Consider the following 288358-nt stretch of genomic DNA (forward strand, 5'->3'; position numbering starts at 1 on the left):
GTCCCATAACATGACATCAGTTGGTGGTTTGCTCGGGCCTAGTTGTGAAAGTCAGTGCTGCATTGCCATCTGTCACAGCACCATGAAGTCAGCTCTGCACCACCATCATCGTCTGTTGGTACCCCATTCTGTGCAGTTCAGCTCTGCACCAGTCCTGTCAGGCCATGCTGGGAAACCTACCCCACACCATGGCTATGCAAGTTCAGCCTGGTTCAATCCCACAGAATCATTCCATATAGGATTCAGATTCTCCAGATAAGGAACTCAGAGCAAAACAGGACTCTTGTTTTCTCTCTGGAATAGAACTTTTGGGGCTATATCCACGAAGGGGACTTAGGCTCTGCATTCCATCACCTAACTGTAGGCACCCTGCTGCCTAATGGAATCCACAGCCCCAGATTAGGTGCCCAGGCTCCCTGTACACTGCATGGGATCCACAGAAGCCAGCAAGATGAGCAGGAAGTCACCTATGATAGCCAATAGGAAAGGCAAGGAGGGTCCCACCCCTCAAAGGGAGTTGGGCGTCTACCTCTGCTCAGGATTCACAGGTGAGAGCCTTCCCCCCAAGGCCGACCCACAACATTTTGGCACCTGAGGCAAGAGCTCAAGTGATGCCCCCATGACCCCTCGCTTGGGCCAAAACTATGAAAGGTCCCAATTCTGCTTTCTTCCTGTTCTACTCCTCTCATAGTACTGCTCTACTACCTACCCCAATAAAGGAGAACTAACAACTTACAATGCCTTGTTGAAAAATGTTAAATAACACTTAACTTTCAAATGCCTGAACAGCAAATGTAACTTTTCTTGTCTGCATAGTAAACACTGGCATTTTTATCAGTTTGAATAATCAAAGTGGTGCTTTCCATGCCTTCTTGGTTCCAAAGATTTGAACTGCTTCCTGAAGGTCTGGGCCAGCTCATGCTCTATTGAGATGGCTGCAAGACCAACCAGCCTCTCCTGTCTCATTGTGGAGTGTAGATGTGTTTTTATTAACTTCATCTTGGAGAAGCTGCATTCTCCACTGGCAACTGTTACAGGTAGTGTTAGAAGTATGCGCAGAGCAACAAAAGCATTTGGAAAGAGGGTGGTCATCTTATTTGTGCACATATATTCCAGACGAGCCTTTGGAGTTGATCCTGCTGAAATGTATCTTGAAAGGGCTTTCAGTTCATCACCTAAATCACTCGCATCAATATTGCATATATCATCATGTGTCAACACTGTCTCTAGTGCCCTGCATTGCTGGTGTAGGTCTTCCTCAGGTATAGTGAGGAGTTTTGGAATATCATACAACATCCCAAATATACTGCTGTGTTCCCTGAGCTGCATGAAACGTTCTTCAACTGACTGTATTGCACAATCTAGCACCTGGTTAAAGAATTCATCTTTGAAATGTTGTTTGGGGTCTCTTATGGGATTATCCCGTGCCTCATAATCAAAATGTCTTCTTCTTCGGTGACTCTTGTATTCTTGAATGGGTGGGAAAATAGCTTCAGTGTGAAGTTCCTCTGCCAACTTCTGTGCACTCTTCAGACCGTTTTGAAATCCCTCATCTGACCGGTAAGACCGTAAATATGACTTTGCTTTGTCCAGTTGTTCCATTGCTCCAGATGTATCAAGGTCAATACCTAGGAGTCTCTTGCTTACAACTTTTATTTCAAACGGTATGTCATGCCACAACATTAAGCCACACAGAAATTTGAAGCTATGTATGTTTCTGGTGATTCCATCTCCCTCTGCCACTGTTCTCCCACGAACAGTTCCTGTCATAGCATTATTCTTCATAATGGCAACTATGGCATCATCTATCTTCACAATTTGGTGTTTGATAGGCTTTATCGCCTTCACTCGCCTTTCCCATCATGTGGTACTCAGTGGTTTCAGTGTCAGAGAGGATGTTCCCAGATGTTGCTTCAAAATTTGCCATCGATGAGTTGATGCAGAGAAAAATACATAGATGCTTTGAATTACATTTAAAAATTCAGCAGCCTCAGTAGAAGCTGATGCTGCATCACTGACCACCAATGTCAATGAATGAGAACTGCCTGGGACAAAAAAAGCTTGAGGGTTTAACTCTTGGATCCATGTCTGCACTCCCCTATTCTTTCCTCTCATGTTGGCACCATTATCGTAGCCCTGACCTCTCATGTCAGCTATCGCAATTCCCATATCTTCCAGCTTTTTAAGAAGCACATTTGTCATACCAGCTCCTGTAGTATCATCAGTGTCAATAAATTCTAGAAAATGCTCTGTGACAGTCACCATTGCAGAGACAGTTTCACTAGGTTCTGTTGTTGTTACAAAACGCACCATTAAAGTCATTTGTTCTGTGTGGCTGATGTCAGGTGTGCAGTCCAGAATAACAAAGTAATATCTTTAAAAGCAACAAAGAGTCCTGTGGCACCTTATAGACTAACAGACGTATTGGAGCATGAGCTTTCGTGGGATACAGAGTAATATCTTGCGGACTTCAGATCTGCCACAATCTTCTGTTTGACTTTTGTTGCCAGTAACGGTATGATCTCGTATTGAATTGTTTTTCCAAGGTAGTGGTGTGTGTACATTTCTTGGGTGGTGACTCTTCTTAGATGCTTCTGGAGTACAGCATCAAACTCAGACATCAGCTCCACAATTTTAAGGAAGTTTCCATTGTTTGGCACATACAGCTGATCTGAAGTGCCACGCAGAGCTAGGTTTTGGGTAGCAAGCATTCTCACAATGGCAATGAGCCTTTTCAGAACATTTTGCCAGTAAAGAGACTCTGATGCAATCTTTTGATGCTGATCATCTATGGTGGCCTTTAACCTTAGTCTCATCTCAAGCTCTTTCCACCTATGGAATGCTCTCTGGTGATTTGCTGCCTTCTCATGACATGCCAGATTTCTAGCCAGATTTTTCCAGTCCTTTGTTCCTGTAGATCCCAATGTGGCTGGAACATTAGACTGGAAGAGTTTGCAACAAAAACAGTATGCAGCATTCTGTGTTTTTGAGTACATAAGCCATGGCCTCTCCACTTTGTCACCATTGGGGATTTCATGACAGTAATGTGTTGGATGGAAACTTCTATTTTCATTGTCTTTGGGGAACATGAAATTTTTCACTTGCTGTGGCCCATGCAGTACAAGGAATTCCCTCAGGCTACTGCTCAAGTGGGTCCACAGTCCTGGATCATCTAGATTTAAGGAACTAAACTCAGCAGCAGCTGTTTCTTGTGCCTCCACCACACTCTTCTCTGATCTACACTTTTCTTCAGGAATGTGCATGGTTACATCCATTTGAGATGGAGATAAGGATGCTGCAGTAGCTGCCAGGTCACCTGCACTCTGACTAACTGGAAGATCAGGCATCTCCTCACCACTCACATCCTCACTGGGGCCGGAAGGCTCACCGTGAACATTTGTGTCTAGATATCTCAGGAGAGCTTCTTCCTGCTCAGATAGAAAAGCTTCCTTCGCTTTCTTTCTTTTTCTGAATGCTGCCCCAGAGGGGCGTTTTCTTCTTTCACTCATGACTGCTGTTCTGTGCCAGCTATAGTGACTCTCAACAGTCAATTGAAGGGGACAAATAAGCAGGCTGGTAGCAGGGCCTGAGTGAGGAAAGATATCAGTGTCTTAAGGGCCTAACTGGCTCCTACTACTTCAGTTGACTGCCTATTCTCAAGTGGGTTCAGGGAAGCAGCAGGAAACAGGAAGCTCCCTGAGAAGCTGGTGTTAATCAGTCCAGGCTCCTGGGAGTGCTAGAAAGGATAAGAGGCTCCTCCTCTCTCTCCCCCTGCAGCTCCTGCTGCTTTCTGTTATTCCCTCTCACCTTTTATCCTGCCTGCCTGTTATGTCTCTTGTGTCCTCCTTCCTCCAGCACAGCACTCCACCATCTCTGTGCATCTAGAGCAGAGAGAATACATATGCACCAGCAGCAGACACAATTTTCTACACTCTGGGTCCTAGTGGCACCCACCCCCCCACACACAGTCTGTTTGTGCACATTTATTCCAGAAGAGCCTTTGGAGTTGATCCTGAGGCAGCCGCCTCAGTTCGCCTCATGGTAAGGCCAGCCCTGCCTCCCCCAGAGTTAGACACCTAAACGCTTTCTTAGAAAAAATGGTAGTGGTGATGCCCCGCTTATACCCTTTATTCCAGCACTCGGGTTACTCACCCAGAATGTGGGAGATGTAGGTTCAAATCGCCCCTCTGCCTGATGTTGAGCAGGGATTTGACTCCACCTTTCTGGAGAGCATCCTAACCAGTAGGTTTTGGTCTGGATCTTTCTCAATCTTGTCTATTGAAGCCTTTCTACTGTGTATAAATAAATTAATACTCATTGGAACAGGGATTTGAGTCTCCCACATCACAGATGAGTGCCCTAAACACTGCATAGTCAGTCTCACTCTTTCTTTGGTCCACTGGATATTTAATTACAGGCAGAGTAGAGGTTTGGACCCATGTCTCCCACTGCCTGGCTGAGTGCTCTAACCACTGGCTAAAGATTCTATAGGGAGGGCAGCAACACCACAGCCAATGTTCCCTCTAATTTTTCCATCCATGTGCAGAATACATTTTGTTATGTGCACCAAGGGATGTGCGCCACCAGTAGAAACAAAAAACCTAGATATAATATATATTTTTAAAAAGTTACCATAGGGATAATTACTCCAGCCAGGACAGGTTAGGCATTTTAGAACTCACTACTCAAAGAATTAAATTTGAGTGTAAGAGAAATAAAAATTATGAAATCCACAGACCAGTCAAAACACTAAAATAACACACTTTGAAAGAATAAAATTACAGAGAATATATGTGCATTGCAGGAAGTATCAAGAAATAACAACAACAATAATACAAGTATGTGTTGGGAGGCAAGTGTGAAAGAGACAGTGTGTGTGTGTGTGTGTATGACACAGAGACTCTGTATGTGTGTGACACAGAGACAGTGTGTGTGTATGTGTTGGGAGCTGAGTTTGAAAGAGACTGTGTGTGTGTGTGTGTGTGTGTGTGTGTGTGTGAGAGAGAGAGAGAGAGAGAGAGAGAGGGAGACACACACACAAATACTGTGTGCGTGTGTGTGTGTGTGACAGAGACTCTGGGTGTGTGACATAGTATGTGTGTGAGACAGTGTGTGTGTGTGTGTGACACAGCTACAGTTTGTGTGTGACACAGAGACAGAGTGTGCATGTATGTGTTGGGAGGTACCTATGAAAGACAGTATGTGTGAGAGAGAGAGAGACAGAGTGTGTGTGTGTCACACAGAGACAGTTTGTGTGTGACAGAGTGTGTGTGTGTGTGTGTGTGTGTGTGACACAGAGACAGTTTGTGTGCTGGCTGCTGGGGAAAGCTGTGCGCTCTCTCTTTAAGACACTCATTGAAAGCTCTCCTGAGCCCTGTTGTCTTCCCTCCCCTACTCTGTGGAGATGGGGTACATGGGCAGGGGGAAGGAGAGAGAGAAAGAGACAGAGACAGAGAGATAGCGACTGTGTGAGCTGGCTGCTGGGGAAATCTCAGAAAGAGTGCACTCTCTCTTTAAGAAAGGCACTCAGATACTCACCATTCAGACCTAAGTTCTCCTGAGACAGGCTGTCCTCTCTGCCCTGCTCTGCGGAGATGGGGGGAGGGGCACCTGAACACACGCTGCCTGCTGTGCACGCTCTGCTAATCAGCTGGGTGGTAATTGAATCTCTCCTTTGCGGCCCCCCAAGTACACAGCTTACAGGGAACAGAGACCACAGCCACCATGTTTTATGCAGGGCCCAATCTGTTAGGAGGCCTCTGACAATACCTACCAGAGTGGTCCTTGCAGGCAAGGTAGTGGAAGAATGCTTAGCTTGAGGATCCCACCAGGGCTTAGGCTTGAGATAGGTGTCAGGACTTAGCTGGCTGTGCACATACTCACTGGCAGATTTTTATTGGTAGAAATTTAGATGCTTAGGGAGCGGAGGCACCTACAGAGCTAGACAGCAACCAAGCAGGTAGTTTGGGGATGTGAATTTTGGACTTAGGTACCTAAATCCCTTTGTGGATCTAGCTTCTGGACTCTAGGACAAGGTCCTCTAGAGAGTCCCAGAGTCTTGTTGAACTTGAATCCCTTGTCCATTCCAGAGTCCACAACCTGTAAGTCAGGGTGACCCACTTGCTTCAGGGCATGTGATGCACCATACCTATGCCTTTCATGAGTACAATCCCAATAACCATCTACTGTCATTTATACAATCAGGACCTAGACAAATTCCAATTAAAGCAATAAAACACTACGTGGAACCAGGGGTAAGCAACGTTATCCTTTGTGTAAATGAGGCTGGCCAGAGCTAACTTCCCCCTAGAGCAGTGGTTCCCAAACTTGTTCCGCCGCTTATGCAGGGAAAGCCCCTGGTGGGCCGGGCCGGGTTGTTTACCTGCCACGTCCGCAGGTTCAGCCGATTGTGGATCCCAGTGGCTGCGGTTCACTGCTCCAGGCCAATGGGAGCTGCCGGAAGCGGTGCAGGCCCAGGGAGCTGCGATGGGAGCCGCGATCGGCCGAACCTGCGGACGCATCCGGTAAACAACCCGGCCTAGCCCACCAGGGGCTTTCCCTGCACAAGCGGCGGAACAAGTTTGGGAACCACTACCCTAGAGAGAGAGCAGTGCTGTTCAATATATTCATAAATGATCTGGAAAAGGGAGTAAACAGTGAGGGGCAAAGTTTGCAGACAATACAAAATTGCTCAAGATAGTTACCGGTAAGTCCAAAACTGACTCTAAAGAGTTACAAAGGGATCTCACAAAATTGGGTGACTGGGCGACAGATTGACAGAAGAAATTCAATGCAAATTAATGCACAGTGCACATAATCCCAACTATACATAAAAATTCTGGGATTTAAGTTGGCTGTTACTACTCAAGAAAGGGATTTTGGAATCATCATGGATAGTTCTCTGAAAACATCATAGAATCATAGAATATCAGAGTTGGAAGGGACCTCAAGAGGTCATCTAGTCCAACCCCCTGCTCAAAGCAGGACCAATTCCCAGCTAAATCATCCCAGCCAGGGCTTTGTCAAGCCGGGCCTTAAAAACCTCCAAGGAAGGAGACTCCACCACCTCCCTAGGTAACGCATTCCAGTGTTTCACCACCCTCCTAGTGAAATAGTTTTTCCTGATATCCAACCTGGACCTCCCCCACTGCAACTTGAGACCATTGCTCCTTGTTCTGTCATCTGCCACCGCTGAGAACAGCCGAGCTCCATCCTCTTTGGAACCCCCCTTCAGGTAGTTGAAGGCTGCTATCAAATCCCCCCTCAATGTGCAGCAGCAGTCCAAAAAAACCTATTAGACTGTTAGGAACCATTAGGAAAGTGATAGATAATATGACAGACTGTTAAATGACATAATGCCACTATATAAATCCATGCTACACCCACACCTTGAATACTACCTGTATTTCATCCCCTCTCAAAAAATATATCTGTGAACTGGAGATGATACAGAAAATGGCAATGAAAATGATTAGAGCTATGGAACAGCTTCCAGATGAGGAGAGATTAAAAAGAGTTGGAGACTGATGATCTTAGGAAAGAGATGGCTAAGGGGAAATATTTTAGAGGTCTATAAAATCATGAATGGTGTGGAGAAAATGAATAAGGAAGTGTTATTTATCTCTTCATATAATCCAAGAACCAGGGTGTGACACTGTATGGAATATGGGTGACCATTTAAAATATATTTGATACCAATATTACAAATTTGCAATGAATCTTACAATATATGTCATGTAAGGTATCAGTGGAAAAGTTATAATTAGGTAAATATGAGAATTGTGCTTATATGTGTGTACCATCTTTGTATTGTGAGTTATAAATATATGTGTTATATTTGTATATCAAACTTGTGCTGTATTTCTGGGTGACACCCCCAGACAGATGGGCATCAGCACTATCTAGCCTGCTTAATGACCCATCAAGGGCAATCAGCTGTACAATGAACCCGTTGAGAGAAGCCAGAGGTTACACCTATGAGTCAGCAGGACTTGTCGGGATATGCCTGTGGATTGGGGGCTCTGAGTGCTTTTCCATGCCTATGTGCTCTGAGCTTGTGTTTGGGAAAAAGGATGTACAGGCCACATGGCCAAGGATATAAAAGGCAGCTGCATCTTCTCCAGTTTGTCTTCAATCCTGCTTTTTATCTCTGGAGCAACTTCTCTACAAACGGAAGCTTTGACCAAAGGACTGAATGAATCCAAGCTTTGGATGTGTTCCAGAGGAACTCTACAAGCCAGCAAATTCACCAATACTGCTAAGAACCTGATATATGGAATCTGAAGCTTATGTATGTATCTGATTGCTTTGACCATTTAACAATTCTCTTTTTCTTTTCTTTATAATAAAACCTTTAGTTTTACATATTAAAGGATTGGTGGCACCATCGTACTTTTGGGTAAGATCCAAATTAATATTGATCTGGTAAAGAGGCTAGCCCTTTGGGGATCAGAAGAACATTTTGTACAGGGAGCAGAGTTTTAAATAACTCCTTATCCTATTGGACCTACTTGCTGATTGAGAGCCAGAGAACTGGAATGCAATAAAGGTGGCCATCTGACTTTTATTTTAAAGCTTTTTGATAACCAGTGAGGCGATAGGGAGCATAGTTTGTGACTGGTTGGTGATTCTAACTACAGTGTTAACCATCAGTTTTGGGAGACTCTGCTCTCCCTTTAGCAGCCAGCCCTGACCGTGGCATTTTCAGTGTGGGCTAACCTAGGCACCTCAGGTCACCCAGGGGTCACCCAATGAAATGAATAGGCAGCAGGTTTAAAAAACAAACAAAGTAGTACTTCTTCACACAATGCCAGTCAACCTATGGAACTCATTGCCAGAGGATGTTGTGAAAGCCAAAAGTATAAGTGGGTTAAAAAAAAGAACTAAATAGGGTCCTGGAGGAGAAGTCCATCAATGGCTATTAGCTAAGATGATCAGGGTCACAACCCCATACTTTGGGTGTCTGTAAACCTCTGACTGCCAGAAGCTGGGTCTGGACCACAGGGGATGGATCACAATAATTGCCCTGTTCCATTCATTCCTCTGAAGCGTCTGGCACTGGCCACCATTGTGACGTTGCACTCCATATGTTTTATGGAAATATGTTTATAAGTGTGAATATGATGTAACTGGAATATGCTTTATGCAAAAGGTTTCTTGTAAGGTATCTTTCCAAAGCTTATAATCTACTGAGTGTGGTCATCCTATTTGTATGAATGTATCATTCTTGTATCTGAAGCTAGAAATATGAAGTATTACTCTGAAGTCCTATTGTAACTATGCAAAGTGTGGGCCATTAATGGTGGCTTGGAATCTTGATGGCTCCCATTAACTAGGACAATTGGTTGTAAATGGCTCTGTTTATTTGTAAGCTTTCCTGTATAAGTGGGTGCCAGCCAGTGAGTAATGAAGTCTCACTGACATGTTAACATGTCATATGATACTGGAATCCATCTTAAACCTGGTGCTTTTCCATTTAGAAGGAAGGGTGGGAACCCAGAGAGAGACAAAGGATTCCCGCCTTGTGCCAAAGATATAAAAGGGGGTGGAACAGAACAAAGGGGACTGCCAGTCATGAGAAATCCCCTAGTTACCATCTGAGCTGGAACTAACAAGAACTGTACCAGGGGAAAGGATTGGGCCCAGACTAGGAAAGAGTCTAGTCTGTGAAAGAAGCTTATTGGAACATCTCTGAGGGTGAGATTTACCTGTATTCAGTTTCTTAATGTATTAGGCTTAGACTTGCATGTTTTTGCTTTATTTTACTTGGTGACTTACTTTGTTCTTTCTGTTATTACTTGAAACCACTTGAATCCTACTTTTTATATTTAATAAAATCACTTTTTTTATTAACAAACCCAGAGTAAGTGATTAATAATTGGGGGAGAAAACAACTGTGCATATCTTTCTATCAGTGTTATAAAGGGCGGACAATTCATGAGTTTACCCGGTATAAGCTTTATACAGCGTAAAACAGATTTATTTGGGGTTTGGATCCCACTGGGAACTGGGTGTCTGGGTGCTGGAGATAGGTAACCTGTTGAGTGGTTTTCAGTTAAAGCCTAGAGCTTTGGGGGTGTGGTTCACACCTGGGTCTGTGTTGCAGCAGGCATAGCATGTCTGACTCAACAAGGCAGGGTTCTGGAGTCCCAAACTGGCAGGGAAAATGGGCTCAGAGGTAATTTCGCACATCAGGTGACAGTCCCAAGGGCGTCTCTGTGACCGAACCCGTCATAACCATGTGAGAAAGGATGCTGGGCTAGGTGGACCATTGGTTTGATCCAGTATGGTTATTCTTATATAGCATTTTATATGTTCAAAGCACAGTGCTTCCCATTGACCTCAATTGCAGCTGTGAGTGCTCAGAACTTCTGCAAATCAGACTCCAGGGTCTCAACTTGATATTCAGAAAATGAGGAACTGGCCTCTTCACTTTCCAACTTCTGCCACAAATGAGCCAGGAGTCATCAGCCTCATTCACTGCACAATCCTGATTCATTTCCAAAGCGTAGTCCTTTCTGTGAACTGAATGAGACAAGGGCCCTGTAGGAAAAAATAGTATGTGATCATGTCATTAAAGACTGTATCGTGATGCATATATACACACACAAGGGGGCCAAATTAACATTGCTTAGGCAACTTTAATTCTGGTATTCCCTAACTTTAAGGTTGTAAAGTCAAACACTCAAAATTCTTTTACAAATTTTATGTAATTTCCTAAAGTTTTGGAAAAACTTAAAAAATTGAAAAAAAACAAAATGTCATCATGTGGAATCATAATGACTCCCTCTGAAGGATCACCAGCAGGGTTGAGATCTTTAGATCCACATCTTCTGCCCGCTGAGATAGCAGAGTAGGCAGTAGCAGTAGTATAAGCTTCTCTGTGGCTCAGCCATGAGAGGGGGATGGAGACACAGACTTTAACGATGGATTTCAGAGCAAATAATATACAAGAGACAGATCAAGAATGTGAGGCTCAGGACTCCTAGATTCAATTACGTTTTGTAGTGGAGTGCCCTAGTGTGTCAGACCATTCTGCCTCTGTCCACTTTAACCTCTCCCTGTCCCCTTCTCCTCATTTCCCTCTGTACCAAGCTTCTGCTGCTATCCCTCTCAACTCATATGCCCCCTGCTGCTATCCCACTGGCTGCTGCCCATTCCTCCCACCCTCACTCCATTCCCTGTCAAACTCCTCCCTGCTCCTGCCTCCTCCCCAGATTCTATCTAAGTTCCCCCACCTCCTCGGCTCAGAATCTCCCCTCTCCATGGCTTTTGCCCTTCTATGCTATTTGATTCTATCTAGGTTCTTATATTGCCCTCATCACCACAGTATCTAATCTACCCTTCCAGTAGTCCATTAAACAACATGACTAACTTTAGTCACATGCGGTTCACCTTGTATGTCATTCTCTCCTCAGGGAGAGAATCACATGAGCAGTGGACTGTTTTAGTTTGGTAGCATTCTTTTATGTTTGTTTTAAATTCACGTGCTGCTCTGTGTTTATGTTAGAGAAGGCAGGTCAAAAGTGCACGCTGCACTCGGAGTGGAAGGTGGTCAGGTTTATGATGTTCCTTAGTTCCCGTGGGAGTGCCTTTCACAGTCTCACACGAGCCCTCAAATAAGTTCTGTCTTCTGCCCAGCCAAATTTTACCTTTATGGTAGAAGAGTGTAATTGTCAACCCCGGTCTTCATTGTGGAGTGTTAGGTGATTTTTAAGATATCTCGGGCTCTGGTCCATTGAAAATAAGGACCAAGACCTTGAACTTGACTTATGGGAAGCCAGTATAGAAAGCAGAGGACAAATTTGATATGTTCAGATGCCTGTGTTGCTGAGGAGACATGCTGCAGCATTCTGTACTAACTGGAGTTTCCTAAGGGCTCATGGTTTCATGCCCAGTCATATTGCATTGCTCTAGTCCAGATGGGAAGTGACAAAGGCATGTAAAATCAAGGCCAGGTTATCATCTGTCAGGATGGGATGGAGTCTCCTAGCCAAATCATAGATGGTAGACGGTGTTACTCATGGCTGCTCTTACGTGAGAATTTAGCATCAGCAAGGAATCCAAGATCACTCCTAAACAACAGACTGATTTGATTAATTGTTGGTGTGTGCCTTCCACCAAAGGAGACTGCACCATGGCCACAAACTCTTCACAAACTCTTCTACCTACCAGCATCACCTCTGTCTTGCCTGGATTCAGCTTCAACCAGCTGTTCTTTCTCCATGAGTTGATCTCATCCGAACAGTGGGCCAATTGGTAGTGTTGGAGTCAGATATGGTGATGAATAGGTAGAGCAGTATGTTATACGCATATCACTGGTGGTTGAGTCTATATCTTACCAGATCACTTTGTGGCTTCATGAAGACACTGAATAGGACTAGAGAGAGAATTGAGCCTGTGGAACCCCACAAGTAGAAGGGTCAGGTGGTGGAGATGCAGTTTCCCATCACTACTCTGGGTGTGTCCCTCCAGGAAGGACTCAAGACATTTTAGTTCATTTCCCTGGACTTCTGCCACTTCTCTCAGATGGGGCAGAAGTACGGTCTGGTCAATGGTGCCAAATGCCGAAAGGTGTGGGAGGATGAGAATCCATGTCTGTTCTCAAACCATTGACAGGAGGAGATCATCCATCTAAAGCTTTTTCTATCCAATGTCCTGAATCCAGACTGTGCCAAGGGTAAGATTTTACCTTCAATTAGACAAACTTGTAGTTGGCCTAGAAGTATCTTCTCTGAGCTTGCTCAGGAACACTGGATGGTAATTGACTAGAACCAATGTTTCCAGGGTGGGTTTCTTTCCCATTATTCCTATCCTTCCCCCTTGCCATCTTCTACCCCTATGCACCTCTCCCAGCTTCTACACCTAACCACCCCAGGCTCTTATCCTCCCACCCTGTACTCTCTCTCTTCCCCACCATTCCTCACCCCTCTGCATTCAGGTGGGGCTGTTCTTCCAACTCATCCATGCTGCATGGGCACCAGCAGTGGGAGAATTGAGACCACAGTAAAGACTGTCTCCCTGCTATCCATTCCTGTATCTGGTGTCACAACAGCCTCAGCAAAGAAACCCCTACTCAGCCTCTAGCCCTGGACTGGGACAGCTCATTTGAGGTCCAATCACAAAGTAGGAGCTGTGAGGAAATAAAGCATGCTCAGTGCAGAGGGAATCGTCGGAGAATTTATCTGCCAAATTCTATCAAGTCTTTACTGAGCATGTGCAAATTGAGATTTTTTTCCCCAGGGGATTTATAACTTGGCCAAATTTGGGTGAATTTTCACAAGGCCAGCAAAAAGTACATCCCTAGCACCAGTTCTGCCAAATTTCAAGTCCCTGCTCTAATGCATGGGAGCACTACAATCTGTCAACAAAAGTTAAGATTTTTTTTTTTAACATCGGAAAAAATGTACCTTTTCCTAAATTAATTCTCAGATGTGGCTGACGTTTCTTGATATGTTTTTGCTAAAATGGTTCAGGTTAAGGCAGACACTTGACATGGAAAATTTCAGCCAAAACAATTTAAGTTTGGCAAAGTTACAAGCAACTAAAACAGGGCCTTGTAATGGAATATGTTAAGCAAGCTTATAATAAGTAGGGTTTTTTAGTTGGTTGAGTGATACAATTTCTTCTTCAATTATCCATGAGGGCATAGGTGTGCGCACGGGGTGTGCCGGGTGTGCACTGGCACACTCTAATGCAGGGGTGAGCATTGGGCAAATGGCTCCCGGGGCAGCAAGCTGCCGGCCCCTCCCCTGCCTTCCCGGGCCAGCCCCCGCCTGCCACCCCCTCCCCACAGGTCTCGCCTGCCAACCCCCGCGGGGTCTCCCCCCACTCGCCCCCGTGCGTCCCTGCCTGAAAGAAAGCAGCGCCTCTCCTATGCCTGCATCTTGAGATGCACATTCCTGCTCAACGGCTGTCTGCTGCCCCAGGGTCCTAGTGCCCCCATCCCTGAATGGCAGGGTACCCTGCCCTTCCGCCCTAGCCTTGAGCCTCTCCAACACCACAAACCCCTCAATCCCAGCCCCAGCCCTCATCCCCCCCACACCCTAATCTTCTGCCCCAGCCCTGAGCCCCCTCCTGCATTATGAACCCCTCATCGAAGGCACGCCACTGCAGTGCTGCCCAGGGCTGCTTCTGTATGTGACTCGCTGGGCTCCGGGAGAGGTGGGAGGTGGGGGTAAGCAGCATAGTAAGCCCCTCTGAGCCGGGACCCCTCTGAACCCACACCCCCCCACACAGCCCTGACCCCTAGCTCCGAGCTCAACCCCTCTGAGCCAGGCATCCCCCGACCCCATCCCCTGCTGCCGTGACCGCCAGCTCCGAGCCCAGCCCCTTTGAGCCGGGCACCTCCTGACCTCATCCTCCCCACAGCCCTGACCCCCAGCTCTGAGCCCAGCCCCTGTGAGCCAGGTATCCCCTGACCCAGAGCCCAACTCCCCACCCAGCCCTGGGCAACAGGCAGCGACAGCCCATTGGCACCAACCATCACCATCACCCAGCGACAGCCCATTATGTAATTGCAAATGTATACATACAATTAAAGCATTTAATGTTTTTAAATAATGTATTTCGTGTATTTTCAAATTATTAAAATAATTTTTGAATGTATTTCACTGGTTATTTTTTACATATCCAAATACATGTTACTATAGTATTACAACTTTTTTTTAATGGAAGGGACCCCCGAAATTGCTTTGCCCCAGGCCCCCTGAATCCTCTGGGCGGCCCTGCCGACAGGACCTGAGCTCCTCCTGCTCAGCCGCAGCTCACAACCCCGCCCCCTTACCACGCAGCTCTGAGTGGGAGGAGCTCAAGCCCTGCTGGAGCCACCACGGCGCTGCAGTGCTGCCCAGGGCCGTTCCTGGATGTGGTGCGCTGAGGCACCGGGGGAAGGCGGAGGCGAGCCTCCGACATTCTCGTGGGGGCCCCTGTGGGGCCTGGGGCAAATTGCCTCACTTGCCCCCCCCCAGGCGGCCCTGCATCCTCAGCCAGAACCCTCATCCCCCTGCACCCTAATCCTCTGCCCTAGCCCTGAGCCCCCTCCTGCATCATGAACCCCTCATCCTCAGCCCCACAGCCCTCACTCTTGCACCCCCTCCTATCCCCAAACTCCCTCCCAGAGTGTGCACCCTTTTCCCATGCACCTCCTCCTGCCCCCAACCTCCCTCCCAGAGCCTACCCCCCCTTTGCACCCCCTCCCACTCCCAAATTCCCTCCCAGAGCCTGCACCCTTCACCCCCTCCTACGCTCCCACTCCCAGCCTAGAGCCTGCACCCAAACTCCATCCCAGAGCCTGCACCCCAGATCCCCTCCCCCACCCAAACGCCAAACCAGAGCCTTAGGCAGGTGGGGGGGTGGAGTTGTGGGGGGGGGGGCAGGTTCTGGGCACCACCAAAATTTCTACAAACCTGCCACCCATGCATGGGGCAGCATGTCTGGCTCTGCGCAGAACAAAACATGCTGCTAGGAGCCTCATGGTAAGGGGTCCGAGGCCGGTGGGGTTTGATAAGGGGTGGGGACAGTCAGGGGACAGAGAGCAGGGTGGGTTGGATAGGGGGTGGAATCCCGGGGGTGGTGGTTGGGGGTCTCTGGAGAGGGCAGTCAGGGAGCAGGGGATGGATAGGGATCAGGGCAGTCAGGGGGCAGGGAGCAAGGAGGTTCCGGGGGGGCAGCTAGGGTGGGGGGGGTCTCTGGAGGGGGTGGTCAGGGGACAAGGAGCTGGGGAGGTTGGATGAGTCAGGAGTTCTGGTGGGGGGCTGTCAGGAGGCAGGAGTGTGGAGATGGGTTGGGGCGGGCTGGGGGGGGTTGTATGAGTTGGGAGTTCTGGGGGTCCTGTCAGGGGGCGGGGAGCAGTTGGATAGGCGTGGGAGTCCCAGGGGTCTGTCTGGGGGCAGGGGTGTGGATAAGGGTCGGGGGCAGGTAGGGGGTAGGATCCTAGGGGGGCAGTCAGGGGACAAGGAGTAGGGAGGCTTAGATGGGGGTGGAGTCCTGGGGGGCAGTTAGGGGCAGGAGTCCCAGGAGGTGGTAGTCAGGGGACAAGGAGCAGGGCGGGGTGGGAAGTAGGAGGGAGTGGACGGGGGTGGGGCTAGGGCAGGGCTCCCTGGGTGCACACCCTAATGAAATGTGCTGCGCATGCCTATGCATGAGGGAAAACATTGTGTGGTGCTTTAGTAAAAGTATGTATTTTAGAATTTTTAACATCCATTTTTCTCAGCTGGCCCGCTTGCAAATGTCTTAGAATACCTATCTCCTTATATTTACATTTTGAGCTTTTCTCATGATTTTTCACTTTTGTTCTTTGTTTCTAGGGTAGCATTAATTATCAGCAAAGGTTCTTGGCCATACAAGGATTTAATTCATATTGATTAAGAGTTTAGGCAGGGAGGCCATGGGACATTTTGGGTCAGGGGTGGGGGGGGAATAGATGCCAGAAGGAGTGGAGGGCAGGCTCAGACAGAGAGGAGCTAGAAGAGGGGCTAGAGGTGAGATCAAGAGTCAGAAAGGATGGAGTTAAGGGAGCAGCCAAATGCAAAAGAGTGCGGTTTAAGCCGGGAGGGATTAGGGAATTACATCCCACAAAGGGGCAGGGCTTATCCTTATTCTATCACTGATCAAGATGGATGGGTACATAAACAGAGGGATCTGGCTATTGTAGGGTCAAACTCAGCGTTTTTCTGAAAACAAAAAATGCTGCCAAATCAGCTTGTAGGAAACACTTTTTTTAAGTGGTTGTGAAAATGAACATTAGAAATACAGTAATACAGTTGGAACTACAGCAATTAGAGATGATGTTAATATCTTTCAAACTTCCTTATGGTATGCTAGGACAAATCTCTTCCAGATATGACACACAGATTTATGAACTGATATTTAATATGTTTTTAGTCTGAAGTTTACATGATTACATTTAGTTTTACAAAAAAATAAATAGTAATGTTATGTTAGTCAATTTTTAAATCTATGTTTACCTTTAATATATTGACCATAAAACTTTCCCCCCTCTTAAATCTTTGTTGTTGTTGTTGTTGTTGTTGTTATTTAGGAACACAAAAAGGTGTTTTGTTTTTAAAGTAGGTCTTGCTTGAAATACAGGGTTTCTAGAAGTAATTCATTTAGGTTGACCTCTCCTAAAATAGGTCTGAAGAAGAGATCTGCAATAGTCTCGGCATTAACGGCTTTGAGGCTGGCGAGCAGCCCAAGAATCCAAGCAAATCTGCCGAGGTTTCTGTTGTACATCATTGAGCTAAATTCCATCAGAGTGCGCTGGGCTTCCTGCTGTAGGGTTTGCACATAGTGACGAAATCTTAGGCCAGGCAGTTCTGTAAAAACAGGAATAAAACAAGGAAAGCTTTTTTGAGTAAAACTAGTTTATGAAGTATCCTCTGTAATGGTTTGTAGCCATCCCTCCAGCTAAGAGTATTTATTGTCTTTTTTTAAAAAAATCTTGTTTTATTTATTCATTTTAAAAAGATGGGAAAACATGCTTAGGTAGCTTTAGTAAACATTGTGTAGTATTTAAAACCCAGTATAATGCAATCAGACAATTATATTAAAAGTGAAGTTTTAGAAAAAAAAGACAATATTAGGGAAGTGACTTAGATTAAACAGACAGCGGCAGATTCTGTGCTGTACCTCTAAGACAGACAGCACAGAACTTATAGCCCTGGGAAGAGGTAGCTAAGGTGGGTTTACACCAGTAGTTCTCAACCAGGGGTACGTGTACCCCTGGGTACCCAGAGGTCTTCCAGGGGGCACATCAACTCATCTAGATACTTGCGTAGTTTTATAACAGGCTACATAAAAAGCACTAGTGAAGTCAGTACAAACTAAAATTTCATACAGACAATGACTTGTTTATACTGCTCTATATACTACACTGAAATGCAAGTACAATATTTATATTCCAATTGATTTATGTTATAATTATATAGTAAAAATGAGAAAATACACGATTTTTGTAATAGTCTGCTGTGGCACTTTTGCATTTTATGTCTGATTTTTAAGTAAGTTTCGTTTCACTTAAAAACTACTTGGGGGTACGCAAGACAAATCAAACTCCTGAAAAGGGTACAGTCATCTGTAAAGGCTGAGAACCACCGGTTTACACCATCTTTGTGTCTTCCCAGCCCTTAGCTGCTTCTGAGGCTGGAGAGGCCCCCAGCATAGCTTAGACAGGCCTGGGGGCCTGTCTAAGGGCTTGTCTACACAGTGGGGTAATTCACACTATGGGGGTGGGGTTTCTAAAGCACACTAATGTGTTATGCATACATTGATCCCTGTGTTTTAGAAGTCACACCGCTGTAGCATGTATAGACAAACCCTAAATTACAGCAGTCTTCCTGGGTTGCCCTGTGGGCCACAGTACTGCCCAGAATCAGCAACTCTACATGCTGTGACCCACCCCCAACATACCCGTCCTGTCCCCAGCCCCACCTGAGCTCACTCCCTATGCCAGAGGTTGCAAGGGGGTTCTCAAAAGGCAGCTTTATAGCTGTTTAACTGCAGTGCCTGCACTGGGGTATTCTCCCACAGTAACCTAAGGGGCTTTTAACACCCTTTTATGTCTCTCTGGCTCTTTTACTGCTGTAAGGGTGAGGATCTCATCCATGCTACTTTAATATAATCACTTGGATCCTGATCTCTCTCTTAACTATTTCAGTATAAGACCCCGATCCAACAAAGCACTTGGGCACATGCTTAACTTTAAAATATCAAGAGCTGTATTTACTCAGAATGGATTCTTCCCCTGAAACTTGCTACATTTTCTCATTTGTTCCCTCTTTTTATATGTAACAAACCAATGTTTTCACGTTATAAATATTAATACAAAGAAATCACTTGGCTTGAGATCGTGTGCAATAAGATGTATAAGTGTCTCCAGCCAAGTTATAAACCGCTGAAAAATGACATTTATAAGAGAACCCCTGACATAGTCCTAACATTAGCATCGCAGATGGCACTGATGTAATAACAATGCTATTTTCACTATTTCAGTCTCATCACTGTGTTTGTTTCTCAGTGCACTGTCAGAAGTAATTGAGAGCAATTTAGCTTCACTGTTCATATATGTGGGGCATTTTCCAACCACTCCCTTGGATTTGGGCCATAATTTACATAGTAGCCTAGAATATCAGGGTTGGAAGGGACCTCAGGAGGTCATCTAGTCCACCCCTCTGCCTGAAGCAGAACCAATCCCCAATTCCCTAAATGGCCCCCTCAAGGATTGAACTCACAACCCTGGGTTTAGCAGGCCAATGCTCAAACCACTGAGCTCTCTCTCCACCCCTCTCTCCACATCCCAGAGGAAGCCTTGAGGATTTTCTTAACCCTCTTCCCCCCCCCATTTTCTCCTGGCAAAGGCTGTATATCCAAGACATTAACCTCCTTACTAGGGATATCTTAAGTGACTGGTATTCCCTTTGGAGTCAACACAGCCGTGCCGTTTGTTGGAGGGATTGTTATTGAGTGATATGAGGCTTTTTCCTTTCCACAAGGGGCAGAGCATGCTGTCTGAGCCCAATCCACAGACTGTGATTGGCCCTGAGAGTGACAAATAAGTACCAACTCTGAGTATTCTGTCTGGCAATGCAGAACATTGCTACTGAATCGCTCAGCCTTGCCTTTCCAGGCTTTAAACTCTCCTGCACGCTCTTAAGTCTCCGCATCACAGCCATCATCCTTCCAGGCAAGGAGGGGATTAACTTCAAAGCCTGACAAACTCTGCTCCTTAATCAGCTAGAGAAGTTGCTGTGCAGCAACATGAGGCATTCTGGTAGGTTCTAGAAACACTGAGCACCCTGCCTGGACATTACCCAACCCTGCCTCCACCCCCAAAAACCCCCTCATGGGTAGTAAGCACTATGGATGGTAGGAATTGTTCAAAACTCACAGCTCAGACTTGCAGAGCCTTAAGTATGGGCCAAGCATCAAGCACTGAAGCAGAGGCAGAGATGCAAAAGGTGGCTGAACTTGTACTGAATACCTTTTGGCAAGTGGAATTTTCTTGAGAACTACTGATATAATAATCCAAAAATGAGAGCTACACAAATGAATCTGCACTGAAATAGGTAAGGGGAAGGAGGAACGGCCTAGTAGGCTGAGCACAGGAATATGAGCCATGGGCTCCTAAATTCTAATTTTAGCCTTGAACGAGTCACTTAATGTCTCTGCCTCAGTTTCCCCAATAGAATATTTTCTTCAGAGGGGCAAAGTGTGTTAACTAATTAAAGTTTGTAAACCACAGTATGATTTTTGCACTCCCATTATGTGGATTTATTTTCAGAAGTTCAGTAACTAAAAATTATTCACAGTAAAGCAAGCAAAAATCCCACTGGTTCAAATTTTCTTATGTAGATGCAATCCCAGGATACACAAGACAAGGGCCTTAACAATGAAAACCACATCTCGAATTCCACTTGAAAACACATGTGAAGCCAGTGCTGCTTCTAAAACACACTTTTACAATGCTTCTTGCAAGAAATGTCACTAAATGGACAGACATTTTGCTGACATGTTCAAGTGTTCTTCTGAGGGCGCCCCAAATAGAGCACATTGTGGATGGTTGTGTCGTGAATGGTAATTATTGATGGAGTCAAGGCCCTGATCCGTAGTTCATTGGAGTGAACGGAAGTCATTCCTTTTACTTCAGGGGACTTAGGATCAGGCCCCTCCTGCCTCATTCATTCTGTGGTGCTGAAGTAGCCAACCCCCTTCGCAAAGGATAAGCTTTGCTTGTCTCTCTCCCTAACCATGAGGAGTGAGAAGATCATAACTTTTTAAAGTTTTCTTACTGTTTGTTATACAGGGACCCAGCTGTGAAAACAGTGATGTAGAAAATGCTAAATTCAAACTGCAACATATTTAAAAAAAAAAAAAAAAAAAAAAACCACTATACAACTTGCAACACAATGAATCCCATAGGTGCCTTACTCGCAATGCTCAGATTCCGCAGCTTACGTATGACGTCTGATTTGTTGATGTGCTCTCAACAATAAATATTTTACATTGTTTGCAATGTTGTAGCCATGTTGGTCCCAAGATCTGAGAGACACAAGGTGGGTGAGGTAATATCTTTTATTAGACCAACTTCTGTTGGTGAGAGACACAACTTTTCTTCAGGCCTGACAAAGATCTCCGTGGAGCTCGAAAGCTTGCCTCTTTCATCAACCGATGTTGGTCCAATAAAAGATATTACCTCACCTACCTTGTCTCTTAATAAATATTTTGGGTATTTAGGAAATCCTGTTACAATATGTCTAATATTAAATTGTATACATGTATCCCTCCCACATATTTAATGCAGCTATATTATCTCTGTCCATAAGTCTGGAAATCAAAGTTTTAAGTGACACAATAAGTTTATATGACCTAATAATTTCTTAATAAAGGGCTTTTTTTAAAGCCATTTGTTTTTACAAAGGGCAACAGGGTGAGCATATATAAACCTAGATATCACCCAAAGTAAATTCAGAATAAAAGTAATTACATTGCTGAATGCTGATTTTGAAAGTGTTTAGCTAGGATGACAGAAATCAGGTTAAAAATCCGAACATCTGTTTGCAGATAATATTTTAAAATATTTTAGACTCACACTTAGCTGTGCATTTGTCTACAAATATTGCCATGGAACTTACCAGGGTTAAAGAGAATAATTCCTTTCAGATAGGCATATTCTTTTGCACATATGTCCGCATTCCAGAACTTCTCCAGGAAATTCTTCATCTTCTGAACGTCTGCTAATGATGCTCCCAGGGAGGAGTTCTCCACTTTGTCACTATCTGTCAGAGACTGATTGAGAAGGATTTTTTTCAACAAACTAGGGACTGAAATCTCTTTCAGTTCAAAATTCACCCACTCCTGTGCCAGGCCCAAGACGAAGAGAGGGGCCCAGCACTGTTGTACTAGAAGTGCCTGATCCTCCTGGGGCAAATGATAAAAAGAAGGCAAGTTTCTTATAAAAGTTATAGTCTTTAAGAGCACTTCAGAAGCTCTCATGCAGGTCACTTCTGGAGTTCTGAGGACAACTTTCCTGTTGCCCTCGCAGGGACAGCCAGCACTTGATATCGAGTAGCAAGGATGGTAGTACTGGGGATGCCATCTGGTCTCATCCTGCTCTTCTTTGTTAAGGATCTGGTAAAGGATGCTCTGTGGATGACTTGTCTCACACCGGCATTTTCTAGACTTCTCAGGTGAGGCCTGACTAGCCATGCCCACTGCCTTGAGGGTTTCCTGAGCAGTGCACTCACTGCGTCAGGATATTATATGCAGAACTATGCTGCTGTAGTGCAAGAGTCTTTCTGCCAAACAGCTAGGCATTGTGTGCTTTTTATACACTTAGCTGAGCTGAAATGTGACCCAGAGCTGTAAAGCTACCTTGAACTTTATTTGCTCCAGTGTGTTTTTATTCACAGCCAAACAAGGCGTGGCTTAACCAATCCCACTATCTTGCATGACTGAAATTATCTGAATGAGAGAGCCAGGGCTGGTTGACTGAGGAACACAACAATAGAAGAGGTATTCTTTGCTGTCAGGCATCATTGCAATTTTGTAGTGACTGTCCCCATGCCATGACACCAAGGACTCTAATGCTGTCAATTGTAGTGATATTTTTACAATTGCAGGCTATGTATCATATATAGCTTGCCCTTGAGGGGAAAGTCAACAGAAAAATATGCTAACTGCAGAAACAAGCTACTTGTATTTTTATAGATACACTGACCTTGTTCATGTCCATGGCAAAACAAGGTGCAGAAATGTATTTATACGTATTAATGCTATTGATTGATCTCAGTGAATCAAAATTTTGATTTCTGTAAATTTGAAACATGAGGGATATATTTGCAGGCAGTGTGGTCTTTTATAATTAATAATGGTTATTTCTTACAGTGCACCAAAGTGTGCTAGACTAAAAGGTTACCGTCCTTCCACCAGAGAACTTTCAAACTCAGGCCATGATCCTGCAGGTGTTTTTACAACTGCACTTGGCTAAAAAGGACTATTCATGTGCATGAAGTTAAGCATGTGCTAAGTGTTTGCAGGACTGGGGCCTAATTTCATCCATGATACAATAAAGGGAGCAAAAATGTTAGAGGGGGAAAATCAGGGATAACATCAATAAAGTAAGATGGTTACTCAGCAAGCGCTACAGGAGGATGAAGTAAAGAATTTTTGTTACATTAAATACATAAATGACTATCAGCTGGAGCAACTCACTGGACTGCTCTGTGTCTCATTTTCCCAGACTGGAAACATGCCCATCTTGGGGAGTGTATTTGGATTAAAAAGCACCAAAGAAACCCAAATTGCAATAATTATTACTAGGGCTTTATGAATATTTCCTTCTGCTTTGATCATAAAACCCTTCTTCAGTTTTCATTTTGAGTCTCAGGTTCCAAATCCAAATTCAGTCAAAGGTGCCAGATTTCACCTCAGAGCCACAATGCTACATGATTTTGATGCAAAGCCATCGTTCGGCCCAGGTTCAACTGCAAATGGGATCTTGTACGTTCAGAACCAGGCCCCTTTGCAGATAACAATTTTTTTTTGATTACAAAGGCCGGCATTTAGACTTTGCAACACAACCTGAAATTCCGTCTCCAGGGGCTTGGGGTTACACTGACCATTTTCACACAGTTCTATTTAGAACAATAGGAAATTCTGAAAAACAAACAAAAACGTTACTGTTTTTCATGGCAGTACTTCCACCTACATTTCACATCTGGCCATATCCAAGATAGCACACAGGGACTCATCCCATTAGCCTATATAGAGAATATATGAAGAAATAAAAGCAGAGGGACCTAAAAGATGCTCGGTGGTTTTGGATAAATGTCTCCTAGTCCTCTGCTGCATGGCTCAACCCATTCACATTGTCTCCTCGTAAGCTGTGCAGCCAAGTTGGCATATTGCCCACGTAATGGCCCGGTGCCTCTGAACTGACTGCTGAAAACAAAGTAAACAATGTGTCATACTGTCTCTTCCCTTCCTATTTGCCGCCCATTGTATGTCAGTTTTTAAAAAAAATTAGAGTATAAGTCTGGTGACACACCGATCTGTATAGCTATATCATAACAGAGTTAGTAGACAGGAATGATCATAGCCATTCCTTCTACAGTGAAGGGGCTAAAATACATCATTAGGAGCATTATATATAACAAAACAAACACTGAACACAATTAACTGAATCTTAGCAAGGGGGAAATTATGCTTGAGCTCTCCATTGCATAGAGCTTTCTCACCTGGTTTTACATATGGGAAAGTTTATTCAGATTTTATTATGAAGCACCCACATTTATTTTTTTTCCCACATTTAGGTCTTTATAGACACATCCTAGCCTGTCTTAAAGAAAATCAATTGTGAGGTTTAACTTGAAGGTTTAGCTCTGCAAAAGGCATATTCCAAGCATACTGCAAACTCACAAACTTGACCCTAGTTAGAATTGGGTTTTCTGTGCTAGTCCATTGAGTTTTGACGCACATACCCTTTTATTTGCACCTGCATGATGTTTATGTTGAGAGATTCTTCCTTTAAGGAGGAGAAAGAAGAGAAGGGGCAGAAACTGCCCCAGAACTGGGAAGTCTAGAGGCTTGTCTACACTACGCAGCTTTTAGCAACAAGGCTGTGTCAACACAGCCTTGTCACTAAAAGTCAGCGTGTGTGAACACTCTTTTGTGGTATTGTGTTGGCACTTTTGCCGACAAAATACTTCCAGCCCCGCGAGCGGCATAAGCTTTGTCAGCAGGAGAGCTCTCCTGCCGACAAAGCCACGTTCACACTGCCACTTGCGTCGGCAAAACTTTTGTCTTTCGCTGGGGGGCTTTTTTAAGTACCCGCGAAAGACAAACATTTTGGGTACGACTGTGCAATGTAGACATACCCGAGGTGTCCAATCCTGCCAGACAATGAGTGCCATCAACACCAATTAAGTCAGTAAGTTGAAAGTACTGAGCACCTGGCAAGATCTACCTATTTGTTTGTCTGACAGTTTTGTAGTTGTGCCGATCTCCATAGTACGAGAGTGCCTTCTAGGGTAATGAGATTAGCATGGCATTCTGAGGTGCATTCCAGACCAGAGACGGGCTGTCACGCCTGCCCTGCTATCTAGGGTACCTCACAATGCTTTGCTGCAGTAGCGCCCAACCTGGGATCCTCACAAACAGCCTGCCAGCATGCAGGTTACACTCGAGTGTCTATGTGTTGCCACAGCCCTGGTCCAGCAACTCTGACCCCAGCAGCCTGTCAGCCACACACTAGCCACATTCTGGCTTCCAGCAGCCTTGGTTACCACTTGCAGGGTAACCCCAATACACTCCTAGTCCCAGATTTCCCCCAAAAAAAAAACGTGTTCTCATGGACAGTCCAGATATATTATGTCCATTGCCCCTCTAAGGGGATCAATGTACAAGAGTTTGCTGCCCTAAATGGAGTTACCCACACAGCTCACACCACTGGATTAGTTTTGATTAAGAATAAAACAAATTTATTTAACTAGAAAGAGAGAAGTTTTAAGTGATTACAAGTATAAGGTATTAAAGTCAGAAATAATCACTAGAAAAATAAAGATAAAACATTTCCTAGCACAAACTTAAACTAGTCTTGCTCTGAGGTGAAATTCTTACCACAGGTTCCCAGTAACATTGCTGACAAAATTTCAGGTAAGGATCTGCTCCCCAAGTCCATAGACGGTTTCTTTTGTTTTCTTAGGTGAAGGAAAGAGATGGACAGGGAGAGAGATTTGGGGTGTTTTGTCCCTCACTTTGATAGTTCAGTCACCCTTGAAATGTATTTTGCTGAGGTCCTTCCAGCTGTAAGGACAGACATGGGGTCTCCTAGTGAAAGGTTTCATGTTGTTTGTTAAAATGCAGATTTGCCTTGTCTCATTTCTTGCTGTTTCAAGGATCTTGTTTACTACTCCCATGTAAATTAAGATAAATACACATTCCTTTGTTTAAGACCTGCCTGACCAGTTCTGCCTAATCAAGGCCAGATGGGTTTGAACATTTGTTACCAACATCATTTGGGGAATTCATAACTTTACATATAATATTGCTACACGCATTTCATTATGTTATTGAGTTATTAGTTTTCAAACGATACCTTAATCAGGCATATTTTGTACAAAGATTATTACAATAATGTGTAGGGTGTGAATGTAAAGGTGCATTCAGTCACAATTAGCAACAAAAAAGTCCCCAGTAGATATAGAATCTCTAGATCATCTTACTTTTCGTGTTATAAAAGTTCTGCTTGAGCATGTCTTTGTTTTGTTTTTTTGGTAGAGGGTAGTTCCAGAATTCAAGTTGGACAGGTAGGCTGGCATTTGTAGTGATCAAAATCTAGGCTGGAGCTACTACCCTCATTCCCTCCCATAACTTATGTTTGCGAGTCCATCAAAGAATAGATTTTTCCATCTCCTGACTGAAAGTGTTGTCAGTGTTTACACATTACTGTTGTGCTGATCCAGTTGGAACAATAGGCTCTAATGCCTTAGGATAGATCCTGTTCCCACTGAAATCATTGGAAAATAGCCCATTTGGCTTCAGTGGGACCAGAATCAGTCTATTACATCACAAATAATAATTATGCTTATTAAAGTTCCGTCCCCGTTTATTTAAACTCCTTTCCCACCCATGTTTGGTATGCATATTAGTCACAAGCACAGAGTCCTGCCGGCAGTAACATATGGTATAGGACATCATTCCTTTTTATCATCATTGATTTTCCTTCATCGTGTATTACATGGAAATGCAGAGACAATCCTGTTATAAAAGTGTAATCTCATTTTCTAGTACACTTTAATAGCTTTATGATTGTTTACCAAATGAAACAGAACAAAAGTTAGTGCCAGGGAGAAGGTTCTCATAGTAAAATTGGTAAAGGATCATCAATATTTTCATCTGCTTAATAGATTGCTTAAAACAAAATTGTAAAGAAAAATATAATACTTTGGAAACAAACAGTGACCAAGGTTTTGAAAAGCAAGTGTCTAACATTCAGCTTCTAAATGATCCAATTTTGCAGCTGAATATAGACTTATGCTTGTAAATTAGGCAGCTGGACTCCCTACAATACATTAACTGATTGGAGAGAACATCTGCCCCCAAATTGCAATGATGACATTTTCTATTTTTAAATTTTAAAAAGAGAATGCGCAAGATAAAAAAAGATTTTTCTGGTTTCGGGAGTCCCCAGATATCCTCACACGGGGCTTTTTTTCATACTGTATCTATCTTTGGCCAGGTAGACAGGCCTTGACAAAGCAGTTCATTCAAATTACAGCCTGAGCTGGGGTTGTGCGTTTTCACCCCACTGTTTTCTGCTTTGCTCCTACACAGACTCTCAACCAACAGTTTACACAGAGAGAAGGGGTGACTGTGCCCAGCAACACCTGCTTCATGTGTACACTGCATTCTCCCTCCAGTCATCAGTCTTGCTACCCAAGGGAAATTTGGCGTACTCACCACCATTTGGACTACCTATAATGCATTGTGTCCACACAAAACTGCTACCAATGGAACATATGTATTCACTTCCTTGTTTGGATTACTCCTAATCTGAGCTTGGCTGACTGCATTTTCTACCACCATTTGAGGTAGGTTACGGTTACTGGTCAACATTTCAAACAAATGGGTCCCTAAGGCAAGTCTACCAAGTCTATATTTGGGCACCTAAATAAGTGACTTGATTTTTCAAAAGTGGTGAGCATCCAGCAGCTTACGCTGATTTCAAAGAGCTGGCACCAGCATTGCAGCACCAGACCCACTGTGATCAGAGCTCTGCTCATTGTGAAAAAGGATGGTGATTGCTCCTTTTTTCATTAAGCCAAGAAAAACAGATGCAATAAGATAAGCAATAAGTATCTATTCATACAATTACTATTTATATCATTTTCTGTATCAGGAGCCTGCCTGCCTTAAGATTTTATATTGCAGCCCACCACTGTAGAATTTGAGCACTTTCCATGTAAAAAACAACAGTTATAGCAAAGACTCTAGTTGACTTCATGGAATGTCTGGCACGCCTCCCTTTCCAAAGCTCTCCTTGGGGTAGGCTCTTTTTGTTGTAAGGATTTAAGGGCACAAGGGGATATCAGGCTACTCTATGGAAGTCTTACACTTCCAGCATGTTTACTGAAAAAGTTGATGACCTTCATAAAGGGTGGGGAAAAAAATCCTATCATTCACGATAAATCACCATAGCAGCTGGTGCTTGCCACTCTTCCAGAAAGAAACCCAAGTACATAGTGTTTGTATTGCAGCCCTTATCAATGGTAGGACATGCACCACCTGCCATAGTAAACAAATAAAGATATGACAGCAATAATTGCTCAGTGAAGTAAAAAATGTTAGAAATCATGAAGTGGCAAGTAGGCATTATTTTCAAAGAGTGAAAAAATCAATGGGCACCAGTCTTGTCCAGCATCTCTGGAGCCCCTTGCAAAGCCCACCTTTTCCCAGAGGCCAGCCCACAGTAACAGTAACTACAAGGAGGAGGGAAGGGAAAAAAAATCCCTCATAGATTGGCCAGACCACTGAAAAGCAAGAGTGGAGTCTACTTTCATTTTAGTCTAATACCTCTCCTATTTCACTGGAAGCGAGTGCCTAGAGCTAGTGATTAGCACTTTATAAACACCATAGATTAGATAACACAAACATTTAGCATCTAACATTAGATATAGGCAGCCTCAGAGAGAAGAGCATTCATGCACTTTGAACAACTACAGGAAATGGATGGCAGAATGGAGAATAATGTTAGTTTGTGCTCCTTTCAGAGATTATTAAGTTTGCTGTCAGGCGTCAATTAACACTAACTGGAGTCCAGAGCTAACAAATCTTTAATTCTGTGGTTTTCAACCTCTCTTTCATTTGCGGACCCCTAAAAAAATTCAGCTGGAGGTGCATTCTTAGATCCTTGGGAATTCTTAGATGTAGTCTGCAGACCCCTAGGTTGAAAACAACTACTTTAACAGATTTTTTTTTAAAGTGAAATAAATGTGCACCTGCCTAACTACATAATCTTCATAGCCCCCTGAAAAGCTCACCTTTTCCCAGAGGCCAGCCCACAATAACAGAAGCTAAGACAAGGAGGAAAGGAAAGAAAAAAAATCCCTAGTACAGTGATCAGATTGCTGAAAAGCAACCCCAAACATTACACAGATTTCTTCCTCCCAGTTCACTAAAGACTCCTTAATCTTCCTTCCATCTGACTCCTCTTCCTAATTGCTGGGAATTTGCACCACACCTCCCCGTGTTTCTGGCCACTGGTAATTGCATTATGGTCCAATCATGGACTAGGACCCGTTGTGCTAGATGCTGGGCAAACACAGAATGAAAAGATAGCCCCCGTCTGAAAGAGTTTACAATCTAGGTATAAGATAGGAAACTGGTGGATGCAGACAGACAGATGAGGGAGCACAGGAAACAATGAGACAATACTGGTCAGCATGACAGAGTGGTTTCAGTACACCAACAGTCTCACCATTGTCAAGTTTTTTGTAGGCCTCACAGCAAAGGAGGATTTTAGGAGCGATTTGAAGAAGGATAATGAGTTACTTTGGGGGATGTTGACAGGGGCTGCTCCCTAACATGAGGGGCAGCATGGAAGAAAGCATGAAGGCGCTTGTTTGAAAATTTAACAAGTGGGCAATGAAGATACCTTCTCTTTTCTCACCCAATTCCTGAAAGGGGAGGATCTAGCCATCCTCCCATCTTGGTGGATGAGAAAGTTGGGAGCTTTCCTCACATAGTGGTGGGAGAGTTTCTCCTGCTACTTTCTTGCCAGGGGTCACAGCAGCTACTCCTAACCACCTGCTGCCTGATGGGGCGAGATACCTGCTGTTTCCTGTCCCATTCACTTCTTCACATTTGGTCATAGGGAAGAAGAGTCTCAACTGGTGGTTCCAAGTACTGGGACTTTGTGCTGCCTGGAGAAGATCACAGCTCAGCTTGCTACTTATCACCACAGCAATGTGGGTGGAACTTCCCTCCCCTGGTGTCGGCAGAAGTCTTTACTAATGCCTTGCATCAAAGATTGTGGCTCCTCAGAAATTAGTGCTTCCAAACTCAGGATCAGTTTTCCAGCAATCGGTTTTGGGGGTTTCTGCACCCTGGCCCAAGCTACAATTCCAAAGCCTGGTGCATATTTTTGCTGAAACAGTTTCAGTTGGTTTGGACTTTAGATTCTTTAACGTTATGAACAATTGGCTCCAGCGGCTAAATATGAACATAGATTTCAAACGCCCTCTAAGAGGGTAGTCTGTCCCATTTAAAGGCAGCAGGGATTCAGGGCCAGCCAGCCCTGTTCTAAGGCATGTCCCCTTAAAGAAAGCTAGTTCTGGGAAAGATCACTAGTCCACGCTGGGAATGGGGGCCTGAGTCAGTGATTGCCTGGGGAGTTAAAAGGAGTACTCTGAGCTCAAACGGGGGGAACCTAGAGCCAAAAAAGACCTGCAGTAAGGGGCCTGTGGTAGAACCAGCATAATGTAGGGCTGGGGAAGTCTGCCAGCATTCAAGAGTGGCCCTAAGAAGCAGAGCTAAGGAGACCCTGCCCAAGGGCAGTAAGAGCTTGAGCAGGAACCAGGATAGGAAAAGACCTGGGGAAGGTCTCTCCAGAGGAGTCCAGAGTGGGACTGGCAGAGCTCCTCTGCCCAGAAGGAATTGAAAAACTGGAGCCTGAAGACATAAAACAAGGATAAATTCGAAGCCCTAAGGAAGGAAGGGTTTGAGTCTAGAAGGGCCAGAGGATCTATGTGTATGTTGGGAGGACTTAACAAATCAGGCCCCAAGAAGGAGAACATTATTTTAAAACTCCTAGGTGTGTGTGGTGTGACAGACCCAGACCAATGGGGTACAGGAGTCTGGTATAGGGCAAATATACTGGTCACTGGATGAGTAGTTTTCTGTTCCCTGAGTGACCAGGGCAGGGGCTGCACTAGAGTAATCAGGAACCTGCTAGAACCAGTTAAGGCAGGCAGGCTAATTAGGACACATGGAGCCAATTAAGAAGAAGCTGCTAGAGTCAATTAAGGCAGGCTAATGAGGGCACCTGGGTTTTAAAAGGAGCTCACTTCAGTTTGTGGTGTGAATGTGAGGAGCTGGGAACAAGAGGTGCAAGGAACTGAGAGGGAGAGCTGCTGGAGGACTGAGGAGTACAAGCGTTATCAGACACCAGGAAGAAGGTCCTGTGGTGAGAATAAGGAAGGTGTTTGGAGGAGGCCATTGGGAAGTAGCCCAGGGAGTTGTAGCTGTTACAGGAGGCACTATAGACAGCTGCAATCCACAGGGCCCTGGGCTGGAACCCGGAGTAGAGGACGGGCCTGGGTTCCCCCCAAACCTCCCAATTGACCTGGACTGTGGGTTCTTCCAGAGGGGAAGGTCTCTGGGCTGTTCCCCAACCCACATGGTGAATCTCTGAGGCAAGAAAATCCACCAATAAGCGCAGGACCCACCAAGATAGAGGAGGAACTTTGTCACAGTGGGTTGACTGGAGAGCCAAGAGGGGAACTGAGGCCTGGTGACTGCAGTGCCATGCCAGTGTAACTCACCCAAAGTTTGAGGGGCGTTCAGGCTTTTGTTCTGGACTCATTTCTATACATAGTAATGGGAGTTTCTGTGCATCTACTCAGGTCAGGACTGTGTTTTTAGCACTGGGTTCAACTCCTCATTGCACTGGCATTTACGGTACTCCTGTCACTTTGAAAAATAGCCATAAAGTTGTTCAAAGCAAGCACATCTGCAGGAGTTGGACTCCATAGAGCAATCCTGGTGCAGATTGCCACAGGAAAATCTGCATGTAATTAAAATGCAAGTATTTTAAGACCCAGTGGAAACTCCATGAAAGTTTCAGGAAACCTGGAGATCATTAGACCAATGGAAATGAAAATACATGCAATTTATTGGCGTGAAATGCACTATAAAACATAACCAACAAGAAATCAAACCAATTCTCCAGTGTCAGGAAGCACTGAGAATATTAGTAATACTTATGTGAAACCAATATAATGGTATTTTGTAGGTCTATTAAATTCACTGAGAGGGACTAGGCCTTTGATATTTTGAGTAAGTGTTGAGGATGATACTGGCTTTTTGCAAAAAGAATGATACTGTATATTTGAATTACTTTGTGCAAGAACCAAATTTGGCTCTCTGAGACATGTACAAATATGTGCAACTCCCCTTCCCCACCATGTTGATGTCCATGGGAGTTGCATGCACATATCTGAGAACATAATATCAGTGACTAAGTGGTGTGGGCAAAATGAGTAATTGTGTGCTCAATGGAACGGGCTTGCATGCACATTTTCAACATATGGCACTTAAGAGCATAAAACCTATTATGGGCTCAAATGACACTGTGTGGGCAAGAGTGAGAGAGGATGTGGTCTAACACAGGGCCTGATCCTGCACGGGAGCTGTGCGGGGTTCCACTGAAGTAAATGAGGGTCACCTGTTGTGGGTCTTAAACTGTATGTGGGCTTGAAGGCAGGGCCCTGCCACCTCTTTAGACTGTACACTACACAGAGTGGGTGAGTAACAAAGGAAAATGCTGGGTATGTTCATCATAAACACAGCGTGCAGCTCACGTTCTCTGAGCTTACGGTGCACACTGCCAAACACGAGGAACGGCAAACCCTGCTATTTGCAATTATAATGGGGATTTATACTTTTAAATGTGTGTGTGGTGTTTTTTTTTTTTTTTTTTAAGATGTCACCTACATTAATAAATGGCCCAAAAAACCCAGAAAAAGGGCCTTTGAGGCTATGTCTAAAAAACCCACAGCTGGTCCAGGTGAGCTGACTCAGGCTCCAGGGTACAAAAATTGTTGTGTAGATGCTTGGGCTCCAGCTGGAGCCAGAGCTCTGAGACCCTGCAAGGATGGAGGGGCCTGGAACTCAGCCTCCAGCCCAAGCCCAGACATCTTCACAGCAATTTTTAGCTTCTCAGCCCAAGCCCTGCGAGCCTGAGCCAGCTGGCTGTGCCACGGGGCTTTTATCCCCGTGTGGCCGTACGCTGAGGGAAGTCACTTGCAGAGATTGGTCCTGCATGATCCCCCTGAGAAGCAGCATAGCTTTAGTCCCCACAATGGGAAAGGCAGTGGGGCCAGTCACCAAATCTGGTACAGTAGATCCACTGGAGCAGCACTACTGGGGACTCTCAACGCTGCGCTTCCCTTTGGGACTATATTAACTGTAGCAGACTGAATCTACAGATGATTCAACTAATAGCAATATTTGGATGCATATAGTGCAATTTTGCTCTGTCAGTCTTCTGGCGTCCTTGCAACTTTTGTAATTTAGGGTGATTTTATCAGTTTTTCCAATCTTATTAATAATTCAATTATCTATTTGTTTTTCAAATCAAATATCAACAAAAATCAAATATTACCATGGGATAAAGCAAATCCTGGGAATTAACCAGTTATAACCCCAGAAACACTGTGTCCATGTGTGACTCATTAACATAATGTAGTCAAACACAGTGAAATTGACTGTAATGCAAAGAACCTGCAGGAGGCTCTTTGTGCCACAGAAGCTCCACTTAAGTATTTAATGAAGGGCTTGAATTGTACATGCAGTTTTCTGCAAATCCTCTGCACAGGAGGCAAATTTAACACTCCCTCCTCCATCCCTCTGATAAATAACCTGTTCTTGGAAAGAGAGTGACTTGATTTATCTTTCACAGCCCAAGTAAATATGAAAGAGCTGTCAAATCTCTCCAAATACATCCTGTATGCAGTGTTGTTGTAGCTGTGCCAGTCCCAGGATATTGGATAGAAGATGGGTGAGGTGATATCTTTTATTGAACCAACTTCTGTTGGTGAGAGATGCAAGCCTTTTGAGCTACACAAAGCTATTCTTCAGGGCTGGGAAAGGTATTCAGAGTGCCACAGCTAAATAGAAGATCAGATAGTTTAGCATAAGCTCAATCTGTTTGATCTTCTATTTAGCTGTGGCACTCTGAATACCTTTCCCCGACCTGAAAAAGAGCTCTGTGTAGCTTGAAAGCATGTCTCTCTCACCAAATAGATCCTAGCAATCTCAAGTTTATCCCATTTACTGGCATGAGGGTGGAGGGGTGAAAAGTCATTTGTCGTAGAATGTCAGGGTTGGAAGGGACTTCAGGAGGTCATCTAGTCTAACCTCCTGCTCAAAGGGGGAGCAATCCCCAGACAGATTTTTACCCCAGTTCCCTAAATGGCCCTCTCAAGGATTGAGCTCATAACCCTGGGTTTAGCAGGCCAATGCTCAAACCACTGAGCTATCCCTCCCCCTGTCCTGCTAGAAGGGCATGTAGGCAAGAGTTCTTATAAACTCTTTGGACCATAGTATTTCAAAGGTATAGTCTCAAACTCTGGGCCAGATCCTGTATGGGGCTGGTGCTCTCAACTCCTTTTGAAGTCAATAGGACCACTTTGCAGGATTAAGTCTTTGTGTAGCAAAACCCCTCATTTCCAGATACTAGATCTATGATTTCACTTGATGAAAATACATTTGAGTGTGCAATATTGAGCTTTGTTGCTTTTAACCTGAGCTGACAATTTTGTGTGAAAAGTTTTCTCCCCCCCCCCCCTGAAAAATACAATTTAGTTTCTTTAAATTTTTTTCCATGGGAAAATGTCAATTCCAACACAAACATTCCATTTTCCTTAAAGGAAAATTTTCATTAAGTTTTGACTTAATGTGTACTTTTGTTTTTTTAAACTGAAGAAAAGTTTAAGTAAAAAAAAAAACCTGTCATTTTGTTCTGAAATTTTGATCTTTTCATTTGGATCAGTTTGAAACTTCCTGCAGAAAACCAAATTTTAACAAAATGTCTAACAGCAATTTTTCATTTGAAATTGCACAGAGGAATAATTTGTTTCCTGACCAGCTCTACTTTTAACAGAGCGCTTAAAACATGCTCTGAAAATTAGACCTAACAAATCTTGTTGGAAAATGTATCCTCTTTACAAAATTGATGTTTGCATGGCAGCTTATAGGACTTGACATGAGAGATTGTAAGGTTGAGCCATAGCTCGCTTCACAAAGGGCCAAGAATAAAGGTCCAGATGTTTCTAACTTTGTTTTGTAGCCCCTCTGTTTCAAGGTACGTTAAGTATTAGCAAAATCTTAATACATTTTCAAAACAGAAGCAAGATCAAGAAGGTCATTTAAAGCAGCAAGAGTAGAAAAATAAAACATGAAAAAAACCACCAATTTCTTATCCTCATTTTAATGCTCACTCTACTGGGGCAATCAAGAACTGTGTAATGTTAAACTCAACTCTGACAAGCATTATAAAGGCACTTTGCCAAAATATATCACCGCGTGCGCTGACATGAAACAACTTAATGACTTCCTTCAGAGCGGTAGCACCCATCAACATGATAAAAATGTTACAACGGTTCCTAGTTTACTACTCATATGCCATTTTGTAATAAACATCATAAAAAGAATTCAAAATGTGCCACCTAGTCACGCAACTACTTTGTTACTGACTGAAAAAGGGGAGAGCAAGGTTAAGGGTAGGGTCTTTGTGCATTCTGTTGCACATACATTTCTGAGGCACAAGTTTAACAAGCGGGATTCAGAGGAAAGGGAAAACTGAAGAAATAATCATAAAAAGCCTTAGAAATATTTTACTATGGGAATAAACATTTTCTGGCTGGAGTAAGAAACTCCTGAGTTTTAATTGGAGAAGAGGGAGAAATAAATTCAGAGGCTTTTTTATTTTTTAAACTAACAAAATAAATCTTTCCAGGGAACAAAACATTCCTGTTAAATGTTTGCTTTGATGCTTACAGGAAACCAGACAACTTATGATGATTTGGTTGTGTATCATCTGTGAAGAGTGAATATTGTGGTTTTAAAGTTTCATAAAATTGGTAGTGTATGGCCAGGAACCATCAAGCTATGCAATAGTTACCTAGTCAAATGTTCTTAGTTGTGTTACCCTCTCTCTCATTTCCCCTTCCCTGACTTTTGTTTTACATACTCATTTGTTGAATTTTGTCTCAAATTAAGTTGTCAACTCTCTAGTCCAGAAAGCATCTCTTAAGTGTTTGTACAGCACTTACCACAATTCAACCTTGATCCTGTTTGGGGTCACTGGGCGATAACCCAATACAAAGCAAATAAATAATATGATATTCAAGGCCCTTATGCCCGAATATAGATCCAGAGTTAATGTTTTCCACTCCCCCAGAACATTCCTAGGTATTAAAGTGTGGACTGAGGGCAGACTACAGCCTTAGCTTGGAATGTCTTTTTTCTTTACTTTAAATAAGATTACTAATGTTACCTGGAAACAGCTGGTGTGTCCATACATTAGAAGAGTGGCAAATTATTTTTATTTATTGTGCTATAAATACAAAAAATAGCTAATGTACCAGTGTTGAAGAAATAAATGAATATCCTTGAAATATGAGGCCATGCACTGGAAGTAAGATTTCACGACTGTGCTTCTTCCTTAGACCATCTGGCAAATCCAAATAACCTTTGGAATCTTTGGATTTGTGTACAAATTGAATATGAATAGAGAATTCACCACATTCCTAATGCATATGTATGTGGACGTATGCACACACGCACTTTATCTGGCCAAGATTACACCTCATGATTTTAGTTCTAACCAACCTAAAGGTAAACCCAATAACCTATACAGTAATTGTAAAATCCAAGGACAGAATTATATACACATCGAGTTTATAGATCTCCTGCGAAATTACAGCAACTAAAGTATCTGATAGGAAACAAATAAGAGAACCAGATAACATGCGACAGCGTAATATAGTTAACGTTTAATTGGGATTCAGCAGGAACAAATGAACTGAATATTCTGATTTTATAAGCCAAAACGACGTAATCCTCTCACTTAAGCTACAAGTGAAATTTAATTACAATTTAAATCCTATCACATAATTAGGAAACAATTTGGCACTAATATCTACTGCTTCTCCTGTTCTTCTGAATGGAGGTTTTTGAAAACCAAGAATTGTGTGAAACAAGCAAAGCACTTGTGCACATATTTAACTTTAAACCCAAGTAATCCCACTAACTCAGGTGTAAGCAAGAGCTTCTGCCTTGCTTGATTGGGCCCATCAGAAAGCATAGGGTCAGTTTTCCTTGAAAACAAGAGAGAGATTGTGATTAATCCACTGTTTACTTGAATCTCTCTCCAAAGGTGCAATGCAAATAGTAATTATTTGAAGAGGGTTCAGAGAAGAGCCACAAGAATGATTTAAACTATTAGAATACATGCCTTATTAGTAGTAGACACACAGAGCTCAACCTATTTAGCTTAACAAAGAGAAGGTCAAGGGGTGACTTAATTACATAGTCTGTAATTCCATACAGGGAACAAATTTAATAATGAGCATTTCAATCTAGCAGACAAAGGTATAACATGATCCAATGTCTGGAAATAAGGTACATTTTTAACGGTGAGAGTAGTTAACCATTGGAACAATTTACCAAGGGTGGTCGTGGATTTTCCATCACTGACAATTTTTAAATCAATGTTGGATGCTTTTCTAGAAGATAAACTCTAGGAATTATTCTGGGGAAGTTCTATGGCCTGTATTATACAGGAAGTCAGATTAGATAACAATAGTTCCCTCCTTCCAGCCTTGGAATCTATGAAAGTCAATAAGACTAACCATGGAGGGCATTTGGAAGAGGTGAGTTAAGGAGAGGAGGGGGGCATGATGAAATGAGCCAGGGCGCCAGACTCATGGTACTGTATGAAGTGAAGTCTGGAGTGGACAGTAGAGAGGGGTGGGGGATCACAAAGGAGCAGCTAGATTGTGTTGCATGGATACAGCAACAGGGCAAGAGGGGACTGGAGATGTGAGCAGAGAAGTAGATGGGATCTAAATTGTACAGACCCTTGAGGGTAAGTAGCAGCACAGGGGCAGGCAAACGTTTTGGCCTGAGGGCCACATCAGGTTTCCAAAATTGTATGGAGGGCCAGTTAGGGGAGGCTGTGCCTCCCCAAACAGCCAGACATGGCCCGGCCCCCTATCCAACCCACCCTGCTTCTCGCCCTCTGATGGCCTGCCTGGGACCCCTATCCCATCCACCCCCCCATGTGGTGACCGCTCCCAGACCCTCCACCCCTTACTGCCCCATGCCCCCCGCATCCAACCCCTCCTCTCATTCCTGACTGCTGCCTTGGGGACCCCACCCCCATTCAATCCCCCCATTCCCCACCCTCTAACTGCCCCAACCCCTATCCAGCCCCCCACCCCCTGACCACCAGCACCCCAAACTCTCCTGCCCTCTATCCAACCCTCTCTGCTCCCTGCCCTCTTACTGCACTGCCTGAAGCACCAGTGGCTGGCAGCGCTATAGCCGCACCACCCAGAGCACCAGGACAGGCCACCGTACAGCACAGAGCACCGGGTCAGGCTGCGGCTCTGCAGCTGTGCTACCTGGCAAGAGCTCACAGCCCCGCCACCCAGAGCATTGCACCGGCAGTGCAGTGAGCTGAGGCTGGGGGGGAGGGGGAACAGCAGGGGAGGGGCTGGGGGCTAGCCTCCCAGGCCAGGCACTCAGGGGCTGGGCAGGAGGGGCCTGCAGGTCATAGTTTGCCCACCTCTGAACTAGAAGCTTGAATTTGATCTGGATAGAAGCCACAGGAATGTGAAGATACCCAAAACAATCCACCTACAATCACCAATGCTGGTGCCTCAACACCTTCTTGAACTTTAAAAATGTTGGTTATTCAGCCCTCATCTCCAAGATATCGCTGGGCAGAAGTCTGAAGTTAGAGCCGTGTGTGAGACAAGGCAGGAGCAGGCCTGGAACAAGGGGGTACAGGAGTGTTGTATCCACCAAGCAAAGTATTAACTTCAACAGAACTTTATTTACAGTGGAAGTCTCTTTTCCAAGCTGTAGCTGCACACTCTGTAACTCTCCCAGCCTCCTCAACTCCTCCCCCCTCCTTCCTATTTCCTGTCCTTTCAGACTCCCAACAGCCAGTGCTCCCAGTTCTAATAATCACATGCAGCATCTAAACACCACAAGGAGTTATCACAGACATGGGCAAATGCTTTGACCAGTTGCTGAACTGCTGTTGCTGCTGGGCTTAAGATCTGGTCCGCTGACTCTTCCAACCAATCAGGTGGTGTAGCCAATTAGGCAGACTAGTACAAGCCAGCTGCACTTGTTAGATTGGCCAGAGAACGGCTCTTCTGCAGGCCCTGATTCCCTCTGTGTAAGTCATCTTTGAATACCCGAGTGCTCTTTATTCCTGTGCTGACAGGCCTAAAGCAGCCCTGTCTTTGAAAGAAGAAATGCAAGTGTTCTGTGTACAGTGCCGGAGCCTGCAGCACTTGTCAACTTCAGCAAGGTAACAGCTTCTTTGATCTTCCTGCTGTCAGTATGCACCTACCACTTCTCCTTCTGTAGGAACTGGCTTTAGACTCATGCACCCCTGAGAGAGGTTTGCTGGACAGCTTTCTTGTAGTGTTTTTGAGGCACTCTGACAGTCAACCATTCTTCATGGCAGTCAGCCATTTCCCTCATCCATTTCTGGTTTAGTCAGACTCAGTCAGTCTTCACTGACTAAATTGGAAAGCTCCTCCTTCCCCCAGTGCTATAAACTGGACTTTGCAGCCTCCTGACCCTCAACAACGAATGGTTATTTTAGTGGCAAGTCAGAAACCTCATAATTGTGCCAAGTTTAAACAAACCTACTAGTCCAGGCTGATGCCATTTACCCACTGGAGACTCTTCCTCAGTCTCACTACTTGTGCAGTGCCTGGCAAACTATGGGTTGTTGAAGCCTGAAGAGAGATGACCCTCTTTTCCAAGAGGCTCTCTTTTCAATTCAGCTAATGAAATATACTCAAGCTCCGGCCACGTGCTATTTTCAGCTGCTATGAAAGGGGCTGTTTGTTTGACAAGTTCAGTTCTAAACAAAAATGCCAGATTCTCTCACACAGTCTGTATCAATGTTGGGGAAGGCCCAGCCTCCTGATATTATGATGTGGGGGGCCAGTAATCCTGCAGTCTTCATAACCAGGACCCCAAGCAGCCACTTCTGTTTTTATCCTAGAGGACTACAACTTGCTTGTCCTTGACACTATTAATTCCAACAGTTTATTAACCCATGCTCTTCTGTGGCCACCAAAGAGTTCCACACAACATGCCAGGTTGGCATCTGTGTTTGAGCCCATAGTTTTTTTGTTTTTTTTTAAGTCTCTCCATTTGTGCGTGTTTGCACACAATACCTACTAACACTAACAGAAGCTAGTGTGGGTACTTACATCAGACTGATAATATAGCTTAGAGTATATGACCTTTTTGCTAGGGAGGACAGGGAAAGACACTGATAACCTGGGAGGAGGCAAAAGTGGTTTAGATACAGGTATCATTACAAGTAATGAGAAAAAAAACAGAGCATCTGATATTCCTAAATGATTACTTTTATGTTACAATGAATGATAATTCAGTGTTATAAGCCATCATCTTAAGCGACAACTATGTTATAAGCAGTATGATGGTGCCCTCAAGTGGATGCAGAATATTCACAGATACTTGATGTACTCCATTGTTAGTGCTGTATGGATTTTAACTTCAATATTAAGTTGAGTGTAAGTGTAATTTGTGCCCACCTTTAAGGCCTGTTTACACTGCCAAAGTAGTAATTAGGCCTTAGTGTGAATGAGAATCAGGCCCAAAGAGTGTATAATTTAAAAAAAAAGTTAATTAGTGATGGAGTGAAAATTAGAAATTGAGCCACTTTCATCCATTTACCAATATAATTTTCTTTCCCACCCCTAGATGTTCCTTTTCTTCTCTAGCCAGCTTGCTTATATTAAAGCATTGCCCCCTGCAGCTATAACAAGGCTTTCATATAATTATTACTAGATGTAGAAAAGCTGATTGTGGTGTTGCACTCCTGCTGATTCAACCAGGCAAAAAGGAATCAGGAGGCTGTAGAGCCCAGCTGCAACTCAAAAGCCTTAGACATTGTTTCCCTTTCTAGATCTGGCACCTTTTCCCCCTGTCTTTAAAACACCCACTTGACACCTAAGTGACTGGGCCCTATCTCTTGGTGATATACCACCCAATCACTTCCTGGTGTGATTAGCTGTGAAACTCCCTGTCCTACTTCCATAAATTTGCAGACATGAACTGAAACACCCTGCCTTTCAAACAGAACCCAGAGGGTTGTGATGGGCAAGTGTTCCTCTTCTCCAAAAACCTGCATATGTTGTGTTCCACAACATTCAGCCTGGTCACCTATCCTACTCAACAAGTATATGAAGCCACTGGGGGAGCTAAGACAACACAAGCCAAAAATCTCAGCAATCCATCTCTCTCTCTCTCTCTTTTTAATAACTGATGTCAACACCACCATCTTCTAGCTCCCTGGCAGAGATCAGCACCTATCAAGACCAAATGCAGACAAGAAAGAGGGGATACTTATGGGAAGAGAGAAGTACAGTAAAAGCGGTTATCCAGAATTTTACTAACTGGAAAGCTTTATAAACCGGCATTTCTGATATTCATTCATCAGAGGGGTAGCTGTGTTAGTCTGAATCTGTAAAAAGCAACAGAGGGTCCTGTGGCACCTTTAAGACTAACAGAGGTATTGGAGCATAAGCTTTCGTGGGTGAATGCTTGCATCTGATGAAGTGGGCATTCACCCACAAAAGCTTATGCTCCAATACCTCTGTTAGTCTTAAAGGTGCCACAGGACCCTCTGTTGCTTTTCACTGATCTTCATTGAAAGTCTGGTTGGTGCAGGGCCAGCAGGCTCGCTACCTGGCTCCGCATGGCTCCCCAGAAGCAGCGACATATCCCTGCTGCTCCTAGGGGTAGGAATGGCCACAGGGACTCCATGCGCTGCCCCCGCCCCAAGCGCTGGCTCCACAGCTCCCAATGGCCGGAACTGTAGCCAATGGGATCTGTGGGGGCGGTGCCTGTGGGTTGAGGCAGCATGCAGAGCCACCTAGCCACACCTGTGCCTAGGAGCAGCAGGAACATGTTGCCACTTGTGGGGAGCCACCCGAGGGGAGTGCTGCCCGGCTCCGGCAACCCAAAACCCCTCCTGTGCCCCAAACCCCAGCCCTGAGCCCCTCCAGCACCCAAACTCCCTCCCTCTTAGTGAACCAGAATTTTTAACTTACCGGGACCCCCATTTCCCCAACATGGTGGATAACAAAACTTTTACTGTACTTTGAAAAACTTGCCTCCTTTATAACATCCCCTCTACAGTGGGCTCCAGCCAACTGTTCATAAAAATTGGTTCACGCATTCAGGGTTTGGTTTGGTTGTGGACTCCTCAATACTTTTGGACACTGTTGCAACAAACACCCAGTTCTGCCTGCAGTTGGTCAGAAGCCTCTGACCCCAACGTATAGGACACAGATGTGGCCATAGCGATCCATTCATCTCTGATTGCCAGACTTGACTACTGCAATTTATTGCATCTAGGAATGAAACCTCACCCCCAAAGCTCCAGTTTGTACACAATACAGCAAAGTGTCTCCTTAGAAACACGTTGCCATGACCACATCACTCCAGTCCTCTGCTGTCTGCACTAGATCCCCACTGAAAGCAGAGTCCAGTTCAAGCCCTAGTTACCTGAGAGGTTTCCTCTCTTTCCATGACCATGACCTCCCAAAACAGCTACATTCCACTGCAAACAATGAAAATGTCTCTAGAGGGAGAGACATGAGCCCTGGAGACACAAATCGCTCCTGTGAGACGCAAGAATGATGTCAGGCCCCAAGTGTTCAAAAATAAATATAAACATTATTTCTTTGACTTAGCTTCTCCCAATAGCTCTTCACACACACAGAAATTTTTAAAAAATCCCTTAAAAATGATGTCTGCGGTGTCTTTTTTTTAACCTGATTCAATACACGTGTGGAGAGAGCTTAATTGAAATATTTATTTCTTTAATTACTTAAGAGGAACTCAAGTACAGTTTATGGCTCTCGGCACAGAGCACTCGCTATCTAGAATTACTCAGTAGTTATGTAGCATTATTCTTCAAAGCACTTTACAGCTTTAACAAACCTCAGGAAGTTAACTTCAGCTTAGTTTTATTTCTCGCCTTTGGCTCCAGAGAAAACAGGCGAAGAGGAAACTCTCATTGTTATTGTATGCAGTTCCAAGAGACCTCAAGGGTGAAGCTAAAATCAATATTAACCTGTGCCAGAAAGTACCTCAATGTAAATGCCACTCTGCTGACTGTTAAAATTACAAAAGCCTCAACTTCACAAGAACCAAATTACACCACTTTCAAGGAGAAAAGTGTGAACATATTTTGGGCAAACAGAATGCATAAGACCCCATCTGAGTTCACCCATGTTTTTTGGAACCAGATTGTGCCATGCTCATCTGGTCTGATAAACACGGTTGATTTGTATTCACACATAGTAACTATGTTCACAGCTCACTTATATATCAACCATGTCTGTGCATCAATACCCAACCTGTGTTTATATCAGTGCTTTCTAGGAAAATATGGTTTATCCCATTGGGCATCATGGAGTGGACATGTGCACACATGGCAAAACGTAAGGCAATGAATTCTGGGATGTCCAGCTGTACAGAGAACTCTGAAGAGGGGGGAATAGTCAAACCATTTACACTGGCATGGTTAGGGGGCTTCTTTATACATCAAAATTGGTTACTTGAATACAGCCATGGGCCAACAGAGGTGGTGCAGGGGTAAATCAGTGTTATCCGTCATTATTACTAGTAGAGTATTAGCTCAGCGTTATACATATTTTACAGCCAAGCTTAATATCAGCTAAATCAATGCGTGGTTACAAACTCAGTTAAAAGTTATAGTGCAGATGGAGCCTGAAGGTGAACTTTTATACACTGGAGCAAATTTGAAAAATAAATGAGTCATGCCACAGGCTTGGAGATTGAAATTCTCTAACAGCTCTAACACAGGCAGCACCAATGCATTCATTCCTGCACAAAAATGCACTTTGACCCTGTTCTGGAGTTCACTTCCAGAGGAAAAAGTTAGTAATCTCTCTATACCCGTTTGGTGCTGTACCTCAGCTGAGACTACTAGTTAATGGCAATGGTTTTGCAGTGGACATCATGCGAGCCAAACACCCAGTCCCTTTACCACACCCCTGTTTCCCACAAACTTTCAAAAGAGTTTCTGTTTACCTCCTCCCTTCTTCCTCCCTACCCTCAGGTGTGGGCTTGTGGTAGCAGCACCCAAACTGTGTGATCAAGGTTCTGGAAATTCAAAGGCTACACCTAATTTGCATAGTAATTCACATTGTACACCCAGGTAAATTAGAAACAAGCAAACATTCTCCTTTCATCTCCCCTTTTCTGCCAAAGAACCACAGTAGTCAGGGACATGAATACATAAAGTCCTGTGAAGCAGTTCAACTCTAATGTCTGCAATATTCTGTTTGGGCAGTGTTGTTATGAAGTGGCCGGTATGTATGAATACCACTGCCTTCTGCTAGATAGAATAAGCACTGCTCAGCTGTACACTAGAGGTCCTTCACAGATAACATCCAATAGACATTTTTGTTTAGCTGAAAGTGTACAACAAGGGATGTAGTTTTGGAACAGGATGAGATTTCTTCCTGCCACTATGAAGTTGCAAGTATTTCTGACATGTAGCACAGTGACAACCAAGAGAAGAGATAGAAGTCCTAGCTCTCATCTCTTAGCTGTTCCTAGGTCAGCGCATATTTTTTCTAGTATTGTCTCCTATACTGCCTGAACATTTTAACCACCACCTGGTTGGCATGCTAACCCGGTACAGGTTGTCTGCCATGTATTTCAACGTTGCTGGACACAGAGAGATGTACCCGCTTGAAGCTTCTGCGTTTATCCATTTTTTTAATTCATTTCTCTCTCCTCTTCCATTTTCTCCCTTTCTTATGTTCTCTCAAATCTTCCCTCCTCTCTGCCTCTCCTGCATCCTTTTCCTCCTCCTCTCTTCTGCTTAGGATCCCTAACCCAGGTCCTCTCATCTATCTTTTCCTTTATGCCACACACAATCACTCTCCTTGTGCTCTTCCCATCACATCTCATTTCTCATTCCCAAGTATGCCACTTCACCTTCGCACAACTGGTTTGTTTCCTGATCAGAAGAATGGTGTCTGACCCACTCTTGCTACCCCATTTTCCTCCAAGATACACATCAGGACAGCAAACTACATGGGCAATAGATACTTTATTATTTTAAAGAATAAAACAGCATCAAAACAACCCTCTTGGACATGAGGAAACAAGGAGGGATAACTTTTTTTTTGAAAAATTTGAGACAGCAAATTTGAATGGCTAAGATGACTGGTTATTTAATATTTACATTACAGCAGCAACCAAAGACCTCCCCACCTGAGAACAGGGCCCCACTGCGTTAGACACTGTACAAATACTATAGATGCTGTAGTAGGAGACAGTTCTTTCTCCAAAAAGCTTACACTCTGAGTAGATAAGACAAAGGAGGTGAGGAGTAACAGAAATGCAAGAGGGGAAATAAATTATCCAGGGCCACAAACCAGGTGAGTAGCAGTGCCACAAACACAACTCGGGTTTCCTTACTCTTATGTGGTCACTTGTTTAACTGTAATTATTTTTTATCATAGTTTTCAACAAATACAAGAGCGCATGAAAGGTAAGTACAACTAGGCAAATCAGGATATATGAAGTGCACGTAGGTACCTTCATTTTCAGGGAGAGGAGGGTTATTTAATTTTTCCCAGGAATTTATCAGTGTTTATTATTACCACAACAACAAAACAGGTGAAAAATCAGTGCAAAAAACTATTAATAATTTGTCTGGGTAAATATCAGGGTTTATTTTGGTGGACGGAAAGACAGGGGAAAAAGTATTCAGTATAGATTAATGCTTTGAATTGCGTTCATCAACGTGGTTTGCTGCAGAACTATAACAGTGCTCAAAACACATCACCTTTGAATTTAAGAAAACAATATCTCTAGTCTCCAAATAAAACTTTTCATTTGAATTAACAGTTTACTGCTGTCGACTTAGAACTATTAGCCTATTGTGACAAAGTTCCTCCTCTATCTTGGTGGGTCTTGCGCTTATTGGCGGATTTTCTTGCCTCAGAGATTCACCATGTGGGTTGGGGAACAGCCCAGAGACCTTCCCCTCTGGAAGAACCCACAGTCCAGGTCAATTGGGAGGTTTGGGGGGAACCGGGGCCCACCCTCTACTCCAGGTTCCAGCCCAAGGCCCTGTGGACTGCAGCTGTCTATAGTGCCTCCTGTAACAGCTGCATGACAGCTACAAATCCCTGGGCTACTTCCCCATTGCCTCCTCCAAACACCTTCCTTATTCTCACTACAGGACCTTCCTCCTGGTGTCTGATAACGGTTGTGCTCCTCAGTCCTCCAGCAGCACACCCTCTCACTCTCAGCTCCTTGCGCCTCTTGCTCCCAGCTCCTCACACTCCCACCACAAACTGAAATGAGCTCCTTTTAAAACCCAGGTGCCCTGATTAGCCTGCTGTAATTGATTCTAGCAGCTTCTTATTTGGCTCCAGGTGTCCTAATTAGCCTGCCTGCCTTAACTGGTTCTAGCAGGTTCCCGATTACTCTAGTGCAGCCCCTGCTCTGGTCACTCAGGGAACAGAAAACTACTCATCCAGTGACCAGTATATTTGCCCTCTACCAGACTCCTGTACCCCACTGGTCTGGGTCTGTCACACTATAGATCTTTACATTTAATAATTGGGCCACACCATTTGCAGCGCATACACTCAACTTCATCCTTTTCTCCTGTTTTTGTTTTGTTTAAAACTTTTGAATACTTCCTTGTGTTCTGAAACATATTCTGATACAGATTTTTGTTTTCTTCCCATTTTAGTGGGTCAGATCTTTAAACCGTTATCTGCTAAAAGCTTGAAATGTGCATGTGGTGGGCATGAGATTCATCAGTACATTCAGATGCGCACGGACTTCAGAGCTTGCATGCTTGCCTGTTTGTTCATTGTATCTTCTAGACTAATACATTGCCTTACTTCAACAGGCAGCTTTGCATATACACAGACTAATGTATCATCATAATACATATATCTCATGCAATGTGTTATATTTTCTTAATAAAACAAGTTATTTTTTATATATTTGAATGACACAGAAGTAGGGTGAAAATTGGAAAAAATGAATAATACTTTTAGTAAAACCTGAGAATTTTTCGGTAAAAATCGGTTCAAACTGAAAATAATGGGGCTTAAGTTTAAGTAAGTAACAAGCAACCATGAAAAGTCTTCGTGCTTTTACTCAGCCACATCATTCACACATCTCAAAACAAGCACAGAGAGGCACAAGAGCTCTTTTTGTTAATGTGAGAGGTGAGGCAACTGAGTTGATTAATATTTAAACATTGACTTTTTCAATATATTTATCAACTGTTCAGACTTTTGGCACAGCAAGCCCTCTTTCAATTGCAAGAGCCGCCCAGATTTTAGCAATCCATCTGATTCAAGCTGGCGTGTACTGATTGCACCATTCTGTGGCTATGACTGTGGAGTGAGGAATTGAGGTGAAGTGTCAGATTTTATCTTAGTTCTTATTTCAAAAATTCTCAGGCAAGCATATAGGGGAAATAGGATAAAGTGTCTCCTGCTTTATTGTTTATATTTGTGTTATGGTTCTGTATTCTTGGTACATTTTCACTACATGTGAGAAGAGCTGCTCGTGGCACTATTGCATCTTCTCCAACATTTATCTAACGCCAAGCTTCCAACTTTATTCAATTCAAATGGAGTAAGATAAGATGCATAAGTAAGATATATGCAATCTGGAATTATCAATTGAGTGAGTTGCGCATAGATATTTTGCAAATATGCCTAAAAATAGCCAGGTTTTGTGCAGAACAAGATGCACTCTTGTCAGGACCTCATGATTATTTCATTGAGGGTGGATTGGAAGGGTTGCAAGTATTCATTTGGAATGAATTTCCTCATTATTAGTCACTTGCATTCAAGCAACACAAGAGAAGCTATTTATCAGCAGTGAAAGAGGTCTAAACTGCAAGTATTAATAAAAGGAAGTGCTTATTTTATCCTTATTTTTAGGTTAGTTCACATATCTGAGGCCCCAGTTTTGCAGACACCCAGGCACATATGTGAACCATACATGTTGAGTTCAATGGGACAACTCACATGGGTTGAGTTATACAAGTGTGTGTTTGTAGTCTTGGCAACTAAGTGCCTGAGAGATGGCACAAATTTCTTCATTGGTCTGATTTTGAGTTTATCAGGCTGCCCAGTTGGCATCATTATTACCCATCTTATTCTCCGTTGAGCTGGTGTATGAGGAAGCCATGCTTAGAAAATGGGAATATAGTTTAGATTTTCTTCCAGAGTCATTAGTTCCATAGTTAGCAGATGTTGCCAAAGATTTTTTTTAACAAAGAAAAGCATAGAGCAGGAGGAGGTAAAGATACAAGTATGGTAAGGAAAGGCCTCCTCTTACCTTCTTCTGGACTATTTTTAGGGACTCCAGACTTTTGTTATTTTTGATCCTGAGAGACATTCTGACCAGACCAGACCAGCGAGGAGGGCCCAGCTGACATCACCACCCTGGCTCCAGCTGAATCTCAACTACCACATCGGATGAAACAGGATTGGACATTAATAGCAGCCACAACAGCAGAAGCTCCAGCCCATTTCCACAAGAATTCAGAAAACCCCTGTTCAGCTGCTCCCAGATCCTATAGGTGCCTAAATAAGCCTGACACCTAAATTTTTGCAGTTACGGTTCCCTAGGTGTGTTTCTGCCTCTGAGTATGTGCACTGTAGCTCCAACGTGAGGCACAAACTGTGGGAAGATAGAAGTTCCTCCACCTAATTTGCCTGTGGGGCTCAATCCACTAAGCAGGCTCAGGGCTCAATGACTGGCTCCAATGGGTGGGGGGGGGATAGAGAGCTTACCCAAATTGGTTGGGGGGGGGAGGAGCAGGGGAAGAGGGGAGACTTCCCTCATAACAAAAAAGTCATTGAAAGAAGGGGGCGGGATCTTGGTTCTCATCTGCCAGATGAGCACGCTAACACCCAGGCGACAGAGTCATTCTCATGCTTGCTGTCTCTGTGTGGCCCAGTGACTCACTTATTCAAAGTTGAACAGCTTTACCAGGAAAATATCCCATCACGTAGTGGTTAGAGCACTCACCTGAGAGGTGGCAGATCTCTGTTCAAATCCCTTCTCCTCTCAGGTCCGGGGGCCGGGACTTGAATCAGGCAGTCTCCCACATTCCTAGTGAATACTCTAACTACTGAGCTAAAGGTTATGTGGGAGGTCTCTTGCCCCCTCCCTTCTTGATAAAATGACATAGGCACCAAACACCAAGAAAGCGTTTTCAGCGGGGAACCCCAAGAAGAGGGAGGCATCTCCATATAGCCTGGACTTAGGCACCCATGTCCAAGGGGATGGGGGTTTAGCACATACCCTTTGCCTTGACAACTCCCATTGGCTAACTTAGGTAAGGAGCATCCTGGCTTCTGTGAATCCCATTCTGAGGCATCTATCTCTCCCCATTCATTGTATAGGGAACCTAGGCTTTGTGCATTCCAGTGATTGTCTAGGCTCTTCAAAGATACGTGTGGAAATGCTCAGCACCACCACGCCTAAGTTCCTTTGTGAATCTAGCCCTTAATTTTTGCCTCCATTTCCATAAGTGCAAAATGGGAACATCAGTTCTCACCCTACTGCCTCCAGTTTTTGTGAAGCTTAATAAAATCTCAGTTCAAGGTAACAAGATCCTTGCATGAAAAACTCTATAGAAGTAACCAATATCCAATATGTAATATTAGACATTTACCACTATACATATGGTGTATTCAATGACAAAAGTAAGACATTACCTGTTTGAAAGAGTACGGAAGGACTGGTTTTTACAACTGTGGTTTAATTTATATGACAAGTTGGGTAATTCTATGTGCCAACTAGGTAACTGCACTTGAAAAGTGGCCAGTTTTGCCTCTAACTGGCCAACTGTATGCACAAAGTTCCCATTTTTAGACAAAATTAAAAACAACCCAGGCCCTCAGTTGCCCATGATAAAAGTAAAACAGTTTTACTGGAGAAGTGGATAATAGGCAGTAGGAAACATGTCAGACAAATTACATGAAGGGTTTTGTTTTTATAAATTCATCTGAGTCTTTCGATTGAATAAGCAAAGAAGTTTTCTAATCTAGAATTTTTGTAGAGATTTTAATGTCTGAATGTAGGAAGATGTAGAGACAGAAAACTGGGACGATTCTTCTAAAGCAGGGGTGGGCAAACTTTTTGGTCCGAGGGCCACATTGTGGTTGCAAAACTGTATGGAGGGCAAGGTAGGGAAAGCTGTGCCTCCCCAAACAGCCTGGCCTCTGCCCATATTCGTCCCCTCCCACTTCCTGCCCCCTGACTACACCCCTTATAACTCGCGATCCATCCAACCGCCCCTGCTCCAGGAGGCTATGGAGGAATAAAAAAAGCAACCTTGTCAATTAAGACTTCAATGGCAGCAGTACTGGCTTTGTGCTGTGACTGTCCTTTTTGATAGAAATTATTCAGCTCCATGTGTGGTGACCTAATTATTTGCAGCTTTACTAGTTATATTAAATTAAGCCAGTTTCTTTCTTTGCAAGGTAAAGAATATATCACTTTGACCCTTCCTAGTAGCAGCATTTAGTCAAATAAAGGTATGCTCTTTGGTGTGAAAGGTGGGCAACATTTGACTTAGACTCAGATTTTAAGGCCAGTGATCTGACCTCCTGCACATCACAGTGCCACAGACCCTCACTCACCCACTCCTGTAATAGACCCAAAACCTCTGGCTGAGTTACTGAAGTCCTCAAATCATGATTTAAAGACTTCAAGTTACAGAGCATCCACCACTTACACTAGTTTAAACCTACAAGTGACCCATGCTGCAGAGAAAGGCAAAACAAAACAAAACAAAAAAAAATACAAGGTCTCTGTCAGTCTGATCTGGGAGAAAATTCCTTCCTGACTCCAAATATTGTGATCATTTGGACCCTGAGCATGTTGGTGAGACCCACCAGCCAGACACCTGGGAAAGAATTATCTGTAGTAACTCAGAGCCTCCCCATCTAGTGCCCCCATCCCTGGCCACTGGGGATATCTGCTTCTAGCAGTCACAGATCAGCTACATGCCATTGTAGGCAGTCCCATCATACCAACCCCTCCATAAACTTATCAAGCTCAGTCTTGAAGCCAGTTAAGTTCCCCCCCCCCCTAGCCCCTTGGAAGGCTGTTCCAGAACTTCTTTCCTCTGATGGTGTCAAGGCTGCTTCTCCACTCTGAACTGTAGGGTACAAATGTGGGGGCCTGCATGAAAACTTCTAAGCTTAACCACCAGCTTAGATCTGGTCCGCTGCCACCACTCCCAATGTGCTAATTCCCTTTCCTGGGTAGCCTTGAGAGACTCCTCACCAATTCCCTGGTGAACACAGATCCAAACCCCTTGGATCTTAAAACAAGGAGAAATTAACCATCCCCCCCTCCTTTCTCCCACCAACTCCTGGTGGATCAAGAGCCAACCCCCTTGGTTCTAAAAACAAAGAAAAATCACTCAGGTTCTTAAAAAAGAAGCCTTTTCATTAAAGAAAACAGTAAAAATCATCTGTGTAAAATCAGGATGGAAAATAACTTTACAGTGTAATCAAACTTAAAGAGCCCAGAGGACCCCCCTCTAGCCTTAGGTTCAAAGTTACAGCAACCAGAGATAAACACTCTAGCAAAAAGGTACATTTACAAGTTGAGAAAACAAAGATAAAAACTAACACGCCTTGCCTGGCTGTTTACTTACAAGTTTGAAATATGAAAGACTTGTTCAGAAAGATTTGGAGAGCCTGGATTGATGTCTGGTCCCTCTCAGTCCCAAGAGCGAACAACCACCAAAACAAAGAACACAAACAAAAGCCTCCCCTCCCGCACCAAGATTTGAAAGTATTTTGTCCCCTTATTTGTCCTTTGGGTCAGGTGTGAGCCAGGTTACCTGAGCTTCTTAACCCTTTACAGGTAAAAGGATTTTGGAGTCTCTGGCCAGGAGGGATTTTTATAGTATTGTACACAGGAGGGCTGTTACCTTTCCCTTTATAGTTATGACAGATGGTTAGAGACTTTCGTCTAATTTCAAACCTAAACTTGTTGATGGCCAGTTTATATTCTTTGTTCTTGTGTCCACATTGGCGCTTTACCTAAATAATTCCTCTCCCTCCCTGGTATTTATCCCTCTGATGTATTTATAGAGAGCAACCATATCTCCCCTCAGCCTTCTTTTGGTTAGGCTAAAGAAACCAAGCTCCTTGAGTCTCCTGTCATAAGGTAGGTTTTCCATTCCTCGGATCATCCTAGTAACCCTATTCTGTGCCTGTTCCAGTTTGAATTAATCTTTCTTAAACATGGGAAACCAGAATTTCACACAGTATTCCAGATGAGGTCTCACCAGCGCCTTGTATAATAGTACTAACAACACTTCCCTATCTCTACTGGGAATTCCTCACCTGGTGAATCCTAGAACTGCATTAGCCTTTTTCATGGCTGCATCACATTGGTGGCTCTGTCATCCTGTAATCAACCAATACACCCAGTCTTTCTCCTTCTCTGTCACTTCCAACTGATATGTACCCAGTTTATAGCAAAAATGATTAATTCTCCATTGATAGCAAGTAAGTCAAAACCATGATTTTTGATACTCCACTGCATTACGTTAGTTATTATAAGGGACTTCAGCAGAATGTGACCCTGAATCTCTTATTTCTGCTGAGTAGTACCTTCCTGAATAAGTATTGCAACTGATTGCAGTGGGGCCAGGCAGACAGAATGTAGTCCTGAATTAAAAATAATCAGTAAATCCAGATATTATTGAGCTTTGCCTTTTAAACACATATTATCTTTCCATTTACTTAGTTTCTTGTAAACATGGATCTGCACTACCCTGATATTAACTGAAGTAGTATTAAGCCATCTGCCATTCGATCCAACGTGGGAATTAATAGACATGGTGACATCAAGAACAAGTTATATTCTTGCCTAGCCGTTCCCAGTTATTTTCTTTCCCAGGCTTACAGAGAGTTACTGTCTTGGATGACATTTATTATAGCCTTGAGGGCTGAGAACGGGGGAGGTTGTGGTGCTTTATGGGTATTTTGCAACCTTAAGAAAGGGCTGCTACCTGGTAGTTATGCTTCCCCACATTAACAGATTGAGATTTTCTAACTTATAATAATGCAAATTTAGATTATCCAAGGATATTGGGCACTGTGCGTTTTTCACACTAGCAAAAACTAGTTAAAATGCAGACCTCCATTATAATGTCCTTTTTTTTTTTTTAATCCTTTCAATCTGAAGTGTCCTATGCTTAGTCACAGGCCAGCAGTTTATGTCTGTCCTTATTGAAAGCTAATTGCTATATTTATTTTTGAATTATGGGAGGCCATTTTTGCTTACCGTTAATTCAAAAGTGGCAGAACAGAAGAACACCAGAAAATGGAAGCTGATTAGGCCTCTCAGACAAAATGAGCTGGTTAAGCATGAGAGATAAAAACAAATATTTCAGGTAAAAACTTATTAAAAGAAGCAGCTTCCAAAGAAGGTCAGTGGGCATCTGCTACAATCTTAGCACTGTCCAGTGAAACTTTTCCTCTCTATAACACTGGAAAGATCACAGGGATAATTACATACTCTACATCAGTGGTCTCCAAACTTTTTTGATCGCACACCCCTATCAGTAAAAAATTTTTGAGCACGCACCCCCTGCCGCGCCGGCTCTACCATTTTTGCCGAAGGAAAAAAAAAAAGCGCCCCTCCTGCCACGCACCCCCAAGGATCCTCTTGCACACCCCCTTTGGAGACCACTGCTCTACATGTCTGGCTTAAAAGGGGTAGCCTGCTGCTGGGACAACTTGCACAAGGGAGATTTTCAATGAGACATTTTTAATAAAGTACTACCAAAAAAACAAAACAAAACAAAAAAGTCTTAGTCATCAATAGAAAAATGTTTCAGGTATTGATCCCACAAGAAAGATAATATTGTGTGTAATGGGGGGCACTTACCTCTTGGATGCTTCCTAGCATCTGGGAGAGGTAATGCAGTCCTTTTCTTGCTCCTGGCACCCCCTGTAGGTTGTTGACCTTGTTTGGTGGATCTTCAGGTAATTGATAGCAGCCTTCCAAAGAGGATGGAGCTAGGCTGTTCTCAGTGGTGGCAGATGACAGAACAAGGAGCAATGGTCTCAAGTTGCAGTGGGGGAGGTCTAGGTTGGATATTAGGAAACACTATTTCACTAGGAGGGTGGTGAAGCACTGGAATGGGTTACCTAAGGAGGTGGTGGAATCTCCATCCTTTAGAGGTTTTTAAGGCCCAGCTTGACAAAGCCCTGGCTGGGATGATTTAGTTGGTGTTGGACTTTGAGCAGGGGGTTGGACTAGATGACCTCCTGAGGTCTCTTCCAACCCTAATATTCTGTGATTCTATGATTCAGTGGCTTAGCTTTCTGGCCGAGTCTCATAGTTAAAAATGAACCCCTTCCTGGGTAGCGAAGAGTTCAGCAAACTATTTGCCTGCCCTCACCAGGGCCTTCAGCCCAGGCTCTGGGCCCTTTAAATGCAGCCCTTCACTTGAGTTTCTAAACAAGCCTTGTCCCCTTCTTGGGGTTTAGGACACTTTGCCAGTGGTTGGTGGGGGAACCCAGGCCTGGCTGTTACTCCAGGTTCCAAGCCAGCGACCCTATCCACAGCAACCACATACTGCTTACTCATTTCCATCGCTGCTATTTCCCTGGGCTTCTTCCTACCAGATCCTTTTATCCCCAGCTCTATCTCAGGGCCAGCATTCTCAGGTTCTTCTCTCTCGGCAATCCCAACTAGGTAAACTAAACCAGAAGTTATCTCCGGCTAATTGTCGAGCTCCTTTGGTCAGAGAGGAGCACTCTTCTTCCCTCCTCTGGTCCTAGCCAGGAACTGACCTGCTAGGGACCTGCAGGTACTGCTTCCAATCACATTGTGCCAACATTGAAAAAGGGAAAATGGGATGGCCTGGATAATTATAGACCTGTCAGTCTGACATCAATCTCAGGCAAAATAATGGAGCAGCTGATATGCGACTCTATTAATAAAGAATTAAAGGAGGGTAATATTGTGACACTACACCCCATATTCTTCATAGTAATATTATTATGAGCATGGCATAATTATGATGTATTTTATGCAAGATAAGGCACGTGAGATGTCATTGAAAAGGTTTCAGAGAAGCAGCCGTGTTAGTCTGTATCCGCAAAAAGAACAGGAGTACTTGTGGCACCTTAGAGACTAACAAATTTATTTGAGCATAAGCTTCCGTGAGCTACAGCCCACTTCTTCAGATACATAGAATGAAACATATAGTAAGGAGATATATATACATACAGAACATGAAAAGGTGGAAGTAGACATATCAACTTTCATGTAATTATTCCTGGGCAATGCCCACTAGGCAAAAGGCTCTCAGTCTAAATGATTGACTCCCCGCCCAAAGAAGACTCCTGAAAACACCTGAGGAACAAGGAGTGAACTGGGGGGAAGTGCTGGACCCTGGCTGAAGGAATGTTTAGCCTGTGAAAGGAACATCTGGGGTTTTTAAGTTGTAAGCAAGTGCAGCTGGCTCCTTAAGAATCTCTGCAGCCTGCTGGAATGATCATTTAGGGTGAGACTTTGCTATCATATCCAATCTCTTTAGTATATTAAGCTTTGATTGTGGTATTGTTTATTTGTTAGGTAACCTGCTTTGATCTGTTTGCTGTCCCTTATAATCACTTAAAATCTATCTTTAGTAGTTAATAAACTTGTTTTTGCTTTGTCTAAAACCAGCGTGTGGGAGTCGTAACTTGGGGCAGAAAGCTTTTACATATCCTTCTCCACATTGAGGGAGGGTGTGAATTTTATGAACTTATGCTGTACAGTTGTCTGTGTAGTGCAAGACGATATAATTTTGGGTTTACACTCTGGGAGGGGGAGTGTAAACCCAAGGTGCCTTAGGGACTGGGAGGTGCCCTAGCTGTGCCTTCCCATGCAGGGGCTGGTTAAAGAATCCATGTGTATGTAACTGCAGCTGGGTGTGTCCCTACCTGTATGTGTGCTGGAGCCTGGAAGAGGGCTTCGCAGGCTGGTCACAGCAGTACAGTGTAAAGGGGGCCCAGGGTGGTGGGTCAGGGGAGTTCTATGATACCCCAGTTCCAGGTGGCACACCAGGGGGAACTGGTCACAAGTATAATTAATGCCAATCAACATGGGTTTATGGAAAATAGATCCTGCCAAACTAACTTTATATCTTTTTTTGGTGAGATTACAAATTTAGTTGATAAAAGGTAATAATGTTTCTGTAATATACTTTGAATTGGTACAGTATGACTTTTTTATTAAAAAACTTCAATGGTATAAAAACTAACATGGTGCACACAAAATTAAATAGATTAAAAAACTGGCTAAACGGTAGGTTCTCAAATGTTATTGTAATGGGGAACGTTCACTGAACAGGTATGTTTCTAGTGGTGTCTAACAAGCATTGGTTCTTGGCTCTATATTATTGAACATTTTTATCCAGGACCTGGAAGAAAATATAAAATAATCACTGATAGAGTTTGCAGATGACACTAAAATTGGAGGAATGAAGGGGTCAGGTCATTGATACTGAGTGATCTGGATTGCATGGTAAAGTGGGCACAAGCAAAAGAGTAGTTTTAATATGACTAAATGTAAATGTATACATCTAGGAACAAAGAACGTGAGCCATATTTACAGGATGGGGGAAATCTATCCTGGGAAGCACTGACTCTTAAAAAGATTTGGGGGATAATCAGCATGAGCTCCCAGTGTGACACTGTGGACAAAAGGACTAATGCAATCATTGGATGCATAAACAGAGGAATCTCAAGTAGGAGCAGAGAAGTTATTTTACCTCTGTATTTAGCCATGGTGTGACTGCAGCTGGAATATTGTGTCCAATTAGAAAACATATCTTAAATTGATAGACTCAATCTGTTTAGCTTAACAAAGAGAAGGTCAAGGGGTGACTAGATTACAGTCTGTAAATGCCTACAAATATTGATAATGGATTCATTAATCTAGCAGTCAAAGGTATAACATGATCCAGTGGCTGGAAATTGAAGCTAGACAAATTCAGTCTGGAAATAAGGTGTAAAGTTTTAATAGTAAGGGTAATTAACTATTGGAGCAATTTACCAAGGGTCTCCACCACTGGCAATTTTTATACTAAGATCGGATGCTTTTCTAAAAGAAATGCTCTAGGAATTATTTTGGGGAAGTTCTATGTCCCCTGTTATACAGGAGATTAGCTAGATCACAATGGCCCTTGCAGTGTTGGAATCTGTGAATTTTATGCTGACTAATTTATGCTTCTTTTTGCAATTTCTAAGATGTTAAACAATAAAAAAGCCTACTTATGTTCCATCACCCAGGTACAGTCACCACAGTGTAAGACATATGCTTCTTTGTGGTTAAACCAGTATTACAGAATAACCGTTTCCAGCCAGACAGAAGCAAAGAGGTGTGACCAGAACTCCATCTAAATAAAGATAAACTTGAAAGTTCATATGTTGTTTATTCAAGTAATAATATTGAAGCCAAGGCAGATTTTTCCCTTTAACAATAAAAGCAGAAAAAGAAAATGAAGGGGAACCTCCCCCCCACAATCAATGCAACCTTAAGATTTTGAACTTAAAACAAAGGATTAGGAAAAGAGCTTTGATGCCTCATCACTAGATCACTCATATTTCATACACGTTAGGTATACGTTCAGTAGATACACAAACTCACCACAGAACGGGCTTCACTGAAGACTACTGACAATGCTAAGCATCCCTGGTGCAAAGAATTCAAGACAAGCCCTGTCTCATCTTAAGATAAGTTTATGCAAAATGCAAGTACTCCCATAGATAAAAATCAGAAGCTCTGTCTCTCTCATTGTTTCTTGCCTACGAATGAAGATTAAGAGTAGCCCTGTGACATAGAACTGCAGGGTGAATGTTCCACCAGGCACTTACTAGGAGACGTCCAACTGAGGAATCAAGATTTCTTAGAGTCTATTCAACAACTAGTGGACTAGATAAAGTCTAGACAGAGGACAGATTCTGTCTGTCACTGTGCAGGTAACACAATGATCTCAACACAATAAGGGGATGGGAATCAACTGATGCTTGGATAGGAAATGCCATTCTAGGCATCTAAAAACTGCTCTTATAATAGTAATAATTAATTTAAAAGTATACATCCTGGGATCTCAGATCAAGTGAACCACCTATATTATGATTCCAATCAGGAAATCACAAATTGAATGGTTCTACATTAGGCTATCATCATAACTTGGTTGGTATGTTATCACACAATCTTGCAAGGAGTGCTTACAGTGCATGGGTCACTGAACACTTACGATAATAACTCAAATGCAGAGGAAAGAGTATTTTGGTCTCTTTAAGAGTCAAAAATGAATTATTTACAGATTTCTCCAAGCTGCATGGAATCAGTCAACATTCCTTTGGCGGTATGCAATTGCTTAAAGCAATAGATCCTTTAAAAGAGGTAGTTAACACTGTAAGAGACAGCAGGTTGGTGACATTCTATCCCTTTCAATGTGAAAGGCCTTTCTTTGAGGTGGCCACTTTCCATCTGAGGCAGTAGGTTTCTCATTGGGAGGAAAGAATATTTCCAAACTGCTGAAAGCCAGAAGCTTGTGTATAAAAAATTCAGCCCTGGAAAGTCAAACAAAGGGGGGTGTCTATCTACCAGTTCTCCTTGTTTCACTTGTTAATGCTGCTCCACTTATTGGTAACACAACTGCACCTCATCACATATTAGTGCAAGAAAGGAACAGCTGATTTTAGTGCACTGACACACACACAGTCTCCCCTGGTATCAGGAGTAAGGACATGAAGCTAAATCTGCTTACCCACTAGTCTAATCCTAGGCAGTCTAATGAGCACAGTTGGGCCCCAATTGAGCCACCTGATTAGCCCAGTCACCTGATTGGCTGAGGGAGATGAGCAGACCTGTTCTTAAGACCAGCAGCAGTACAATGCTGGCAGTTCAAAACATTTGCTCATGGTTGCAATAGGTCTCGTGCCTGGTTGTTCCCAGTCCTGCTCCAGCCTCGGACCTAGATCTGCTCTGTTCCTGCCTTCATTCCAGGTAACCGGGCTCTCACCCTTAGGTCCGACTCCTGCCTTCAGCTCTGACATCTGGTCTCTGACTAATTTTGACCCTTGGGTTTGATTCCTGACTCTGACATCTGGCCTTTGACTCCAACTCTGACTCTGGGCTTCCATTCCTGGCTACCAACTGCTAGGTATGACTGCCCATGTCCCAGTCCCTGACACTTGGTGAATCAATGGGAAATTTTGGCATTTGTGTTCCTTGGTTAAGCAGCAGAGGGAGATTCTTCAGTGGGTCTGGTTGGCTTATCACGTATAGACTGATGCTGTGATGGTGCTATAGGGTAATTGTCTTGACAACAGGTTTTGATGATGCTGTCCTTGGTGTTAAGGAGATTAGGGTTGCTCTGAAGTGTCAGGGAGCTTCGGATTAGAACATAAGAATGGCCATACTGGGTCAGACCAAAGATCCATCCAACCCAGTATCCTGTCTACTGACAGTGGCCAAAGCCAGGTGCCCCAGAGGGAGTGAACCTAACAGGTAATGATCAAGTGATCTATCTTCTACCATCCATCTCCACCCTCTGACAAACAGAGGCTAGGGACACCATTCCTTACCCATCGTGGCTAATAGCCATTAATGGACTTAAACTCCATGCATTTATCTAGTTCTCTTTAAAACCCTGTTATAGTTCTAGCCTTCACAATCTCCTCAGGCAAAGATTGTTGCACCATTCCTTCAGGAAGCTTTAGTCAGTTGTCTGACAACAGCCTCAACATCATTCCTTAGGAGTAGGAAGTGCTAGTGGATGGAATGCAAAAATCTATTATCTAATAAATTTCTGTTAATAGCTTCTCTCTGAATTCATCACCAGTGCCCACCTGTGAAATTTGAAGGTGGTCCAATGCTGTTTCTGAAGACTCCAGGTCTAAGCCCTGCTTCCCCGCATCAGCTCAGGCTACCAGAAGGATTCTTCCCAATCTGTAGAAATACTCCAACACTCATTATTAACATTAAGACCACAAACTTGATATATTAGTTAACCTTAAGGCAGTTCCATGTCTAATTCTCCCTTTCGAGGAAAAAATTCAGTTACAAATTGCATTCCAACTGTATCAGAGAAGCCTAACAGTGACTATATCTGTGGATAATACAATATTGCTGCCAGGTAGAACTGAGCTAAAAGAAAGGCCAGAGTGTCTCAGCTGCAGCAAATAGTGAAATATCTTTGGTATTAGGGCTTGCACTGGGTCTAGGCCATGTTGGGCTGCCCAAATTAAGATCGCCAATGACCTCAGCATTGCCCTGGAATCATTTAGGGAACTGAGTGCTTTATCCATCTAGTTTCTGAAGAGCTCCATCCCTTCTGTGACGACTTGGGGAATCTGTTTGTACAACTTATGAATTTTGGTTGATGTTATCTTACAAAATGTTAGATCAGGAAATGCCTCCATGTAGATATAGAATCCATCCATCTGGTGCCTTGGGCATGTACCTACCCGACCAGGAACAATGCTGAGTGGTTAACCTTAATGACAGTTCTCTGAGCAAACTATGGGTATGCTAAGAATGTTGGCTGAAGATAGTTCCACCACCTTGTCTGCAGTGAGGGAGGGGAAGTGGAGAGTGCAAAATCCCCAAATAGGAGAAAGACAGAGGTGACTAGCAGTGGCTTAAAATGTCTTCCCAGGAGAAACCAAGGTAAAGATTTTAGGAAGGACAAAAAGCTTTGGGCAGGAGAAAGGAAGAAACTATCAGGCTTTCGTAATGCGGGACAGTTAAAATGAGAGACCAGCCAATGTCAGAAAGCTAGCCAACTGCGAGAAGGCACTCCTTGATTCTGTTTCATGAACTTCAGGGGAACGATCCCAGACACCAAAGAGGTGTCTGCCCAAGCTGAAATAATCCTCCAGAGTGGTGAGGAAATTGAGCTTGCAAAATGCAAACAGGTGTCTTAATTTTGTATGGATGTGTGTAATGTCATGTTAAGAAAGGAGAAAGTTGTGTCTAGAGTCCTATGCAAAGTCTACATCTGTTTGCTATCTTTACTGCATACTATACATCAGAAAGCTCACAACCTTCAGTGAAATTCGGGGGAATGTGCAAGAGCTCCCGAGGAGGCTTGGGGGAGATAGGAAATTGAATTGCAGGGGTTCCCAGTGCCAGGAGGGCTGTCAGACATGAGGTCTCCTCTTGGAATGCATGCCTAAAGGCCAAAGCCAGAGCCTAAACTCTGCCCAGCACCAGCAAGCTAAGCACACATGAGATTCAGCATTTGGATCCTCTCTCAGCAATCTGAAAAGTGTCCAGTAGGGGGATCTCAACCAGATCCATGACATCCTCGAAGGGCAGGCCTGTAATTGCCTGCACTTCCTTCAGAATATCAGATGCTTGCAACCAAGAGGTATGCTCTGCATCATAATTGCTGTGGCCATGGAATTGGCAGTCATACCTGATACATCTATAGCCACATGAAGTACCATCTTTGCTACCATCTGGCACGCTCTGATGGTCTCCTTAGTTCTTCTCTACGGTCCTCTGAGAGCTTGGAACAGAAGATACCCTCCCATGGAAAAAAATGAATTTTGCTAACAGAGCCTGGCAGTCTGCAATAAAAATTGGAAGGAGGCAGATGAATACACCTTATGACTGAAAAAGTCCTATTTCTTGTGGTCCTTATTTTTTGGTGTACCTGGTCTTTGCTTGGACTGTGGATACTACTAGAAATACTGGGGCTGGATGAGCATTAAAATGTTTAAGTTCTTGGCTGGCACTCGGTAACATTTTATACTTGCTTTGAAGTCAGGAGAAGTAAGGCTAGAATGTACCAGAGTGCTTTTGCTGGCTCCAGTATGCCCTCATTAAACAAAAGGGCAATTCTTGTTGGTGCTGAAGAGCACAGGTTTCAAGCTATTCCAAGGTTTCAGCTATTCTTGTGAGCAAGTCCTGGAAGGCCATGAAGTCACCAGTGTGAATGCCACATCAGGTGAAGATGAAGACTCATTTAGCAGGATAGGAGGTTGGTGCAATGTTGCCAGAACTGTCTCTATGGGCTTACGAGGGTCTTCCAAGTTCAGGTGTGGGGGCCCTGGCCACTAATGATCAAGATCTTCTCCTTTTTCTCAGTGTGGGGAACCGCTCCTAGACATGTGGGAAGGTGGACCCAGTAAGGTCAAGGAGGCAAGGGTATTGGCCAGACCTTTGCCAATCATATATTCAGTATGGGGAGTTTCCAGAACTCCCTCTAGGATCCCTTGCCAATCTGAGGGAAGAGGGGTCCCTACTCTGTAAGAGAGAGGGGAGTAGCTGAGAGACAGTGATAAGTACAACTCCTGAAATTGTGCTGCCATTAGATGCAGCCCTGGTACCGGGGGTGCCAGCATCTTGGTGGTGAAGCAAGGGGAGATGGTGGTTCCTTTATCAGCGTGTATCTCATTACTGGGATGGGTTTGCTTATCAGTGCTAATGTACTGGTACAGATCTTAACATCAAAGTTGGTATTGGCTCTGCTTTCTCCTGCAACGTTTTGGGTGTCGGCACCTTATCATCAGCCCTCATGGACAATGTAAACTTGTAAGGCTTGTATCTGGAGAAGTCCTTGTGAGAGGATCCCATGTGATGCTTAGAGCAGTGCTCATGTTCCGTGTACCCTGCTACTTGATGCCTTTTGAAGTAGAAGGCATAGGTGCCAACGTTGTCAGTGCTGAAATTGCCGACGTTAAGGGGGCCAGTCCAGTGCAGTGCAACTGCAGCATTGATTATCCTGGTGCTGGCACTCTTCTCCCTGTTGGAACTCAGGGTATGGCACCTGCTTGTTGGGGCACTTGCCATGGATAGCCAACTCAACTGAAACTTAACAGTTCCCATCTCTTCAGGATATGAAGCAACATTCATGGAATTGCTTAAGTAAATGTAATTTAAGCCTGGTCTCTCAAATTACTTTCAGGTACAGGATGAGGCGTGGCAGCTTGAGTATTTTTAGTCTTTTCCAAAGACAGAAGAGGCATCTGCTATGCCTGCCAATCTGGGGCATTAGACCACTGCACAATGAGTATGATAATGGTAGTGCAGAATGCCTCTTCCCACTGTACAGGGGGACTGAATTAGAAAGTAGAAAAAAGAATATGTAATACTTGAAAGAAGTTGGTAAGCACAGATGTAAAAAACTCAGAATGAGTAGCAGGTTCTCCTGCTAGTTGTCCAGGTTCCATCTTGCAGCCACAGGCAGTACAAGGCAACCTGAGAGGGTAGCAGCCAACTCCACTCTTTATGCTCCTGAATGGGAGAACAAGGCACAGTGGTCCCGAGGGACACGGCTACTCAGAAAATATTCCTCATAGGTGCACCTACATTGGGATCTAATGACATATACTCAAAAGATAGTTCAAGTTTGCTCTCCACACTGTGAGGCTTGCTTCCAAAATGAGAATGCACAGGTGTAGAGTGTAATTTCGGTTGGTTTTCAGCATATTTGTACTTACCTGCTGAGAAAGACATACAGATGCAGTCTAGGAATGGCAACAAATTTTGAAATGTATCAAGTGCATATTTCCACATTCTCAGAAGGAGTTTCTGGAGGCACAATTTCAGAAGTCTCATGCAGGGGATGATGCCAGCAATATTAGTCCTTGGAGACAATTGGCTACTAATGGCCACTGCCAAGAATGACATGCAATTAAGTTTTAGATATTTGCAAATTTTACCATGGTGGTAAAATTATGGCCAAAGCCACACTTGTTTTGACCCCTGGGTGAGCAATTATCTACCCTGGGTCCAAAAAGTTCTTGATTTTGAAAAACTGATGATATGAATACTTTCCCACAGCTGTCCAGTCACAAATTAATGTTTCCCTGGACAGAGCACTTATTAGCATGTTGCCCATGAATAGGTAGAGATGTATAATTTGCAATCTATGCCTTGCTCCGACTACCACCAACAATCTAAGTCTCTGGGTGCAGGGGGTAGATTAAGGGAAGAGGCTAGCGCAGAAGTTAAAACTCTCATACACAAATGTTGGTTTTGTCTTTGTCATGCTGAGAATTGTATTGGTTTGGGAGATATTTTTTTTAGCTTTGCTTGGGAGCTTTTGAGCCAATTTTTTTCCTCTGCTAAGGGGACAGTCCCTTCTTGAATACCTTTGGTGTTGGTAGTGACCAATGGATTGCTATACTGGCTTTGACAGTTAAGGTTTAAGGCCTCTTCAATCTCAACTAATTTCACTAGTGTTCCCCAAACAGCTCTTCAGCTGCAAGTTTGCATGCACAAGAATGACTAATTGCTATTTATGGGTGCTTACCCATTTGGCTACCTCATCATTTCCTTGGAGCCACTGATTTAGGAGTCATTGCTCTTGACACAAATCACATCAAGGATTTAACCCAGAACAGAACTAGACACCTCTCGCTCCAAAAATGGAACATACCCCTGGCTGACAAGCTATTTACTTGCCATCAAATAGGTTTTTCTCACCAAGTATAGGACATTATTTTTGTCTGAAGGGCTAGGGTTGAGGCTTTTGAGATATCTGTGTGGTACACCCCCCTGTTACAGCTATGGGGTCTTTTGGAAGGAAGCCCCTTCTGAAGGTATTGCCCATATCTTACACTGGTGGCGCTACTGCTGAACCAACCTGAGTTTCCCATACATACAAAAACCTCATAAACCTTTCAGTTCCTTACAAGCTGTTGGCTGTGTATGCTGTGAGAGTACTGCAGGCTTTTTTTTTTTTTTTTTGGGTGGTGGTGGTGGTGATGCATGTGTGGTGTCATCCATGGCTGTTTACAGGAGAGAGAGAGATCACACTGTTCAGCTTGGCCTGAGGACCATTCAATGGCAGAGGGATATCAGTACAAATACTTCAACTGTGGGAATAGCTTGCTAGATGTCCCTGGGAATCTAAAAGGTTGCTAAGCCTGCTCCCCCACATGTTCACTGACACCCAAATACTGTAGTACCAACCTAGTACCACCTAGGGCTTTACTCAGCAAATCAGAATAATTTTGAACATGGGCAGGGATTTCTCACTTACTCCTCTATAACCCTATGAAGGTGCAGCTTCATCGGGAGTGGAATCCTCATGTGCCTCTGTTGTGGTTACAGACTGCCTGGAGTGCTCCAAAGGCTTTGATGTGGAGCCAGCCTGTGGAGAAGGGGAGGGGTGGAGAGAAAGACCCCTTCCTGCTTTTCAGACTTAGCCCCTTTTCCTGGAAGAGTGAGGGTCTATGACCAATGATCCTCTGAGGCACAAATCCCATTCCACTGCTGTCTGAAGTCAGAGGCCCTTTGCCTGGCAGAGGGAGAGATTACGAGTCGAAAGCCAGACAGGCAATTCTCATTACACTACAACCCAAGGCAGGGCTGTGCAGGAGTAATAGGCTTCTCTGCAGGCCCAGACATGCTGAAGGGTGAGGTGAGTGAACCTGCTACAAAGCACTATGAGCACCTCTGTGCAAGAGAGGAGCCCCAGCAAACACTCCCTGGGAGAGAGGGGAGGGAAAAGAGAGGGTTTAGCTCCTGATTTGCTCACCACTTGTCCCTTCATATTAACTGCTACCTTGCAAAGGGGACACTTGCTCTTGCCATTTTAGGGACCCAGAGGCTCTGGCGTTTGAGGGGCAATACTTACCCCTAAAGCATCGTAAGAATCTCTCCATTCATCATGGAAGTAGGGGGAGCTCTGTAGGCACCCTGCTTCTTTTCCTAGGGAGCAGAGGATTATGGCAGGGAGGGGAGAATGGAAGACCGCTTTGAATCTTTTCAGGGATTTTGTCTCCAGTGCGGGTATGTTGTGGGATTTACCTATGAGGTGGCCAGTTAGTGCCCTCCCCAACCTTCAGTTCCCTTCCTGAAACACTCAGAAGCTCCAGACTGGCTTTTCTGTATTGGTGTTGCAACTGCTTGGGAAGGGGAAAGACCTGACTATGCCAGTCAAACTCTGAGTCCTATGCCCTGGCAGCTGTGAAGAGGTCAGGCAGAAGAGTCCTGGAAGGGAGACTCTGTAGGTGGTTGACACTACCATGGTCCCGAACACCCAATCCACGGGAGAAGGAAGAGGAAGAAAGATTGCAAGTCATTAATGCACAACAACAAATACAAATTAAAGTTATAAAACAAAAATGGTCAGGAGAAAGTGAATCGCCAAGTTGTTCCACTGCTGGAGATGGAAAAAAAAAAAAAAGTGGTGGCCCGTGCTGAAGCACAGAGCTCAGCCTAGAGCCTCCAACAATAACAGTAGGCAACAACACTGGCCCACATCCAATGAAAGAGAAGAGAAGCAACAGAAAGTGCTGCTGTGACTAGCAACTGTCCTTTCTATTTAAGTTTCACTTTGTCCTGGGATGTTTTCTGATAAGCAGCTTTGGTATTTCCACACAACACCAATATATCAGTGGAGAGGGCCACAATGAAACATGTCAAATTAGTACTTCTTCTCAATATAGACAAGGTTATGGGATTGCCTGTCAGTGCCTGGCTCTAGTGCACAGAGGGCTGGCTAGCACCAGTGCCTGAAAGCACAGTGAGCATGTTTAGGTTTTCAACCTGAGTCTCCTAAACCTTGAACAGACAGGGGAGTGAATTTAATAAGTCTCCATCTCAGGATATTTAAAGCTTCCAGAATCTGGTGGCAGTAAACTCGAACACAGGGGTTTACCAATCACCAAGGCCCAGCTAAATCCTTTGTGGCAAGACAGTTGGAATAAACATTTTAGGGAAAACAGATTAAAGTTTCCAGTTTTTCTTTTCATAAGACAAAAATGGTCATACTGGGTCAGACCAAAGGTCCATCCAGCCCAGTATCCTGTCTTCTGACAGTGGCCAATGCCAGATGCTTCAGAAGGAACGAACAGAACAAGTAATCATCAAGCAATCCATCCCGTTGCCCATTACAAGCTTCTGGCAAACACAGGCTAGACAGGGACAACATCCCTGCCCATCCTAGTTAATAACAACTGATGGATTGATCCTCTATGAACTTATCTAGTTCTTTTTTGAACCCTGTTATAGTATTGGCCTTCACAACATCCTCTGGCAAGGCGTTCCACAGGTGTTGGGTGACGAAACACTTCCTTTTGTTTTAAACTTGCTGCCTATTAATTTCATTTAGTGACTCCTAGTTCTTGTGTTATGAGGAGTAAATAACCCTTCCTTCCTTTCTCCACACCGGTTATGATTTTATAGACCTCTATCATATCCCCCCTTAGTATTCTCTTGTCCAAGCTGAAAAGTCCCAGTCTTATTAATTTCTCCACATATGGAAGCTGTTCCAAATCCCTAATAATTTTTGTTGCCCTTTTCTGTACCTTTTCCAATTCCAATATATCTTTTTTGAGATGGGACAACCAGATCTGCACGCAGTATTCAAGATGTGGGTCTACCACAGATAAATACAGAGGCAATATGATATTTTCTGTCTTATTATCTATCCCTTTCTTAATGATTCCCAACATTGTTAGCTTTTTTGATTACCACTGCACGTTGAGTGGATGTTTTCAGAGAACTGTCCACTATGACTCCAAGATCTCTTCCATGAGAGGTAACAGCTAATTTAGACCCCATCATTTTGTATGTATAGTTGGGATTCTGTTTTCCCATGTGCATTATTTTGCATATATCAGCATTGAATTTCATCTGCCATTTTGTTGCCCAGTCACCCAGTTTTGTTAGATTCCCTTTGTAACTCTTCACAGTCTGCTTTGGATTTAACTATCTTGAGTAGTTTTGTATTATATACAATTTTTGCCACCTCACTGTTTACCTTATTTCCAGATCACTTATGAATACATTGAACAGTACTGGTCTCAGTACAGACCCCGGGAGCCACCACTATTTACCTTAATCCATTCTGAAACCTGATTATTTATTCCTACCCTTTGTTTCCTATCTTTTAACCACTTACTGATCCATGAGACGACCTTCCCTCTTATCCCAAGACAGCTAACTTTGCTTAAGAGAATTTGGTGAAGGGGGAGGGATAGCTCAGTGGTTTGAGCATTGGCTTGCTAAACCCAGGGTTGTGAGTTCAATCCTTGAGGGGGCCATTTAGGGAATTGGGGATTGGTTCTGCTTCAGGCAGAGGGGTGGACTAGATGACCTCCTGAGGTCCCTTCCAACCCTGATATTCTAAGGATCTTATCAAAGGCTTTCTGAAAATCTAAATACACTGGATCACCATTGTCCACATGCTTGTTTACCCCCTCAAAGAATTCTAGTAGATTGGTGAGGCATGATTTCCCTTTACAAAAAACATGTTGACTCTTTTCCCCAACAAATCATGTTTATCTAGCTGTCTAACAATTCTGTTCTTTACCATAGTTTCAACCAAGTTGCCTGGTACTGAAGTTAGGCTTACCGGCCTGTAATTGCTGGGATGGTCTCTGGGGCCTTTTTTAAAAATTGGCATCACATTAGCTATTCTCCAGTCATCTGGTACAGAAGCTAATTTAAATGATCGGTTACATGCCACAGTTAGTACTTCTGCAATTTCACATTTCATGGTATTCACCTTCAGAACTCTTGAGTGAATACCATCTGGTCCTGGTGACTTATTACGGTTTAATTTATCAATTTGTTCCCAAACCTTCTCTAGTGACACCTCAATGTGGGAAAGTTCCTCAGATTCATCACCTAAGTAGAAAGGCTCAGGTTAGGGAATCTCCCTCACATCCTCAACCGTGCAGACGGATGCAAAGAATTCATTTAGTTTCTCCACAATGGTCTTATCCTCAAGTGCTCCTTTAGCATGTTGATTGTCCAATGGCCCACTGGCTGTTTAGTAGGCTTCCTGCTTCTGATGTACTTAATGTTTTTTGTGGTTACTTTTTGTCTTTGGCTAGCTATTCTTCAAATTCTTTTTAGCCTTCCTAATTATATTTTTACACTTCATTTGCCAGATCTTATGCTTCTTTCTATTTTCCTCAATAGGATTTAACTTCCACTTTTTAAAGGATGCCTTTTTGCCTCTTACTGCTTCTTTTACTTTGTTGTTTAGCAATGGTGGCACTTTTTTGGTCCTCTTACTATGTGTTTTTTAATTTGGGGTATACATTTAATTTGAGCCTCTATTATGATGTCTTTAAAAAGTTTCCATGCAGCTTGCAGGGATTTCACTTTTGGCACTGTACCTTTTAATTTGTTTAACTAACTTCCTCATTTTTTAGAGTTCTCCTTTCTGAAATTAAACATTACCTTGGTGATTAAATGCTACTGTGAAAATTCAAATCTATGCCTATACTATAATGAGATATAAATTAAAAGGAGGAATAACCGTGGGCTTTGTGCGGTATCTCATCTGGTTCCCACAGCAGTTACCCAGTCTGTAATTAAATTAAAGCTGACAATCTTAATGAAATGAATGATACTACTTGTTTTCCTGAGACTTCTCTCAGAAATGTAACTAATTTTAGCTACTGATGCAGAAGCAATCAGGGGAAGTGCCTCTAAACATTCTCTTTCACTGACTAGGGGATAGTACAGCCCTCAGTAGGGGAGGTAATCACTGTAGGACTTCCAGCCATTTGTACACTGGGAAACCTGACTCAAGAGTGGAAGTGGTACCTTTGGAGAAAAGGACACTAAAAGAGGACATGATGAATCACGTACATTGTATTAACAAAAATGCTTGTGCAAGAAGTTAAACTTCTAGTTTGCCAACTAGCTTTTAACAGCACAATTTTAAGGATGGCAAAACAATCTTCAAAATGATTTACTTTTAAAGCAAAAGGTAAATGACTACTTGCTAATCTGATTACTCTTGCTAATTTATTTAAGCATAACTAAAGTTCAATAAGTATTTAAAATTAACACGCTTCTAAATTACTGTTTAGAACAGTACTTATTAAAATCAGTGTAATAGAATAAAAGTATAAAAAAATCATGGCATAAACTTCCTCTTTATACACTATATTTCAGCTTTTTGTAATAGGTCTACCACCTTTAAAGCATCTTACGTGAAGTTCAGAACAGTACTTTAACTGAAGAGTTTTTTAAAACTAGTATTAAATTTTAGCCATTTTCTGAACATCACAAAAACTAGTTACCATATATACTCATTCATAAGCCGAATTTTTTAGTAAAAAAAAAAATAAAAAAATAAGAAGCACCAGAGAAGGGGGTCAGCTTATGAATGAGTATAGAAAGGGAGAGGTGGGACACAGCCGCTCCCTCTAACAGAGGGAGCAAGGAGAGGCAGCACAGCCAGCAGAGCCAGAAGGGAAGAGGTGGGGCCAGAGTCTCTCCGCTTCTGGCCACGCTGCTCTCCCCCCAGCCTCTGAAGCAGCTATAGCTCTGGGGCTGGCAGGCTGCGGCCACACCGCCCGCCCGCCGGAGCAGCTCCACCCAGGCCAGAGACATCCTCCCTGGCCCTCCCCAGATAAGATGGGAAGGGATGGGATGGGGAGAGTGTGGGGGTCCCAGCTGGGGTGGGGTCATGTGGGGGGGGTCACAGGGGTCACTCCCCTGACCCCCAGCTTCTCCCTCCAAAAAAATTTCCCCGTCAGTTGCTGTCCCAGCCTGCCAGGGTAAGCAGCTGGCGCGCCAGGACACTTTGTTTACTTAGGTTTACGTCCGTGCCTGTGGACGTTTGAGGTAAACAAATCATCTCGGCCCGCCAGCAGCTTATCCTGATGGCCCGGGAGCCAAAGTTTGCTGACCCCTGAATTATAGGGTCAGCTTATGAACAGGTCATAAAAAATTTTCATTTTTATTTATCCATCTTGGGGGGAGGGTCAGCTTATAAACGAACCGGCTTATGATAGAGTATATACGGTAAGTATTTTTCTAAGCATATTTTACATCTTGGAAAAAAAGTAGCAAGTAGAAAATTGAATTTACAAGGAACAATTTTTATACAGTGTAAGCCACTTTATTTACATTGTTCTTCAGAGTTTTATCAATACTTCCAGTGTCATTTATCATCCAATGACAACTGAAAATCTCAAAGCCAGGATGTTAGATTTCCATTTATCAACAAACAATGCTGTGTTTTAGCACTTTAACATTAACAATATTACATAAGTGTTTGTTTTCCAAAGTCTAAGACAATCCACTGGACTTAATAAAAGTCACTGATATTGACGGTAAAGAACGAAACTGTAGAATATACTTTCCAAATGATACTTGCAAGGACTCTGTCAGGTACTTTAGATCCATAGTTTGGGTTTTATAGAAATCTAAAAATCCAGCCTCTTTTTTTTTTTTAAAGTTTCTTCAAAAAGTTGTTTTTTATTTAGACATACTCACACAAGTATTTGCAATCCAAATATTATAGCCTTGTGCCAGTCCCAGGACCTAAAGTGTGACAGACTAGCTCATTTTCATTATTTAACCAGTGACATTCAAATGGTAAACAGACAGCAGATGGTAAAGAGTATATTAGATTTTTTAAATTCTGTATTAATAATCTATGGCATCATTCACAACAGAGATAATTACATTTACTTTAAAAATAGGATCTTTATGCTGTCCGTGTCCTTTTTTTAAAAGAGCAGATCAATATATATTTTTATCAAAATTATTTTACACATTTCTAGTAAATCATGCATTACTGCACATCATTTCTTTGTCCGTGTTTGATTGCCAGGTTTTGTAAATGCAGATACATCAAGACTTTCACCACTGTTGCACTGTTCATATAAAGTCTGAAATTTAAAAAGATAAAGGGTTAGAAATAGTCATTCCAAGAATTACTTATTCAAATGATGTCTGTTTGTAACAAATGATGGTATAGTGTACAAAATTGTTTCAATAGACCGTAATGAGTACCATCTAAACCCAGAACTAAAATTTTAGATATATGCAAATATGAGGAAATTAATAGGAAGACAGGGTAAAGCAATACTAGCATTAAATGCAGTTTAGTGTCCAGATGGTGAAAAACATACAAAGCAAGACCACTAAGAAAAAAATATGAACATTTTGAGCAATGCAGGCAGAGGAGGGACTGAAAATCACCAAGATCTAAATTACACCAGTACCAGTATGGAAGGATGAAGGTATTTGCACCCAGTTCCTTCTCCCACTCCTCTATACAAGTAGGTATAGTTCCATAGAGGAAATGGAAAAAAATTATTTGGCCATTGAGGCATCTTGGGTGGGTGTCCATATTGACATTGCCACATCACAGGATAAAATTAGTGCGGTAAGAGAAATTTGTTAATGTCAAATGTCTGCCATCCATATGGACAAAATAGGTCTGACTAATAGAGATTATATCTAGGCAAGGAAGACCTATGGAGAAGCTAAGATATGTAACGACTCTGTTCTGGCCTAGCTGCCACAGAAGTGCATGAGGGATAGAATGAAACAGTTACTTGCACAGTAACTCTGGTTCTTCGAGATATGTTGTCCATATTTTATTTTTATACTTTACACCCACACTGTTGGGTGAACCTGTTGGGCTGTACCCGTTGAGGCAACACATCCTCACACACCTCTAACCGATGGCATTAAGGGCAGCGCTGCCCTAATTACCCTTTAGTTCTTTTGCCATATGGAATCCTGATGTTAATAGACTCCAAGTAATGAGGATAGAAAGCACGTCATGGAACAGACATACAAACACCACATATTCATCACAATTATTATACAGGTAAGTAACTTTGAGTGATTGTCCATCTATATATTCCACTGCTGGTGACTTCCAAGCAGTGACCCTTGCCGGAGGTGTGTACCAGGAATCTAGTGAACACAGAACTGTCCTGCCAAGTTTGTATCATTTCTGGATTCCCTTACTATGCCACAGTGTTGTGTCAACATGTAGCTGGAAAAAAGTCATTTTACACAGGTCCATAATTGGTAGATTTCTGAAAGAGGCTACAGAAGTAGACAGAGTCCTTGTGGAATGTCCAGTTAATCTTGAAGGTGGGTGGGTGTTAGGAGTTGGCTGATTGGATCTCCTCTTGTACTGGACTCTATTAGCAATTCTTTGTGATGAAACAGCCTCACCTTTAACTCCTTCTGCTTATGTTTGTCTGAGATTTCCTAATGTGCTCAGTCCTTTCTTAATAAAAACAAATTGCTCCATGTACAACTAAGAAATGCAATTTTTCTTCACCTTTGAGGTGTATTATTTGGTTCAAATGACATTCAAAACTGCTTTAGGTAAGAATGAGGTGTGGTTTCAGGATAACTAGTCATTAGGGAAAATCATGTATGGTGGGTCTGCCATTAGAGCCTGTAAGTCCATCATTCTTCCGGTCGACGTTACTACCACCAAAGAAGGATGTTTTTGATAAAGAGGTGAAACAGAGTATGGAGCGAGGGGCTGAAAGGGTAAAACCAGAGGACATAGTAGAATCAAATTTTAAGTTCTCAGGAGGCACATATTCCTTTTCTAAAGTGAAGACTTATCAGACATTTTAGAAACCTTGCTACCTTTGGGTGAGAAAAAGTAGAAAACTGCTGTATGACAGGCAAAAAGCTGCCTCAAAGAGCTCAGAGACAGGTGTGAGTTCTTGAGCTGTAGAAAGTAATCTAGGACTGAGATGTGAGACTGATGGAGACAAATAATGTTGATGGCACCTATATTAAGAATCTCTTTCATTTGGAGAGGTAAGTGGATTCTGTGTAGTCTCTCTGATAAAATCAGCTATTCAGCATCCTTGTTGTCAGATGGAGTGTCGTGGGATCTGGATACAGGATCTGTCCTTAACTCAGATATTACATCCAAGAGCAGAGGTAAGGTTATTTGGTGGCTGAACTAAACCTTTGGAGATCTGCATACTAAATTGCCTTGGCCAAGTGGGGGATATCATAATTAAACGTGGCTATATTCTGCTTGATTTTCCTTAGAATTCTTGGTATCATGGCCATTGGGAGATACACATATAATAGTATCCAAGAGCCATAAGGTTTAGAATTGGATCTTGGGCCATCCCCCCCGGAGCAGAATCAATGACATCTCATGGTTTCCCTAGCGCAGTGGTTCCCGAACTGGGGTTCGCAAAATGTTTCAGGGGGTTATTGGGGAAAAAATTCTCCAATGGCGGACAGCGCTGTCCTAGGGACCCCGGGCAACATGGGACCAGCAGCCCGGAGCCCCTGGACTTCCAAGAATTAAGCAGATCAATGCAAGCATATCTATCGCACTGAGGAGATTTAAACTTCAAGCCTCCTTATAAGAAATGGAAAGGGAGGTGTCTATTTTTTGCTGTTTTTAAAATTAAATAGGCAGCTAGTATTTTTAAAATTATTATGAAGAATAAGTTTAAGCTTTGTTGTAATGTGTGTTGTTTGCCTGAACTGCTCAAGACCTGAATGCTTGTGTCAGAGGAACTCTTTGAGTTGGCTTCTTAGATACCTTCATGCTATTTCACATCTGATACTTCTTGATGAAACATAGAAGCCTTGTCTTATAACAAGCTTATTCAAAGTGATACAAGCTACAAAAGTGAGATCTTGGAAGAGTACTGCTGTTTTCATAATGTAATAAAAATAGTGTAATGATAAATAATAATTAATAATAGTGTGTAATAAGCATGTCATAAAAACGAATTTTATATTTCCAAGATCACTGCTTTTATAATTTATACTCAGGTAAAAGAAAATCCCTGGAAATATTCATTTTTAGGAGGGGGTTTGCGAGACTTGACATTTTGGTGAAAGGGGTTCATAGGTTGTTAAAGTTTGGGAACCACTGCCCTAGTGGAACAGATCTACAGAGGGAAAACCCCATCTTGAGAAAATGAAGTGAATCACCTTTTATCTGAATTCCCTGCTGAGGTTATCCACTAGTAAATTGTGAATCCCTGGAAAGAGACTCTGTTAAAAATATTTTAAAAAGATATATATATATATATATATATAGAGAGAGAGAGGTGTGTGTGTGTGTGTGTGTATATATATATATATATATGGAGATATACCTATCTCATAGAACTGGAAGGGACCCCGAAAGGTCATAGAGTCTAGCCCCCTTCCTTCACTAGCAGGACCAAGTTCTGATTTTGCCCCAGATCCGTAAGTGGCCCCCTCAAGGACTGAACTCACAACCCTGGGTTTCGCAGGCCAATGCTCAAACCACTGAGCTATCCCTCCCCCTCATGATGTTAAGGAATGCAGAAATTCCAAAGTTATACTGCCTCCCAACACAGTAGAGAGGATCTGGCTCATCCCTGCTTGTTTAGGTAAAATATAACAGTTGTGTTGGTCATTACTTGAACAGAGAGGCCTTTGATCTTTGCCAGAAAGACTTCACAAATTTGATGGATAGCTCTCAACTCCAGTATGTTTATGTGAAGTGATGTTTCTTGAGGTGACCCAATGCCCTGAGTTCGCACATTGTCTATATGGCCTACTCATTCTAGGGAAGATGCACCCATCACACGATCTTAGAGGGAAGGGGACTCCTTTGCAGGCTCTCTCTGGATCTATTATTTCAGAGATAGTAAAACTATCAATGGAACATGCCCCTAAAATTCCTGGCAAGTGACCTGTACCCAACACAGTGCAAAGGAAGGTAAAAACCCAAGTTCACTGCCAATCTGACCTGGCAGAAGATTCTTTCTCAACCCTATCTATGGCGATCAGACCCTGAGCATGTGAGCAAGACCAAGCCAGGTAAAGCACAAGAGAGAATACTCAGTGCCACCTCAGAGCTCTGGTTTTCCACATCCAATGTCCCATCTCCACCTGAGGCCATCTCTGATGCTTCAGGAAAAGGAAATGAAAAAGACACCCCTAAATACACTGGGGGGGAAAAAAATCCCTCTGTGACACTTGTAGGTGGCCAGCTGAAACCCTGAAGCATAGGCTTTTAGGGAACATAAGAGATAAACCAGAAGTGAGCCCCATAGCTGTTGAGGTGCTGGAGGTGCCCAGGGCCTCGTAGGTGCTCTCTCTGATGAGCTCGATGGGGAACTCCTCTTTCTCTGAGTGTCCCATTTCGGGGAAGTCATGTCTCACTTCCTTGAAGCTTTGGAAGGCTGAGCATTGCCATTGTTAGAAGTTTTACTGCTCTGTGACTGTTGATGTTTTCTCCTGAGGAGACTAGTGGGACTTTTCCATCAAAAACATTTTAAGGGGGAGATCCCTCACCTTTAAATTGCTACAGTGAGCAAATTTCTGGGGGATATGAGTTTCCCCCAGGCAATGGACACAAGATGAGACCGGTATCGCCTTGTGGCAAGAGTCGCATCTCTTAATACCAGGTGAGCCTGGCATTATGTCCATTAATTTTTCCCAATTGGGAAGGGAAATGAAAAAAAAATATAGAAACTGGTTAAAGGACATTCTCTCTCTACTACTAAGCTAAGGAACCAAAAGGAATTTTTTTTTTTTAAATAACTGGCTAAGTAAAGTCTAATTAAAACAATCTAAGAGCTATAACACTAAAAACAGTATGTAAACTATTTTCTTTTCTAAAGATTTCACTGGTCTACAATTTTTGAGAAGTAGTCTGCTTCAGAGATAAAATGTGCTATTTATTATGTATTTTGATGTGCTGAATTCAAATATGACAATTAAAACAACTGATTGGCTACTGTTTCTACGACATTTAAGTTTTTACATTTTATGTCTATGTATATTGTGTAGATAGTAGAGTTTTAATCATAAATTGTAAACCTAGGTCTTTTCATGTGTTTATGGTTGCTTTACATGATAATATTTCACCTGTCCTGTTTATGTAACACTTTAAAAATCACCAAAAGGGTTCTATAAATAAAATTGATTATGAAACAAAAGGCAAAAAACTATTATGTACATAGTTTAGTCCTATTCAGTGTCTACTCGACGCTTCTTGGCTTGTCTCTTGTATTCATTAAATGGAGCATCTCTTGTCACTGTCCAGCAATAGTCTGCAAGCATTGATGGGCTCCATTTGCCCTGATAGCGTTTCTCCATTGTTGCAATGTCCTGGTGAAATCGCTCGCCGTGCTCGTCGCTCACTGCTCCGCAGTTTGGTGGAAAAAAATCTAGATGAGAGTGCAAAAAATGTATCTTTAGTGACATGTTGCAACCAAGGCTTTTGTATGCCTTGAGGAGGTTTTCCACCAACAACCTGTAGTTGTCTGCCTTGTTGTTTCAGAGAAAATTTATTGCCACTAACTGGAAGGCTTTCCATGCCATCTTTTCCTTGCCACGCAGTGCATGGTCAAATGCATCATCTCAAAGAAGTTCACGAATCTGAGGACCAACAAAGACACCTTCCTTTATCTTAGCTTCACTTAACCTTGGAAATTTTCCACGGAGGTACTTGAAAGCTGCTTGTGTTTTGTCAATGGCCTTGACAAAGTTCTTCATCAGACCCAGCTTGATGTGTAAGGGTGGTAACAAAATCTTCCTTGATTCAACAAGTGGTGGATGCTGAACACTTTTCCTCCCAGGCTCCAATGACTGTCGGAGTGGCCAATCTTTCTTGATGTAGTGGGAATCTCTTGCACGACTATCCCATTCGCAGAGAAAACAGCAGTACTTTGTGTATCCAGTCTGCAGACCAAGCAAGAGAGCAACAACCTTCAAATCGCCACAAAGCTGCCACTGATGTTGGTCATAGTTTATGCACCTCAAAAGTTGTTTCATATCGTCTTAGGTTTCCTTCATATGGACTGCATGACCAACTGGAATTGATGGCAAAACATTGCCATTATGCAGTAAAACAGCTTTAAGACTCGTCTTCGATGAATCAGTGAACAGTCTCCACTCATCTGGATCGTGAACGATGTTGAGAGCTGCCATCACACCATCGATGTTGTTGCAGGCTACAAGATCACCTTCCATGAAAAAGAATGGGACAAGATCCTTTTGACGGTCATGGAACATGGAAACCCTAACATCACCTGCCAGGAGATTCCACTGCTGTAGTCTGGAGCCCAACAGCTCTGCCTTATTCTTGGGTAGTTCCAAATCCCTGACAAGGTCATTCAGTTCACCTTGTGTTATGAGGTGTGGTTCAGAGGAGGAGGATGGGAGAAAATGTGGGTCCTATGACATTGATGGTTCAGGACCAGAAGTTTCATCCTCTTCCCCGTCTGACTCAAGTGAGAATGATTCTGGTGCATCAGGAACCGGCAGTCCTTCTCCGTGGGGTACTGGGCGTATAACTGATGGAATGTTTGGATAATGCACAGTCCACTTCTTGTTCTTTGACACACCTTTCCCAACTGGAGGCACCATGCAGAAGTAACAATTGCTGGTATGATCTGTTGGCTCTCTCCAAATCATTGGCACTGCAAAAGGCATAGATTTCCTTTTCCTGTTCAACCACTGGCGAAGATTTGTTGCACAAGTGTTGCAGCATATGTGTGGGGCCCACCTCTTGTCCTGATCTCCAATTTTGCAGCCAAAATAAAGGTGATAGGCTCTCTTAACCATAGTGGTTATACTGCGCTTTTGTGATGCAAAAGTCACTTCACCACAAACATAGCAGAAGTTATCTGCACTGTTCACACAAGTACGAGGCATCTCTGCTCACTTTGGCTAAACAGAAATGTGTCCCTTTGCAAAATCAAACACTGACAAATAATAGAGCACGACACTGTATTATTTCTAGAGCTGATATAGGGCAACTTGTTCAGCAGAGTGATGTAAGCTTCGTTATGATTGCATCATCCATGACTTCTAGGAATAATATGATGCAATTCATATCATGTATGACGCAATATCAGCTTCAGATTGCATCATTCATTGTTTTGCCTAAAAAGCAAGTACTGTCCAAACCCAGTCATAGATTTATTCATAGATCCAGTCAAAGATGTATTTTAGTCATTTCTGGTTTAAAGTGAGATCCCTTCCCTTTATAACTCACTTATCCTCCGCCATTCCCAAGTCAAGGGTCGTATATACTGACCCAATAGCATATCTTGAAAACTAGAGCCAATCAACAATTTTAAGCATCATTTTCGTTCTCAGTGACCCAGAATTAGTAAAGTTTGACTACGTTTATTTCAGAAGCATTTTGGCTGTAGAGCAGTGTTTATTGACGAGGCAGCACTGCCACTGGGCTCTGTCTGCAGCCCAGGATGGTTGAGAAAGAACTGAAAGGGTCGGGTTGTGCTTGCGCTACATGAAGCGTCAATGGCCAGCTACTGCGCATGCGCGCCCCAACCGAGCACTGCTACCTAAAATCTCTGATCTCCAGCACAGGGACACAAAGTGGGAGAAGAAACTTTTTTTTGTAACAAGTTACACTCTTGGCACTGAATGAGTCGAGATTGATGTTGGTATTGAGGTTGATAGCAATCAAAGGATCTGTACCGTATGATAGGATATTGCCAGAGACTATAGCAGAGCCATAGGCATAGTTGTAATCTGCACTGATGTTATTGATACCAGCGAGTCCAGTGCATAAACTTCTGAAGAGAAACATCTTAAGATGAAATTATTGTACTCAATATATCTTTTTAGAAACAGATTTACAAACAGCATGTCAGTAATGTGCCCTTCACCCAGACAAGTTAGGCATCTTGTATGGCCATTTAATAGCATTACTGCCTCACATGATGTACAATTCTTAAATCCTTGTACTCAGTCATGATGAGACTGCAGCAGGATAAAGAACCTTACAGGAAAGAAAAGGAAAGTTTCCAAACCAAGAAATGGAAATGCTATAAAACATTTCTATCACTAAATCCAATCTAGGTACTAATCAACTAATTATTTATAAGAATTTACACATAAAAAGAGACTACATGATGTACAAAGAACCTTTGTGTGAAACCTCTGACTAGAAGCTATGGGTTGTGAGAAGGAACTATGGGGTGGTTGGGGCCATGAGGACATTCAGAGCGCATGTGCTGCCCCAACACATATGGCTGATCAAAGACTCCAGCCTGAGTGCACTGGGCACACGTGCCCCAGCAGTGGTATTTACATAGATAATTACACAAAGAAATGATAGTGATCACAGTGCTGCTCAGTCTGAACTATTCTGAACAGCTTCTTATACCTTCCTGTCCAAAAGGGAGGTGGGGGGCATTGTCACAAAGGGCCATGCTGGCCTCTAGAGGCGGGCCAAAGGATGTAGAATTGAAAGCCATTGCCAAATCTCTTCTAGTGGATCCTGGAAGTCAAACAGAGTTTATAGAGCCTAAGGTGGCTCTTGGACAGGGTGAACGGAAATTTGGGATTAGCACATCACATTTCTACCATCTTCCCAATAGGAGGATGGATAGGCTGTATCAGCTCTGTGGGGCTGCCTTGGCAAACAACAGGGAGCTCTGTCTCATGAACATTTCTGTTAGTGGATATTTTAAAGATTTGCCATACGTGAGAAACAAGTAACCATCACCCACCCTTTACAGGGTTTTTGCAATATGGGAAAGTGCAGTACAGCTGGCTAGTTTGGATCTACTTCCAGCCCACCTTCTCAGGCGGACTCCAACTGAATTGGGGAGTGGGTGGGGTTGAGAGAAGGATTAGGCTCCCCCTGGCCCATAAGGCATTGGAAAAAGTCCCTCAAGACAAAGGAAGAGGGAGATGGCCTGCTGGGAAATAGAAGATCTCTTTGGTAGATTTTATTTTTTGGCGGGAAGATGAGAAGATTCTTTGTGGAAAAAGAGAAGCGTAGGAAGGCCAGGGCTCCTGATTGAAGTGATTCCCTATTGGGAGGGAAGGAGGTTCCCCCTGCCAACCTCCCAGAGACAGAGTGTATTCCCTACCTCTATCGTTGTCTTGTAAGCCTCAGACTGGATCTAAGCCCTCCTGGAGACCCTCTCGGATATCTGTGAGGTGTTGGGAGCAGTCAGCCATCAAACTGGGGTGGAGTGCTAATAAAGCATAGAACAGTCGCCCAGTTCAAAGGCACTCCCAACCCTGTTCAAGACTGGCTGTGGAGTGGGGCAGATTGGCAGAATGGACCCACTGTGTAAGCCTGCAGGGAGAGGCAAAGGAGGTACATTTTAAGCTGCTCTTCCCTATCTTTTTCTAGAATGTCATCTGGGGCTCTTCTGAGGCCTGGAAGAAAGGTGACACCTTGGCAGAGGGGTACTAGCTGCTTCCATAGATAGAGAGGAATAGCTGGGAAAGCATGCCTCAACACCAGGAGGAGGAAAAACAGCAGAAATAAAACCCTGCATCTGAACTGGGTCCCTGATGGACATGAAGATTTGCTCATTCATCCATATTGATTGCAGGAAAGTGCTGCAGTGCTAGCCCACTTCACAGCGGCTTGTTACTTTTGGTCAGGGCAGAACAACAAGACATGGGCTGTGTCAGAGAGGAGAGAGAGAGAAAGGAAAACAGTCAGCACAGGAAAACTAGGGAGAAACATTTATTGTGCAAGGCAAGGAGATGAGAAAAAATCCTGTTACCACCACCACTCTAACTCCCACCACTCAAGGATCATGAGAAATGGTAATTTACTAATCTGCAAGTTTCATGACAGTATTGCACAAGTCCTCTATATCGGGGGATAAAGTTTTGAAATACTTACTCCTATTAGCTTTGTGATGCACACACTTATTTTAACTAAACTGATTATATTTTAAAGAAATGTGAACATTATATTGGTATAAAAACTGTACTCACTCTAGCAGCTCTAGAAATAGAGTTAGGAGAATTCAGACCAATAAGTTGGCCAAGGATGCGCTTCATTTCTTCTGTTGTTCCTTTTGTATTCAGACCACCTACGGCTATTCAAAAATAGTTATTTTGAAACCCGCATTCTAAGTGTAATTTACAAAATGTATACAATCAGTCTTTTATTTTGAATATATAAGAATTTCAGAATTAAGATACCGGAGCCCTTGCCAACACATACACAAGTGTAACAGAAACACTTATGCATAACACCAATAACTGGAGAATGCACACAAAAAAGGCATTCCTCTTTAAAATCAAAATAAATTTAAAGAAATCTAGAAAATGTTCGCTAATTTATTGTGATATAACTTTAATATAAAATGTAAAAATTACCTGTCTGTGGATAGGTTTGAATGTGCACATATGGATGAGTCAACAATTCAGAAATTGATATTCTTTGTTTAGGGTTCCTTATTAAACAGCACTACAAAACAAAAAGATTGAAAAAGTAGGTTGAGCGGGTGAATAACTGAAGCTTTGTTTTCTACAGTTAAATACACATGCTCAATTTCCTGAATCATTACAGTTATCCTGGTATCCATGTACAAATCTGTAACTTATAAAACTTGTTTTGGTAGGATAATATCAAATTGGCTATATCTGTTGAACTGGAAGGAAGCTGTAACACATGTATGGATCCTCATCTCTTAAAACCAAGATGCCTAGAAATCCCCCTCTTCACAGAACAGAAACTGAAATACTCCTGTAATATCACTCCTCTATAGGCAAGAGGAGTAAGGCTCTCCTGTTGTAAATGCCAAAGTAGTCTGACATAGTTTAATTAGGGATAGAACTGGGAAAAATAGTTTGAGCAAATAAATAAAATAAAATATTTATTTATTTATTTATGGGGAATGCAGATTCTGATCAACTAAACATTTCACAAATTTGTGTAGAAAAAAATTCTTTCAAAATTTTCTTCAATTTTATTAAAAAAAAATCAAATCAAAACAAAACAAAATCAAAACAACTAGAAATATTTCCCCTAACTTTATCAGAAATCCCAGCTACACACAAAAAAAAAAATCAATTCTTCAAAGATCTAGATTGAAGTCGTAACTTTCATGTCACCGGGTTAACAAACATATACCCCCCACACACATTATCAATGCTTAATCCTAAACTACATCAACTAATAATCATAATAGACTTTCATGGGCGACGATTACTTTGGCACTAGTGAACCGGGATACAGCTATCCTCTAGTTACGTTTTAAATGAAGACACAACTTACCTGACAGGTTACAGTTTACAGAAGAGGTACACTAACAATGGAGCCTTTGACTTGGCTCTGTTTGGACAGATCACATTGGAATACACCTTTTTTACTTTTAAATTCAGAATTGGAAGTTTTTAAAAACCCTATCTTCTGAATAGGAATTCTAATTATGCAGTCACATTAATTTGCATTAACATGAATGTAATAGCTACAGATTTAGTCACATTTGTGCAGAAATTAGATGCCAAGAAATTTCATTAACAGAGTTAAGGTTGCCCAGTAGGCTCCCAAAACGTGGAGAGTGGCTAAATTTAAACCTCTGAAAACCAGAATACACTGTGTACACTACCCCCACAATGTAACCTTAATTCTGTCCCCTGAAATTGGCAAAAGTCGCAGAGAATGGTTCAATAAAGCGGTGTACCATAACAGGTAGACATGAGAAAGTTCTAACAACATGCCACCATGTGTTGTGCTCCACAGCCTTGAATTCCAGCATTTATCTGGATGTGCTCCAACTGCCTTCACTGTGTTAGGTGTAGCTATATTGAATGGTGGAGAGATTAGTTGGAGCAGCTTGGCAGAGCTGTTATTACAATGTGATAAGAGGCACGTGTGTTTTTAAAGGTTCAAGTATGCCTCATTTTAATGCTGAGTTTTGTAGACTGTGTCCACAGAGGAGCACAATGGGGTTTTCTTGCCTTGGGGAATCCCAGCACTCAGGTGGCATATAGGACAGTAGCCTCCAAGGAGTGAGGGATAAGTGAAAACAATGTCTCAGAACGAATTCTCAGGGCAAGTGTGGAGGCATGGTAACATTTAGCGAGCCTGGGATGGTTTGGGTGTAGGCCAAGTATAGTTAGCTCCTGTTCACTATGCCTGACCTAACCATGAGCATTGCTTTTCCAAGGAGAAAGAGTTAGCCTTTGTCCTACAGTGCTCAGGTGCTCTGTTCCCAAAGTGTTCTGTAACATCTGTAAGGGTCGAGTGATAGTATTTGTTATTGGTATACTGGGGCATCATTCAGGAACAAAGTTAAGGTTGGGTTGGGTAACTAGTGTGTACTTTACTTATATTTCCTGGTTTTCAGATGTTTAAATTTAGACAGACACTCTCCATATTCTGGAAGGACACTAGGCACCACTGGACATCCTTAACTCCATGTTAATGAAATTTCTGGGCATTTAGTTTCCTTCACTGAAAAGGAAAAAAAAAAAAAAAAAAAATTCTCAGCTCCCCGATTTACCACAGCCTAGCTCTGCCCTTCCACTGCCTTTGGCTCGTAGGCAATGATTATCCCAGCCAAAGAATGACTGCATGTTAGTCCCTTCACAACTTCTGCATCACCTCCTCTCCCTTCTCTCTGCCTGTCCAGCACAGCCTGGCTCTCCCGGTCCAACCATCTTTCCCACAGAGAGGCAGGTGTCAGCATGGGACACACAGGTTGAGGATCTGGAGAGAGGCTACACGAACAAGCATGGAATCAGTGGGGCAGACATAAGAGGAAGCATGGTCCAGTGCATAGGACCTGGGACTCCTGGGTTCCATTCCCTGCTCTGCAATAGACTTCCTTAAGCAAGGAAGGATGTGACCTTAAGCAAGTCTAAGTCTCTGTACCTTAATTTCCCATCTGTGGAAATGGGGATAATAGTATGTAAGAACATAAGAACGGCCATACTTGGTCAGACCAAAGGTCCATCTAGCCCAGTACCCTGTCTTCCGACAGTGGCCAAAGCCAAGTGTCCCAGAGGAAATGAACAGTACAGATAATCATCAAGTGATCCATCCCGTCACCCATTCCCAGCTTCTGGCAAACAGAGGCTAGGGATACTATCCCTGCCCATCCTCGCCAATAGCCATTGATGGACCTATCCTCCATGAATTTATCTAATTTTTTTTTTTAACCCTGTTATAGTCTTGGCCTTGATAACATCCTCTGGCAAGGAGTTCCACAGGTTGACTGTGCATTGTGCGGGGGAAAAAAACGGTTACCTAACTTTCGTAACTGTTGTTCTTAGAGATGTGTTGCTCATGTCCATTCGTAGTAGGTGTGCGCGCGCCATGTGCACAGTCGTCAGAAGTTTTTTCCCCTACGATACCCATTGGGTCGGCTGTGGAGCCCCCTGGCGACCTGCCACTTCTTCAGTTCCTTTTTGCCGGGAAACTCTGACAGAGAGGAAGGCGGATGGGTCTTGGAATAGACTGAGCAACACACCTCAAAGAACAACAGTTACGAAATGTAGGTAACTTTTTTCTTCTTCACGTGCTCTCTCATGTCTATTTCAAATAGGTGACTCCCAAGCCTTGCTAGGAGGCAGGGTCAGAGTTCATGGAATTGCTGGCTGAAGCACTACTCTGCCAAATGCTGCATTGTCCCCGGCATGCTGATAATGGCATAATCAGAGGTGAACGTGTGGATAGAGGACCACATTGCCACCCTGCAGATCTCCTGGATTGGGACCTGGGCCAGGAATGCCGCTGAGGAGGCCTACGCTCTTGTAGAATGTGCCGTTAGTGCAGGGACAGGTATCTTTCCCAAATCATAACATGCCCAAATACAGGACGTGAACTGGCTTTGGGAGTGTAACCACCTTGTCCAGACTGTCACGCCCAGGCCTGGAGAGGTCTGAGCCTCAGCCTCGCATGCTGTACCACACATGTACAAGTTGCCATATGTCCGAAAAGTTTCAAGCAATTCCTCGCCTGGTGGTAGGGTATTGCTTGAAGCCCTGTATGAGGTCTTGCATTGTCTGAAAAAGAGACTCTGGCAGGAAGGCTCTGGCCTGACCAAAGACCAATAAACTCTATTCTCTGAATAGGGGAAAGAGTTGATTTGTGTACATTCAGAAGGAGACCGAGCCTGTCGAAGATGGATCTCATCAGGTTGACGTGTTGCTCCACTTGTGCCCTGGAGTGGCCCCTGACCAGCCAGTCATTGAGGAAGACCTGCACCTGCCTTCTTCTCAAGAAGGCGGCTCTGACTGCCATGCACTTGGTAAAAACTCAAGGGGCTGCTGACAGACCGAAGGGGAGGACCGTAAACTGGTAATAGTTGTGGTTCACTACGAACCTGTCTTTGGGCTGGAATTATCGATATGTGGAAGTACATGTTCTTGAGGTCGAAGGTGACATAGCAGTCTCCTGGATCCAGAGATGGAATGATAGCAGTCAGAGAGACCATGTGGAACCTCAACTTCTTCATGAATCTGTTGAGGCCTCGCAGGTCAAGAATGGGTCTGAGATCCTTTGGCTTTGGGGATTAGGAAATATCGGGAGTAGAATCCCTTGCCCCATAGCACCTGAGGAACTTACTCCACTGCTCCCACAGTGAGAGACACGTCTGATCCTCCTGCATGAGGAGTTGCTTGTGAGAAGGGTCCCTGAAGAGAGACAAGGAAGAGGTGGTGGGAGGGAGGGAAGGAGCAAAATTGGGGAGAATATCCCACTTCTACAGTGCGAAGGAGCCAGCGATCTGAAGTGGGACCATTCACGGTAGAAATGGGACAGACGATTCAGAAAACATGGTGAAGGATCTGTGAGTGGACTGGTGTGTTGCCCCTGGGTGCCCCTTCAAAAGTCTTGGTTAGAGCCTGATGGACTGCCTTGCCGAGCCCTGGCCTTTACTGGGTGGTGGATGGGGAGGCTTATGCTTGCCATTCTTGCCCCACTTCCTGGAAAAGTCTTGTCTAGGCTAGGGAGGATATAAGCGCTGAGAGGGCTGGGGCTTAAAGTACTTTTGCTGGGTGGTGGGGATATGCAGGCCCAATTATTTTAATGTTGCCCATGACTCCTTCAGCTTGTGGGGCTTGGAGTCTGTCTGCTCCAAGAACAATACCATGCCGTCAAAGGGCAAGTCCTGAATTGTTTGCTGGACCTCTGGTGGAAGGCCTGACACCTGGAGTCATGAACTCCTCTTCATGGCTATGGCAGAGGACATGGTTTGTGTGGCCGAATCTGCTGTGTCCAGTGAGGTCTGTGCCACTGCCTTGCCATCCTCTACTCTGGCAGCAAACTCCACCCCAGAGTCTGACGGGACCAATTCCTTAAATTTCATTATGGAGTTCAATTAATTGAAATTATATCTACTAAGAATTGCTTGCTGGTTAACAATCCAAAGCTGGAGCCCCCTGGTGGAGTACACTTTCTGGCCAAAGAGGTTCAGCTTCTTCGAGTCCTTGGATTTTGGGGTTGGGCCCTGCTGCCCCGTCTCTCTCTCTCTCTCTCTCTCTCGTTGACCACTGCAACAACAAGCAAACCTGGCTGCGGATGAGTAAATACGTATTTGTATCCCTGAGAGGGGACAAAATACTTCCTCTCCACCCACTCAGCTGTAGGGGAAATGGAGGCAGGAGTCTGCCACAAGGTTTTTGTAGTGGCTTGAATCGTTTTAATGAGAAACAATGCCACCTTGGATGGCCACTCAGAGGTTAATATGTCTACCATGGGGTCCTCAGACTCAACCACCTCCTCAGCCTGTAGCCCCATGTTATTGGCTACCGTGTGTAACAGTTCCTGGTGCGCTCTGTTATCAACGGGGGGCGGCCCAGAGGACAAAGACCCCGCCACTGCCTCATCTGGCGAGGATGACGACAAAGCCCTAGGCAGCACTGGGCTCTCTTATCCCTCCGGCTCCCTGGACGGGTGCTGTGCTGTTCAGCGCCGACTGCAGCCTCGGTGGTGGAGCTGGGACCTGGATGGGGCTCTGTGCTGTGGACAGAAGCCGTCTCGGTGCCCCGAGGTGTGGGACAATCCCAGGACATTATGGGGGCACATACCTCTGGAGTGCATGCACAGGGCTTGGTGGTATGCCCACAGGGTCCAGAATGGCCATTGCACAGGCCCCTGCCACGGCATCATCCCCGCCTCCTGCCTGTAGCAGTGCCGCTGCAATCGGTGCCAGCTGCGCCAGGAATAGTAAGACTCCACTGTGAGTCCAATGACAGGGACCCTGAGTGCAGACACCACAGTGGTGCCGACTGCGATGGTGCCGGAGAGCGGTGCCGCGGAGAAGGCAAATGGTGCCTCATCATCGCGAGCTTGCCTCTGGGCGCTGCTGGAGGTCTGTCTGGGCTGGCGGAGGGACTGCGGAGCCGTCATGGCAATCAAGTCCCTGGCCGCATCAACTATGTCCAGGGCGGAAGGGAGCTCCACTTGGCACACTCTAGCAGGAGAATCCACTGGCACCAGACTCGACTGACTCCTCTGTGAGCGCACTCCTGTCTTCTTGTGCCACTTATGCGGTACCGGTGAATGAGAGCAGTGCCATGTTGCTGCCACGGGCTTCAGCACCAGGGAGTGTCGGTGTCAGGGGTCTCTATGCCCAGAGTCCTTCCTCTGTGCCGTTTCTTGAACAGAGGCTGAAGCACTCTGCACGGAGCTGGCAGGGGATGGAGGGCTGCCTCCATAAGGAACCCTTTACAGATTTTGTAGCGATCTGTTTGATGCACCCTCCCCCAGACACTTCAGGCAAGAGTCGTGGGGGTCACCCGTTGGCATGGGCTTGTGGCAGGTCCCGCATGTCTTAAACTCTTGGGATTGAGGCATTCCCCGAGCTCCAAGAGGGGAGAAAACTGGGGTACCGCTAGGGGATAAACCTTTCGACAACTGTGCATGCAGCGCGCGCACACCTACTTGGAATCGACATGAGCAAGCACTTGAAGAACTGTGCATTGTGTGGAGAAAAAAAAAGTACTTCCCTACCTCACAGGGGCATCGTGAGGATAAATACATTAAAGATTGTGAGGCACTCAGATTGTGAGGCACTACAGTGACATGGGCCAAATAAGTACCTACCATTGATTGATAAATGTGGGAGTTTTGGAGGGGCATAACAAACCCCTGTAACATTCCCCCCACTGAATAGCTCTGATCCCTTCCTTTCCTCCCCACTCTTTCAACGACTTTACACATCCATTTGCAACCTAGGAAACAGAGGAATGAAGTAGCCCATTTATTTCAATCGGATGTTCTCACCTGAATGAAAACACCCCATGGAGATGAATACAGTCTGAAACAATGGCTCTGAGATGTGATAACTGCTCCTCTCTTCTCTGTGGGTATTCTCACTCACATCCCCACTAGCACTACTACGCTGTATCCTCATGAAACACAGCAAGGTTCAAGACAATACAAGTAAGCATGTGGATTTTAGAGCCTTTAGAAAAGCTGACCATTAAACAGAAAGTGCTGCCAACCCTAACTTTTGGAGAACTGGTGTTATGCTATAATATATATTTTGAAGATCAACTACAACATACCTATTATTAAAAAGGGATCATGTAATACAACTGGTTGTGATCCAGTTTTACTTTATGCAACATAAATAGTTAGTATTTCCATTAAGTTTCTCAGTTCATGCTCCACAAATGTGCCCCATCAACCCATCAAAGGGTAAACTGCCTTCGCCAGATCAAGAGCAGTATCTGGATTCTGAATCTATATTCCCTGCTAGATAGCACTGTCAGCAACTCAACTGGACTCAGTTTTGGTTTTTTAGAGACATGAAAAATTTGGCTCAGTTCCAATTTGTGGGGAGTACGGGAAAGAACATTTTTTTGGGGCAGGGCATATGTTGCACTTGTATTATGACTCAGCCAAATCAACCAGGTCATACAGCCTAATCTATATAGTTACTTATCACATTTGCAAATTGAGCTGAAAAATCATGCTCAAGCTAGAGGAAGCCATATAGTTAGCCTTGGCACTAATTAAACTTCATTTTGGTGGTCATATCCATGATTACATGCACAATTAGAATTATGCCCATCTGGGAACCAAATTAGAAAATGTTTCAGAAGAAGTCAAGTCATATCTACTCAGATTACAACAGTCTAGTAAAGGAACAACCATCATTTGAATCTGAATTCAACTTTTTTAAAAAACTAAAAATATTAAAGAAAGTTACCTTTAACACATCCTGGAGATCTTTTTCTGCAATATCAGGGAACTCTATTTCATAACTAGGATCAATTATAGCATGAAGTTTGGTGATCTGATTTGTTATGTGCTGAAACGGAGTCCTTCCATAAGTCATACAATATAAAATGCATCCCAATGACCAAACATCACTTTTGGGACTTATCTAAAAACAAACAAAGTAATTATCTGAATAATAATAATAATAATTACTTTAGTTTAAGAGAGAATGATCTCTTTTCTCATAGTTACCAAACATCATTTACTTTGTGTAATATAATTTTACTTGAGCAAGAAGATACAATGGGGGGTGTTACATAGTCTGATGATTCGCCTTAGTGATTATGCACAAAAGCCAAAGGCTGAGTGCCATTAACTGCCAACATATGTCATTATTAGACCATAAACACAGATCTTGGGAGTGTCTTGTTACAATATTAACTTCTAAATAAATACATTCTAAAGAATTATTTTTTGAGGACTAGATTGTCTTTCCCAAGTGTAACCCAACTTAAAAAGCTAAAGAGTTAGTGATAAAATTAAAACAAAATATTTGATTTTAAAGTTGAACTTGATATTGCTTTTGACAGTTTCTTAAAACAGTTATTTTCTCTTAGCATCTCTTCACAAAGATGGTGGTGAAGAAAAGAAAGCAAACAACCAACTGCATTATCAGGGATATGATAATGTAGGGGCTTGGGTTTTTTTGTTTGTTTGGGGTTTTGTTTTTGATGGTACATGATCCCAGAACTGCCTCCATATCAATAAGTCATTGGGGAGTGGGAGGAGGAGACACAGTTTAGCCTCAATTGAGATATATTACCCTGACAATAATACAGAAGTTCTTTTCGTCAGCGTTTTCCACACTAACCCCATCACCCGTGTATGATCAAATTATAAATGGGAAGAGACTACTGATTCCAAAGCCAGAGGATCTGATAACCACCAACATGGATCTCTTAGAAGGAAAAGTAAGTTAGTGGCTGTTTAATAAAAGTTGCATCCCAGTGAGTAGGGCTGTCTTTATTTTTAAAATGAAGACATTTCACTAGGCATCTGTGTTTTCTACAGAACTTACTTTTTGTCTACAGATGTCATAGGAGGACACTGGCATAACCACCACGCCATATTACTTACCCGACATGCATTGGGGTTTGATCAAAAATTAAAAATATTAGATTCCTAAGCCAGGACCCTTCATGCGGGATCTTATGAATGAAGCCTTTGATTAACACATGGGGTGAAAGCTTCACCCTCTGTCAGGCAAAGTAAGAGGGCCAGAGCAGCACAAAAACATCCTTAAAGAACAGTATTTGGTCGGGGGCGGAATCCCTCGGTCCTGGCACTGCAGAACACAGCCTGTAAGCCTGTCTTTGAGGACCCCTCGCAAGCCCTGGTATAAGAGGCAAATGGGAGGGAGGGAACGAGGGAGGGACATGTCAGGCCAGGGACCACAGCCTGTAGCACTCTGGCCTGTAGGGCAGCCCTGGAAGGCTGTCATACTTTAGACAGGCTACCAGGACAGTTTAACTTGTGCTAGGGGACTGCTCCATTGCCTGGAGCAGCCCAGGACTGGGAAGGTGCAAAGATGGCTTAAACCCATCTTTATCTGCTTTTCCCATTGGGCTGAGAGTTCTTTGCTACATCTCTCAGAAGTGCAGCACAGAATCTCACCCAGTAAGTTTAATGCTAACCCAGATGTGGTGGGCAATGTACTTTGGTATATGGCTCAGAAGGTCATGCAAGGTGCTCACTTCAGCAACCTCTTTGTGCAAAGATCTTACAGACCATTACTGAGCTAAGTTAGAGTATCAGGGGGTAGCCGTGTTAGTCTGTATCTACAAAAACAACAAAGAGTCTGGTGGCACCTTAAAGACTAACAGATTTATTTGGGCATAAGCTTTCGTGAGTAAAAACCTCACTTCTTCGGATGCATCCGAAGAAGTGAGGTTTTTACTCACGAAAGCTTATGCCCAAATAAATCTGTTAGTCTTTAAGGTGCCACCAGACTCTTTGTTGTTTAAGTTAGAGTAGCTATTTTTAAAATGCTAACAAGAACGGTAGATGAAATAATCCCACATCTTCATTTCACCATTCTGCCAAAATTGTTAAGATCAGAGGTGAAACCTTAGCACAACCTTATACCCATATTATAATATCAACATACCAAAATATCATATTGTGGATAATGAGAGAAAGTGAATCCTCCTGTAGATCTGAAACATCCTAACTTAATACTATTTGAAAGGGTTATTTAAATCTGTGCACTAAATATTACTATAGCTATAATTGAGCAGCCTCAAATCAAACACAACCAAATCAAATTTACCCTAAGCTTGAGATTAAGATTTAAAAGTTTCAACCTGAAAAGATACAATTTTGCCAAAATTATAATTTTTTGGAAGTAAAGTGTGTATAAAACATTAACTCCACTAGAAGCAGTATGCTGATGACATTCAGCTATATATCTCATTCTCCACTGATGCCACCACTACTAACTTGTCAGAATGCCTACAAGAAATTAGCTCTAGGATAAAGAGCAGCTGGCTCAAACCGAACGGAGGTAAGACCAAAGTGATGCTTGTTGAAGAGAGAACACTTCGAAGAAATGGCCCAGTTTATTGTCCCCACCTTCCATCAGAGGCATACAGCCCCCATTCATCACAGCTGTGCAAAGACTTGGCATTGTGTCTGATTTCTCACTACACTTGAATAACCAAGTAATAGTTTCCAAAAACACCTTTCACCTCTAACTTGCTAGGAAACTTCACCCCTTCCTCGCAGATGATGAGATGGCCATTATAATACATGCATCTGTCACCTCCAAAATGGATTACTGCAACTCATTGCATCTGAAGATGACCCACAGGTCCAGATGGCACAGAATGAGGTTGCCTAATTTCTCCATGGCTCTGAACACATCCGATCTATGCTAACGTCCCTCCAAGGGCTCCCAGTCAGCTCCAGATGCTGATTTGAGGCTTGGGTCCTAATTTTCAAAGTAATTAGTGGATCAAGCCCTAGCTACATGAAAGACTAAATTTTGATTTATGAACCACTGTAATAACTATGATCCTTTAAAACAACAGAGATCACAAAGCATGTGAGAGCTGGGGACAAACCATTCTTGGTCAAGTGGATCCAGCTAGCGAACAAATTGCTGGAGGACCATCTTTAGGGAACATTGCAAAACCTCCCTCCGAGAAAGCCTTTCACCATAAGTGACTCTCACAACATGAAAACAAAAAAGCCTACCTCAAGCAGGGTTTTGATTCCCAAAAGAGAGAAGTGCTAGAGACTCCATGATGTCCACAAGGGGCTTTGAGCCCCTTTCATGTAAAATCAGTATCAACAGCAGATAGGCAGACAGTGATAGGCAGTAGTATAAAGGCATAAGATAAAAGTTTGCAAAAAGATTTTCTTACTGTCAGGGCCTGAAGAAGTTTACTTCATCCTTACTGACCAGAGCGCATAAAATTACTAGCCAGACTGAAAGTTATACCTGGCTATGTCTCCCATGAAGCCCCATTTCAATTTTTAAAGGAATGCACAATTTCTCATGCACAGTATTTAACTAGAACATTGACAGCCAGCTTCCTTTTAAAAAAGGATTAACATAGCTTATTCTACAAGAGTCTCCTACTATCCTATCTTCCTTTCCTTCTAGCTTCAATCTACTTTTTCCTGTCTTTCCTTTTGATCAGAGATCATAATTTCTCAATTCCCCATCTCTTTCTTTATTTAGCACTTCAATCATACCCACCCATCTGTTGCCACTCGAGACTGCCCTACTCCCCTTCACCTCCAAGTTAAAAGCAAGCATGTACCTGGCTGTGAGTCTATCCAGTTGCCTTGATGAAATAGCTTTTGTTTCCTCAAAATGTCTGGAATATTTCCCCCTTTATCATTTTTTATATATTATAAAAAGAGAGAGAGAGAGAGAGAGAGAGAGAGAGAGAGAGAGAGAATATGTTACCTTTGATCTTGATTTCCCATTTTCTCCATAGGAAGACATATCTTTGATTGCCTCTGGTGGCATGTAATTAATTGTGCCAACCTAGTAATAAAAAACATATATATTTTTAAATTAACCAAGTGTTTAATGGAATCTAATTAACTTGAAAAATTTCTTTTGACAGTTTGCAGTCTAATAAAAGCCTTGAAAAGCAACATTCCAGACTGAGAATCTGGGTGAGTATTTCTGCCATGCTCTGGCTTTCAGTTGTCTAAACTTTAAAGTTAACAATATGCATGCAATAAGCACAGAAATTCACTCTAAATAATAATGAGTAGCTTAAGTTTTATTAGCGCATATCTTATCTACAGATACATAAAAAGTACTGTGTAGCACAAAATTCTAATGTTTGTTGTTTTCTTTAGGTTGGTAGATCACTTAACGTAGCAGACACAGAAATTACATTTTATAAAACACAGTACTCCATCTACTAAAAATATTTCACCTGTGAATCTTTAACAATGCTTGTCACATCTGGCTGCATTTGGTTCGCAATGCCAAAATCAATTAGTTTTAGCATTCCATCAACTATCAGAAAGTTTGCTGGTTTCAGATCACTGTGCACAATGCCTGCAAGGTAAGAAAACTCCAAGATTAATCCAACTAAGACATGAATTTTAAACTACACCTCTACCCCAATAAAATGCTGTCCTTGGGAGCCAAAAAATCTTACCGTGTTGTAGGTGAAATCGCGTTATATCGAACTTGCTTTGATCCAATGGAGTGCGCAGCCCCGTGACCCCGGAGCGCTGCTTTACCATGTTATATCCAAATTCGTGTTATATTGGGTCGCGTTATATCGGGGTAGAGGTGTACCAAATATGTATGATTTTTTGGCCCTCCCCCCAAATGTATCAATTAAACTTTTGAGCAGGAACCAATGTATTCTTTGGATAAAAATTTACCCCTTGCTGCTGAATTGTGCTGTAGAATCTCAGATTTAATTTAAAAAAATAAAATTAGATGTTTTCAGTCCTTAACAATTGCAGTAAAAATCATGAAAATGTGAACTACCTGAGTCTGCAGATAGTCAAACAATATCTCCAAGAGGTATGATTTGCATATTACTCTCAATCAAGGCCTCATCGGCATCATGATTTCAAGGTCACAGAATTGGGCGTTTTCCAAAATGCTGCAGAATTCAGTACTTTTGCTGCAGCCAAGTGACTGACATTTTGTTTAACATTTCTTTGCCTTGGTGGGACCTGCTTGCAGCTGCCCCTTTAACTCCAATTTTACTATAAGGAGAATCTGAGACAACTGGGGTGCATACACCCTGAACTGTTCCATGGAGATAGAACTAGAGTCCAGTTTACAGCCAGAAAGTGGTAAATCTAGAAATCCTAAGTGTAGTCTGATGAGCTGGGCTGCCTCAAAAATAGAAAAACAGAAAAGGTCCAGGATACCAGAAACAAGCCAGGGACAAGCTCTCCCCTTTCTTGGTACACATGGGGGAGGGAGAAAGAGAGATTTGCTGTGTGCTGGACATCATCATCCAAGGCCCATGGAGACAGGCCACCTGGACAAAAACAACAAAACACAAAACAAACCAAAACCCAAAATCTTTGTTGAATAGGTCTGTCATAACTATAAAGGAAAGGGTAACAGCTCTCCTGTGTACAGTACTATAAAATTCCTCCTGGCCAGAGACTCCAAAATCCTTTTACCTGTAAAGGGTTAAGAAGCTCGGGTAACCTGGCTGACACCTGACCCAAAGAACCAATAAGGGGACAAGATACTTTCAAATCTTGGGGGGGTGGGGAGAAGGCTTTTGTTTGTGCTCTTTGTTTGGGAAGTTGTTCGCTCTTGGGACTAAGAGGGACCAGACATCAATCCAGGCTCTCCACATCTTTCTGAACAAGTCTCTCATATTTCAAACTTGTAAGTAAACAGCCAGGCAAGGCATGTTAGTTTATCTTTGTTTTCTCAACTTGTAAATGTACCTTTTACTAGGGCGTTTACCTCTGTTTGCTGTAACTTTGAACCTAAGGCTAGAGGGGGGTCCTCTGGGCTCTTTAAGTTTGATTACCCTGTAAAGTTATTTTCCATCCTGATTTTACAGAGATGATTTTTACCTTTTCTTTAATTAAAAGCCTTCTTTTTAAGAACCTGATTGATTTTCCTTGTTTTTAGATCCAAGGGGGTTGGATCTGTATTCACCAGGGAATTGGTGAAGAGTCTCTCAAGGCTACCCAGGGAAGGGAATTAGCATCGAGAGTGGTGGCAGCGGACCAGATCTAAGCTGGCAGTTACGCTTAGAAGTTTCATTCAGGCCCCCACATTTGTACCCTAAAGTTCAAAGTGGGGAAGCAGCCTTGACAAGGTCATCAACTAGTTTTATGTTCTAGGAGTCGGTTATGTGTTTTGTAGGGAGGGGGCGAGAAAATGGGAATGAAGGATATTTAATGGAGGTAGATTCAAATTACATTGATATGGAATTTAGGCATTTTTATTTAGTTCCATTATGCCACTGAATAAGAACACAGAATTCTCCATATTGTATCAAGCTCATAGTTCATCTTGTCCTATATACCATCTGTGATGGGATGTATCAGTCCCACACTGGTACAGTAGGGCTTAACCCTTCTCTCTTAGCTGAGGCCACACTCACACACCCCGCCCCTCTGCTGGGCATGCTCCAGCTGGAAGCAGGCTATAAAAAAGCCAGTAGAGCTGCTCAGTCTGGGCTGATCGCCGACGGGGAAGGAGGTATGTCGCCAGGCCTATTGACGATGAGATACAGATGCCAGGGCCGGGCACCTGGGGAGGGAGAAAACACTGCAGCGGGTTTCCCCAAAGATTTTTTTGGCCTGGTATACACCAAGAAGTGTGAGACTACTGCACCTCTTGCCCAAGTGTCAGAAGGCCAGCCAGAAGGGAGTACCGAGGGCCCCCCTTATGCCTTTGCCCGGGGTCAGGATCCCCTTTGAGCGTATTGGCCTAGAGTTGGTGGGGCCGCTGGAGAAGAGCAATACGGGCCACAAGTATATCCTCGTCGTGGTCGACTACGTAAGGCGGTACCCGGAGGCTGTCCCTCCTTGGTCTACCATCCCCAAACGGATGGGTTAGTGGAGCGATTTAATAGGACCCTGAAGTCGATGCTGAGAAAGTTCGCGGAGGACAAGCACTGGGACAAGTTGTTCCCCACGCTCCTCTTTGCCGTGCAAGAGGTTCCACAGGCCTCCACCAGGTTTTCCCCATTTGAACTCCTCTATGGGAGGCAGCCCAGGGGAATCCTAGAGTTCCTGAGAGAGATATGGGAAGAACAGGAAAGCCGAGTTAGGGGGTCTGTCCAGTACATACTACGGTTCCAGGAACGGCTCCAAGAGCTGGGTACCTTGGCACAGGAGAACATGTTACAGGCCCAACACAGTCAAGAGAACCAGTACAATAGGGGAATGAAGATGAGGGTCTTTGAGCCCGGAGACTGGGTCCTGTTGTTATTACCCTCCTTGGAGTCTAAGCTGCTGACCAAGTAGCAGGGCCCCTTTGAGGTGACCAGATGGGTAGGGCCCGTCAACTATGAAATGCGGATGCCAAGGCGTCGGAGAGATGCACAGGTCTACCACATGAACCTCCTCAAGGCCTGGAAGGAATGTGAGGGCCGGATTATTGCCCCGTACCCACCAGAGCCTGAGCTGGGGCCACTGGCCGACAAACCCACGGAGCCAGGACCAGTGGCAATTGGCCAGGAGCTCGATACCCATCAGCAGGAACAGGTACGGCAGTTAGTATCTACCTTCCCCACCGTCTTGTCGGCCCGGCCAGGGAAAAAAAACATGTGATCAGCCATCACACTGCTACGACCCCTGGACAGAAGGTAAGAGATAACCACTGCCCGCTCCCCAAGAAGATGTGGGGGGGTTGTGCAGAAGGAACTAGAGATGATTCTAGCCCTGGAAGTGATTGAGGAGTCCAGGAGTGACTGGTGGAGCCCCATAGTACTGGTCCCCAAGCCTGATGAAGCCATCAGGTTCTGCATTGACTTCAGAAAGGTGAATGCCATCTCCCGGTTCGACGCATGCCCCACGCCCCGATTGGACAAACTGCTCAAGCGGCTAGGCGACGCGGAATTTATCTCCATCTTAGACCTAACCAAGGGATATTGGCAGATCCCCTTGACATCAGCTTCCCGGGAGAAGATGGCCTTTCCTAAACCCTTTGGCCTCTACCAATTTACCATGATGCCTTTTGCTTTGCATGGGGCCGCAGCCACCTTCCAGGGGCTCATGAACCAAATACTGAGTCCCCATAATTCATACACTACTGCGTACATCAACCATATTGTCATCTATAGCACTGGCTGGGAGGAACATCTCCAACACCTCGACAGCGTGCTGCAAGTCCTGGGAGATGTGGGCCTCACCACGAACCCGGACAAGTGTCACGTGGGCCAGCGAGAGGTGACTTACCTGGGCTACACCGTGGGTAGGGAAAAACTACGCCCCTTACTGGACAAGGTGCAGGCCTTATGGGGCTACCCTACCCTCACGACAAAGAGGCAAGTATGGCAATTCATAGTTTTGGCAGGGTATTACTGCCAGTTTGTGCCCAACTTTGCCATGCTTGCCACCCCACTGATGGACTTGACAAAGAGTTCCCAGCCACGGAAAGTCCAGTGGTCAAAAGACTTTGAGGCCGCCTTCCAGTCCCTACAAGAGTGGCTGACAAGAGCCGCTACTGGACCAGCCTGACTTCACTAAACCCTTCACCCTCCAGACGGACACTTCAGAAGTAGGGCTGAGAGCAGTGCTGTCGCAAGAGTTGGAGGGGGAGGAACACCCCATCCTGTACCCCCAGGAGATCCGCTACTCAACAACAGAACGGGAGGCCCTGGCCGTTACGTGGGCAGTCGATGCCTTAAGGTATTACCTCTTGGGGAACCCCTTTTCTCTGGTAACTGACCACGCACCCCTCCGATGGATTAATAGTATGACGGAAACGAACGCATGAATCGTGCGCTGGTACCTATCACTCCAGCCCTACTCCTTCCATGTGCTGCACTGGCCAGGGAAGGCCCATGAGAACGCAGACTTCTTCTCCCGGGTGGGAGGAGGAGAAGGGGAAGAGGCACCGTCCGCGGACACCATCTTAAGGGGGAGAGTGCATCAGCCCCACACTGCTACAGCAGGGGTTAACCCTTCTCTCTTAGCTGAGGAGGCCACACATGTTCCAGCTGGAAGCAGGATATAAAAGCTAGCAGAGCAGCTCAGTCTGGGCTAACCGCCAGTGGGGTAGGAGTTCCTGAGGAAGGACCGCCTGCACTCCAAGACGCAGAGGCCAGCCAGTCAGAGACAGACCCCGACACACCGGCACGGGACGTTGCGGAGAGGGGAGAGACAAGAGAATCCCAGAGACGGAGGACTCCAGAGACTCGGATAGGAAGTGACCCAGGAAGGCTTTGCAGGGAAATGGTGACAGACCAAGACTCGGCGTGTTTCAGTCGGACCCCTGCTGAGCTAGTGGCGGGCAAACCCATCACCAACAGGGCCCTAGGTTGGGACCCGGTGGAGAGGGCGGGCCTGGTCCCTCTATCCTGGCCACTACCCACCCCAGGGTGATGGCCCAGCTCACTAGTAGTACTGACTCTGGCCATTGGGCCGCACTGCCCTGACAACAGGGGCTATAGTATTGACCCTGGCCATTGGGCCACGCTGCCTTGACAGTGCCTCTGGCTGCACTGCCCTGACAGCAACAGCTGTGGTATTGATTTTGGCCAATAGGCCGCATTGCCCTGCTATCAAGGGTCGCATTAAGGACTGAGGTCCCTGAGACCCGGGGCACCCCTTCAAACTTGATCACAGGACTGTGACACACCCCTCCCCTGCCCCCATGGGGTGACAGGGTGTATCAGCCCCGCGACACCATCTCACACAGTAGTCAGCATCAGATTTCTTAGAAGGTGCAGAAATACTGACATGGGATAATCCACCTCTCCCAGCTTAAACCTTAATAATTAGAGATTGGTTTAAACCCTGAAGCATGAGACTTCCCGTTCAATGCTCTTCTTTTAACTCTAGATATTCTTGTTATTCATGTAGTTATCCAATTTCCCTTTGAATCTTCCCAAGTTCTTGGTCTCAATGACATCCTGTAGCATCCAGTTTATTTACATGTGAGTGAAATAAGCATTTTACTTCATTAGTTTTGAATTTGCCATCTTCCATTTTCTTTGAATGTTCCCTTATTTTGTAGTATGAAAAATGACAGATACTCCTGATCTATCTTATTCACCTAATTTACAATATAAATAATTCCTATCTTGTCCTTTCAGTCTGGTGCACACAGACGGGGGCATATCGGGCATATGGGTCAGCAAGGAAAGCAGCATAGAGACGGTAGTGAGAAAAGGAAACTGAAGCAATGTTAGTTATCAGATTTAAGGAGACAGGGTGAGAATGTGAGAGGAAAACAAAGAACAGAAGAAAGGGTAGAGTTAAATAAAGCCTTAAAAGGAGAGGACAAGCAGCTTGAATCTGATATAAAATATCAGCAAGAGATACAGGGAGGAATGATGTGATCCAGTCGGTGGGTGAGAATTTTTTTTTTCCTCTTGCAAGGGAATGAAAGGGCGTTACATCAGATATAAGGGAATATGTCACAGCAGTCAAATTGAGAGTTAACTAAAAGGCATGAACACCACATAAACAAAGAAAAAAGACTAAGGCCTTGGCTACACTTACCCGGTAGTTCGACGGCTGGAAATCGAACTTCTGGGTTCGACTTATCGCGTCTAGTCTGGACGTGATAAGTCGAACCCGGAAGTGCTCGCCGTCGACTGCGGTACTCCAGCTCGCCGAGAGGAGTACCGCGGAGTCGACGGGGGAGCCTGCCTGCCGCGTGTGGACCAAGGTAAGTTCGAACTAATTCGAACTAAGGTACGCAACTTCAGCTACGTGAATAACGTAGCTGAAGTTCGAAGTACCTTAGTTCGAATTAGGGGGGTAGTGTAGACCAAGCCTTAGTCTGCTTCTACTCCAAGCCTTATATCTGTGTCCTGGTTACCACTGAACAGAGTGTTGACACTATTTTGCAAGCGTTTTAGTCAAGACGACGTGGAGGAAAGTACTACTGTGGTATTTCATTTCTGGAGGGATATAGGATATCTGGACTATATCAGAATTGCTCTGAAATACACAAAATAAACAAAAACTCAAGGACTCTGCTATAAAGCCACCCATCCAAAAAGGCTCCCAGCTTGTACCAGCACAGAGAGCAGCTACCCCTCCAAACTCTGTAAAATCCATTTGATTTCTACAACACATACTACATTAATATCTAGAAATATTTAGCAATACCATGTTCGTGGATTGTGTGAACGGCTTCCAACATATTTTTCCAGTAGCTCTTTCGTTCCCATGGATTAATAGTCTTTTTCTTTTTAAGCCAGCTATTGAGATCAATATTTCCACATTCCATTACCATGTAGATATGCTGTTCAGTGATTTCACTAAAATAAATAATAAGTGCTATCATCATACTGAAATTAAATTTTAGAGAGTAACTGCTTTGAGGAATATTTTGAAAACTTAACTTATTTTAAAATGTTTACTCACTAATCATAAAGTCCGATGATCTTATCACTATGTTGCTGTAGCTTATTCAAATGAGCAATTTCATTCTTATAACTCTCAACGGTCAGTTGATCTGCTTCTTCAAGATTCACATATTTGACAGCATACAGCTGCTTCTTTTCATTCAATACCTGAAACACCTGCAAAACAGCAGAGAAACCAAAGTGCCCTCTTTATGCATTCCCAATGTTCCTTCACTTTGTGGTGTGTTTCATCACCACATCTAGAAATGGGCAAACAGCATTATTTTGGGAAGAAAATAACATTTCATTTTAGTTTACAGAGGAAATACTACAAGTTTCCCTATTTGGCCCCACAATACTTCACTTAGAAGAACAACCTCAAGGGATTCAGAAGGTAGTTCAGATTCTACAGTTCTTGGGCTCTCAACTGAACCCACTTGCACACTTAAAACTGAAAGTTAGGATGTGGACTTAGTTGGGGTTGGTCCTGCTTTGAGCTAGTTGTACTAGATGACTTCTTGAGGTCGCTTCCAACCCATATCCTCTATGATTCTATGACAACCTACCAAGAGCTGGACTAGGATCACTGAAGACACATCAGATAGTCAACAGACACTCTCAGTAAATAAATTTAAATGACCATTGGACAGAGAACTGTGACTTAAAGTTACTGCCTAATTATTTTGTATGAAGTTTAACACCTTCCAGAGAGAATAGCAGTTTCTGACTTCCTGCTGCGTTTCCCATTTCATGTCTACCATAACCACCTCTGTTGCCTTCTCCTCATATATTCCTCCCAACTTATCCAAGTTTCCAGGTCCCAGTCCCTGGAATAAAATTGTAGCCTATGCAAGTTCAAAACCAAATTTCCATCTCCACCAACACTTCAAGTCCCAATTTTTCCCCTGTGGGCCCTTGTCAATTGCCAATATCAATACTGCTGCCTCCTCTCCAGTTTGGCTCCTGTCTCTTAAGAGTGAACCTATGGATGTCTAAACACAAAACTAAAACTGCCTGCCAATTAAAAAAGTATAGATAAAATTCTGTTAAAAAAAAAGTTGACAGGAAGGGCTATAAACATAAATCAAATCCAAAACTGCTTTGAAATCACAATTGTTAAGATATGTAATCTGGATACTGTATAGGATTTTTTGTGCAGAAATTGTTTCTTTACTGGCATCCAAATACATCAGCAAGGTTTTTTTTGTGTATTTGTTTTTAAGATAGCATCCCTGCATTTCCCCTTAGCACTCTTATAGGGAAGAAACCTACTGAGAACACCTGGGTGTGGTAATTACAACATGAGTGTGCATGCATGTTCAAATTCCAAGGTTAAATACAAATTCTGGGGTGGGAGGGATGCCAACTTCTCAGGTCCACCAGACAACTGATTTGTTTAAATTCATGCAGAGGTTTCAGCTTAAAAAAAGTTGATTCACATATCCTGTTGAGGAGTAACTGTCTGTGAATAATGAAACATTATGAAGAGGGCTGAATAAGATTTAGGTTAAGTACCTTCCCAGGTATGATGGGAAAGCCAGTTTTGGAATATTTACACATCTATTCAGATTTGGTGGATTGAGCTCAGGGTCCTTTGACCTGCCTGCAACTGAAACAGTCTATTGGATTTACAAAATGGTTTAGCTCTATTCAGATAGAAGGATAATACCCCTCCTGACATCTAAAGTATGGAGAACAATCTCCAGGTTGGAAGTATGAGATTTTGGAAAGAAAACTTGCAGGTATACGATCTGATTCAGCTGCAATTTGGAAGTCGCTTTCAGAAGAAACCTGGGTTGTAAGAACACCTTATTCTTGTAGAACATTGTGAAAGGGGGGGGGGGGGGGGGATCTGCCATTAAGATGCCACTAGAAAAGCTGTTTTCCTAGATAAATTCAGGAAGGAGCAGGTGGCCATTGATTCAAGGGGGTGGGGGGTTGTGAGGCTTTTGAGACCCAAGTTCAGATCCCAGATAGGAGCAGAAACTTATCACTGGGAAGAGATTCCCCAGGCCTTTCATGAACCTTGTGGCTATGGGGTGAGCAAATAAAGAAAGCCCCTTGATAGTAGTATGAAAGGCTGTTAGGGCTGCCAGATAAACCTTGATGGAATTAAGGGACGGTCCTGATTTCTTAAGCTGTAGCAGGTACTCCAGGACAAGCGGAAGCAGGGCAGATTCTGGATCAGCATTGTGGAGTTCACACCGGTGGCCAAATCTTGTCCACTTTTTGAAGGTAAATAGTTCTGGTGGAAAATTTTCTACTATTTAATAGCACGCGTTGTAACTCAGCAGAGCAAGATGACTCTAGCTCCACAAACCATTGAGGTACCAGCTCTTGGAGGTGAAGAATGCCAAAGCTGGGATGTGTCAGACTACAGGCATCCTGGGAGAGGAGCTAAGGAACAATTGGGAGATCTGTCAGAGGAAAAAGAGCTAGATGCAACATAAGGGAATCATACTTCCCTTAACCACATCGGGGTAATTAGAATGATACTGGAGTTGTCCTATTTAATCTTTTTTATCTTCATCCAAGGCTGGAGGAAGGCATCCCCCAGGGAATTGCAAGCTAATCCTCCTCTCTTCCCTTGAGTAAAATGGCATTTTTTGTTTGTAGGTCTACTTCTGGAAACACTGAACTCCAAAAGATTCTGACCAGAACCTGGGGATCGAAATCCCAAACAGTCTTAGGAGAAGCACATGCTGAGTTTGTTGGTTGTAACATTCTGTACGCCAGGTAGATACACTGAGATCCTTATGTGATACTTTATGAACCAATTCCGCAATTTTATTGCCTCAGCACTGAGGACATGGGATCTTGCCCTTCCTTGGCAACTGATATAAAACATGAAAGCCATGCTGTCTGTCATGACTTTGATGGATCTGGGTCTCATGAAAAGAAGGAAATGAAGACCTGCATTTTTGACCACTCTGAGCTCTAGAAAGCTGATATGGAGGGTGGTCTCCTGGGGTGAGCACCTGCTTTGTGCTGTCAGAGCACCAAGATGCACCCCCCAGTCTAACAGAAAGGCATGCGTGGTCATGGTTACTGTTGGTACTGGTTGGAAGAAGGGGACCTCTGTCCCTACATTATGCTTAATCTTCCACTAGTCTTGGGAATGTTGTGCCTGCTGGGGAACAGACACTTGCTTGTCTAGACTGTATCTGTTTGGAGAGTAAACTGTTCTGAGCCACTCCTGGAAACAGTGGAGGTGTAACCTGGCATGCTCTGTTACAACAGTGCAAGCTGCTGTGTGATCCAGAAGCTGACGGCAGTTTTTGACTGAGGTCAGAGCTGTCCTGAATCATTTTTGACAAGTCTTGATAATACCCAGAACCAGTCCATGGTGAAAGATGCCCTGGATGTCAGGGAATCCAAGAAGGCCTCTGTGAATTGTACATTCTGAACAGGAGTTAGTATGGATTTTTTTTATGTTCAGCTGAAGGCCCAGTTCCAAAGACAGAGAAAGTGTTGATCTTGTGGCGGATAACACCTTTTGGTAGGATTGACCCGAGTAGCCAACCGTCAAGGTAGAGGAATACCACAATAGCCCAACGACGCAGGTAAGCAGCCACTACCTACAGGACCTTCTAGAACAGTGTTTCTCAATGACCGATCCGTGGACAGGCACCGGTTAGTGGCAGCCTCCTTGCCAGTTCCTGAGATTTTCCCAACACAGAATATTAATATGTAAAATGTAAAGGGTTTTTTGTGCTTGCATTTCACATCACTATATTCAATTATTTCTGAACATAAACAAACCAACTACGTTGCCATCGTGCTGATATGCAAAGCACATTTGCATGCATTTGTTGGAAGGAAGTAGTTAGCAGTGAGTGAAAGTTAAGTTCTAGTAAAAAACTTACTTAGCTAAACCAGACAATGTCATTGTCAAAGAAGTTACCTCTGGATTGATTTTTTGGGACTAACAAAAGTTCAGAAAAACAGAGATGCGAGTGACTCCAAACATGACAAGGAAGAAGGGTGAGAAAAGAAAAGGAAACGTTCGGCCTTCAGTCAAAAATGTGATTTGTCTTACATGAGTATGGATTTGTTGCAAGTGAGGATGTAGAATAGCTGAAAACTCTGTGTTGTGTGTGGCACAACTCTAAACAAATGATGCTATGAAACCTTCAAAAATGATTTGACACATTGAAAAAGACAGTTACCTGTTTCGTAACTAGTGTTCAAGATGTGTTGCTCACTGTAGGTGTGTGTGCTCACAACATGCACTGGTGCCGGAAGTTTTTCCCTCGGAGGTATCCGTAGGGGACAGACTCTGGCACCCTCTGGAGTGGTGCCCGTATGGTGCAGTATAAGGGGCACTGCCAGCTCCCCCCACCCTCAGTTCCTTCTTGCCGGAAACTCCGATAGTGGGGAAGGAGGGTGGGTCATGGAATGGACATGAGCAACACATCCCGAAGAACACCAGTTACGAAACAAGTAAAGGTCTTTTCTTCGAGTGCTTGCTCATGTCCATTCCATTGTAGGTGACTCCCAAGCAGTGCCACCGGAGGCAGGTCAGAGTTCATGGATGTGTCTATTGCAACACAGCTCTGCCGAATCCAGCGTCATCTCTGTCCTGCTTGGTAATGGCATAATGTGTCATGAACGTGTGTACTGATGACCACATAGAGGTTCTGCAGATGTCCTGGATGCGGACATGTACTAGGAGGCCGCCAAGGATGCTTGTGCCCTGGTCGAGTGGGCCTTTATTATAGGTGGTGGTTTGGTCCATGCCAACTCATAACAGGTTCGGATGCACGATGTTATTCAGTTAGAGATCCTCTGCAAGGACACTGGTAAGCCTTTCATCCTGTCCGCTGTCACAATAAAGAGTTGGGTCTACTTGCGGAAGGCCTTGGTGCGCTCCAAGTAGAAGGCCAGGGTGTGCTGGACATCCAAGGTGTGCAGCCGCCTCTCCTCCGCAGTTGAGTGCGGCTTTGGACAGAGAACCCAGAGAAAGATATCCTGGTTAATACGAAAGTGAGACACCATCCTAATCCAAAACGCTGGGTGGGGTCGCAGCTGGACCTTGTCATTGCAGAAAACCGTGTACGGGGGCTCTGAAGTGAGGGCTTTAATCTCAGAGACTCGCCTCACTGAGGTAATGGATACAAGAAAAGCTACCTTCCATGACAGATGTGATGAGGAGCAGGAGGCCAGTGGCTCAAAGGGAGGCCCCGTGAGCCTCAAGAGGACAAGGTTGAGGTCCCATTGCGGAATCGGGTCCCGAACAAGTGAGAAGAGCTGGCTCTAGTCTTTTCAGGAATCGGACAGACAGGTCATGTGAGAACACTGATTTTCCCTGGACCTGTGAGTGGAAAACCACAATGTGTCTGCCAGGTGCACCTTGATGAAGGCAAGTGCAAGGCCTTGCTTCTAAAGGTGGAGCAGGTAATCAAGGATGGATGCACAGGTGACCATGTCAGGGAAATGCCATGCTCCTCCGCCCACCAGGAGAGCTGCCTCCACTTTGCCAGGTAAGTCGCTCTGGTGGAGGGCTTTCTGCTTTCCAAGAGGACCTGTTGTACCTGGTTGGAGCAGGCCCTTTCCTCCAGGTTCAGCCACTCAGCAACCAAGCCATGAGGTGGAGGGAGGGAAGGCGGGTGCAGGAGCTGACTGTGGTCTTGTGAGGGTCCATGAGCGTGCCGAACCAGTGCTGGTGAGGCCACGCTGGGGCAATCATGATGACTCTCGCCTTGTCTCTTTTGACCTTTGCTAGGACCCTGCTGACCAGTGGAATCAGCAGGAATGCGTACATTAGATCCCCTTCCCATGACAGAAGGAAGGCATCGGAGATGGAGTTCTTGCCTAAGCCCTGGAGAGAGCAGAATTGCTGGCATTTCCTGTTCTGTCTCGTGGCGATCAGGTCCACCCGTGGAGCTCCCCACCATCAGAAGAGTACCTGGACGACCTCTGGATGGAGGGACCACTCTTGAGGAGAGAAGAAGGACCTGCTGAGGCAATCTGCCAGCTCATTCTAGACGCCGGGGAGCTGCGATGCCTCAAGGTGGATGTCACTGATATGGGACTTGCCCAGGCATCTCGGACAGCTACTATGAGGATTGCTGATGGGCATAGTTTTCTTTAGAGTGATTGCAGGGTTTGAAGCCTGGGAATCAGGGCATGCTCCATCTCTAGGCTAAGTCCTGTCTGGGACGAACTACCTACCTACACTAAGGGAAACTAATAACTTTTACTATTTACAGGGAAAAGTTCGTATCAATGGACTGAGAAAGAGGAAGCTTGCCGAAGCAAGATGATGTTCCAGCACCGTCACTGGCGGTAATAAGGATCTGACGGTAGCGGGAGCATGTGGCATCCCTTATACCGTGCCATACAGGCGCCACTCGAGAGGGTACCAGAGATGGTCCCCTACGGATACTGCTGAGGGAAAAACTTCCAGCACCAGTGCATGTGGCGAGCACACGCACCTACAATGGAATGGACATGAGGAAGCACTCAAAAAACCCCAAACATTCAAATGTACAAGAAAAGCCAGTGGAATTCTTCCAATGAAAACAAGAGGAAGTAAAGGGGCAAAAGATAGCATTGCACACGCAGTAATGTTAAATGAAGATTTGTTAAAAACATCGTATCTGCTGTCCCTACACATAGCTAAATGCAAGTCACCATTTACAGGTGGTGAAGAGCTAATCGTGCATTCAGTAATAGATGTCTGTCACAAAGTCTTGGGTGATGCAGCTGCCAAAAAAGCAAGTTGCATTCCACTGTCAAATGATAATGTCTCACATCAAATCACTGATATTGCAGAATATATCAAAGCTCAGTTGATAGAAAGGGTGCAAGAGTCAAGCTGGTTTGCAATTCAGTTGGAGAAGTCAATGGACATTTCTAATGCAGCATTTCTTATTGTTTATGTGCGTTATGCCTATGAAGGCGCGTTTCATGTGAAGAACCCTGCTGTGAAGAACTGCCACAAAACACAAGAGGTGCAGAAAGGTTCTGGGTCCTAAATGTGTATGTGACAGGACACAGACTTGAGTGGGGCCACGGTGTTGGAATTTGCACAGATGGAGCAGCCACAATGATAGACAGACATTCAGGGGTAGTAGCAAGAGTGATGGAAGTTGCACCAGTTGCTCAAGCAACACACTGCTTTATTCGTCAAGGTCTTGGCAGTCAAGAAATGGTCTCCAGAGCTTAATGATGTCCTCAGTATAGTTGTTAAAATTGTGAATTTTGTGAAAGCAAATTGACTAGTTCTCGCATCTTTGCTACGTGTGAAGAAATGGAGTTCAAATACCATCACTTATTATTACTCGCTGAAGTGTGGTGGTTATCCCATGGCAAAATATTTATCCGAGTGTATGAACTGCAACGTGAACTTCAAGCCTTTCTGTCTCAAAAGAAGTCTCCTCTGACAGCATACTTTCAGGATTTACAATGGCTCACCAAACTTGCATATTTGGCAGATATATTTGATCACTTTAATCAGTTCAATCACTCTATGCGGGGAAGTATATCGAGTGTCTTTGTATTGGCTGCCAAGATCATGACCTTTAAAAAATAAAGCTTCAAGTCTGGAAAGAGAGTCAGGCACGACTTATGACATGTTCCCATCTTTTGCATTTCTGGCTCTTGATGACAGTAAAGATGTGGATCTGCTTCTCCTCTGTGAAATAATGGTATCACTTCTAAAATCAGTTCTCCAAAAGTTCGAGGACTATTTCCTATCATATTCTGATCCAACGAAAGGAAAGCAATGGGTTCATGAGCAATTCTCCTCTCTAGAAACTGAGACCTCTCTATCATCATTGGAAGACAAGTTGCTGGAACTGTCAAGTGATGAAGGTCTGAAGTTACAGTTTCATGAAGTTACTCTACCTGTTTTCTGGATCACAGTCAGAAGTGAATAACCACAACTCAGTGAACTCGCTGTCAAAACTTTGCTCCTGTTCCATTCCACATACCTCTGTGAAATTGGATTTTCAGCAATGACTGCAATGAAAACAAAAAACCGCAATCAGCTGAGCATTGAAAAGATGCTCAGAGTGTCCTTGTCAAACATTCATCCCAGGATTGAAAGACTTGTGTCTACAAGACAGGCACAAGCATCTCATTAACAGTATGGTGAGTGAATCCATCTGATTTTTTTTTATTATTGTTTTAAAACTGAATCAATTGAATTATCTGTATAAAATGAGGTATACAATTGTAGACAAAATTATTGGTACCCTTCATTTTCATACCACATAACTGATTGAACTCGACTTTATTTTAACAAACAGACAGAACTGGAGTATTGGCCCTGTGTTGGTAAGAAAGAAAGAAAAATGCTTTACATGCAGATAGTACAAAAAAAGAAAGGCCTGGCAATATGGAAAAAAGAGCAAGAAATACCAGTGAAACACTGTTCATTTTTTCCCCCTCTCAAGCAGTCCATGACAGTTGAGGATGACAGCAAGCCAGTCCCCGGTATCAAAAAGGTTGAGAAACACTGTTCTACAACATTCTTGGAGCCGAGGAGAGGCGGAAGGGGAGCACCAGATACTGAATAAGATCTTGGCCTACCACAAATGAGAGGAATCTCTTGTGAGGTATGTGTATCACTATATAGAAGTATGTGTATCACTACATATCCTAGAGGTTGAAGGCAGAAAACCAATCCCTTAAATCTAGAGACGCAATTATAGCTTCCAGGGTCACCATTCTGAACTTCGTGGATCTCACGAATTTGTTTAGGAGTCTCAGATCTAAGATTGGTCTCCAATTACTGCTCTTCTTTGGTACAAGGAAACAGTTCAAATAGACATCCTTTCCCCTGTGTTGAGCGGGTACTGGTTCTATTGCTCCTAAACAAAGAAGAGTGTTTATTTTCTGTCTTACTAGGAACTTGTGAGAGGGGTCCCTGAAGAGGGGCAGGAAAGGGGAACGAGGAGGAGAGAGGGAGGGAAAGTCAGTGGTGTAGCCTGATATTGCTTCCAGCACCCATTTGTTCAAGATAATATATTCCCATTCATGCTGTAAATGGGAGAGTCAGTTTCCAAATGGGTGAAGGTGGGCAAAACAATGAAGCTGGCAGGTTAATGAGAGGGGAATTCGAACCCTCGACTGTCCCGTCAAAAGTGTCATTTTGATGAAGACACCAGTTGTGAAGCCACATCAGATGGGTGTATAGGGTCTCTTTCTCTTGAACCTGTGCCTCCTTCCTGGGAAATTCTGTGGGTCTCTGGAATCCAGAGAATTGCAAAGGGCGGGATCTTTCGGCCGTTTGCAATCTGATGACCTTCCATTTGTTTGCAGGAGTGTAGATGCCTAATGAGCGAAAAGTGGTCCTGGAATCTTTAAGGGTATGTAATGACTTGTCAAGGTTCTCTGCAAACAACTTCAGTTCATCAAATGGGAAATCCCCTACTGTATTCTGGACTTCTTTGTAGAAGCCAGACAACTGTAGCCAGGAAGTCCTATGCACCATCACAACCGCGGAAATGAAACGGCTGTAGTGTCTGCAGTATTGAGAGCTGTCTGCAACAGTCTTCTTGCCACTAACTGTCCCTCAGCAACAGTGGCCTGGAATTGTTCCCTTTTATCTGGAGGAAGGTGTTCAATAAATGATTCAAACTTTGTGTAGTTGGTGAAGTTTTACTTAGCCATCAGCACTTGATAATTCATAATCTCTGCTGCAGGGAGTGGACTTTTAATTGAGTTGTTTGCCTTCCTTGTTCACTGTGTCAATAACCAGAGAATTGGGAAGTGGGTGAGAGAAGAGGAATTCAGAGTCCTTGATGGGGACATAATATTTTTTGTCAGCCCTTTACAAGTGGGTGTCATTGTAGCCAAGGTTTGCTAAATGGTTCCAGCAGAGACTCATTAATAGGGAGGGCAACTCTAGATGGTATCACAGAGTGCAGAATGTCCAACAGCTTGTGTTGGGATTCTTTGACCTCCTCAGGGGATATCTGCAGAGAGTCTGCCACCTGCTTAACGAAGTCCTGGAACTGCTGAAAATCATCAAACATTGATGGTGGAGGAAGGGCATCAGGGTCTCATTCGGCAAAGAAGATGAGATTGTGGTTTGAGGCATGGCTTCTGTGTCTACCCTGGTCTCCTGTTCCTCAAGAGGAGAAGCTTGGATTGCTTTATTATCCTGCTGGGATAGGGTCGGGGCCCTAGAAAATGGCGGATAAGCTGGCCAGGGATCCCAATATGGCCAGAGGTCCATACAGGTGAGGGAGTGGCATCCAGGGTTGCTCCCATCAGAAGTCATGAGGCCCCAGAACATCTTCCCTACCCTTTCAGCGTAAGGGTGCATCTGAGAATCCTGCAATGAAATAGATGAAGTGGAGGGAAGTTCATAGTCCCCATTCTCTTCTTCTAATGGAGGAACTCCCACAGAAAAGGGAGGTGATGGTACTGGGGATGTAAAAGGAACTGGAGACCAAAGGTTCTTAGTACTGAAAGGTGCTTGGTAACTGCCAGCAGCAGAGACTTTGGTTCAGCAGTCACTGTTAAGTCTTGTTGGTACCTAAAATCCTGGGGTACTGAATGTTGCTGCAGCATTGATAGATGTTGCAGTACCAAGTGTGATAATGGCATTGAGCGGGACTGTGGTACGGGGTGTTTGTCCTTTTCTGACTGTACCAGAGGTCTAGGGTGCTTTGTAGATGGCACTGAAGAGGCTGGAGGCATACACAGTACCATGACACAGTACCATGACGGAGACTAGAGTCAGGTGCAATGGTACCGGTCTTCTGTGCTTGCTGATACCCCAGCCAACAGCACCAGATTCTTCCCAGAGCCCTGTTTACCTTTAGCACTGTGGTGTTTTCTCACCTCACCTGCACCAAAGGAGCCTCTTGCTGCTATTGTACCAAGCCTTGAGGAAGACCTCTCCAAGGTTATACATCTGGCCAGAGACAGAGGTCTTTTTGAGGGAGAATCCCTGGAAGGGGAACTAGAGCTCCTCTTCTTAGAGGATCTGGAGGAGAACTCTGAGGATTTCTCCTTTCTAGGAGAATGTGGCACTGGCTGGCGACAGCAACCCAGTTTAGTGCCACTATCCCACTTGGTACCGCAACATACATTAGTGCTGCAGCATCATTCGGTACCACAACACCTATTGGTATCACATGACTTTACATATGTGATAAATGAAGGAGGGGGTAGCCCCCATTTATGAACACCCAGCCAGCGAGTTAGCTGTAAAATCCCTCTTGATGTCTGTTCTCTTCTTGCTTTACCTGTAAAGGGTTAACAAGCCCACAGGTAAAAGAAAAGGAGTGGGCACCTGACCGAAAGAGCCAATGGGAAAGTCATAACTTTTAAACTTGGGAAAGAAACTTTCCCTAGCTTTAAACCAGGTATGATTATAAATTATCAATTCATATCTCGAACCTACTTATCTGGAGCCTCAGATATGTAAGTAAAATTAGGGAATGTCTAAAAAGACGCGATTAGAGTTATTTCTTTTATTTTGGCTTGTGGATCTCCTCTCTGCTAACCCCACATGCTTTTGTTTGCTTGTAACCTTTAAACTGACTCCCCAAGAAAGCGATTTTGGGTGCTTGATTTTTGGAATTGCTCTTTTAAAATCTAGCAAAAGCCTAAGTTCCAGATGTATTTTTTCCCTTTTTGTTTTTAATAAAATTTACCTTTTTTAAGAACAGGATTGGATTTTTGGTGTCCTAAGAGGTTTGTGCATATTGTTTGATTAGCTGATAGCCACAGCTAATTTCCTTTGTTTTCTTTCTCAGCTCTTCCCGGAGCGGGGGTGAAAGGGCTTGAGGATACCCCACAGAGAGGAATTCCCACGTGCTCCTTCCTCGATTCAAAGGGGTTTTTTTGCATTTGGGTGGTGGCAGCGTTTACCAAGCCAAGGTCAGAGAGAAGTTGTAACCTTGGGAGTTTGATCCAAGCCTGGAGTGGCACATATTAATTTTTAGAATCCTTGCAGGCCCCTACCTTCTGGACTCGGAGTGACAGAGTGGGGATTCAGCCTTGACAACATATCAGAGAGACTTAACAGTTATTGTTGAACCAGAGTTTCCATTGCTGGCAGGTGGAAGGGATGCTAGAAACTCCCAGAGACAGATGTCTTAGAAAGGTAAAAATTGATATCACCGGTATGTCTAAGGAGCTTTTGAAAATTTAACTTCTAAAAACTAGATAAACAGCCTCTCAGGCATTTATACATGATAAAGCTGGGGGGGAGGGGGGGGGGAAGGAATCCTATTTTTAAATGTTTGTTGACTCTAGCCTAAAATTTTCAGAGGCACTTAAGGGAGTTAGGTGCCCAACTCCCATTGACTATAGTCATTATTTGTTCAGAACTTTGTCACATTCACTACGCAGTAAAAAAGGAGGCACCTCTTCTATTTCTATCTGTTTCTCTTTCTTCCCCATCCTCCTCTCTCCATTTCCTTTCCCCTTTCCTGTCTCTGAGAATCTCCTGTCTTTTCTCCACATTTCTTTCCCTCTAGCATCTCCCAGGTCTCAACCCAACGTGCTTCACTTCCACCTACTACTCCTATTCCATTCACAAAAGTGACCAGTGATTAAAGTCACTAATGTTCACATTAACAAGTCATCACTGGGCTTGAAAATTGATACTGCAATTAGATTAACAGGGGCCATGGGTGTACATACCTGTCACTGTTTCAGACTGTCTGCAGACTCAGGCAGACCTTATTACAGTGGTTAAATTCTGGTCACATTTGGAATGTTCCCTGCAGCTATGAGGGCTAGAAACTACGCTTTCACTTAGTAAAAAGTAAGATTCTGAAGAATCTGAATGTGTTATGCGGGTCACCTAATACATCATCCAGGTTGTCTCTAGCAAATGACCTGTTTGACACCCATGAGCTACATATTTGAACAGAAGTAGGCAGATTACAAATAATGGGCTCCATTAGTCTCAAAGATTAAAAAATAAAATCTCATACCTTACTCGAGCCACCGCTACCTATTTGTTTTAATATGGTGTACACTCTTCCTTTAATGGCCAGGCATTCATTTGTAGGTATAGAAGCTGAAACCTGCATACAGAAAAATTAAAATGAAAATAGCTATTTGTGCAGGTGCTGTGAAACTTGCTAGAAGCTTGCTCATTAATACTGTAAACATACCAACTGCACTGCAAATATCCCAGGCCCTGAACAGTACTGTGGGGGGAAAACCAAGCTAATTTAATTAATCAGTGCATATGCATCAGGGAACAAAACTAAGATTTCATGGGCAATCTTACTTCTGGCATTTCATAAGATGGTACTTGACGAGACAGCTTTAAGAACAGTTTAAATTATTTTTTTGATAGCTACAACCATGTTATACACACATCTTCTTGACCAGATCAGAGATGTGTCATTGAGCCATTCTAAAATTTGCCTTTGGATTACAAAAATATGTACTAGTTTAAAAAAAAAATCAAGTTGTATTTCATTAAAAGAGGAAGTAGTATGGCATTTGTTTTATGAAAACACATGTGCGTCAGTTTGAATTTCAGCCATTGGTAGATTTCAGATCTAGATATTGAGAAACCTTCTTGACTAAATTAAGGTTATGCGAATTTAGCAATTATCAGAATTGGCAGATGACTGTTAGACAGATCAATATTTTCGGACAGCAACATATACTTATGAGAACACTTATTTTCTCAATGGAGATTTTGAAATCTCGATGAAAGTTATCAAAATATTGCTAAGTAACAATATAATTACAAAAATCTTTGTGGCTTTCCCTATCAAAGCACTTAATTCAGGGCTTGAAAAATCCACCCAACACTTAATATCTTGAGGATGGAAATATCTCTTTATGTAATGATACTTCCTATGTATCCAAAGCCAATCCTTGCATTTAAAAAATAAAACAATATTGTACTGTGTTCAGTTTATACTTTGCCAATTCACTTTTGTTCAGTAAGTTTTAAAAAAAACTTACTATGTTCATTATTTCTGTATACTTTCTTTCCTTTCTTGGCTTCATTCCACTTTTACTTTAATATAATAGATCATGGTGCATCTTTTCCTGCACTGTTTTTGGAGTCCTAAAGTTTCCTTTTTCCTCCTTCCACTCCATTATACTCCTCCTTTCTCTCTTTGTATTGTGCGCTTCACATCCATCTCTCATTTTCTGTCTCTTCCTCTCCCCCACTTCTCTTTTCTAACTTATTCCATCAATTTCACCCTTCCCCTTGTACAGGGTTTGAAAAAAGAGGAAAAAATTCTTAGGCACCTAATAGCCAGAGGATTAAAATTAAGAAGATGGGCCCCTCTGCCCAGGGGTAATGCCCTAGTGAGAAGTCCAGCCTACTCCCCAGCCCCATAAGTAGTGGGATTCCTACCAGGATCCTGTCCCTGGACTCTTAGTTACTCCATTTTTCAGACAGTCACCTGCTAACATGTTTCTGAAACTGACCCCTCAAATCACACTGGCTACTAGCAGGGAGGAGGACCATAATCTCTTTATTTCCCTTTTCCTTCTACCTCCCTAAGCTTGCTGGATGCTGTGAAGGTGGAAGTTTCTGCCTTCTACCCTTCTGCTAGCCTCTTTTTGGATCCTTCTCGGCAGTGAATAGCTCCAGTACTTCCCAAACCTGAGCAGAGTGAAACACACCTTATTCTTGCCAGTTTTGTCTCTGTCCAAAAGGGTCTAAAACAACAGCAAGAAAAATGGACAATAGATAGTTCTACTTTAATTCAATTGGCTGTTGCAGCAGAGAGAGATACAGAAGCGAGCTGTTGGCAAACTCGTGAAGACATCACCGCACTTGCATTAATTTACATTTGGAAGACTACTTTCACAACTGTAAAGGATTAAAAAGTTCTCCATGCCACCTTTAAAATGAAGCTTAGATTTCACACATATTGACTGAATTCTCCCAAGAAATCTTTTTTTATATGGCTTAAGGGATTTTTCAAGCCCTGACCTAATGTAGTTAATATAAATTTCAGCGAAATGGCATAGAGGTAAAAATAGTTATTCTTTTCTGATTACGGCAATATGAACTCTACCATATTCCTGCTCCAGGTAGGTGATCTACAACAGCCTTAGACATAAATGTAAAGGTCAACTAAACTATACAAAACACACACCCACTTCTCCCTTATTGAATCAAGAGAAATGTGGGGCTGAAAAATCTTGGAAAGAGGTAAACATTTTTTCAAATGCAAGGAGATACAATTCAGGTTACATTACCTGTAAGCCAATTTGGCTTTGAAATGGAGTTGCTGGTGTATGTGGCTGGAAATATGGAACCTGATTATACGGAGTGGACACTTGACACGCTGGTGGGAAGTCATTCTTTACAACTGGAGTTCTGAAACTGTGGGAAATATCTGTCATCATCAAATAGAGGTTTGTACCTAATCAGTATTACTACAAAAATATCATAATAAATACTAAAAAGCAACAGAGGGTCCTGTGGCACCTTTGAGACTAACAGAAGTACTGGGAGCATAAGCTTTCTGTTAGTCTCAAAGGTGCCACAGGACCCTCTGTTGCTTTTTAGTATTTATTATGATATTTTTGTAGTAATACTGATTAGGTACAAACCTCTATTTGATGATGACAGATATTTCCCACAGTTTCAGAACTCCAGTTGTAAAGAATGACTTCCCACCAGCGTGTCAAGTGTCCACTCCGTATAATCAGGTTCCATATTTCCAGCCACATACACCAGCAACTCCATTTCAAAGCCAAATTGGCTTACAGGTAATGTANCTCCTCTTCTAAAGTACTTTGAGTTTACTTATGAGAAACATTATAAATAGCTAGGTGGTGGTAGTAGTAGTATTTATTATCAGAGGGGTAGCCGTGTTAGTCTGAATCTGTAAAAAGCAACAGAGGGTCCTGTGGCACCTTTGAGACTAACAGAAAGCTTATGCTCCCAGTACTTCTGTTAGTCTCAAAGGTGCCACAGGACCCTCTGTTGCTTTTTACAGATTCAGACTAACACGGCTACCCCTCTGATAATAAATACTACTACTACCACCACCTAGCTATTTATAATGTTTCTCATAAGTAAACTCAAAGTACTTTAGAAGAGGAGGTATCATTCACATTTTATAGATGGGGAAACTGAGGTACAGGTCAAGTGACTTGCCCACAATCACCCAGCAGCAGAACTGGGAGTAAGAACCCAGGTCTCCTAATTCCCAGTCCAATGCCATATCTGCTAGGTCACAATGCCTAGTATGAAAGTAGGTCTATTACAAGTTGAAATCTGTAGTACTTCCTAAAATCATGACAGTTTATCCAGTCTGTCACTGAATGCCTGTCACTACTATATTCATGCTCCTATTCATTAGTACAGTTTGCTATATATAGGCTCTCAAACTTGAGATGAAAAAGTACCTCTCAAATGTGAAGTACCTTTAAGTAAACACAAATAATATTTAATCTTCAGAAATATTTCATAAATGTTAACTAATTGATCAAAACACCTCTCTGAGGTATTATCCTCCTGCCCAAAAAAACTGGGAAATGAACATACAAAATAGTTAGAAAACCTAACCATGTTCAGAGGCAGTCTTTGGTTCAGACCTATACCTGGAATTCTTTAGTTTCAAGCTCACAATCTTTTACTCAAATTTACACATTTTAGGATGAAGAGACTGGTCAAGATGTAAAACATCAAAATGTGAAGAAATGAGTGCCTAAAGTTGGGCACCAAGGTCCATATTATGGTACCTATGTATAGACTTAGCAGGTTTTTAAAAGTCTTGGTCACTCAGTGTATGTTGATATATCCAGATAACACATTAGAATAAAATTAAGATTGCAGAATGAAACACTCAAAAGTTAGGAAATGCCAGAATTAAGGCTCACTGTACAGTCTTCAGTTTGGCTATCTTATGCATATATATTACGATACAGTCTTTAATTACATCCCAACATACTATTTTTTCCACTGGACCCTTGCCTCATTCAGTGCAAAGAATTGTGCCCACTGAACACGCAGTCAGACAATATTTTTTTTAATCATCATCATTCAGTGCGGCCCCATTCATCCTTTACTGCAAGCCATTCTTCACTGAATACAGAATTATTCATTTCCTTATGGGTTTTTCTATGGTGCTCTCACTAAAGTATCCAAGCGCTCCACAATCATTAATGAATCTTCATAACATCCCAGTAAGGTATATTATCCCCGCTTTACAGATAGGAAACTGATCATCTCTGTGTAAGACCAAAACTGGGAAAAGTGTCCATTAATTTTAGATGACCAACTTGACACAGCTCGGACTAAGTTTTTTGTTTTTGTTTGTTTGTTTAAAATTACATAGAGGTTTTTTTTTAAAAAATAGTACTTAGTATGTTCAAAGCACAGCTCCTTTTGACTGCAATGCTCAGCCCTTCTGAAAATTCAGCACCAAGAAAATGAGGAGGACATACCTAGCGGCAACTGTGAAAAGTCTGGTTTAAATGACATGCCCAGCATCACACACAAACCTGGTGGGAGAAGTGAAAATGGAATCCAGGATGGCATTCAACTACCTCACCCATGAGACAACCCACTCTCTTCCTGAAGTCCTCTACTTCATTCATTATCTTCCAAATTCCACAACAAACAAGGCAGGGGTGTTATAAAAATCCTCATTCACTACGCAATTCGGATCCCTTCCCAGAGCACAGTCCATGAGTATGAAATCACATAATTAAAGAGCGTCACTACATTTTCACAAGGTGCCTAATTAAAGGTTGCACGGGCAACCTTTAATTCTGACATTTCCTTACTTTTGAGAGCTTAACTTTCCACCTGTGTGTTCTTTTAGCACTTTTCTGCACATAAAATGCTGCAGCAGCACAGCTGCACCACTGTAGCGCTTCAATGAAGACATTACTTACGCCAACAGATATCTTCCTTCGGCATAGGTACTCCACCTCCTCAACAGGCAGTAGCTAAGTTGATGGGAGAATTCTCCCATTGACCTAGTGCTGTCTACACAGGGGGTTAGGTCAGCTTAACTGCATTGCTCATAGGGGGTGGATTTTTCACAATCAATCAACGTAGTTATACCGACCTAATTCCCTAGCGTAGATCAGACCTCCGTGTAGTTTTTTGTTTTAAGTTTCTGAAAAAATTCTATTATGTGGAATCATATTGATTCACACATGGGCTCATCAGCTGAGCTGGCACAGCACAGGATCCACAGCACAGATCTCTATCACTTGAACTAACAGTAATTGGTAGCAGTAATAGGCTGTTTGCTTCTATGTGGGCCAGTTATTAGAGGAATGAGAGACACTTTGCCAGTTTCATAGCTATATGCTTAACGGCAGAGGAATGCCAAGACTCAGAAATCCTGGGATCTAGTCCACATTCTGGATGGAAGAGTGCTCTAGTCATTGCAAACCCTTCTGCCCTTGTTTTCCCATGGCTCCTTTCTCTCTCCTCCCATCCCTTATTCCAGCTCCTACCACTTCCTTCCCAATACATGAACACACTCTTCAAAGGTACCATTCCAGAAAGGAAACTCAAGTTCAACTACTCCAGAATCTACAATACTGGTTTCTCAAAATTATGCAGGCTAATTGTTCAACCCAATATGGGTCTTTTAATCAATCCCAAAATTAGGGATTTAAAAGATAAAGTGTCCTTTATTAGTGACCAGATATCAACGTTTAAGTGTTTGTAATGAAGACCCACTGTTTAGATTTAGTATTTAAGTCCTGATTTTGGAACTTGAAGCCAACAAATTCCTTATATTCTAAAATCATTCTGATGTCTTAGAGTGATGTGCTGTTCCTGATATCATGCATAAAGATGCATAGAAATCTTTTCTAGCCTCCTTTACTCCTGGGGGAATTCTGCACCACTGCACACATGCAGAACTCATGTGCGGCACAGACATTCTGCCCGAGAAGTGCTGCACTTCTGCCTTTTACCCATCAGAGGCTGCTGTGGCACCAGAACAGCCGGCAGGCGGCTGCGTTCAAACAGCACCCTTCCCATGGAGCCAGGTTAGGACAGACAGAGAGGAGCACACGAGACTACAGGGGGCCACAGACTGGGGTTCAGAAGGGCTACTGGGGCAGGACAGACTGGGGTGCAGGCTCAGGAACTAGAGGAGTGACAGCATTGAGCCAGGGGATGAATGGGAGGGGAGCCAGAGGGCCACAGGAAGATGGGAGGCAGGGACACATGGGGATGGTCGAAGGGGGCTGAAGGACACATGGGAAAAGGAGCTGCAGGACACACAGGAAAAGGGGCAAATGTGCCTGACTCAATGGGAGATCCTGGCTGAATCCAAGCATCTGCATGAGGGAGGCTTCCCAACTCCCTAACAATCCCCCCGCCCCTCCCAAAAAACAACCCCTATTCCATACTTCTCCCACCCATAGACAACAACCCTCCAGGTTCACTCCTAGGTTCCTTCCCCCTCTCCCTCAGCTCCTCCATTACCCCAACTCCACAAAGCCTTTTCACTGCTTCTGAGGGGTCGGAAATACATTTCTGTAGTGTAGTTTAAATGAATTACTCAAAGTTCTGTATTAATATGCCTAGTAAGGAATCTGCCAAATAAAACCATTACCTGAATCTTTTTTTGTGTCTCTGTATTGTTACAGATATACTTGCTAATAGGTATTTTGAAATACATTTCCAAAGTAATTGAAACGGGCATGATTATATTGTGTTATTTTGACAAATAAAATATGCAGAATTTGGTAGAATTTTAAAATATTGTGCATAGAATTATTTATTTTTTTGGAGCAGAATTACCCCAGTAGTAGCATCTAAACTTTAGGTTTGCAATTTAGAGGCCCTAAACTAAGTTATCTTAATAAAAGTATTACAAAGTTACTGTGGTAAGTCCGTTTAAACACAAACTTAAACACACACACACACACCTTACCAGGCCATATAATCATTCAGCTTGTTGTTGCTTGGTGTTCCACAAAAATACACTGTATCTTTTCTTTTAGGAGCAGCTTCTACTGGCGATGATCTTTTTGAAATGGGAAGGATAGGCTGTTCAAAACTTGATCGCTTTCCCTAACAACAGTAAAGTAGGTTGTTAGTTCAGAAATTCTCACGTAGAGTAAGAGCACATTAGTCTCAAATTTTTGGTATTACTAAGTGAGCGTGAGCTTTTATGTAGCACTGTAGATTTCTGCATCCATAGCAATATGTAAGAAAACAAGAGAAAGTGACTAGACAAAACCACCACATTTTACATTCCTATACAAGCAAATAATGAAGTCACCTCTGTGTAGCTCTTGTGTGTCACTTCTGGAATCTCCCATTTCTTTGCAGATGTAACACAATTTAGTTTTAACTGCTCCACTTGTTTTCTGTTACTTCCAAGAGAACTGGACTGTTGCTCATGATTTTCCAGATACCTCAACTCTGGTATACTTTGCTCCTGATGTTGCACATTTGTTTCTGAAATAAGTCATTTTTCTTCTATTATTAAAGGAGACAGATTTTAAATAAACCAAATTATGTGCATCTCGTTTTCTGGGTGCTGAATTTGACCTAGAGGTCTGATTCGCAGAAGGGGTGAGTGCTCACGTTGGCAAATAAAGTTAGTGGGAGCTGTGTTTTGATCATATAAAGTGCTCTATAATGGCAAGTATTCTAAAAAATCAGATCCTAAGCAGCTCACAATGGGCACCCAAAATTAGTGGACATTTTCAACTTTAGTGTTTGTGCTTCAGTTCCCCATTAGTAAAATGGGGATAATACCCCCTTATCTCACAGGGGTGTGCTGAAACTAAGTGTTTCTGAAATATTCAAATACTGTTGACTGCAAATAAGACTTATTCTATTCTGTTTGACCAAAGGTATGAATACTAGAATACAGGACCAGAATGGGGAGTTGAGGCAGTTTTAAAAAAATGTGGCAGTGGAATTTTGAATTTAACTTCCAATATCTGAGACTGATTAGTGTCTTGCCTTCCCTGTCCCTATACACAATTAAATAAGAGTGGTAATTAGCCAGATCCAGAAATGCCTAATATGTTCATCTGACTTTTGTTTGTAGGAACTGAAAGTGTGAATTAACTCAGTGCCATTTTGTCAAGGGCAAGATAAATTAGAGTTGCCTGAAGGTCTCTTAGGGATTTTCAGCTATCTAAGAGCAAAAGGGAAGAGATAGTCTTTAGTCTCTGAAAGTTAGCTGATATAACAAAATAATTCTTCTGGTCTATTTCATTTATAAAATCTATAAAGAAAGAAATTGTGGCAGAGATGAGATATTCTTCAGGGGAAAGAAAATACACAGACAAGTGTTTTCACATTCCATATTATGTAGATTTAGAAAATAGCAAATACCTCAAGGCAGGGAACATAAAATGGTGTACAAGACCTTGAAGCATTTATTAAAACCCACTGAATCCACTACATACTACCTCACCTGACGAGATCATCACCAATGTTTTTAAAAATATTAAAAAGGCATATTACAGGCACTTTATTTAAGAAGACAAAGAGAGGACTATTTCATTTCTTAGCTCTCAAAGGGATCAAAGAGCGAGCCTGTTTCACATTTGAAACACAAGACTCAAAAGTAGGAATGTAGGGTAACATTTCAAAAGAACCTGACTGAAAGTCAGTGAGACTTTGGTTCCCAAGTGCCTCAGTCATTCTTGAAAATGGTACTTGGGCACTTTAAAATTTTTTACCCTTGGTCAATATATTATTTTTAGCCAGAGCTACTTTTAGTTACTACTGATGAAGGCTAAATTTATGCTGGTAACCTAGATAAGAGTTATGCATCCATTTCTAGTCTAGTAATCCATCTAGTCTGATGATAGGAAATAGTATCCTCCAACTTTGTTGTATTGTTTAGCTGAGGAGTTGGGACTTTGCCTTTGGCTTTTTTTTGGGTGGGGGGGGGTGAGAGAGAGCAAGCATGATATTCAAATTGCCAAAAGTCTTGCTCTCCAAAGGTCAGGATTCATGTAATTTTCAACACCCTGCCTACTCACAAAGAGCTAGCAAGGACAGAGTAGATGAACATTATATACAGGCACATCTGTTACAATTCCTGCACTCAGTGGTGATAAGTTATCAAGCTTCAGTTTTAAACATACACCTCTACCCCGATATAACGCGACCCGATATAACATGAAATCGGATATAACGCAGTAAAGCAGTGCTCCGGGGCGGCGGGGCTGCGCACTCCGGTGGATCAAAGCAAGTTCGATATAACGCGGTTTCACCTATAACGCGGTAAGATTTTTTTGGCTCCCGAAGACACGCTATATCGGGGTAGAGGTGCATTTACAGTCCTTTCTTGAAAGGTTGACTTTGCCCAACCTCACCCCACAAAAAATAAAGAGGAATTCTTATTTTTAAATTCTTCCCTCATCACAAAAGTAGTAAGTATTGGCTAGTTATAAGGTTCCCTTTAGCAGACATTCTAAACAGAACAGCCCACTTAAAATGCTTGTTCCATTTTGGATTGGTAAAAATTTAGCCTTATTAGGACAATTACCTTCTTTTCTTTTTGTTGCAAGACTTGAATCTGTTTTATTTTTTAGGGTTACAGTTGATTCAGTTGCAGTTTCTAAACTCTCTTCATCTGATATCTGTGATTGTACAGAGTTTTCATCTTGTAAGGACTAAAGAAAACAATATATATTTTTAAAAGCATCAAGAAAAAGAACTCAAACACAGTATCTAAAAGTCATTTCCTTGTGATAATAGTTTGCCACTGATATACCCCATACCAAATAAACACATTATTAGTTCTAAACTTTAAATATATGAACACATTGAAGTTTACACCTGTGTAATCATTCCAATTATTACTCTTCTCTAAATTTTCCTCTTTCTGGTATGTTTTTTTCCCTTTTCTAAATAAAGTGAAGCAACCAATAAAATAGTTTTAGTATTCTTAATCCAATTGTAAATTGTTTTATGCCAACAACAAATCTGCAAATCTTGAGCATTCTCTTTTTAGTTAATAAATCCTGATATTCATATTATCTTCTTGACTACCACTGCACATTGCATTATTTATGACAAGAGACTTTTCTTCATTTGTCTATCTCATCATTCCTTACTAGCTTAGGGAAAAAAATAATCTTGTGAACACCTCATATATGAAATTCAAAGTGAAATGCAAGGGAATGAATGTTTGAAGAAACAACTTGAAAAACCAGTTACTATAGGATAAGTAACTGTACTTTCTTCAAATGATTATTCACAGATTCCACACTGGATATGTAGCAAACAGCCATCTCAGCACTAAGAGGAGTGAGAACAGAGGCCTACCTACCACAGTTTCTATCCAATCTAGAAGCCTGTGAACAGTGAGATGTGAAAATGTGACCTGACCTACATATCCCCACTTAGCATATCTGAGATGGGGACGTTAGCTAACTGGGCCACCAAGGTGGCTGAAGTTGCTTGGGCATGGTAGAGTAAGCTCTAACATGTCCATATGGGTCTTTCTTGGCCAGGCCATAACAAATCTTAACACAGCATTTAGAGAGTTTGTACCAACACCAATTGTCCCTCAGCCCTTTCAGCAAACATCACAAAGAGCATGGCACTACATCTGAATGATTTAGACCTGTCCAAATAAAAACAATGATCTTACAACACCCAGCATATGGAGTCTCATTTCATTCAGGGAAAACCAGGAGATGAACAGATCGGTTAATATGGACGTTAGAACATTTTCGGCAGGAGCATGGGGTGAGACCTGAGGGCAACTGTCCTTGTGGAAAGCTGTATATGGCAGGCCCACCCTGCATCTCCCCAGTTTTCTCTAGTCATTGTGATGACTGACAAATGATAGAGGAAGAGAAGGTTACTCACCTTGTGCAGTAACTGAGGTTCTTCGAGATGCGTGTCCCTGTGGGTGTTCCACTTTAGGTGTTCATGCGCCCCTGCGCTCGTAGTCGGAGACTTTTAGTAGCAATACTGGTTGGGTCGCACGTGCGTAGTCCCTGCCTCACGCTGCTGCAGGCAGTTAACCGATGCTGTGCAACCAACCCCCACTCAGCTCCTTCTCTACTGCAGAGACTAAAAAGGAAACTCCGAAGTAGAGGGGAGGAGGGAGAGTAGTGGAGCACCCATAGGGAGACACATCTCGAAGAACCTCAGTTACTGCACAATGTGAGTAACCTTCTCTTCGTCTTCGAGTGCTGTTCCTGTGGGTGCTCCACTTTAGGTGACTTCAGAGCAGTGCCCTCCGATGGAAGGAAGGGCTCTGGAGTTGAAGTCGTGACCTCCGATACTAGAGAGCATCCAAAGGAGGTATCAGACATTGCCTGTTGCTCTAAGGCATAGTGCTGTCTAAAGGTATGGGCTGCGGCCCAGGCAGCAACTCTACAAATGTCCGCGATAGGTACATTGTGCAGGGAAGCCGTGGAGGCTGATAAGACTCTAGTGGGATGTGAGTGAATCCCCATGAGGGATTGGCAGTTGCACTAATGATAGAGTTTTGTGCGATTTTGGATCTACGTGGAAAGTCTTTGTTTAGAGATGGTGCTCCTTTTGGAGCATTCAGTGATGGATAGAACCAGTCTGGGTGATTTATGGGATGGTTTAGTCCTGTCTATGTAAGAAGCCAATGTCCTCCAAACATCAAATTATGGAGTGCGTAATGTGTTCTGTCTGTGTGGGGTTTAGTGGTGTGGTCTGAGGGAGACTTTATCCTCAAAAGAAGACCATGTATGGGGGTTCTGCCATGAAAGCCCAAAGTGCTCCCACACGTGTGACAGATGTCACTGCCACAAGAAATGCTACTTTCATAGAATGGTGTAGCAGTGATTATATCATCCTGGGTTCACATGGGGAAGAAGTGATGATTCGAAGGACCAGGTTCAGGTCCCATGGTGTAATAGGCTCACATAGTTCAGAGTAGGCATTATTGAGTCCTCTGAGGAAACATTGGGTCAGTAGATGGGTAAAGACGGGATGGCAATCCACCTTGGGGTGGAATGTTGTGATGGTAGGTAGATGGACTTATTGAGCTCATGGATAGGTCTGACCGTTTGAGTTCTAATAGGTAACGCAGTATAGAGAGTAATGTCCCTGGATGGAAATCATCCGTTTTAGTTGGCACCAGGCCTTAACTCGTCTCCCTTTCAGGGTGTATGGGAGACAGTTCATTTCTGTTCAACTGTGTAACTATATTTTGTACCTCCTCTGAACAGGTCAGCTCAGGTTCCGTGAGCTATGGAGGAGCCATGCTCTGAGATGCAGTTTCTGTGGATGCAGGACACAGTCGGAGTCCTGGGGCACCAGGTGACACAGAAGTGGGAGTTTGATTAATGGATGCACGATCATGCTAAGGGAGTAAGGATACCATGGTTTGGCGAGACCATGATAGTAGAATTACTGTGGCCCATCCAGACTGATCTTGTGGATCACTCGGTTCAAGAGAGGAATAAGAGGGAAGGCATGGAGAAGGGGAGCGTTGCACTCAAGGAGGAATGCATCGCCTAACGACTGCACATAGAGACCTGCACCGGAACAAAAACGAAGGAGTTTGGTATTTTGTGCAGTTAATAAAAGGTCTACTGAGGGGAACCCCCAGTGTTGAAATACATGCAGGAGTACTGTGTTGTCGAGCTCCCTTTGTGGTCCTGAGAAATTTGTCTGCTGAAGGTATTTGCTGTGGTGGCGTGGATATTGTGTCTGATGCACCATCGTCAGGGTTTTATGGCTTGCACACACAAGTACTGTGAGTGTGCTCCCCCCTTGTCTGTATATATAATACATACAAGCTAAGGCTTCAAATAGCCTTGGAATTGATGAGTGGCAGGAATTGGGAGCAAGCGTTGCGGACAGCTTGAAGTTCCAATAGGTTTATATGTTGAAGGGATTCCGCAGGGGCCCAGCAGCCCGATATAGAATGTGGGTGCAGGTGTGCTCCGCATCCCAGGAGTGAGGCATTTGTGGTCTGAATGAAGGGAGCCCCCGTGCATATGTTGGTCAGTTTTGCCGGATATCGTGGGGTGTTTGTTTATGCTGTGCCTTTGTGGAACAAAGTTGATATGTAGCCTTCCTTGTAGGCAATTGATGTTTAATCTGGTGTGTCGACAGCTAATGTTGTGGCTGTCATGTGGTCAAGGAGATGGGGGCAAGTCCTGGCAGATACCTGTGGTCTATTTCACGCAGTGGGTATGAGGCTGGTGAGAGTGAAAGAACATTGTCTCGGTAGTGTGGCTATAGCCTCGATAGAGTTGAGGTGGGCCCCAATGAAGTTCAGCTCTTGCACTGTTGTTAGAGTGGGCTGTTTGGTATTTATTAGGAAGCCCAGATTCGTGAAGAGGGTTACCACCTCTTCGGTGGCTTGCAATGCTGTTTGCTGGGTTGATGCTTTTAGCAGGCAGTCGCTTATAGCATATAGTGTGACCATTTTGAATCGTGTTTCTGACTAACTTGTTGAATTATCGGAGGTCGAGCATTGGTCTCCATCCATCAGAGTTCTTGTTAGGGGAAGTTGATGGTTGGTATGCAACTTGAGAAGTAGATTGTTGTCCCCTCAGGGCCCGTGTCTGCGACCCTGTGAGTCAAATCACCGCTGTTGTTGTGAATATCATTGGGATGTAAAGTAATTTCTCTGTTTCCTCTTCGGTTTGGGGTTATAGGTTCCCAAGGATTGGAGAGTCACTTGTGAGTCTGTGAATGAGTGGAGTGAGTCGTCTGCCTTTTTGGCGAATAATTTGGGCTGGCAAGTCTTCCACCATGAATTGCACCTCTTTGGGGAAGCCAGAAAGATAGAGCCATGAACTTCTCATTACAACCACCGTTGACACAGATGTTGCAGCCCTGTCCTCAGAATCAAGTGTTGTAAATTGTTCTCCCTTGTCCTTGGCAATACAATTAATCAATTCGGACATTTTTGTGTAGTTTGTATAGTTGTATTTTGTTAGTAATGTCGCATAGTTGGCTATGCGGCAGTAAGGGGCAACCAAGAAGTAAGCCTTATTTCCAAAACTGATCAAGTCTTTTCCAGTCCTTATCATGAGTTGTGTTTCAGGGCTGTTGTTGCATGCCACGTTGCTGGACTGCATCTATCACTAAGAAATTATGCACTGGATGCGAAGTCAACGCCCTTTGTTGGTATACACCTCCTGTCAGACCTTCCACCAGCTGGAGGGGCATCTGCAAGGGTTCACAGAATGACCCTTACAGGGTCCATCAGTGCCTCATTCATATGAAGGGAATTTTTTTTTTTTAAACGAAGCAGATGTATGCAAAAAACTCACTAGCCCATGCTGTATCACAGGGACCTCCTCAAGGGAGATGTCCAGAAAAGGCCACCCTCTCAAATAAGTCATGGAACAGTTTGAAATCATCCCCTAGATTAGGGGAAGGAGGCATAAAGGTGTCCTCTGTGGACAATGATGGCAAGTGAGTAAGTGATGTCCCCTACAGGGGGGGAGGTTCTTCCTCCTCTTCCCCTGGTACCACTGAAGGTGCTGATACAGAAGCTGTGGGGAATTACTGTGTGCTGGGTCTGGCCGTGGTGGGCAGTCCCCCCTTGTGTGGGGCATATGACCCAAGGAGTCCAGTCTGCCCATTGGGATAGGAGCAGCATAGGGGGTCCCCATACCACTGTAAGTACCTGGGGACAGCATCTCCTGGGTTGACTGACTCCTGATGTACAGGAGCCGATGGGGGAATAACTCCCTGTTCTTCCTCATCTTTCTCCTTCAAATAAGAAACGAGACAGTGAGTGATGTTGGGGACAGAGAAAGACTTGGTGCCGAGGGTATAATTCTCATATCGGTACCGCAAATAGAGGGATCAGGGGCAGAGCCGAATACCAGAACCCTCTGTCTGAGGAACTGCTGCGGTGCTGGTTTGACTGGCCCCTGGGGCTGCCTCCTTGTCAGTGCCAGGGCTGCAGAGGGGAAGGCAGCGCTGCTGGCTGCGCCTCTGTGCATATTGGGTGCGCCTTTGAAGAAGCCACCTTTTATAGCGGTGCCACACTGCCGTTTGTAGATTGCAGTACAGAGGCACAGGTTTTTGGTTTCCCCTTAGTGCCTGTGTTGGAGCCAGCTCTTGTAGTGTCTCTGGCTCTAATGGTGCCAGCAGTGCTGGGATTTTCTGCTACTTTGGCTCCTGGTGCTGACAGCACAGCTGGTACCGGTATTGGATGCCCACTCACAGAACGAATACAATATGCAGTGCAGAGGCACGAAGTTTTGATTTCCCCATAGTGCCTGTGTTGGAGCCAGCTCTTGTAGTCTCTGGCTCTAACAGTGCCAGCAGTGCCGCGATTTTCCACTACTTTGGCTCCTGGTGCTAACAGCACAGCCGGTGCCAGTATTAGATGCCTGCCCGTGGAATGAACATACATTGCGGAGCAGAGGCATGGGTTTTGATTTCCCCATAGTGCCTGTGTCGGAGCCGGCTCGTGTAGAGTCTCTGGCTCTAGCGGTGCTGGGGTTTTCCACCACCTCGGCACCCAGCACTGACCGCACAGCCGGTGCCAGCACTAGATACCTGCCCGCGGAGCAGCTGTGGCGTGGAGGCATGGGGCTCCGAAGTCTCTGTCTGCAGCGGTGCCGGAGCGCCTGGCGCTGACAGCATAGCCGGTGCTATTATTATCCGTGGGACGGCTGTGGGTTTGTTTGTTTTTTATTCCTGTGGTGGGGACCCACCCAGATGCTTCCTCGAGTGATGCCTGGCGGGGCACTCCAATGTAGGGTTGGAGAAAGCACTCCTGTCCGAAGCTGCGGCTGGTGAAGTGGGGAGGGTGGGGGGTCTCAAGCCTCATGCCCTGACGCAGGTCCGAGAGACCTCTCCACTCACTGCCTTTCTGTGAGCCTGAGGCAATGCAACACTTTGTTAGTGCCTGCGTCGGACGCACTAAGACACAGGCAGCAAACACATCAAGCATGGCTGTCAGGGACAGGCACTCTGAGCCTGGAGGCAAGGCGCTGAGAGCCCGGGAAACCGGGCATTCCCGTTGAGGGGGGGATACGGGGGGGGGGGACGACTACGCACGTGCAACCCAACCGGCATTGCTACTAAAAGTCTCTGACTACGAGTGCAGGGGCACACGAACACCTGAAGTGGAGCACCCACAGGGACAGCACTCGAAGAAGCAGCACATAGCTGGTTTTCAGTGGGAGGTTCCCCCTCAGGCTTAACATCATTAGGTTAAGGTCTCATGATAGAGGGGGGTTCCTGAACTGAGGGGAAAACATTAATAAGCCCCTTAAATCTTGATACCTGGGTGCAAGAAGACTGTCTACCACTGGACCAGAGGGTGATTAGCAGATGTTACTGCCTGAAGCACCCATATTGAGCTGAGTGAGGCCAGAGAGTTTTAGAGAAAGCAGACAGTCCGATATCTTACTTCTGCTGTGAAGGAAGATGTTCTAATGTCAGCTAGCTAGCATCCAGGCAGTCAGGAGACGTTACACTGGGTCCAGGTGTGGAACTTGCTGTTGCACTGAGAGACCAGGTCCAGTTGAGCTGGTAAAGTGATGGGCCATCAAATGCATACACTCATTACATACGAATACCAATACTGCCTGCCCCAAGCCAGTTCTATCAGGATGACTCAGTCCACATCCTGTTTCAACTTGCTCAGGATCCTTGGTATTCCACGGATGGGGGTAAAGTGCGTATTAGGTTCAGAGCCCAACCTAACTGGGCTAGCGCCCCCTCTGAAACAAAACTCTGGGTACTTGTTGTTGTGACTCACAGTGAAAGTGCCCATAAATGGGAGAGGCAGTTACCAAACAGGGAGCTAACTGAAGGGTGACCAACCAGTGATTCTAAATATGCAACTCCTGATCTGCATGTCAAAATTGATGTTTCTCTGTAGGGCTCCAGATGGGGAAGCAGTCAAAGAGGAAGTGGAGTGGTCTGAGGTGGAAATGTGACCTCTTCCTCGGGGACTCCAAAGAAGTAGTACTGCTGCTGTCTGGGTCTGTTGCTGTTGATTCAAGAACTTCCTCTTAGGGGCTAGGACAGCAGTTCTCAAACTGAGTCGGGAACCCAAGTGGGTCGGGATCCTGTTTCAATGGGGTTGCCAGCGCTGGCATTAGACTTGCTAGGCCTTGGGGTTGAAGCCAAAGCCCAAGCCCCACCGCCCAGGGACAAAGCCCGAGGCCTTCAGCCCGGGGTGGCAGGACTCAGATTACAGGCCTGCCAGCGGGGGCTGAAGCCCCTTGGGCTTCAGCTTTGCCACACACACACACCCTGCTTGAAGTAGCGGGGCTCAGGCTTTGGCCCCCCTGCCTGGAGTGGTGGGGCTTGGCTGGCCTCAAGCTTCAGTGGGCTCAGACCTCGGTCCCCACTCCTGAAAACAAAAATTACTACATGATCCCAGAAGGGGGTCGTGGTGCAATGAAGTGAGAACCCCTGGGCTAGGCTGCAAAAGCCCAGGGATCTCCATGTGGCCCTACACTCCTTTAGAGTATGTAAGGTATTGTCAGTGGTACTGTTAAAAAGTTTACTGTTCTTGAAAGGGAAGTCTATGGCAGTCTGGACCTCCTGAAGGATGCCAAATGCCTGCAACCACTGCACCACCCAAGGAGAAGCAACAGGGTATTCTGGGGAGGATGCCTCACTATGAACTTCTGACAGGGAGTAGGAGGAGGTGTAGTCCTCTTCTGGAAGTGGAGCTGACCTTTCCAGTGTGCTTCATCTCTGCACGTGTACTGGAGATAGTTTAGTGGCCACCTCTCACAATTTGTCAGAGGGATGAATTCAGTAGGGGAGCTGATCTCAAGGTGCAGCGTATTGTGATGCGATGGGTGAAGGATGATGATTATGAACCTCCATCATCAATTTCCATTGCCAAGATAGAGATGAACCGTTCTGATGCAAGCATGGTGCAGAGAGAGCACGCGCTTAGGTGGATCGGAGGTGCCAAGTATGGGGACAATCAGTGCCATGGATAATTTGCAAATTTGACACCATCAAATTAGGCCTGAATAAAGAGTGGGAGTGGCTGGGTCACTACAAAAAGTAATTTTCCCTCTGTTGATATTCACACCTTCTTGTCAACTGTTGGGTATGGGCCACACCCACCCTAACTGAATTGGCCTCCTTAGCACTGACCCCCCACTTGGTACGGCAACTCTCATCTTTTCATGTGCTGTATATTTATACCTGCTTACTGTATTTTTCACTCCATGCATCTGATGAAGTGGGTTATAGCCCACAAAAGCTTATGCCCAAATAAATTTGTTAGTCTCTAAAATGCCACAAGGACTCCTTGTTGTTTTTTCAATGTATCAGTCTCTAAAGATGAATCCAAAAATAAATTAACTTTTGTGAGGATATAAACAGATTCATTAGTTATTTTTCCTGCACAAGTCCTACCATTTCCTCTTTTCTCTAAATATGAATTTAATCTTGCTTCTAAATTCATATTACTAGAACTCTTTTTGGTTTCAAAAAGAAGAACAGGAGTACTTGTGGCACCTTAGAGACTAACAAATTTATTAGAGCATAAGCTTTCGTGGACTACAGCCCACTTCTTCGGATGCAGAGTCACTGTTTTCATTCCCCCACCCACCCCACACACACCTAAAACATCTTTAGCTATCAACAGTTTCCACAATTACTTATTTAAAACAGAAAAATAAAGTTACCTTTAAGTCTCCCAATTCATATGAATCATCCTCATTAAGTTTTGGTGCATGCAGTAAAAAAGGCGTAATCAAATTTGTGCATTTAGAGCCAGATATCTGCCTGTTTATATAAAAGACAACGTTAACAGTAAAAGAAACCTGAAACTTCAAAATGTAGGGACAAACGTTCACCTGTTTTGAGCTAGTTGTGCAAACGCTGGACAGAAGTCACAAAATAATAGGAGCAGTGAGAATGTTCCGATAGCACAGTGATGAGTACAATATAAAAATCTAAACAGATGACACATTATCCCATGATAGGCAGAAGCCCCTCCATATGAGGAGTTCTACTTGGTTTGCTTCCCTAGTAAGTGGGTACATACGTAGATTTGGAATAATTAGGTTTTTGTTTGCCCCCGCCCCCCTCCCCTTTTTTAAAGGGTTTTGAATAATAATAGATATGTTTCTTAAGCTTTTTTAGATTATCGATTTAATTTTCCACAATTACAGGAAATTACAAGAGGGGATCAAAGAATTATTTAATAATAGGAGCAAATTCAAAACGTTAAAGCTTTATAACCATTAAAACAAAAATTGTCAACATACATAAAGTAAATATCCTTAAACTCTAAGCTTTCAAGCAGCATTTTTCTTACTTTACCTATCTGTACATTTCTATAATTATCTATGGAAATATATTTTCCTTAGTTTGCATGCACATGGTGAAATTGATGTTTACTAACATTTACCAATAAAAATCTAATCCTTCCAAGCTGACCTATACTCCGGTACAAAGATTTTACTTGAGTGGTCATTTGAAAAAGTTAGTGTATCATGTATTCTTACCTACGGTAATATAATAGTTTTATTTTTGCCTATAATCATTGTTGGCAGTTATGTCCAACTAAGTTGTCCATGTCCTGAAAAGAGTTGTCAGTTCTACTGCCCCACAATATCTTTAAAGAAGAGGTAGATGGATTAAAATCTATTGTTTTGCAACAAGATTAATATAACTAACTGTACCTCTTTGTAACACTAGTTGTAAGTGGAGCATCCATCTTCTTCACAGTATCTACAGCATCAGTTACTAATTTAACAGGAACTCTCCCAAATGGGCACACCTAAATATTTAAACAAATTGAAAGTTATCAAATCTAAAAAAACAGGAGCAGGGGAAGGGGGGGCGGAGAGAGAGAAGTGAGCATTCAAAAAGCTTCCACCTGGTTAGATTTGTTTAATTGCTTTAAGGGATGGCGCCCAACCAGGACTGCATCAAACTCTTGTGGAGAGTTGTTCTTCTCCCTAAAAAATAAATAAATAAATAAAATAATGAGAAAATACACTGCAGTTATCTCAGCAGTTAAAAAAAAAAACAACCAAACCTTGAATAAAAATATAAGAATTTAAGTTGTTACCCAAGAGAAGATCTGGGGGCATTAGCAGAAATTTCACCAGAATCACTTTTTTTCCTACTCCGGAGATTTCCAGCCATGTTTTGTGGTCCAGATTCTTGTGTGCTTGATACTATAAATAAGTTAACAAGTAGTTTGAATTATTCAGTGATTACCAATTAAATATATTACATATTTCAAAATATTCAACTGCCCTAAGCTTGCATTAACTGTAGGATTTTAATGCACATCAATGAATAAGTTAGTTGCTGAAGGAAAAAAACAGTTACTAGCCTCTCTGTAACTGTTGTTCAAGATATGTTGCACATGTCCATTCTGTTGTCCGTGTGTGCGCATGCGCCTCGAGCACAGTTGCTGGGACTTTTTCCCCCCAGTGGTATCTATTGGGTCCACTCTGGCACCCTCTGGTGCAGTGCACTCATAGTGCCAGTATAAAAGGCCTGGCCAACCTGCACCTCCTCAGTTCTTTCTTTCTGGCCAACTCCAAAAGAGGGGTAGCAGTGCGAGTGGTGGAATGGACACGTTCAACAGATCTCAAAGAACAACAGTTACAGATAGGTTAGCAACCGTTTTTTCCTTGAGTGCTTGCATATGTTCATTCCGTTGTAGGTGAGTCCCAAGCAGTAGCATAGGAGGTGGGGTCAGAGTTTATGGACATGATGGTTGCAAAACAGCTTGACCAAAACTGGAGCCGTCCCTGGCTTGTAATGGCCTAGTTGGCAGAAAACTTATGCACTGACAACCAAGTTGCTGCTCTGCAGATTTCCTGTAGAGAGACCTGGGCCAGAAATGCCACTGATTGGGCAGTCAGTATAGCTGGCAGTGGAACACCCGCCTGTTCGTAGCACATGCGAATGCACTAAATGATCCAGGAGGAGATTCTCTGAGCTGAGATAGGGAGGCCTTTTATCCTATCAACTATCGTTATGAAGTGTTGAGTGGATCTACGGAATGGTTTGGTCCTCTAAATATAGAATGCTAGGGAACATCTGACATCCAGAGAAGAAGATGCTGCTCTGAACCTACTGTAACAGCATATATGTGTATGTGTGCTTAAGATCTAATAAAAAGTAGTTTTAGGTAAAAGCACTCTGGTTTGTATCAATCATATATCAGAAGGAGGAACTGTGTTCCCCACTGATTTATTCCTGGCACCGCCTGGAGAAAAACAGTTAAGTTACCACTGCTTTGGGTTCTGAAAACTCTGTGCTCCCCACCGAACAGTGTGCTCCCCATTGAAGCAGAGGCATTTGGTGCCAAGTCTGACTACCCTGGCTCTGACAACAGTTTCAAGGACACCTCCATGAGTAAAAACTTCAGCCTGGCTTCACAATCCATTTCTGTGCTTAAAATCTGAAGATCTAGCAACAATCCCGAATATGAGCTTCCCCCAAACCCTTCTAGCAGCTTGAGTGCAGGCAGCTCACTGGCATTGGTTTAATGCAGGAAATTCAGGACTTGAAGCCCAGAGACCGAGGCATCCCTCAATACCAGGTATCGGATGAAACCATCAAGTGGAGTAAAAGCTGATCTAACAACACTAATAACTAAGTAATAACTGTAATACTACTATAGAAACTTTTTACAATAAAATCAAGAAAGAGTACACAGAGCATTTGCAAAGGCAAGTCAAGCAATTCCAACAGTCACTGGTAGTAAGAAGAAACTCAGGGGATTTGGGGTTGGCTGACTCCCTTTATACTGGTGCCCAGCAGCACGCAGCAGAGAACACTCGAACCATGCCGATGAATACCACTGAGGGGAAAATTTATGACTGTGTGAGGCGCACACATCCCAAATGCATATGTGCAATAACTCAACAAAGAATATTTGTGCTAATGAGGGTGGAATACTGTCTTTGTCTGTAGTCCACTGCAGTCTGAAGAGGCTCTACTGAAACTGAAGTGATAGACACATCTCTTGGAAGAGATACAGACCTATACGAACAGGTCAAAACTTAAAGTACTAGTAATTTGCTGCTGTACACCACTCCAAAATATTCCAACTTACAAAAGTGGTTTCTGAAAATTCCACTGGAGAAACAGAGAGCTTAGGAAATCAAAATAGCTATATTCCATAACACACTAACAGTTCTAATTACCTTTTATGGAATATTGGAGTATACCTAATTTTCTCTACACATATAGGGTTGTAAGGTCTGAGGTCTTTTTCTGCAGCTAAATTAGGAGAGCCATGAGCCAAGAAGCAGAAAGTCACATCCTCACATTGCTTCTAAATTACATCAAAACAATGTAATATCCTACTGCTAAGAAGGTGCCCCTCCTAATAGTACCCACCATCGTCAGATAAGTAAGGAAACTTTTAAGATTTGATGGCATTCAGTCCGGCAAGGAATCACTTATCAACAGTTGTTTATTGCTTATTGTTTGCTTTTATGGTACTCACTTCTCTATTGTTTATCTGTATGGTTTCTGTCTGTTACATAACAAATTTTGCTAGGTGTAAATCAGCAATGGTGGTGGGGTATGGTTGGTTAAAGAATTGTTTCATAATGGGCTAGGATTGGTGAAAAATACTGTTTTGTAGTTTAAAATGATTGGTTATGGTATAGCTAAGCAGGACTCAAGTTTTACTATATAAACTGGGGTCCAAAAGAAAGTTCTTTGGAACCAACTCCAGGACATAACCCCAAGATCAGAGCTGCCAGACCTCAACACCCTGCCAAAAACATTGTGCAGAAGCTGGAGTCCCCGGATGACCTGATCCTGACTGGCCATCGGAAAAGGTTCATCTGTCTTATTGGGAGTGATGAGCATTGTATGCTTAGCATGTGCATTCTGTTTTGGTAACTCATAATAAATAGAGGTTAAGAATATTGCTGTGTAAGGCTCTTTCACTAGTAAAAGACCCCACAAACCCACAGAGTGTAGGGTTATGCCTTGAGCCCTTGGAACAGGGTAAACCCTAAGTGTAAGGTTACGCCCTGAGCCACAGGAAGGGGGTAACAGTGGGTGCCTAAAGTAAGAGGGTTACGCCTCGAGCTCTAGGAAATGGGTAAAGGTGGGTGCCCCTAGTGTGCGCGGGTAACGGGGTTGTAGGAAGAAGTTACTCTCCTTGTGCAGTAATGATGGCTCTTTGAGATGTATGTCCCCATGGGTGCTCCACCGTAGGTGTGCGTGCACCACTGATCGGAGAACTTCAATAGCAGTCCCTCCCGCATGTGCGGCTCCTCGCCCACTACAAGACTAGCCAGCATGCATGGGCATTTCCCTTTCAGTTCCTTCACTCCCACAGAGTCCATTAGCAATACTCCAAAATAGAGGGGAGGACAGTGGGTCGTGGAGCACCTATAGCGACACACATCTTGAAGAACCATCATTACTGCACAAGGTGAGTAACTACTTCTTTGAGTAGCGTCCCTATGGGGCTCCACTGTAGGTAACTCTTGAGCAGTACCTATCACTGGAGGCTGGAACTTCGGAGTTGTGTTTAATATGGATGACAGCACTATGGCACCAAATTGGGTGTCTGTAGCAGAATCCCCCAAGATAGCATAGTGTTCAGCAAAGGTATGAGCAAATGCCCAGGTAGCTTCTCTGCAGATCTCTGATATAGGGATATCCTTGGAGAAGGCAATGGATAAGGCGACTGACCTCATGGAGTGAATACGTATTGATGATGGGGATGTTTCTTCACAGTTGGTAGAAGAGCTTGATGCAGCCAGAGACCCACTTGGAGAGTCGCTGAGCTGAAATAGCTGCACCTTTTAATCTATTCACAAGGGAGAGGAAGAGTCTTGAGGATTTTCTAAAGGCCTTTGTTCTGTCCAAGTAGAAAGCCAAGGCCCTTCTCACATCAAGCATATGGAGGATGACCTCTCTGTTATCCATGTGAGATTTAGGATAAAACACTGGAAGTTGAATGAGTTAGTTCATGTGAAAGGCAGAAGACACTTTAGCGGTGAACTTCGGATGTGGTCCAAATGTGACCTTGTCCGGGAAGAATACCGTAAATGGGGGATGAGCCATCAGTGCCACTATTTACCCTATCCTTCTGGCCGAAGCGATGGAGATGAGGAACACAGTCTCCATGGAAAGGTGAGTTAGTGAGCAAGTGGCCATAGGTTCAAACGGTGTTCTAGTCAGCCCTTTTAAAACTAGACAGAGTTCCCATTGACAAGTGAGGAGGAGTGGGGGGCCCTAGGTTGCAGGAAGAGGTTCACTATGCCTTTGAGAAATCTCTTCGTAGTTGGGTGGCAGAAGACTGAGAAGCCTTCTACCTGTTGGTGAAAGGTTGCAGTCGCCACTAGATAGACCTACAGCCAGCTAGTAGAAAGGCCCAACTTCTTTAAGGATAATAGGTAGTCTATACCAATGGCAGGGTAGACATAGCGGGGTGATTCCTCTGGGTTAGCACCAGATCTGAAATGGCTTCCACTTCTGGAGGTAGGTGTGACGACTAGTGCCATTTCTACTGTGTAATAGCACCTCTTTTACCTCCTCAGAGCAAGATGCCTCTATGTGCTGGAACCATAAAGGAGCTTCGCCTTGAGTCTCAGGGTCTGCATGTTGCGATGGAGAGCGCATCCCTCATTCTCTGACAGGAGGTGAGGAGTGACCAGAAAGGTCATCAGTGGACAGTCAGGTGTGACAGGGAAGGGTACCACGTCTGCTTGGGCCAATTAGGGCAATCAGAATGATGTTCGCCTTGTCCTTCTTTAACTTCAGCAGGACCTTCATCAGTAGAGGAAATGGGGGAATGGCATACAGGAAGCCTTCGTACCAGGGAAGGAGAAGTGCATCTCCCATGGAGTGACGCCTGATCCCCGTTCTGGAACAGTACTGGGGACATTTCTTGTTCTAGTGAGTGTCCGTCTGTTACCAGGATGGATTCTTTGCAGCTCAGACACTTCTGGAAGCCTGGGGAGGCAGGCATAACCTTGTTCTGGGGGTCCCCCCCACCGGGGTTGGTGGGCGGCAAACCTTTTCTGGTTAGCCTCGTGAGGGTGAGTAGCCATGCGTACGTGGGCAGAATGGACTGCTATTGAAATTCTCCAATCAACAGCATGGGGGTGCGCACACACCTACAGTGGAGAACCCATAGAGACACCACTTAAAGTAGTAGTAAAACCTATGGTTGGACATGAGAGTGATTTAACATCTGGTGACTATGTAAAGGCCCATTTGTTTGCCAAGAGCCAGCATGGAATGTTCATTCAAATTCTAACCTTTGGTGAGGACCAGTGGAAGGCTGAGTGGAGGCTTGCCAGCTAGAAAGGGGTATTTTCCAGGTCCTGCCTGAAGTTCCAGGAAATGGCCTCTTAAAACAACAGAGACTGTAGGAGTTTGGGCTATCTGAAGGTGTCATTGAGACCAAGTCCAAAAGAGACAGGACCCATCAGCTTTTGAGAAGGAAATCTGAACTGGGATCTGTACTAAGGTTATCCTGTGCTTGAGAAGGTAAACAGGGCACTTTTAGATGAACAGTAAATAAGCTCTTTCAAGGGTTTACTAGTAAGTTCATTAACCAAGTCTGGAGTAGAGCTGTGCTGACTGGGTTTTCTCACGGTGGCCTTTGTAGAGTACCTACCATATTTATCAATGAGCACCCAGTTCCTGGGGAGAAGGTCCTGGGAATAAGGGAGCGGAGTAAGGCGTGATAATATAAACATTTCCATGTGTGTAGTTCAGTGGTGCCAGCAATTACATGAGCTCAGGGAGCAGAAAACCTGGTTTTGTGATAAAGTGGTTCAAATTTGTATTTGAAGAGATGCAATTCCTATCCTAATCTGACTGGAATAAATACACTATGTAATCCAGACTGATCCCTTTCCTAGAGTTTAATTTCACTGAATGGAACCTCTTCAGCCTACGCGTTTCCCCCAAGCTCAACTGTTAGTAGTTTCTGGCAAAAGCGTCATGTCCCAAACCCTAGTACCTTCTCCACTAATATTCTCCCAATCAACCTTCTTATATCCTGCTTTGAGTTAACAAAATGCACCTGCCAGTTGCCCAGCAGTAAAGACCCTACATCTCTATGCAGGTTCCAAACATCTAACATCATGATGACTTAGTCTTAGAGGATTCTTAAGCAGAATCTTTGATTCTGCCATTCTATTACAATATTACACATTAGACAAGAAATTCCATCTTGGCCTTCTTAACTAGAACTAAAGGCACTACATCACTACAATTTTTTAAATGTTAGAATAAAAGGACTATCTAGGTATTTACATGGCCCTCACCAACAAATAGCATTCAAGAACCTCAATCATTTATGGATTTATCCTCAACACACCTATGAGATATGGAACTATGTTTCCCATTGGCAGATGAGGAATGGAGGCACTGGGTAACTTAAGTCAATTGCCCAAGGTCTGTGACCCAACGAAGAACTGTACACGGGTCTCAAATCTCAGTCCAGTGCTTTATTCTCTAGAAGATCCTTCCAACTATATTAGTACTGTTATTGCATCATTCAAAAAACAAAATGAATATTTAAGCTCAACTGCAACTTTAGAATACTGAAATGCCTAACCTGTGAAGTTCTCTTTCTCTTCATCTGAAAGCAACTGCCTTTTCTGCAAGTGTAGGTTTTGTAGAGCAATTTCCAGCATTTCTGGTGGAACTGCACAGCATTCCACAGCTTTTTGAAGAAGCTGTTTACACTTCTTTACATTTCCTAGTAAGCAGTAAGGGACAGAGAATTCATTAAAAGTTTTAGTGAATACAAAAGATACCAATTAAACAAACAGGCAATATGCTCTTAAACTCCTTTTGTATTAGCATTTTGTCTGGTATGTGCTTTGCATTACCCTCTCAATATCAGCATATTCCAAACCCACTACTGATTTTGTGCTCTCCCATTTATCACAAACACTGATTGCCCACCCATCTCAGAGCAGAAATTATGACAGAGGAAATATGAAAAGCCAGCCATATTTTCACTTGAAGTTGTGTATTGCACAAAACATGTTTCATAAATCAGCATCATAAAGGATGTCTACACAGTTGGCATTTACTCATCAGCTACTACTACAACCCATTACATTGTTTTATGTTCTAAAAAACAGTGGCTTTTTAAGATGTATTCCAGAAAAGAAAAGGCAGATTTAAAAAGTAAAAAATTCTATAATGACTTTCTAGGTCTGATAAAAACTGTCTCTATAATCCCTGTAAATTTTGATTCATGAAGAGAACACAAATAGAAGCTGTCGCTTAAATAAACCCAGCAAAACTAGACAAGGAATAAAAAACAAAAGTGAGAAGTCCACTAAGGAAGCCACATCAGGAAAACAAAATTAAACAAAAACCACACACAAAGAATCAGAGGAAAGGATAAGAAGGAAGAATATTGTTTAATTAAGAGAGAAAGTTGTGCTCAGCATATTATTTCCACTTCTAATGAATAAATACAAGAGATATTTAGAGAGTATATTGACGTTTTTGCTAAAAACAGAATTTGCTTTAATATACATACATATATACACATACATAATTATTATAAAATTGTGCATTATATAGACACACACACACACACCCCCTCACCAGGAAAAAAGCCTACCTTGGCCAAATTTCACCTGCCCTCCCCACTATCACTCACCCAGGACTAGTGTGAAATACTTAGCCTATTACTATTACCATTTACTCTGTTAATAGAAGTGGTAGAGAGCTGTGCTGCGGATCTAAATGTCCATATCCTGCTGATTACCTAAGCTGGGGGTTAATATGGGTCCACATACTGGAATTATTATTTGCTTGTTTTTAAAATTAGGAAATTACATCCAAAATAACCTACATTAAAAGAACATTAAGGTTGCAAAGTCAAGCAGTCACAAGTTCTGAAATGCCACACATAAGGTTGTACATGCAGCCTTAATTTGCCCCTTTGTGCATGTGCATTATGATACAGTCTTTAATTATATGTTCACTGCTATTTTTCCCCCAGAGAACTCATGCCTGATTCAAGTGAATGGGTAGTTATTCAACATTTCTTATCTTCCTCTTTCAGTGTGTGGCCCCCAGGCTTTATTAACTGCACACCATTCAAACCCTGCACTGAACACAAAATTAATTTCCTCTCAGGCATTTCTATGGTGTTTTCACCATAGTATTCAAGAGTTTCACAAACACTAATGAATTTTTTTCCACAACACCGGTGAGAATAGGTTATATTATTATCCCCATTTCGCAGATGAGGAATTGTGGCACAGAGATTAAGGTCAAAAGTATCCACTAATTTGGACGCTCAGTTTGAGACATTTAAGTCCTGATTTTCCAGAGTATTTAGTACTTTTATAGCACTTCATATGCTCAAAACACAGCTCCACTTAACCTTAATTGAAGTCATGAATGCTGAGCACCTCTAATCTATCCCCTTCTCTCATGTTGGGCACCCAAAAAATGAGGAACATAATTAGGGCCAGCTCCACAACAGGACTCGGCAACACAAATATCCTCAAATACTTTAGGCAACACAAATATCCTCAAATCCCCCACTCAGCAGCCTCCTATCTTATGTTCCTAAAGCTCATGATTCAGGGCTTCAGTTGGTCACCACTTCCTTCACCACTCCAGTGCATTCTCGGAAGTTTTTGGTCTTTTTCCTCTGAATGAGATGAGAGATGGACATGGCTGAAGATAGAGCCCTGGACCACCTGGCAGTGTTCCGAGGTGATACCAAGTGTTCTCTCTCTCTCTCTCTCACGTGCTTAGCTGGCTGGTTCTTGCTCACATATCTAGGGTCTAACTGATTGCCATATGTGATGTAGGAAAGGAATTTTCCCACAAGACAGATTGGCTGCGACCTTGGGAGTATTTCACCTTCTTCTGCAGCCTGGGATATAGGTCACTTGCCACAATTATCTGGGTATATCCTAATCAATTCCCTGCCATTACAAGGGTCTCACACATTGATGCACTTCAGTCCCTCCTATTCTCCGCTCGTGGCACATAATAGTTTAGTTTCCTGTGGGCTGTAATATTTTGATCTAATTCTGGTTGTTGGGTTTAGCAAGCAGATGTTGGTGGCCTGTGATATACAGGAGGTCATACAAAGTGATCTGGTGGTCCCTTCTGGCCTTAAGCTCAAAATTTCCACCAGTGGGCATTTGCACAGCTGCCTCACTGTAGGCACCTGGAAATCTCCCACATTTAAACCCCAGCAGGTTCCCCAAAGGCATTACACTGTCTATTGCATCTCCAGGACCAATTCCAGTAATTGTCTGGAGCACACCTAAGCCCACACAAAGCAGCAGGAGGAGAGGTGGTGGTGCTGTCGCCCTTTTATAAACCTTCAGGCCAGTGGTTATGGCACTTACCCAGGCTCTGGGAGATAGGTCCAATTCAATATGTATTGGAGAAGGGGACTGGAATCTGGGTCTGCCATCTTCAAGATGAGTGCCCTAACCACCAGGCTAGTCTCTCTCCCCCTTTCTGGCCCAATAACAGTGGAACAACTGCTACAAGAGGGTGAAAACCTGTCCCAGAATACCCCAGACCCCAGAGGTTAGGGCAATCATCTGGGAGGTGGGAAACAAATTCAAATTCATTCTCCACATCAAGCAGAGGGGGAAATGGAACAAGGTCTCCCAAATCCAGGGTGAGCATTCTAACCACTGGGCTGAAAGTTATAACAAAGGGACACTACCAACACCTCGCTTTTTGAGAAAAAGGGCTTCGCCACCTAATTCCAGGGAAGGGTTCAGGCTGGATTTCTAGTAGAGATAAGTGCTTACGTGCTGGTTGGGGAAAGTGCATAGGTCCCTTTGAGGGGGACAGGCTTAGGCTACCCTCCTCTCCTTGGCATTTCCTACTGGCTAACTTGGACTGCTGCCTGCTCAGCTTGCTGGCCTTTGTGAATCCCATTCTTAGGCACCTAACTCTTTCCATGAATTGTATAGAATGCCTCAATGCCTCACTCGGAACTGTGGATTGCACTGGGTCGCAAGGCACCTAAAAATCAGCTGTTCTAGCTCACAATTAGTGATAACTGGTAAAAATGTGATTCAAGTGACTTGCCCAGTGGCACAAAGGAACTCTGTGGCAGAGACAGGGATAGAATCCAGTTCTCCAGGACGACATCCAATTACCTTAACCAAGAGACCATTTTTTCCTCTTTCAACAATCCCCTACCTCATTCACTACACACTTTCCAGCTTCTTCAACTAATAAGGCAGGGGTCCTACAGACAACAGCCTCATTCACTATACAACCCTGATTAATGCCCACATTAATTTCTGAGCACTGAATAAGATGGGATCCTGTGGGAGTCAGGGGGTACAACTATGTGACCATGCTCTTAAAAATCTTTCATAACACATACACACAAGGGTGTCAAATTAAGGCTGTATGGGCAACCTTAATTCTGGCATTTTCTACTTTTGAATGCTTGACTTTGCAACCTTACTATTCAGAACTGGGTATTTTTGGAAGTAGTTAGTATTCATGACAGAAAACAACTATAGCATTTACAAATATTCAGTAAGTCTCTGTAAATGAAGACAAAGGAGGAGAAGGAGCTGTTGGGGCAACTAATTAAGTCAGTCGTGACCAGGCATAATTATTTATCACATTCCCTCACAGCCTCCAGTGTCTAGAAAGAAGAATATAGTTCTCTGTAAGCAGAGGTATACGTAATGAGAAAGTCTAGCTGACTCCTCTAGGGGCCACTGTGACATTAAAAAAAGGAAACAAGAGTCACTGCCAAGTACTGGAGGCAGTTTCTCCAGGAGAAGGGGAACATTTAGAAGAGCATAAAACAAAGCAGTTGGGTAATATGTCTTAATAACAAGGGAACTAAGTTACAGGGAAGCATGGGCTAGAGATCAGAATAAGAGAACAGAACAGACAAGGAGAGGTGCCTGTGGAACTGAAGACACTGATTAACTTCCTCCAAGAAAGGCTACACTTATTACATTAAGTGTAGCTAAAATACATAAATTCCTTTCCCTTTACTTTTCCATTTAATTAAGTTCTGTAATTACTTCAGGAATTTTGTTTGATCATAACACAGGTGTTTCATAAGCCACTCTTTATTAAGACATGCTCCATAGTATGATACAGTTTGAAAACCCCTGCTATCGTCTACCTACAGTACTTTGTAACAAAGTTGTGACTATAGACCCCAACTATACAGAGTATGCAGGAGCATCGCACTGAGCACAGACCAGCAATACCAGTAAATACAGATGTCATGGGTTTAGAGACTGAATACAAACCTGATGAGAGAATCTCTTTCCATAACACAATTTTTATCCACTCTGGATATCAAAAAATAGATATTTAAACATATTTTCCTTTTATAAAATAAACCTGAATAAAATTAAATTTGAAATTATGACAACCTATGTTAAGCCCTAATCTATTAAAATCACTTAAAAAGATTAAAAAGTACACTGCATCTTTGAGCCCCTCAAAAATGTTATTGGGTTAAAAGGTGCTGCTGTTTTAATTATATACAGAATTGAGGGAACATTTCAACTTGTTAGGTCAACACAAGCTTCATAAATATTTCATAACATCACATGCTGCATTAAGTATCTGTATTATTTTCCATCTTTACAGAGAGAATTCTCTAGACATTTTTCCAAGTGTAAGTACTTCCAGTTGTTATCGTATAGACAAGCTTTAGCTTTAATTACTTTAGGTTTCAGTTTAGCTAGCAAGAACCGAGAGAAGTTACTCACCTTGTGCAGTAGCGATGATTCTTCGAGCTGTTCCCCCAATGGGTGCTCCACTGTAGGCGTGTCTGCATCCCTGCGCTGCTGATAGGAGAACTTTAGTAGTAGTGTCTATTCAGCCGATGCATGCGCTGCCCCTCGTGCTCTGCCACGAGGCTAGTCAGCGTGCACGGGCGAGCCCTCCTCAATTCCTTCTGTATCGCAGAGTTAATGACAAAAACTCCAAAGTGGAGGTGAGGAGAGTGGGTCATTGAGCACCCATGGGGGGAGGACGGGGGCATCTCAAAGAACCATTGTTACTGCACAAAGGGTGTCACTTTTTCATCGAGTAGTGTGCCAATGGGTGCTCCACTGTAGGTGACTCATGAGCAGTGCCCCCTACTGGAGGCTGGGGCTTCAGAGTTGAGTCTGTTATAGCACTGTGACACTGAATCTGGTGTCTACAGCAGAGTCCCCAGGATTGCATAGTGTTCTGCAAAGGTATGTGAAGATGCCCAGGTAGCTGCTCTGTAGATTTCTGATATAGAGATATCCTTGGAGAAGGTGACAGAAGAGGAGACCGATCTCGTAGAGTGCATGCATATTGAAGATGGGGGTGCTACATTACATATCTGGTAACAGAGTTTGATTCAGTTCAACACCTATGTGGAGAGTTTTGAGTTGAAATCACTGTACCTTTTGACCTATCTGCAATGGAGAGGAAGAGTCTCCGAGATTTTCTAAAAGCTCTGGTTCTATCCAAATAGAAGTCCAAGGCTCTCCTCACATCAAGCATACGAAGAATGGCTTCCCTATATATCCTGATGAGGTTTGGGAGAAAAGGTTGGAAGCTGAATAAGTTGGTTCATATGAAATGTGGAAGTCACCTTGGGAGTGAACTTCGGATGTGATCTAAGTGTAACTTTGTCAGGGAAGAACACTGTGAAGGGAGGATGTGCCATCAGAGCTGTTATCTCCCCTATCCTTCTCGCCGAGGTGATGGCAATCAGAAATGCCGTCTTCATAGAAAGCTGAATTAAAGAACAAGTGGTCATGGGTGATCTGGATGATGGGATGGATTGCACCCTCAGCAAGTTTGTGGATGACACTAAGCTGGGGGGAGAGGTAGATATGCTGGAGGGTAGGGATAGGGTCCAGAGTGACGTAGACAAATTGGAGAATTGGGCTAAAAGAAATCTGATGAGGTTCAACAAGGACAAGTGCAGAGTCCTGCACTTAGGAAAGAAGAATCCCATGCACTGCTACAGGCTGGGGACCAACTGGCTAAGCAGCCGTTCTGCAGAAAAGGAACTGGGGATTACAGTGGATGACAAGCTGGATATGAGCCAACAGTGTGCCATTGTTGCCAAGAAGGCTAACAGCATATTGGTCTGCATTAGTAGGAGCATTGCCAGCAGATCAAGGGAAGTGATTATTCCCCTCTATTCGGCACTAGTGAGGCCACATCTGGAGTACTGCGTCCAGTTTTGGGCCCCCCACTAAAGAAAGGATGTGAACACATTGGAGAGAGTCCAGCTGAGGGCAATGAAAATTATTAGGGGGCTGGGGCATGTGACTTATAAGGAGAGACTGAGGAAATTGGGCTTATTTAGTCTGCAGAAAAGAAGAATGAGGGGGGATTTGATATCAGCCTTCAGCTACCTGAAAGGGGGGGGTTCCAAAGAGGATGGAGCTATGCTGTTCTCAGTGGTGGCAGATGACAGAACAAGATGCAATAGTCTCAAGTTGCAGTGGGGGAGGTCTAGGTTGGATATTAGAAAACACTATTTCACTAGGAGCGTGGTGAAGCACTGGAATGGGTTACCTAGGGAGGTGGTGGAATCTCCTTCCTTAGAGGTTTTTAAGGCCCAGCTTGACAAAGCCCTGGCTGGGGATGATTTAGTTGGGGTTGGTCCTGCTTTGAGCAGGGGGTTGGACTAGATGACCTCCTGAGGTCTCTTCCAACCTTAATCTTCTGTGATTCTATGGGTTCAAGTGGCAGTTTAGTCAGACCTTTTAACACTAGATTGAGCCCTCAAAGCAGCAACTGAAGGGCAGCGTCTCTCTGGTTGCTGGTAGGCCACACTAGAACTATGGGAGGCCTGTTGTCTTTGAGCCTGCCAGGAACCCCAGTATGGCCATTGCCATGGGAAGGGACCCAGTGGTTGGTACCGGGCTGTCCAAACCAGAGACGTTGTGGATCAGGACGACGATATGACTAAGGTCCATAGTGAAATTAGGCACCTTTTGTAAGGTAAGAAGAGTGGCAGGAGACCATGTCCTCTTGTTCACTTTCTGATGCAGAAGACGAAAAGGGTGGTGTGCGTTAAGAAGTCATCAGCAAGTCAAAGGTTCTAGGTGAACTCAGTTCTGGGGCCCTGGTACTGAGCAGAGGCAAATCTGGTGCATCAGACACCAAAAGATCTGTCATGCACCAGAAGTCCAGTGGTGATGAAGGGATTGGTACCAGTGGGGGTTGTAGGTGCCAAGAGGCCTGTACCGACACGGTTGGTGATATGGACCTGATAAGTATGGTCTGTCGGCGCCTGGAGTACCACAGGTGGTACTGATGTCGATGTCCGTACTGAAGGAACCTTCCCCGGGGCGGATTTTCTGTGTTTGTTGCACCCTGACGGTACTGATGCTTCCTTGTCTGTGCCCATTGGGTCCATAGGCAACCCGATGTGCACTGTCAGGAGGGTACAGTGAGACCACTGGGTACCGGATTTAGATGGTGTTGGTGGCGATGGTAACGATTATACTGATCGAGCGGGGAGATAGTTTTCGGCTTGATCTGGGCTCGCTATGGGAATTCAAGGACCTTTCCTTAGAGGCTTTACATAAGTGGCTTACGGGCATCTCCTTGAGCTCACCTTCCTTGGAAGTAGAGGGTTGTGGTGAGGTCTCCCTCCGCTGATCAGATGGCTGAAGGGCTGACTCCATAAGTAGGAGTTTTCTTCAGTTGCGGACACAAACCACACTTCTGTGGGATGTTTCTCTCTTCCAGGCAGCAAACGCATTGAGTGTGTTCATCTATCACTGGGATAGATTCCTTGCAACTGAGACATTTCTTGAAGCCTGGGGAGCCGGGATACGCTTCCATGCTGACGACAAGTTCTGCTCAATAACGATCCAAAGCACTGCAGTCTGACGCACATTCATTTTCATCATCCGAGTCAGATGCCACCAACAGAAGGTTGATTTTCTGTTTCCGTGGCTCGGATTATGTAGTTTCTGCATCATGTTGCTCTTTTAAGACTTCTGAAAGCATGTCTCATCTCTTCCCTCTCAGATTTTGGAAGGCACTTCAGATTCTTAAACCTTGGGTCGAGTGCTGTAGCTATCTTTAGAAATCTCACTTTGCGTTTTGTCAAATATGCAGTGAAAGTGTTCTTAAATCAAACAACATGTGCTAGGTCATCATCCGAGACTGCTATAACATGGAATACATGGCAGAATGCGAGTAAAACACGAGCAGGAGACATACAATTCTCCCCCAAGAAGTTAGTCACAATTTAAACACTTTTTTTTTTTTTTTTTTTTTTTTAAAACAACATCATCAGCATGGAAGCATGTCCTCTGGAAAGGTGGCCGAAGCATGAAGGGGCATACGAGTGTTTAGCATCACTGGCACGTAAATACCTTGCAACAACAGCTACAAAAGTGCTACGTGAACACCTGTTCTCTCTTTTAGGTGACATTATAAATAAGAAGTGGGCAGTATTATCTCCCATAAATGTAAACAAACTTGTTTGTCTTGTTTGAACAAGAGGTAAGGACTGAGTAGACTGGTAGGCACTAAAGTTTTACATTGTTTTGTTTTTGAGTGTAGTTATGTAACCAAAAAAAAAAAAAAATCTACATTTGTAAATTGCACTTTCACAATAAAGAGATTGCACTACAGTACTTGTATGAGGTGAATTGAAAAATATTATTTCTTTTGTTTCTTTTTTAAAGTGCAAACATTTGTAATAAAAAATAACAACATAAAGTGAGCATTGGACACTTTGTATTCTGTGTTGTAATTGAAATCAATATATTAGAAAATGTAAAAAACATCCAAAAATATTTATAATAAATTTCAATTGGTATTCTATGGTTTAACAGTGCAATTAATAGCGATTAATTTTTTAAATCGCGATAACTCATGCAATTAACTAAAAAAAAAAGTAAACTGCAATTAGTTGACAGCCCTAGTAAAAATTAAGAATCTGAATACATGTATGTTAAGCTATACAATTGCTTAAATGAATGTTTACATAGTGTCATCCTGGTTAGCAACGAGTCCCAAATTTAGTATAAAGGTTATATTAATTTCAAATCAACATGTCTGAATACCAACAAACGAGAATGAATCTTTAAGAAAGGAGTACAATGCAAAACAAGATTAAAATCTATGATTAAATCAAGGTTTCCTGCTTGATTATTTAAATCAAGATAAATATCAGTGATTTAAGTCAAACCACCGTGCACTGAACCCTGGATGGTTGAGTCGATACAGCAAAAAGAAAAAGCAGCATCTTGAGAATGAAGTCATTAGATTACCTGTAAATAAAGTTACAAGATTGACAAGCCATTAACAAGGAACTAGTTTTTTTAAAATGCGATTCAATTAAATTCACATTCATAGGTTTTTAGGTCATTTGTGCAATAAAATACTTCTAATCGGTTGTACTTAAAAGTTCTTACTTTGAAAAAGGAGAACTGTCATCCTAGAATTCTGTATTTATTGCTTCACTTACTTTCCAGATGAAAATTTATTTAGTTCAGAAATAAAATAAGAAAGCAACCTTTCCTGAATGTCAGTCCAGAAAACTCAACGTCAATCTGAAAGTTTTTTCTGACTCACAGGATCACCAAACGTGTGCAGAATCTTTATTTGGAATTTATCTAACAGTTTTATTCATAATGACCAAACCAGAAAATAATTTGGCTTAGTTTTACCCATGCTAAAAGGGCAGGAGTAGTTTAAAACCAACCAGACCATGTTTAGCACTAAAAGGGTTAGGGGACTGCTACCTCCCTAGATCTTCATATAAAAAGGTGGAACATAGGTTTTTTCTCTTCCTGCCTCCTGTGGCCCACAGATTGGACTGGGCAGACTGAAGGAAGAGGGTACACCACCATTATCTTAAGTGCCTATACACAAATGCAAGAAGCCTGGGAAACAAGCAGGGAGAACTGGAAGTCCTGGCACAGTCAGGGAACTATGATGTGATTGGAATAACAGAAACTTGGTGGGATAACTCACATGACTGGAGTACTGTCATGGATGGATATAAACTGTTCAGGAAGGACAGGCAGGGCAGAAAAGGTGGGGGAGTTGCGTTGTATGTAAGAGAGGAGTATGACTGCTCAGAGCTCCGGTATGAAACTGCAGAAAAACCTGAGAGTCTCTGGATAAAGTTGAGAAGTGTGAGCAACAAGGGTGATGTCGTGGTTGGAGTCTGCTATAGACCACCAGACCAGGGGGATGAGGTGGACGAGGCTTTCTTCTGGCAACTAGCAGAAGTTGCTAGATCACAGGCCCTGGTTCTCATGGGAGACTTTAATCACCCTGATATCTGCTGGGAGAGCAATACAGCGGTGCACAGGAAATTTTTGGAAAGCGTAGGGGACAATTTCCTGGTGCAAGTGCTGGAGGAACCAACTAGGGGCAAAGCTTTTCTTGACCTGCTGCTCACAAACAGGGAAGAACTAGTAGGGGAAGCAAAAGTGGATGGGAACCTGGGAGGCAGTGACCATGAGATGGTCGAGTTCAGGATCCTGACACAAGGAAGAAAGGAGAGCAGCAGAATATGGACCCTGGACTTCAGAAAAGCAGACTTTGACTCCCTCAGGGAACAGATGGGCAGGATCCCCTGGGAGAATAACATGAAGGGCAAAGGGGTCCAGGAGAGCTGGCTGTATTTTAAAGAATCCTTATTGAGGTTGCAGGAACAAACCATCCCGATGAGTAGAAAGAATAGTAAATATGGCAGGCGACCAGCTTGGCTAAACAGTGAAATCCTTGCTGATCTTAAATGCAAAAAAGAGGCTTATAAGAAGTGGAAGATTGGACAAATGACCAGGGAGGAGTATAAAAATATTGCTCAGGCGTGCAGGAGTGAAATCATGAAGGCCAAATCACACTTGGAGTTGCAGTTAGCAAGAGATGTTAAGAGTAACAAGAAAGGTTTCTTCAGGTATGTTAGCAACAAGAAGAAAATCAAGGAAAGTGTGGGCCCCTTACTGAATGAGGGAGGCAACCTAGTGACCGAGGATGTGGAAAAAGCTAATGTACTCAATGATTTTTTTGCCTCTGTCTTCACGCACAAGGTCAGCTCCCAGATTGCTGCACTGGGCAGTACAGCATGGGGAGAAGGTGACCAGCCCTCTGTGGAGAAAGAAGTGGTTCGGGACTATTTAGAAAAACTGGACGTGCACAAGTCCATGGGGCCGGATGCGCTGCATCCGAGGGTGCTAAAGGAGTTGGCGGGTGAGATTGCAGAGCCATTAGCCATTATTTTTTAAAACTCATGGCGATCGGGGGAGGTCCCAGATGACTGGAAAAAGGCTAATGTAGTGCCCATCTTTAAAAAAGGGAAGAAGGAGGATCCGGGGAACTACAGGCCAGTCAGCCTCACCTCAGTCCCTGGAAAAATTATGGAGCAGGTCCTCAAGGAATCAATTATGAAACATTTAGAGGAGAGGAAAGTGATCAGGAACAGTCAGCATGGATTCACGAAGGGGAAGTCGTGCCTGACTAACCTAATTGCCTTCTATGATGAGATAACTGGCTCTGTGGATGAGGGGAAAGCAGTGGATGTGTTATTTCTTGACTTTAGCAAAGCTTTTGATACGGTCTCCCACAGTATTCTTGCCACCAAGTTAAAGAAGTATGGGCTGGATGAATGGACTGTAAGGTGGATAGAAAGCTGGCTAGATCGTCGGGCTCAACGGGTAGTGATCAATGGCTCCATGTCTAGTTGGCAGCCGGTTTCAAGTGGAGTGCCCCAAGGGTCGGTCCTGGGGCCGGTTTTGTTTAATATCTTTATTAATGATCTGGAGGATGGTGTGGACTGCACTCTCAGCAAGTTTGCAGATGACACTAAACTAGGAGGCGTGGTAGATACACTAGAGGGTAGGGATCGGATACAGAGGGACCTAGACAAATTAGAGGATTGGGCAGAAAAAAACCTGATGAGGTTCAACAAGGACAAGTGCAGAGTCCTGCACTTAGGACGGAAGAATCCCATGCACTGCTACAGACTAGGGACCGAATGGCTAGGTAGCAGTTCTGCTGAAAAGGACCTAGGGGTCACAGTGGACGAGAAGCTGGATATGAGTCAACAGTGTGCTCTTGTTGCCAAGAAGGCTAACGGCATTTTGGGCTGTATAAGTAGGGGCATTGCCAGCAGATCGAGGAACGTGATCGTTCCCCTTTATTCGACATTGGTGAGGCCTCATCTGGAATACTGTGTCCAGTTTTGGGCCCCACACTACAAGAAGGATGTGGAAAAATTGGAAAGAGTCCAGCGGAGGGCAACAAAAATGATTAGGGGTCTGGAGCACATGACTTATGAGGAGAGGCTGAGAGAACTGGGATTGTTTAGTCTCCAGAAGAGAAGAATGAGGGGGGATTTGATAGCAGCCTTCAACTACCTGAAGGGGGGTTCCAAAGAGGATGGAGCTCGGCTGTTCTCAGTGGTGGCAGATGACAGAACAAGGAGCAATGGTCTCAAGTTGCAGTGGGGGAGGTCCAGGTTGGATATCAGGAAAAACTATTTCACTAGGAGGGTGGTGAAACACTGGAATGCGTTACCTAGGGAGGTGGTGGAGTCTCCTTCCTTGGAGGTTTTTAAGGCCCGGCTTGACAAAGCCCTGGCTGAGATGATTTAGCTGGGAATTGGTCCTGCTTTGAGCAGGGGGTTGGACTAGATGACCTCTTGAGGTCCCTTCCAACTCTGATATTCTATGATTCTATTCTATGATTCTATGAAGGGCAGCACAAATCCTCCTTAAAGTACCCTGTGGCACCGTGGAACTGTACCAACCTCTCTCAGGGCTATGGCTGAATGCCATAAAAGCCTAGTTTAGTGCACAGTGAGCAGATTATGAATCAGAGTACTCCTGGCGAGCCAGAGCAGTTGAGTAATGTTTTTATCTTTAAAGAAAGTCACTTTTCAGACCAGGACTGCATTTTCAGTAGGCAAATGGATGCTGTAACGTAAAAAAAATTCTTGTATGAAAACATCCCATAGCTAAATGATATAATCAAACAGGTGGAGTTGGTAGATATAACGGTCAATATCCAAATATTGGATCCACTATCCAAATAATCCTTGACACCATTTTTAAATTTCTGTAATTCACTCAGATTCTATTATGAGCAAAATATAAGTGATGAGTGAAATATAAACAACAGTAGCCTTGACATTAATATCTTATCTATTGCAGAGCCATTTGTACTCATTAATGTGTGCAGTAATTCTACAGATATTGCCAGCATTCCCAAAATAAGGTATAAGGTCTTCACTTTGGTTTATTATATAGCACCATTAGTGTGCATGGCACTTTGACAAATCACCCTGCCTTGAATATTTTACAGTCTAATTTAAACAGAAAAGTAAAGTGAGGAAGTTACATCATTACACAAATGCACATTTTTTTTCTTAGATGCAGATGGCATCTCCTGTCAAATATTACAAATGGTAGCCAGTCTGGAGTGAGGAGTTCCACACCAAGCCTTCTCACTATTGAGAACCTCCAAAGCTTAAGAAAACTTATGGTTATTTTAGCACTTTGCCAAAATGTATCTGCCTGATGAGACACAGTAGGTTATATTACCATGTTGCAGAACAAGAAAAATAAATGCTGTGATGCACATATATATAATGGTTGTCTAGCAATGACAGGAAAAGGAGATGAAAGGAGAAAAATGAATTGGTGCCTAACCAGAAGTGGGAAGATAATTCCTTCCCTAAAAATAGCAGCCTATCTACCTTAAGGCCTTCTGAGGCAGGATTCACCTAAAAACTGATGAAAGTCTGCATCAGCTCATGGTTGTCTGGTGCAGTCAGTACTCCTTGTACAAGTTGTAAACAGAGAGGATTATGGGTAGGGTGCTTTGATTTAAATCAGTAATTTTAATCTTGATTTAAATCTGCAAGCAAGAAACTTTGGATTTAATCATTGATTTTTATCTTGTTTTGCGTTTGTACTCTTTCTTGTCTTATAGAAAGGTTTGTTCTCATTGTTTGGTATAACATGTTGATTTGCAACTAAAAATAGCTGCTTCTGTGTAGGAAAGACACCACCTCCATTTCCACTAGAGCTTATGCCCCCTTCTGGGCTAAAAGAGGAAGTCTGCTAAAGAGAAGGAGAAAAGTAAAGCGGTGTAGAGGCCACCTTCCTCATCCCATCCACTGGAGCATCTTTAACCCATGGTTTCAGATCCAAGTAGCCCCTGGGAGGGTGGCAATTGAAATTGGAGGAAACGAACATGTGGCTATCAGTGGTAAAGTCAGAGAGAATAAGAAGAAGACTTCCTCTTGGAGGGAGTAAGCCTTTGGATGGATTAAAATCCAATTTCACTAGCCCATGTAGAAGTTTAGGTGGCCTGAAACCTGGGTATTTGAGACATGCAAGACTTCTTCCCAGATGAGCAGGGGGAATCTTTAGGAGCAGTTTCCGCTTGATTCTGCAAATTCAGGCACACCACCACAGCTCTATTTTCCAACATGGTTTGGACATGGCTGGACGAGGTAATTCTGGCCCAGCCATAGATATCAGGAAAAAATTCCTCTCCTCCACCCCTTGCCTGCCCCCGCCAAAATTCACAATTGTGAAAAAAGAAACAGAAGAGTCAGAACTAATTTTAACTGCAGTTACCTTGACCGTAGAAGAGTTAGTTTTGGATCTTAGCTTGCAGAAGAACATGGGTGGAATTGGGTCCAATCAGACTTATAATTTACTGGGTATTTGCTAATGAAGAAGGAAAAAATTGAGGACTTAGCTTCATTTGAAAAGCTGGAGTGGAGAGGTTTAAGACCTCCTTGAGAACTGAAACTAGGCCGCCACTAAGGAACCTTGTAAGGAAGAACAAGGAGGCGGATCTTAGATTAAATTTCTCCTCCCAGTTAGATCCTGTAGGCTCTCTACAACCTTGAGTGAAAAATTTCAGGATGACAGTAACTAGAATGATGAAAAATACTGTCTCATTTTACAGAGGCTGTTGACTGCTAAGGAACTGAGAACAGTTTGTATTTCCATTAGCCACTAATAGCTGACCTGGAGATGCCCAAACATAGCTGCTCACACATAGTTTGAAGGCTCTGCTTTTCAGATGACAATCTCAAAATGGACACCCTCTAGAGGAAGGTAGAGGATTTCAATTCAGAAAACATGACCAAGTCCCATCTTGGTCATGGAAAGAAAGATTCTGGTAGATTTTATGGAGATATCCAAGCACTGGTATGCACACAAGAACAAGTACAGCACAGCCTGCTGTGGCCATTTCTGAAATAAGGAGACTGACCAAGACATGTTGCAAAAAACCATCTCCCTCTAAAATAGCTAACCTGCCTCTTTCTGGATTTTTTTTATTTCAGTTGAGAGTTGTTTAGAAGTTTGTCAGAGATATTAATTATGAGTTAAAAAACTACAGGGTGTCAGGGGAGATGACTGACCCAAAATACTTTTTGGATTGGCTGCTCTGTGCTTGATTGAAAGATGAAGACACTTCTTTGTACTGGTGGAAAAAGCTCCACAGAAAACTCAAATCTTTACACACATTAACCATTACCACAGAAAAGTTTTGTGTGGACAAGAATCAGATCTTGGACTTCTAGGCAGCGAAGCAGTATTAAGAGTCTCTCCTATCTCATATGAAGCTATACTAGAATATGTTGGAAGATCTGCTCTCTCTAACGATATGGATTATGTAGGCTTCAGTAATCATTCCTAAATATACCATAATCAACAGAACACACTTTCTAAAACAAATCTGAGACCCATATTCTACTAAAAGAAAAACCCACACTTTTCTGAAGGGAAGAAACCAGGGAATTTTAGATCATATGGAAGGAAAAAATACTTTCTAAATTCTTAACTTTCCTGATTAAGTACCTACTACACAATATTCTATTTTCTTAATATATTAACAATTATACTGATTTTTTTAAATATAAAATAGTGAGGCAAAAGCTTCCAACATTAGACAAACTTCCACATACCTTGTGACAGTTCGAATTGTGCCAAAGCTACGTGCACGAAAGCAAATTTCTTGCAGTTCAATCTGGCAAGATGAAACTGGTCACGTGCCTCCTCTGGGTCTTGAAAACTGTAAAATAGAACACTGACACTTATGTAGAGAGGAAAAGCTGGAAATGAAAGAGTAAAGGAAATTTAAGGGTAGGGTTCCTATATTTAGTGATGGACAAGGAATCTACTGCAAAATTCACCTTTACCACAGTACTGCCCTCCATTAGCTAAACAAAAATCTTTCTACTCCTCACAACTGTTAAAAAATAAATTAAACAAATGTACACTGTTTCCTTGAGTCTGCAGGAAGACAAAGAATAACAGAGGTGTTAACTGCCCTAGTTAGTATCAGTGAGGGTATTCTCAAACCTGAGGAGGATAATTTTAACTACCCATACTTTTTTTCTTGCAGAATAATTTTAGCTGAAAAAATTAGCTAATATACTTAAACCACACACAAACCTCCAACATGTGTGTAAGGTGCTAAAACCCAAAAGTGTCAAAGCCTCCAGCTTTCCCCTAACTTATGTTTTTGACACTATTTTTGCAGGGTACCAAAAATATTAGAATGAGGTGATAATGTGAAAAAATGAATACAACATCAAGACACAGGAGCTACTATATTAATTGAATTCTGAAATGAATCTGTCACAGAATTTCCAGTCTGCCACAAACTGTTGCAGAATTCAGGGATTTTGCCACAGAAACAAGGTTCAGCTTCCCAAGACATATAGGGGATTTTGTTTTAGGGACATGGCCAAGGTTTAGAGATCCTCCTTGAAAAGTACAAATTCATATGTACCGCTTCATACTTAGCTTTAAAGAGCAAGAAGGACGGTGTTTAAAACCTGATGAAGGCACAGCACTAGGGTAACTACTAACAAACTACTTAAAAACTATTTAACTAAATAACTAAAGGGTACTACTGAGATAAAACTATTTACAAAACACCCAGAGAAATCTCACCGTGGCGCAATAAACAAGGGGGGGGAAAAAGGACAATGGAACGTCAACTCAGTTCCTTCTCACTGCCCGCTGCCTGTGGTGGTAGGATGCAGAATGTCCACCAACTTATGTGGGTTTTCTTGGACCAGTTTCACCTGGATTCCCAGGGAATTAGCAAGAGTTCATTAGCAGGATGCTTATGTTTTAAAGTCATCTGGAATAGGTGAAAATGAATCAGGACACAAGACTTCGTCTAGTGATGCAGATGAATTGTTGGCATATAAAAAGGAGTCCTCAGCCTCCAACTCCAATTGTTGCGCCATGGGTACTGAAAGATTGGGTACCTGAGGCAGGTTGTTACCAAGTCCTGTACTAGGCACATGACCTTCTACGTCAATGGGATGCACTGAAGAGCTTTGTCTAGACTGCTCTAGGGAACCCGATCCAGAAGCTGGCGGAATGTCCCATGGGTTCCCATACGGCCATTTGTATGTATGGTACTGTGGGGAAAGAGGGCAGGCAGGCACCTGGCAGACAGCCAGAGTGATCTCTCTCTTGATCTGCTACTGTATTGATGACTATGATGTGCTAGATTTTGCCACTGAAGAACGAGTGGGAGCTGGTATAGATCTTCTCTTCGGTAAAGAGACACACAGCTCTTCCTCTGAATCCAACAAACAGAAACAGTAGGTTCCTGTGAGATGTAACTGTATGTACCATCTTCAGAACTGGTACAAGAGGTTCAAGCCTCACTGGTACTGCATGTCTTGAAGTTGGTACCAGAGATTTCCTGACCATAGAAGTAAAGGTATCCGATGGGATTGGTATGAAGGAGGGGAGCCCAGTACCAAAAAAAGGCACTAACTGTGGTACCGACTGCATGACTTGAGCAGAATGTCAATATTCTGCCATAGTAGACTGTTTGTATGGATTCCCCCTAAGTAAGTTCTTTGCCATTGCATCAATTACTGCTGTCATCGGTACCAAAATTGCTTCTGGCAGTGCTGAAGTTAGTGCCTCAACTAATAGTCTCACCTATGCTGGCCTCGATGTTACCTCAGCAGGTACCAAGTCAATGACAAGGCTTCCTGTAGAAGTCCAACACACTCTAACCTTGCTACACAACGGGTTCTCTGAAGACTTACTGAAGTTTTACAGTGTCCCAAGTGCCCTTTAGAAGAGGAACCCTTTTTTGCTTTTGAAGTCAGATTTCATCCTGAGACTGACTTGTGGGTCTTACAAGGTGTTCTCAGAGAAGGAAAACACTTCTTCTCCAATCCCAGAATCTCTGACCACACACAGCAGGGAAGTCAGAAAGAGCCATAGGAGAACCACTTGAGGCCAAAAGAGAAGTGCTGAGTCCGGACAACCCAGGTCCAAGGAGGGACGCATGGCACACTCAATGAGGTAATCTCTCAACCTAATGTTCCTGGACTTCTGGTCCTCTTTTTAAAAGGTCTACAAATAAAGCACCTGTCTCTAATATGTCTCTGGCCAAGACAAAGCAGGCAGCAGGTATAAGGATCACTAACTGGCTGAGACCCTGCACATGAAACAGTGCTTGAAACCAGAAGACTTGGGCATAACCAAGCTCCTGGTACCAAGGAAAAACAAGCTTGGAAAAGTAAACATAAAAAACCTTTACAAAAACAGAAATAAAATATTGCCAAGGGGGGGAAAAAACATGTATAACCTAAACTATTATTTACAATATGAAGAAAAAGCTTTCCCCGGGGAAAAACGGAAACCTTGAGCAACAGTCCACAGACAGCTCCACAGATAGTAAGAAGGAACTGAAGCGAGCGTGGGAGCAACTCCACCCTTTACACTCTCAGCTTAAAGTATGAAGAAGTGAATAGCACACGCGCTGCCCTGACAGTTACCACTAAGGAAAACTCTGGCTAGATATACTAGTACACTAGACACACACAAAATAGACATATGCAGTCTCTCAAAGAAGAACCAGCCCTTTCCACTCCTGTTTCACTGAGAATAAGTTAATGGAATGATCATTAGTTTCATTTTATTGGGCAAAGTTATATTTTGGTAATTGACTTGTTTTTCTTACTGATATGACAGAAACAAAGACAACAGTGCCTCTCATTCTGGAATAGCCAAGGGAGCAGGCTTGGATAAATCCAAATAATGTTTTTTCTGAAAGATCCATTACTGTTAAATACTGAGACGTAAGCTGTGTACCGCAACACAAAAGTTATGGCAAGTGGGTTCTAAAATTCCAAAGAGGGAAAAAGCAAGTTTTTTGAGGTGAACAGGTGAAAACACAACTAATCATTATTACCCACAATACAGAGTTGAGGTGAAACTTGTTAAAATTACATGTTGCCTACTTTTTTGGTATTCCACACAATATTTAAGTTTTTACAAAATTGGGGTGAAAGGGAAGGTAAAAATGGGAGGCCTCCTCATATCATTTTCAACCTCCCTCACACATACAATCCAAGTAAAAGAAAATTATTTTTGAACAAGTGTTATTGAAAGTAACGTAACAGACTAATATTTTGGTGAGCTGTGGTGTGCTCCCTCTCCTCCATTCCTATGTGTTAAAAATAAGCTGATCAATCATACTCATCGGTATATAAGAAAATATGCCATCTGACGTCACAATAAGTAGGTTTACATTAGTCACTTATCCTGCACAAGCAGTAAGTTTCTATTGGTCCTAGATGCCCTCTAAATATACCTCTACCCCGATATAACGTGACCTGATATAACACAAATTCGGATATAACGCGGTAAAGCAGCGCTGTGGGGGGCGGGGCTGCGCGCTCCAGCAGATCAAAGCAAGTTCGATATAATGCGGTTTCACCTATAACGCAGTAAGATTTTTTGGCTCCCAAGGACAGCGTTATATCGGGGTAGAGGTGTACAAGTTAAACAACATGAATGTTAATAGGAGTATTTATTTGCTCTAAGGGCAAAAGAGATTTGTTAATAGTGTCTATTTGCCATTAGTAAAATTCAGAAGTCCTCTTTTGGAGTTTTCTTATTGTAAATTGGTGATTAGTACTTACGCTTTCAACTCAGCAAATCTCACTAGGATCCGAGCATAGTTCTCATTTTGGCTGTGTTTTTCTGCAGGTAATGCAGCAACTGCTTGACTGTAACGGCCAATCAATCTATTCAATAGACTAATATCAGTCTGAGGTATACCCTTTTTTTCCAGTTTAAGCAAGAAACTCAGCCAATCTTCTGGATTATTTGCAGTCATCATAATTTGATTAACAGTGCCAGAGTTATCTAAGAAAAAAAAACAACCACCAAATACATTCTTAGATTTATGGTTATAAAGTAATATTATAATATATACACACACACACATACACACACACAAATGTGAACACTAAAAGGGGGGGGGGAGAAATTTCAATATTTGCAAAAAATTCTAAATATGAGTAATCTACAAACAAGTGCAGTTACTGAAAGAAAGGATCTAAGCAGCATTATCAAGAGGAGCTGAGATTTGTCACTTGTTTTGGGCATCGCTTTTTAGTCTTAAAAAAGACTGTAAAAAGAAAATGCTGAAATAGATTAAACTGTTTTTGTTCTCAGACTAGTTGACTTTAGCATCAATTGCAGTAAGAGTGAAAATGCAGATTAACAAAAAAACATACCTGTTGTATCAGCTGAGACTTTAGTAAAATTTAGCTCATCAGTAACATTATCTTCATTTTTATATTTATTTTTCAGGTCTCTGACTCGATTCATGATTGAAGCAATTGTCAGTCCTCTTTCGCTTAAATCCTCCTCCTCCATCTCTAGACACACAGATAAAAGACAAGATAACTACTGCAGAGTTCTGTTGAAGTCAAGGTTCAAGTGAAAGATTCTGTAGCAGATACCCGTTTACACATATATCCCCCTATGTACTTGCTACCTTCTGGTAACGATCTTTGGTCTTGTGTTCTGTCTCTCTTTTTATCTAGGTTCTCCAGCCTTAGTTACCCCAAGTTCCAATTTTCAAAGGTGCTGAGCATCCACAACTTCATCTGAAGTCTTTGAGAGCTGCAAGTACTCAGCATCTTTGAAAAAAAAAAAAAAAAATCAGGCTTTTAGTCTTACTTTCCTCCTACCTTCTTCCCACAAGGAGCTCTAAGCATTCAAATCCTGATCTAGACACTCCTCAAATTCCTTTGTGCTGGCTGCTACACTGTCTTCTTTCAATTATCAAGGCAGCAAATGCTACAGAATCTGAAGGCTCAAAGTTCTTTGAGGATCAGCAAAAGAAGATCTTTGCTCTACCTAGAAATGAAAGGAGACAAAAGCAGGGAAAAATCAAAAGGGTTACTGGCTAGGAAGATTGGGAATCTTGGGACATACACCTCTACCTCGATATAACGCAACCCGATATAACACGAATTCTGAAATAACACGGTAAAGCAGTGCTCCGGGGGAGTGGGGCTGCGCACTCTGGCGGATCAAAGCAAGTTCGATATAATGTGGTTTCACCTATAACGTGGTAAGATTTTTTGGCTCCCGAGGACAGCGTTATATTGAGGTAGAGGTGTAATTGTAAATCTTTCTTGTATAGGGTGAGGTTAAGAGAAACTCAGACATATGTACTCTATACCCCTTCACAGCCACAATTATTAATGAGGATTCACAGAATAAGATAAACAAGTCGGATTACTAAATTTAAAAATACTCATAAAACAACAGAAGAAGCCTAGTCACTTAGTTTAGCTGCACAGAGCTACAATATGTGAAACACAGAACTGAGGATAACTCAAAGGCTTGTGATCCACAGAGAAAGCAGTGTTGCAATATCACAGGAAACAGGGATTCAGAATTTGGTACAGAAACGAAAGAAAACTGTTAAAGTATAAGCCTTTGTACAGACTGCATTCTTACAGTGACTAGTCTGTGTAGAAGGACAAAGAATGCCAAGCAGCACACACACAAAAGTTTCAGAGGGACATAATCAATTCAAGGAGGGTATGTCTACACTGGCAGAGTTACAGTGCTGACAGGTACAGTGCCGCTCAGAGAGCTCTGAAGAGAAACCGCTGTTGTGTGTTCACACTGTCAGCTGCCTGCGCAATAGCATGTTCACACTTGCGGCACTTGCAGTGGTATTCAGAGCAGTGCACTCTGGGCAGCTATCCCAGAAAGTATCTCTTCTGCTGCTAAGAGTTGTGGGAAGGCGGAGAGGGTCACTGCGCATCCTGGGTCCTGTCCCATTGACCCGTGATGCACTGCTTCGCTTCCCAGCAATCCCTGTGCTTCTGTCCGCATTTGGCACCATCTTTCAACGATTTGTGTACTGCGCGCTCTACCTCTTCAGTCTGCAGGAACGGATCCCGCACTATTGACCAATATGCTGCTCGCTCTCACTAATACATCACGAGTAGCAGTGGAGTTATTAAACTACAAAGGCAAGAGAAGTTTGGCATTGATCTTGCCACGCGTAGTAGCTATGACATGAGATTGCTTGTGGCATTCACGGAGATGCTGACCACAGTGGAACGCCACTTTTGGGCTTGGGAAACAAGCACTGAGTGGTGGGATCATATCGTCATGCACGTCTGGGATGACGAGCAGTGGCTGCAGAACTTTTGCATGAGGAAAGCCACATTCATGGGACTGTGTGATGAGCTCGCCCCAGCCCTGCGGCGCAAGGACACAAGAATGAGAGCTGCCCTGCTGTTGGAGAAGCACATGGTGATTGCACCGTGGAAGCTGGCTACTCCAGACCACTAACCAGTTCAGAGTGGGAAAGTCAACCGTTGGACTTGTGTTGACGGAAGTGTGCAGGGCCATTAATCGCATCCTGCTCCCAAAGACCGTGACTCTGGGCAATGTGGGTGACATTGTGGATGGCTTTGTACAACTGCAGAGGGGCGATAGATGGCACACATATGCCAATTCTGGCACCAGACCACCTAGCCACCAAGTACATTAATCGGAAAAGGTATTTCTCTATGGCTCTCCAGGCACTTGTTGATCACCGTGGGCGTTTCACGGACATTAACGCAGGCTGGTCCGGAAAGGTGCATGACGCACGCATCTTTCAGAACATTGGCCTGTTCAGGAAGCTGCAAGCAGGGACTTTCTTCCCGGACCAGAAGATCACCATAGTGGAAGTCGAAATGCCCATTGTGATCCTGGGAGACCCTGACGACACCTTAATGCCTTGACTTATGAAGCCATACATGGGGCACCTTGACAGCAGCAAGGAGCGGTTAAACAACAGGTTGAGCAAGTGCAGAATGACTGTTGAGTGTGCTTTTGGACGTTTAAAGGCCCGCTGGGGCTGCCTATATGGGAGGCTGAACCTGGCGGATGACGATATTCCTATGCTTATAGTCGTGTGCTGTACGTTCATTTTTGTAAAGAGAAGGGTGAAAGCTTCACTCAGGGCTGGACCGCTGAGGCTCAGCGTCTGGAGGCTGAATTTGAACAGCCAGAGACCATGGCTATTAGAGGGGTGCAGTGCAGGGCCATAAGGATCAAAGATGCCTTGAGGCTACAATTTGAAGCTGAAAACTACTACTATTTGTTGTTATGCTCAGGAGTGCAGTGCTTGTAATGCTAGGAGGGGACTGTGATTGGTGCAGACGATGCACTATAAAGGTTTAAGAAAATTGCCTGTTGCTTTGCAGGGCTCTGTTGGCTTTCAATTAATAGAATAAAGATTGCTTTCAAACCAAAACAATTCTTTTATTAAAAACAACAACCGGAGGCAAGAGAGAGAAACAAAAATCCACAACAGCACTGTGGTAGATGGGGAAAGGGAGGGTCCCAGGAGGAGGTGGGGTCCTGGGATGGTTAAAGATTTGTGTATGTCTAGGTATATCCAACCTTCTCCTTTGAAGTACAGTGCAGCGGGCACTGTACTTCAGCAGGGCTAAACTGCAGAGGGACGGGCGTTGAGTGCAGTGGATACTGGGAGTCCGCAGGGCTGGACTGTGACGTGGAAGGAGTGGAATGAAGCGGGTACAGACTGGAGCCAGGAGGTTGATAAAGTGTGTTGGCGGTGTCTGGGGAGTGCATGGGAAAGTTTTGCGACAGCGATTGCAGGGGAGGGCAGGCGTGGAGCTGCTTAGTTTGCAGTGCTAGTAGCGCCTGGAGCATGTCCACTTGGCGCTCCATAACATTTAAGAGCTGCTCTGTGGCTTCATTCTGGTGTGCCACGTTCTCCTTTCAATCCCTCTTCTCGCTGTCCCGCCACCCCTTCAATTCTTGTTTTTCAGCCACACAGTGCATCATGACATCATGCAGAGTCCTCTTTAGTTCTTCGTGGCCTAATTCTGCGCAGCCATTCAGCTGGCAATAACAAAGAGGGAGGCTGGGCTCCAAAGGTCATATCTGTGAAGCCAAAATGCAACATTTTACAGAAGCAGTATTGTTTGCAAACACAGACCAGTGATTCAGTGATTTAAAACACAGCCACTATTCACATACCTGTCACTAGAATAGAATAGAATATCAGAGTTGGAAGGGACCTCAAGAGGTCATCTAGTCCAACCCCCTACTCAAAGCAGGACCAATTCCCAGCTAAATCATCCCAGCCAGGGCTTTGTCAAGCCGGGCCTTAAAAACCTCCAAGGAAGGAGACTCCACCACCTCCCTAGGTAACGCAAAACACTAACTGACTAACCCCAAGCAAGACCCCCAAAATAGTGAGTAACCGCAGGGGCAGGGAAATCAGTGTTCCAGGACCGTACTGTACACTGGGCACGTGGCTCTTGGGGAGAGCCAGCACTGTGTGTGTGTGTGTGGGGAGGGGCAGGGGGAGAGGAAAGAGACCTTATAATTATTCCTGTCCCCACATTTTCCACAGGCTGTGTTCATTATGGAAGATATCTCGCTGCTAAGGGTGAGCAGGGAATCAAGGGAGGGTCTTCTCCAAGATTGCAGCTTCCGCCCTGGCCCTTATGCGGCTCGCCTGTGTGCAGCAATGGTCCTCCCACCCCACCCCCACCTCCACCTCCCTGTGACGGCAGAGTGATGCGGGAAAGTTACCCTTAATGGGGCAAGAAACAAAGCAGCTCAGCCAAAGAACCTGCGGCAGCGGATTGCCCAGTATCTCCATGAGAGTTTCCTGGAGATCTCTGAGACAGATTCCCATGAAGTGAGGGAGTAAATCAACAACCTGTTCCGCTGCTCAGACTAGGCATGTGATAGTATGCGCATCATACAGACACAAGCCTGCTTTCTGCAACCCTCCTGCCCCCAACAACTCGCTTCAGCGATTCCCAAAATCAAGGCCATTTACCAGGGGCCTCCTCTCCTGTTTGCGCTTCGCCAAACTCCGACAGCTGTGACTGGATAGCCTCTTCCGGTGTAGAGAAGAGCTCCTGGCTGCATGCATCTCTGACCTCCGAGTCGTCTCTGCCTCTGGGTCCCCCTCCTCGTCCAAGATTTTCTCCTTTTGGCTTGGTCCACTCTCAACTGACACGTGAGCCACTGAAGTATCCACAGTGCCCTTCGCAGTGGAGGTGAGGTCGCCACAGAGTATCGCGTCCTGCTCTTTGTAGAACCGGCAGCTTGTGGGTGCAGCACCAGAGCAGCAGTTTGCCTCTTGCGCCTTGTGGTAGGCATTCCGCAGCTCCTTCCCTTTGACCCTGCACTGCAGTGGGTCCTGGTCATGGCCCCTTTCTGTCATGCATTGTGAAATCTGTCCATAGGTATCATAATTCCTACAGCTGGAGTGCAGCTGGGACTGGACAGCCTCCTCTCCCCAAATGCTGATGAGGTCCAGCAACTCGGCCTTGCTCCAAGCGGGGGATCGCTTGGTGCATGGAGCAGGCATGGTCACCTGGAAAGATGCGCTGAGACCACTGTACGTATTACTGAGAAAACAGGAAGGGGACTTTCAAAATTCCAAGGAATTTAAGGGGTGGAGCTCACGGTTGGTCACCTGAAGGCAGGGCAGTAGAGTTCAAACCGATGACCAGATAGGCGAGCACCGGCATTGTGGGACACTTCCCAGAGGCCAATTGCAGTGCTGTAATTGATGAAGGTGTCTACACTGGCACTGCGACACTGTAACCTTGGTACATAAAGCTGTACGCCTCTCGTCGGGGTGGGTTTTTTACAGCGCTGCAATTGTGCAGTTTCTGCGCACCAAGTGGCTTGGCAGTGTGTACACCTTGGGAGTTACAATGCAGAAAGCTGCTTTACTGTGCAGAAACTTGCCAGTGTAGACAAGGCTGGAGTCATGTTTCCATCAGAAGGCATTGTACCTACAATGGTTAAAAGTAACCCCCTAAAATACTATACCATAGAGGGGGGAAAACAGCTTATTTTCCAGTTTTGTTTACTTTGAGTATTGCTTACTTTGACAGTTTAATTTTAAAAGTTTCTCCTAAACCTGTTTTCCCATATTGTTCAGTTTAGTTACCTTGATGGAATGAAGTTACAATATTTTCTATAACTAGGGGCAGAGCCCTAATGATTGGCCACAGATTTTGCCTTGTGGCACAGAGACCAGGCCATGTTAAAAAAAATCACTGCCTCCAACATTGTCATACGATGGGGCAATGTTGCAGCCACTGGCCCTCTTCCTTCTCAGAGAAGTCACCACTTGATAAACCATGAAGAAAATGCTGGAAAACATTCCAATATCAAGACAGATAATTAGAACCTTTCACCCCATATAACCCTCACACCATAGTCAGAACCCAAATGCTTCTTTGCACCACCATCATCTATCTATGTTGGTTTCTTCTACCCATATCCTTGAAAATGAAATCACACAGAGCTGTGAAAGTTCTATAGAAAGGGCCTCCAGTTTCCATGACCCACCATGCTGAATTAGCTGACAAAATGAATAGCCTATAAAAGGCTTTTATTGAAATATAAAGGGTCATGAGTTTTTCGGTTTACTGTTTACTAAAACAAACAAAAAACCCACATCACTTGTTTGAGAGTTCTTGTGAATTAGACACCACTATTTTCAGTTTGATACAGAATTCAGATACAGAATGTCTCAAAATATACAGGGCCCTATTCAAGTAAAAATATATATCCCCAAGTGGTTTTAACTAGTTAAGAAATAACCTCTTTCAAAAACCAAAATGCATATTTTAGAATTGCAATTCAGTCTGTATTATGGTACAGTAACTCCTCATTTAACTTTGTCCTGGTTAACGTTGTTTCATTGTTATGTTGCTGATCTATTAGGGAACAAGTGTATTTAAAGTTGCGCAATATTCCCTTATGTCGTTTGGCAGCTGCCTGGTTTGTCCACTGCTTGCAGGATTTTCTGAAAGAGCAGCCCCACCTTGTGGGGATTAGAACCAGGAGGGCCTGCAGCCCAGCCCCCCAATCAGCTCTCCTAAATCCCGTGTAAGGTATGTGGCTCCGCAGCTGTCCAGCAGCAGTTCAGGTGGCCCACCCCTGCCCTGCCCTCTGCCTTGGAGCTGCTCCAGGGAGCTTCCTGCTTGCAGGGTGAGGGGGGAGAGGGGTGCTGATATCCGGATGTCCCTCTGCTCCTGCCCCCCCCCATACCCCCTCTCCACAAAGTGGAGGAGGGGACAGGGCTCAGGGACAGAAAGGAGGGAGCTTGCTGGAAACTGTTGCTTCCTGTCTGAACTGGCTGATCTGCTTAAAAGGGCAACGAGTTTGAAGTACCCTGTTTCCCCGAAAATAAGACAGTGTCTTATATTAATTTTTGCTCCCAAAGATGCGCTATGTCTTATTTTCAGGGGATGTCTTATTTTTCAGAAATGAAAAATGCCTTATTATCGGTGGATGCCTTATTATCGGGGAGGTCTTATTATCGGGGGGATGCCTTATATTACAACGAGAGGCAAAACTGTAAGTAGGCCTTATTTTCGGAGGATGTCTTATTTTCGGGGAAACAGGGTAGTGGCAGCGTACTTAAAGGGGCAATGCACATCTCTCTCTCACTCAGGCATGCACCCCCCAGCACTCTAGAAAGTCAGCACCTGTGCAGCCATGCATGTGCTGTCAGGAGGAGGGAGTGGTGCGCTTCAGCTGGATAGCGTGGGCTCATCATCATGTTCAGTTTTTGCAGGGAAATGTTTGCAGCTACTGCCCTGCATCTATTGTGTTTTCTCCCTTAGTCCATGCTGCCCTGTAGCGTGAGGCTACATTAACAGCAGCATATTAACCCTTGAGGGCTCAGCCGAGTGCTAGTTCATCATTTAGCAGCAAGGCATTCCCTGGGAAATATTCCACCCTCTTACTCTACCACTTCAACCAAACTTCTCAATCATTCATTGCTGTGTACAATATTAAACTGTTTGTTTAAAACTTATACTGTACATGTACATAATGTCTTTTGTCTGGCGAAAAATTTTTTCCTGGAACCTAAACCCCACTATTTACATTAATTCTTATGGAGAAATTGGATTCGCTTAACATCGTTTTGCATAAAGTCGCATTTTTCAGGAACATAACTACAATGTTAAGTGAGGAGTTCCTGTACACACTCTCATTCACCTCCCATCTCCTTTCTATGGCCACTGCTACATCTTGTGTCAAATTACATTCGAGTGTTTCAGGACAAGGGCTGTTCTACTGTGCTCTTGTACAGTAATTAGCATAATGGCACCCTGATCCTGACTGATTGTCACAAGTAACTACTGTAAAACAAACAACTGCACACTACATAGAAAGTAAGGCAAGAGGAAGAAAGGAGAAGCTTTCGAAGGTCATGAGCAACATGCACATGGTCTACTTAAGAACATGAAGTAACAAGAACGGTGTGCACCCGTTTGTTCAATATTTGTTTTGTTTAAGATGTACCTATCCCACATTCTAGGCACAGTTAATTACTAATCAAGCTTAAAAGATAAACTTTCATACAGTAACTGGACAATTCAAATCAGCCCAACTCCCAAAATATAGAACACAAGGAAAACCTCCCACATCTGACTACTCAATAGCAACTCACCCTCATCCCAGATGGATGGGAAAATAAGTGGACCTTTCAAAATCTCAAAGGGATAAAATCCAGGCTTAACCAGGTGGTGAGAGTGGAAAGCAAGTTCCACAGTTGAAAATCCATCATAGAGAATACCTTGCCACCAGCCTCCATCCACTTAAATCCAGAGGGCTGTTAGGTCAACGGCCCCTCCCAATTGCAACTGTGGCATTAGCAAAGTTAGACATGGTCTCAAAGAAAGGGACGTTATGACCAGTTAAGCGCCCAACACCTATAAAAGGCCAGCATCTATGATAAACTCTTACAGGCAAACTCCCCATAACTTGTCTTCACATGGCAGAGATATTTTCACTAACAGTGGAGGGTGGAGGGGATGTGAACAGTGAGTATCTGGCAGTGTTCCCTCTAATTTTTCCCACGTGCAGAATGAATTTTGTTATGTGCACCAATATGGAGGTGACGTGTGACACACTGCCTTCATATTGGTGCACATAACATTTATGTGGTGGGGCCGAGGGGTTCGGAATGTGGGAGGGGGCTCAGGGCCGGGGCAGAGGGTTGGGGTGCAGGGGTGTGAGCTCCGGGATGTGGGTTAGGATGAGGGACTCAGGGCTGGGGCGCGGGCTCTGGGATGGGGCTGGGGATGAGGGGCTAAGGTTTGGGGCAGAGGGTTGAGGTGCAGGTTCTGGGGTGGGGCCAGGGATGAGGGGTGCAAGAGGGTGCTCTGGGGCTTACCTCTTCCCAGCCCTGGTTAGCGAGCAGCCCAGCTCTAATGAGCCCCAGGAGCTTCTCCCTGTCGGGCAGGTGACTGCAACCCCACCCAGCTCCCCCCCAAAAGCCAGCAGCTTGGCGGGTAACTCCCTGGTTGCATTGAACCAGTTTCCCCTTCGCACGCTTGGCCAAGAAGGCAGCAGCTCTGCTCAACAGCCCGGTGAGCTCACGGCTGCCCCCGTGGCCACCCCAATGCGTGTTTCAACTCACAAGAAGCAATTAGCTCCCACTCCCGAACACCCCCGGCAGAGGCCAGGGAAGGTGTGGGAACCCGCTGCCTTCTGCCCGCTGGGACCAACCACGCCCAGAGAGACTAAGCTGCTTCCACCAGGTCCGCTGCCCACCAGCACTAGGGATGGGCGTCCCTCCCCCCAGCAGGTCTGGACCACGCAGCCTACAGGGAACTTAGGGATCTGGTACCTTTAAAATAACTAAACAGCCTAGGGCAGTTGGAGTTCTTTAGCCCAGGAAGGCATCCTACCTTGGAGAAGGTGAGAAGAAAATGGGCATGTGTGACACTGCACCCCATACTCTTCACAGTGATATTCTTATGATTATGACAATCATATTGTATTTTATGCAAGATAAGTCATGTGAGATGTCATTGGAAAGGTTATGATTTGCTGAATATGATTATCCTATTTGTATGCATGTATCATTTTTGTATCTGAAGTTATGAATATTGACTATGTACCTGTATTTCAAATGTAGTTACACATGGGTAACGCCTACTAGACAAGATGGTTTTAGTCTAGACAGCTGGTGGGGAAGAGCCATTAGGGAAAACAATAGGCACTAGGAGAAGCTTATGTCCCACCTGGGGAGCCTTCCTGAGAAGGCTACAGACAGCCTGTAAGAAATGACTGCTATGACTCTACAAAGACATGTGATGTGACCACACGTCTCTAGACTCCATTTTGGGATGTCAGTGTTTTTCCACAGATCGATCTGGGAACCAAGCTTTAAAACAAAGGGTTCCCACTATATGTAAAAGCTATATAAGGCAGGGAGTGACATCATCTAGTGTTCTTCGCTTCCTACCCAAGAAGGCTCCTGGAAACACTTGAGGAACAAAGATCGTACTGGGGAAGTACTGGACCCAGGCTAAAGGGATTTTTAGCCTGTGAATGGAACATCTGGGGATTCCAAGCTGTAAGCAAGTGCAGCTTACCCCTTAAGAATCTGCAGCCTGCTTGTATCATCTCTTTGGATATGAATAGTAGATTCTCACCCTATCTATTTAGTATGTTTAGTTTGCGTTTTTGATTTATTTGCTAAGTAATCTGCTTTGATCTGCTTGCTATCCCTTATAAGCAGTTAAAATCCATCTTTTGTAGTTGTTAAACTTGTTTTTGCTTTATCTAAACCAGTCTGAGGGAATCATAACTCAGGGGCAAAAGGCAGTTGCATATTCCTCCCCACATGGAGGGAGGAGGCGAATGTTATGAATTTATGCTGTAGAGTTCCCTGTGCAGGGCAAGATGGTATAATTTTGGGTTTATACTCCAGAGGGGGTGCGTGCCCGAGGAGCTAGTAGTTGCCTTCTCATGCAGAGCCTGGTCAGAGAGTCTGCATAGAACTGCAGGTGGGTGTGTCCCTACCTGTATGTATGCTAGTGAAAGTGCAGGCTGGAGCCTGGAGGGCTTTGCAACTTATCACAGCAGTACAGTGTATGAGGGAGCCCAGGCTGGTGGGTCAGGGGGGCTCAGTAAGACCCCACTTCCCATGACATCCCGGGGGGAACCCATCACAGCATGTACTTAGTCTAACTGGGTAAAGGCCCTCTCATTGCAGTGTAAATCAAGGACATCAACTGATACCAATAAAACCTATAGTGTGAAAGACTTGTTTTGGTTTTTTGGTGGTGAATTACCAAAGGGCAGTAGTAGATACCAGTTATAAGGAAGGGTGACACTGGCCTGTATTGCTTTTCCTTCAGGGACTACAGTGGGAGAATATTTCAGCCCTATGACGGTAGATCACCTGCCTCAAGTCTGGCAGCCCCAAGCCAATAGGATTTCTGGTTGCTGGCATCTGAACTGTCCTCTAGATCAGTGGTTCTGGGTCCAGGGAGGGCGTGAGCAGGTTTCAGGGCGCCCGCCAGGCAGGGCCAGCATTAGACTCGCTGGGGCCCAGGGTAGAAAGCAGAAGCCTCACATAGGGCTGAAGCCCGGGGCCCTCAGCCCTTCCACCTGCGGCAGAAGCTGGAGCCTGAGCAGGGGGGGAGAGGGGCCTGTGGCATAGGGCCATGGAAAATTGGCCTGCTTGGTACCCTTCCCCCAATGCCAGAACTGACTTATATGCACAAAAACAATTGTTGTGACAGGTGGGCCCTGGAGTTTTTACAGCATGTTTGAGGGGTGGGGCGGGGAGGCTCAGAAAGAAAAAGGTTGAGAACCCCTGCTCTAGAGCAGTGTTTCTCAACCTATTTACCATTGTAGGCCACATATGTGGCTCTCTATTAGGGATGCAAAACAGTAAACAGTTAGTCTTACCGGTTAATACTTAACCACCCTAATCATTAACCCCAGCCATGCTGGCCAAGGGAGATGCCAGCCCCAGGGTGGCCAGCCAGAGTGGCCCTAGCCCAAGCAATTAACCAACATAATTTTAATAGTTAAAGAAATGAATGGTTTAAAACAATATTTACATCCCTACTCTCTATGGGTTATGTGTGCCACATCCACACTATATACTACCTGTAAGGCTCTGAAGACATCACATGGGCTGCAGCTGTGTGCTGACTGGGCTACAAGTGGCCCACAATTTGAGAACCACTGCTCTAGCGCAGTGGTCTTCAAAATGGGGTACGCAAGAGGATCCTTCAGGGTGTATGGCCGGAGGAGCGCCGCCGGAGCAGCGCCACTTCGGCAGTGGATTTTTCACGCACCCGAGTAAGGTAGTGATACCAAAGTAAGTGTGAAGTATAGATCTGGCCTCAGGGGGACTAGCAGTCAGAGTGAGAAGTCAGATGAAAAGGAGTGAGCTACAAAGCTAAAGAAGGCCCATATCATCAAAACTGCAACACTGAATGCATCCAGTTTGACTGGAAAAGATCTCCCTATTCTGTGACAACAGGAAACACAGCAAAGGGCTTAGATTACAAACTGTTCTACACATATGCTAAAAGGGGCATAGAGTCAGGGTGGTAGTGAGAAGAGAGTTGAGGAAGAAGGTCTTCAAAGTTATTAAAGTGATAGACTGATATTTGTATGAGTCCAAGTTAAAGTGTCTGACATATTTGCAATATCACTATATGCATCTCAACAAGGCTCTGATTAAGAGTTCCCACCAAGATATACAGGCACGAGCAGACAGAGCAAAATGAAGCATATTATACCACTTTTCTGTCAAAAACCATGTATTTCTAGGCACAATATAACAGCATTACCCAGAACAGGACAGATACAACCCTAAACAGTTTGGGCTCAGGATAGCCATGGGACCATTTCATTTGTCATGAATTGCTGCTACAAAGTTGAGGTCCTTTTCTTCTGCATTTGTACAGCATATAGCACAACGGTCCATCCCTAGGGTTCCTATGTGCTACACGATACAAATAATAAAGAGCAGGACTCCGATTTGTACAGTGGGATGGGAGGCGTGGATACGGGCCGGGGAGACCCAAGGACTAGCCCTACATCACAGCCTTCTTGTTGTATCAGAGATGACGCCAGTTGCAGCCCTGATATATCGACTGTAAGTTACAGTCAGGGCTCTGCAGTCAGCGCCCGGTCTCTGGCCCCCGGCGACGCTCAGGCAGAGCCCAAGGGGAGGCCGCTACGGCTCAAGCTGGTGACAGCGGGCGAGCCGACAAGCAGCGCTAGGCATCTGGGGCGTTAGAGGCGCCGTTCGCCACGTTGGTTTCCCAGGTGCTGCGCGGGTGGCCCGCAGCCAGTCCCCCGCCACCGGGGAGGAGAACCACGGTGCGCAAACAGGCCTCGCTCCAGACACCGGGCCCCATAGACACTCTCGTCCCTCGGCAGTCCCTGCCACCCCCAGCCCCCGGACTCCGCCCCCGCGGGCAGCAAGAGCCGTTGGGGGAGCTGCACTCACCGCCAGGCGGGCTGCTGCGAGGCCGCTGCGCCGCGGCAGGAGGTTATGAGCGGGGGGGCCTGAGGCAGAGGAAACGGCGCGCCGCCGCGCTCTGTGTTTGAATATCGTCACCGCCCAACAAGCCGGCCTCGGATTGGCGGGTTCGGCTCCAGCGTGCAGCTAGAGCTTAGTTCCGATTGGACAAGAGGCTCTTTGAGCCGCTCCTTCGTCCCACCCCCTACTAGACAGAAGAAGCCCCAGCGGAAAAGTTAGAATCAACCAGTTTCCTTCCGCTGCTCCAGGGCCCCCCGCTATGCCACACCGCGTCCGAGCGCTGCCTCGTCTCCCTCCGCTTCAGCCAGGCCCGTGGCGCGGGCGCCGCCCGCCGTCCACCTCAAGGCAGCCGCACGCCGACTCTGCCTGCTGAAGTGCTGCTTTCAGCCCGGCCAGCGCCTCTCTGCTGGAGGCCGGGCTAAGGCACTTGGACACCTGTGGGTATGCAGCCTTAGTCACACGCTGCAGAAACAGCCACGTGACTCCTCCCCCTCACCACCTGAAAGGTTCATTAAATACAGGGAGTAAAGGGGCTATTATGCAAGGTGGGTTGTTCACCAGAGGTAGCTCATCATGCCACAGTAACTTGATTGCTTCCCTTGAGGCAATAACCTGGATCATAGAAGATTAGGCTTGGAAGAGTCCTCAGGAGGTCATCTAGTCCAACCCCAACTAAATCATCCCATTCAGGGCTTTGTCAAGCTGGGCCTTAAAAACCTCTAAGGATAGAGATTCCACCACCTCTCTAGGTAACCCATTCCAGTGAAATAGTATTTTCTAATATCCAACCTAGACCTCCCCCACTGCAACTTGAGACCATTGCTCCTTGTTCTGTCATCTGCCACCACTGAGAACAGCCTAGCTGCATCCTCTTTGGATCTCCCCTTCAGGTAGTTGAAGGCAGCTACCAAATCCCCCCTCACTCTTCTCTTCTGCAGACTAAATAACTCCAGTTCCCTTAGCCTCTCCTCCTAAGTCATGGTCCCCAGCCCTCTAATCATTTTCGTTGTTTATTTTTAGTTGAGGGAAGTGCAGTAGAGCTGATGTAATCAGACTTCACTAAAGCATTTGATCAAGTACCACAGGGGAAGGTATTACAGTAGTTAGAGAAGATGAGGATCAGTACGAGCATCACCAGGGGGATAAGGAACTAGAAGGTTTTGTTAGTCTCTAAGGTGCCACAAGTACTCCTGTTCTTCTTTTTTAAGGAACTAGAAGAAGATAAGGCATACAGGTTGTGCTGAATGGTGAACTGTTGAACTGGAGGGTGGTTACTATGGAGTTCCTCAAGGATTGGTCTTAAAACCAATCTTACTCAATATTTATGTTAATGACCGTGGCACAAGAAGAAAGTGTGTGCTAATGAAATTTGCTGATGATACAAAGTTGAGGGGCATCATCAATACAGAGGAGGATTGGATAATTAAATAGGAAGATCTGGGTGACCTTGAAGAAAGGAATGATGAAAATGGGATGAAATTCAGTTGTATAAAGTGCAAGGTCATGCGCTTAGGGGCTAATAATAAGAATTTCTGCTATAATCTGGGGGGCTCATCTGTTCATTTGGAAGCAACAGTGAAGGAGAGAGACCTGGGTGTGTGGGTTGATCACAGGATGACCACGAGCCACCATTGTGATGTTTCTGATCCTAGGATGTGTCCGGTGAAACATTTCCAGAATAGAGAAGTATTAATGCTATTGTACAAGGCCCTGGTAAGACATCATTTGGAAAAGTGTGTACAATTCCTGGTCACCCATGTTCAAGAAAGATTAATTCAAACTGGAACAAGTGCAGAAAAGAGCTTCTAAGATGATGAGGGCAGTGGAGGGTCTCTATTATGAGAGAAAACTGGAAGAGTTTGGCGCATTTAATCTAGCAAAAAGAAGGCTGGGAGGGGATATAATTGTTCTTTATAAATACATAAGGGAGCGGGGGTAAACACCAGGGATGGTGAAGTGCTGCTTAAGCTAAAGGAAAATGTTGGCACAAGAACAAATGTGTATAAACTGGCCATGAACAAATTCAGACTGAAAATTAGGTTTCTAACCATCAGAGAAGTGAGATTCTGGAACAGCTGCCAAATAGTTGTTGGGGTAAACAATTAGTTTAAGAGAGCTGCACAGATTTATGAGTGGGATTGTATGACAGAGTTTCTTGTGAGGGCTCAGCAGCTCTATTGGTCCCTTCCAGTTCACGTCTTATGTTCCTAAAAGTTCAGGGGTCAGGAAGGGATTTTGTTTCCCATCAGTGTATTCTGGCTGTTTTTTTCATCTCCTTCCTCTGAAGCATGAGAGCTGTTCACAGTTTATCAGCGTTTGTGCAATGTGCCCAGCCATTGATGGCGTCATTATCAGCCAGGGGGAGAGCCCGTGGCTCACCAGTGAAATGTCAGTGGGCACTCGTCAAGGATATGCAATATAGTCTGAAGTTGACCGCAGCTGCATCACAGGTCATTAGAAAAACTGCATTTAAAGAGATTGGCCACACAGTTGCCATGTCCTGTTCAAAACCGGTTCAGAGGTAACCACAGGTGCAGTAAAAAAATGAGGAGTACTTGTGGCACCTTAGACTAACAAATTTATTTGGGCATAAGATTTCGTGGGCTAAAACCCACTTCATTGGATGCATACAGTGGAAAATACAGTAGGAAGATATATATACACAGAGAACATGAAAAAATGGGTGTTGCCATACCAACTGTAACGAGACTAATTAAATAAGGTGGGCTATTATCAGCAGGAGAAAAAAAACTTTTGTAGTGGCACCTCAAAACCTGGTGGACAGGTGGTTGGGTCAGTGATGAGAGAGTGATTAATGACTGTCATTGCTGACCACTCGTTGCTTCAAGCAGATTTCACCATTATGTCCTGTGGAGGCATAGATGACTATAAAGGGTGTCTAGAAGACAGGCAAGCTCGTGGGTGATTGAAGAGTGCTGTGTACAAAGGCAGGTCACTATTCTCACAGATCTTGGACAGCAGCATGACAGAGGTTTATGACATGACAGAGGCAAATATGGGGCAGTGCTATGTTACTAAATGTCGGTAGCTGTGGCAATAGAGTTGCCTGTAAAGTCCCCATAACAATATGCATTGCTTTGTTAAGCTCTACATCAACTGGCCTTGTGTGAGGTGAGTGACATCAGACAGGAGCACAATATTCTGCTGTTGAATAGCAGATGGCAAGGGCTGATTTTCTAAGTATCCGTGTGCTTGTACCCAGGTTGAACCAGCCAATTTTCTGAGCCAGTTGTTCCGAGTCCTGACTTTGTCTGCCATCTTCCTCAAGTACGTTAATGATCTATCCAATGTCACACCTAGGTGAACCGGGTTTGGTTCATGCTACATGTGGTGGCCATTGAGAAAAACTTTTAACTCGTGGCTTATGCTTGCATTATGCAGATGAAATACACTAAAAATGGTCTTGGAAAAGCTTGGCTGCTGGTGCCATCAACTACAATAGTTTGCCATCAGCTTCCTATCATCGTTTAAGACCTTGTCAATTTCTGAGAAAGACTGAGCATGGTAGCTGCAATAGATCTCGTCAGCATAGATAAACTTGTGCAAGAGTGTAGCTGGCAGGTCATTGATGTACACATTGAACGGTATCCATGAAACAATGGTGCCTTGAGGAAGGCCATTGATCTGACACTTCCAAGAGCTGCATCAGTTGCCCATGTGTACTCTAAATCGCCGGTTGTGGAGAAAGAGCTCTACTACTTCAACCACCTAACGCGGGACAACTTAAGAGAGTTTAAACAAAAGATATTTGTGAAAAACTGTGTTGTAGGTGGCGGTCAAATCCAAGAAGTCGGCTCCCATCTTTAGATTTTGTTGAAAGCGGTTTTTGATAAAGGTGGTCAAGGCCAGAGCTTGATCACATGTGCTGCATCCTTTCCTGAACCCTGCCTGCTCAACCTGCAAAACATCGTCCCAATCCAGAGCGATTCATTGGAGAATCAAATGCTCAAATACCTTGAAACACACCCACGACTGAAGACGCTGGACAGATGGTCCAGCACTCTAAGGGGAACCAAGCATTCTCTTCCTTTTTTATGTGCTTAATTGGCTGGTTCTTGCTCACATGCTAAAGATCTAACTCATCCCCATATGTGAGGGTTGGGAAGGAATTTCCTCTGCGGTCAAATAGAAAGTGACTTTGGATTTTTTTTTTTTTTGCCTTCCTCTGCAGCATGAGGTGGAGGTCACTTGACAGGATTATCTGGGCATATCTCATTTAATCAATTCTTTGCCATTGCAGGGGCCTCAGGCATTGGTGCACGTCAGTCCCTCCTATTCTCTGCCTGTGGCACATAATAGTTTAGTTACCTGTGGGCTGCAATACTTTGATCTAATTTTGGTTGTTGGGTTTAGCTTGTGGGTGGTGGTGGCCTGTGATTTACAAGGAGATCAAACTAGATGATCTGGTTGTCCCTTCTGGTCTTAAACTTTCATGTGATGGGGACTGACCAGTCCCGTGGCTGTAAAGGGAAATTGTGCTTCACCAGGCTGCTAGAGTTATCTGAGCTCAGCAACAAATGAGCATCACCAACTCTCCAGATTATAGGGCGAGTCTCACAAAATTTGGTGTTTTTCTTAAAGCCTGAACTCCCAGACTTATGGAATTAGGTGAGAATCTCATTTTACATTTAAAAAAATTATTTGAGTGCTGCATATTCACACTCATGGAATGTTCAGGCACAGCCAAGAGGGGGGGTGCGAATATGCAGAGGTCACAAAAAGAACTCTGGTTGCAGTTGAATAACCATCATTTTCTAACAAAGCTGAAAGTTAGCTCCTTATTCCCAGCTCCTTATTCATGGTTCCCAGTTTTTTATTTAAGCACCATTTATAAAATGGTACGTAAGTGGGTGTGATGTATATCAGCATATTGCTCAGGAATAACGCTTCAGGTTGGATGGTGACCTATCCCAGCTTCTTTAGAACAGCCTAATGGTTGCAGGGCTATGTCATTGGGGGTAACCCAATTAGTATTTTGTCAAGTGAAAGCCCAGTTCCCTAGTTAAATAATTATTAAATAAGTAATATTTAATTACTAATGTAACTTGTTATAAAATTCAATCACTTATTGGGGTGAAATTACTAAAAATTTAATCTTTCGCTGATTTTTTTAAAAAGTTTGGTCTTTTGAATAAGGAACTCAGAGCAACAAATAAGGAAATGGGAATAAGGAACCAACTTCAGCCTTGTCATTTACTACTTTCAAGGATGCAGAGGAAAACAAACCCTTTAAGGTAAAAATTAATTACTTTGTTATGTTTTATGTATGTTGTATGAACATCTCACAAAATCAGGCTGCTGATCTGTTAAAAACTGCACTTAAAATCCTGAGTATGTTAGATAGCTGGCATGTCAGACATGAGGCTGACAGTGGAAACTGACCTCCTGCCTTTGATGGGATCTACACTAAAGACTTTTGGTGGCATAGCTGTATGGGTCAGGGACGTGAAGAGGTGTGATCCAAGACCGATGTACCTATGCTAGCAGAAGTTCCTAGTGTAGATGCAGCTGTTCTGACAAAACTGTGGTTTTACTAGTACAGCTTTTCATTTGTTGGGAATGGTTTTACTATACTGGCATAAAGCTCAACTTTGCCAGTATGATATACTGGTATACTAAAGTACTTCTAGAGTAGACACGGCATTAGTTTGCTTATAAGTGTAATTGAATAGCAGTTAAACTGCATACTAAATATTTCGGGTAATGTGTGTAGCTAATTAGTCATGGGCATTCTTGACAAAGTAACAGGCTGCATGGACAAATCATCCATTTCTTCTGTCATTCAGACATGTTTACAAAGAAACAGCTCGGCAGCTAGTTTACATTTTCACTCTTAGATCACACTTTCCAGTCAGTTACTGTGTTAGAAAATAGACATGGAATGATATATTTCCCTCTCTACTGCATGTCATTTCAGAAATTTGTTGATTGGACACCCCTCACTCTCCCCCCATTGAAGCCCCAAAACAGGAGTCAAAATAGAAAATTAGTCTGTCATATATAAAGAAAAAGGTGATTAGAATGGACTGGTTACCTGTCAGCTCCATGTTTTTTAGGCTGCTTTACGTCAGTAACTGACTACTTGGCATAGGAGGCAGTAGGAGGGGAATAGGAGTGGACTGCATGGTGGGAAGAAAGAGAAAAATAGGGCAATAGCAAGTGCTGGCATATAAGTGAACAGTAATTGGAAGGGAGAGGATCAGCCGTGGGAAGGCTGGAGCTGCTGTTCTATTTTGCTGTTCCCTCCAGTAAGTTACCCACTATCAAATGATCATCCCTGTGCCAAACTATCCTTTGGAGGAGGAATGGACTGTTGGAGCAAATGGATTCAGGAAGGGGACAGGTATAGAGGGAACATTTAATAGGGAGTAGGGGAATTTGAATTAGAAGGATCATGCCAGGGAACTGAAAGTGGAGGACGTTCTTTGTGAGAGGCCCATGGGATCAGACATTCACAGCCGGAGTCTGGTGATAGTTTTAGGATGCAGTGCAAGTCACATTTGTTCACTCTTGCATTATCTTAACTTGGGCCGGTAACAAGAGTTTATTTATTTCATTAGTGCAGAATTTGAGTACAGTTGGGTGGAGGGGCAGGTGAAGTTACTATTCTGCACTGCAAGGTAGAATGTACATAGGATTTTAATTGCTCTTTGACCCACTGCAACCCAGGGATCTCTTGGTGCCAATTGGCAGAGGGCACAGGGATGCATAAGGGTTACAGGGATCCCCTGGGTCTTGTACCTACATACTAGTTCACCAAAGAGTGTCCTGCAAAGTCTCTACTGAAAGCCTGTGCCACGCTGGTCATTTTAATCATTGTGAGACGAACATACAGATAATATGTAAGGATTATGTATATATGTACTGAAAATTATGTTCTTAAAGTCTGTGAGTTAAGGCGGGTCACCAGAAGGTGATCAGCACACTCCTGCCAGGCAGGAGGGAAGAGATGCTTATCTGTCTCTGGCTGATTATGTGCGTGTATTGTCCACTTCATAAAGGAAGCCTGACTACAATCTGAGCTGAATACTAATCAAGAGATTGTAAAACCCAACAAGGAAGGAGCACACAGGGAAAAAACAGCTATCAGGTAGGTTGGAAGGGATCCTGTTTACAAGCAAAGACAATGGAGTTTTGTACTATAGCTGTAGACACAGAGAGAAATTGTACAACTTTCACCTTGGAGACAAGTTGCCAGTGTGCTTGTCTTATGAACAGAGTCTTATGAAAGACTTTTGTGAGACAACAGAACATCTTGTTAGTTAAGTTTAGGTTCTAGTAAGCATGATATTATTTTATTTTCTATGTCCCTTTTCCCACCAGTATTTCTACTTGCTGTCATTTGAATGACAGTACACACACACACGAGTTCCATTGGCATTGTAGGGTAATTTTCACTTCCACTTTTGGTTAAAACTGATGAATATGTGCATTCATGTGTATATAAATCTGCAAATTTTCTTAGAGTATCAATAATTTTGAATAAGAGATGTTGGAAGTTGCATAATACAAAAGGGTTAATTAACAGAACAAATGAAAATTTAGGATTAATTTCTAGGTTTGGAAAGCCAGTCAATTAACTGGTCAGTTGACAGCCTATTATTTTGCTGGGATAAAATATTGCCTAGTATTTCAGCAAGAATGCCCAGAGGTAGGTGGCGGGCTACCTTTTTGATTTCATCATGGTGCCATTCATAAGCAAGCCTACTTAAATACATTGATCACTCATTTTACTACATGGTAATGGCAACTGTTTGGAGGGCAGGGAAGGTGAATTATTGGAAGTTGAGCATCTTGTATGGCTGGAATCTTCTAGAAAAAAAATTGTATGTATGTGTGTATCTTTATTTGTATACCAGGCCATAAATGTACATGGCAATTTGCACAGCATTTTAAACAAGCTAAAAGACAGTGTTCCTGCTCTGAAGAGTTTACAATCTAAACTGACTAGACAAACATACAGAAATTAACTCAGAAGGGAGTGAGAGGAGGGTTCACAGCCAGTAAGTCTCCTCCCCCAACACAGAGAAAAGATGCACAACCATTAACCTTCTCCCTTAACAAACAAAAATATCACAGCTGTTAATTCCCTTAACATTTCCCCCACCTCAACAAAGCAAACAACCCACATTAAATGTCCATGTAAATAATCCCCCATTCCTCCCCTTAAAAAAAAATCCCCTTCATAACACTCCTGACATATCCCCAGCCAAGCCTTGCTGATAAATTGAAAAGTTCTGTAGTGAGGGGTGTGTGACATCACATCTTGGTGGAGTCCTGCCCCCCTTCCTGCTCTATTTCTTCTGCTGCTTCTGCTGTTGTGCTCTGATGCAGCAATGGGAGGAGGGTCTGCCCTCTACCCCCTCCATGGAATCTGGGAGTCTGTGGGAGTCCTGTGAGGAAAGGGACAGCATGCCTAAAAACATCTTGGTTGTTGTTACAGAAAACTCCAGCCAGTCAGAAATAGAATTGAATGGCTACTGGTTGGTTGAAATACAAGAGATACTACATAATCCAGAGAGCATTCCAGAAGTAGTCAGACATTAATAACAGTGGCATAATAAAATGTGCAGAGTTGGGGAAAGCCAAAATCATTTGTATGGAAATCTGTTTATTAGATCTAAACATGGAAAAACTGCTACTCAGAAGAACAGAACTTGCACTTAATGTGTGTGACAGATAGATACAATGGAGAAACACTTGTTGAATGCTTGTGATAGATTATTTAACAGTAAGAAAGAGAAAAATGGTCTGCAACAACATTTGTTTTCTTATGCGTATTCTCTTACTTAATCTTCAGCATCATCCTCACAAAACATAGAGTCTTCTGATGAAGTTAGTGATTATGGCTGACAATGGACATGAAGCTAATTACATTTATTCATCTTCTAATAAGAATTTTGCTACACCATCTGCTTTGGCATCAAAGGATTCTGGAAGGTCTTCAGATGCTCATCAAATTGATATTAAGAGGCTTTTATACAGAACATCATCACCAGAAAAACGAACTTGAACATATGTTTGCTAGTGGTATGTACGTCAGCAGTACACCATTTCATATAATCAAAAATCAGAGTCATAGTGCTTAAGGCCAGATGGGACCACTAGATCATCTAGTCTGACCTCCTCTATATCACAGGCCACCAACACCATCTAGCACCTGCACCCAACAATGGAAATGAAACCAAAGAAAATGAGACCCACAGGCAAATAGATTATTATGTGCCACAGGCAGAGAATAGGAGGGACCAAGATGCTCAAGGCCCCTGGAATGGCAGGGAAATGATTAAATGAGATATATCCAGCTAATCCTGGCAAGTGACCTGTACCCACATGCTGCAAAGAAAGGCGAACCCCGCCCCCCCCCCCAAGGTCACTGCTAATCTGACCTGGGGGGAATTCCTTCCTGACCTCACATATGGCAATCAGCTCGACTTTGAGCATGTCGGTAAGAACCAGCCAGCCAAGCAACCGAAAGAGAGAATGCTCAGTGCCAACTCAGAGCCACAGCCCACCCCACCCAATGTCCCATCTCCAGCTGTGGCCATCCCTGTTGCTTCAGAGGAAGAAGATTTCAAGAAAAAAAACCCTTCCAAAGTACGCTGGGGGTGGCGGGGGGGGGGATCCCTTACTGACTCCTGCCGTTGGCCAGCTGAAACCCTCAAGTCCCTAGACTCTTATATGCTAGAATTTTTTTTGCATAAGTTGCATCCAGTTTACAAAGTACCAGCTAGGAAACAGTTTGCAGGGAGTCTTCTGAATGCCAAAGTATATGATGTGGAGAAAAAAAGAGCTTTCACAATAAGATCATAAACTCTGTATGTATCTCTAGTGTCTGAGGATGGAGCAATATTCACAATGAGGATGTCATCAGCTTCATGGTAACAACTCGTGGCCTGTGTTTTACTCATTCCACAGCATAACTGAGCATCATCACACAGGCGAATATATTACTGATCAGTTAAAAATATAATCAGTGAATTAGGCCCAGGGAAAGTTATTTTGGTTGTGACTGACAATGCAGCTAATATGAAATCTGATTGATAAATGAGTATCCATGTCTTCTGTGTTATAGATGTGCTGCCCATATGATATACAGCTTTATACTGGTGATGTTGAAAATCTGACAACCTTTTTATCAGATGTTTCAAAAGTGAAAAGCATTCTCAAGTTTTTCAAAAATCACACAGTACCAGCAGCCATTTACCATCATCATTTAATACAGCACTCAATTTCATCCATTGAGTCTGTCTTGTACTTGATGGGCATCGTCTGTTAAATGTCTCAATCTTCATATATGCAAGAAGGCTCTTCAAATCATCTGTTGTTGAAGAATGGGTGGCCGGGTGTTGTCGCAAGTAACCCACATTGATATTTTTGATGTCTATGTCTTTTGGATGCAAAACTCAAAATTCATTTCACTGCTTGAACTCATAGCTCAGTCCATTCAGAATATGGAAAAATGATAGTTCTACATTGTCTGATGTCAAGAATGAGTTTCTGAATATTAAGGAACATATTTGTGAGAATACTGAACACAATCCACTTACAAAAGCAGAAGAGAAAAAGATAATAAACAAAATAATATAATGGAAAAATCAGGTGATCACTCCCGCACATAATGCTACCTTTCTTCTTAATCCACACTTCCAGAACCAAAACCTTTCTAATGATGAATTTGATTCAGCTTATAACCTCATAGTGGCTGTTGCAAATTTTAAAGGCTATACAAACAAACAATTCTGACAGAGATAGCAAATTATAAAGCAAGAAGCAACCAATTCAGTTGTAAAACACTAAAGAGTGCAATCCCAGCAGTTGAATCAAAACAGCTTGCTCCTTCATCATGGTGAAAAGGGTTCTGCCCTCCTTACACTCTAGTTACAATGGCAGAAAGTCTTTTAATACTTCCATCTACTATTGCATGTGTGAAACAAAACAGGTCAGTTTGGGACTCATCCATTCAAAAACCAGAAATATACTGAAGACCGCCACTGCAGGGAAGCTGGTAACCATTACTCCTGGGGGAATTCTGTGCCACTGCGGAGACACAGAATTCATGTCCCCTGCAGATTTCTTTGCTTTCCTGCAGAAAAATGACTTTCTGACAGGGAAGCAAAGGGAAGCTGCAAGATCAGTCACACTCCACTCCCTAGCAGAGCAGGTACAATATTTCATGCAACCAGAGCAGCTGCTGGAGACAGAAATCACTGCGGGGCTGGGGACACGCCAGCCAGTGGCTCCTACCCTGAGCTGGGATCAGCTGCTAGTCCCGGGTGGGCTGGAAGCAGAAGAGGACAGGACTTCTTCTTCCCCTGCAAGGAGTGGCTGGGGCTGTGTCAGACCCACCCCCAGAAACCTCCCCCAGCTGCAGGAAGCTCAGCATCCTACCCTCTTTCCTGCCCCCATCGCTCCTCAACTGTGGGTGGAGGGGTCACTGTATGGGGAGCTGCTCCCCCATCCACCCAACCCCTGTGCATCCAGACCTCCCATACCCAGACACCCCTGCCAAGCCTCACCATGTACATCCAGAACTCCCCAAGCCCTTCATACCCGAACTCCACCCTACTGAACCTCAATCCCTGCATCTGGAGCCCCCCTGTATGCAAATCCCCTGCTTCCAGACCTCCACCCCTGTACCCAGACCACCCCCCACTGAACTCCCTGCATTCAAACTCCCATCCTGATGGACCACCCCTTGCACCATCCTGAGCCCCCACATCCAGACCCCCAACTAGATGCACCCAGGCCCCCACCCCACTAAGTCCCATTCCCTCAGCACCCAGACACCCCCTGCTGAGATTCCCACACTGAGACTTGTAAGCTGAGCCCCAAACACCTTCACCTGAAAGCCCCTGCAGAGTCCAGTTGCCCCTGCACTGGATCCCCTGCAACAAGGCTGTGTGCATCCAGATCCCCCAACACCTAGACCCCCCCACTGAGCTGCCTGCACCCAGATTGTCCCACACAGAATCCTCTCACCCCACACCTGGATCCCCCCACACTCAGCCCCTCCACACTTGGATCCTGCCTGGTTGAGCCTGCCTACCCTACACCTGGTGCGCCTGGCACAGAGGGGGAGGGCCCCAAGGTCTTTCTGGGGCAGGCCCAGGCCTTGTGCTGCATCAGGGTCAGGTGCAGCCTCACTGCTTAGTCCTTGTCCCAGGGGTGGGATGGCTGCAGAGTGATCCCCCACCTTCATGCAGCCAGTGGCCTGTGCACCCCACTGTCATGCTGGAGCATCTGCATTTATTTATTGACAAATAAAACTGGCAGAATTTTGCACAAATTTTAATTTTTTGGTGCAGAATTTTTAATTTTTTGGTGCAGAATTTTTAATTTTTTGGCGCAGAATGTCCTCGGGGTAAACCATGTATCACAGTTTAAGATTAGAGAAGAAAATGGCAGATGAACAATTGACTCAGTATTCGTCAGATGAAGAGGAAGGAGATTTTGATGATGACGACAAAGATATAGTTGAAGCTGATAAAGAAAAAGAGGATGCTTGAAGAATTGGTCTGCTGCCTACCTTGAACTTAAAAATGATTTTTTCTTTCATCATTGCTATGGATTTGTTTTATTTAATTTCATTATTTTTATTTTGTCACTGGTCAGTCTTGAACAACATTCACATTTAAGTGCTAACCTAACATTGCATAAAAATAACAATTATTTCATTTTTTAGAACTTCATTTAATTGTTTTGCATTTTTCGTAGTTAAAATAACTCAGTTAAGTGACTTGGGGTTTTTTTGTAATTAGGTATAAGGCTAAGCCTATTGGAAACCAGAAAGTTTTATTCTTTTTGTTACTGTTGTTAGTGTTCTAATAAATTAGTGCTTCAAAATATTTGCCCATTTTTTACATTATTTGACCAGTGTTCTATTGATCAGTTGACCAGCCCTATATTTTACTGATGATGGCAATTGGCCTAATGTATTTTCTAACCATATTACTGTAATAGCCAACTGGGGCACTATCTACCTGATGGCTGGTGCTCTGTTTCCCCGGCAGAAGGTAGAAGCTTTGAACACAGTGGTGGTGAGTGTAAAAAGCCCTGCCATGGAAGAGGAGCTTAAAAGGAAAATGAACTGGTTCCAGGGATTCATGAGAAGGTCCCTTTTGCTTCAGTGTTGATGATGAGTGTTGATGTTGCCCAATTTTCAAATGGAGGTAAAAGGATTTCCTGACACTCCTTAGAATGCCAAGGTCAGGGTATGATCCTATGCAATTGAGAGTTGATTGATTCATTCATTGTAGTGGATGACAGATTTCCAGCTCAGCCAATCAGGCTTCAAATTGCAGGTGGAAAGTGCTCTCAAATTCTTTTGCTCTTTTCCACAGATTCTGTTTGAGGACATCCAGAACGTTTCTGACAATGCTCATATGGTGACAAAATTAGCAGATGCCCATGCACTCATGGATGATAAAAAACACAAGAAGTAACAAATTCAGGCTGGGGATGGCAGATCCACCTCAGGTACTGAGTACTGACCACTGAAGAAGAAACTGTTTTGAGAACATGTGATCAGATGGCCAAGAATTTTAGCAGCAATAGTTATTAACAGATGTCAGTAACCTGACCTCCATGCTAAATATTACTGTGTGTATGTTTTATTAGTTGACTGTATTTGTTTGTGATTGTTATTATGGGCTGATACTATGCTTCATGTGCTATTTTTAAAAATGAAATGAACATGCAACATCTAGCAGCAGTGTATATTGACTCATACCATGTTGCAGGTTATAACCCAGATATGTCATGTTACTAGGGCTGGAAAATAAACAGTAGTCTCTTACTAGCACTCCTATGTTACAACTTTATTATTTAACTTAATTTTGTTAGCCTGTGTTCTCATCCATATAAATATATAATCTTTTTTAAATCGTTCTAGGCCCTCAGCTTTGAATACCCTTAGGTAATGAATTCCATGGATTAATTATGCATGTTATCACTTTTAAAGTGTTTCTTTTCTGGAATGTACCAAAAAAAAATTAACAGAGATATCCTATCTCCTAGAACTGGAAGGGAAAGGTCATTGAGTCCAGCCCCCTGCCTTCACTAGCAGGACCAAGTACTGATTTTGTTCCAGATCCCAAAGTGGCCCCCTCAAGGATTGAACTCACAACCCTGAGTTTAGTAGGCCAATGCTCAAACCACTGAGCTATCCCTCCCTGCAACCTCTGAGATTTCAACCTGGCCCTCTTCCAGTCAAGCTATAATATAATTTAGCCCTCTCTTGTACTATGAGATATAGAATTACCTTTATATTACTACTATCTCTAGCACACATCTTTGTCCAAAAGGAATGTTTTCAGTCCCTCTTAGCATTCTTCCATCTTCTAGTTTAATCCGCCTCAGTCCAGGTTAGTTTTCCTGGTCAACAGTCTGGTTCCATTTTTATTAAGGTGGAGTCTATTCCTTAATACACACAATTGTCCAATAATTTAGAATTCTCTTTATGATGTTAAACCCGTCTCTTTAGGGCATGTTTTCTTCCATGCATTGAAACTCTGTCAGCTGATTGTACTTATGGAACTGGAATAACTTCAGAGAAAGCTACACTAAAGTCCCTGGACTGAAACCCCTCTCCTAATAATTTAGATGTCAATATCTTTACTTCTGTACATACTGTTATCATGAGCTTCTTCCCAATAATCAGTATTAAAGAGGGATTTTTAATCTAGAGGCAAAAGCCATAACAAGAAAGAATGGCTGGAAGGTAAAGCCAGACAAATTCAAATTAGAAATAAATTATACTTTTAACAGAGAAATCAATTAACCATTGGAACAAACTACCAAGGGAAGTGGCAGATTCTCCATATCTTTAAATCAAATCAAGAATGGATGCCTTTCTGGAAGATATGCTTTAGTTAGGCACAAGTTACTGGGGTCAATCCAGGGGAAACTGGTTGAAATCTAAGGAATTTTATTTCTCCATTCCAGATTTGTTCTCTTTCATCATGACACTTGCTTCCTTAATGGGAGGATTGGAGAAACTAGTTGAGGTGGGTCCACTTTACAATGTCTATATCAGGGATCTCAAACTCAAATCACCATGAGGGCCACATGAGGACTAGTACATTGGCCCGAGGGCCACATCACTGAAACCTTTTCATACAATGATACAAAAGTGTGGTCAAAAATGAAAAAAATGAAGAGTAATATAGTATGCTATTAAAAGTCAATGTATTCACTTTTTTAAAACTGTACTGCGAAAGTCAGTGCTAATTTTGACAGTCATTTCATTTTTGGCCACTTAGCTGGCAGTGTTTTGCATCAACCAGAACATCAATGTTAGGTTTGATATCCTGAGACGAAACCAGTCTCAGTGTGGCTTGCAAATTGTACCACATTCTATACAAAAAAACTACACTAAGAGAATGTTAAGACTGCACAGTTAAGCACATGTGCCAAAATTAGGCTTGCACACACAACTTTTTCGCTGCCTCTTTGAGACTATGTGTTATCATGTAATCTTTTAATTACAGGGTCACATACTGTTTCTCATATAATATATACCTTTTTTCTACACCCTTAAATTGTATAGCATCTTACAGTGATTTTGTTTGATACTGGGAGATTTTGGTTGATTTGTGTTGGTGGCAAATAAGGGGTGTGTGCTGGGGTGAGGGGCTATCTGTATTTGGACTTGCTGGATGTGTTGTTGTGTAGGTGGTTGTGCTGATATGAGAGGTGCCAGCTAGGCACAAGGGTGTGGCAGTCGGGCCAAGTAATCCACCATCTGTGAAGTCTCCTTAATACAACCAATGAAACTAGCATGCAAATTAGCTATTGAGTAAGGGTGGTGATTGGTTATCTGTGATATCACAATGGTCTCTAGTACTGTGGCACAGCACAGATACACACCTTTCTGTAGTTGTACACCAATTGTCAAGTCAAAATAGCTGAGAACTTCAAAATTGGTTGGTAACAAACTGCAAACCCCCCACTCCACCCCTTCCATGAGGCCCCGCTTCTTCCCCCCCTTCCCCCCATTCCAACCCCTTCCCCAAAGTCCCTGCCCCGGTCCCGCCTCTTCTCCGCCTCCTCCCCTGAGCACACTGTGTCCCCCCTCCTCCCCTGTCATAAGTCCTAAGCACCGCCAAACAGCTGTTTGTCGATGGGAAGCGCTGGGAGGTAGGCGGAGGAGCTTGACTAAAAACTAATTTTTCCCTGTGGGTGCTCCACCACTGGAGCACCCACGGAGTCGGCGCCTACAGCGGGCCGCAGGAAATAACTCCGCGGGCCGCATGGTTGAGACTTCTGGTCTATATTCTGTCTCCAGATATAATGCTATTCCTCTCTGCTTTGCTAGTTAAGCATCCCTGCCTCAGGATGCTGTGCACAGGCTCTGATGGGTGCATACCTATAACATTTGGCCACAAAACAAAGAGATGTACATTCTATGCTTTGGAATAAATTGTGTAACATACCCATGCACGTTTAATCTGTTGCTGGTCTTCTGCCTCCATGGATATGCTCTATGAATGGATGACCTATGTTTTGGTTTTACATTAGAAGTTGAAGGTTTTCATGTTCGCTTATTTTCCAGATTTTATTGTAGTCCATCAATTGAGCTGTCCGCTTGCCTCAATGCTGAACTGCCATGCAGTCCAAACTCCCCTGTTTTCAGTCTCAGTGCATTTTCATTTTGAGAGGTATTTCTATGTCATTCATTACCATAATATCACACCTCACAAATATTTAAGAATTTTGCTTTAACTCCCATGTGAGGTAGAAGTATCATCCCCATTTTACATGGGGGAACTAAGGTATAGAGGGTTAAACACATGACCAAGGTCACTCAGAAAATCAACTCCATGTCTCCTGATTCCTATTCCCGTGCCTTAAGACCTCTCTCCCTTGAGGATTTCTGGAAGTTCACTAGATGCATCAAACCTCTGAGGGCAGGCCATCAAAACAGATCTCTTGTTTCAGTAGGATAGATATGTCCCACCTGAAACAGAAAGAGATGATGAGATGTGAGAAGGCCTACTCAATTATTGAAAAGGAGGCACTAGTGATTAAGTAGCTGTGTATTCCCTCAGGTATTACTTGCTTGGCAGCCTCTTCTTGATCACGGCTCATGCTCCGCTACACTGGCTCCACACCATAAAATATGTGAACCCACGTCTGATGCAATGGTACTTTGTGCTACAGCCCTGTTTTTTTTTTTTTTTTTTTTTTTTTGCAACAGTGTTACATTGTTGACTTATATTCAGCTTGTGATCATATAATCCCCCGATCTCTTTCCACTGTACTCCTTCTTAGGCAGTCATTTTCCATTTTGTATGTGTGCAACTGATTGTTCCTTTCTAAGTGGAGTACTTTGCATTTCTTCTTATTGAATTTCATCCTGTTTACTTCAGACCATTTCTCCAGTTTGTCCAGATCATTTTGAATTTTAATCCTATCCTCCAAAGCTCTTGCAACTCCTCCCATCTTGGTATTGTCCACAACTTTGTAAGTGTATTCTGTCATTATCTAAATTATTTATGAAGATATTGAACAGAACTGGACCCAGGACTGATCCCTTGATAGTAATCTCCTGCCACCTTGAGAGTCCTTTCAGCACAACCCATTGTCTCCTCCCTTTTAGCAGGTTCATACTCACCTTACAATTCTCATACTAATCCCCATCATCTCCAAGTTACCTAGTTTCTCACATAGTACCATATCAAATGCCTTTCTGAAGTCCAGCTAGATCTACTGCATTTCCCTTTTCTTTCTTTCACAAGACAAGACATCAAATTAGTCTAGCATGATCTGTCTTGGGATGAAATGCAATATGGATTTATCCATGTTACATATACTTCCATTTAAATAAGAAGATTGAAAGATGACTTGATAAGTGTGTTTAAGTACCTTCAGAAGAAGAGATTATTGGGTAGTAAAGGGCTCTTTATGTACCAGAGAAAGCATAACAAGAACCAATGACTGGAAGCTGAAGCCAGAAAATTCAAATTAGAAATAATAATAATAATATATATGATTAACCTTTGGAACAAACTATCAAGGGAAGTAGTTTATCCTCCATCTCTTGAGTCTTCAGATCAAAACTAGATGCCTTTCTGGAAGATAAGCTTTAGTCAAACATAACAGTGACCCACCCTATAATCCTGAGGCAAGTCCAATGCACCTTGGTTTGATAATAACGGACAAGAATTGGTTACATTTGTTGGGAGTCCCACACGCTTTCATTAACTGATTCCAGAGAGCTAGGGCTTGCCAGCAAGTCATGTGTTCTCTGAGACCATTTCCTCCTTTTTAGAACAAAGATAATAATACCTACCTATCTCCCTAGGGTCTTGTATGGGTAAACTAATGTTTATGAAGTATATACTGCAATGGCAGATAACATTTCGCATCATAGACATGCTTGTGACAATTGGATATTTCCTCTGAAGAACTTAAATCTCGAGAATAGCATGCAGATAGAGTAAAGTGTTGAATGTATTCAGGCTCATTCAGGTTCAGAACCTTAATTCATGGCTGATAAATAAAGGGTGTAATTCTTCTGCCACAACTTTTCTCCCCCAATATGTCACATAAATAAGGGTATGCCTAGCAATGACATTTACACCCATATTCAGGTAGTTACAGAAGCAGCCAGAGCAGGGGTGCTGGAGTAATTTTTAAAGTGGGGGTGCTGAGAGTCATTGAACCGAACTGTAAACCCAGTATATACTGAAACCACTTTGAGCCAGAGATAGTATACACCTTGCACAATCAATATGTCTTCACCTAACTATATTGCCACAAGTGGCATCTATTGGGAAATATTCCCTACATTTCAGCCAAATGCTAGTATAGAAGCCAGGATACAAATCACCCTTAAACAGTTACTCACCTACTAAGGTGGGTGTACTACAGCTGTGGTGTAAGAGCCAGGAAAATTTTGCCTTTGTTAGTTAGCAAGGTGCTATAGATGTGACCATACAGGTTTCTCTAGTTTCAACATAATGCCCTCAGTACACCAGGTAATTCACCAGACATTCATGCATATGCATCTTTCATTGCAAAAATGTGTTCATCACACCTGGGAAAAAAAGGTAGATGCTGTGGCAGATATTATAGCCAATACTTGGCTCTGTAAAGGTAAGAGAAATTTACATTGTGTTTGGGACTTGGGAGGAAGAGCCAGTAAGAGCATGCACACTTTTCTGAGGTTACCACTATCTTCACTTTACTGAGGTGATCACAGTTCTCATGTCTGTAACGCTAGTTTTCAAAAGAAGCTGCACTGAAACATAAATAAGGCTATGAATGTGCACTTGCACGTATGAACACACATAAATACACTGTGGATAACACATTAAAGAAGAGGCTCGTTCTTAGGATAAAACCTCCAGCAATTAGTTATGAATCAACATCAGGATGAGGGTAGGGAGTACTCTGAAATGGAGGGTTCATCTTTTGGATCAACCTAGAACAAAGACCCTTATCACTTTTGATTGTTGAAAGGATACTATCAGATAAATTTGGCACAAGAATTCCAGTTTGGTTTTTTAAAAAAGCCACTACAAAAATCTGAGTCCCGTAGCAATGTTTACCTGATATTTAAATTACAATAGATACATTTTAAAACAAACATTTATACGCTCCACTGTGATGATTGCACCCAAAGATTTCAGCACTCTTCTTGAATGAAGATAAGCAACTAGCTAGAAATAAAAGTTTACAAGTTTGTTTCCGTTGTCCATAATGAGAGAAATGCAAAAGGTAAACCAACATGACAATGTGAAAATATTTATTAAACTTTTAATAATTTGAGCTTTTATTTGTAAGCTTAGATTTAAAAAAGTGTTTACTAAAACAATATGTTCTTAAGATAGCATTCCTTTAAAAATCTCTCAGTATTTTCCTTAAAAATAGAGATGTCTGCCTTCTGTCCTGGCCAAATTCCAACATGGATAATTACATTCTTCCTACTTTCTATGGCCTCAGCAGTTGCAGTTGGACCAGTTTGGGATAGTGGCCCCTAGTGCTTAATTTGTGCCAGGGCTTGCCAGTGCACCTCTAGGCTTGGCAGGTGATAGCCCCGACACCTCTGGTCTTGCCACGTCAGTTATGAAAGTAAAATAATTTTTTGAGCCCAGGCACCTCTTTCATTACAAATTAAGCACTGGTGGCCCCATTGAGGTAGGCCCTATATAAATAGATAAAAAGTTTTTTTAGCCATGAGAATTTACAATCTATGTAAAATTGTACTTGCAAGGGGCACAGAATCAAACCTGGGTCAACTGCTTAGAAGAAAGCTGTGCTCCCCGGCATACTACCAACTGTATTATTTCATGTTCAGTGCTAAACTGTTCAGGTACATTTGCTGTGCACTCGAGAGACACAGATTTCAATTTCTGCTCTTTAAATTCTGTTGATCTTAGCCTTTACTCAAACAAAAGATGTACACCTCTACCCCAATATAACGCTGTCCTCGGGAGCCAAAAAAATCTTACCATGTTATAGGTGAAACCGTGTTATAGCAAACTTGCTTTGATCCACTGGAGTGCGCAGCCCCCCCCCCCTCCAGAGCGCTGCTTTACCGCGTTATATTCGAATTCGTGTTATATCAAGTCGCGTTATATTGAGGTAGAGGTGTATTTACTTCATTGAGAGTTCAAAGTCTGTGGGATTTGAACTTTGAAAATGTAAACAAAAATATTACTGGATATAATGTAACTATAATATTGGATAGGGCCATAGCAAAAATGGTAGAAGTTTGAAACTTGAAGTAGCACTGAATTTGTTTCTGTATCTATGCTGGTCTACACCAGTGTAGTTTCCACTGAAATCAGTGTGAGCTGTAATCTGTTACACCAGTGCTGAATTTTTCCCATATTCCTCATTGAGAACTAGCACCTTTGTATAATTTCTGATACAGCACCCAATTTGTTTGATTCAGGATACTTTTCTGTTGTTTGACAGAAACATATGAAAGGAAAGATGTGGTCTAGTGAACTGATTATAGGGTAGATTATAGATAGAAGATCTGGGATCTATTCCTGACTCTGCTAAAGATTCACTGTGTGATCCTGCAAAAGCTATTAAATCGCTTTGTGCATCAGTTACTCCATCTATACAATGATAGGGTTGGCAACTTTCTAATTGCACAAAACTGAACACCCTTGTCCCATCTCTGCCCCACCCCTTCTACAAGGCCCCACCCCCTGCTCACTCCATTCCCCCTCCCTCTGTTGCTCGCTCTCTCCCTCTGTCACTCGCTCATTTTTATTGGGCTGGGTCAGGGGGTTGGGATGTAGGAGGGCGAGAAGCATAGGCACCAACTTTCCCCGGCGCCGGTGGGTGCTCACGCCCCGCCCCGACTCCACCCTTTCCCAGCCCCTGCCCCACCCCCATTCCAACCCCTTCCCCAAAGTCCCCACCCCAACTTTGCCCCCTCCCTGCCCCTATTGGACCCCTTCCACAAATCCCCGACACAGCCCCGCCTTTTTTCCAAGTGTGCCGCATTCCCCCTGCTTCCCCCTTCCTCCCAGTGGCTGGGAGGGGGAAAAAGCAGGCCTGCGGCATGCTCAGGGGAGGAAGAGGAGGCAGAGCAGAGGCGGAGGTGAGCTGGGGCGGGGACCTGCCGGTGGGTGCTAAGCACCCACCAATTTTTCCCCGTGGGTGCTCCAGCCCCGGAGCACCCATGGAGTCGGCACCTATGGGGAGAAGGCTCTGGCTGGGGGTGTGGGCTCCGGGGTGAAGCCAGAAATGAGGGGCTTAGGGTGTGGGAGGGGGCTCTGAGATGGGGGTGGAGGAAGGAGCTCTGGGCTGGGAGCTGAGGGGTTTGGAGTGTGGGAGGGGGTTCTGGGCTGAGACAGGGGGTTGGGGTGTGGGAGGGGGTATGGGCTCTGGGCTAGGGGTGCGAGTTCTGGGGTGGGGCCAGAAACTAGGGGTTCTAGGTGCAGGAGGGGCTCCAGGCCAGGGCAGAGGTTCGGGGGGTGCAGGCTCTGTGAGGGAGTTTGGGTGTGGGAGGGAGCTCAGGGCTGGGGTGTGGGAGCGGAGGTAGGGTGCGGGCTCTGGGAGGGAGTTTGGGTGCAGGAGGGGGCTCAGGGCTGGGGCAGAGGCATGGAAGGGGGTGTGAGCTCCGGGAGGGAGCTCCAGGCTGGGGCAGGGGGCTGGGGTGTGGGAGGGGGTGTGGGCTCTGGGCAGCACTTACTTCCGGGGGCTCCCCAGAAGCGGCGACATGTCCCTCGGCTCCTAGGGTTAGGCATGGCCAGGCGGCTCTGCGTGGTGCATGCTGCCTCTGTGCACAGGCACTTCCCGCGCAACTCCCATTGGCTGCCGTTCCCAGCCAATGGGAACTGTGGAGCTGGCGCACGGGGAGCCGGCACACGGGGAGCTGCGCAGAGCCAGGTAGGTAGCTTGCCAGCCCTGCCAACTGGACTTTTAACGGCCCAGTCAGCGGTGCTTACCGGAGCCACCAGGGTCCCTTTTTGAAAACCGGACACCTGGCAACCCTAACAATGGAGCAAATCATGCTGTGCATAATAAAGCACTTGACATATACAGACAAAAGTCATTGTAATTAGTAATATTATTTTAATTGTTATAATTATTTGAATATTGCATACTGAGCTCATACAGCAGAAAGTTCCTTTAAGCCAACTGAAGTTTATTTAAGTACAGAACAGATGCATTATTGCAACTCCTGTGCAAACCAGTTTCACTTGTTTATTCAAAGAGCATACAAGCTCTGTTGGCACCACCAGTAGAGTTAGTGAGATATACAAATTAATAGTTGTAATACAAGTAGCTTACAAACTCCAGTGGTTAAGTCAGAAGACCTCAAACTGTGAAAATCGATTCCTTAAAAAGAAAAAAAAGAAAATGTGAAAGTAATGTTTAAAAAATTAAGTGTAAAAAACTAATAGTAATACAACATTAAAAGCACTGAAAAGTCAATACATTTCAAAGGTTAAGGTCATTGTGGCAACATTAACTTGGCCTAGTTTTACATACATATGTAGGATTTTCTATTCCTTTTGTTCCCCTCTGAAGTACGAGCTTATTACTTGTTATTCATATACACTTAAAAATTTACAAGATCCCCCTCAGATCCATTAATTTATATCTTTTTTACTCCTTCCTTACTTTCAAAGGTATTGAATTGTAGAGTCTCTCTGTAGCTAAGGAAGGCTCCAGTCTACTCTGTATCAGTCCTTGAACAGCTGGAGTGGTCAATAGTGAAGAAAACCTCAGGGCCCAGGATGCTTCCTTACAAGATCTTCTCTATATTTTATAAAGAGTTACCTAAATTACTTCCTTATGACTTTACCCAAGTCTCTCATCGCTACTACTAATAGAAAGCCAATGAAAAGTTTTCATCTTTCCATACAAACAAGATGTCAAATTCTGCAGAAATCTATGCTCTGTTACATTTTTGTTATTTTTCTAATCACACACTACTGGTGGTCTGCAAATTATAAGATTTTTCATCCTATAGAGAGTTATCATATCAATCCAAAAGCAAGCTGAAGAATTTCTGGACTGAGACATCTTAGAACAGGGGTGGGCAAACTTTTTGGACCGAAGTCCACATCTGGGTGGGGAAATTGTATGCAGGGCCGGGGCAGGGGGCTGGGGAGTGGGAGGGGGTGCAGTGTACAGGAAGGGGTTCAGGGCAAGGGATTGGGGCAGAGGAGGGGTGCAGGATGTATGAAGGGGCTCAGGGAAGGGGGTTGGGGTGCAGGAGGGGTGCAGGGTGTGGCAGGGGGCTTACGGCAGGGAGATGGGGTGCACAGGGGTGCAGGGTGCAGCATGGGGCACAGAGCAGGGGGTTGGGGTGCAGGAGGTGTGCAGAGTGTACGAGGGGGCTCAGGGCAGGGAGTTGGGGTGCAGGAGGGGTGTGAGGTGCAGGCAGGGGGCTTAGGGCAGGAAGCTGGGGGCAGGATGCAGGAGGGCTTCGGGCTCCGGGGCGGCAGCAGCATGCACCAGGGCCAGGGCAGGCTCCCTGCCTGCCTGCCTGCCCTGTCCCCGGCCCCGCGCTGCTTCAGGAAGCACTGCGGCCACTGGGGGAGGGGGAAGGGGAGGCGGAGGGCTCCGTGTATGCTGCCCTTGCTGTGCCTCCTAGTACCTCCCTCGAAGCTCCCATTGGCCGCGGTTTCCTGTTCCCGGCCAATGGGAGCTGTGGGGGGCAGTGCCTGGAGACACATGGAGCCCTCTGCCCCATCCCCGCCCGGGGGCCACAGCAGCGTGGTGCCGGCCGCTTCCGGAGAGCAGCGTGGGGCCCGCGGCACCACAGGGGGCAGTCCCGCGGGCTGGATCCAAAGCCCTCAGGGGCCGGATTTGGCCCGCAGACCATAGTTTGCCCACCGCTGTCTTAGAAGGTCAGTAACAACCTTTTTGTTTGTTTGTTTTTGTTTAAAAGGGTTAAAAGAGATATTGTAAAGGGGGGGGCCTCTTTTGGCCAGCAGTGGCACTGCAGGTACACCTTACTTAAATTTTCCCCTCAATGCAGTATTAATAAATCGTCCTGCACAGATCAACTCAATGAGAAACCAAAACAAACTAATCAGAATAAGTATATTTCCTTTAACATAGCCCAAGGAAGGAGCATTTGGAATAATAGTTCAAAGGCCCTTATCTCAGAACCCTGGTTCACAGCTCCCAAACTTGAAGTCCAAAACAAAGCCTCAAGCTAGTCTAGAACCTGAGGAAACACACAAACAACCCTGCACTATAACCTCCATGACTTTTATTCTCCACCTTGTTGCCTCTTCCTCTTTATATAGCTCAGCTCCAGGGCAGAGCCTCCTTGATTACACTCCAAGCTATCATTTTTTAAAGGATTAGTACACTATTTCACAGAGATAAGTACACGTACTTCAGGAAATATGCAAATGTCTGAGAGGAGTGGAGAGGAAACTTTTCTTTATAGGAGGTAATTCCATAATTTCCTTTTGCAAGGATTTCTTGCATCTTCCTCTGAAGCACCTGGGATTATCCAGTCACTGACCGAGCCCTGTAAATACCTATAAACTTGCCCAGCAACTAAATTTTTTCAGTAGAAGTTCCTCTGTGCCTATCCTTCTGCGCATATGCACTGCAGCCCCATGCCTAAACCCCAGAGAGATGCATGAACCAGAGGCATAAATGCGTGTTCCTCCACCTAACTCACCTGTAGGGCCCAATCCACTAAGGGCAATAAGAGCTCACCTACCAGTTTGGGCCCTTGTGGCTGGCCCAGGGGACCCTCCCTTATAACTTTTAGCTCAATGGTTAGGGTACTCACCTGGGATGTGGGAGAGCCCCAGTTTAAGTCTCCCCCCACCTGTGTGGGAGAAAGGATTTGAACTGGGATCTGTCACCTCCCAGTGGTCCATCTAGTTCAGTGTCCTTCCACTAAATGTTTCATTTTGATCAAAAGTTTGAGAAGTTTATCTTTGAGAATTTGTGGCGGATGCGTGAGATCCAAGAGGACTGGAAAAGGGCAAATATAGTACCTATCAAGGTAAAGGGGAATAAGGCAACCCAGGGAATTATAGACCAGTCAACTTAACTTTGGTACTGGGAAAGATAATGGAGCAAATATTCAAACAATCAATTTGCAAGCACCTAGAAGAACATAAAGTGATAAGTAAGAGTATCATGGGTTTGTCAAGAATCAATCTTGTCAAACCAACCTATCATCCTTCTCTGATAGGATAACAAGTCTTTTGGATTGCGGGATGGGGGGAAGCAGATGATGTGATATCTCTCTACTTTAGTAAGGCTTTTGATACAGTCTCACATGGCCTTCTCATAAACATCTAGAAATGTAGCCTAGATGAACATACTGTAAGGTGGGCTCACAACTGTATGGAAAAGAATACTCAGAGAGTAGTTATCAATGGTTCACAGTCAAGCTAGAAGGACATAGCAAGTGAGGTTCCGCAGGGATCAGTCCTGGGTCTAGTTCTATTCATTATTGTCATAAATGATTTGGATAATGGCATAGAGAGCATATTTATAAAATATGCAGACTATACCAAGCTGGGTGGGGTTAGAAGTGCTTTGGAGGACAAGATCATCTTGACAAACTGAAGAAATGGTCTGAAATAAATAGAATGAAATTCAATAAGGACAAATGCAAAATACTACAATTAGGAAGGAATAATCAACTGAACATATATAAAATGGGAAATGACTGCCTAGGAAAGAGTACTGTGGAAAAGGATCTGGGGGGTTATTTAGTTTATGATCCATTATAAGAGTCAACAGTGTAATACTGTTGCAAAAAAAGTGAACATCATTCTGGCATGTATTAGCAGGAGTGTTGTAAGTAAGACATGAGACGTAATTCTTCTGCTCTACTTGGCACTCATACAGACTCGGCTGGTGTATAGTGTCCCATTCTGGGCACCTCACTTTGGGAAGGCTGTGAACAAAGAAGAGACAATCCAGAGAAGAACAACAAAAATGATGAAAGGTCTAGAAAACATGACTTATGAGGAACGATTGAAAAATAAAAGGGGGTTGTTTGGTCTGGACAAGAGAGGGCTGAGGGGGGAGCCATGGTAACAGTCAGCAGGTACATAAAGGCTGCTGTAACAAGACGAGGGATAGCCACCCACTCAGGGCAGGACAACGTGCTGTCAGGGTGGGTAAGCACTGGGACAAGCTGGAGGTGTTTAAGCACCGGTTAGACAAACACCTGCCAGGGATGGACTGGCTAATACTCACACCCCGCGGGACCAGGTGACCTAGGGGTCCCCAGCCAAGCGGGAGGAGGGACCGAGGCGGGGAGTGGGAACTGCCGCGTTCGCCCTAACCGGACTCAACCCCGGCAACCTGCCCCCGCACCTACCAGTGCCCGGCGAACTCCGGTCGCAGGCAGCGTCCACCCCCGGCAGAGGCTGAGCGCCGGCCGTCTGCGCCTGCGCGGCCGGTGATGGAGCGGCGTCTGTGGGGTGCTGCGGCGAGACGGGGGGAGGCTGCAGGCCAGGTCACGTGATTCGAGCCGAGCGCTGCGGACCATCCCCAGCCGGCAGACTCGGAGCCCGGCGCCTGCTCCGCTGCGCCCGCCCGCCCTGCCTGCCCGCGGGCACAGGCCGGTCAGCGCGAGGCGGAGTCTGCAGCGAGAGACCCAGCGGCGGCACACACTTAAATTACGTGCCCGGCGCGAGCAGGAGCAGCAGCAGCCGCCGCTCCGGCACTGAGGCACCGCAGCGCAGCCCTAGACACCTCTGCTGCTGCTCGCCATGGGATCCGCCGCCGAGCAGCCGGGCAGGGCCACGGGCCTCGTGTCCAGTCTGCTGAACGACACCCTCGAGTTCTACCGCTGGAGCTGGAGCATCCGAGGTACCCGGCGCCGCTTGCACGCACCTGCGGTGCCCCAGCCTCCGCTGCGCCGCAGCCAGTGCCGTGTCCCGACTCTGCTTCTCCGCAGCTGCCGCTTCACCGCCCAGCCAGTGCAGTGCCCCAGCCTCTACTTCCTCCTACCCCCGCCGGGCCCCAGCCTGTGCTCCCTCCTAGCCTCCGCCGTGCCCGTCTCTGCCCCCTTAGCCCCCGCCGTGCCCCAGCCACTGCTTGCCACCCCATTCTCTGCCTTGCCCCAGCTCTCCGCTCTTTGTTAGCTCTCCAGACCCTATTACTGTACATCCCCTATGGATCTCCTTCCCTGCCCTGATGGAACCTGCCTCTATCGAGCGCCTTCTGCTGTATTCTGTTCCCCTCCCCGTTCTCCTCATCTCCCCCAGCAGTCCTGTCCCATTATCCCTCGCTCTCCAGTTAGTCTTCCTTTGCCAACCCCTGCTGACCCCCTCATCCCCTGTTATCACTATTTACTGCTTTCTTCTTGTCCCCTGCTACTCTCCACCTGCCCCTGCCATGCCTACTACCTCCAGCCTTTCTACTGCTCTTTTCTTCTTCCAGTCCACTCTGGAGAGAGGCTGTCCTTCCCCGTCTTCTCCCTTTACTCACTGTCACTGTCACACAGCGGTCAAAATGGCTCCATTCCTCTAGACACCATCTCTCTGTGCAGAGCACACAGGGACTCTCAGTCCATTAATAGTGCATTGAACAGTTCTGGTTTTAGCCAGTCAGTGGGGGTGAGGAAAAGAGCAAGGTGCCCCCATCCCTGAAGGTAAATTATGAAATATTAGTCTCTTCTGCCTCAGCTTTCTCTATTGGGGTCCCTGTTCAGTTATAAATACTGAGAGCTTATTGGTGCATGAGCTTCTGTTCACCCTCTAGCCCTAGGTTGCTGAATGATATGGTTCAAGATAGTGGGAGTGTCTTATTGGAACACGAGACTTTTCACCCCTTAGCTCATCTTCATGATGATATTAAATTAGGGTGATCAGACAGCAAATGTGAAAAATTGGGACAGGGGGTGGGGGGTAATAGAAAAAGAACCAAAAATCAGGACTGTCCCTATAAAATCAGGACATCTGGTCACCCTATATTAAATGCTGTGTTATAGCCTGCATTCAGTAACAATCATATTATTGGTACTCTGGGATTTGATTGCTAAGTGAACTTCTACTTCACTTCCTCCTTTCCCCAATTTACTTTCTTGGTAATATGTTGATATAGCCTGGAATTTGATAGTAGTGATAAACAAGGCCCATATATTCCATGGCATGATATACCTAAATTCACCAATTAGCATGTGATTTCTCTGGAAGACTGGAAATTATGCTGCAGCCGCATTTAAATTTTACAAATCAGGGTTGGTTGGTTTTTTTTTTTTTTTTTTTTTTTCAAAATAGGGAACCAATTAGTATAATTAATACACAAGCTTTTCTATTTATTTTTAAACTAAAATCACTGTATTCCATTGTATAGTGTTCCCACATCTTCCTTGTGCTGCCTTTGTGTCTGTGTGTATTGATAACTCGTAGCTACAACGTAGAAGTTGTGAAGGGGAAAGCTGGAGGTTTTGGAACCTCGAGTAAGGTAGGAAACAGCTTGCAGTTTTGGGACAGGCCTGTTAGGTGGATGTTTCTGCTAAAATGATCAGCAGTGAAATAGTTAACAGTAATTGATGTTCAAATAGTCATCTTTAGGTTGCAGAGTTATCCCAATGATATGACATGGGATAGGTTCACACTTGTCAGAGTTGCTTTTCCAGCCAGGCGTCAGGCTCAGGATGACAATAATGCATCTGTTTATTCTTAGTTTGTGATTTTTTTTTTTGGTTGCCTATAACAGGCAGTGGATTCTACAGCTGTGCAATGACAATGTATGGAGCCTTGGTTACAGATCCTGGGAACTCACTACTTCATCAGCTGCCTTTCCCCTTCCTGCTCTGCAGCCCCCCACCCACAGCCATCTGTCAGATAATAAATTAAGCTTATGTTGTAGATACAGACAGCTTATTTCATGATCTGCCTTCCTACCCTAGCTTCTGGTTTTACCTTGACATATTTTAAATATTAAATTAATCCTATGCACTCATCTCTGCTATGGTTCAGATCTTCCAGAAGTCAGGATCACATGGAAAAACTGCAGCAGAAATGCATTGCAATCAGCCAGCATGTGCTACACTGAATCTATTTGCATATACCCATGTAGTACATGAAAGATACCCTCTTCTCCCTAATCAGTGCTATAGTCAGACTGAAAGAAAATTGTGGTAGGGGTCTCCTTACAGCCTTTTCAGGAGAAGGATTTTTTTAGTTTTCCTGCCTACTGCATGTGTGTTTTTAGTGGCTACTGTGGTACAGTAAAATAACCGTAGTGATCAAAAGACAGAGCTGGAAGAAAGAAAACTCAAGAAAAGGGCGATTACAAAAAACAGCAAAAGAGATGGCTGTCTTCTATTAAAACTGCATAGTATAGAAAACTTTCTAACACTATGCAGTTTCTTTGTGCCATAGGCAATAATAGATGTCCTTTTGATGTTTCTAAAAGCATGCTGAGCTTCTTTCTAATTAGATCTTCAATAATTTTTCATTATTTCGTTAATTTCTGGTAATGAAGTAGTATTTTAATTTAGGATTTAAAAAAAATTAAATGTCAGTTACATTGGAAAGGGGGAGAACGTTTCTTGTTATGACCATCAGGTTATTATTTTTGGAGGCTCCCTGCGAGGACAGTCTTGGAAGGGGCCTAAGCCATACCATAACCATTTTAGTATTTCTTATTTATATAGTGGCAATATGTGTTATCACTGCATTTGATTGTGCAGTAATATAAAAAATTTGCCTCATGTTGTTACATAGTCTGTGTGTGATGATTCAATTCACGACAACTTTAGAGTCATCACATGAAAATGCTATGTCCTCAGAAAAGACATGACAATGCCCCAAATTCAGTTTACGGATTTGTGGCAGTCTTGCTCAGTTCACTGCTATTCTGTATATGCTTTTACTTGGGGAAGGCGGCCATGAAGCATCTGGATGCCCCTCTTTCTAAACTAATCCATTTTAAAATCATGAATTTACCACCATCATGTCCTGAAGAACCATAGCAGTGATGTTGTTCAACAGCCAAGAAGAAGAAACTATGCCATGCAATCACATTTCACAGCACAGAGTGTGGGCAACATCACTATGTGGTATAATTTCATCAACTAGTGATACTATGAATCACTATTACTGAATAAACCGTATTGAAACTTCACTACAGGAACATTACACAATACACAAATGAAGAAATGGTATTCCCATTACAACCTGTTTATTCCAGCCTTCCCACATTACCTTGATTTTCCCATCATTTGTAATCATGCATCCCAGCCTCTCACCTCTTCTCATACAGTAGAACCTCAGAGTAACGAATTGACCAGTCAACCACATACCCCATTTGGAACTGGATGTATGCAATCAGGCAGCAGAGAGACAAAAATAAATAAATAGTACACTACTGTGTTAACTACTTTTAAAAAAAAAAAAAAAAAAAAAAAAGAAAGCAGCATTGTTCTCCTGCATAGCGAAGTTTCAAAACTGTATTAAATCAATGTTCAGTTGTAAACTTTTGAAGAACCATAATGTTTTGTTCAACTTTAGAGTTACAAATGTTTCAGAGTTATAAACAACCTCCATTCCTGAAGTGTTCGTAACTGAGGTTCTATTGTAATGCACAACCAGACCTTCCTGCCACTTTGCAATGTTGCCAGCCTTCTTTCCTTTTGCTGCCCCAAAAATCCAGGAATGGGACCAGGGATATCTTGGCTCACTTTTCAGTTTTGGCATAGACTTCTTGTGCTACCGTAACTCCACCCTGTCATAAGATCACCAGGAAGAGAAAAATATTATTATTTTTTTTTTTAAATCAGTTTAATCTATCCTGGGATTATAAACACTATTGTGATAATCCCAGTTGTACTTTTTTCATGCTGTCACTATAGGGCAAAGTTGTTGTTTGTCCTTCAGATTCAAAAATGACCATGACATTACTGATTGGTTTGGTTTCTGTGAACAAGTGAGTGGCTGATCAGGCCAGTTTGAGCTTTGAACTTCTTGTGGCACACTGAACGAGAGATGCCACTATGAGTTACTTGATTAAGAGCGGACATGCTGCTGTTGTGACATTTACACTGCTGGCGCTTCTGCTATGCCTCAGTTCTCCTCTGCTCATAGACAGTAGCTCTGGTATGGATGAGACTTCGCCAAGTAGAACGATCACGAGCGAGATCTTCCCAAAACTCTGGGTCAGTGTTGAAATGCTTGAAGGATAACTTGAGGGAGTCTTTGAAACGTTTCTTCTAGCCTCCCTAAGAATGTTTTCCCTCCTTTAGCTCACCATAAAAGATCTTCTTTGGCAGTCGCTCATCTAACATTTTGGTGACATGGCCTGCCCATTTCACCTGTGATTTCATCAGAGTATGGATGGTTGGAATACCTGCCTATATGACAACCTCAGTATCTGGAAATTTGTCTTGCCATCTTATCCTCATCAGTTTCCTCAGACAGCCCATATGAAAGTGATTCAGCTTCATAACATGGCGTCTGTATACTGTCCATTTTTGCGTGCGTACATCAAAGTGCATGCAAACACAATAGCTTTGTAGACCTTCAGAATTGTTTGTTGACTAATGCCTCTGCACTCCCACACATTTGCATGTAATCTGCCAAAGGTCATACTTGCTTTGGTTTCATCATCAATGAGAACTGCATGCGACAGTTTACTGCCAATGTAGGTAAACTTGTCCACTGCCTGGAGCGCTTGGCCATTCACTGTGATAGTAGGCTCTATGTAAGGCTTTCCTGGTTTAGGCTGATATATCACTTGTGTCTTCTTGATGTTGATTGTGAAACCAAAATTGTCACAAGCTGAAGAGAAATAGTCCACACTCCACCCCATGTCAGACTCTGATTTGTCATTCAGGGAACAGTCTCATCAGCAAATAGAAGATCGTGAACAGTCACTTCCTGTATCTTCGTCTTTGCCTGTAGTCTCCTCAGATTGAAAAACTTGCCATCAGTCTGGTATCTGATGCCAGTCCCAGTGTCACAGTCATGAAAGGCATCTGAAGGATGGCAGAAGAGGCTTGGGCCAACATACAGCCCTGCTTTACTGCATTGGTGACTGGGAATGGTTCAGATGACTTGTCATCATACATAACACCAGCAAGTATGCCATCATGGAATTGCCTAACCATTGCACTGAATTTCTCTGGGCAGAGTTAAGGTTGTTTTGATGTCCTAAATGTACATTTCCATTCTTTAATGTGTTTGGATTTCTTGTAAGTTTAACCTTAACTCTGAATTTCTGTATTTAAAAGGCTTGGTTTTGAGATAATTGCAATATCTCTAACTTTTTTCTCTTTAAGTTATTCATGTACTTTCAACTTTAACACCGTGTAATGTAGCTTTTTGGTCTTGGAACACTTTTCTACTCTTTCTTGTCTATTTAGGCCCCAGTCCTGCAGATACTTAAGCACGTGTAACTACTCACATGAGTAGTCTTATTGGAGCATATGAGAGTATTTCCATGAGAAGCACATATATAACTTTAATGTTTAAGATCAGAGTCTTAGAGTTTAAACTAGGATGGATTGTTTTAAATCAGTAAGCAGGAAACTTTGATTTAAATCAACTTCAAGTTTGTATTTTCCATTTGTATTTCTTACTTTCTCTTTAAAAAAAAATGATTCTCATTAGTTTGCATAATTTGGTACTACTTTTTGCTAACCAGGGTTGAGAGACACCTAAGCCCTACTTGCCCTCAGCATGAGGAAGTCTTTTCTGTGCCTGCTGTGATCATCTCCCTGAAACTCACTAGTCTCTGCCAACAGAAGCACCACTTTGCAGGCCTGGCTTTCTGTACAAGTAGTGATAGGCACACACCAACCCTCAAGTCCATGCAGCATTCCTTGTAGAATCTAGCCCCTTATCCATTAGACACTCACAAAATTACCAGAGCTGCTTTTCCCAAAGGAACAGTATATACCAGATTGTAAGAGTCAGCTCAGGATCACCACTTTGCTTAATACCACAGCACTTAGATATGTTTATAGTGAAAATACTATACTTGAATCTTCTTTAAAATGTAAGAATATTGGAAACAAATGGTTACATACAAATCATTGCATGCTTTCTAGAGACTTAAATGTAACTAACAAGTTAAGCTTCTTTAGACAGGAGGATACCTCACCGAAAGTTCTCTCCAGTGTTTTCAACCAAGCCTGGCTTAAACCCCGGTTTTATGAAGCAAATTTGCTGTCCATTTACTTTCTTGGTAAAGGATGACTGGTTGTTTTCTTTGTCCCCCAAAAATATAGTAGAGTAAGCCTTTGATGTGCACCTCAAGATAGGGTCAGTTCCCCCCCGCCTTGCTGTTTGCTTCTTTCTGTTACTTTTCTGTCTTTGAAGATGTTTTTTTCTTGTATAACCTTTTAGCATTAGATTAGGCTAAGGAGAGGGAGACCTGTTGTGAACCATAATACTTAATTTACATGTGAACAGCACAGCAGGTAAACACTTCTTGTCTGACAAATCTGTTTTTCACCTTTGCTGGTGACCAGTCCCTAAGAACATAAGAATGGCTCTACTGGGTCAGACCACTGGTCCATCTAGCACACTATCCAGTCTTCTGGCAGTGGCCAGTGCCAGATGCTTCAAAGAAAATGAACAGACCAGGAAAATTGCAAATGATCCATCCCGTCATCCAGACCCAGCTTTTCACAGTTGGAGGTTTAGGGACACCCAAGCATGGGGTTGCGTCCCTGATCATCTTAGCTAATAGCCATTAGTGGACCTATCCTTCATGAATTTATTTAAAATTTTTAAACCCAGTTATACTTTTGGCCTTCACAACATCCCTTGGCAACAAGTGCCACAGGTTGACTGTGCATTGTGTGAAGTAATTCTTTGTTTTCATTTTAAACCTACTGCCTATTAATTTCACTGGGTGGCCCCTGGTTCTTGTGTTATATGAAGAGGTAAATAACACTTCTCTATTCACTTTCTTCCCAAAATTCATGATTTTGTAGCTCTCTATGATATCCTCCCCATTAGCCATCTCTTCCAAGCTGAAAAGTCCCAGTCTTTTTAATCTCTCCTCATATGGAAGCTGTTTCATAGCCTCAGTCATTTTTGTTGATCTTCTCTGTGCCTCTTCCATTTCTAATATATTTATTGAGATGGGACGACTAGATCTGCACACAGTATTCAAGGTGTGGGCATACCATCGATTTATATAATGGCATTATATTTTGTGTGTTTTTTTTTTAATCTATCCCTTTCCTAATGGTTCCTAACATTGTTAGCTCTTTTGACTACCACTGCATATTGAACAGATGTTTTCATTGAACTATCCACTATGAATCTCTAGATCTTTGAGTGGTAATTGTATGTATAGTTGGGATTATGTTTTCCAGTATGTGTTACTTTTCACTTAACATTGATTTGGTCTGCCATTTTGTTGTCTACTCACCCAGGTTTGTCTATTTTTTTGCCATTTTGTTTGCCCAGTCACCCTAGACACAGAACATAATTTTTATTGTATATACATAATTCCTTACACAATACCTGTACATGAGTTGTGCAGTAATACTGATGACGAGCATGACACCAGCTTTGATCTGGGACCTCACATGACATCCTTTGAACTAGAATGTACATACCAGACCCAGACAAACCTTGTAATCCCTGCACGCCTCCTTGCCAGTTGGCATTAATTGGTTCTTGGGTCACACTTATAATGCATGTCTAACAGCATGTGGATGAAAGTAGGAATTAAAGAAACACAAAACCAGCATTTTAAAATTGTGTTATTAGTTAAATCTACTTTAAATGTGCTGGATACATAAGGAAATAGATGTAAAAAGTTTTAAATTGATCAAAACACAGTTTTATTGAAAAAAGGAAGTATTCTCTGTAGTTAGTGAATTGAACTGATTGTTTGTCACCATGTCCTTCAAGATTTTTAGAATTAGTATCTCTCATCCTCTCACACCTCATTTTTATTTTTAGAGTGGAAGAGGAAAACAAGCTTTCCTACTTTTCAACTCCCAATCAGGTTCTCAATTTTGAATGAGTTAGTCATTGAACTGAATCAGTTGAATAAACTGAAAAGAAGAAAATAGTCTGACTGCACCCACAGCAGAGGCCGCTGTTGTCAAAAGCTGGTTTAGCACTTCCAACTCTGGTTCCAGATGGTGAGCCAGTGATTTCCACCAGCTCGTTTTAAAGGATGTCAAGCAAACTCAGACTTAAGGCCAGAAGGGACCATTGTTATAGTGTGATCTGACTTCCTGCACGTTGTTGGTCACAGAACTGCACTCACCCACTCCTGTAATAGACCCATAACTTCTGTCGGAGTTACTGAAGTCCTCAAATCATGATTTAAAGACTTCAAGTTACAGAAAATCCACTATTTACTCGAGTTTAAACCTGCAAGTGTCCCGTGCTGCTTGAATATTGATTTGATTTAAACTACTATATTGTACTAAGTTTATGCCTTAAAATAAGTGGTCATAATTTCAAATTTAACTTTAAATGATCTTGTTTTAAAAATTAAACCTGTTTAATTCACATTTAAAAAATCCAGTTTAAATAAAAATCAGAATTAAAAAAAAATTGTTTCTTCCTCCCCCGCCTCTCCCCTCCCCCATTTTAAACTCTCCAGGGCAGGGACTAATCTTGACTGTGTACAACACCTAACACAATGGGGACCCTATCAACTGATTATTCTTCTTCCTATCCCCCCTATTTATTCTTCTGTTTTATCTTAGTTTTTTTCCCCCCCTTCTGTCTATGGTTTATTCTCCCCTTACTATTTTAATTATCTATTCTCCTCTCCCACACAGTCTCTTTCCTCAGCCCTATATCTCTGCATACGGGACATTTGGGGCTTTTGGTATCTCAAGAGGTGACAGAGGCAGTTTGGACAATCAGGCTATGCAATTGTACCCGTTACAACAGTAGCTAGATCAAGGTACTGACATGATCAGCAGCAACAACATAGTTAACAAGTCAAGCACTGGCATGTTTATCTTTAGTTTTCAGAATTAATGCTCCTTTGAGAAGAATGAATTCACATCAGTCTGATCAAGAATTGTTTTAGAATATCTACAACCACACAGACAACATTGCATCATATTTTGTTTTAAAAGGAAATTAACATGAAAAGCTGTTACCATAAAGCTAATGCAGTTTAAAATCCCAGGAAGTCAAACTGGCAAAATTAAGTTCCAACAGCAATATTAACTTAAGATGAATTGTACATATGAAGGCATTGTCTATTCCTGTAAATTTTTTGTTAAGTGTCTGGTTTAGTACACTTATATCATTAAAATATATAACAAAATAGGTTCACAAACTTTTTCATAGCAAGGACCATGTCTTTTGTGGATCACTTCCCTCCCCACTTCTGCTTACATATGTCAGTGTGGAAAAGCAATTCCTTACATGCAAAACTAGTAACAGGAAAGAATTAATGTATTTTTGAAGCAACAAAACACAACCATCACCACATGACCCATGAGTGCTACGTGGAACACTGGTGGTACATGAACCAGTTTGAAAACTGACATAATATACAGCAAGTCTAATGTGCCTTGTTAATTTATGTTGCTGGATCTTTAACTTGTGTGTTGACTTCTTGTGATTGTTCGATCATAATGTTGTATTAATATAGCTTTCTGCATTTAACTTGCTTGTTTTTAAAGAAAAAAATTCTTTGTTTAATAAGCATTTAAATGGCCCCAAATAGGTTTTAAAGTTCAAGTCTCCGAAGTGAATGGGATGTAAACCTTTACTATTGTTGTATGATTAGAGTATTTTTACTGGGACTAGGTTAGAAGAGCAGCAGTGCCCCTGTTGATATGGCTGCATCACATTTGCAAAGAGAGGTAAAAAATAAACTTTCAGACTGTTGCAGGATGTAATAAGTAAGCTGAGACTATGAAATTCTAAGGTCCACATTTTTCTTTCATGCCCATAGTACTGTCACTGATGTTAAAGCCATATATATGAGTTCTGTTTTAAACATTTTGCAATGTGTTCTTCACTGAGGGCATTTCTACATGTACACATACTGCATGGCTCTCAGGGGTGTAAATCTGCAGTGGTCCAGTATGCTAAGTGTCTGTGCAGAACCTACTACTGCAAGCTAAAAGTATCCCAGTGTGCTTTGGCATACAGCTGATTCAAACTGTAATATGTCAAAGTGCACTAAGGAGCTTTTAGTGTGCATCAGCAGGGTCCACATGGACAGTTACTGCACGGCATGCGGAAGCACTGTAGATTTGCACCCCAGGCATGCCAAATGGTAAGAGTACATGGTATACCTGCCTTGAACCATTTGCATTGTCCCAGCAGCATCCTTCCCATGTTTGGCAAGGTGGGTAGGATAGATGTGTGATGGTGTCAAAGAAAAAACAGCCTAATTTTAAATGTAAGATTTTTCGCTGATGCTCACTGTATGCGCCCAGAAATGATTTGGTTTGGGATTTTTTTTTTTAAGTTAGAAGTAATTATTTAATCAGTGTTCACCCCACACCCCATGACCAAAGTCACTAGTCCTCAGCAAAGACACTGCTGACTTTAAAACATTGGCAGTTCTGTAGCATTAAAAAAAAAAAAACAACAAAACGCTGTGGTTAGTGGGGTGTTTTTTGTTTTATGGTGGAAATGCCATTTCTCCACTGAGCTGTTTCCTCTCTCCATTGTGACCTTAAGTAGAGCTGGTGGCTCAGCGGAGGAACTGATGGTAGATGTCATACATGGCTGCAAGTCCTCACAACAATGTTGGCTATCTGGGGCACCTACAAGCTGTTACTATCTCCAGCCCCCAAATCCTTCTGTGCCCATAGCATCATTGAACAATTTAAAGAGAGTCTCTGCTAGGATTGCCATGTGATTAAACTAGCCTAATGTCACTTCATTGTGCTTGTGCATGTAGGGTGACCAGATGTCCCGATTTTATAGGGACAGTCCTGATTTGTGGAGCTTTTTCTTACATAGGCACCTATTACCCCTCATCCCCGTCCCGATTTTTCACACTTGGTGTCTGGTCACCTTATGTGCATGTCAAGGAAGCATTTCAGCACTATGCCTACAGTCGTCTGGTGCTTGTAGGTATGTGAAAAATATCTATTTACATTAATAAGAATTATAAAATAAAGTTTGAAAGATATAAACCCCCATGCTTCTGAACATAAGTTGGTCTTTAACCAAGGGGGCTAGGAAGACCTGCCCGTGAGGAAGTATCTTTTAATAATTTCCCATTTCAGGATTTCCAAATATAGACTAGACGACCCTGTGGTCTGATCTGGTACTGCAGTTTATTCCATAAGTGTGGAATGCGTTTATACTGGTGCCCAGTAATGCTCCTATAACTCACTGTCTGAAGCAAATGGAAGTGTATATATCTTGGCTATAAAGCTTTTTGCTCAAATTTGGTTTGCTAATCTCAACCAAGTAATGAGTTAAAGTGATACTGCAATTAAAGATGGTGATATTTCCATTCTAAAGTTCTCATTTTAGTTGCTTACAGTTCTCAAAAAAAATATTATTTATTTTTTTTGTCTAAAGCTTCTCATTCCTGGTTTCAGGAATGTTTCCCACTAGCTTTTCCTTCTCTTGGTGGTTTATACCTTTTTAAGACAAACGATTTTTGGCTTGGCATTTTTAATACTGCTCAAAGGAGGAGGTTTTTTTATTATTAGAATTACAGAGTGGGAGGAAAGGGGAAAAATTGAATTAAATCTGTCTGCCTGTTTTTAAAGATGGGAAGTAATTGACAAAGGCCAGTTGCTTGGCTCCCATACTCATTTTTGGGCTACTGTCCACGTAATTCACCAGAGTTAACATACTCACTCCTCAGTGCTCTTGCAAACACCTACCATGGCTGTCACAACAATGGTGTGTGTAGAATCCTCTTACACTAGGCCTATGCTGTTTTCCCTATTAGCATAGTTGAAATGCTGCTGGGTGAAGATAAGGCCCAATCAAACAGCCAGTAAGGCTGGTTAAGGTTGGAGTGGGTTCAGAGAAGGGCCATGAGATTGATTAAAGGATTGAAAAACCTGCCTTATAGCAAAAGACACAAGGAGTTCCATCTGTTTATTTTATCGAAGAGAAGATTGAGTGACTTGATCACAATCTGTAAGTACCTACATAGGGAACAGAAATTTGATAAGAGGTCTCTTTAGTCTAACAGACAAAGGTATAAAACAAGATCCAGTGCTGGAATTTGAAGATAGACAAATTCAAATTAATAAGGTTCACATTTGTAACAATGACAACAATTAACCATTGGGAAACTTGATGAAGGGTTGTGGTGGATTGCCATCACTGGACATTGTTAAATCAAGACTGGGTGTTTCTCTAAAAAAAAAAAAAAAAAAATACGCTCCATTTCAGGCATTAATTCAGGGAAGTCCTGTTGTCTGTTATGTACCTCCAGCTCAGTGATAAATCTGTGCCTTAGTTTTCCATCTGTAAGAGTCACAGAATGCTAATAAATTAATGCTTCTGAGTCACACATAATAGAGTGGTAGAAGAAGAGGAGCATCAATTCCTAAGAAGACAGTCATGTTAAAAGCCTTTAAAAAAAAATTATCCACGTTACCAATATCTCATGTTATTAGAAGTGAAATAATTTTATTTACTTTTTGCATTTTTCTTGGCTTGAATTAGTCAGTTTTACTTGAGTTTATAGAAATTTGCTACTCTGGTTCAGTAGCATCTTTTCATATAACAGCAAAATATTGCAATGTTTGGATTGCAAATGCCATAGGGGAAAGTTTATTTTTGAAAATTGTTTCTACTGAAATTTTCAAAACCTGACATTTCTATTGGTCTTGGGTTTTGCAAAAAGCTAGTTTTTGTTCCAAAGCTTAAATCTGACAAAACTAGATGCACTAGCGTCACTTGAAGTGCTGTCTATGGCACAACTGGCTGAATTGTCAGAAGAGGAATTTAGCAGAGGCCTGGGTGGGAAAAGCATTGCTTTTTTCTCCTGTTTAATGGTGTTTAAGGAAACTGAGAAGGAGGTCAGTTCTCACCTTCAAACTCAAATTGGACAGACTGGTCAGTCATTTGCCAAAGGGTTTAAGGGCATATTTGCAGCTCATCTGGAAAGCATTTCTCTTGTCCATTCTGAGGTTTCAGTTATCTTGAACTACTGAGCAACAGGATTCACTCATCTATAGGGCACCTCTTCCTGGCTGCTCAAGGCCTGGTATCTCCTTCCATTGTTCGTTCTCAGTGTTCCCTCTCACTCACTGGGACTCCACACACTCTCTCTTCATGACTTGGTCCTCCAACTGGGTCACCATGTGTTTTCCCTTCTGGGGCAGGATGGCTGCATATCAAAGTCTCTCCAGATGAACTGTCTGGCTGCCTTTCCAGGCCATCCTCTAATTCAAGACTAGGGCACTTTCCTCAGTGGTGGGCTGAGTACCCCAGCCCACCCCGTAATCCAGGTTCCAGTACAGGGACCCTCTGTTCAGCAACCACAGTCTGCTTACTCACAGACTCTGTTACTATTTCTCTGTGCTTATTCCTTATTTTGTCCTCTAGCACTGGTCCTCCAGGATACTACTGGAGCTCCCTGCGGCTGCCTCACTCCTCTCAGGTGCTTGCTAGAGTCTAGATTCCAAACATACCTCCCTACTCCCAGGGAATGATTGCAGACTACTTCCCCTGTAGTCCCCTTCTATTCTGAGCCTTCTGGCTTTGTATGAGCCCACCCTACACCTGCTCAGCTGAGCTTCATCTTCTATTAGGGCTTGCCTAGCCAGCCTAATTCTCCCCTAGGTGCAGCCTGCTAAGTTAATTAGCCCTTTCCTAGCTACCTTAACCCCTCCAGGTGAGAATTCTTTTGACATCCTGGCAGACTCTTTTGACAAGCTAAAAAAATGTGATAGAATGTATTTGAAATGTTTATTATGTGTGCTAATTCTTCAGTTCACAAGCTTAGGACCGAGGGTTGCAGACACTTATTAGAGTGTCATGCTTTGTACCGTGAGTGATTCCCTTCAGGTCAAGTAGATTATGTGCAGTAGTAAATACTGTACTTGTTAGTAAACGTTTGCAGGACTGTTATTTAGTAAACATTTGGGCCATTATTTCTGAAGCATAGTGTTTCTTTTAGCAGTTTAAATTCTTAAAAACTCCATCAGAAGGAAGCTAATTTAAAGTCTTTATAAACATTTTGTTGTAGTTTAATGTGTGTGAGCTCATTAATCCTGACTTGCTTTCTTACGATGGTACTCTTTTTTGTTTTGTAAAGTCCTTGCTTAATGATAGCAATAGGAGGGCTGACTGAAAGTATCTGAAAAGTCAAATAAAATAATACGGTACCTCAGGAAGAGATCAACTGGTTAGTAATATCTGGGATACTATTTTTTTTGATGGAATTATTAAAATATCAGTTTAAATTTTGTCAAAATACACTGAATAAGCTGAAAAAGCTTGCTCATGAAGCACGCGCCTTTAGAAATGTAACTGTTTAAAGACATCTGCAGAAGTGATGGTAATTGGACAGATGGATATGCTGGATTGGCACTGTAAGTGTCTTTGCGCTGAGAATAGTAGCCATAGCTATTAATACTTTGAAAGGCTCCCCAGATAAATTAGTGAGTAGCAACCTTCTAGCTAAAGAATGAATATGCTCTTAATCTAAAAACCTAGACTATTGTGTGTTGATATTACATGAAATATGAATGCAAGGATATTTTAAACCTGCATTATGTATTTTTAGATGTATAATGCTTTCCAAAGCTAATATAGAAACTGGATGGAAAAGCCACCTTAGACCATGAAGTCATCTTCCTGCCAATGCAGGATTTTCCCCTACAATATATATTTGTAGATACAGTGTTCTTCTGCCTCTTTTCACAGTTTATACTTACTGGTTAAAATAATTTGGAAAGATTAATTTTTGAGTCTCTATAATAACTTACAGATAATTATAAAGAAAATAGCCCTTAGATTTGACAGAAGCAAATTTCACACCAAAAAAATTGAACACCGTATAATATGATTTGGTTGAGCTTCTTTCTGTTTTAGCTTTCGCTCACCACATTATTGATTCCCTCCCCCGTAAAAACGTTGGAAGATAGGTTAATTTTGTGTCCTTAGTGTCCTTGTGTTCTTTGTTTTCTTAGCATGTAGGTGTTTTATTTAAGACCTTTATTGAGATTCTCCCCCTACTGCATGTGTGTAACTTCCACTAATGCTAAAGCCGCATGTGTCTCATAAGGAGAATTAAATACCACAAAGATAGGTACTTAAAGAATATATATTTTTTATCTCTTGCTTCAGATTTATAATGTGGGATTTTGAAGAACTTTCACTCCCACCCACCCACCGACAATTACAGTAAAACTTACTCCATATGAAGGTCTGAGTTTTGCATAACTATATTTCTCATGTGAGAAAACATTAACATTTGTGACTGCTAGACTCCCTGTTTTTTGTTTGTTTGTTTTTTTGAATTCATTCTTTTGGCTAAGTGCAAATTAAAACTCTTACCTTTTTGGAATATACATTTTATTTTTCTTACAAAAAGAGATGTAGTTGTGTTGTTGGCTATGCTGTAATAAGTCATTTTACTTGTGATCAAATTAGAATCTGGGTTTTAGGATTTGGAAGATAAATGCATTAATCCACTGAAACATTCAGTCACTCTCTGTCAATTCTAATCAGATAAAGGCATTGGTAATTTTGAACTGAAGCAGTTGGAGGGGTCAGCTATCTTGCTTTTATATTTAATTTTCATGAGAAGATTCATTTCTCAACTTCTTGCGAGTGAATTTGCTGGATTTAATAAGTCAGTAAGTCCCTTTAAAACCATAGTTTTTTGTGCCCAGCAGGTGTCATTTATGGTCATCACACTGTCTAATGAATAGGGTGCATAATAGTACTGATTTTGCTGATGTAAGGATGTTTGACTTTTTTTTGCCTGTTAACAAAATATGTTCAAATTCATTATAAGTACAATATATTATCTGATTGTGTGAATTTTCTTTTCTGAAAAGAAACTCAGGGCAACATCAGAGTGACAGCAGACTATGTTCTTTTGTATATTTCAGTCAAGCAACCTTAAATCAGTAAACCGTAGAGAAGTTGTTTTATTGAAGGTACTTATTATGTATTGCCTGATTTAACCATAATTGTGTGAGTTAATTTACGCTGTTATAAATAGATTTTGCGTGGACATGCAAAGTAACTTATAAAAGAAATGTTGAGACATGATACACACCTCCAAAGGACTGCTATATTTCCTGATATATTGAATACATTCCAGTAGCTCTACTGTAAAAATATATCTTTGCATTTAGTATTGAGACTCATAAACAAATATAAGAAACCATGATGTAATAGGTGTGATAGAAGTTACCAACAATTAACTCATCAGTAGTGGAATGTCAATAGTAGAATTGATTGTGCTCTCTTTGAAAATGTTTTGGGTGGACCAGGGAGCAGCTATTAACTGTGTATCTGAACTATGCAGATCCATTGTTTAAGCTGCAAGCACAGTTACAGTTCAGGGATTGTAACAGCAACTGTGTAGCTTCTGTGTGATTTGCTCTGTACATTGTGGGGAGGGTTGCCACTCCACTGAGATGTTTCCTCTGGTATTGCATAGGTGGTAAAGATTTTACCATAAGTAGAACATATCCATATTTTTTTTTTAAACTAGATGTTGTATAACTTGTAGCATACTTTTGTATTGTGATTTGTTGACCTATTAAAGGCATAGCTTTGCACCTTTACACAAAAGAGAATGTAATTACACTCAGAAAACTATTTTTCTCATCACTTGGAGACTTCAGCTTTACTAGCCTTTTTTGCATTTTATCAAGTTTTCATCCTATTTTTGAATTTCAGAGTCCCATGTGAAATCTTCAGCCATAATCCTGAAACAGATCTGCATGGGCAGGCACCGGTAGCAGTGTGCAGCCCTAATAAAGTCATGAGGGCTCATCACTGGGTAGCGGTGTCTGTCCATCAAGATCCAGTTCCCAGATCAAGGTCTTCTTTGGTTTTTCTATCCCAGGGAAGGAGGGGAACCTCAAAACTCTTCTAGAAACTGTCAGATTCTTTTAAGTTTAATGGAGTTGAGCGCAATTAGTATTTGTGGAAGGAAGGTGGTGGTGATAGGTCTCCCATATTTTTTCTTATGGAAGGAAATGAAAATATAGGAGGAGATTTTATATCTGGCTATTTTTGTCAGGGGTGGAGCACTTAGTTCTAGTGCTGGCTGCCACTTCCTGCAGCCCCCATTGGCCTGGAGCGGCAAACCACGGCCAGTGGGAGCTGTACTCAGCCAAAGCTGCGGACGCAGCAGGTAAACAAACCAGATTTGGCCACGTGCCAAAGATAGCTGATCCCTGAATTAAGCCAATAGATATTGTGACAAAGTTCCTCCTCTATCTTGGTGGGTCCTGCGCTTATTGGCGGATTTTCTTGCTTCAGAGATTCACCATGTGGGTTGGGGAACAGCCCAGAGACCCTCCCCTCTGGAAGAACCCACAGTCCAGGTCAATTGGGAGGTTTGGGGGGAACCCAGGCCCGCCCTCTACTCCGGGTTCCAGCCCAGGGCCCTGAGGACTGCAGCTGTCTATAGTGCTTCCTGTAACAGCTGCATGACAGCTACAATCTCCCTGGGCTACTTCCCCATGGCCTCCTCCAAACACCTTCCTTATTCTCACCACAGGACCTTCCTCCTGGTGTCTGATAACAGTTGTGCTCCTCAATCCTCCAGCAGCATTCACTCTCAGCTCCTTGCGCCTAGCTCCTCACACTCGCACCACAAACTTAAGTGAGCTCCTTTTAAAACCCAGGTGCCCTGATTAGCCTGCCGTAATTGATTCTAGCAGCTTCTTCTTAATTGGCTCCAGGTGTCCTAATTAGCCTGCCTGCCTTAACTGATTCTAGCAGGTTCCTGATTACTCTAGTGCAGCCCCTGCTCTGGTCACTCAGGGAACAGAAAACGACTCATCCAGTGACCAGTATATTTGCCCTCTACCAGACTCCTGTACCCCACTGGTCTGGGTCTGTCACAGTATATAGGGATAGCCTGAATTCTACCCCACCAAAGGCTGAACACTGCCAAGAACTGCCAAAGAGGGACGAACCTGACCTGTCCCAGATGGTAACAATACAATGCCCAATTTACAACTGGGAGAATTAGCTCATCAAAGCAGATTGCTTTGTTTTACTTTTACTTTTTCCCTGGCTGGAAAGAGGATGATAATGGGAACTCTTACCAGAGCCTGGTCACCTTTTAGAGTTAGAGTTGTGGGCTATGTCTCTCCTGGTACCTGCATTGTCCATCTTCACTCTGGTTTCTTTGCATATATGGTATTTGATTCAGAGGTTTTCTGTGCCCGACATTTTCTCCTGTCATTTCCATTGGGGTAGTAGTTCCCCTTGATGCAGAAGAAGGAATTGCTTATTATGTTGGCAGTTGGTGGGATTCAAATGGTCTCCCTGTGCTCCTATTTCAATACTGGCATATTAGACATTCAGTGTCTTTTGAACCACTGGCTGGAGATGAAAGGCCAGATTCACTGATGCAATCTTGATCCTTTGTGCTGCTCAGGCAGTGCAAAGAAGCTGCAAAGCAACTGGATCTCTTTTCGTTTCTGTGTTACCACACCCTGGCAGCCCTCCATGTATGAGATGAGAAGGTGATGTGGCCAGAGCATGCTACTTCTTGGCTACTCCCAGCTCTCAGATGGCCCAGAACTGACTCCAGAATCTAGAAGCCATAATTGGTTCCATTACAGACACCATCTTATCTTTGCTTGGCAGAAGCTGAGCACAATTGAGACTCTGCGCCAATATTTCATTCTGTTGGGAAGCTGAGGTTCTGTTATTTCTGGTGGGATAAGCGGTGCACTTGTTTATCTCAATTTGCTAGAGAGAAAGCAGTTGCTAAAATTGAATGGTAATAGAAGTGTGGGTGGGATGGTAAAATGGTAATCATCACAACTTGATTTCTGGGGAAATATTTAGCATCTTGCTAGGACTGCAAACAAATGCTGCAGTGCTGAGTATCCCAGACTTTGAGTACTGTAAAGTCACGGTTCTCAGTCATGGTCACAGGTTGGATCATATTTTAAGAGAGATGCTGTGTGGGGGCAGGGCTGCCAGACATGCTGCTCTGAGTGGCATGGTAAGGGGGTGGGGAGCGGGGGGGTTGGATAAGGGCAGGAGGTCCTGGGGGGCAGTCTAGGGAGCAGGGGGCGGTTGGATGGGGCCAAGGTTCTGCGGGGGCTGTCAGGGGACGGGGAACATGAGGGGTTGGATAGGCGTGGGAGTCCGGGGAGGGGGCCTGTCAGGGGGCAGGGGTGTGGATAGGGGGCGGGGCAGTCAGGGGACAGAGAATAGGAGGGGTTGGATAGGGGGTGGGGTCCCCGGGGGCAGGGGGTCCTGGGAGGAAGCAATCAGGGCACAAGGAGCGGGGGGGGTTGAATGGTGAGGGGGTCTGAGGGGGGCAATCAGGGGATGGGAAGTGGGAGGGGGTGGAGAGGGGGAGCGGGACAGGCTGTTTGGGGAGGCACAGCCTTCCCTACCCGGCCCTCCATACAGTTTTGGAACCCCGATGTGGCCAAAAAGTTTGCCCACCTCTGTGCTAGTGACTCCAGTTTTTGAGGCTGTCTCCTGTTCCCTTTTCTCTTTCTATTCAATAGCAACAGCCCCCTAGTGGATGTAGTTAGCCTGGTTTCTCTTCCTTAATCCTTCTATCTAGCCTCGAAGCTCTTCATTGCAAAGAAGAGCTTGGACATTTGTAAAAGTGGCTGGAAGCAGAGAGGAAGCGCCAGCACCATGTGATTTGGCCTTTCTGCAGGCTACAGTCCTGCAAATTCTGCTATACAGAACTTGTTAACAGTCCAGATGGTTTTGAGATATCTGACCCTAAAATATGGTTCTAATTTGTACAAATGGAAATGTTGTGTTTTATATTTTTTTCATCGATTCTGTATCAGAATTGCACAATTTACAAATAAAAAGATGGGTTTTCTGTCAGCCCTGCAACTTAAACTGGGATCATGTATTAGTTCAGGGTTATGTAACATGACCAGTAATAAAGATTCTGCATGCCAAATTTTACCCTTAGTTACATATGTACAACTGTATTTCTTTCAGTGAGGTTGCACAAGTGTAACCAAGGGCAAAATTTTAAGACAACGATATTCCACAAGTGGCCCTGTAATTGAAATTCAGTTAACAATACCACTGATAGTTCATGAGCCAGAAAATAATCCTGTTCACTCTCCTACAGCTGTGCTGATGGTAATGAAAAAGTTACTCTTTGTATGTAAAGTAACTGGATACAATTCTGAGTACAGATAAAAAGCAGATCTGCTGATTAAATGGGTGCCGTTTTTTACAGGGTTATTTTTCAAAGTGGAGCCATGCTTTAATTATTGTATCTCAAAGATGTCACGAGGTCCTCAGACTAGCAATGCTTTTTTGACACCGAACCAGGACTTAATATAGCAAATTCTGGGCCTTTAAATATAACTTCAGATCTCTGGAGTGGTGCTCTTGAGTGACTCACTGAGTCTGTAAATAAAACCTTCGTCTCCCACATGGCAGCACAGGGTAGTCTCACTAAGCCAACCCTTTAAACTGTTTTATTTAGTAGTTTTCCAATACTCTTATCATTACCTCTAGATCTGAGATCTGTCCTTTAAATCAGCTTCTATACCAGATGACTGGACGAGAGCTAATGTGACTCCAATTTTTAAAAAGGGCTCCAGAGGTGATCCCAGCAATTACAGGCCAATAAGCCTGACTTCAGTACTGGGCAAACTGGTTGAAAGTATAGTAAAGAACAAAATCATCAGACACATAGATTAATATAATTTGTTGGGGAAGAGTCAACATGGTTTTTGTAAAGGGAAATCATGCCTCAGCAATCTACTAGAATTCTTTGAGGGGGTCAACAAGCATATGGACAAGGGGAAATCCAGTGGATATAGTATACTTAAATTTTCAGAAAGCCTTTGACAAGGTCCCTCACCAAAGGCTCTTAAGCAAAGTAAGCTGTCATGGGATAAGAGGGAAGGTACTCTCATGGATCAATAATTGGTTAAAAGATAGGAAACAAAGGGTAGGAATAAATGGTCAGATTTCAGAATGGAATGGGGTAAATAGGGGTTTACCCAGGGGTCTGTACTGGGACCAGTCCTATTTAACCGATTCATAAATGATCTGGAAATAAGGTAAATAGTGAGGTGGGAAAATTTGCAGATGATAACTATCTTGAGTAGTTTTGTAAGTCCCAGGCACACTGCGAAGAGCTACAAAAGGATCTCACAAAACTGGGTGACTGGGCAAGAAAATGGCAGATGAAATTCAATGTTGATAAATGCAAAGTAATGCACATTGGAAAACATAATCTCAGTTATACATACAAAATGACTGGGTCTAAATTGGCTGTTACCACTCAAGAAAGAGCTCTTGGAGTCATTGTGGATAGTTCCCTGAAAACATCCACTCAATGTGCAGTGGCAATCAAAAAAGCTAACAGAATGTTGGGAGTCATTAAGAAAGGGATCGATAATAAGACAGAAAATATCATATTGCCTCTATATAAATCCATGGCATGCCAACATCTTGAATACTACGTGCAGATTTGGTCACCCCATCTCAAAAAAGATATACTGGAATTGGAAAAGATTCAGAAAAGGGCAACAAAAAAGGTATGGAACAGCTTCCATATGAGGAAAGATTAATAAGACTGGGACTTTTCAGCTTGGGGGGGGGGAGATATGATAGAGATCTATAAAATCATGACTTGTATGGAGAAAGTAAATAAGGAAGTGTTATTTACTCATAACACGGGAACTAGGGGGTCACCAAATAAAACTAATAGACAGCAGGTTTAAAACAAAAGGAAGTATTTTTTCATACAACGCACAGTCAACCTGTGGAACTCCTTGCCAGAGGATGTTGTGAAGGCCAAGACTATAACAGGGTTCAAAAAAGAACTAGATAAGTTCATGAAGAATAGGTCCATCAATGGCTATTAGCCAGTATGGGCAGGGATGGTGTCCCTAGCCTCTGTTTGCCAGAAGCTGGGAATGGGTGATGGGATGGATCACTTGATGATTTCCTGTTCTGTTCATTCCCTCTTGGGCACCTGACATTGGCCATTGTCGGAAGACAGTACTGGGCTAGATGGACCTTTGGTCTGATCCAATATGTCTGTTCTTATGTTCTTAACTTTAAGAAATGTGATTCCTAAAATTACAGTGAATATATTTTATGTAAACTTAATGAAAAAACATGTAGTTTGTTATTTCAGTTAATTTGTTATGTTTTATTTCCCTCAGACAAACGTGTTGATGACTGGTTCTTGATGCAGACTCCATTTCCAACACTGACTATAAGCACTCTTTACCTCCTCACTGTCTGGCTGGGTCCCAAGTGGATGAGGAGAAGAGAACCCTTCCAGTTGCGCTTCTTGCTGGTTAGCTACAACTTTGGAATGGTTCTACTTAACTTCTATATTTTCAAAGAGGTTGGTATTGTATTTTTAAACTTTTGAATTGTGTTAGAATTCACAACTTTGAAAGTGTTAGATAAATTGTATAATTTTTATATTCTCTGGATAAATTTACTGCCTGTTTTGGAAGCTGAATACATTGATGATTGGATTTTTAGAGCTCTCTTGTTAATGGTGTTGTTGAAAATGGTATATATTGAGTTTGTGAATCAGCATTCTGTAAAAACATATATGTAGGAGTCATGTAGAATAGCTTGACTTATTAATACTTTGTTTAACACTGACGGTAAAAATCCTTTTTGAGTGGAAGGTATGTCTGCCCCTGCATCAGATTCTTCTCACAATTACCCAGTTCTGGAGCATATCAACGGAAGTCAGTGGAGTTATTCTAGACTTGTACCAGTATAACTAAAATCAGAATTTGGCACCCTGTCTTTATTTTTTTCCTGCAAGGTCTCAGACAAGCTATTATGTTAGAAACTGAAGGATAGCTACATTATATTGGATTGTATTTTCAGTGTATGTCTGCAAAATATTAGTGAGGTAATGGAAATTCAAACTTTTCTTGATCTTTAGAATGAGAACAAAAGAGATAAATCATATTTTCTTTTAGTTAAGGGCAGCGAGGCAAAATCTTACAATAGTATTCCTACTCAGTTCATGGAGTTGTCTATTGAAAAACATGAGATTTCACAAACATGGATTTATGATAGCCAAGTTACTTGGTCTTGCTGCCTGCTACACTTCACCTTTCTTAGGCCTTGTCTACCTGGGTAAATTGACCAGCATGGCTAAAACAGAGTATGTTACCCCTCAATAGCTATTCTGGAATAGCTCCCATGTGGACACTTTATTCCAGAATAGAGTATTCCTAAGGGGAGTTATTAAGAAATAGCTATAGCAGGATATTTTATTCCACTACAGTTATGATAGTGAATTTCCTTGTGTGAGCAAGGCCTTAATGGGATCATGTTCAGTGACCTAAGCTTGAATTATCTTGCATACAACTTTATAAGGTGAGAAATGTTCACCTGAATGCTCTGATTACTAGAACATTCCTTACTGCTTTTTAGTGCAATTCATATCAGTTCAGCAAACCTTTTGCTGATTTAAAATTTGTGACTATCTTCATTCATTTGCTGAAAATCTTTCTTCAGATTAACTTGTTGATGGAAGAATTTAGATTTTGCTAGCACAAGATCTGTTGCCAGGAGCCTGGAATTAAACAAGTGAACTGTGCAGTTGAAACTAACAGCGTTTAGGAACTGGGCTCTTAAAAATCTATTTTTATGTGTTCACCATTGAAGTGGTATTGTTCCCGATGATTATTTTTTCATATAGACCTAGGGCTTCTTTTACAGCATTGTTGGGCTATGTGGAAGCTGCTTGTGTCAAGACATATTTCAGTAGAATGAATTTTAACCATGACTCCTCAGTGAAAGTCCTCTCCCTATTAAATTATTCAGAACATACCGGACCACATTCCTCTCCTATTTACACCACCCACTAAAGACAATAGGATTACAAAGAATATATGTTATAGCAGAATTTGACTCAGTGTGTGTCTCATCTAATTGCAAAGAATAAACAGTGCCGTGTCAGCACTACATTTGATTTCTTCAACTAAAGGTGGGAAAGGTGAAGTCAACTCCAAGATCCTCTCTGAAGACTTGTAATACAGATAGTGTATGCTGGAGAGGGGGAAAGAGAGATGGTTGATCTAAAAATAATATATTCTGTAGTTGATGTCACATTACATCACTTTTTCAGGTAGATGGCCATCTTCAACACTAAGTTTAGAAATGTTAGTGCTAATTAAAAACTTAATGTCAGTTTATTCATGATCAGAAGCACTGCTTATCTTGTGAACTTTGCATTGAAGAACACTGGTGCAGAAGCTGCATATCAAAATCCTCAAGACTCTTCTCCATTCTTTTAATGAATAGTGAGACCAATTTCAGGATACTCTCAATGTGTTACTCTGCGCCTGTGGTAGACTCTTTAAACTTATCAGAGTGTATCAAGTTCAGCTTCAAAAAAAAAATGGTTCCACTACCTACAGCTATCATTGAAACATCTCTGATGTGTTTATCTAATGTTAAGCTATCACTAGTAACTGGTACAAGCTCAGAGGGCGATAAAGTAACACCGGAGGATGAAGTAAAATGTAGCCGTTTAACCCAGGTTTTAATTGTCGGTATAGTGAAGAGTCTGATAGCCTTGGAAGATTAAAAAATGAACTATATTTCTCCATGTTTGCAAAACTTTTTTGTTACAAATTTGTGTCTGAGCCTTGACATTTTGTTTTCTTATTGCCTGACATGGGTAAGCAGAGTGACATTCTGCTCAAATAAGTTTCTGGGGATCTCATACTAGTTCATATTGGTCCATTAGTTTTAAATCCAGGTCACTCCTAGCATGGCAGATGCAGTTGCACAGCAATAGGTAAACTCAGGTGACTACTCAAGATTTGTCTACTACTGTGAATTTCAAATAGCCCCAGAAAGACTGGATTCACATAGGAAATGAATCAGATTTATGTATTCTTAACATATCAAATTCTAATATATATTAACTGTTGATATTCTGAGTTCTTTTATTTTGCAAGAAATAAATTGGGATACTGTGTGTAGTAAGCTTTTAACTTTGTTACTCTAGTTTAAGATCATTATCCCAAGTATTCAGTATGTACTAAGCAGGACTAAATGAAACGCTTGTAGTATCAAAATGCGTGTTTTATTGATCTTAGAGACAGATCAGAGAAGAGCATTTGAAATAAACATTTGCACCTTAAGTTTTCAGAGATGCATGGTTTATAGCTATGCAGCTTAGATTTCAGACAGCACAATGTTTTAGTGATTTACTGATTCAAGGACATTTTAACTTACATTAGTAACATGATGCAAGATTCCCACTGTTGTGAATTATCACAAAGTTCACAGGCAAGCATTTCATAGCAGATGACAGAATTTGGCCTGAAATGCCCAATAGAGTTGAAACAAATCAAATTACCCAGTAAACTCAATAGACATTAGGTACCATTTAAACTTCAAAATGCTGTCCAGGTATCCTTCCTGATGGCTAAATCCATCAACAGCCTTAGATACCTTTTGACTATGACACTTAGTCCTTTCTGGCCTTAAAAATCTATATTTAGATCATCTTGTCTGACCTGTATAACACAAGCTATAGATTTTTACCCACTTACCCCTATTTTGACAATATGTGAATTCATAGGTGGGATCAGACCAGTAAGTGGGCTGGCCTTACAATGAGTTGAAAGAGGACTCAGTGGACTGTGCTGATTTCATTGTTCTCTCTCCCTATTAACTCTTTTGTGAAGGGTCGTTTTTGTCATCTCTCCCTTTCAGCATGTATATACTGCAACTAGTGAAGCTGGATGCCTTGGGCTGCAGATTTATCAGTATCTGAATGACATGCAACTTTACATCATCTCTTTGTTAGCTACTCTGTTCTTTTTCTCCTCTTCCAGTTTCTGACAGAGATGGGGACACCGAGCAGTAAATTCATTGAAGATTGATCTGAATAAGATAGAAGTGACTGCTCTGTAGAGGCTGGAATAGGGGCTGCATTCTCTTCTGGAGGTCATCTATATAACCACTCTTTGCCATTATGGCTGACAGCCTAGAAGTCGGACCTGATTCATTGCTGTCTTTGGATTTGGAGACATGGCGGGGGAGGGAGGCAGCATGACACACCTTGTAAAGTTGACCAAGAGGCTGTGGCCCCCCACTTCTGATGAGAACTCATCACAGTGATTGAAACCTTTATCTCCTGCAGGCTAAATTATTGCAAAGTGCTTTATTTGGGATGACCCTTCCAGAGCACTTGGAAGCTTCCGCTGGTACAGAATGCAGCAGTTAGCCTCAAAGTGGGGTGTATATGAACACATTATACTGCTGCTTTTTCCTGGTTTTGTATTTGCCTCTGTGTACAGTTCCAAGTGTTGGTTACAGTATTATAGCCCTGAATGATCTTGGGCCCAGCTATCTGAGAGATCATTTTCTCTCCCTATATCCCATCATAAAGATACTCTTCTTGCAGGTTTCATTAAGGGATTCTGAGTCTCAGAAACATGCTCCCTCTGCTGGCAGGATCCATGTATGAATGGCTATAGGTCACAGTGGACGTGGTCGTAATTTATTCTGTTCTCTAAATATCTTGCAGACTATTCAGTTTATTTATTTTTTTCTGAGTATTTTATGTTTAATTTAGGGGACCACTTGTTTTGACACCACGAGATATGAAAAAGTACATTGTTAAAACTAAATATTGACCACTTTTAAAAATAGCATCTTTGTATTGTAAATAAATATGATTTAAAATACTGCTTTTGGAGTAAATTTATAATACCACTAAAATCACTAATAAATAATTATCTTTGTATGGACTCTTTCCCCTCATATATAATTTTAATATTTTCAGCTATTTTTGGCATCCAGAGCTCGAGGATACAGCTATGTCTGCCAGACTGTGGATTATTCAGATAATATTTATGAAGTCAGGGTGAGTACCCTTTTTATGTACTGTTATTCTGCACAGACAAGGGTGTTATTTTAAGCTTTAATTCAGCAAGTCTGAAAACCATATGTTTAGAATCAAAAGATATTGATCAATCTTCCTTCTTCCCACCCCATGCTCTTCTGCAATCCTCTGTCTCCTATCATGGTTAGCTTCATGTAATCTTTTGCTCACTTCTGAAAGACAGACTAATACCATATAACAACATATATTGCATAAATTTATATGAATATGCAGTTTTCAAGATATACGTTCTAAATAAAGTCAGGAAATGTAAATATTAAAATTCTCTTACCACTGTGGATTTGCTCACATACTTCTACTTTTGTATGGCTTAAAAATAGCAGTGTTAGATGTGCACATAATCCAATTGATTGTTTCAATTGGCCAGCAATCCAATTGATTGTTTCAGGTGCCAGAGTGGACTTCAGAGATACCGCTGGGATATGATTGGGACATTGATTGACAAGGAGTTCCATAGTTTGAAGTCTATTTCCACAGTCACAGATAGGCTTGTGTCTCAGTGCCCATTTATGGAGAAAGTCGGTGCATCTGCCATCTGATGTGTGGATGTGATTCAGAGTGAATCATATTTTCTGTGGGAGTGAAAAGCCACAGGGTTCTTTGGTTGAGTCCTTGCTGAGGTGTTATTTGTTAACATCTTTCCCCCTTGCCTACCTGTAGTCTTTGGAGGAAAACCCAAATCTTTGAGCTTTTGAGCTGTAACCCACAAAAAGATTTTCTGGCTTTGAGTTGGAATGTTGGTATATTATTTAGGTCTTCGTGTATTGGAAGATTCTTGTTTCTTTAAATAAAATTGTACTCCTGAATAATTCTCATGTTTCAATGACTTTGAGGTGGGTAGATATGCACTACTACAGGAAGCCATGGTTGTGTCATTGACTTCACTGTGCCTGTAATAATCTACACGATGATGTTAAATTGAGAATGGACAAGTGATGTGTAGGAGTGGTGTATCCAGATTGGTTAGCAGTATTCTCTGTAGAGTAGACAAGGACTGGTGAAGAGAAGCATAGAGTTTTTGCATCAGCTCTCCAGGTCATTCCTGCTAGTTTCTGGATGAGGTTTACACACATTTTTATTTTGTCATGAATATTTTTCAGATATTGTTGGCATGTGAAGCTTCAGTCTAATGTCACACCAAGATATTTCAGGGGTGTGGGAATGTGTCCTATCTGCTGGCCGCAGAAATCTGCATGGAGTTCCATCTTACCTTTTGATTGTTTAGAAAAATGCTGACACAAGGGGGGAGGGATAGCTCAGTGGTTTGAGCTAAACCCAGGGTTGTGAGTTCAATCCTTGAGGGGGCAGGGCAAAAACAGTACTTGGTCCTGCTAGTGAAGGCAGGGGGCTGGACTCAATAACCTTTCAAGGTCCCGTCCAGTTCTAGGAGATAGGATATCTCCATTAATTTAATTTAATAGTCTTAGAGGGGTTTGGTTTTAGCCTCCAGTATAAAAAATATCCTTTCATGATTTTAAGGTGACACACTGAACATCCCATATTTTCAAAAGTACTTAAATGATTCAGTGGGACTTAAGTGTTTCTGAAGGTTTTGGCCACTGTACATGAAAACTTAATTTTAACAGTCTAATCCAAAATATTGTTTATATAGTGCTGTAAATGTATATAATGTTTAATTAATAGAATATGCTAACCAAGAACCAGATCCCTGCCCTGAACAGTTGTCTAGCTATGGGTGAAACTCAAAAAGTCCACAGCCTGTTTAAACATCCATAACAACATGGAAATGAAGAAAAGAATCACAATTGTCATCATCACCACCACCTTATATCAGTTGCATGGCCAATATTGCAAAGCGTGAGCAGGAATAGTGACTCTATGTACAGGATTTATATGCCATGTTGTCAGAAATCCTTCAGCTTCACCTTCATCATTACCATGTTCTTTGCCTTCATGCAGAGCACTGCTGCAGAGCTCAGTTCTGTGAAGGACTGGATGTCCTACTACTTTTGCATGACCTCTCAATGGCTCACCTCCTGCACAATGTAATCAAAATAATGTTGTTGCATTTTGGGCCTTCTGAAACCCCTCTGAGAAAGAGAGGTCACCTGCCATAATACATAAAAGAACACAATACAGTTAATAAAAAGAAAATGGCATTTGCTACAGACATTACTTATGCCCAGTGTGAGCAAGATAACATTGCTAACGGAACCTTAACTTTTTCAAACTTCATGATAAGTTCTTGATAAATGTTCAGAAAAGAAGCTTAAATGAATTCACAGATTCTAAACCATAATGCCTAGGTTTCCAGTTGATCTAGCTGGAATATGGTGGGGAAAATACAAATTGAATTATACCTATTATTTTACTAAAATAGCAGTAATTAGTTGGTAATACCAAACCAATATTTTATAGACTTTGTCCAATATCAAAAGTTGATTTTCATAATAAAATATCTGATCATTCCAAATTTATGACAACTTAATGATATGCTATTTACATTTAGTTATAATTATTTTTTAAAACTTTGTGTCCTATAAAGACATAACACAATTAAATCTACACAATTTCATAGGTTCATTTCCTCCTCCTGTAATACAAGACATTCCAAGTGTTGTTACCTAAATAGGAACTCAAATTTAATTTCCAGACAGAGTTTCAATAGGTCCTATATCTGTATTAAGGACTTAATCTCATGAATCCTTTCTTTGACCAGACAGAAATCTTTAATTTAAAACAAAATATTTCCCGATACTCAATTTTCTTTAATTAAATTAGTAAAAATAACCATAGGGGTATCCAAATCAGTTCTGGTTACTCTTTCACTTGAAAATTTACCATCTGCAAACTTTTTATCATACTTTAAATTGGTGGTATATGTTCTAATAGATATAGATTTAAAAAAAACCCACTAATTTTAGATTTGAATCAAGACCGCTAATTTAATAGCCCAAAGATCTCTCTGAAGAAGAGTGTCTGTATTGGAATATATATTCTCAATGGTAATAGAATAACCAGTGGATAAAATTGTCAGGCGTATAGGAAAATTAATGGCTTGATCCTGCACTATTCAAATCAATGGGGGTTCTTCCATTGATTGGAATGGCAGCAGGATCAAACCCTAAGTGCAGTTGTGGAGCTTGTACTAGTAACCAGCAACTTCAACCCTCTAGGTGGTGCAGAGGTTCAACAGCTACCACTCCAGCCTATCAGGCGGCTTAGTAGACTAGACAGAAATCTCAGAATCAATCCTCTAGAAGAGATGAAAAGTTAACCATTTTTTCTAACATTCGAGTCTGTTGATTTTGAAAATGGCTGCTACCAAGTTGAATTTTGATGTTTAGACCCTCAAACCTGCAGATATGTATGGCCATCATAATTCACCAGAAATGTTTGATATACCAATGGTTTGTGCATGATCTTATCATTGAAATCAAACTGTACTTCTCAGTCTATTAAGAAGAGAAAGGAGAAGACACAAATCATGGTTTTAACACCTATTGCACCCTAATATTCAACTTTTTATAGCTCTGAGTCATCCGTATATCATAATATTAGAAATAAGTTAATCATACACAGAAGTTATTTTCCCATAAAAAGTGAAATCATTTTCTCAATTTCTTGCAAGCTTAGTATTTGTTGTATAGTATGTAATGCTTTGTAGTTTGACCAGAATTAAGATAGAAGTTCTGGCAATTGTATTTTTTTTTTTTTTTTTTACAAACAAAGCAACAGTAGTTAGCTGAGGTGGTGGTTTATGACACTCATATTGGTTACAGCTGAAGATAAACTGGTAGTAATGAAACTGGTAGTAAGTCTCAACAGATCAACCCTAGTTTCCTACAGTCTCTACTTGATTCTTGACAAATAACACAGAGAAGATGGGCATGAAGTCAGTGAACAAGGATTGCATAGAATAAGGGAGGCAACAGCCATTAGAAAGAAACTACACAGTGTCATATATGGTGAGACCATTGACAGAACTGAGTCCATCGTTCATTCAGAACAAGCAGTATCAGTTGTGTGGCACAGAAATTGCTATGCCCAATACACTGACAAAGGCAAAATCCAGAGGTTACAGAACACAAGAGTATCTGCAACTGATTTATCACATGTGGCAAGCTGTAGTTTTCCCAATAAAAACGATCAGTGTCCGTAATACAAGACAGTCCAGTTTTGTGAAACCTATGAACTGGAGATGTTGCATGTTTTGACAAGGCGTGCACCATAAACAAATACTCATCTCTGTAACTACATTCAAGATGAGTGAACAGATAATGAGGGCAGGTGTATTTGACCACAAAATGAGTGTTCATTTAGCTGGAGTAAATGACCTCATAGCTGCTGAATCTAGCTTGTTTCATCCCGTTTATGAAGTTGATGATGAAGCAGAATGAGGGCACCAAAATTACTGATACAGCAATGAGTTGGCTTGAAAGTGAGCTTCAGCATGCAGCCATCTGAGGTATAGCGTCATTACTGCAATCTTGTAAAGGAAACTGGCACTGAAATTCCACACGCCTACATAAGTCATAGATCATCATTTAAGGACAAACTCCAAGCTCGTATTGGAGACTTATTTCAGTTTCTTTCATTGTCTGATTGGTCTCCTGCTGAAAGACAAACACTCTTAATTCCAACCAAGTATAAATACATATCCAACTCACTAATGATTCTTGCCAAGATGATAAGAAAGCTGTCCCCATTTACCATCCCCCAGGAGATATATTTCTGTCACTGGGTACATGTTGCATTTGAAATTCTAGGAGATACTTTGTCACACCCTGGCCACAAGGGTTTCAGGGTCAGTGAGGATGATGTCTGCACATGTTCCTCCAGTGCTGTATGAAGACGATGGTAATAAAGAGAACTCTGAGAAACAAGAATCAGTGAAATGCAAGGAGCTTAGTGTAGCTCAATATTTTGTATATGGTGTGAGTATTGGCAGGAAATGGACACTAAAGCATATTGGTCTTGGGTGAACCCTCCATCAGGCAACAAGATCAAAACAACTTGTTCAGCTTTTCCATAAGACTAGCCGCTGCAAGAGTGGGCACAGCCGTAGCAGAGAAAACCCTACAAAGTATGGAAGCTGAGAATGATGATGTTATTCCTTCCAGATCGTTCTCAGAATATTTTTTCCTCTATGCAGCCACCAGTACTGACACAAATTATGTTTTCTGGATGTCAAAAACGAAATCTATGCAACCCAAGTTACTGCTTGGCAAAGAGGACTTGCCCCATATCTGATGTTGAATCATTTAAAGCCATCAAATAACAGCATACTTTAATGTTGCTGATGCAATTGAACCAATCCTATCAGACAATGTAAGAAATGGTAAAGCTAAACCAGTATACATGGACCATGTTTGCAAAGAATGATACTCTGAATCTGAAGAAAATTGCAAAGCTGCGGTGCAGGCAAGAGCTTCTGATTTGGCTTTTATTGTTAAACATCAAAATGAGACCCCAAGATGTGGGTTTTAGCCAGTTGCACATGACAACTAGCACTGGATACTGGCCAATCATTCACGTGCCTGCCCAAGAGCTAGACATCCTCAGTGCTGTTGTACAGAGATGCAAATGTGTGTCAGTGCTTGGCCAGCAGTATGTGGGTCTAAATGTTGATGAAACTCTGTACTTAAACTGATGAAACTAAAAAGGGCACACCAGGGTACAGAGAATGGCTTATTCCATGATTAGGTGGCCTCCATATCTCAATGAACTTTCAAAGACTTATAGGCCAGCACATACAGGCTTGAGGGCTAGCAGATGACTGTATTGAAAGTGGAGTTCTTGGACCAAATCATCAGAACAAGCTGTGATGTCAAATCACATGGCAGGGTGACGCAGGACTACAAGCAATGTTTCAAGCATTGTGTTGCCTACTTCTTCCACAACTCTTGGACTTTATAGGAGCACATGATCGAGAGCTTAAAGAGGATATTGTCAAAGCAATCAGTCACATTCTTATGGTGAGTTCATGTCACTTCATCTTTGTAATTCACAAACATTTTGAAATCCCACCTTCACATTGGTGACCAGTTGAGGTGAAGGTAGTAGGAACTTCAGGTTTTGGTGGTGATACATGGAAATGGTGGCCTTACTGCTCATGCTCAACCATGCCCAGAGAGAAGGAGATTGGGAGCTGCATCTCTTCACCTTCAAATGTGTAATGTCATTCTTTATGAGAGATGACCACACAAATTATGTGCGGTACCATCTACACTGTAGAAATACATCCACTACCACCTGAAGTGCTCAAGGAGTTCCAGCAAGGGAACTTTATTGTCAAGAAATCATGTCAGAAGTTCAACCAAATGGACCTTGATCAGACCCATAAGTGGCTTAATGGCATAAGAAAGAAAGGAGGTGGAATTATAGGCATCACTAAGATTTGGTCAGCTCCCAGCAGATGAGCCTTGTCTTACAAGCTGAGAGCCCATATTGCAGCAGACACCAAAGCCAAGTTCTACGTTGGCTTGGATGACTAGTTTATTCGCAATGAGTCAAGAAAGGCAAGAAAGCAATGTGACAATGAAGATGAGGATGCATTCTTACTAATACTTCAAAGGCTCAAAGTTTTCTCTGGGGAGGAACCACCCACTTCATTGCAAAATATTTCAACAAGAAATATGGCTACTGAAGCCATGCAAAGCACACTGTTGAATGCAAAGATCCTAAGACAAGTGCATTTGGACAGCTTTGTGGAGAAAGTTTATAACAAGAGGGGATGCCTGGACATGTACGCATTCACGAGTCACTGACAAAAAATAATGCTCCAACTTTTTTCTGAGCTATATGGGGTGAGAAAAGAAGTCAAAGGAAAGGCTTTGTAGCGGGGCGGCCTGGCTTCCAGGTGCCCCAGGAAGCGATGAGCCAGAAAAGCCGCCAGAGTGGGCGGAGCCACTGCGGCCTGTCCCCGCCCCCCGGAAGTCAAGGGGCGGGACAGGAAGTATAAAGGCCAGGCCCCAGCGCTCAGTAGCTGGCCGGCAGCGGGAGAGGACAGACGCTGGTGCCCGAGCTCCCGCGGACCTGAGCCTGCCGAGAGCCCGGTATCCCGAGGAGGACTGGCCGAGCCTGCCGAGAGCCCGGTATCCCGAGGAGGACTGGCCGAGCCTGCCGAGAGCCCGGTACCCTGAGGAGGACTGGCCGAGCCTGCCGAGAGCCCGGTACCCTGAGGAGCGGTTTGAGCTTCCCCCCGCCGAGGCCCAGAGGGAGCGACAGACCTACCCGGTGCTCGGGGCCCGGAGGAGTCCATGATCTGTGACCCAGCAGACGGAACTCAGGAGGAGCAGGTACCCATGGAGGAGGAGATGGGAAGTGGCCCGGGGATAGCAGACCCCGAACCCATGTCAGTGTGTTGTGGTCAGGATCCCCACTGACTGCGCGGCAGACGGACTGCTGCGGATAGGGCCCCGGGCTGGAACACAGTGGAGTGGGTGGGCCTGTGTTCCCCCCTGCCACCCCGCGCCGGGTGGCAGTCTCTCCTCCTCCTTGTCCAAGGGGCCTGGGCCCCTGACTGACTATTGATTTGCTGCCCCGCCCTGACCTAGGGCCTGGGCTAACCCAAACTGACCCAGCCCCTGCTACAAGGCCTGGGCCACTGACTGACTATTGGTGTGCAGCCCCGCCCTGACCCAGGGCCGGAGCTGTTAATTGTGTGCTCAGCCCCTGCATAAGGGCCTGAGCTCAGAACTGTTAATTGTCTGCTCAGCCCCTGCACAAAGGGCCTGAGCTCAGAACTGTTATTCGCTTTGTAGCGGGGCGGCCTGGCTTTCAGGCGCCCCAGGAAGGGACGAGCCCCACCCCGGAACTACTACAGGCTTTAACCATGAAGGCAGACAGAAATATTCTTCAGTAACTAAACACAGCCTGTGAAGCCAGCAGGACTGTGAATCTGCAATAAAATTTGAAACATGAGTTAATGCCTGTCCCTTTGGTATTGGCACAGATAAATTGCAGTCTAAGAACAGGCACAAAAGCAATACTGGGCAATGTAATGACAGCTAATGTCCACTGTCCACTAACGGTTACCCTGAGGTAGTTGACAAGGGGTTTACTGTTCTTTACGAGCAACTCCTGTTTCAGATCTGACAAACTCACTACACCAAATACACCACTTTCATGGTATTAATCCATGTCAGGTAAGGTCTCTAATGAAAGCTTGTAACTTATCAATACTCATAAACACTGTGAGATGTGTGTATGGGTAATAGCTAAGGAATGAATAATGCAATTATATTGAAAATTAGGTCTTATGGCTTTGGAGTAAAATTGAGTCACATGGGAACAGTATGTCTCAGTGCCAGCCCTGGCTATCTGATTATGCAGTATATTGCTTAATTGTCCACCTTTGCCCCAAGCAACAGAAGTTATTGGAAAGTTATCAAAGGTTTCCCTCAAAACCACTTGCAAGGAAAATATGACTATCTATGAATAAAAGTAAAAGACTAATTCAGTAGATCACAGGATGGAGAAACACATTCTGGAACCATTCATTGAGGAGGTACCTGGATGCATAGGTGTGTTTCATGAAAAATTGGGTCCTAACTCCTTGGGATTGCAAGCACTGCAAAAGACTCAACTGTGTGGTGAGAATCTACTGTATTAGATAGGAAAGGTAACTGTTAATAAGTGTAGGCCCTATTTTGCGTTTTATGATGTTGTTTTGTATGTCACCATTTGTTTCCGTCACTCACACTTGTTTCTGTTTGAATCTCTGTTCTTTCTTAAATAAAATTCCTTTTGTTTTACTATAATTGAACTCCAGTGTTGTGTGTGATACAGGAGCAGTGGTCTGAGGTAAAACTGGTGAACTGGGGTACACTGTTCTTTGGGAACAAGGCTGTGGGATTTGATCAGGGTCTGGATTCCACAGGGGGACACTTTGAAGGACTTGAGGGCTGGGGTATATCTATTGTCAACCTGCAGGAAGCAGGGTTGGTATAGTCCAGAGGAGAGTGCTTGAGTGGCTAACGGGCTGGTTGTGTTAGCCATAGAAAAGTCATCCGGAGCCAAAACATTGGAGACTTTTCAGACACATTTGTAAAAACGGTACTTAAGAGTGGAGAAGACTTCCACGGTATAGACGTTGTGTTTGACAGGTACTACCAGGACTCTGCTAAGGATGGTATAAAATAAAAATGCTCAAGAGGTATAAGACCCATGCGAAGAGTAGTGGAAGGCATATATGTGCCTCTTCCAAGTAACTGGATGAATTTCAGTGTGTTTTTCAGAAAATATTTTTAACGGAGCAACTAATGACACAAGGATCTGACACAAATGACACAAATCATTCTGGCTGGTGGCTTTCAGGATAAGGCTGAAGCATAGGGCTCAACAGCAACAGTTCACACCAATTGACTGGTGCTCATGAGGAAAAATGAGATACAAGAAAGATTTTACACCGTGTCCACAGTGATGCTGATGCCAACAATGTGGTGATTGCAGCCAGGGACACTGATGTGCTTACTCTTTTGCTGGCATACTATAACAAAATGGCAGGTAAGCAGTTTGGATGAAACCTGGCACATCAAAGGAACCAAAATATTTTCCTGTTCATGCCATTTGTGAGAAACTACAGAATGGACCCCCTGTTCTGGAAACTCTGCTCCCATTTCATGTCCTGACTAGTTATGATGTTACCTCTTTTATCGCTGGACACAATAAGATGACTGCATGGAAAGTGTTTCAGCGACACAGTCAGCTTCTAACACACCTTGGACAGGGTGACATGCACTCGTAGAAGGTCAAAAGTGCAAAAGAGTTGATTAGTCAGAGGTAAGACTTGTCAGCGGTCCACAGTACTGATAAAACACGTGCCATTTTGTTCACATGCTTGCAGTTATCAGAAGCTATACCCCAACAAATGGTGCTCTTTTCTTCCACATACGGAGAGCTCATTACCAGGCACTAGTTTGGCACTAGACAGCTCCACTACCGAAATCTAATTCTTCCTCCTCCAAATACAGTGGGTTGAAAACAGGAGAATAGAGGTCTGGTGCCACAGGTCAGGTCATTGCCACCAGTACCAGCGATTGCCTGGAGGCAATAGTCTGTGGCTTCACCAAAGGGTGCAGAAGTCAACGTTGCAAGAACAGGACAGCACAACTTGTTTGTACAGAAGCATGCCAACGTAGAAAACTGGAACAAGGGTGTGTCAATGTACCTGACCCTTCGTGTTTACGGACAATATTATCAAATAAGTAAATGTCATAAGTGAACCAATAAGATGTTGATTCAATCTGCCACTGAATACCAAAGTTTATGGAAATAATACATTAATATGTGTGCTTAACTTGTGTGCATTAAAATGTTTACTTAATGTTTAGTCAAGAAAATATTTTCAGTTGTTTTTAAAACAGGTGTTTTCGGAGTACGTGATACATTTCTGATAATTGAATCAGCTTGCACACTTTTGTGTCAAAGTGCAAATGCTCAGGTTAAGAGCCATGTAAAAATTCTTTCATGGTTCTATAACATATTAAAATATTTCTAGTGCCTCTTGCAAATAAGAAACTGAAATTCAGTAGCTTTATAAAAAGATTGTGCATATTTGATTACTTTTCTTACATATTTTGTGTTACGCTACGGATTTGAGAAACATTCAGCTAACACCTTACAGTGGAACTTTTTCAAAGAAGGGAAGCTACACGTGAGCAGTGTTTCCCTGTTGATGTCTGTCCAGGCAATGTCTTCTATTTCAATATGCATTTTCTGCTCACATTTTCTCTTGTTGTCTTGTAAATATATTACTAAACTTGGCTAAATCTGAAACATTTTGTTTTCTGTTGCTTTTGCCTTTCCAATTAGTATTGTTACTAGTTTTGAAAACAAGGTGAACAGATTAAATATATGCATAATTTAATGTAAATGTTTGGTGTAGCAGGATTTACAGTAAAAAGAAAATATGAAGCAGAAGGATCAGGGTGTGACGGGTTGGATCACAGAAACCCCCTTGGGAGCTGCCACCTGTTGTGCAAAGACTACCTCTGCTCCTGTTTTCCCTGCCAGCTCAGGACTCCAGCACCCTGTCTTGCTGAGCCAGACACTCCCGTCTGCTCCAACACAGACCCAGGGTCTGAATCTCTTGCCCCAAAGCTGCAAGTTTACCTGAAAACAGCTCATGGAAGTTTGCTCATCTTTAGCACTCAGATGCCCAACTCCCAATGGGATCTAAACCCAGATAAATCCGTTTTAGCCTGCATAAAGCTTATGCTTTGCTCTCTTTCTAGATTCCTTTATACACAACATACAGCTTGGTAACAACCATATTTGGATTCAGCACATTCAGCACTCATAAATTGTTCGCCCTCTATAACACTGATAGAGAGATATGCACAGTTGTTTGCTCCCCCAGGTATTAATACATACTCTGAGTAAATTACTAAATAAAAAGTGATTTTATTAGATACAGAAAATAGGATTTAAGTGGTTCCAAGTAGTAACAGACAGAACAAAGTAAGTCACCAAGCAAAATAAAATAAAATGGGCAAATCTATGTCTAATCAAACTAAATACAGATAATCTCACCAGTTCCAGAATGCTCCCTTTTACAGGCTAATCTCCTTTTAGCCTGGGTCCAGCAATCACTCACAAACCCTGTAGTTACTGTCCTTTGTTCCAGTTTCCTTCAGGTATCCTGGGGGGGTGGAGAGGCTCCTTCTTAAGCCAGCTGAAGACAAAATGGAGGGGTCTCCCACGGGTTTAGATAGACTCTCTCTTGTGGGTGGAGACCCCCCTCCTCCCTCCTATGCAAAGTCCAGCTCCAAGATAGAGTTCTGGAGTCACCTGGGCAAGTCACACGTCCCTGCATGACTCAGTCTTTACAGGCCGAAGCCATTGTCCACATGGTATCTTGCATGTCTCCAGGAAGACTTCTTATGTGGATTGGAGCATTCCAAGATGCATTTTTCTCCAAGTGTTTCTTGATCAGGTACTTAACCTTGTGAATTCCTTCCTAAAGAAGCTGACCAAATGCCTCCCAAAGCTTACCAAGGCTTGGTCTACACTACCCCCCTAATTCGAACTAAGGTACGCAACTTCAGCTACGTGAATAATGTAGCTGAAGTTCGAAGTACCTTAGTTCGAATTAGTTCGAACTTACCTTGGTCCACACGCGGCAGGCAGGCTCCCCCGTCGACTCCGCGGTACTCCTCTCGGCGAGCTGGAGTACCGCAGTCGACGGCGAGCACTTCCGGGTTCGACTTATCACGTCCAGACTAGACGCGATAAGTCGAACCCAGAACTTCGATTTCCAGCCGTCGAACTACCGGGTAAGTGTAGCCAAGGCCTTAGAAACCAAGCAAGCATACAGCCCATATTCTTAACCTCAAGTAGAAAATGATATATATGTACAAATAGGATGAATAGATATAGTAGATCATAACCTTTACGGAGATATATTACATGGCACTGGCAGCACAAAACATATTCCAGTTATGTCATACATACATTTATAAGCACCCCCTCCCCATAAAGCCTTATGGGGTACACTGTCACAAAGGGGATACGTGGTCATGTAGAAGGGGAAAAGTAAGTACAAAACCAAATGTGAACATTATGAACATTTTAAGGAAGAGCTGATCACGTCTTTGTGAATCTGTACTGCTTGAGTCTCGTACAGTATACAACAACTTTACATTGCCTTCAGCTGAGAGCAGTTTTCTCTCATGAAGAATAGTCTTTGAGTAATTCAGAGGGGTTTTTGGATCAGGATAAGATATACGGGTTGGCAAATAATAATAAATAATGTTTTAACCTTTTTTCTGAAAGTGATAGCAACAAAAAGTGCAATTAGGAGGCATGGTACAATTCAATTCTCTTATGAGTTGGGCTATAGTGTTTGGCACTGTTGGAAAATTCAAGTATATGAGAAACTGCACAATATTTATCCCCTCTCCCCAACACAATGGAGGTTTGTTTTTTGTAACTTTGACTGTCAAGTCTTGTAAGTATAAAGTGAATTTAATTTAGACTGAAAAACTATACATCTTTCATACAGAAGCAAAAAGAGATGAAAGAAGAATCAACTTTTTGCCACATTCAGCAGTGTGTCCTGCTTTGCGATTAAATTTAAAGATAAAGACCTGAAATTTTCGAAGGTGCTTCAGAGAGAGAGAGCCATAACCACGGAAATCCCATTAAAGTTCAAACTCCCTTAGGCTCTTTACAGCATTTACAGCATGGTCTTTTCAAAAGTTATGAATGTCCTCTTTAATTCTCATCAACCGAACAAATTCCTCAAATAAATTAAAATTAAGCATCTGTTTTGCTGGATTCCAACCTCCAATTCTCATTCGATCATCAGAGCCTGGTTTTGTTCTTTCTTTGGGCACATAGTCAGGCTTCTCTAGTCTATTGGGGTTTACAGGGAGCTATGGGTTGAGGAATTTGGGGTTATTGGTTGTGGGGGTATTAAATAGTTTGCAATTTTGAAATGTGCTATTTGTGATGCTAGGAGGACTATAGTGTGAAGTGGTCTAGGACAGCTATCTTTTAATAAAAGGTATTTCTCTTCTTTTGGCATTTCTAATAAGTGTACAAGTGCCTAGAACTTGAATAGGTATTTTTAATATAAAATAAACAAAATCATGTAAGTAACTGCAGATTACAAATAAATTTTGGATTACAAGATTCTAAACTCTTACAAAACTCCATAAGAAGGAAATGTGAGTTTAAAAAAACAAAAAAAAAAAAACCTCTCCTTCACAGTATATACAGTATATTTATGATCTCATAAAAGATACTCCTGCAAGTCCTCTGTAACCAGTCCTTTAATTAGAGTTCTTCTGAAGGGAAAGCAAGGAAAAGAGGGATTCCGCTTTAGAATCCTGTGGTGTATTGGGGTTTTTTTTTGTTGTTTTTTAGTTTCTGCCCTTATACTAAATAAATAGCTTTTCAAATGGAATGATAAACATAATATGTGATACAAAACTGTTCAGGCACGAAAGATTTGTGTGTGTGCACTTGTTTTGGCAGCAAGTATATTAAAATTAGAATGGAACAGGAAAAAATTAGTGTGGTACCTATGCAAGGATGACATGCAAATTCATGAAGCATTACATACTTTCAGATTAAACTAGATGATCTAATGGTCTTTTCTGGCCTTTAAACTCTTTGAAAATAGTTAGGCCCTGTCTATGCTGGGCATTTTCACTTGAATAGATACAGTGGTGCAAATCCCAGCATAGCTGCACTACACCAGTGTAAAACAGGCCTTGTACCAGTCAGCTTACCCTGGTTTGGATCTGGTGAAACAAACCTACTACTGACAAGGCCTTAGGTTAAAATTGTTAATGTGAACATGAAGTCATCTTTAAAAAAGCTTGCAGAGGTCATGGAGTTGGATCTGTTGCTGACCCCTTAATCTTAGGCAGTAATGTAATCTTTCTGGGCCATCTGGTGTCCTAACAGACTTAGATTTGACTCATATGAAAGCTCCCAGGAAAGAAATCTTATAATAATTACATTATTGGTTTAAAGAATATTTAGTATTGTATATTATTTTTTAATTAATTATTTTTATTAATTGGATTATTTCATTGTTACTCTTTCTGTTGAACTTGATATTAAGAATCAACTTTATCAAAAATACAACTATCAGTTAGGTCCTACATTTTTGGTGCTTTACAAAGCAAGTTTAATGGTGCCTGACTGTTCTTGATATATTACTTAATTGGACAGAGCATAGACATGCATGCTTTCCTATCCCCATCTCCAAGTGGCTGCTTGACCTTGGACAAGCAACTTAACATTTCTTAGTTTCATTTTTTCATCTATAAAAATAGAGGCCGTACCTCAATCCTTAGGGGTATTGGGATAATTAAAGACTTCACAGCACTTGAAACCTGTCAACTTCTTTGTAAGTGATAAGTAGTAGCAAAACTGAATTATTTATAGCTGTTGAGCAGAGCATGCAACTGATATTTTCTACTTATGTAGCACTCTTTAGTGGGGATTTTGAGGTTCTGTTAAAAAAAAAAAACTGGGTAGGCATAATCCCACTGAGAAATGGGGAATTGGAGGCAAATACCACCCTGGATCTTTAAAATTATTCATGCCTTACAGGAAGGGAATGTCTTTTAAATGAATTCAGTGTTGTTCACTTGAATTCACCTAACAGGACGTGAATAATCTGCAGGACAGGTAGAATTCTAAGGCTCCTGGACTATAAATATTGAGTGACCTGCTCAAGGTCATATGGCAAGCCTACAGTGTGCTGGGCATAGAAACCAGGTTGTCTGACTACCAGACCTCACTTTTACTTCCACACTCTGCCATCCACATTAATCTTCAAACACTGCTTCTTGTTCCAGGGTTTCTTTAAGAGCAGTTACTGTACTACAGTGTCACCAATGGGTGTGATGCCAAGCCTTGCTGTGAGAGTTAAATATATGACTGCTTGGCCCAGAAACAGAAGTGCTACTTTACTGAGCATTATGTATCTTAAAACTTCTTTTGGCTTGTCCATATATCTGGGAACTCCCAGCTCTGGCAGTCTTCTTTGTTTATTTCTTTCATCTACTCTCCCTCTCCCTGTTATGACAGAAATTACCCAGTTTTGTCTCTGTTCATATAAACTAATGAGTCTGCCTCACCTCCCTAGCATCTGCATTGGTTTCAAAATATGTGCAGAGATGATGAAACAGGCATTCAGCAGTTAACATGCAAAGCATGCAGATTGGCAACAATAAACTGTGTTGTTACCCTTCTGGGAGCTCGCTGACTCTGCAATGCAGAACTGCAGCTTCTGCTCCTGTGATGCTTTCTCCTTCCAACCTTTACCTAACCTAAAATGCTCACCTCACTATCCAGGGTATGACTTGATGGATCCAGAGGCAATTGAGACATCCCCCTTGCTCCTGCTCAGGCTGGGGAGGGAGACATCCCCAAGCAGAAACAGCTGGGGCAGTGCTGCATATCCTCCTACATCCCCCTTCTCCTCCCTACTCAGTTTATGTATTTGAGGGGGAGTGTGCAGCTCCTCTCTCTCTTTCCTTCCACCCTCCATGCAGGGGGCTGTCCTACATGGCTTCCATGTAATGGAGCCCAGTACACCTACCACCACTGAACAGTGGAGCCATCGTGCCAGGAAGGTCGAGGAAAGGGTGGCTTCTGCTTGCTTTTTACTGCAGGGAGCTCTTGCTTTCTGCTGGCCTCCTGCCATTTTGACTCTGTTCCAGCCCTGCCAGGGCCATTTTAATGGACAGGGGCCCCAGAAGACATGGGAGACCTTTAATTATGAGCTTACATATTTCATCTTCCATTTTTTATTTATGGGGCCCTAACACATATATGTATCCTGTGTTCATTACTGTAAGAGCAGGAATTTCTGTTCACGATTTTACATATTTATTTAATAACACTTGCAAACCTGTCCCTTGAAAATGGTTTGAGCATTTTTGATATGTGGCTTGACTGTTTTTAGATGAATACCAATGTACTTCAACTACAATTTGAATATGTAAATTAATACATGTACCACTGTGAAGGGTGACCAGAAGTCCCGTTTTTAAGAACATAAGAATGGCCGTACTGGGTCAGACCAAAGGTCCATCCAACCCAGTATTCTGTCTACTGATAGTGGCCAATGCCAGGTGCCCCAGAGGGAGTGAACCTAACAGGTAATGATCAAGTAATCTCTCTCCTGCCATCCCCATCTCCAGCCTCTGACAAGCAGAGGCTAGGGACACCATTCCTTACCCATCCTGGCTAATAGCCATTAATGGACTTAACCTCCATGAATTTATCCAGTTCTCTTTTAAACCGTGTTATAGTCCTAGCCTTCACAATCTCCTCAGGCAAGGAGTTCCACTAGTTGACTGTGCGCTGTGTACTGTGATCTGGCACACCAATTTAATTCAGAAGAGCAGTACCAAAGCGATGTTCTTCAGCATGTGGTGGCAGTTATAAAGTTTTTAAGTGCTAATGGGTTTGGCTTCCATGGCCAGGATGATGTATTAGAATCCGAAAGCATTAGAAATTATTTTGGGATTTTGGAACTAATATCACAGTTTGAGTAATTTCTGGCTGACCACCTACCTACATTTGTACAGAAGGGGAAAATTAAGCCCTCCTATATGTCGTCAGCTGTCTCTGATATTCATTGAATTGATGGGAATGATAATTAAAAATACTATAGCAGCAGAATTACAGCAAGCCAAATATTTTTCTGTAATTGTTGATATAACTCCTGATGTAGTGCATGTAGACCAGCTCACACTCATCTTCTGATTTCTCAGTTCAGAGGGGCATATAATTGTGAAATTCATTGAGTTTCAGCTACCTGAGAACCACATGTGCAAATGGCCAAAGCTGTGGTGGCTATGATAAAAAAAATAAGCTTTGGATGTGTCTGTCTGCTGTGGACAACCGTATGATAATACTACGTTCAGTCGGAGTCAACAGTGTTAACAATTGCTCAGATGCAGTCATTTTTGGGGGGCTATGCAGTGACTCTATTCTTTCCACTCTGCCTCAATATATTGATGGAAATCCATTTTCACAACATAAATACTGACACTAGCCAGAGATTGTTGACTCTCAAAAGTCTGTCAGATACTCAGTGGTGTAATTGTGCTGATTCTACCAAGCCATTGTGTCAAAACTATAGCAGTATTCAACAAGCCTTGGAAGGTCTTTCAAAAAATATAAATCAGCCTCCAGACACTTGTTTATATGCAACTTATCTTCAGATGAAAATGGAACAATTGGAGATAGCTGTCGTGGCACTCTTTTGGACACTGTGCTTCAGCAGTTCAAACTGACCAGCACCCAGCTACAGAAGATGGACATAGATCTAAGTGTTGGTGTTAATGTACTGTGCTCCCTGGAAACATTTGTTGGGATATTATGTGAACAGTTTGAGGATTTTGAATTCAGTTCAAAGAAAATGTGTATGCTACTTCTGAATACAGTATATTCTACTTATTAGCAATCCCTCGGAAATGGCAGAAAAAAGTTGCCATTATCTGGCAGTTGCTAATAAGCGAAAGGCAGGTTTGCGAGGCTGCAACCAGGGAAGGAATTGCTGGGATGTGCCTGCCCTGGCTTCAGCCCTGCAAACCTTCCTGTGGCAGGTGCTCCGTATGTCCCAGTGCTTCCTTCCCTGGCTGCAACCTCATAAACTTGCCTGCAGGTGTAGCCTTTCTTCCAAAAACAATATTGTTAATAAGTGGCATGCCATTGCCAATATCCAAATCCCATTAATATTAAAGTCATTGGGTTGGGATTGGTTCCTGGCAAAATTTTGCTAGTAACTGGAAGTTGTTAATATCCGGATCAGTAGTAAGTGGAATCTGTTGTACTATCAACATGAGTTTGTCGTCCCCGTAAAAGAAAACCAATTGAGGGTGAGTCTGAAGAGGCAGTAGAGCCAGTACTTAAATGAAGCCATCAGTTTTGCACTGAAACATTTTTTGTCAGAACTGACAAACTTGCCTACGTCACAGACTAGATGCTTTCAATGTGCTATATGAGTGCTTTGAAGACCTGTTTAAACTGGGTTCTGCGTATGCCCAAGGCCCTGCAGGGACCCCCACGAGAATATAGCATTCTATAGTATTGCAACTTTTTTTTTTTTTATGGAAGGGGCCCCCGATATTGCTTTGCCCCAGGCCCCCTGAATCCTTTGGGCGGCCCTGAGTATGTGTCAATGAAGTTCGCAGATATACAGCAGTTTATCCTCAAGACTTGGACCAAAACTTTCTTGACAAACTCTTTCAGTGTCAGTTCTCTGCACAAAATGAAACAAATTACCATATGCACTGCATCAGCTGCTACCTCACAGTTGTCTGGTGTCTACATTTTCTAAAGTTGACACTGGCCTATGAATTTTTCTCAACCTATCTGTGACTAAATGTGAAGGAGAGCAGTCATTTTCAAAGATGGATAGGATAAAAAAAGAACCAAGATCCACAGTGCAGCAAAACAGTTTGAATGCTTTTGAGGGAACAGAGTTGGTCCAAGAAATGAACTTTGCCAACCTAATCACTGACTTTAGTTTGCTTAAATCTCAGAAAAAAACAGCTCCAAACAAAAGGTATGAATTGTTTTGTATAGCTTTTACATTGAGAGAAATGCCCATAGCAATGGTATTTGTTTTTTTCACCTATCAGACACACCATTCACTATGTCACATTATTAATTATAGTGTATGTTTGTTACTGCATTTCAGTTATTTGTGTTTACAATGCATTGCTTTACCTCTATGGCTATTTTTTTGCTGTTATGTCTTTATCAAAAACAAAAATTACTATCTTAGAAATTAGTCTTAAAAGCTTGAAAAATAAGCCTGATTATAATTTGGGTTGTTTATTGAACACAGTGTCAGTATGAAATACTACATTTTTATGAAATATCAGAGAATTAGAATAGTGTATATCAGGTCTCTAGAGAGAGCTGTTTTGATATCAGTGCCTATTTTTGCTTTTTTGTAAATTGTTTTGGAGAAGAATTGATCAGACAAAGTCTGCGCAAAGTTGGGTAATAATTCTAGATGATCTTGCTCTAGTGAATACTGTTTCTGAATTCCACTATATTTGGCTGCAGCAGTTGTCTGTACATGAAACCAAATTGCTCTATTTCTGCTTCCTTTGTAGTGAACTAGTTATCTGTTTTTTCTGTCAGTCCTTGCATGGAATTGCTAAAGTGTTTAGTGTCTAAACTGACATGCGATATTGAGCAGGCAGTACTTCTGAGGAAACGTATTAACTGTAAATATTAATTGCTAGCTAAAGCTAATTCTTAATGTCAGCTATGGTGCATGTTTTGTTCCCTTATTCTGTTAATTCTTTAAATAACATGTTTTTCATCATATCAGGAAGGTTCAAAGTTTCGGGGGGGTTTTTATTGTTTATTCAGGAGGTGGCTTAGAGTATGTGCCCAAGACCATGAGAGTTCTTAATCCAGCCCTGAGTCCTGACCTTACTCACCCTTATTGAATGAGCTAGATCTTTTACGATGCTGGGGCTAGGGCAGGGATCGGCAACCTTTGGCACGCAGCCCATCAGGGAAATCCACTGGTGGGGCAGGATGGTTTATTTACCTGCAGTGTCTGCTGGTTCGGCCGATTTGCAGCTCCCACTGGTCGCGGTTCACCGTGCCAGGCCATTGGGGGCTGTGGGAAGTGGTGACCAGCACATCCCTGGGCCCGTGCCGCTTCCCGCAGCTCCCATTGGCCTGGAATGGCAAACCGCGGCCAGTGGGAGCCGCGATTGGCCAAACGTGCGGACGCTGCAGGTAAACAAACTGTCCCAGCCTGCCAGCGGATTTCCCTGATGGGCTGCGTGCCAAAGGTTGCCAATCCCTGGGCTAGGGTAATTGTCAAACTTTGTTTGGGGACTGGAAAGAATTTTTCCCATATGGCAAAATTGGCAAACTGCTGTGTAGGGTTTTTCATCTTCCATTCAGCATATCTGAGGTCTGGATTTGGACGAGGTAAATTACATTGTCACAACTTTAGCAGGCTCCATTGTGGTTGGTGGGTTAAAAAATGGTCAAATATGAATCCCCTGTAACCCAGTGGGCTGGTTGGGCATGAGCTCAGAGCAATTTGTTGCATGATGATGGGGTGTGTTTTGTTCAGTGTTTGGCTCCCCTTTTCTCCATTCTCCTATCTTCTTCATGGAGGAAGGGAGCAGGATAGACTCTGACTTCCAGATCAGGCCTGAGCATGTAAAGAGGGTATTGCCCTTACATGTGCCTGTCAAGTTTGTAGAATCAGGCACCATTGTTACCCAGTTGAAATCCACACTGGAACAGCCCAGCTAGGTAGTATTGGGGAATGGTCTTCATTGGTTAAGGGTTTTAGTAAAGTTGTGGCCTCTGCATTTAACCATATTGTGGTGTATGTGCCTCCTTGTTTCTGTGTCCATGTCAAATTGTGGTCTGCTTGCATACAGGACTTTCAGTAGCAATCTCTGTAGAAGAGACTAAGGTAAAGAGGAAGTACATGAGAGATAGTAAACTGCTTCTCTTTATAGATGGCTAAATTGTAAAATACGGTAGCCTTTATAAAATAATATATTGAACCCATGTTCAGAAATTACAAAAAACTACATCCTTGGCTGGAGTAAAATCCAAAGAAGTCTAATGCTCTGATGTTGCCAGATGTTTAATAGTTAAATCATAACTGACTTCTCCTAACCTATGATTCCACTCCTGCTGTAAATAACCCAGAATTCAGGGCATTTTTCAGAAATGGAATAGAAACTGCCAAAAATGCTAGTCATATCTTCCATTTCTTCCTCACAGCACATTGATGTAATTAACTTTAATTTCATTTAATTATTTATTTAAGAATCATTAGGATCTTTGTTCCTATATTGCAGATAGCTGGTGCTTTATGGTGGTACTTTGTCTCAAAAGGAATTGAGTACTTGGACACAATATTTTTCATCTTGAGGAAGAAATTTAACCAAATCAGTTTCCTTCATGTCTATCACCATTTCACTATGTTCACCTTGTGGTGGATTGGTATCAAGTGGGTTCCAGGAGGACAAGGTGAGTGAACTGTCTTTTTCTCTTAAGGCAATATAGACATAAGAGTGAGAATCAGCCTATTTGGAATTAATAAAGAAACCAGTATTTCATGGAGTTAACTGAATACTATATGATAAGTCTATTCAAACAGCATTGGATCATAGCAGTTACATAAGTGTAACTACCTTCTGTGTGAAATGAGGGGGAGAAAGAACAGAGCTGTAGTTTTATGAATTGCAAAACACTTTACTCACAGGCATCAAATGCAAGACTGAAATTCTGTTTTTACAAATTCCCTCTTTAAAAAAATTGTCACCTTGCTATATGGAGCAGGCAGATAAATTTGAAAATTCAAGTTGACAAGTGTCTCTTTAAGGTTGAGCCGTACATGAGGATTTTCAAATGAAATTACAGGGAAATCCTACATTCCATGGTGACAAAAAAAAGTATTACTGTCTTGCAAGGGGTATCCTACCCTGCAGAGGAAATTACCATGAGTTCTGGCAAGAAAAGACACTCTCTCCTGCATGACAGTAATCCTTTAGGCAATGTTAGCTGTGTAGCAATGTGTGATTTGCAGTTTGGAATCCTAGGCCATCACTACTTTGCAAATGTATAGTATCTGTTAGAACATGCATGTCTAAAGTGCAACTATTAATTTTTTTTAAAGATTGAAGTATATTTACTATCTAAATAATATTTTTCATAGAATCATAGAACTGGAAGGGACCTCGAGAGGTCATCTAGTCAAGTCCCCTGCACTCAAGGCAGGACTAAGTATTACTAGACCATCCCTGACAGGTGTTTGTCCAACTTGCTCTTAAAAATCCCCAATGATGGAGATTCACAACCTCCTAGGCAATTTATTCCAATGCTTAACGACTCTGACAGTTAGGAAGTTTTTCCTAATGTCCAACCTAAACCGCCCTTGCTGCAATTTAAGCCCATTGCTTCTGGTCCCATCCTCAGAGGTTAAGAACAACAATTTTTCTCCCTCCTCCTTGTAACAACCTGTTTATGTACTTGAAAACTGTTATCATGTCCCCTCTCAGTCTTCTCTTCTCCAGACTAAACAAACCCAGTTTTTTCAATCTTCCCTCATAGGTCATGTTTTCTAGACCTTTAATCATTTTTGTTGGCTATTCTCTGGACTTTCTCCAATTTGTCCACATCTTTCCTGAAATGTGACGACCAGAATTGGACACAATACTCCTAATCAGCACGGAGTAGAGCGGAAGAATTACTTCTCGTGTCTTATTTACAATAGTCCTGCTAATATATCCCAGAATGATGTTTGCTTTTTTTGCAACAGCGTTACACTGTTGACTCATATTTAGCTTGTGATCCACTATGACCTCCAGATCCCTTTCCTCAATACTCCTTCCTAGACAGTCATTTCACATTTTGTATGTGTGCGGCTGATTGTTCCTTCTTAAGTGGAGAACTTTGCATTTATCCTTATTGAATTTCATCCTATTTACTTCAGACCATTTCTCCAGTTTGTCAAGATCATTTTGAATTTTAATCCTATCCTCTAAAGCACTTGCAGCCCAACCCCTCCCAGCTTGGTATTGTCTGCAAACTTTGTAAGTGTACTCTCTATGCCAGTATTTAAATCATTGATGAAGAAACTGAACAGAATCAGACCTAGAATCAGACCTAGAACTGATCCCTGCAGGACCCCACTCGTTATGCCCTTCCAGCATGACTGTGAACCACTGACAATTACTCTCTGGGAACAGTTTTCCAACTAGTTTTGCCACCACCTTATAGTAGCTCCATCTAGGTTGTATTTCCTTAGTTTGTTTATGAGAAGGTCATATGCGAGACAGTATCAAAAACCTTACTAAAGTCAAGATATACCATATCTACCGCTTCCCCCCCATCTACGAGGCTTGTTACCCTGTCAAAGAAAGCTATCAGGTTGGTTTGACACAATTTGTTTTTGACAAATCCATGCTGACTGTTATTTATCACCTTATTATCATCTAGATTTTTGCAAATTGGTTGCTTCATGATTTGCTCCATTATCTTTTCAGGTACAGAAGTTAAGCTGACTGGTCTGTAATTCCCCAGGTTGTCCTTATTTCCCTTTTTATAGATGGGGACTATATTTGCCCTTTTCCAGTCTTCTGGAATGTCTCCCATCTTCCATGACTTTTCAAAGATAATTGTTAATGGCTCAGATATCACCTCAGTCAGCTCCTTGAGTATTCTAGGATGCATTTCATCAGGCCCTGGTGATTTGAAGACATCTAACTTGTCTAAGTAATGTTTGACTTGCTCTTTCCCTATTTTAGACTCTGATCCTACCTCATTTTCACTGGCATTCATTATGTTAGACGTCCAATCGCCACCAACCTTCTTGGTGAAAAACGAAATAAAGAAGTTATTAAGCACTTCTGCCATGTCCACATTTTCTGTTTATTTTCTTTCCCCCCTTATTGAGTAATGGGCCCACTCTGTTTTGGTCTTCCTCTTGCTTCTAATATATTTGTAGAATGTTTTCTTTTTTTCCTTTTATGTCCCTAGCTAGTTTGATCTTGTTTTGTGCTTTGGCTTTTCTAATTTTGTCCCTACATACTCGGGTTATTTGTTTATATTCCTCCTTTGTAATTTGACCAGGTTTCCACTTTTTGTAGGACTCTTTTGAGTTTTAGATCACTGAAGATCTCCTGGTCAAGCCAGGGTAGTCTCTTGCTATACTTCCTATCTTTCCTACTCAGTGGGATAGTTTGCTCTTGTGCCCTTAATAATGTCTCTTTGAAAAACTGCCAACTGTCTTCAATTGTTTTTCCCCTTAGACTTGCTTCCCATTGGATTTTACCTATCAACTCCCTGAGTTTGCTAAAGTCTGCCTTCTTGAAATCCATTGTCTTTATTGTGCTGTTCTCCCTCCTACCATTCCTTAGAATCATAAACTCTACCATTTCATGATCACTTTCACCCAAGTTGCCTTCCACTTTCAAATTCTCAACCAGTTCCTCCCTATTTGTCAAAATCAAATCTAGAACAGCCTCTCCTGCTGTTGCATCCTATCAAACAGTGCTTTCTACTGAAGAGTTTTCAGGCCAAGATTTTCAAGAGTGAGTGCCTAAAGTTTGACATTCAAGTCCATATTTTAAGGGCTTGTCTACACATATTCCTGATGAACTCCATATTTGCGGTGCTACTTCTGGTTAGGGTTAACCCACAGGAACAAGGCACTCTTATTCTGAAATAAGAGTGTCCACAAATGGAGTTGTTCCCAATTAAGTCCATCGATACTTAAGTCCTTAGACACCTATGTAAGTGGTTCTGGTTTTCAGGAGACTGTAATTCATTGATGTTAATGGATGTTGCTGGGTGCTCAGTTGTTTTGAAAATCATTCTATGTATTTGGGTGCCTAATTTTAGCCATCCGTAGATGGCAATATTAGCCTAAATGTAAAGAATTATTAAATGTTAAGGGCAATCCTGAAATATCAGTGCTATTGTTTTAAAGTTAATTTTTTTAACAATAGATTGTTAAAAGTGGTGTATTGCATGTTGCAAACACCCATATAACTTTGCTCATGTGAGTAGTCCCATTGAAGTTAGTGGGACTACTCACATGACCAAGTTACTTAATTTTGGTACATGTTTATAGGCTCAAGCCTACATAGTCAAACCTGTCTAATGGACAAAAGATGTGGATTTCAACTTAAGTTCAGTTTTTATGCATATTACTATTAGTGCTGACAATACATACAAGATTTTAAGTACAAAATGTGCCAATTTTATTTTTACTGTGTAATACAAAAAAATAGAGGTAACTTTTTGGTTTTCATGTTTAAAAATAACACTTTGTTGTTGTTTTATCTGAACAGCTTTTTTTGGAGCCCAAATGAATTCTTTTATTCATGTTGTTATGTACATGTACTATGGATTAGCTGCCTGTGGCCCTAAATTTCAGAAATATCTGTGGTGGAAACGATACTTGACCATATTACAATTGGTAAGTAAAATATCTCTCTCTCTCTCTCTCTCTCTCCCCCTGTCAAACGAAAGGTGTACCAGCCAAGCACGAGGCTGGATGGCTGTCACTTATTCACAGATCAAGTCAGAAGCTGATGTATTTCTAGAAGTGCAATGGACTTTTGAAATAATTACACATAAAATTGCTCTTTGATTATTCTTTAAAACAGTCAAAATATGCAATTAGCCAATAATAGTAATTAAACTGTTATTTTGCTTTTGCAAAATAATCAGATCTGTATCAGTTTGATTATAGTGGCATGACAGAAATAATGAACACCTGATTACCAAAAGGCAGTTATACCATGAAACTATTCTGTGCCCTTAACGTAATCTCTTATTTCAAAGGAAAAGACAATCACTGTAAAGTTCGATATTTAATCTTCTTATTTACACAGCAGCACCTACTAGTGCAGACTGTAGTTAAGGGTCTGATGATGTTTCCATTCATTCTTTTTACATTTTTAAATGAATTTTAGTGTTAGTGAAACAGCATTGGTGATTGAAGAATGTATTTCAAACCTCAGAGTAGGTGCAACACACAAAGTGATGACAGTTTCCTAATGGTGCCCTACTGAGCTATTTCAACTCTGAACTACCAGGGATCTCCTCTAAGGGGGGAGAGCCTCCAGGTCTATTCATTTTCTGGTTTCTCAGACTGTCAACAAGAGTGTCCTTTGGTTCCAGCTGTGAATTATGGGTTTTGTGTTGTGTGAACAAAAATCCATAATGTGCTAGATTGAGTCCACTTACTCTTTCCACATAAACTACCAAACAGCAGCCAAGAGGTAATGACTTGCAATCACTGTTGGGCTGTGACATATAATGGGGTAAGCGATAAGCAGTCACTCCCATTTTCATTTTTTAATGTCACAGATCAAAGATTTTTCTTAGATAATTTCTTCTTTGCCCAAACTTTGTCTTTTCCCCTGTACATGATGATAGCATGTATGGTATTAAATTATGATCTACATGCTGTGTTTTATAATAAATATTTTAAAATATATAGACCAAAGGTTGTATATTATATGCTACTTTTTACAGTAAGTACCCGTGCGCCAATCCACGTCCATATTTTTTTTTAATCGTGGGGCCTCAGAACAGAAAAGTAATTCTGTATTCCTTATCAGCTTCAAAATGTAGGCTTGAGTTAACTGGCAGATGTAAAATTTAAAAGGTTTTTTCCTGTTGTTTTTATAGGCCTTGTCTATGCACAAACTTGCACCAAAATAACGGAATCAGTTTTAATACATACCTTTTGTTAATTCAGTGCAAGTCTGTGTGTGGACACTTTGAATTCAGTCAGAATAGAATATTTGTATTCTGAAAGACGTGTCCACAAGCAGACTTGCACTGAAATAACAGACCGTTTAAATTAAGACTCATTTAATTTGTTATTTCAGTGTGAGGTTGTAGGTAGAGCAGCCCTTAGCCAGGCCTTTACAATAGTTGTCTCTGTATGGTAAATAAAAATAGTGGTTGGAGCTGAGGGAAAGGAAGAGCTTTTTAAAATAATTTTATTAAATTTTGAAAGAATTATTTGTAAGCATTGAAGGCTTGACCTTCCTCAGCAGTAGAGGGAGGGAATAGTAGGGAGTGCAGCCACCTTTGGCAACAGGGTTTGGAGGGTATCAGAAGTTGAGGTGCCCATGTTTATAATCAGCATATGCATACATTGTTTTGAGACCAGAGTTCTGGTTCCTAGAGTACTGAGATTTGTATAGCTGCTGTGCAGCTTTTCATGATCTCGGGGGGGAGAGCTCAGTGGTTTGAGCATTGGCCTACTGAACCCAGGGTTGTAAGTTCAATCCTTGAGGGGGCCATTTAGGGATGTGGGGCAAAAATCTGTCTGGGGATTGGTTCCGCCTTGAGCAGGGTTTTAGACTAGATGACCTCCTGAGGTCCCTTCCAACCCTGATAGTCTATGATTCTATGACAGATACTGTAAAGGAACAGCAGTCTAATCTCTAGTAACTTACTTAAAATGCTGTGAATGTAAATGTATTACTACTGTTTGTATTTGTTAGTGTAGAGAAATATTGCAATTATATATTACTTACGTAAACCATGAATTGTGTTTTTCTTTATAATGAATACATTATTGTATTTTCAATAAAAGTTGGTATAGTCAAACTTAATATAGCATCAAATGGTTTATTATGCAATATTTTCTTTTTTTCAGATTCAGTTCCACGTGACTCTTGGCCACACAGCCATGTCTATTTATATCGACTGTCCCTTCCCTAAATGGATGCACTGGGGTGTAATGATCTATGCCGTCACCTTTATTTTCTTGTTTGGTAACTTCTACTATCGGACATATAAAATGCCCAAGGAACCCATTAAGAATGGCAAAATATTGAATGGTGCTGTTGCAAACGGTGTAAGCAAACTAGAAAACAATCTAGTGGTGGAAAATGGAAAAAAGCAGAAAAAGGAAAAAGCAAAAGGAGAGTAACTTATCCAGGCCTTAACCATTGCTGGCAGTGGGGAACCTCCAGTTTGGTTTAAAAAGAAAAAGGAAAAAAAAAGAAACACAATGTACCAATTAACCCTTAGGTTACCGAAGAGCTAGAACACAGATATTTTCATTATTTATGAAGATTGTTTTAACAAAAATACTTCAAGTTAAGTTTCTGTTGTAATTATGTAATTATCAAGCATTTGATGATCTCTGTGTAAACTTTTAGATTGCTGGTGCTGGTGAATGTAAGAAAGAATTGCAGTAAATAACATGTTTTAGCAGTCCAAAGGTTAATATTACTAATGATCCAATGATTTGTTGAAGCCCACATTTCTATGTGGAAAAAGGCAGCTTTTGAATATTTCTGTTTCTGCCAGAAATTTATTAAATTCCAAATTATGATGTTGTATGTTTTTATCTGAAAATACAAACTCTCTTATCATTAATTAGAGATATCTCAAGACACAGTTATGTTTATATGCTGAACAGAATCTGTTGACTTATCAGACTCTCCTTGTTTTGATTTAGTGTCTGCTACAATTTTTCTTCTATTGTGGAAATATACCTACCTCTTAATCTGCTGAAAAGAACATTTAACATTAAATAACTTTAATTTCTGAAATATGGAGTCTTCTAATATAAATGTCAGTTAATGCTAATTGGAGAAAGAAATTGCTTTCCTGAAAAAATACATTTTCACCTGTTTTGTAGAATTATCATCTGTCCCTTTCAATGCAAGCTTGGAATGGTATTTTGGATGTGATTAAATGGGGAGAAAACTTTAAAAAAATATATTTATATGAAACAAAGTACATCTCATAGCCTAAAATAATCCATCTGATGTAAGGTTATTCTACCTTGTCCCCCACCTGCATTAAACCCATGGTGCTAACTCTTACAACACTCAGAATGATTGTATGGTGTTATGGTGAGGGGGAACATACTGTAGAACTTAATCCTTCTTTTGCAAATGCTACGTGCGTTCGACGCCAGTCATGTTTAAATAGAAAACAGGCACACTTCATCAGGAGAGAGAATCTGCCGTTAAAGTATGTCTTTACAGCAAATACATTGTAGGTATATTCTGGAAATATCTACCCATCAGTTGGTCTTGCATCTTAGTATTTTGATGATTGTAGACTACACATCTGGTATTGTTTGCAGGCCACTGCCTAATGCAAATGATAGAGGTAGATTGGCTGGCATTCCTCCAATAGTGCTGGCTCTTGTCAGTCTAAGTTACAGGGTTGCTCTGCCTATCATTCCTTAGTCAAAAAAGCTATAAGAAGACAAAGCCTTTTTATATAGCACTTCACAAAGATTAATCTTTCCTTCTGTGAGGAAAGCATGGCAGTATTTCTTATTCCTTTTCTGTTTAGATGGATACTGAGGCATGGAGAATTGTCACTTGTTCCAGCTCACAATGAATATGATGGGACTGGGACTCGAAAGTAGGGCTCTTAACTCCTAGTTCTCTGTTTAGATCCCAAGAGCTGTCCTGCTGGTTCCCAGATACGTTTCTGACATTTGTGGTTAAAAACAGGTGCATCACTAGTCAGCTCTCTTACACTGAGGAAATGGTACAATTTTTAAAGTAAAGAATTTATAAGAAGCTCTGTATGTAGAAGTTAAAATATCCAACACAATTTAAAAATTTTAACAGTTATCCATCCACCCTATAATAAACAATAGGCAAACAAAACCAACACCTCTTCTGTTACTATGTTTCTGTCCTTCCCCATTTTACTAAAAACTCTCTCTGTATCCAAATACCAAGATAGGAATGCAAGGAAGAAAACTTGAGGACATAGCCTGTAGTTCTGGAAATGAGGATTAAATTGGAAGTCAGTTCTTCAGTAGTAAGCCCTCTTCTTACCCCCAAGCAGAATACATGACAGGGTACTGGATGACTAGAGCATAGGGGCTTTATTGCACTGGAACTGCATTAATTATCCTATTGGCTTAGTCTTGATGCTTTCCAAAAAGACCTCTGGATTTGTACAAATGTATATTTCTGTGTAATGATAGTCATAAAGCATGTGGGAGGGGAAAAGGGTCGAGGTCTTTCTCAAACAAATCTGCATGTATTCTCCCTACTTCTAGTAAACTAGCATTTTGGCTTGGATGTTTTTATTTCCTTTCTTTTTAAGCCAAATTAAATAAAGTGATGCATACATGTAACATCTTCTGGCTCCTAAAGAGCCTCTCGAGAAATGTTCTGGTACAGGTTCAGTTATCTCTCTGCCACATCTTTGAAATAAAAATTTCATCTTGCATGTTGACCAGTATTTGGGAACCAAATTCCCACTTACTGTATGCATCGAAAATGCACATAAGGATAAAAACAGCTGAAGCCTATGGCAGGAAGTTAGGCAAATCTTACACTGGAATTTTGGGTCTATGACTTCGGAATTCTGGGTCAGCTGGTGATTGTAAATGGGGAGCTTGCTGGTGGTAAAACTACATTCTGAGTGAATCCAGGTGCAGACACAGCTCTTATGTCAGCTGGGCTCACAGGCAAAGCCAGTTATAGAGATCTTTCCTGGCACACTGCTATACGTAGCGTTTACCAACATTGTCACTGAGGTAGCATTGAGCCTGCAGCATCCGTCCTCTGCTACAGGGTTTTCCTTGATCCAGTTCTTGTCTATTGATGCCCGTATGATTCAGTCCTACTTTGAGCCGGAGTATGATGTCTCTTATTGGTGGAACGTTCTGCAGTTTGACGAATGGCATAGCATGGCTGTGAGTGGAATACTTCTACTTTCTTTCTATTCCTTCCTGTGTCTGAGAAGCCAGAGCTGCAGAACACAGCCAAAGTTGACATTTTGCAGTTCATCCTCTCTCCTCAGGTTTGAGGCAGTAATGCACATGTATGCACTGCTAGAAACTCACTGTCTTGCCCATTCTGTGCCTTGCCTGATTGTCCATGGCACCTCAGAATTTGGCTCCAGATGTAGACAAAGTAGAATACATGTGAAAATACGTGTACAGATACACAAAATTAAAACTTAAGTGCTGAAAATTTGTATAGTGAATTATTTTTTTGCTATTCACTTTTTATATAATCATGACTCTATTTAACCATTTGACAACTAGGACTTTTCCATTGAAAGAGATTTCTTTCCTAAGAAATTTTGAAACCTTTGGACCAATCAGCTGTCATACCACTTGTACCTGACCCCACACATATCTCCTCAACCCTATTTCCCATAGTGAAACTTCATCTCTTGATAACTTAATTTTTTTTAAAGCAAACTAGGATTTATATATGTTCTTAACAGATACTCCCAATTTGAGAAGTAACTGATAAGTTTTAAATAGGACGTTTGGGTGCTTCTAGGGATTAACCACCAAAACCAAGATGCTTTCACTGATTATAGCTTGATGCCAGGCATTTCAAACGTGAATGGCATTTGTTGGTCATTTTAGGCATAGGCTTCTGGGAACCTCATAATGCCCCTTGTTCAAATGTAAAACAGCAGATTGAGGGATGTGATCATTCCCCTCTATTCAACATTGGTGAGGCCTCATCTGGAGTACTGTGTCCAGTTTTGGGCCCCGAACTACAAGAAGGATGTGGAAAAATTGGAAAGAGTCCAGTGGAGGGCAACAAAAATGATTAGGGGGCTGGAGCACATGACTTATGAGGCGAGGCTGAGGGAACTGGGATTGTTTAGTCTGCAGAAGAGAAGAATGATGGGGGATTTCAACTACCTGAAAGGGGGTTCCAAAGAGGATGGATCTAGACTGTTCTCAGTGGTACCAGATGACAGAACAAGGAGTAATGCTCTCCAGGGCCACCGGGGGGGGGGGGGAAGGCGGCAAGTGGGGCAATTTGCCCCGGGCCCCACAGGGGCCCTCACGAGAATACAGTATTCTATAGTATTGCAACTTTTTTTATGGAAGGGGCCCCCGAAATTGCTTTGCCCCGGGTCCCCTGAATCCTCTGGGCAGCCCTGATGGTCTCCAGTTGCAGTGGGGGAGGTTTAGGTTGGATATTAGGAAAACCTTTTTCACTAGGAGGGTGGTGAAGCACTGGAATGCGTTACCTAGGGAGGTGGTGGAATCTCCTTCCTTAGAGGTTTTTAAGGTCAGGCTTGACAAAGCCCTGGCTGGGATGATTTAGTTGGGAATTGGTCCTCCTTTGAGCAGGGGGTTGGACTAGATGACCTCCCGAGGTCCCTTCCAACCCTGATATTCTATGAAAATAAATATTGATGTCTCAAATGCACATTAATTGGGGGATCATTGTCATCCATACCTACAGACATCACATGTCATGCATGCTCTGATAGCTGACCAATGACTCCATTCAATGGTAGAGAGCATTTTAAGAAAACTACACAGTTAATGGGATAAGGGAAAAGTCTTCCTCAGAATAAGCTTCTAGTACATCTGGCAACCACGTGCTCGAAGTTGGGAATGGATACAGGTTTACAAGCCCCAATTCTGTAAAGATTTGTGAACATGCTTAGTTTTATTCACCTTTACCAACTTCAGTGGGATTGCTCATGGTGTGTAAAGTTAAACCAGGCATTGCTTTGGTGCAATATCGAGGCCATAATTTGTAAATAAAAGCTTGTAATTTGGCATGTTGCAATTTGGATGGAAGGGAGATTTATTACTGGATGTCTTGAATCAGTTGCAAGCACAAGCAATGAAAATCTAGAAGGGATGAGAAGTAGCAAGTCATCTCTGACTTCTAGTCACCCAGCAATGTGGTGCCAGAATTAATCGGACAAATTTTCTGCTAGTATAAGCTCTTGAAATTCCACTAAAGTCAATGGAGTTGTGCTCATTTACATCAGCGGAGAATTTGGTCCAATTACTTCCGTTTCCAAAGAATGAAAAAATACTTGCTTTCTGTGTGTTTGTTTTATTTGCCAATAATGCATGTAAATAGAAGTAATGAGTGGTTAGGGAGGCTTCTTGTGCATAGGATGCTTTGCTTTTGTAAACATTAAAATAAAATTTATTTTTCCTGCTGTTCAGGAGTTCATTGGTTATGATTTTCATATAGATAGGTTTTTTTTCTCTCAGTGTCCCACTTGGCTTTGTAAAACTTGTCAACTCTAATTGCATCACTCCCTTTGTTCTAAAGTAACTTGTCACACAGCACAGTACTTCACAGGGAACATTTTTCAGGCACATTCTTCCACTTTATGATTTGGGCGATTTTCTACACCAAACTTGGGTCTGAGCAGATTAGTCCCGAGGCTTTGGAGTCCTAGTCAGGGAACTGAAAATTTAGTGAAGAATTTGGCTTCAACTTAGATTCTGTGGACCCCATAGATGTCTTAGAGGTTGTACAGTGTGCAAGTCAGTGCCATATGTGGTCCTAAATGTCAGCGTAGGCCAGCAGAAGCTGGAACTGGGCAGGGTTAGCATTTGATGCTTTTCCAGCTTGTTGTAACAGCAATAGTATTGTGCCTTGGTTACATGGGCAGAAGAGAGTGAGTAATTCAGATAAGTAAAGGGAGCCAGTGAAATGGCTGAGTATAATGATCATGTTGATGGAAGCCCTCAGAATCCAGCCTATTACTAAAACCTCTTCTCTCCTATTGTACACTGGAGAAAGTGCTGAGGAGAGAAACCTTGCACCATCTGAGGGCCTTAGACACTCCTTTCCTTGCAGTATTAATACTAAGAAAAGAAAAATTAAAAAGTAAAGCTACGTGATTTAGTAATTGCATCATAATGCTTTGTAATTATACAGCACCTTTCATCTGAGAATCTCAAAGAGCTTTACAGACATTGGGCCTGATTCCCCATGGCCTTGTCCTTTGCATAGTCACTTACACCTTTACAATCCCATCATTGGTAGGAATGGAAAATTGTGACTTAATAGTGCTTTATACCTACTTTGCTCCCTCATTGCTCAGGTGCAAATGACTACACACAAGGTACAAAGCAGTGATAAAGAAGGCCTAATAGGGGTATGTCTACACTGCATCTGGGAGCGAGACACTCAACTTAGGTCCATAGACTTGTGTTAGCACAGACTTGTGCTAGTGCTCACGGTAGTGCACTAAAAATAGGTGGACAGATGTTGCTTTGACAGTGCGGCTCAGGCTGGCACTTGTGCTCTCAAGCAATCTCTGTCTACCTATTTTTAGTGCACTATTGTGAGCCCCATCAGCACAAGTTTGTGGACCTGGGCCAGGAGGCTTGCTCCCAAATGCAATGTAAGCATACCCTAAGGGTATGTCTGTGTTGCTTAGCAAACCTGGGCTTAAACTCAGGTTTAAGCCCAACCCTCTCACCAGCCACAAAGTCTTCTGACTCATGCCAGAAACCTTTCATGGCTCAGGTCTGAGGATTACCTAGGATTATGGGTCCAAGCCCAAGTCACACTGTGGCATAAATTCAAGACCATTCAGTTTGCAGTGTGGAGATAGTTGAAGCTTAGGTCACCAGGCTCCTGTCCATAGTCTGCCATCACTATCCCACAAACCCTCAGACCTGTGTATCCCAGTCCTTCCACCCCCAATTTCCCACTCAATTCCCAGGAACCAGAAGCATTTAACCCTTCATTGCCACCCGGAATGCTTAACTGGAAACACACTTAACCCTATGGTATTTTAGCTATGGCCAGCACTAACAAGAAGTCCGACATCAAACACACTGCTACTTGGTCAGAGGAACACAGCCAAATTCTGGTGAAAATGTGGTGTGAAGAGAGAAGAGCTTCAACTTCTGCAAGAGCACCAGAAACAACCATGTATACAAAAATATCTAGGCAAGGCTGGCAGCATTGGGGATCCACTGGACTGCCTGTCAATGCCGGGAGTGAGTCAAGCAGCTGAAGACCGAGTACTTCGAAGCCAGAGATGACAACAAAAAGAACAGGAGTACTTGTGGCACCTTGGAGACTAATAATTTTATTTGAGCATAAGCTTTCGTGAGCTACAGCCCACTTCTTCGGATGCATAGAATGGAACATATATTGAGGACACACACATACAGAGAGCATAAACAGGTGGGAGTTGTCTTACCAACTATGAGAGGCCAATTAAATAAGAGAAAAAACTTTTGAAGTGATAATCAAGATAGCCCAGTACAGACAGTTTGATACTTACATGGGGAGATAGATTCAATGTTTGTAATGGCTCAGCCATTCACAGTCTCTATTGAAACATAAGTTGATTGTATCTAGTTTGCATATCAATTCCAGCTCAGCAGTTTCTCGCTGGAGTTTGTTCTTGAATGCAAACAGATGGACATCATACCAAAAGGACTGAAGGTAAAAAATCCATTACAATCTACATATCACACAGACTATGCTGAGAGACTGTGTCACACACACTCAAAGAAACTGCGAAACCACCTGATCAGCATCCTATACAGCAAACAGGGAAAGATTAAGAATGAGCTCTCAAAACTGGGTACTCTTAGGCTTGGTCTACACTAAACCCCCAAATCGAACTAAGGTACGCAACTTCAGCTACGTGAATAATGTAGCTGAAGTCGACGTACCTTAGTTCGAACTTACCGCGGTCCAGACCCGGCAGGCAGGCTCCCCCGTCAACTCCGCGTACTCCTCGCGGCGAGCAGGATTACCGGAGTCGACGGGGAGCACTTCTGAGTTCGATTTATCGTGTCCAGACAAGACGCGATAAATCGAACCCAGAAGTTCGATTGCCTGCCGCCGAACCAGCGCGTAAGTATAGACAAGCCCTTATAAAAAAACAACCTTCCACACAAACAACAAGGAGTCTGGTGGCACCTTAAAGACTAACAGATTTATTTGGGCATAAGCTTTCGGATGCATCCGAAGAAGTGAGGTTTTTACTCACGAAAGCTTATGCCCAAATAAATCTGTTAGTCTTTAAGGTGCCACCAGACTCCTTGTTGTTTTTGTAGATACAGACTAACACGGCTACCCCCTGATACTTAACCTTCCACACAAACTTCCTCATGGATAGACTTTAGAAAAACTAGACAAGCCATTTACAAGACAAACTTTGCCTCTCTACAAAGGAAAAAGGACACTAAACTGTCTAAACTGCTACATGCCACAAGGAGCCACAACAGTAGTTCCCTTAACCCACCCAACAATATTGTTAATCTTTCCAGCTATACTCTTAGCCCAGAAGAAGAGCCTGTCCTATCTCGGGGCCTCTCCTTTTGTCCCTTCAGACCTACGAACATGATACAGTTCTGCGGTGACCTAGAATCCTACTTTCGACGTCTCCGACTCAAAGAATATTTCCAACATTCCTCTGAACAGCATACTAACCCACAGAATCCTCCCTACCAACACTACTAAAAAAAAAAAAAAAAAAAAAGGATTCTGCATGGACTCCTCCGAATGGTCGAAACAACAGACTGGACTTCTACATAGATTGCTTCCGTCAATGTGCAAAGGCTGAAATTGTGGAAAAGCAAGATCACTTGCCCCATAACCTCAGCCATACTGAACACAACGCCATCTACAGCCTCAGAAACAACTCTGACGTCATAATCAAAAAGGCTGACAAAGGAGGTGCTGTCGTCATCATGAATAAATTGGAATATGACCAAGAGGCTGCTACAGGCCATTATCCTCTGATCCCACTGAGAAAAGAAACTACACCATCTGCTAAAAAAACCTCCCTGACAAAGCACAGGAACAAATCTGTACAGACACATGCCTAGAACCCCGACCAGGGGTATTCTATTTGCTACCCAAGATCCATAACCTGGAAATCCTAGACACCCCATCATCTCAGGCATTGGCACCCTAACATCAGGATTGTCTGGCTATGTGGACTCTCTCCTCAGGCCCTATGCTACCAGCACTCCCAGCTATCTTCAAGACACCACTGACTTCCTGAGGAAACTACAGTCCATCGGTGATCTTCCAGAAAACACCATCCTGGCCACTATGGATGTAGAAGCCCTCCACACAAAGATGAACTATAAGCTATCAGGAACACTATCCCCAATAATGTCACAGCTAACCTGGTGGCTGAACTTTGTGACTTTGTCCTCACCCACAACTATTTCACATTTGGGGACAATATATACCTTCAAGTCAGCGGCACTGCTATGGGTACCCGCATGGCCCCACAGTATACCAACATTTTTATGGCTGACTTAGAACAACGTTTCCTTAGCTCTCGTCCCCTGACTCTCCTAAAGCCCTCTACTTGCACTACATTGATGAAATCTTCATCATCTGGACCCATGAAAAAGAAGCCCTTGAGGAATTCCACCCTGATTTCAATAATTTCCATCCCATCATCAACCTCAGCCTAGATCAATCCACACAAGCAGTCCATTTCCTGGACACTACTGTGTTAGTAAGCGATGGTCACATAAATACCACCCTATACCGGAAACCTACTGACCGCTATGCTTACCTACATGCCTCCAGCTTCCATCCAGGACACACCACACGATCCATTGTCTACAGCCAAGCTCTAAGATACAACCGCATTTGCTCCAATCCCTCAGACAGAGACAAGCACCTACAAGATCTCTATCAAGCATTCTTAAAACTACAATACCCACCTGCTGAAGTGAAAAAACAGATTAACAGAGCCAGATGAGTACTCAGAAGTCACCTCCTACAAGACAGGCTCCCCCCACCCCAAAAAAAAACAGAACACCACTAGCTGTCACCTTCAGCCCCCAACTAAAACCTCTCCAGCGCATCATCAAAGATCTACAACCTATTCTGAAAGATGATCCCTCACTCTCACAGATCTTGGGAAACAGACCTGTCCTTGCTTACAGACAGCCCCCGAACCTGAAGCAAATAAATACTCACCAGCAACCACACATCACTGAACAAAAACTCTGACCCAGGAACCTATCCTTGCAACAAAGCCCAATGCCAACTCTGTCCACATATCTATTCAAGTGACATCATCATAGGACCTAATCACATCAGCCATGCCATCAGGGGCTCGTTCACCTGCACATCTACCAATGTGATATATGCCATCATGTGCTAGCAATGCCCCTCTGCCATGTACATTGGCCAAACCAGACAGTCTCTACGCAAGAGAATTAATGGACACAAATCTGACATTAGGAATCATAACATTCAAAAACCAGTAGGAGAACACTTTTAACCTGTCTGGTCATTCAATGACAGACCTGCGGGTGGCAATTTTGCAACAGAAAAGCTTCAAAAACAGACTCCAATGAGAAACTGCTGAGCTTGAATTGATATGCAAACGAGATACAATCAACTTAGGTTTGAATAGAGATTGGGAATGGCTGAGCCATTACAAACATTGAATCTATCTCCCCTTGTAAGTATTCTCACACTTCTTATCAAACTGTCTGTACTGGGCTATCTTGATTATCACTTAAAAAGTTTTTTTCTCTTACTTAATTGGCCTCTCAGAGTTGGTAAGACAACTCCCACCTTTTTATGCTCTCTGTATGTGTGTGTATATATATCTCCTCAATATATGTTCCATTCTATGCATCCGAAGAAGTGGGCTGTAGCCCACGAAAGCTTATGCTCTAATAAATTTGTTAGTCTCTAAGGTGCCACAAGTACTCCTGTTCTTTTTGCAGATACAGACTAACATGGCTGCTACTCTGAAACCTGTCAGAGATGACAACTGCACCTGAGGAAACTCCCTGTCTACCTGCCTCTTCTGTGAGGAATTTGGTGGTTGGAACTGCAGCAAGCACAGAGCCAGCGGTGTTGCATGACAATCTGCTGAGGAGTGGTGACACACTTATAACCCCTCAGTCACAGGCACCATCAAAGGAGACCCTGCAGCCTTAGGATCAAGCAGCTGAAGTAACCCTGGTCCTCATGCTTGTCAGGGGTCAGGCTATGCTGCCAGAGCATCTGAAGCACAGCCTGGGTCCATATTCAGAAGACTTGTTTGCAGATGGCCTGGGGGAAAGCAACCTGCAGCTGAAGCAGCAGCAAGAAGAAGTTGCACTGAAGCCGGAGCCTGGTATGTATTGGCTTCCATATATTTTGTTATGAATACTAACAATGGGAGGGATTTCTGGGTCATGTAAATTTGAAATATTAGTACAAGCTGTGGGTTGGAGTGTGCTTCCATTGAGGGCAGAAGCCACACCATTTTCCTAGCGACCCTGGCCGCCTCCCAGACACCACACGGGATTCAAAATGGATACTGGGAAATGGAGGGAAGTGGGGGAGGTTAAGCAGTTAGCATGAAATTTTACTAGTTGCACACTTATTGTTAGAAACATGGGTTTGAGTTATTAGACTTACACATCTTACTTTCCCTTTCCTGCAAGTAGAACGCAGCTTAGAAATTGGCCATGCTGGACCATCCTCCTAGCATAGCTGAAGTGTCCCAGACTGCCTGTGTTGCCAGCCCACATGACATCAGAGTATGTATTTAGTATTATGGGTATGAATAGTATTTAGTCCACAGTGCCTATATTATGAGTCCTCATGGCAGTTGAGGATATATTTAGTCTGAGGCTGCTAGTTGAGTCTGTACAGTAATTCAGGGAACTTTTAAGAAGGTGTCTCCATCCAAAATCAGCATCTTATTTATTTTGCCACTAATTTCCCCCCATTTCTGGGCGGTCATACTTCTCATAGAGTGCAAAATCCAGATGGTTACATTCTGGGCTAGGACATACTTTTAGGGCTGCCTCTGTAGTTTATGAGCCCTATTCATTCATAGATCAGTCACCAGATGCCAAAAAATCTCCTTTGCATAGGTAGATGGCGCTCCACTGCTGGCCTGGAATTAAAGCTTTCGCTTCCATTCAAGCACCTTCAAGACCGTGATGTCCTCCTGGAAGGATTATGAAACCGTAGCTAGTAACAGAGTCCTTCATAGGATTCCACCTCACCCCAGCCCACCAAAAAAGGAGATTTATGAATGCTTTTAATTTAGTATGGTATGTGCATCTTACCAAGATGTGTATGTTGGCTTGAACCATGACATTCAGGAACTTCTATGCAGGGCAATGAATTTTATGTGAATAAAATAAAACCAAAAGATAAAAAGTATCATCTTTTGACCTTAAAGTGACACAGCCCCAGGAAAACTGTAGAAATTTCGTTTATTTTCATAGACAATAATGCACTCTTTCATTTTTCTTGGCAGGCCCTTCCACCTCTACTGGGCAGAGGGAAGGAACTAGCAGTCTGGGGGAGCAGACTGACTCCAGCGTACAAGGAGAGAGAGTCACAGATTAAATGAGGCTGGACATTTTGGGCAAAGCCAATGAGCAACTTTCTTATCTGAGAGTAAAGGAAGAAAGAAGGCAAGAAAGTCAGTGAGACTGCCCAGCAAAAGGAGAGATTGGCAGCCCAGTTCATGGAGGCAGAGTGGAGGTTGAGGGAAGAAGACAGTGCAGCAACAGTAGCTGTTTGAGAAGTTGCCCACTCTCATGGTAGCCAAGTGGCAGTCTTCAGTGGCAGCTTCATGCTCTGAGTCTCCTCCATGCTCCCGTGTCCTGCAGGCTATGCAGCCTTTTGACAGCCTTTTCGGGTTGGCTGGTCCATGGCAAAGGCAATGAACATAACATTGAACAGTCATATGTACCCTGTATATTCCTCCACTTCTATTCAACCACAGCCCATGCATATGGAACATGCTAGAAGGGCCAGGAGAACAGGGAGGACACAGAAACTAATATAGTGGCAATGTATATGGTTTGGCTGTTTTCCCCCTTTTTCATTTGGCTTCTTACTATGCTCTGTTTTTTTTTTTATTTATTGTCTTTTACATCTTGATGGCAGCTAATCTGCCTCAAAGATTTCTAAAATGTAACTTATTTACTTGCATGTTTAAAATAAACATTTGTAAACAAGGATACGAGTAATTTTTGTTAAAACCGATAAAGAAACCTCATCATAGTAATCCATAAGCTGCATGTTGAGATAAATCAGTTTTATAAAATACAAAACAAAATTCAGAGAACCTCATTACAGTAATCCGTAAGCTGTTTGTTGTACATTAACAGTCTTTATAAAACATAACAAAATTCATAAAAATTCTAACATAGCTGTCTGTAAAAACTCTACATGGAAGTCAGTAATTATATTATGTCACTCCCCTTCATCCATGTCACCCTGAATGTGAACACACAAAATACCTCTGTGTGTGGATCCTGCCCCAGTAATGACAGGTGTACTTTCTGATTGCATGTACCATTGCAGCAATCCAGCAGTGTCTTGCGTCCACTCCTGGTAAAATGGTTTAGCTTTGCAGACATTGTGCAGTGCACAGCAGGCCACAATAATGTGATTGGCATTGACAAGATTGGCATCCAAACAGTTCTGGAGACAACGCCATCTGGATTTCAGTCGACCAAATGCACATTCCACCACCCTCTGACTGCTAGTGAGTGGGTAATTGAACCTTCTTTTGTCAGGGCCTCTGAAATCAGGGGGTTTCATAAGCTGCAGCAGAACAGGCTATGCAGGATCCCCTAGAATAACAGTGGAGACAATGGTTCCATTTATATCAATGCCATCTGGAGGGAATAATGTCCCAACTTGTCCATGAAGGTAAAGTCCTGATCTCTTGGAAACTCTGGCATCATGACAGGTTTCAGAGTAACAGCCGTGTTAGTCTGTAGCAACTTGCCAGTACATCCCACATTGGTGTCCAGGAACTTGCCTCTGTGGTTGACCTGGGCCTGCATAATGGTGGAGTAGTACCCTTTGTGGTTTATGTACTCCATGCACTCTTTGTGGAGGACAAACACTGAGCTCATAAGTCCCGTCAATAGACCCAGAGCAGTCTGGGAAGCCCATTCTCTCAAAGCTGGCAGTTATTTCAGGAACATTGTTTATGCTCACCACCTTTGGGTAAACCACAGTCCAGATTGCCTCACAAACCTCCACTACCATAACTCCCACAGCTGACTTGCCAACACTAAACTGGTTAGTCACAGACCTGTAGCTAGATGGCCATAACAACCCATTTCTGGACTGGCATGGCCTCCCTTGTGTATGTCCTGATGCTGGAGGGTCAGGACAAGCTGATCACACAGTTCCAGGAACATCTACTTCTTCATGCAAGAGTTCTGGAACCACTGCTGATAATCCCAGGGTCCACATGACGATGCTATCCAACCCGTCTGTCCTTGTGGTGGTGCTCCAGAAGCACTGGTCTGCATAAGGGGCATCTGCAGTTATGTCAGCAAGCATGATCAGCGTCAGCTGGGTCATGGATGCCATATCTGTACCCTCCTCGGAGAGGTGCCTTTGATAGGACAAATACTGCCTCCAAAATCTCCATCAGTGTCTCACAGATGCTCTGCTTGCATGCTGAAATAGCAATGAGAGGGCAAGTTGGAGCAGTTCTTCCATTGGTGCTAGATCCAACTTACAGGCTCTGGTTGCAGGGAGAGTGCAGATCCAAAAATGGCTCCACTGAATGTGGTGGTGGGATAAGAGCACTTCTGGTAAGTGCCAGGCAATGGATAGAGAATTCCCCCACCATGCACCATGAACCAAGCCCCAGAGTGGCTACAGATAGCAAGGGCACTAAGAATCCTGGGATATGACCCCAGAAGCCACATCGTCTACTCGTGTCTGCATAATGCAGTATGGATGCATCGAAACAGGTGTGAGACTCGTGTTATAATGCAGAGTGAGTGGTCAAGCATGAGCTTGCTAAGATTGGGTCTGCAGGCGTGTGTCCACAGACACAAATTTACTATGAAATGTAGACATACCCTTAATGATAAAGATACCAAAGTAGGATTTTTAGTTGACAGTTATGACCAAATTCTGCTTTGATTCACACTTTTTGCAACTCCACTGAAATCAGAGGGCTGATATGGGGGTGTATGTCAGGGCAGAACTTGGCCCTCAGTTAGGTAGGAAAATGCATACTACAGTTAGACAATTATAAATTCTGAGGTCTGGATTTTTTTTCTCTAATATATGGCACAATACTTATTCCCTCTATATATGTACCAAGAACTAAGAGCTGGTATTTGTGACCAAGTTAAGTGTTCTGGAATTAAATGATTTGATAGAAAACAAAGGATCTATTGTATTTTATGTATTTATTTTATCATGTCACCTACATCTTTAGCTGTCAGGTTGGTGTTTTTGTTGTTTAACTTGTTTGTGATTAACTACTTATCTGTTACCTCTATTGAGATCAAAGGGGGTTAACACAAAGGTTGAATTGGGTCAACATATTCTGTGGTTTGAGATGCAGTCTTGAACGCTATTACTCAGATAAAGCATTTAGTTAAAAGTCAGTTCTGCAAACTATAAATTCTTTATATGGACCAGTGCCTTTGAGTATCATTGTTGTGGCTCACCTCCTGGTAAGGTGATCCCAGCAATTACAGACCAGTAAGTCTAACGTCAGTACCGGGCAAATTAGTTGAAACAATAGTAAAGAATAAAATTGTCAGACACATAGAACATAAATTGTTGGGCAAAAGTCAACATGGTTTCTGTAAAGGGAAATTGAGTCTTACTAATCTATTAGAGTTCTTTGAAGGGGTCAACAAACACGTGGACAAGGGGGATCCAGTGGACATAGTGTACTTAGATTTCCAGAAAGCCTTTGACAAGGTCCCTCACCAAAGGCTCTTATATAAATTAAGCTGCCATGGGATAAAAGGGAAGGTCCTTTCATGGATTGAGAACTGGTTAAAAGACAGGGAAGAAAGGGTAGGAATAAATGATAAATTCTCAGAATGGAGAGGGGTAACTAGTGGTGTTCCCCAAGGGTCAGTCCTCAGACCGATCCTATTCAACTTATTCATAAATGATCTGGAGAAAGGGGTAAACAGTGAGGTGGCAAGTTTGCAGATGATACTAAACTGCTCAAGATAGTTAAGACCAAAGCAGACTGTGAAGAACTTCAAAAAGATCTCACAAAACTAAGTGATTGGGCAACAAAATGGCAAATGAAATTTAATGTGGATAAATGTAAAGTAATGCACATTGGAAAAAATAACCCCAACTATACATACAATGTGATGGGGGCTATTTTAGCTACAATGAATCAGGAAAAAGATCTTGGAGTCATTGTGGATAGTTCTTTGAAGATGTCCACGCAGTGTGCAGAGGCAGTCAAAAAAGCAAACAGGATGTTAGGAATCATTAAAAAGGGGATAGAGAATAAGACGGAAAATAGATTATCGCCCTTATATAAATCGATGGTACACCCACATCTTGAATACTGCGTACAGATGTAGTTTCCTCATCTCAAAAAAGATATACTGGCACTAGAAAAGGTTCAGAAAAGGGCAACTAAAATGATTAGGGGTTTGGAACGGGTCCCATATGAGGAGAGATTAAAGAGGCTAGGACTTTTCAGCTTGGAAAAGAGGAGACTAAGGGGGGATATGATAGAGGTATATAAAATCATGAGTGATGTGGAGAAAGTAGATAAGGAAAAGTTATTTACTTATTCCCATAATACAAGAACTAGGGGCCATCAAATGAAATTAATGGGCAGCAGGTTTAAAACAAATAAAAGGAAGTTCTTCAAACAGCACATAGTCAACTTGTGGAACTCCTTACCTGGGGAGGTTGTGAAGGCTAGGACTATAACAGTGTTTAAAAGAGAACTGGATAAATTCATGGAGTGTTAAGTCCATTAATGGCTATTAGCCAGGATGGGTAAGGAATGGTGTCCCTAGCCTCTGTCTGTCAGAGGGTGGAGACGGATGGCAGGAGAGAGATTACTTGATCATTACCTGTTAGGTTCACTCCCTCTGGGGCACCTGGCATTGGCCACTGTCAGTAGACAGAATACTGGGCTAGATGGACCTTTGGTCTGACCCAGTATGGCCATTCTTATGTTTTTGTTAAGTGGCCTAATGGCTACAAATATGATTATGCATTGATTACTTAATGTGTCAAGAGAATCACATATTAGTTAATTACAGAAACTTATTCACATGATGAATTATGGTTCTTGTATTGAGCACTGTTGTATCAATTGTCTGTAGGCTGCTAGTACACATTGTCTTGATAGTATTGAGACTTTGGTGTCCCTAATTGATGGGCTGAACACCGGTGGAGTTAGGACAGCCTTAAATGAAAACAAAAGCAATTTCATTTTAGATTCAGTATGATGGAAATGATTATGCCTCATTCAGAATCACTAGTCTGTCAAATCAATATGTGACAGAATGTAGCCTGCTACATAAAGAGGCAAAATTGATTCTTTAAAATAGATTAGTGACTATCTATTAGTGACTATTAGCGACTTTTAATAGACTAATGCAGCTTGGGGTTGATCCTTAGATTGAGGGCCCTTAAGACCGTAACAGTGTCAGATGATTCCAGGTCAGACCTGTGTTTCGTAAATGAACTACATTAACTAGTTTGTTTTTAAAGGTAAGAAAACAAACTGAATACAAATGATGAGTCACGCCTAAAGTTGGAAAATTCAGAGCTGACGTTCATTCTTTCCTTAACTTTTGCTATTGTATCTCGCTACTGCAGTACTCTGAGACCATTACGATATTATTATTATTGCTACCTATTTATTATATATATATCCTGTAACAGTGTTTTGTGAACATACTTGGCCCTTTACAAAACACTTAGAATGACGACAAGCATCTCAACTCCTAGCCACGACTGCTTACGTTAAAGACAGGGTGTTAGATCTGCACACCTATAATGCTTACATAAACAAGTAAACTTTTGCTCTGAATTCTTTGACTTTTGGTCTGTCAGACTTAAAATATTTTAAAGCTCTTTGCAGGTGAAAGGTGCTATACAAGTGCTAAGTATTATTCCATATAGTTCCTTTACATCTGCTTTGTTTCTTTTTGTACCTGTGTCTCTTAGTCGGATGCCTACTCTTACAATATGTTCTGTGGGTTTCTTCTTTCTCTTTCTTTTTTTAATGTTACAGAGTGTAGGAGGACATGTGATATAATAAAATAGGTTCCAAGGGAATATTGCTATTTAATTCAAGTTGAGGTATGAACTTTGGGCCAGCCCAGTCCCCCATCTGTCACTTTTGTGCCTGCTGAGTAGCACAGAGGGAACATAATCTGGCCACAGCTGACCTGTTGAGAATTTCCCTGGTAGAGGAGAATACTCAATTGGCATAAAGCATCAGAGCTGGTTCCTAGACTACACTCTCCCTCATTCATTCCTAGGCATAAGGGGCCAAGAGACTGGGATGGGAGGGCCAGAGCAGAGTTCCCTCACTGCAATTCTCAGCTGACATATGGCCCCTTAGGAGCCATAGCCAGGTGCTATAAGTTAGAGCAGTCCCTAGCATATATTGACACATGAGCAACTATTGCCCAGTATGTTTGAAAGTTTAGAATCTGCAGCTTGGGTTGCAGAATTTAGTTCCAGATTCATGTTTCTTCAGTTTAGCATCTAGTCTGTTCTTCCGTTCAATCTCTAGTTTCCAGTGGCTGGGTGTAAGCAAATGTATCCAGGTTTTCCCAAGAAAACAGTAAAAATTGTTCTTAATGGCTGCTAAATTTTTAATGGAAACTTGTCTCTCTCTCTTTGCTCTCTTTAACCAATGTTCATGTCTGTCTGTCTTTTTGCCCTGCAATGTTATCATGAGTTAATTTATAAAGCCTAGAAGAAAATTGCAATGTGCACTGAGGAAACAGTTACACTTGTTACAGTTTGTCATTCATAATTCAAAGCAATCAAATTTACTTATTTATTTTAGAATGTCTAATAAATAGAAAGCTGTATAGTGTTAATGGATTAAATAGAAAAAAATACTTTGCATTTACATAGTGCTTTCAAACCAAACATGTCAAAACACTTTAGAAAAGTGGGTATTTTTTTATACAATAGAGCAAAAAAGTTCTTTTCAGGTCATTACAATATTTAATTTAAATTTTGTCACTAATTATTGGGTTACAGGGACAAATTACAGTTTTGTACTCTGATGTCAACATATATATTATACACTGCTCGCAAGAGTTTAGGACTATGGGGGAGTGAGTGTTTATTAAACGATAAAAATATTGTTAGAGTTTTTGTAATGAGGTATTCTGTGATCTATCAAAGTTTAATAAAGAGAAAAGAAAAAGCCTTCCAACCTTGTCATGTTAATTACAGGCAATCAGCAAAAATGTAATATTTCTTGGATAGGACCAAATCCTTGCCCCGTTGAAATCAGTGGAAGTTCTTGGCTCACTCTGGATTTGAGCAAAACGGTCTTTAACTTCTGGCTGATTTCAGTGGATGTCCTGGCTGATCAAGGACAGCGGCATTCTGCCCAAAATGTTTGAATAGGATTGCTAAGACACATGGTGCATAGTAAACCTTAAACCTTAATTGAGTGGATTTTTACAAAGTTCAAACTCTTCATGTATTTTACTGTACACATGAGTAAAATCTGGAAATAATAGAAAATTCAAAGTTAAAAAGGCATCCTATTAATCTTGCTATTTAATAGACAGCAGATTTAAAACAAACAAAAGGCAGTACTTCTTCACACAACGCACAGTCAACTTTTGGAACATGTTGCCAGGAGATGTTGTGAAGGCCAGAAGTATAACTGTTGTTGCAGAGCTCCGGCTTTGCCTCAGGGGTGGGGGGTCTTGCGCTTCTAGGCAGTTAGGGCTCGCCTCAGAGGTTTGCTGTGACCCTCAATGTAGCCTCTTTCCCCTCCTAGAGGCAAGGGTTACAGCTTACTGATCCATCTTCATCATCGGCCAGTCAATGGATTTGGTGTAAGAGCCCTCTTTAGTCCCCGTCTTCCTACTCGGGGAGTGTTTTTGTAGAGGGTTGGGGGGACCTAGGCCCATCCTCTTCTCTGGGTTCCAGCCCAGGGTCCCTAATGGCACCGGCAACAGGTAGTTTTCTGAGCAACTACTGGAGCTATAGCACATCCCTGAGCTACTTCCCCAAACAGACCCTCCTAGCACCCTTCTTGGTACCTGACCATGCTTGTCCTCCTGGCTCTTTCACGGCACACCTTCTTTCTCCCAGTCTTCCCACAATATACCTTCTTACTCCCAGCTCCTACCAGCCAGCCTTTCTGAAGGGGCTTCCTTTTAAACTAGTCCCAGCTGGTTCTAAATGGGCTTCAGGTGATCTGATTAGCCTGTTTCCCTTGATTGTTTCTAATCAGTTCTTAATTGGTTCCAGGTATCTTATGGAGTCTGCCTGACTTAATTGCTTTTAGCACCTTCCTGACTGCTCTGGGGCAACCCCTGTCCTGGTCACTCAGAGAACAGAAAACTATTCATCCAGTGTCCAGTATCTTTTCCTTCTACTAGACTCCTGCACCCAACCGGTCTGGGTCTGTCACACTGGATTCAAAAAAGAATTAGAGAAGTTAATGGAGGATCCATCTATCAATGGCTATTTGCCAAGATGATCAGGGATATAAACCCATGCTTCAGAAGCTGGATTGGACGACAGGGGATGGATTACTTGAAATTGCCTTGTTCTGTTCATTCCCTCTGAAACATTTGGCACTGGCCACTGCCAGAGCCAAGATACTGAGCTAGATGGAACTTGGGTCTGATCCTGTATGGCCATTCTTATGTTCTTAAACATTTTTAAAGAATGAAAATGAAATTGCGGTTACCTGGAAATTACTTCAGTACTAAAGCAGAATGCGTGATAGCCACATGTCTCTGAATGTCAGCCCCCACATACCACAGATGACAAACCAGCATATCCATTATAATTTATGTAATAGTCACTGAAGAAATAGTCTGCTGCACGTTGCGGGGGAGCACACAAACAAGCTTTTTCTCCATCTGTGCATTTTCATTAAAATTGTCTTCATAATAAGAAGCCGTATCAGTTTCAAGTTTGCACTGGTAGCTCAGGCTTTAGCAGAGAACTCCATTAGAACTATAGGTTATTGCTACAACATTAATCCATGCATTTTGTAACAGTGTTTTATCTTATAGGTCTAAAAGCTATATTTTTTTGCTCCAAGAGCTTGATCCAGAGCCCACTGAAAGCTGGAAAAGGCATTTATTTACTAATAGCTTTTGATTCTGCACTGTTATTAAGCAAACATATATCAGGGCATTTTTGTTTTTAAATTATTGTAAGCCTTTAAGTATTTTTATATGTTTGGGCTCAAATATTGCCTTAGCAAAGGTATAGTTCTGTTTATTTTTCAGTAGGAATTTAGGAGAATATTTCTCTATCAGGGCACTCATGTTTAGCAACATGCACCCTGGCTTAGTTTTAGGGCTTGTCCTTGGCTCCCATTGACTCCCAAGTGAGTAGGGATGGGCCCACAGTAGCAATCATGGTTCAGCATTTTGCTGTAAATATTAAAGAGAAGGTTGTCCAGCAATTTAGTAGATTGTGCATTAAATGTGCTTCAAGCGTTAACATTTTTATATTGCAATTTGAGACATTCGTTGTTATGTCGTAGCACACAAGTACAATGGCTGTACTATCTTAGGGCCAGATTCTGATTCCCTTATTCACGTGGAATAGGACCTTATTCCTTGAGTAGTACTGCCAAAGTCAATTGGGCTGCTTGTGGACGAAGGTGCTACACCGCTACCTCGATATAATGCGACCTGATATAACACGAATTCGGATATAACACGGTAAAGCAGCACTCTGGTGGATCAAAACAAGTTGAATATAACGCGGTTTCACCTATAATGCGGTAAGATATTTTGGCTCCCGAGGACAGCGCTATATCGGGGTAGAGGTGTATTCAGTATGAGTAACGGTGTCAGTTTGGCCCCTGCTGTTTACAGTTTGTAGAAACTGTAGCAGACTGCTTTCTTTATTGAATAAATATAGGGGATTGGTAGATTAGAGCTAGAGCAGTGGTTCTCAACTCATGGCCACGGGCCGCATTTGGCTCAATTAGCACACAGTTGTGGCTCAGCTGTATGCTAAAAAAAATCCAAAGTTTCCCACTCCGGTTTGGCAGGGGGCGGGGCTGGCTGAGGGGGAGAGCATCACGCAGCCCTGTTCCAGTATTCCTGCCAGCAGGGAAGGTGGAGCAGCCCGCTGTGGCAGGGGAAGAGCTCAGCAGTCCAATGTAGGGGGCCCTGCTGGGCAAGTGGATCCTGAGGGAGCCCAGCCTCCTGAGCAGGCCCTGCTCCTGCTCCAGCATGACTGATCGCTCTGTTCCCAACGGCCAGAGCGATCCCCAACCAGCCCCAGCCGCGCTGCCAGCTCAGCTTGATGGACACAGTCACCTCCCAGCAGGGCCGATGAATGCTGGGTTCCACTCTGTAAATTACAACCTGCTTAACATTAACTTTTGGAATTACAATAAATATTTCCATGCATTTTGGACTAGGGTAAAATGAAAGAAGCAGAGGTGGCATATAGATTAAAAATGGTTTCCCTCCTCAGTTTTGGTGCTGTATTGAAAGTTAAAATATTGTATCGCAGTTTGGAAAGTACATGTTAGCACAGAAAAGTATTGTTTAAAACAATTTTCATGTTGAAAAGGCAAACTTGCAGGAAGTGAATTAGTGAATATGCTTTGAGCAGTTATGTATTGAATACTTAATATAGAAGAGCATAGAAAATAATAAGCTAATGATGGATGTCTAGTAAGTAGTTGGGCCTGATCCAACCCCCCCTGGACTTTGGGAAAGCTACTAACTTGACAACTGATTTCTATGTCTGTAATTGGCCAAACTAGAATCATGTCTCTGAGAGCCTTTGAACTTTGGAGAAGGTGTGGACCCATCTTTACTAGTAAAGCTTTCACAAGGAGAAAATGTGTAAATGCTGATAAACCACTGGTAGGAGGGCAATCAAGATGTGCTAATAATCATAGCAACAATGTGTTAATGTTAAATGTGATGATATACAGAATGTAAGGCTAGAAGTGAGTGATTGTGTTGAGATTATGAATGCAAAAGCACTAGTCTCTTTGCTGGCTCTTAAATCACCGGGACAGTGAAAGTATTGCCTTGTTCTAGCTTGACAAACTAGTTTGAACTCTATGTTCCCAGTGTAAATAGTTAGGATAGTAATTTTGACTGCATAGCATCTTGAGGCATTGTGAATATCAGTTTTAATATATAGTATGCAGTGTGTGCCATATGACAGCTTCTTCCTCTGTCTACACTTGCATTACAAGAATAATGTGATGCCATTTAGGCACAAACATTGTCTACCTTAACATTGTTATAATTCGGAAGGCAATATATTCTGAACTTTAAATATATATTTTTGTCAATAACCTACCACTTGGAAAATGTAATATACTCTGCAGCCTCTTCCAATGACTGCGAAGTCCCAGGCCAGGACAGAGGGAGACTCTTTATAATGACACTAAAGTACAACAGGCTCTGTTTAGTCTGAGAGTTACTGAGCCTGAAAGAAGTACAGGCTCCTGTTTGTTTCCTATATCTTCAATAAAGAATCATCATTGTATTCACTACAGCTGAGTCTTCTTTTTAGTATAACAAAGGACCTATACAAAGAAAAAAATTAAGAAAAAGTCAGTAGATGGTGTGTATGGAGTCCATTGCCAAGCACTCTTTTGTACCTCTCTGCTATCCTGGTAGCAAAAGTAACCATAGTTAAGGAACACAGGCGGTGCAGCTAATTCTCACAATTTTACCATGAATCTTGAGATATTTTGTAATTTAAAGCTCCAACTCCTGGAGTCGAGTGATTAAATGGGAATCTCAGCTTTCATTAAAATAAGTTTTTAGCCCTCATGGTTGTGGAGAAGAGTTTGAAAACATGGACCTTAAAGGTTCCAAAACTAAAAGGCAAATAAAATCTAAAAAATTATTATTTGTTCATCTCTCATGATATTTAAGTCTATGTTATGATTTCTGGGGCCTGACTCAAGAGTTTTCAATGCTTGGGATTGGCAATACTGAACCAGAATCAGATCTGCTGTAATCAAGGTGCAACTTTCAACTGGAACCACTCAGTTACAATACAGTTGTCGGTGCTTACGCCGAGTCTAAATTTGGCACCATTATTTACAGAGCTGTGCTGACAACATGGGCTGTGCCAGTGGAATGAGTAAAATGCAAAACTCTTTCAAGCTGCACTTGAACCATAGAAGGAACCACTAGACCCTAAAAGAAGGGGAAAGGGGTAAGCAGTTAAGAAAAAATATTTGTTTTTAAGAGGTTTAAAAACATTATAGATTGAAAGAATTAGAAATTCTAAAAGTGTACTTGACCAGCTCCTTTTAATAACTGCAGCCTGCAACCCAAATCACTGGCCACTTCCATTTACCTGTGTTGGGTTTGCTTGTGAGTGCTTATGAATGGGAATGGGAACACCATTCTGGAGGCTGGAAAATAATGATGAAATGCAGCTACTTTCAAGTACAATCTATGAAATTGTTTGAAAGATTTAGCATGTTATTTGAAACAATCAAAGATTAAGATGAATAGATTCCAGGTCAGACGGGACCATTGTGATCATCTAGTCTGACCTCCTGTATAGGAGACACAAGGTGGGTGAGGTAATATCTTTTATTGGACCAAGCTTTGGAGCTATACAAAGCTCTTCGGGTGACCATGTAGCTTGAAAGCTTGACTCTTTCACCAACAGAAGTTGGTCCAATAAAAGATATTATGTCACTCACCCCATCTCTCTAACATCCTCGGACCCAAACAGCTACAACTCTGTAAACCTCCTGTATAACACAGGCCTCTTATAGCCTGGTAAAACCTTGGTTAGTTGGGTTAAAACCCTATTGAGGTTGATAGGTGTGAACTCTCCCTTCATTTAACATAACTGTAAACATAAGTGTGATGGGGTCTGCGGGGTGCAACCTGGACTGTGAGACCACTGACCCCTCTGTCCCACCAACCTGAGCTTGCACTCACACTATGATGCTGATGTTAAGCTACAAACCTCTGGCAGGCACTGCACTTACACAGACATCCACAGACAGGGACTGTGTTATATGAATGATCTCTGAGCCACTCATGAACTATCAATAGGGAAGCTCCAGGCAATTCCCTCCAGCTCTCCAGTCTTGCACCCCAGAACTATACCGTCTTGCCCTGGTCAGAAGCCTGGCCAGTGTAAGGTAATTTAGTTAGGCACTTCCTCCATGTGGAATGGACACATGCTAGCCTTTGTAAACTGAGCTGAGATTTCCCAAGTACTTCAACCAAAACACACTGTTTTAGATAAAATATAAATCAGGTTTATTAACTACAGAAAGATAGCTTTGAAAGCATAGAGATCAGAGTTGGTTACTTAATAAACAAAAATAAATTCACAGTCTAAGTTCTACACACTAAACAGGGATTTGACTCAAGCTGTGTCTCACCCTGACAGATCGTACAAGCAGGTAACAGATCCTCAATACACAGGGTACGTCTACAGTACCAAATTAATTCGAATTTATTCTATTCAAATTTTCAGAAGCAATTTTATACATTTGGTGTTGTGTGTCCCCACTAAACTGCGTGAATTTGGCGGAGTGCATCCACAGTACCAAGGCTAGCATTGAATGTCGGAGCGGTGCACTGTGGGCAGCTATCTCACGGTTCCCGCAGTCCCCGAAGCCCATTGGAATTGTGGGTTAAGCTCCCAGTGCATGATGGGGCAAAAACATTCTTGCGGGTGTTTCTGGGTGTGTGCCGTCACTCACTCCTCACTCCGTGAAAGCTACGGCAGACGCCATACTGCCAGCAGACGGTGCAGTACGGTGCACAGCCTGTCTCCTGGTACTATGAATCCACCTCGCATGTCCTCTCGTTTTTCTATCTGCTCTTTTATCTAATCATTTCCCGCCTTTTTTTGGCTTTTTTTGTGAACCGAGCAGCACAGCTTCCGCTGCAAACTGCTCTCCCACTCTTGCATCGCTAGCTAATTTTTCCAAGTTGTCTGTCCTGGGCTCGCATGCAAGCTACAGAAGGCAACAGTTCCCCACCGTTTTTCGGCCATCATGAACTGAGCTGCACAGCTTCCACCACCTTTTCCATGTTGTCAGTCCTGGGCTCCCGGGAAGCTACAGACGGCAACAATTCCCCACTGTTTTTCAGCCATCGTGACCTGAACCGCACAGCTTCCACCGCAAACTCTGCTCACGCTTCCGCCGCAAACTCTGCTCTCCCACTCTTGCAGCTCTAGTGAGCTTCCTGACTCCGTGAAAGCTATAGAAGACAACCATTTACCGCCTTTTATCGGCCAGTTTGAACCAAACAGGCCTCCTACGTTTCGTGCCCTTTTTCCAGGATTACCCATGCAGGTGCCATAGCATGGCAATCATGAAGCCCACTCAGATCTCTTCTGCAGTTTTGACCATTGTAAATACCTTGTGCATTATCCAGCAGTATGTGCAGTACCTGCAAAACTGGGCAAGGAAGTGACGACAGTGTGATTACTATACTGATGAGGACATGGACACAGACATTCCTAGAAGCACGGCATGTGGCGATTGGGAGATCATGGTGGCATTGGGCCAGGTTCATGCCTTGGAACGCCGATTCTGGGCCCAGGAAACAAGCACAGACTGGTGGGACCGCATAGTGTTGCAGGTCTGGGATGATTCCCAGTGGCTGCGAAACTTTTGTATGCATAGGGCCACTTTCATGGAACTTTGTGACTTGCTGTCCCCTGTCCCGAAGCACAAAGACACCAGAATGAGAGCAGCCCTCACAGTTGAGAAGCAAGTGGCCATAGCACTGTGGAAGCTTGCAACACCCATCAGCTACCAGTCAGTCAGGAATAAGTTTGGATTGGGCAAATCTACTGTAGGGGCTGCTGTGCTGCAAGTAGCCAATCCAATCATTGACCAGCTGCTATCAAGGGTAGTGACTCTGGGAAATGTGCAGACCATTGTGGATGGCTTTGATGCGCTGGGGTTCCCTAACTGCGGCGGGGCGATAGATGGAACGCATATCCCTATCTTGGCCCCGGCACACCAGGGCGGCTAGTACATAAACCGCAAGGGGTACTTTTCAATGGTGCTGCAAGCACTGGTGGATCATAAGGGACATTTCACCAACATCAACGTGGGATGGCCAGGAAAGGAGCATGACGCTCGCATCTTCAGGAACTCTGGTCTGTTTGAACAGCTGCAGGAAGGGACTTACCTCCCAGACCAGAAAATTACTGTTGGGGATGTTGAAATGCCTATAGTTATCCTTGGGGACCCAGCCTACCCCTTAATGCCATGACTCATGAAGCCATACACAGGCACCCTGGACAGTAGTAAGGAGCAGTTCAACTATAGGCTGAGCAAGTGCAGAATGGTGGTAGAATGTGCTTTGGACGTTTGAAAGCGCGCTGGCGCAGTTTACTGACTCGGTTAGATCTCAGCACAACCAGTATTCCAATTGTAATTGCTGCTTGTTGTGTGCTCCACAATATCTGTGAGAGTAAAGGGAAGACATTTATGGTGGGGCGGGAGGTTCAGGCAACTCACCTGGTGTCCAATTTCACATAGCCAGACAACAGGGTGATTAGAAGAGTGCAGCAGGGCACGCTGCGCATCAGAGAAGCTTTGAAAGCCAGTTTCATGACTGGCCAGGGTACGGTGTGACAGTTGTGTTTGTTTCTCTTGAAGTTACCTGCCCCCTATATATATGAAAGGAAATAAAGTCAAAATTGTTTAAAAACTGTTCTTTATTATTTGTTGCACAACACATTGAGAGAAATCCGAAGGTAGACTGGGGGAGGGGGGAGTATTGGGTTAGGGAGGTGGAGGAGGAGGGAAGGACAAGCCCAGAAACCAAATCAAAAGTTTGCATATGCCAGCTTTCTGCTGCTTGGGCGATCCTCTGGGGTTGAGTATGTGGGTCCCTGTAGCCTCCCCCGTTGTGTTCTTGGGTGTCTGGGTGAGGAGGTTATGGAACTTGGGGAGCAAGGAGGGCGGTTATACAGGGGCTGCAGCGGCAGTCTGTGGTCTTGCTCCCTTTCCCGCATTAGATCCACCATACAGCGGAGCATATCAGTTTGTTCCCCCATGAACTTGACCATAGCATCCTGCCTGCTCTCATCGCGCACGTCCCTCCTCTCTTCGTGTTCCTGTAATGCTTTATGGGACTCCGCAATTGTTTGCCTCCATGCATTCAGCTGGGCCCTATCCATGCAGGAGGACTGCATGAGCTCAGCGAACATGTCGTCCCGAGTTCGTTTTTTCTGTCTTCTAATCTGAACCAGCCTCTGGGACGGAGTAGACAGGGGTCGCATTGAAACATTTGCACCTGTGGGAGGAGAAAAAGGGAGGGTAGCATTTTAAAAGATACATTTCAGAGAACAAAGGGGACTATTTGGTGTGAGTAAGCCATCACACATGGCCGGGCAACAGAATTCAGCTTGCAGGCAGCCTAGGTGCACACGGGGTTCTGCTTCTTCTACATTCATTTCAATGCTTTCAAACTGCTGGGTCCCCATTCCCATAGCAAGCAATGCCTGATGGGTTTGCCATATAAAAGGAGGGCCTGTGGGCTCTCTGGGATGATCGCTTCACACAACCCCCTCTCCCCCGCCCCCACCGTGTGGCTCCGATGAGGCTCTGAGCAGGGATGAGCCCTTTAAACTAAACACAAACAGCCCAGCGTGGCTGGGTTTCCCATCTGCCCCCCACTGTGTGACTCTGATCAGGCTCTCACTCACCAGAAGTACCTTCTCCAGGGTCATGGTCCAGGAGCCCACCTTGGCAGTGGGAGGAGGCTATTGGCTCCAGCGTTAAGAATAGTTCCTGGCTAGGGGGGAAAACAGATTCCCCACTTGCTGCCTGTGCACTGTCCTCCTCCTTCTCCTCCTTTTCGTCCTCCAATGACTCTTCCTTCTCGCTCCGTGCAACTCCCCCCTTGCAGGTGTCCATGGACAGTGGTGGGGTAGTGGTGGCATCACCCCCCACAATTGCATGCAGCTCACGGTAGAAGCAGAATGTATGGGGCTGTGACCTACAGTGCCCATTCGCCTCCCTGGCTTTTTGGTACGCTTGCCTGAGCTCCTTGATTTTTGTACGACACTGCTCTGTATCCCTGGAGTAGCTTCTTTCTGTCATGGCCCTGGAGACTTTAGCATAAGTATTTGCATTCCTTTTTTTGGAACGTAGTTCTGCCATAACAGACTCATCTCCCCAACATGCAATGAGATCCAGTACCTCCCATTCGGACCATGCTGGAGCTCGTCTGCAAATCTGGGACTGCATGATCTCCTGTGATGGTGGACTGTGCTGATGGTCACCTGTGCTGCTGGTGACCAAACAGGAAATGAAATTCAAAAGTTCCCGGGGCTTTTCCTGCCCACTTGGCTAGTGCATCGGAGTTGAGAGTGTTGTCCAGAGCGGTCACAAGGGAGCATTCAGGGATAGCTCCCGGAGGCCAATAACCTTGAATTGCGTCCACAATACCTTCAACCTGGGATTGCGATCTCGATTGAAGCACTACTCCACTTGCCGAGGTGGAGTATAGAAATCGGATTAAAGAGCCCTTTAAATCGAAAAATACGGTTTGGTCGTGTGGATGGAATTTTTTTTTTTTTTTCAAATTAACTTGGCTAATTCCGAAATAACAGACTAGTGTAGACCAGGCCTAAGTCTTTGTCCTCCAGACAATCCTCCAGGCATTGAGTTGGGGAGGATGGGGGAACGGCAAGTGATGTTGTCACTTCCCCTCTTTTATATTTTCTTCCAGGAGTGTTTGGGCTGAGTACTGTTTAGAGTAGAGCTGTGTGGGTGAACACACAGATTCTGAGGTCACAGGCAAGAACAGAAAAAAGGCAGAGGAAAAAAGGCAAGAAAAAGCCAGGCAAGAGCCTGTAAACACAGTGTGACCCTGGGGAAATCTAGAGAGAGCACTTTTGGGGTCTGGTGTTGGCTAGAAGGATTTGGATGCCTGGTAAGCTAAGAAAAGGCTCCTTTTCTCTTGGTTCATGCTGCATGAAACACAGGACTTTGTACGTTCCTTGTAAATAAACAAGACTGCATCAAATAAATACCGGACTACTCCTAACTGGAACACCCACATTGCCCTAAACTTCGCTTAGCTACTTGGGTTAAAAAGAGGCAACAGGCCATAGAACTTCTCCAAAAGAATTCCTAGAGCATATCTTCCAGAAAAACATCAATCTGGATTTAAAAATTGCCAGGGATGGAAAATCCACCACAAATGTTGGTAAAATGTTCAAATGGTTAATTGCCATCACTGTTAAAAATGTACTCCTTATTTCCAGTCAGAGTTTGTCTAGCTTCAGCTTTCAGCCTTGGATCGTGTTATGCCTTTCTCTGCTAGACTGAAGAGCCCATTATCAAATATTTGTTTCCCAGGCAGATACTTATAAACTGTAATCAAGTCACTCCTTAACCTTCTCTTTGTTAAACTAAATAGATTGAGCTCCTTGAGTCTATCGCTATAAGGCGTTTTCTAATCCTTTAATCGTTCTCATGGCTCTTCTCTGAACACTCTCCAATTTATCTTGAATTGTGGAAACCAGAACTGGACACTGCAGCAGTCACTCCAGTGGCAAATACAGAGATAAAATAACTTCTCTACTCTTACTTGAGATTCCCCTGTTTATGCATCCAAGGATTGCATTAACCCTTTTGTCCGCGACATTGCACTGAGAGCTCATGTTTAGCTGATTATCCACTATCACCCCCATATCTTTTTAAAAGTCATTGCTGCCCAGAAGAGAGCCCCCCATCCTGTAAGTATGTCCTAATTTTTTTCCCTAGATATTTACATTTAGCTGTATTAAAACTATGTGCCTGTGCCCCTCTTATAAATTGGTCCAGATTGCTCAGTGTCAATTATATGTCACCTCCCCCAATTTTTGTGTTATCTGCAAACTTTATCAGCGATGATTTTGTTTGCTTCCAGGTCATTGATAAAAATGTTAAATAGCATAGGGCCAAGAACTGAACCCTGTGGGACACTACTAGAAATACACCCATTCGATGATGATTCCCCATTTACAGTTACATTTTGAAACCTATCAGTTAGCCAGTTTTTAATCCATTTAATATGTGCTATGTTAATTTTATATCCATTCTAGTTTTTTTAAATGAAAATGTCATGTAGTACCAATTCTAGCACCTTGGAGAAGTCTAAATATATTACATCATCACTGTTACCTTTATCAACCAAACTTGTAAACTCAAAAAAAAAATTGTTTGAGAAGATCTATTTTCCACAAACCCATGTTTATAGGCATTAATTATATGGCCCTCCTTTAACTCTTTATAAATCGAGTCCTGTATCAACTACTCCATTATCTTGCCCAGGGTCAGTTTCAGACTGAAATTACTATAATTACCCAGGTCATTCTGTTTACTCTTTTTAAAATATTGGCACAACATTAGCTTTCTTCCATTAAATTAAATTCTTTATTAAAAGGTACATCTTATTATTGGTGAAGGCACTTCTGACACAGCTGACTTTGATGTCTCTTCAAGACAGCCTCAAGCCCTAGTTAACTCCCCAAATTCTCATGAGAAGAGCTGGGAAAT

The 288358-nt window shown here is 42.9% G+C and overlaps 3 protein-coding genes and 1 non-coding gene across 5 annotated transcripts; 2 read left to right on the top strand and 2 right to left on the bottom strand.

Annotated features, from left to right (window-relative positions):
* Nucleotides 1-16863: 16863 nt before the first annotated feature.
* Nucleotides 16864-22335, bottom strand: LOC117875649 (nuclear receptor subfamily 0 group B member 2-like). Its single transcript, XM_034767017.1, has 2 exons — nt 21633-22335; nt 16864-17318 (listed from the first exon to the last, which is right to left on the bottom strand). Exons 1-2 carry the CDS (start codon nt 22204-22206, stop codon nt 17065-17067), a joined length of 828 nt encoding a protein of 275 aa, XP_034622908.1. The 5' UTR covers nt 22207-22335; the 3' UTR covers nt 16864-17064.
* Nucleotides 22336-70940: 48605 nt separating this feature from the next.
* On the bottom strand, nt 70941-174826 carry TTK (TTK protein kinase). Of its 2 annotated transcripts, none has more exons than XM_034766149.1 (22): nt 174704-174826; nt 161634-161777; nt 161034-161259; nt 157029-157135; nt 140691-140834; nt 134196-134304; nt 134001-134082; nt 133804-133901; nt 132802-132901; nt 123714-123840; nt 121479-121657; nt 121128-121267; nt 116467-116593; nt 114216-114308; nt 101327-101484; nt 101069-101220; nt 94216-94340; nt 93732-93812; nt 89745-89921; nt 81955-82045; nt 81568-81671; nt 70941-71741 (listed from the first exon to the last, which is right to left on the bottom strand). In XM_034766149.1, the coding sequence occupies exons 2-22, from the start codon at nt 161773-161775 to the stop codon at nt 71655-71657; spliced, it is 2649 nt and encodes an 882-aa protein (XP_034622040.1). In that variant the 5' UTR covers nt 161776-161777; nt 174704-174826; the 3' UTR covers nt 70941-71654. The 2 variants fall into 2 exon arrangements, with proteins under 2 accessions (XP_034622040.1, XP_034622041.1); XM_034766150.1 differs by lacking the exon at nt 174704-174826 and adding an exon at nt 162093-162256.
* A 26939-nt stretch (nt 174827-201765) lies between these two features.
* ELOVL4 (ELOVL fatty acid elongase 4) lies at nt 201766-257709 on the top strand. Its single transcript, XM_034766151.1, has 6 exons — nt 201766-202042; nt 224439-224626; nt 229058-229138; nt 250477-250648; nt 254476-254603; nt 256806-257709. Exons 1-6 carry the CDS (start codon nt 201943-201945, stop codon nt 257079-257081), a joined length of 945 nt encoding a protein of 314 aa, XP_034622042.1. The 5' UTR covers nt 201766-201942; the 3' UTR covers nt 257082-257709.
* On the top strand, nt 243113-243216 carry LOC117875681. Its single transcript, XR_004645320.1, has one exon. It is a non-coding gene; the product is annotated as a U6 spliceosomal RNA (small nuclear RNA).
* Nucleotides 257710-288358: the final 30649 nt, after the last annotated feature.

This window comes from Trachemys scripta, chromosome 3 (genome assembly GCF_013100865.1).
Source record: "Trachemys scripta elegans isolate TJP31775 chromosome 3, CAS_Tse_1.0, whole genome shotgun sequence".
NCBI classification, from domain to species: Eukaryota; Metazoa; Chordata; order Testudines; family Emydidae; genus Trachemys; species Trachemys scripta.

Bases quoted from the DNA above. Each gene is read 5' to 3' on its own strand.
- LOC117875649 (XM_034767017.1), bottom strand. From the start codon at position 22,206: ATGGCTAGTCAGGCCTCACCTGAGAAGTCTAGAAAATGCCGGTGTGAG. The intron at 17,319-21,632 runs GTAAGTTCCATG...CTGTTTTTACAG, and splicing joins AATTATTCTCTTTAACCCTG to AACTGCCTGGCCTAAGATTT.
- TTK (XM_034766149.1), bottom strand. From the start codon at position 161,775: ATGGAGGAGGAGGATTTAAGCGAAAGAGGACTGACAATTGCTTCAATC. The intron at 121,658-123,713 runs GTAATTGTCCTA...GACTTATTTCAG, and splicing joins TGCAACAAAAAGAAAAGAAG to AAACAAATGTGCAACATCAG. The intron at 114,309-116,466 runs GTAATGTAACCT...TTCTGTATGCAG, and splicing joins AAAGCCAAATTGGCTTACAG to GTTTCAGCTTCTATACCTAC.
- ELOVL4 (XM_034766151.1), top strand. From the start codon at position 201,943: ATGGGATCCGCCGCCGAGCAGCCGGGCAGGGCCACGGGCCTCGTGTCC. The intron at 229,139-250,476 runs GTGAGTACCCTT...CCTATATTGCAG, and splicing joins ATAATATTTATGAAGTCAGG to ATAGCTGGTGCTTTATGGTG. The intron at 254,604-256,805 runs GTAAGTAAAATA...TCTTTTTTTCAG, and splicing joins ACTTGACCATATTACAATTG to ATTCAGTTCCACGTGACTCT.